Source organism: Morchella importuna (assembly GCF_003444635.1).
Source record: "Morchella importuna strain M04M26 chromosome Unknown Morimp01GS012, whole genome shotgun sequence".
Lineage (NCBI taxonomy): Eukaryota > Fungi > Ascomycota > Pezizomycetes > Pezizales > Morchellaceae > Morchella > Morchella importuna.
This window is the reverse complement of record NW_025763409.1, coordinates 1,792-274,921: the sequence shown is the minus strand read 5'-3', so window position 1 is coordinate 274,921 and position 273,130 is coordinate 1,792. Positions and strand designations below refer to the sequence as shown.

General features: G+C 47.9%; 60 protein-coding genes across 60 annotated transcripts; 36 read left to right on the top strand and 24 right to left on the bottom strand.

Moving 5' to 3' along the window:
* Positions 1–1,683: 1,683 nt before the first annotated feature.
* On the top strand, positions 1,684–4,821 carry LAJ45_04756 (uncharacterized protein; the record flags this gene model as incomplete). The annotated part of the gene is made up of 6 exons (XM_046114332.1): positions 1,684–1,893; positions 1,980–2,297; positions 2,372–2,569; positions 2,622–2,709; positions 2,765–3,279; positions 3,343–4,821. The coding sequence occupies 6 exons, from the start codon at positions 1,684–1,686 to the stop codon at positions 4,819–4,821; spliced, it is 2,808 nt and encodes a 935-aa protein (XP_045972358.1).
* A 2,909-nt stretch (positions 4,822–7,730) lies between these two features.
* Positions 7,731–9,226, top strand: LAJ45_04755 (uncharacterized protein; the record flags this gene model as incomplete). The annotated part of the gene is made up of 6 exons (XM_046114331.1): positions 7,731–7,790; positions 7,861–7,899; positions 7,967–8,100; positions 8,168–8,275; positions 8,355–8,429; positions 8,485–9,226. 6 exons carry the CDS (start codon positions 7,731–7,733, stop codon positions 9,224–9,226), a joined length of 1,158 nt encoding a protein of 385 aa, XP_045972357.1.
* Positions 9,227–9,856: 630 nt separating this feature from the next.
* On the bottom strand, positions 9,857–10,704 carry LAJ45_04754 (uncharacterized protein; the record flags this gene model as incomplete). The annotated part of the gene is made up of 2 exons (XM_046114330.1): positions 9,857–10,247; positions 10,316–10,704. The coding sequence occupies 2 exons, from the start codon at positions 10,702–10,704 to the stop codon at positions 9,857–9,859; spliced, it is 780 nt and encodes a 259-aa protein (XP_045972356.1).
* A 5,808-nt stretch (positions 10,705–16,512) lies between these two features.
* Positions 16,513–16,992, top strand: LAJ45_04752 (uncharacterized protein; the record flags this gene model as incomplete). Its single annotated transcript, XM_046114329.1, has 1 exon — positions 16,513–16,992. The coding sequence occupies one exon, from the start codon at positions 16,513–16,515 to the stop codon at positions 16,990–16,992; it is 480 nt and encodes a 159-aa protein (XP_045972355.1).
* A 1,657-nt stretch (positions 16,993–18,649) lies between these two features.
* On the bottom strand, positions 18,650–19,551 carry LAJ45_04751 (uncharacterized protein; the record flags this gene model as incomplete). Its single annotated transcript, XM_046114328.1, has 2 exons — positions 18,650–18,997; positions 19,057–19,551. 2 exons carry the CDS (start codon positions 19,549–19,551, stop codon positions 18,650–18,652), a joined length of 843 nt encoding a protein of 280 aa, XP_045972354.1.
* An 896-nt stretch (positions 19,552–20,447) lies between these two features.
* On the top strand, positions 20,448–20,853 carry LAJ45_04750 (uncharacterized protein; the record flags this gene model as incomplete). The annotated part of the gene is made up of 2 exons (XM_046114327.1): positions 20,448–20,684; positions 20,749–20,853. 2 exons carry the CDS (start codon positions 20,448–20,450, stop codon positions 20,851–20,853), a joined length of 342 nt encoding a protein of 113 aa, XP_045972353.1.
* A 4,449-nt stretch (positions 20,854–25,302) lies between these two features.
* LAJ45_04749 (uncharacterized protein) lies at positions 25,303–26,134 on the bottom strand (the record flags this gene model as incomplete). The annotated part of the gene is made up of 4 exons (XM_046114326.1): positions 25,303–25,397; positions 25,468–25,592; positions 25,642–25,923; positions 25,986–26,134. The coding sequence occupies 4 exons, from the start codon at positions 26,132–26,134 to the stop codon at positions 25,303–25,305; spliced, it is 651 nt and encodes a 216-aa protein (XP_045972352.1).
* Positions 26,135–29,399: 3,265 nt separating this feature from the next.
* Positions 29,400–31,146, bottom strand: LAJ45_04748 (uncharacterized protein; the record flags this gene model as incomplete). The annotated part of the gene is made up of 2 exons (XM_046114325.1): positions 29,400–30,882; positions 30,941–31,146. 2 exons carry the CDS (start codon positions 31,144–31,146, stop codon positions 29,400–29,402), a joined length of 1,689 nt encoding a protein of 562 aa, XP_045972351.1.
* Positions 31,147–31,528: 382 nt separating this feature from the next.
* On the top strand, positions 31,529–32,918 carry LAJ45_04747 (uncharacterized protein; the record flags this gene model as incomplete). Its single annotated transcript, XM_046114324.1, has 5 exons — positions 31,826–31,853; positions 31,924–31,930; positions 32,013–32,453; positions 32,530–32,710; positions 32,781–32,918. The coding sequence occupies 5 exons, from the start codon at positions 31,826–31,828 to the stop codon at positions 32,916–32,918; spliced, it is 795 nt and encodes a 264-aa protein (XP_045972350.1).
* A 302-nt stretch (positions 32,919–33,220) lies between these two features.
* On the bottom strand, positions 33,221–33,882 carry LAJ45_04746 (uncharacterized protein; the record flags this gene model as incomplete). Its single annotated transcript, XM_046114323.1, has 4 exons — positions 33,221–33,302; positions 33,425–33,526; positions 33,619–33,798; positions 33,878–33,882. 4 exons carry the CDS (start codon positions 33,880–33,882, stop codon positions 33,221–33,223), a joined length of 369 nt encoding a protein of 122 aa, XP_045972349.1.
* A 769-nt stretch (positions 33,883–34,651) lies between these two features.
* On the top strand, positions 34,652–35,713 carry LAJ45_04745 (uncharacterized protein; the record flags this gene model as incomplete). The annotated part of the gene is made up of 1 exon (XM_046114322.1): positions 34,652–35,713. The coding sequence occupies one exon, from the start codon at positions 34,652–34,654 to the stop codon at positions 35,711–35,713; it is 1,062 nt and encodes a 353-aa protein (XP_045972348.1).
* A 6,475-nt stretch (positions 35,714–42,188) lies between these two features.
* On the top strand, positions 42,189–44,404 carry LAJ45_04744 (uncharacterized protein; the record flags this gene model as incomplete). Its single annotated transcript, XM_046114321.1, has 6 exons — positions 42,189–42,201; positions 42,472–42,555; positions 42,632–43,878; positions 43,939–44,042; positions 44,230–44,288; positions 44,364–44,404. The coding sequence occupies 6 exons, from the start codon at positions 42,189–42,191 to the stop codon at positions 44,402–44,404; spliced, it is 1,548 nt and encodes a 515-aa protein (XP_045972347.1).
* Positions 44,405–46,172: 1,768 nt separating this feature from the next.
* Positions 46,173–48,164, top strand: LAJ45_04743 (uncharacterized protein; the record flags this gene model as incomplete). The annotated part of the gene is made up of 1 exon (XM_046114320.1): positions 46,173–48,164. One exon carries the CDS (start codon positions 46,173–46,175, stop codon positions 48,162–48,164), a length of 1,992 nt encoding a protein of 663 aa, XP_045972346.1.
* A 1,680-nt stretch (positions 48,165–49,844) lies between these two features.
* On the top strand, positions 49,845–50,567 carry LAJ45_04742 (uncharacterized protein; the record flags this gene model as incomplete). Its single annotated transcript, XM_046114319.1, has 1 exon — positions 49,845–50,567. One exon carries the CDS (start codon positions 49,845–49,847, stop codon positions 50,565–50,567), a length of 723 nt encoding a protein of 240 aa, XP_045972345.1.
* A 1,669-nt stretch (positions 50,568–52,236) lies between these two features.
* LAJ45_04741 (uncharacterized protein) lies at positions 52,237–56,130 on the bottom strand (the record flags this gene model as incomplete). Its single annotated transcript, XM_046114318.1, has 7 exons — positions 52,237–54,607; positions 54,667–54,683; positions 55,203–55,248; positions 55,308–55,332; positions 55,383–55,559; positions 55,614–55,711; positions 55,763–56,130. 7 exons carry the CDS (start codon positions 56,128–56,130, stop codon positions 52,237–52,239), a joined length of 3,102 nt encoding a protein of 1,033 aa, XP_045972344.1.
* Positions 56,131–57,655: 1,525 nt separating this feature from the next.
* LAJ45_04740 (uncharacterized protein) lies at positions 57,656–59,330 on the top strand (the record flags this gene model as incomplete). The annotated part of the gene is made up of 6 exons (XM_046114317.1): positions 57,656–57,833; positions 57,886–57,980; positions 58,037–58,046; positions 58,125–58,350; positions 58,421–58,597; positions 58,652–59,330. The coding sequence occupies 6 exons, from the start codon at positions 57,656–57,658 to the stop codon at positions 59,328–59,330; spliced, it is 1,365 nt and encodes a 454-aa protein (XP_045972343.1).
* Positions 59,331–59,964: 634 nt separating this feature from the next.
* On the top strand, positions 59,965–60,749 carry LAJ45_04739 (uncharacterized protein; the record flags this gene model as incomplete). The annotated part of the gene is made up of 5 exons (XM_046114316.1): positions 59,965–60,036; positions 60,096–60,149; positions 60,215–60,359; positions 60,442–60,602; positions 60,708–60,749. The coding sequence occupies 5 exons, from the start codon at positions 59,965–59,967 to the stop codon at positions 60,747–60,749; spliced, it is 474 nt and encodes a 157-aa protein (XP_045972342.1).
* A 723-nt stretch (positions 60,750–61,472) lies between these two features.
* Positions 61,473–62,508, bottom strand: LAJ45_04738 (uncharacterized protein; the record flags this gene model as incomplete). Its single annotated transcript, XM_046114315.1, has 5 exons — positions 61,473–61,555; positions 61,621–61,631; positions 61,733–62,120; positions 62,186–62,210; positions 62,269–62,508. The coding sequence occupies 5 exons, from the start codon at positions 62,506–62,508 to the stop codon at positions 61,473–61,475; spliced, it is 747 nt and encodes a 248-aa protein (XP_045972341.1).
* Positions 62,509–73,656: 11,148 nt separating this feature from the next.
* LAJ45_04737 (uncharacterized protein) lies at positions 73,657–75,826 on the top strand (the record flags this gene model as incomplete). Its single annotated transcript, XM_046114314.1, has 5 exons — positions 73,657–73,929; positions 74,001–74,100; positions 74,201–74,326; positions 74,427–75,571; positions 75,650–75,826. 5 exons carry the CDS (start codon positions 73,657–73,659, stop codon positions 75,824–75,826), a joined length of 1,821 nt encoding a protein of 606 aa, XP_045972340.1.
* Positions 75,827–76,787: 961 nt separating this feature from the next.
* LAJ45_04736 (uncharacterized protein) lies at positions 76,788–78,687 on the top strand (the record flags this gene model as incomplete). Its single annotated transcript, XM_046114313.1, has 10 exons — positions 76,788–76,927; positions 77,009–77,037; positions 77,144–77,186; positions 77,286–77,404; positions 77,499–77,558; positions 77,633–77,645; positions 77,751–77,880; positions 77,991–78,341; positions 78,424–78,563; positions 78,645–78,687. The coding sequence occupies 10 exons, from the start codon at positions 76,788–76,790 to the stop codon at positions 78,685–78,687; spliced, it is 1,068 nt and encodes a 355-aa protein (XP_045972339.1).
* A 6,791-nt stretch (positions 78,688–85,478) lies between these two features.
* Positions 85,479–90,852, bottom strand: LAJ45_04735 (uncharacterized protein; the record flags this gene model as incomplete). The annotated part of the gene is made up of 4 exons (XM_046114312.1): positions 85,479–88,044; positions 88,129–89,680; positions 89,736–90,710; positions 90,771–90,852. 4 exons carry the CDS (start codon positions 90,850–90,852, stop codon positions 85,479–85,481), a joined length of 5,175 nt encoding a protein of 1,724 aa, XP_045972338.1.
* Positions 90,853–92,406: 1,554 nt separating this feature from the next.
* LAJ45_04734 (uncharacterized protein) lies at positions 92,407–94,738 on the top strand (the record flags this gene model as incomplete). The annotated part of the gene is made up of 4 exons (XM_046114311.1): positions 92,407–92,574; positions 92,642–92,759; positions 92,839–94,546; positions 94,639–94,738. The coding sequence occupies 4 exons, from the start codon at positions 92,407–92,409 to the stop codon at positions 94,736–94,738; spliced, it is 2,094 nt and encodes a 697-aa protein (XP_045972337.1).
* Positions 94,739–95,780: 1,042 nt separating this feature from the next.
* LAJ45_04733 (uncharacterized protein) lies at positions 95,781–96,182 on the top strand (the record flags this gene model as incomplete). Its single annotated transcript, XM_046114310.1, has 2 exons — positions 95,781–95,783; positions 95,841–96,182. 2 exons carry the CDS (start codon positions 95,781–95,783, stop codon positions 96,180–96,182), a joined length of 345 nt encoding a protein of 114 aa, XP_045972336.1.
* Positions 96,183–98,406: 2,224 nt separating this feature from the next.
* LAJ45_04732 (uncharacterized protein) lies at positions 98,407–101,793 on the bottom strand (the record flags this gene model as incomplete). The annotated part of the gene is made up of 2 exons (XM_046114309.1): positions 98,407–100,684; positions 100,745–101,793. 2 exons carry the CDS (start codon positions 101,791–101,793, stop codon positions 98,407–98,409), a joined length of 3,327 nt encoding a protein of 1,108 aa, XP_045972335.1.
* A 4,467-nt stretch (positions 101,794–106,260) lies between these two features.
* On the top strand, positions 106,261–111,968 carry LAJ45_04731 (uncharacterized protein; the record flags this gene model as incomplete). Its single annotated transcript, XM_046114308.1, has 4 exons — positions 106,261–106,297; positions 106,732–108,152; positions 108,206–108,318; positions 108,374–111,968. 4 exons carry the CDS (start codon positions 106,261–106,263, stop codon positions 111,966–111,968), a joined length of 5,166 nt encoding a protein of 1,721 aa, XP_045972334.1.
* Positions 111,969–116,417: 4,449 nt separating this feature from the next.
* Positions 116,418–117,154, bottom strand: LAJ45_04730 (uncharacterized protein; the record flags this gene model as incomplete). Its single annotated transcript, XM_046114307.1, has 2 exons — positions 116,418–117,026; positions 117,098–117,154. The coding sequence occupies 2 exons, from the start codon at positions 117,152–117,154 to the stop codon at positions 116,418–116,420; spliced, it is 666 nt and encodes a 221-aa protein (XP_045972333.1).
* A 225-nt stretch (positions 117,155–117,379) lies between these two features.
* Positions 117,380–118,087, top strand: LAJ45_04729 (uncharacterized protein; the record flags this gene model as incomplete). Its single annotated transcript, XM_046114306.1, has 2 exons — positions 117,380–117,560; positions 117,624–118,087. 2 exons carry the CDS (start codon positions 117,380–117,382, stop codon positions 118,085–118,087), a joined length of 645 nt encoding a protein of 214 aa, XP_045972332.1.
* A 1,303-nt stretch (positions 118,088–119,390) lies between these two features.
* On the top strand, positions 119,391–123,137 carry LAJ45_04728 (uncharacterized protein; the record flags this gene model as incomplete). Its single annotated transcript, XM_046114305.1, has 3 exons — positions 122,150–122,479; positions 122,589–122,766; positions 122,827–123,137. 3 exons carry the CDS (start codon positions 122,150–122,152, stop codon positions 123,135–123,137), a joined length of 819 nt encoding a protein of 272 aa, XP_045972331.1.
* Positions 123,138–123,483: 346 nt separating this feature from the next.
* On the bottom strand, positions 123,484–123,905 carry LAJ45_04727 (uncharacterized protein; the record flags this gene model as incomplete). The annotated part of the gene is made up of 2 exons (XM_046114304.1): positions 123,484–123,677; positions 123,737–123,905. 2 exons carry the CDS (start codon positions 123,903–123,905, stop codon positions 123,484–123,486), a joined length of 363 nt encoding a protein of 120 aa, XP_045972330.1.
* A 1,593-nt stretch (positions 123,906–125,498) lies between these two features.
* On the bottom strand, positions 125,499–127,305 carry LAJ45_04726 (uncharacterized protein; the record flags this gene model as incomplete). The annotated part of the gene is made up of 7 exons (XM_046114303.1): positions 125,499–125,541; positions 125,614–125,637; positions 125,715–125,727; positions 125,798–126,026; positions 126,452–126,504; positions 126,592–127,222; positions 127,297–127,305. 7 exons carry the CDS (start codon positions 127,303–127,305, stop codon positions 125,499–125,501), a joined length of 1,002 nt encoding a protein of 333 aa, XP_045972329.1.
* A 548-nt stretch (positions 127,306–127,853) lies between these two features.
* On the bottom strand, positions 127,854–128,504 carry LAJ45_04725 (uncharacterized protein; the record flags this gene model as incomplete). Its single annotated transcript, XM_046114302.1, has 5 exons — positions 127,854–128,038; positions 128,106–128,197; positions 128,266–128,286; positions 128,423–128,427; positions 128,499–128,504. 5 exons carry the CDS (start codon positions 128,502–128,504, stop codon positions 127,854–127,856), a joined length of 309 nt encoding a protein of 102 aa, XP_045972328.1.
* Positions 128,505–134,887: 6,383 nt separating this feature from the next.
* Positions 134,888–136,841, top strand: LAJ45_04724 (uncharacterized protein; the record flags this gene model as incomplete). Its single annotated transcript, XM_046114301.1, has 4 exons — positions 134,888–134,963; positions 135,028–135,110; positions 135,163–135,488; positions 135,548–136,841. 4 exons carry the CDS (start codon positions 134,888–134,890, stop codon positions 136,839–136,841), a joined length of 1,779 nt encoding a protein of 592 aa, XP_045972327.1.
* A 2,040-nt stretch (positions 136,842–138,881) lies between these two features.
* On the bottom strand, positions 138,882–139,520 carry LAJ45_04723 (uncharacterized protein; the record flags this gene model as incomplete). Its single annotated transcript, XM_046114300.1, has 2 exons — positions 138,882–139,107; positions 139,513–139,520. The coding sequence occupies 2 exons, from the start codon at positions 139,518–139,520 to the stop codon at positions 138,882–138,884; spliced, it is 234 nt and encodes a 77-aa protein (XP_045972326.1).
* Positions 139,521–142,094: 2,574 nt separating this feature from the next.
* Positions 142,095–147,153, top strand: LAJ45_04722 (uncharacterized protein; the record flags this gene model as incomplete). Its single annotated transcript, XM_046114299.1, has 11 exons — positions 142,095–142,200; positions 142,695–142,907; positions 142,970–143,294; positions 143,604–144,350; positions 144,409–144,656; positions 144,716–145,721; positions 145,773–145,854; positions 145,902–145,992; positions 146,045–146,594; positions 146,653–146,784; positions 146,853–147,153. The coding sequence occupies 11 exons, from the start codon at positions 142,095–142,097 to the stop codon at positions 147,151–147,153; spliced, it is 3,801 nt and encodes a 1,266-aa protein (XP_045972325.1).
* Positions 147,154–148,322: 1,169 nt separating this feature from the next.
* Positions 148,323–149,927, bottom strand: LAJ45_04721 (uncharacterized protein; the record flags this gene model as incomplete). The annotated part of the gene is made up of 6 exons (XM_046114298.1): positions 148,323–148,436; positions 148,553–148,941; positions 148,996–149,008; positions 149,060–149,265; positions 149,332–149,780; positions 149,893–149,927. 6 exons carry the CDS (start codon positions 149,925–149,927, stop codon positions 148,323–148,325), a joined length of 1,206 nt encoding a protein of 401 aa, XP_045972324.1.
* A 59-nt stretch (positions 149,928–149,986) lies between these two features.
* On the top strand, positions 149,987–150,488 carry LAJ45_04720 (uncharacterized protein; the record flags this gene model as incomplete). The annotated part of the gene is made up of 3 exons (XM_046114297.1): positions 149,987–150,017; positions 150,114–150,416; positions 150,475–150,488. 3 exons carry the CDS (start codon positions 149,987–149,989, stop codon positions 150,486–150,488), a joined length of 348 nt encoding a protein of 115 aa, XP_045972323.1.
* Positions 150,489–152,086: 1,598 nt separating this feature from the next.
* Positions 152,087–153,497, top strand: LAJ45_04719 (uncharacterized protein; the record flags this gene model as incomplete). Its single annotated transcript, XM_046114296.1, has 5 exons — positions 152,087–152,122; positions 152,210–152,314; positions 152,376–152,622; positions 152,684–153,247; positions 153,310–153,497. The coding sequence occupies 5 exons, from the start codon at positions 152,087–152,089 to the stop codon at positions 153,495–153,497; spliced, it is 1,140 nt and encodes a 379-aa protein (XP_045972322.1).
* Positions 153,498–154,802: 1,305 nt separating this feature from the next.
* LAJ45_04718 (uncharacterized protein) lies at positions 154,803–157,210 on the bottom strand (the record flags this gene model as incomplete). The annotated part of the gene is made up of 8 exons (XM_046114295.1): positions 154,803–154,809; positions 154,887–155,358; positions 155,418–155,495; positions 155,558–155,918; positions 155,986–156,131; positions 156,229–156,340; positions 156,418–156,749; positions 157,060–157,210. 8 exons carry the CDS (start codon positions 157,208–157,210, stop codon positions 154,803–154,805), a joined length of 1,659 nt encoding a protein of 552 aa, XP_045972321.1.
* A 209-nt stretch (positions 157,211–157,419) lies between these two features.
* LAJ45_04717 (uncharacterized protein) lies at positions 157,420–158,071 on the top strand (the record flags this gene model as incomplete). The annotated part of the gene is made up of 3 exons (XM_046114294.1): positions 157,420–157,533; positions 157,888–157,972; positions 158,037–158,071. The coding sequence occupies 3 exons, from the start codon at positions 157,420–157,422 to the stop codon at positions 158,069–158,071; spliced, it is 234 nt and encodes a 77-aa protein (XP_045972320.1).
* A 1,221-nt stretch (positions 158,072–159,292) lies between these two features.
* LAJ45_04716 (uncharacterized protein) lies at positions 159,293–160,191 on the top strand (the record flags this gene model as incomplete). Its single annotated transcript, XM_046114293.1, has 2 exons — positions 159,293–159,416; positions 159,494–160,191. The coding sequence occupies 2 exons, from the start codon at positions 159,293–159,295 to the stop codon at positions 160,189–160,191; spliced, it is 822 nt and encodes a 273-aa protein (XP_045972319.1).
* Positions 160,192–161,121: 930 nt separating this feature from the next.
* LAJ45_04715 (uncharacterized protein) lies at positions 161,122–161,838 on the top strand (the record flags this gene model as incomplete). The annotated part of the gene is made up of 2 exons (XM_046114292.1): positions 161,122–161,326; positions 161,387–161,838. The coding sequence occupies 2 exons, from the start codon at positions 161,122–161,124 to the stop codon at positions 161,836–161,838; spliced, it is 657 nt and encodes a 218-aa protein (XP_045972318.1).
* A 1,268-nt stretch (positions 161,839–163,106) lies between these two features.
* LAJ45_04714 (uncharacterized protein) lies at positions 163,107–164,281 on the bottom strand (the record flags this gene model as incomplete). The annotated part of the gene is made up of 4 exons (XM_046114291.1): positions 163,107–163,853; positions 163,925–164,035; positions 164,089–164,143; positions 164,217–164,281. The coding sequence occupies 4 exons, from the start codon at positions 164,279–164,281 to the stop codon at positions 163,107–163,109; spliced, it is 978 nt and encodes a 325-aa protein (XP_045972317.1).
* Positions 164,282–165,742: 1,461 nt separating this feature from the next.
* LAJ45_04713 (uncharacterized protein) lies at positions 165,743–166,135 on the bottom strand (the record flags this gene model as incomplete). The annotated part of the gene is made up of 1 exon (XM_046114290.1): positions 165,743–166,135. The coding sequence occupies one exon, from the start codon at positions 166,133–166,135 to the stop codon at positions 165,743–165,745; it is 393 nt and encodes a 130-aa protein (XP_045972316.1).
* A 13-nt stretch (positions 166,136–166,148) lies between these two features.
* LAJ45_04712 (uncharacterized protein) lies at positions 166,149–169,618 on the bottom strand (the record flags this gene model as incomplete). The annotated part of the gene is made up of 10 exons (XM_046114289.1): positions 166,149–166,208; positions 166,273–166,333; positions 166,432–166,540; positions 166,592–166,889; positions 166,944–167,033; positions 167,093–167,419; positions 167,480–167,690; positions 167,747–169,194; positions 169,415–169,469; positions 169,605–169,618. The coding sequence occupies 10 exons, from the start codon at positions 169,616–169,618 to the stop codon at positions 166,149–166,151; spliced, it is 2,673 nt and encodes an 890-aa protein (XP_045972315.1).
* A 4,871-nt stretch (positions 169,619–174,489) lies between these two features.
* LAJ45_04711 (uncharacterized protein) lies at positions 174,490–176,287 on the top strand (the record flags this gene model as incomplete). Its single annotated transcript, XM_046114288.1, has 2 exons — positions 174,490–174,656; positions 174,859–176,287. The coding sequence occupies 2 exons, from the start codon at positions 174,490–174,492 to the stop codon at positions 176,285–176,287; spliced, it is 1,596 nt and encodes a 531-aa protein (XP_045972314.1).
* A 1,778-nt stretch (positions 176,288–178,065) lies between these two features.
* LAJ45_04710 (uncharacterized protein) lies at positions 178,066–178,818 on the bottom strand (the record flags this gene model as incomplete). Its single annotated transcript, XM_046114287.1, has 1 exon — positions 178,066–178,818. The coding sequence occupies one exon, from the start codon at positions 178,816–178,818 to the stop codon at positions 178,066–178,068; it is 753 nt and encodes a 250-aa protein (XP_045972313.1).
* An 11,861-nt stretch (positions 178,819–190,679) lies between these two features.
* LAJ45_04709 (uncharacterized protein) lies at positions 190,680–193,309 on the top strand (the record flags this gene model as incomplete). Its single annotated transcript, XM_046114286.1, has 3 exons — positions 190,680–190,998; positions 191,381–191,579; positions 191,833–193,309. 3 exons carry the CDS (start codon positions 190,680–190,682, stop codon positions 193,307–193,309), a joined length of 1,995 nt encoding a protein of 664 aa, XP_045972312.1.
* Positions 193,310–198,575: 5,266 nt separating this feature from the next.
* LAJ45_04708 (uncharacterized protein) lies at positions 198,576–201,301 on the top strand (the record flags this gene model as incomplete). The annotated part of the gene is made up of 7 exons (XM_046114285.1): positions 198,576–198,588; positions 198,650–198,657; positions 198,721–198,814; positions 199,297–199,480; positions 199,593–199,706; positions 199,871–199,965; positions 200,037–201,301. 7 exons carry the CDS (start codon positions 198,576–198,578, stop codon positions 201,299–201,301), a joined length of 1,773 nt encoding a protein of 590 aa, XP_045972311.1.
* A 4,327-nt stretch (positions 201,302–205,628) lies between these two features.
* On the top strand, positions 205,629–207,641 carry LAJ45_04707 (uncharacterized protein; the record flags this gene model as incomplete). Its single annotated transcript, XM_046114284.1, has 4 exons — positions 205,629–205,958; positions 206,020–206,142; positions 206,202–207,138; positions 207,190–207,641. 4 exons carry the CDS (start codon positions 205,629–205,631, stop codon positions 207,639–207,641), a joined length of 1,842 nt encoding a protein of 613 aa, XP_045972310.1.
* A 1,436-nt stretch (positions 207,642–209,077) lies between these two features.
* LAJ45_04706 (uncharacterized protein) lies at positions 209,078–211,791 on the top strand (the record flags this gene model as incomplete). The annotated part of the gene is made up of 3 exons (XM_046114283.1): positions 209,078–210,233; positions 210,309–211,298; positions 211,370–211,791. 3 exons carry the CDS (start codon positions 209,078–209,080, stop codon positions 211,789–211,791), a joined length of 2,568 nt encoding a protein of 855 aa, XP_045972309.1.
* Positions 211,792–214,030: 2,239 nt separating this feature from the next.
* On the top strand, positions 214,031–216,265 carry LAJ45_04705 (uncharacterized protein; the record flags this gene model as incomplete). The annotated part of the gene is made up of 1 exon (XM_046114282.1): positions 214,031–216,265. One exon carries the CDS (start codon positions 214,031–214,033, stop codon positions 216,263–216,265), a length of 2,235 nt encoding a protein of 744 aa, XP_045972308.1.
* A 1,286-nt stretch (positions 216,266–217,551) lies between these two features.
* Positions 217,552–219,309, bottom strand: LAJ45_04704 (uncharacterized protein; the record flags this gene model as incomplete). Its single annotated transcript, XM_046114281.1, has 4 exons — positions 217,552–217,825; positions 217,888–217,976; positions 218,040–219,173; positions 219,235–219,309. The coding sequence occupies 4 exons, from the start codon at positions 219,307–219,309 to the stop codon at positions 217,552–217,554; spliced, it is 1,572 nt and encodes a 523-aa protein (XP_045972307.1).
* Positions 219,310–224,522: 5,213 nt separating this feature from the next.
* Positions 224,523–225,937, bottom strand: LAJ45_04703 (uncharacterized protein; the record flags this gene model as incomplete). The annotated part of the gene is made up of 6 exons (XM_046114280.1): positions 224,523–224,833; positions 224,902–225,039; positions 225,104–225,187; positions 225,243–225,368; positions 225,470–225,803; positions 225,869–225,937. The coding sequence occupies 6 exons, from the start codon at positions 225,935–225,937 to the stop codon at positions 224,523–224,525; spliced, it is 1,062 nt and encodes a 353-aa protein (XP_045972306.1).
* A 4,619-nt stretch (positions 225,938–230,556) lies between these two features.
* LAJ45_04702 (uncharacterized protein) lies at positions 230,557–232,461 on the top strand (the record flags this gene model as incomplete). The annotated part of the gene is made up of 7 exons (XM_046114279.1): positions 230,557–230,721; positions 230,817–230,898; positions 230,963–231,779; positions 231,851–231,968; positions 232,052–232,064; positions 232,129–232,252; positions 232,314–232,461. The coding sequence occupies 7 exons, from the start codon at positions 230,557–230,559 to the stop codon at positions 232,459–232,461; spliced, it is 1,467 nt and encodes a 488-aa protein (XP_045972305.1).
* Positions 232,462–235,982: 3,521 nt separating this feature from the next.
* Positions 235,983–236,306, bottom strand: LAJ45_04701 (uncharacterized protein; the record flags this gene model as incomplete). Its single annotated transcript, XM_046114278.1, has 1 exon — positions 235,983–236,306. One exon carries the CDS (start codon positions 236,304–236,306, stop codon positions 235,983–235,985), a length of 324 nt encoding a protein of 107 aa, XP_045972304.1.
* A 2,067-nt stretch (positions 236,307–238,373) lies between these two features.
* LAJ45_04700 (uncharacterized protein) lies at positions 238,374–239,384 on the top strand (the record flags this gene model as incomplete). Its single annotated transcript, XM_046114277.1, has 4 exons — positions 238,374–238,609; positions 238,673–239,152; positions 239,237–239,275; positions 239,348–239,384. The coding sequence occupies 4 exons, from the start codon at positions 238,374–238,376 to the stop codon at positions 239,382–239,384; spliced, it is 792 nt and encodes a 263-aa protein (XP_045972303.1).
* Positions 239,385–240,855: 1,471 nt separating this feature from the next.
* On the top strand, positions 240,856–246,440 carry LAJ45_04699 (uncharacterized protein; the record flags this gene model as incomplete). The annotated part of the gene is made up of 12 exons (XM_046114276.1): positions 240,856–240,990; positions 241,111–241,114; positions 241,183–241,201; positions 241,300–241,454; positions 241,530–243,023; positions 243,254–244,042; positions 244,091–244,707; positions 244,762–245,043; positions 245,098–245,229; positions 245,315–246,255; positions 246,336–246,370; positions 246,427–246,440. The coding sequence occupies 12 exons, from the start codon at positions 240,856–240,858 to the stop codon at positions 246,438–246,440; spliced, it is 4,617 nt and encodes a 1,538-aa protein (XP_045972302.1).
* A 225-nt stretch (positions 246,441–246,665) lies between these two features.
* On the bottom strand, positions 246,666–247,079 carry LAJ45_04698 (uncharacterized protein; the record flags this gene model as incomplete). The annotated part of the gene is made up of 3 exons (XM_046114275.1): positions 246,666–246,668; positions 246,728–246,802; positions 246,891–247,079. 3 exons carry the CDS (start codon positions 247,077–247,079, stop codon positions 246,666–246,668), a joined length of 267 nt encoding a protein of 88 aa, XP_045972301.1.
* Positions 247,080–251,125: 4,046 nt separating this feature from the next.
* LAJ45_04697 (uncharacterized protein) lies at positions 251,126–252,955 on the top strand (the record flags this gene model as incomplete). The annotated part of the gene is made up of 5 exons (XM_046114274.1): positions 251,126–251,497; positions 251,582–251,900; positions 252,005–252,175; positions 252,231–252,817; positions 252,872–252,955. The coding sequence occupies 5 exons, from the start codon at positions 251,126–251,128 to the stop codon at positions 252,953–252,955; spliced, it is 1,533 nt and encodes a 510-aa protein (XP_045972300.1).
* Positions 252,956–255,024: 2,069 nt separating this feature from the next.
* On the top strand, positions 255,025–256,405 carry LAJ45_04696 (uncharacterized protein; the record flags this gene model as incomplete). Its single annotated transcript, XM_046114273.1, has 3 exons — positions 255,025–255,693; positions 255,766–256,321; positions 256,374–256,405. The coding sequence occupies 3 exons, from the start codon at positions 255,025–255,027 to the stop codon at positions 256,403–256,405; spliced, it is 1,257 nt and encodes a 418-aa protein (XP_045972299.1).
* Between the last annotated feature and the right edge of the window lie 16,725 nt (positions 256,406–273,130).

Sequence of the window (273,130 nt, the reverse complement as noted above, 5' to 3'; positions counted from 1 at the left end):
TTTATCGACAGCGAACACCGGCAGAAATCGTTCAACTTTTTGAATATGTCCGGCCCCCCCCGAATTTTTTTGCAAGAATTTACCACCTCCCACAAACAATTTTTTTCATAGCTTCCCACCCGCCCAGCTGCCGACGATGTGGGGGGTTTATTTATCAAGTAAATATTTGGATATGCAAATCTAAATTCTCAACTTGAATATATGTATGATACTTTTATGCAGCAGGGTCTTTACCTAAGCTTATTGACTGGCCGGTTTTCCGACCTAGACCAATCAAACTGCTGATTGAGTGATTACCGAATTAGAGTGCAAAGTCTAGACCTCGTCGAGCCCTGAAGGTGCAGTTCATGATTGTGCCCATGGTGCAGATGAGAACACCAGGCTTAGCGATTCTTGCATAACGATGTTGGACCGAAAGATTAGGGAGTTCGGCAACGCAGCGAGAGGTGGTGATAGTTGGGTGATAGTTGATGATGGATGTTGTTGTTGTCACCGTGAGTTGTAGCGCTGGCAAAAGCCTTGGCTTTTAAAGCCCTAAGCCCTGAGCAGTTCAATAATTACTCTAGACTCTAGAGTGCCGTTGTGGCTGAATTTGCTTAGTAAGATGACCAATGTGGACGAGCGGTGTGGTTAGCAGAATTAAACATAGGCGGGAAACAGGTGTCTCGTCTTGTCTCGTCTATAATCATCACAAGTACATTTGGTTCATCGCTTCAGGTATCCGCCATGGCTTCATCAGTTCATCGAGAAGAATCTTCAATTACAAAGGAGTGGCGTTTTGTCTCACGAGACCAAGAAAGGATAAATTCAACCACTTTACAACACCTCGCTGCCAATCTCGCTGATTGGCTCTTTAACCGCATATTCCAGGTAATTTTTCTTCTGGTGCTAAAGCCACCAGCCTAAAATATATTCCTTTCGGAGATTTTCTAAGTGAGAGGTAACCAGGATAGCCGCATATATCCTTATACCCTCTCGAAACAATTGCTGATCTATGATATATATCGCACGTGAGGATACTCTCCTCAGTACATTCAACTTCAAGGTTATCATACTGCCTACATCATGTATTGCCTCCACACCATCTAAACTACCCTAACCCCGTCTTTAAATTTTTCCGGGGCATCCCTGACACCCCGGGCCGGCCTACCGATGTTCCTGGTCCGAATTGCGGGGGGTAGCGGAAGATCTTTCTGGTCAACGGTGCAACTCTGCAGGTACAACTCAAAAGATTCCGGGTTTCTGCCAAAATACAGGGCCTAGATTGGGGGTAAAGGACTGCGTACAGGGGGCTCACATCAATTAATCAAACCCTACTATGCGGAGTGTTTCCCTTATTTTCCTTTTTTTCCTTCTTTTCTTTAATTCTTCCATGAGCTAAATCTACCGCGCCGGTACGGTCGGCACTGTCATAATCGACCTTATCCTCCCTTCTCCACTATACTCTAATTTCCCCACCCCCTCTCTATGAACTACTTTAATTTACTCTGACCTCATGAGCTCGCGATCCCTGGTATCTGGCTATTCCCCAGGACCTGCAGATCGCTCATCATCTCGACGTATATAAAGAATGGCATCTCTCGTGAATCTTCTGCTCCTTACCTCACACAGTTTGCTGTCCTTCTGTGATCAAATCTGAGACTTTGTGCGCTGCCATACTGCAGCACTAATTGAGTCCTCATAATGAAGTTCACTACCGCGTCCGTTTTGAGCATACTCTCCTTTACAGCCTCTGTCAGCGCCCAGAACTATGCCAGCCCCCCATACTACCCCTCTCCCAAGGGCGGGTGGGTATCTGACTGGACCGCGTCCTACGAGAAAGCCCGTGTTCTCGTAAACAAACTAACCCTCGCGGGCAAAGTCAACATCACTACTAGTGTCGGATGGCAAATGGTAATCCACCTCCATTAACAGCACTTTTTCTGCGATGCCCCTCCTAGTTACACGAGAGCCTTTGAGCTAATTAGATATTCCTGTAGGGTCGCTGCGTCGGTAACACCGGCCCCGTCTACGGCCTCTTTCCATCCCTCTGTGCGCAAGACGGTCCTTTAGGTGTACGTTACGCCGACCTCATCACCGCCTTCCCTGCCGGGATCACTACCGGCGCAACCTGGGACGCCGATCTGATGTACGCCCGCGCCAACGCCATGGGTGAAGAGTTCCGCGGAAAGGGTGTGCATGTTCTGCTCGGGCCCTCCGTCGGCCCCCTTGGGCGCTCCCCGGCAGGTGGCCGGAACTGGGAAGGCTTTGGCTCGGACCCCTATCTGCAGGGTGTTGCAGCGTATCAATCCGTCAAGGTTTGTCTATCTTTCTTTTGTGTGTGCGAAGGGGTAATGATAATACTGACAGGAGATTGTGTGGGTGCGAGTAGGGTATTCAGGATGCGGGGGTGCAGGCGACGATTAAGCATTTTATTGCCAATGAACAGGAACATTTTAGAGGAGATGGTCAAGTAACAAATACAATCTCTAGCAATGTTGATGATAGAACAATGCATGAGACCTACTTATGGGCATTCTCTGAGGGTGTGAGGGCTGGTGTGGCGTCTGTCATGTGCTCCTACAACATGGTAAGCAAAATCTGCAACCAACAGATCGAACATTTTCTGATTAAACAATTAGATAAACGGATCCTACGGTTGCCAGAACAGCAAACTTCTCAATGGAATCCTGAAAGACGAGCTCGGTTTCCAAGGTTACGTAATGGCTGGTATGGCCCAAATTTCTACCAAACAATCATTGACACTACTAACATAACCAATCAGATTGGCTCGCACAACGCAGTGGTGTGGGCGCCGCCCTTGCCGGAATGGACCAAACCCAGCCCGGCGATGGATCCGGATGGGCCGATGGTGTCTCTATGTGGGGACCTGAGCTGTCCCGGTCCGTCCTCAACGGATCGGTCCCAATCGACCGCCTCAACGATGCTGTAACGCGTATAGTTGCAGCATGGTACCAGCTTGGACAGGACACCAACTACCCAGATTTGTCCTTCAGCTCATGGAGTAGCTCGGATTATGACGTGCAGTATAAGGGTTCCAACTCGGGAGCAAGTGTGTTGGTGAATAGCCATATCAATGTGCAGGCAGACCATGCGGATATTGCGAGAGCGGTAGCCAGGGATGCGATTACATTGTTGAAGAATGAAGGCTCGGTACTCCCGCTGAAGAGCAGCGATGTTATCAGGGTTTTTGGCAGTGATGCCGGTCCGAACCCGAGTGGTCCTAATGGATGCGTTGATCGCGGTTGCAACCAAGGAGTTCTAGGCATGGGCTGGGGTGTATGTCTCCCCCAAGACCTTTGATATTGATTTTCCTACTAACCGATCATTGGCACTTCCTAGTCAGGTACTGCAGACTACCCATACCTCAGCACCCCCATTGATGCCATTACAGCCCGCGCCTCAAACACGCAATCAATCCTTACAGATGCCGTTACCAGTGCCATCACCACCATGGCCAGCACCGCCAACGCCAAGTGTCTCGTCTTCATCAGTTCCGACTCTGGCGAGGGCTACATCACCGTTGAAAACAATGCCGGTGACCGTAATGACCTCTTTTCCTGGCACAACGGCGACGCTCTCGTCGTCGCTGTTGCTAATGTGTGCCCCAACACAATTGTAGTAATCCACTCTGTAGGACCTATCATCATGGAGAAGTGGGCAGACCTTGCAAGCGTCAAGGCCATCGTTCTCGCACATCTTCCAGGCCAGGAGGCTGGTAATGCGCTTGCAGACGTACTCTTCGGTGACGTCTCCCCGTCTGGAAAGCTCCCGTACACCGTTGGGAAACAGGCGTCCGACTGGGGCTCATCGGTTGCCATTGTGACCAGTGGTAGCGGTGCTATCCCCTCAACCTTCACCGAGGGGCTGTACATCGACTACAAGTATTTCGACAAGAATAACATCACCCCCCGCTACGCGTTTGGTTTCGGTCTTTCCTACACTACCTTCGCTTTCAGCGACCTCAAGATCTCCGCAGTGGGCACGCCGACTGAGCTCCCGCCCGCCAGGGCCGCAAAGCTCGCGGTCCCAACCTACGCCACCACTATCCCCGCTGCCACTGAGGTTTCATGGCCTGCCGCAATCACCTCAAGGATTAGCAAGTACGTGTACCCTTACCTCGACTCGCCCACAACCATCACAACCGGAACCTACCCATACCCCACCGGCTACACCACCACCCCGCAGCCCGCTCCCGCAGCAGGAGGTGCCCAGGGTGGTAACCCCGCTCTCTGGGATGTGATGTACACCGCGAGTGTCACAATCACCAACACTGGCTCCGTCAAAGCCAAGGAGGTCGCACAGCTGTATGTGGAATTCCCGGCCAATACCGGCTTCGATACGCCCGTGAGACAGCTCCGTGGCTTCAGCAAGGTTGAGATCGCGCCGGGAGCATCTGCTACTGTCACGTTCGACATCACCAGGAAGGATATCAGCGTGTGGGATGTAGTGAGGCAGAACTGGGTCATTCCAGCTGCGGGCACTGGGGGCTACACGTTCCATGTCGGAAACAGCTCTAGGAATCTGCCGTTGAAGTGTAACACTGTGTCTGGGTGCTCTGCGTCTTCTTCTACGTCTTCGTCTACTCCAACAGCTACGACTTCGGTGGTTGGCTCGAGTACTACGAGTGCGGTGCTGTCGACTTCGAGGACTACGACGACGAGTAGTACGGCGGCGGCTACTACTACAGCGACGACTAGCGGGTGTACAGCGGTGGCGAAGTATGGACAGTGTGGAGGAGTAACATTCACCGGGTGCACGAGCTGTGTGAGTGGATCGACTTGTAATAAGTTGAATGACTACTACAGTCAGTGCGTCTAGACTCTTATGGGTTGGGGGGTTGGGATTTAGAGAAGTTGTGTAAATAAAAATATATATATGTCTTTTTTCTCTGTGAAAATTGTATGGTGGCGGGTTGGCGCGTCATGAGTGAGCACTCGATTCGCGGAGACTAGAAGTATGCTCCAGAAACCGCGAGCCTTAGAGCAGAAAAAACAGGTCTCCAAGTTCTCTTCACTCCCTAACAAACGGGGGGTGAGTAGTGTTTACCGAGGTGAAGCGCCTCTCTCTTGTATCGTGATGACGCTAGTTAATAGTGAGTATTAAAGGTCAAGCACACACCTGAACATGAACACTGTTTCAATTTGTTTGCGCCCTGCTCTCTAGCGGCACCACCCCGAAAAAAACCCAGACCATATGTTCTAAAGTTAGAACTCAATATCTCCATATAATGAATAGAGCACTTCACCAGAGTAAACACTCACCGTGCTGCTTTGCCTAGAAACATTGTAGATTCCGAGTGATATGCTATGATTGTTATCCAAAGTTAGACTGCCTGATTAATTTAGCCAGTACGTACTCTTTAGGGTTACATGTAGTATATATAGTTCTGACAGCTAAGATAGGTCCCGTCACTACTAAGCGCGTAATCCTACTCTCTGACAGCATATTCCAGGTCGGTACGCGGTGTACACGGCATAGTGGGCAATCGCCGCCGCACAAACAAATTGGACTGGTGCTCCCCAGGGATGATGCGAGGCTACATATGAATATGTACTCAAGTGAAGCGAGTCTCTAATACCATATAAAATTCTGGAAGGAGGTTAAACGCACTACCAACCATCATCAAACATTACTAGAGAGGTTAGAATGAGTGATAAGCCATGATGCAAAATTTATATACTTTGTGAATGGCTCCCTTCAAAGATGGAACGAGAGGACTGCTATCATACCAGAAAAGACATACCAAATATTAAGATCGATATCTCACTTTAGTGGTAGAATATAATAGGAATGGTCCACTACTCCGACCAAAAAACCCCCCAAAACGAATCCAGCTTCACGACAACCCCGAAACCTCCCTATAGACCGCGTATGCGGCGTCTGCTCGGTCATGATCCCCTCAAAACTCGTGCCATAAATCCCCGTCAATTCAGTTTCATTTCGACTCCTCAAGCTGCTATATCGACGTCTGTGGAACCGAAATATATCTGATTACTATTCCTCCTCCGCAGGAGCACGGTCGCAATAAGACAGGCCTTTAATTTGCTTTTGTTCCGATTGTACTTATGTCACTTTCATAACTCGTTCTAAAATTAGTTTATTGTACCACGATGGATATACACCGGGTTCATAGATAATCACTCGGTTGATAACCGCGCCGCTTGTGTTACGTACCCCAGGTGATCCATGCAACGTTTGCCGCTAGCGCCACAGATGTGCAGAGTGTGGCCCGGGGAGAGCCGAGAAGGATTATGGGTGAAGGCAATGCGATGGGGTTGGATCTTTTGCCATCTGTATAAAGATTCCGGAATACGTAATGTATCCCAGTTGACACTGTCCTAGACTGGTATTTGTTCATGCTGTCCGCCGCCCATTACCGAAGGCCGGCCATAAGTCGACCGCGACACCCGAGCTTGGTGATGAATTGTATTCATTCTATTGATTTTTTCAGCTCGCGATTGCTCTTCAATTGATCAATTGAGCTATTGCTTGAAGTTGGCTCCGGTGGCGGTTTGGCCTCTCGATACCTTATGTCAGCTGGCCACGGTCTTTGGTGGCAACGTACCTGGGAATAGAGAACCTAGGCCTGGGATATCGAAAAAGACCGATGGAACCCAAATTACTAGATATTAGTTTAAGCGCCACTATCATACTGCTATTCAGCTTTCAACCAACTCTATTATTACCAGAAGAGATTGTACTAGTAATCTGTATTCATGTAGGGTAACAACCTATATCTGGGCCGAATATCGAGTGATCTTATGTGAAGACACACCCCATCGCCGATTATATACATGCCATTTATTAGCAATCAATGTTTAAACTTCAATCGAACAGAAACGTTAGCCGTGGATACTTTCTCAACGATTCTTGACCGACCGAACGCCTTTGGTGGGCCACGTTGCAATTCACCCGCTTTCGATGCCTCCGCGGGTGAATAGACAGTACAACGATGAGTCTTAATTCCAAGCCGGTTATGGATATATGTACTCAGATATTATGTGCATTCCAGACATCTGCGGGAGATCTTAGAGAAGAGTCTCTGAGATTTTGTTAAAGAGCTCAATTGATACATGTAGCTTTGGGGGGAACTTGTGTCAAATCGAGTGACTTCTTGTGACAGCAGATCTCATGATTTGTCATCACGGCCGTGCCACCGTTTGGTGATCCAAGTTGCTTCATCGCCATCTTGATCTTCCAGGGGCGATTATTACCAGGCTAAACGCCTGAATTGCTCGGTGGGAACGGGCTTCTAGTCTGCTTAATCTTCAGCTGTAGCGTGAGCCGCAATTCAGCTGTGCGGGGTAGGAAGTATCACGCCAACATGACTCGCATTGACCCCTGCACACCTGCATACTCTACGTAGAAAGTCGCAAACAAGGTGCTCTAGGGCTGCACACAGATTAGCAAAAAGCAACCAAAGTGAGCCAAACAGAGACTGAGAGAGCTGGTTGGAAGCTGAGGACTTGAAATCACACACACGTCTATCCGTTCGTTGGCCGTAGCTTGATCTGCCCTACCTGCCTGCTCATCCACCACCCACCCGTCTCTCTGGCACTGAAAAAACATTCCACCCCTCCTCCTCAACACCCCTCCTTACCTTCGCTGTCCTTCCATCTTCATCCATCCTCATCCATCTTCATAACCCCCACCCTCACCCTTCCGGATACTCTTTTCCCATCAAACTTCATCCCCACTCGAAAAGAAAACTATTATATTCTGTAATTATGGATCAAGATACTCTCATCACAAATTTCTGTGATGTTACCGGTGCGGATCCTGAGCAGGTTTGTTTACTTCTTATCCTCCCCCAGTAACCTTCCTCTAAGCTATGCTAACAATGACTGCCGATTCAAGGCTAGCCATTTCCTCGAAGCTACAAACTGGAACCTCGAAGTAATTATATCCACTCGCCTAGCTAACTTCACCTATGGAGGCCTGAAGTACTGACACAAGGCTGCAGCTAGCGACCGCCCAATTCTTCGAGAGTAATGAGGAGGAAGATCTTATGGAAACTGGTGTCTCCGCTCAGGCAGAAAGCGACGACGACGATGACGTCTATGCGCCAAGTGCTAGAGCCTCAACCTCTAAATCAAAGTAATAGGATGTTTTTTATGTGTGGTGGTCTACTTTCTGGGGGTACTAACACCTTTTTAACGTACAGGGCTGCCTCGAGATTTGCAACCTTAGGCGACCTGCGAAGTAAGAGCAACGATGATGAGGATGACTCAGAGGATGAGAAGCAGGACCTTTTCACCGGTGGTGAGAAATCGTAGGTTGAACATAGCCGAGATGCAGCCAGCTTAAACCGCGATATGAAGAAGCGAGGGATGCTAACGTTGGTGCCACAGGGGCTTGGCTGTTCAGAACCCCGGCGACCCACGCAAAGGAGGAATCATTCAAGACATTTTGAAACGTGCAGCAGAGTAAATATCCCCACTACTTGAAGCTATTGCTCGGTTTGTTGACTTCCAAAATCAGAGGTGGAAGTAGTCAGCGAGCAAACGACGAGGTTGAGCCTGGCCCATCACGTCCCCGCTTCTCCGGAACTGGGCGTACACTAGGCAGTGATGAAAGTCCTTCTATTGAGATCCCCGATCCAGCAGCTCCACGTGCTCCCCCTACCGTGCCTACCGTTACTCGAACTCTCACCTTCTGGAGGGATGGGTTTAGCGTTGAAGATGGCCCTCTTATGCGTTATGACGACCCAGCCAACCAAGAAGTCCTTCGTGCGATCCAAAACGGGCGCGCGCCATTGAGCTTGATGAATGTTGAGCCAGGCCAGCCGGCTGATGTTAATGTCTTTAGGCGTCTAGAGGAGGACTATGTTCAGCCAAAGAAGAAGCATGCGCCATTTTCTGGGCAGGGAAACAGACTTGGTTCACCCACTCCTGGTGGGGAGTCCTCTACCTCTACAGCTGCGCCTATAGTCACCCCTACTACGAGGACGGCTGCCCCAACCCCCAGCGTCAATGTCGACACTTCTCTTCCGACAACTACCCTTCAGATTCGTCTTGGCGATGGAACAAGGTTGGTTAGCAGGTTCAACCACACACACACCGTTGGCGACTTGTACAGCTTCGTCAATTCTTCAAGTCTTGAGAGCAGGAGCAGGAACTACATTTTGCAGACCACCTTCCCTAATAAGGAGCTTAGCAACCAGGAGCAGACTATTAAGGAGGCGGGGCTGGTTAACGCGGTTGTCGTCCAGAAGTGGACTTAATAATTTCAACGGAGAGATTTTGGAGGAATAATCTTTGAGAATTTCGGGGTTTTTCTTCTTTCTTTTTCTGGGGAGGTTTTGTCCTTTGAGGGGTGGGTGGGGTAGCGAAGCTAGGTTCTGGTATACTGGCGCTTGGCTGCTACTTACTACACACGCGGGCATAATTATACTACTTACTCTTTTCTCTCTGAATTTCTTGCTTTTCCGATATCGGAACTAAAGGGGACGCACCGGAGTGGAATCCGGAGATCTAAACACACTGTAGAATTGACAATCAGTCTGATCATTGCACAAATACAGGAAGCGGGTAAAGCAAGGGTTAGGGTTGGGCACAGGCTTTAATATCTTAGCGGTCTACATTATATTATTATCATTATCACAGCCATACTACAATAAATCTTGATATATCTACACTCGGGTCCTTTGGGCATATAAGAAGCGCAACTCCATTAATGATAATTATTTTATAGTATCTGAAGCTATATCAGAAGCATAACTACTGTGTACACAATCATTGAGGCTTCGTGAGCACAAAAGAGACAAAAAGCAAACCAACTCCAGGTAGTAAGGTAAAAGGGGGAGGGAGGGAAGGGGAAGGGAAAAGGAAAGAAACTTTGGTACACACAGCCCTCATCTAAACAGCCTCCCTACGCCTGCACCAGGCCCATCACCCCCCGCACCAGGCCCCGCCCCAGCAGCACTCGGCGAGCCACCCCCGACCGCGCCGCGGAAACCCACACTGCCCGCCATCTCCACTCTATACCTCCTCGCCGCCTCCCTGAGATGGTCCGGCAGCAGCGGCCCCTGATCGCCCCACTGCCGCTGGATCTGCAGCGCGAGCTCAATGATCTCGCCCGTGAAGACCTTTGAGAACCCGCAGATCACGGTGCCGACATTGGCCGTAACCGACTGCGAGAGCACCTGGTTGGCCAGCTTCTTGACGGCCGCTTTGTTGAGGTTGGACCGGCGGAATGCTTCGTAGCGGCGGTTCTGGTCCGCGTCGAATGAGTCGAGGAGGATCCTGTGCGCGTCTGTATATTAGAATGTAGAGCCAAGCCAGAGAGAGGTAGGGGGGTGAGCGGTCCATACGCCAGTTTCCGCTTCTCGGCGTCGTCCTCAGCGAAGCCGCCGGCGCTGCCATCCGCGAGGACTGTGGTGGTACCGTAGTCGTCCCGACCGTCGTCCTCGTCGTCATCGTTGTTGTTGTTTGTGGTTTGGCTTGCGGCGGCGCCGCCGGTGGCGGTGAGGACACTGGGGGAGCGGCGGCGATCGATCTCGGATTCGGGGGGAAAGGAGGTCTGGCGGAGGGGGTGGAGGTGCTTGTTTGTTGTGGGGGTGTGGAGGGTGCTGTTTTTGCGCGTGGGGAGTTTGGGCTTCTTGGAGGAGGTGGGGGGGCCTGGGGGCGGGAGGGAGATGCGGCGTTTGTGCGAGGTGGATGGTGTGGTGGAGGGGGGGGAAGAGGCGGGGGGCGAGGACATGGCTGTATGGGTGTGTGTATATGTGTGGTGGTGATGGATTTGGGGTGTTGTGGTGGTGGTGATGAGTGTTGAGTGAGGTTTGGTGACTGAGGCTTGGTGTTGAGTGCTCGTTGTTACTAGCTAGGGCGGTCGCGATTGAAATGCTTGGGATTGTTGGGCGCAGGACGGAAATAGATGAGGCTCAACGAAGCTTCTGAGCATGTTCTGTTCTGTCCTGGCCTGGCCTGGCCTGTACCTACTTCGGTGACATGTAACTCTCTCAGATAGCACACACCTCACTGGTACATCTAGTTAAGTACATGTATCTACCCTATACGCCACAGCCTCGTGCTTAGCTTGGTGAGATGACCTGAGGCCGTGGAAGTGGCATTTGAGATCGGTATCTGCACTTTACGGTGATGATGATACCCCACGTTTTCATTTCTCCAAGCTCGCTTCTTTCCTTCGCGAATTCTTGGCCAATTGGTACCGTTGGTCGCCTCTTGCATTGATTAACGAAGCCAACCTGGTGTGGGTTTAGGTGTTGTGAGCTGTCAAAGTTTGAATTGCATGCAAGATCCCTCTGCTTCAAAGTGTCTTGCAGACATCTCGCTCGTCTGGAATCTCAACGGTGTTCACTATTCAAAGAATCCGATGACAGCAATGTGACTTGAGAATGGATAAAAGGCAGAGTAAGAGCCCTGCTCCGCTTGATAACCTTATTCTCTCCCTTTATTGTCGACCATAGGAGCTTTGACGTTATTAGAAACATTTCAATTCTGACGAATTCCAACATCTGCCCAAGTTTCCAGAATAGCAATTGAATGAAGTATCCATTAGAATGAACGGTAGAAAGTGGGATACTGCGAACTGACATTCTCATTCCAAGACCTTTGGCTATTGTTCAGATACTGGAGACGCACGTGAGCAACTGGAACCGAATTTCTCTGTTCCCTGCGCGGGGAGAATCTCAGATCCCCACAATACACCGCTTCTTATTTTGGGGACAAAAGATCAACTAGATCAGATCCGAAATGCTATCCAGGGGCCCTAATATTTAATTGGTTGACCGTGTAAGGCTAGCTGACGAAGCACTCGCGAATGGAGGGTTTCCGTCTCCACGATAGATTAAGTTTTCGCATGAAGCATCCACCACACCGACTGAAACCCCATCTCGGCCCCCGCGCGACGCTGGAGGGGTGGGAATGCGGCTTTGCGCCGAAAATACTTTCCCCTCCGCCGGGGAAGCCAATATGGGAGGTTCTTATTACTGAACTTGGAATCGTGGTTGGGAAGGGCTATTTTTTTTGCCCCATCCTATGGCTATACCGACAGAGCAGGAGTAGCTCTGAGAAAGGGTTCGCTCACCGACTCCGGTGTACCAGTGATCGTAAGGCGGCGCGGGGAGGGGGGGAGGATTGATGACGGACGGTTATACGGCACGCGATTGGGGAATGGGGTGCAGTAGTGAATGTTACTAATTTTAGTAGCATTTTGATAGACCGCAACAACCAACAGTCGAAATGGGATAGAAACCGATCAAAACAGATATTGCAGAAATGGAAGTTTAGATTGAGAGGTGGGAAAATAGCCATCTTGGTACCAAGATATTCAAGCAATCGCTAAATGCGTGTTAAGCATTGCACAAGACATCTTACAGGTACCCCTACACTACATGTAGCTCCTGTAAGCAGGTACCGGTACCTTCTGCTGCGTGGGTCTGGCGAAGGTTCCAATCGATGTGGTAAGGAAAGAAAGGCCGGGCTCAGACATTGCACAGCCTAATCAGGACAAAGTTTCTCTCGCAATTGTTTACCGAGCAATCTTCACCAATGTGCTTAAAGGTTGTGACTTCTGCCCGTTCTTCTTCTTGCATTCGACACTTTACTTTCATGCCTGAGAAGGAAGGGAATACTACATCTTGACGATAGTCCCTGCTCCCCCTACCTCTTTCTTCCTTTTCTTTTCTCTTTTTTTTCCCCACATTCTTTTAAATCACGTTTTTGTTTTAACCCTTTTTTCAGATCTTCATCTGGTTACACTCTTTTTTTTTTTTTTTTTTTTTTGATATCTTTATATCACCACTTTCTTTAATTTAGAAAATCTCCAGAGTAACAGCACTAGCAGGAATATGCGTTTCTCAGGATTGTCAGCCGGGGCAGCGGCTCTCGCCCTTTCAACACTAGTTAATACAGTAGTTGCAAAAGAGGACCCATGCAGTGTATTCGCCAAAAAGCGAGGAAACAGTAAGTGATCCCCATTCTTAACTATTTATTCCAAACCTGTATTAACAGCCACACCTGCAGGGACTCAAGGCCTAGATGCAAAACTCTGGCTTGCCTGTATCAAGAACGTTCCCTTTAACCAGGACCGCTCGGAAAAGACCATCCTTGGTCTCCGCAGGATGCTTGGACTCCAGAGCAGTGTCGTCTACCATCTTAACCCACCCGCAGAGCTCGAGCTCCAGCCCTTCAATGTCAACAAGACGCTGGACGAGATCGAGCAGAAGGTCAAGAACAAGAGTAACACCTACAAGTCAAACTGGGAGTTCGACTACGACCTCGTGAAGATGTTCTACCGCTTCCGTGACGGACACACCCTCTACGAGCCTGCATGCACGCATGGGTACCAGTACGTCCACCAGTATCCGGTCATTGCCATGGCGGACAACACCACCGGAACACCCGAGATATACCATATCCACAAGAACTACACCACCGGTTCGTGGCAACAGGGTGTGCTGGGTCAGAAGATCTCCAAGATCAATGACATGCCTGCGGCGGACTATATCCGTGATTTCACAAAGAACTCACCAGAATTTTTCTCCTTCGTGGACCCAGATGCACGATGGAACGAGATGATGTACTCTTTGCCTGCCGGTGACAGTAGAGGTCGGTTTGCAAAGCGTCAATTGTGGAATGGCGAGGACATCACCCTTACCTGGGCGAATGGGACAAAGACAAAGGTTGAATGGACACTCACGCTATACCCTACCATGGTAAAGGATGGAAAGTTGAAGTTCAAGGATACCAAGGGTCTGGAGAAGGTATGCTTCTTGTCCAAGAAGGAGATCAAGAAGATCACGCCCCGCAAGCCCAAGAACAAGAAGAAGAAGCCCAAGAAGAAGAAGGTTGTTGCCGCCCCAAAGAAGAAGAAGGCCCCTAAGAAGCCCGAGGGATACCCGCAGTTTGCCCATGTTGGTCCGGAGCACACCATCAACTCCTTCATCCTGCCCAAGGACAAGAAGACTGCCGTTCTCACTATCCGCAAGTTCTCCGTTAAGGCTATGGACGACGATAAATTCATCCTTGCCTTCCAGAAATTCGTCAAGGACTCTATTATCCGCTGGAAGAAGGATGGTGTTGAGCGTCTCATCATTGATGTCACTGGCAATGGTGGCGGTAAGGTTATCCTCCCGTACGATGTCATCACCCAGTTCTTCCCTCAGAAGGCAGCCTTCACCAGCATCAACATGAGGTGGAGTCCTACTACCTGGGCGTACATGAAGTCAATCAGACAAGGCAAGGCCGCGGATATCTTCACTGATATGGACGGCAAAGACTTCAAGAACCAGGCTGATTGGCTCGGCCCACAGCCGGGTCCTCAAGGAGAATACTTCACAAAGAGGTGGAAGCAGGATTACATGCAGCTTGCTGCTGACGACTACAAACTTGATATCACTCACAACACTACGCAACCCTTTAGCCATGAGAATATCATTGTTGTAAGTTCTTTTCCTTCTTAGATTCTTGATTCAGCCATTGATTTCTCGATAGGTCTCCAACGGTATCTGTGCATCTGCCTGCCACTCCTTCGTCGAGGGAATGCAAGAACAAGGTGTCCGCACTGTCGCCTACGGTGGCCGCCCCGACCGTACAAAGCTCATGCAAGCCGTCGGCGGAACTAAGGGTGGCAAGGTTCTTCCTTTCCGCTCTATCATCTCCGGTCTTAAGAAGGGTGTCAAGAATGCTACGCTTGTTGACCGCCCCTTCGAGGAGTGGTTCCCTCCCCCAATCCCCGTCCGTCTCACCGCTGCTACCATCAACTCCGAGAACAAGTTCCGCCGTGGATCAGACACCCCATTGGAGTTCACCATCACCCCCGCCTGCCAGCGCCTTTCCATCACCAGGGAGACCTTCACCGATGTTATGACTTTGTGGCAGCAGGCAAGGGATGCTGCCTGGGATGATAAGGGTGTGCCAAAGAAGTGCATGTCTGCGGCACCCGCTATCCCTGGTCGCCCGACTACTAGCACTACAAAGAAGACAAAGAACCTCCCATTGAAGAACCTTGGAAAGAATAAGAAGACCGCCAAGAAGGTTATCAAGAAGAAGGTCGTTAAGGGAAAGAAGGTCATCAAGAAGGTCACTAACAAGAAGAAGGCCAAGCAAGTCATTGTTGGAACCAAGAGGTACTCGCTCACAAACATCCGCAAGGCTGTCTGGGATCTTCTTACTGCTGCTGGTGTCCGATAAATTCGCCAGCTAGTCTAGTCTTTTTTGTTCTTCCATCCTCTTTACCTTCCTTCTACGGCAGTTAAGATCCGGTCTCATTCCAGCTTCTTTCTGATCATGGACTGAGATGGCTTTCTTCTTTTTTTCTCCTTGTGTTTTGGGTTAGACCTTTTTGGGAGCGGGGGGACAGGCGTCTTGTGATGGATGGGGTATGGGACATTGTTTTTTTTCCTTGGTTCAGCAGGAGTTGCATGCAAAAACGGGCGATTGGGTTTTATGTTTTTTCATTTATTTTCATGTATTGTCTGGGTTTGTTATCCTTTTTGCTGTATGTGTTTTGTATCCTTTTTTTCCTGTTCCTGTCGATTATTATCTAAAGGGCGTTTCTAAACTTTGCTTTTTTTGTGTGTGTGCGCATGTTAGATACCAATTGGGAGTTACATTTAGACTTGACATTCTTTTTCGCCCGGTAGAGATCAGTATCAATGACAATTGTGAAGATATGTACCAATAGACTTGTAACTCCTCCTTACTTTATTACTCAGCCACAATTGACCGGGGTCAAGGACCACCCCCCCCGGCCTCCTATAATTAGAAACTCTCACCGGTGCGGCGTCAAGGTCGGTCAAGTATTATCTTTTGTAGCATACGGCGGTATTTCGGTCGGGGATAGGAATAAGTACATATAACTGATACACTGTGGCGTCTCTCGGTGGAGGCGGTGGGAAGATATTGCAAAGCTACCGGAGGAGTCTATACGCGAGTGATGAGCTGTGATCGAAAGTTACACACAAAGAAACTACAATCTCCTACCTGTTGTGCATCAATTGTAAGTCCCATACACATTTTACAAATCCAGAGGGACAAGATGAACACTCAAGGGGACCGGAATTTTGCAGTTGTATTAGATTTTTGTGAATAACTATGAAAGATCGACCCTCAGAACATTCCTAATGGTATTTTTGAAGAGCAGTAAATACCTAAAATTTCCCTATCGCAAATCAATGGCCTTGACTGAATCTAGTAAGTAGATCTCGTTGCTCAGGCAATGTTGTAAATTTTGTTGCCTGGCTATCTTATCTTCAAGTCTTGGCTACTGACAGCTCCATCATGATCCATCACTCGACTCTCTACATCTATCAACCTCTTCGTGCACTCCACCAACACCCACTCCAAAACACCAGAAGCAAAATTTCCCCACCAAAAAGAAGAAGATCAAAACAACTTCTTGGTTTACCTCCGTGTGTACCACACAAACCCCACCCCCCAAAGCTCCCCCGAAGAAACATTTAAACTCCCTCACTAAAGAGGAGAAGACCCAACAAAGGTCTTGACTTTTTCTCTCTTTCTTTTTTTTCTAATGTATACCAAAGCCATGTCTGTCCCGTACAAGACCCGGTTCTTCAAACGCCAGTACTCCGAAGCCGCTACCTCGCCTTCAGAGAAACCCGATGGTTTTAGCTCGCCGGGAGCTGTAGGGGATGATGGCGGTGTGCGCCTCAGGGATTCCGGGGACGAAAAGGAGGGGGGGGAGGGGGAGGAGCAAGAGGTGGAGAGGGCCCCAACCAGGAAGAAGAGAAAGATCTCTTGTGCGGAAGCTTTGCGCGCGCTCAGGACGATCGAGGTTTACTTTACCCAGGAGGGCCTCGACCCGCAGGAGGAGTTCTTTCCGGACTTCTTGCAGATGCGCGGTGGTATTGTTAGGGCGGGAGCGGAGCAGGCGGGCAGCGTGGGCAAGGAAGGGAAAGTGGAGGTGGAAGAAGAGGAAGAGAGCGATCCCCCGAGCGAAGTTTCCTCCTCCCCTTCCTTTGGGAGTGCGTATTCGGGGGATGAAGACGGTGAGGGTGAGGATTAGAATGAGGTAGGCTTTCAATATTGCTGTATGGTGAGGATAAAGAGAGAGGCTAATAATGTCGGTTTAGGAAGAAGGATTTGATGGGTCCTTGAGGTGCGAATAGGAGATTATGCCTCCATGGTAACGGGACAAGTCAAACGGCGTTCAACCATCTCTTTTGTGTAACTCTTCTCGTGGCTTCAAGGCAAGAGGAAATAAGTCAAAATAAGAAATGTCACAGTTCTGGATACTTGGCCCTTGCATTTAATTTAGTGATAGAGTTCAGTTTCAAACACACATGGAGAAACTTAACTATCAACGTAGTTCCCATTAATTCGCATCGCTACGCTTACCATCTTCGCCCCATGCTAGATCCATCCATTGGAGTGAATCACAGCAACCATTGGGATATCACCGTCATATATATAAGTTTTCTAGACATCGTCGGCATGTAGTTGGGGTCGTGATCGAGCTTGAATTTAACAGGAGCCAAATCTCCAAGGCAGGATAAATTGGAGTTGGGGCCGGGGAAATCGCTGCCTCCATCGATATCGACAGTCCCTATAGGGAGAGCCTTGGTGGAGTATACTCATTAGCACCGCTAGATCTTGTCGCACTTTATTGATGGTATGAGCGAGGATATAAAGAGCCATCAGCAGGGTGTACCTAACTCGTAAGCCCTCTTTACAACCTGCTCCAATTTAAAGCCAGAATAGATGTTCAACAAGCCACATCAACATGTATCAATGTTCCGCACCGATGTTCGCTCCTTGGAAAGTACAGAAGATCTTCTATAATCTCCACACCATGTCTATTTTACATGGCAGGTGAAGAGATGTGGGTGGTCGGAGGGGGGTAAAGTGAGAAGGAAGACCTCATGTAATCCAGTGGTAACTCGATCTCTTCCGTTATAGTTTACGTGCTCGTGTACGGATATATTCATAAATGCAAACTGTTTGGATTAGATGCGAGTTAGAGCGGGTCACAATATGATAATACTGCGCTATCTGGTGTCAGATATTGCCCTTCTCGGAGTAGAGAGCTTCGAGAGGAAGTAACTCCTCTGCTCCTCAAACAACTCCAAGAACAGAATCGATCCACTAACCGGAAGTAACCGGCGATCGCGAGTGATACATGGTGAACATAAATGACACATTACGCGGGGCTGTCTAGTATCTCAAACAGCCGACCTAAACCATTGGGGAAAAAAAATAGTATAATTCAAACCCAATTGTAGCTAAAACACGTACAGTTTGCCACAGGGAGAGGGAAAAAAACCCTGGCAATAAAGAAAAAATACATGGGGGAAACACAAAACAGAAAACGCCCTATAACTCATACCATACCAAAAAGTGTCAATCATGCCCTAGAAAGAAAGTAAAAACCCAATCGCACCGTAATCGTATCATATCATAATTTGTACCTGCTGGCCCCCTCTTTTCTGCGCTACTAGTAAACTAGGTAAACTAGAATAGACAGTGGGTCGCAAAACATTGAGAAGAGCGCACCTATCTCGCAGCTCTTGAAAAAGGGATTCAGGAAAAGCAAACAACAAAAATCAGCCAGCATCAAACAAACGAATCCAACCTTGGCCGTGATTAAAAACGAGCAGAACAAAGGGAAAAAGAAAGGAGCCAAACAGCCCGAGCAAAACCTTAGAACCAGCCTATCCAGCTAGCTAATTCTTGGTGCGCCTACCGCCTGTAGTAGCAGCGCCGATTCCAGTAGTTCTATCCTCCTCCACGCGCTCCTCACTGCCATCGGAGAAGCGCTTTCTCAGGGTGTATGTGGTCCTGGTGACGCCGTCCGGGCCAGTATAGGAGCGCGTTGTCGCTACCGTCTCTACCACCCTCAATTTCCCGTCTTCTTCCGCGGGGGTTGATGTCGAGGTTGTAGTGGAGGAAGATGTAGTAGTTGTCAAAATACCCCTAGCTCCAGCGCCTACCTGTGAAGATGGGGGAGCAAGAACATTGTACGCGTCCAGCTCCGTCTCCTCTCCTCCCTCAATCCTACGCAACAGCCCCAGCTTCCCATCCCGACCATTCCCACACTCCAAAATAATGGCGCTATAGCGGTACCCTTCGCCTCCCTCTTCCCCATCATTCCCGTACCCCAAACATCCCCACCGAGAAACGGTGCCGTGAAGTCACGATGGAGAGTGCGCATCTGTTTCCAGACAAGAGCTAGTTTTTCCTCGTCTTCAGGGCGGAACATGCGTTCGCCGAGAAGGGAGTACTCAACCATTCTGCCACGCGCTGATTGTGATTGTTGACTTTGTGATTCCTCAGTGGTGGAGGTGGAGGTGTTGGGCGTGGGGGTTGGGGCAACAGCAGTGGTTGTGCTGGTGCTGGTGGGACGCGGGGGGGCGTCTTCTTCATCCATGATCCAATTACTAGTTGGAGGAGGTGGCATTGTGGGTAGACCAATCAAGCTGTGAAGCACAGAAGCGATGTGGTGGTCTGTGAAGCGTCGAATGCAGTTGAAGAGGTCAGCCGGTGGGGGCCCTGGTGTTTGCTGAGGTGGTGTGGTAGGGGTTGAGGTGTTGGTGGGTTTGTCGGTATTGTCGGTGGAAGAAGACATGCTGTATTGCTGTAGTTTTGGTTTACCTGTTGAAGGAAGAACCCAAGTTGTGTTTGTTGAAGTTGACTAGGTTGGGGGGTGGGTCGTGTGGTGCTGTCTGTTGTTGTTTTTTGGTTGTTGGAGAAGAAGGGGGCGGACAGTCCCGAGTTTAAAGGTGCCTTTTGCTTGAGTGTAGCCAAGAAAATTGATGTCTCTCAACCCCGGAAAACGTTGAGTGGCGGAGAATTCATCAGGGTCTCCGGAAGTAGAAAAAAAATGGACAAAAGTGTGGGGTGATAGCCAGAAAGTTGCAAGGATTTTAAAGACCACCAGTCATAACAAAGAATCAATGGTCATGGGAGTTATCCGAAGTCCTCAAATGGAGCCTCTGTGGAAACACGAATTCGGAAGCTGAAACGCACCAGTCCGATGGTGAAGTTGGGGCACGATGGGAGTCCTTAATGAATGTAATACCTATGCAGGCAGGCAGGCACAGGCAGAAAAGGGTATGTACACTATTGATACGGAGTACGAGTCTTTTTCTAGTACGTATCTATTGAATACAGTTAGAGTAATTAGTTAGCTGTAGAAGAAAGGCGCGACCGTAGAGCAGTTTAGTTATTCTGCCTCTTGCCATCCTCTGAATCATTTTACCCTCGATATGCACTCCTTGTGCTTCTGCATGTGCATTGAGCATCATCACCAGATGGATGGCCCGGTCACGCATGCGTGATCTCCTCTGAAACACCGTGACCCCCTCCTTCGGCCCCTCTCCGTACGTCATGGCCAGCACACACGCCGGGTAACCCTCCACGCCTGAACCTCAACGCATTCCCGGTGCGCGTATGTACCCCCGCGAAAAGTTACCCCACACGGCCAGTTCCTATCTACATCTGCTACGGTAGCTCTAGTACAACATGACCTCACCGTCGCTCTCCTCCTCATTCGTGGTACCTCCGTCCCCAACCGCGTCCTCCTCGTCCGGCGAAGAGTCCGAGTCGCCAGTGGTCGTGTACCGCCCGCCAACGGTCATCTCACTCGTGAGGACCGCGGCGATAAACCTCATCCTCCCGTTTATCAATGGCCTCATGTTGGGTTTTGGGGAGCTCTTTGCGCACGAACTTGCGTTTAGATGGGGCTGGGGTGGTACTAGGGTATGTGTTTCTCCCGGAGTGTGGTTCGAGGTGTTGTGTTGTGTAGGGCTGACAGTGAAAATAGGTGTTCCCACTACACAGGGCCACAAGAGCGGTAGGGCCGGGTATTGAGGTTAGGGAGAGGAAGAGGACGAGGGATGAATTGGCGGATTTGACCAGCCTCGAGTAGGAATGTCAATCCTTTCTTTTTTTTCTCTTTTTTTTCTCTTTTTTTTTTTTAGCTGTGCATAACTTTTATGAGGGGTTTTTTCTTTTCTTTACGGGGTTTTGAGGGTTTGGTATCCATATTGCTGTGGTTTTTAAATGATATCCAAGGGTAGCCAGCGTCTGGGCTGGCTAGAGTTGTTGGGTTAGTAGATATTTTGGCTCGAGTACATATGTTTGCATGAGCCTTTCGCGGACTTATGAAGGAAGGATTTCTCTTACAGTATCAAGGTTCTTTTTGTTTCAGTCTTTTCCGGTAGAATATAGATACAACGGAGTAAACCTCTGACAAGGCCATAACAACCGAGCCCTTTGGGAATAGTCATTAACCAGCTACGTTTATAATTCCAACCTTTTAGCCCCAGCTGTACCTAGTACTATTGATTTAACTCTGAACCGCCAAGATACTACGGGTGATGTATGTATTCGATGTGAAGCAGTTCAGTAAACTACTATTTAGGCACTCTGGCAGGGGTGTGGTAGATCGAGTGATATACTGTGATCATGATTTCTCATCTTCCCTTCCCTTACCACTTCACAATTCACCTGAAACCCCAGAAAAGCAAACTTCTAGATAGAACCAGTAAACTGCTATAAATCTACTATATAGCAGGTATCTAATAATAATAATAAAAAAAGGATAAGATGAGGTAGTCTCGGAGCTGATGGCCGTAAGGTTTACTAGCGTAGAGTAAGGGCCCGGGTACCGGGCTATATATATATATAAGAGATCGATCAATCACAAATATTAAAAAAAATTTAAATTCCAGATATATACACAGATCTTTGGAGCAGGACAGATAGTAGTGACCCGAGGGGTAATACCCGGGGACTCCCCTATATGTAAATACAAGTACATGTAGTACAGAGGGAAACCGACAACCCGGAGGCTTCGTTCCTGCAAGAGGTGCGTACGGTACCCATAGAATGTAGAAACCGTTCTGGCTTCGAGCCACCCTCATGCGGTATTACATGTACCACTGAAGCTAGCTTAAAAACAAGAGCCGACTCATCTACACACAGTCAAAGGTACCAACGAAATCATTGTCAGCATAGGGGTGGTTGGATGATCTAGCGGTATAGGGGTCTTGCTCTATATATACAAAAAGCTACGATCGCCCGACCCACCTCCGGACGTAGAGTAGGAGATGTAGCAGCACTAGGCTGTGAACCCCTCTCGCTCGCGGGAAAAAATACCTCTTCCTTCCCTTCCTCCCCTTCTATCCTCCTGCAGGCCTGATAAATTTAAAAAAGTTTACTTACTACTTTCCTAGTTGAAGCATAGGAGGTTATGTATGGTTAACAGTTTTCACTGACGTCGTGCGAAGAATCATTGGCGCGTACGCCGTCGGTGGTCGTCACATGACCATCCATCCACCTCTCTTATACGTGCCTACCACAATACATCTCATCTAATGTTTCAGACAGCGAGCTATCTATCGAAAAGACCCACGATGAGCACATCCAAGGGCCAGGGAAGTCTGCTTTACGACGGGGTACCTTATATTCCCGTATGGAGACTTTATCTCAATGGAACTGGCTCACGAAGACACCACCTCTGGAGGCGACGATGCTGTCATCCCGCCCCCGAGAGCACTGATTCTTAGAAACAGGGCAACGTTATTACCGCCGGATGTTTCAAATTCATTTTTGCGGGGACTTCTACAGAGCTCCGCTTGGGGACTTCGTCGGCCTTCTATCATCTCACAGATTAATATAACGAGGCTCATTGGCCACCGGATTATTCGATGATCTCGACTGAAAGTCATCACTCTCAAGGTAGAATCATTAAAAGGGCAATTTATCTCAAGGTATCTTTCCACCCCGCTTCGTGGACTACACAGCCCCTACTGCCGGCTTGGCTCGTTATGGCCGCTAAAGGGCCATCCTCTCAAGGTACATGTAGACTAAAAAAGAGGCAAATATAGCCTCGTGATCGGTTACATCATGGTCATGATCGATTGAAATGTGTGCGAGCTCCAGGTCCTAGGTAATATAAATCAGGAAAAGAGAGGATACAAGACTTAATTTACCCCCCCCCCCCTTTTTTTTTCTTTTTTTTCTTTTTTCTTCACAAAAAGGAGGTTTTTTACCGGACAACAAATTTATGAAGTTCATGACGAACATAACCCAGGACGCGGAATGTGAACAATATGAACCAAAAGAAGCCGCAATAAGAAGGGGGTGCCATCGATGAGGAAGAGATGGATCTAAGGTTAGCTCTTTTCGAAAGAGTTATTCTGCTCTCAGAATTTGGTCTTTTCTCTTTGTTACACACCCGCTTCCAACCTCTCTCTCATAAATTCTGCATAAACCCGTTGGAAGGAAGCCTTCTTATTATCTATTGGGATCAACGGGTATTTTATGTCAGCCCAAGCCATACCCTCAACACTGGGACTATTTACCGGTACCGAGCGATACCTTGTTATCGAAGATATTCACAAAACATACCTACGCAAATTAAAACAATAAGCCGGATTAAGAAGCCTTTGGCGTTTCAATATGGAGGGATTGCCTAAGGACCTGTTGCCCAAGCAAGCTCTCGAGCCAAGCCAGTCCGAGCTTAAGCCAATCTGTTATAAAAATGCAAAGAAATAACGAGCGTGCTATCTAGGCTTGTGAAATCGTTAGTGGCATTGGTTTCGACCTTTACTTTCTACCTAAATACCTCTGGTAGAGTGTTCCATTTGCGTACACTCAGCACTACAAATACGAACGTAATTTAAAGCTGCTCTCATCGATCAAGACGACACAAAATTCCACCTCGGGTTAGGCTCGATTAAGATTCGATGCCACTTTGAATAATCCGAAAGCATTATCTCAGCCTAATGAAATAATAATCTATCGAAGTCACGGAACATCACTAGGCAAACCTCGACTAAAGAACCCAAGCTCGATTGATTAATTATTTCGTTGGATAGACAAGGTCATGCTCAACTAGGTACACCACATTGAAGTGATATTCGAAGAGATATGTAGTCGTGTAAACAGGGCTGAAAAGATGGCCACCAACTGTTCTACCAACATAGCAATTCGCACTTAGCATTGCTTAAACGGATGAGATTTGTCAAATTCGCAACCTGGTCGTGTCACTCCCAAGTTGGAAACCTTTCTATCCCATAATCCGGCGAAAAATGCTGTCCCCCCTAGAAAAAGCAAATTGTGTGTGGCTTTACTAACAGATCTTGTTATCTCTCTTATCAAATAATAGATCTCCCATACAAATTTAACACCTGTATTATCCCTTGGACGGATGAAACTTGTCAAATTCGCGACCTCCCTCTTTCAGCTATCACTAGCATAGTGTGGTAATTGTTGGAAATTTTGATTGGCTCTATTAGATAATTCCTCTACTAAGTGGTGCACGGTCCAGGTCGCGAATTTGACAACTTTCATCCGTCCAAGGGATAGGGGGGCAGCATCGCCGGACTATGGAATAAGCGACGAATTATACTCTCTAATGTAGATTCCACAAAACTATACCGGCTAGCTCGCGTTCCACGAATCGAGTGATAAAGTATGATTCTAACTAGCCACAAGATACCAACTCAAATCTATAGATATCAATTAAATTCTTGTCTGCAAGTCTGCAACGTGCCGTTTGTACCACCCCAACTGCAACAAAAAAAGAAAAGAAATAACAATGTGGGGTACGCTTGGCATTGGTAAGAGGGAAACACAAAGAAACTCAACATGTTGCCACTCTGCAAAAGTGTTCGTGATTCCGATTTCGGAGTGAGACATTTCTCCATATGTAACCGCGGCGGACCATCAAGAACCCCCCAAGAGAAGACTTTCCCAGTGACCAATGGTGCCCAAATTAATGAAGAATAAGATCAATGACCTACCTTCTTTTTATATATAGTCACAAACTATTATATATTTTTCGTTTTGAATCTCAACTTTAATAAATCAGTATTACGGGTACGCCACACATTTAAACCATATCACTGAGTGGCTGTAGGTTACATTCTGCAGCGCTCTATCAGAATATGGGAGGAATTAAAAACGTATGGATATAATCGTTCGTAAGGAAACATCAACTCTTCTCTACCCCTAAAAACTGCGCTGCGCTGGACAGATATCGAACTTGGCTAATACAAATATCTTCTGGACATACTCTAGTGATAGTGCAAAGTATTAAGCCAAGAGGGCACATGCATATGTATGATAGTTCCCACTTCCAAAGGCTTGGAGTTGTGGCATGATCATGCAGCCACAAGCCGAAAAGGACAGGAGAAAAGGGGGGCGATATGACGTAGTCATTGAAATTCATTTTCTTAGAGTAATTGTAATGATGATACATACTTGTAGCAAGCAGAAAATTCATACCAGCATTTTAATTAATCATATAAGGGTCTAAATATCATACATAAAACATGAAACACTGTATACCCAGAACTCCACGGCTCGCCTATGCACTCAGCTCCACTTTTCTACCTGGGATTGAATTATTAGGGAGTTCCATAGTCGGAGGGATTGGGAAGATTTCGAGGTTGTTATCCAGGCCTTAAGCATTCACTTTAGCGCCCATGTATATGCACGACAGATACTCGCCCCAAACATCCGGGGAACTTACCTCTCTGAGAGTAATTGGGTTGATAGTTTTCTACAGCGTAACTAGCGCGTTGTCTCCCTAGAGCCATTTTTTGGAATCTTCCCAGTGCTATAGCACCGACGCATAATGCTGATACATATAAAACGCTAACCACCGTTAGATCTTTCAAAAAACACGCGCAATCAATGCACTCACAGTGTAAACACACTGAAAACAAAGGTTGTTATCAGCATCGGACAGCCTGTGCTATTGGTGTCTCTGTACATATAGTAATCATAATAATATGCGTTACATTCCCCGTAGCTGAGTCCAAAAGCCATTGAAATGCCACTGATGATAACTGCGCCCGTCCAAAATAGAGTGTAGAAGGAGGACATTATGGTGACGTAGATTGGACTAAGCTTGTTATGGGGAATAACGAGGATGTCGACAAACGTGTGTATTATTGAAATGACACATGTGCATATGATGCTGATGCTATGTATGAAGGGTTAAGTTAGCAAACTGGGAGTGTATACATGTATGGATCAATTGCTTACCTCAAAGGGTTGACATATAAATCGTATGTGCCGATGTAGGCGCTGGTAACACCGATATTCACCAGATTGAAGATGAAGAGTAAAATAGTAATTGGGAACATGTTGAGATTTTGCCAACGGATATCGCGACGGGTGTCGGGGAACCTCATGTTTGCTAGCGTAGATGGTTAGAGAGGGGATAAGTTCAACTTTGTTTTCAGCCCGGGTGACTACTCACTATTTGAACACCTACGACCACCAGATCTGAAACTCCATGGCCCAATCAGCCCACGATTGGACCAGTTCGCAACTCGAATAAGAGCTTGGTATTGACAGAGCCCCAACCACCCAACCAAGCCTCCGATTTACGAGAACTCGAACCTGGCGTTGCTTATTCTCTTGGTTTACGACTAGCCACTTAAGATCCAACAAGGCTATGTGGTACATATTTCTTTTTGCGCATGAATTAAGTACTATCGTTTAAGTTTTAACTATTTAACGGGCCCTGGTCCTGGTCTTGGTAGGTGCACATTTGGTCTGATCCGGCCGCGGTCGTTTTACAATAGCTAACGTTAGAGTAGGAAGAGAACCAGACTAAATTAAGGAAGTTGACATCTTAGATAGGTATCAATATCTTTTAGGACCACAGGAATACGGTGACATACCATCGACTTATCCTTGGCAACATAGGGCCCGGGTTGAGACAACTTAAAACCAGTCAGACCTATCAAAATCTCTGATTTATGTCTCACTCGGCCATTATGCCAATAATTAAAATATATTGTGATGCTTGGCTTTTGCCTAGCACATACGTGGAACTGGAACATTGCGCAGCACAGCATGATACCTAATCACATATCATATATCGCAAACGGCCAATAGATCTACAAGAGTGTAGCAGTCTACAGTCGCTCACCTACTGATGGCGGATCCTGTCTGATGGTTCTGTTTGCAGTAATTTGCCCTTGGCGTCCAAAACCTAACTCTTTTACTGGCCTCAAATCCCTGACCGCCATCAGACAGGATCCGCCTTCACCCCGTGAGTGACTGTACCTACCAATTCAAGGGATCTATTGGGTATTTATAACTAAAAAGAAAATATGGGGAGATAAAAATACAAGAACTCAACGTCATACTCCTATCGCGAATCACTCCTAAGACCTCGGAGATAAGACAATCTAGATATATAGAACGATGCAGGGACGAAGGCCTATTCTGTGAACACAGGAGGGCTCATAAGTGGTGATTGAAGATGCTCATTCTTGAATGATGCGTAGGATATGAAGATGGCTTAAGTTACCTGAGTCGGGGACGAGTACAAAAAGCCATGCACCAATTGAATATAAGCAGGCCATGAGGAGATTTATCGGGGTGTCTCCACATTCGACTAACCTAACCTACCCAGACTCGTCAAGGATTTGGCCAGGAACGGAGGGATCTCACAAATATCCGAGAATTGGGGATATGGTGGGATCAAACGCCGGGAATTTTCTTTTTCAAGCTTAAAATTCTAGAAAAGATCCATCTAGGGTAGAAGCCTCCGGGGTGGGGGGGATGGTTCGTCAGCCTTGTCTTCGGAGTCTGGCCGGAGAGGCATGTTTCGGACCTTACAGGCTTGAGCCAATCCCTCGATGCAAGGCACAGATAAGCATCCAGCCTTTGGCCGTGCCCGCATAGATGATATAGGTAACAATGGCTGTGCATGTACACTGGTTAAGCATGTACTATGAAACTCCCTCTATCTCGGGCCCATCCCCAGGTACGGCTTTCTAATCTCCCCACTGCTATATGCGTTATTAATATAGTCACACCATGCGCAGAGGATTGCACACTACATATAGTACATATATGTTTTTCTTGCGGTACCGTTGAGCTGATATTAATCGTCTTATGGGTGTTTATGTTTAGCGGGAAATTGTCAATTTCGGCTCACATACCGAAAGAATGAACTACACACAACCTCCCGGGTTTACCGACGCGACATCTGTTCCCAAAGAACTGCAGGTCATCGCGATACGAACCTGCAAGACAAGGCGTCTTCACACCGAAAACTGGCTAGCTAGAGGCATCCGGAGTCGGAGCTGGAGGCGATGCCACGACGATCCGGACCGGCGCAGCGCGCAAACCCAATCGGCAAGCCGGGGCATAATGAAAAGAAACCACCTCAGGCGACAAACTTGCCACCGCTAACGCAACGTCTAACTGGAGCGCTAATTATACTTGTGCACTTGCCCGTTTCTATTTCGAATTCAACCTTTCTTGGCCCGGCTTGTTGCTCGTAAGGACGGAGAGAAAGTGCACATCTAGCTCTTGGGGTTAAATTTTCTGGGTTACGGGGCCGTGGCATAAGACCTGGTTGATAGGATTGATGCGCACTCGGGGAGAGAGCAGGAGGCGGGGTGATGAGCTTAGTAGATCCCCGGTTCACCGCCGATTCGACGCTGGATAGTAATTCCCACCTGGTCGGGTGTTTGTTCGCCATATATGGCGGGCGCTTGTTATAAGGGGTTTTGTAGGCAAACTGGGAGTTGTGCGAGTTGTGTGCATGGCGCTCTTGTGAACATAGGACTTGTGGACGGGTTGATCATGGTGTATCACTCGGCTGCTGAATATGGAGCAGGGGTCTATTTAATTTGACCAAGCGCGGTTTAGTGATCAATGCAACACGCAACAGCGCGATCTCGCTATAAGGATATGAAAATGTGATAATTTCACATCTATAAATATTATTATAAAGGGGTTATCGATCCTTAGAAGAAATTCCCCCGTCCGCCCGAAATGGTCCTTGTGTGGCCCGAGATGCATATCCTTATAGGCCGGATGTCCTTATATAGGTGGCGTCACATGTATATCCTTATAGCGAGATTGTACATACAGCGACGGCAACATGGATAAAATGACTACCGAAGTCTTTGGCAATGCCGTACCACTATGGTAACACTACCGTATAATTCATTAAAAATTACAGAGATAAAGCGGCATATTCTCACAATACCGTACTGATTCGGCATCAGTTTTATCCTCATTTCTGATACTGTACTGTATGAGACGCAGTCCCGTCTTGAGATGAATCGAATCAGTCGAAAAGAGATTGAGCTCCGCGAATCGAACTGAACATTTAGCTGTGCTTACTGCGAGAATAAGCTTCCGTCGGTGCACCACTTTTGGGTTTCGGCCCCGTTATCAAGAATTGGTAGAAACCTATTCAAGAATGAAGCCGATATGCCAGGCTACAGGGTATTTCCGACAACTTACTCGGCTTCACAGTCAAAAGGGACTCTACTCTGGTTCCTCGAGCTGCAAGGCGAACCCCCAAACCCTGATTCAATTCTCCATGCTAAAAAAAACAGCACGAAAACAAATAAACCCCCCCAAAAGAATTCAACAGTAATATTAACATACAAAAGAAAAAGCAGAAAACCAATAGCCGACCAACTACGACTTGATGTACTTGTACGGGTTCATGATACCCTTAGGATCAAACAGGTCCTTCAGCGACTTCATAACCTTGAGCTCCGTCTCGCCCCTCGAGTACCCCACAAACTCCCTCTTCGCCACGCCGAGCCCATGCTCCGCACTGACGCTGCCCCGCACCTTCTGGATCCACTCATACACGAACGGCTCCAGCACCTTCTCCACCCTCTTATCGTACGCCCTCACCGCCACGTTCAGATGCAGATTCGAGTCCCCAATATGCCCATACCCCGTCACGGCAATGACCGGAAACTCGGCGGGCGTCTCCGCCGCCGCCCGATCCGTCTCCGACAGCAGCCCCTCCTCCACCATCCTCGCCCGCACATCACGTACCAGGTCATATAGCTGCGGCAGCGGGATCGACACATCATACTTATACACCCCTCCCCAATGCCCCAGCACCTCCGGGATGCCCTCGCGCCACCCCCACAGCGCCCGCGCCTGCGTCTCGTCCTGCGCCAGCACGCCATCGCTCACAACACCCTCCTCCATCACATGCTCGAGGAACGCCTCGAGCTTCGCGTCGTCGTGCTCCTTGTTGCTCCCGCTCGTCTCAATCAGCACATAATACGGCGTCGCCTCCCCCTCCAGCGGCCGCCGCTTCCCCGTCACCTCCGCGACCAGCTCCTGCGAGCGCCCATCCATCATCTCGAACGCGCTCAGGATCTCGGACAGCTCCGTCTTTGCCATCGTGAACGCGCGCTGCACGGCCTCATACGAGTCGAGGGCGAAGAAGGCGACGTTCGTCGCCGCGGGGCGCTGCGGGCACAGTATGCTGACCCCCGTGATGATGCCCAGCGTGCCCTCGCTGCCGATAAACAGCTGCTTCAGGTCGTAGCCCGTGTTGTTCTTCCGCAGCGTGCTGAGGTCGTCGAGGACCGTGCCGTCGGGGAGGACGGCCTCGACGCCGAGGACGCTGCCGTGCAGGGAGCCGTAGCGGAGGAGACGGAGGCCGCCGGCGTTGGTGGCGACGTTGCCGCCGATGTGGCAGGAGCCCTTTGCGCCGAGGTCGAGCGGGAAGAGGTGCGACTGCTGCGCGAGGTACTGGTCGGCGACTTCGAGGATGACGCCGGCGTCGGCGGTGAGCACGCCCGAGACGGCGTCGAAGGAGCGGATCTTGTTGAGGGCGGAGAGGTTGATGACGATTTCGTCAAAGATGGGGACGGAGCCGCCGACGAGGCCGGTGTTGCCGCCCTGCGGGACGACGGCGAGGGCGCGGGCGTGGCAGTAGGTGAGGATTTGCGAGACTTGGTGCGTGCTGGTGGGCTTGAGGACGAGGGTGGTTTGGCCGCGGTATTTGCGCATCCAGTCGGTGTTGAAGGGGTCGAGGTCGGAGGCGGTGTGGCCGGTGGAGGGGGAGAGGACGGGGCAGATGGACTGGAAGTGGGCGATGTCGTCGGCGGTGATGGTGGAGAACTTGGGGTTGCGGGCGATGTGCGGGTATCTGTAAGGGGGGGGGGGGTCAATTGCTGTCTCGGAGCAGAGGTGGGGGGAACACTTACGATTCGGCGGTGAGACGCACTTCCTTGCCCTTTGCGGAGCTCTTGGTGGCCGTGGCGGTGGTCGCGGGGCGCTCGTGGGCCTCTGTTGTTGCGGCGCGGCGGGAGGAGTGTGTGCAGAGGGTGGGGAGGGCTGTGGCGGGGCGGGCGAAGCGTGGGCGGGCGACGGCGGTGGTGAGGCCGCGGCGGAGGATGCGGGTTGTGTTCATAGTGACTGTCTGTTGGGAGCAATTGCAATTTTGTGTCTCTATATCTATAATGAGTGTGTGTGTGTGTGTGGGAGAGAGTGGGTATCGTCCCTCGAACGTGCGTAGGGAAAGGGAGAGAGAGAGAGAGAGAGAGAGAGGAGAGCTGTGTTATATATCGTGAGCACTGAGCACCCTGAAGATTCTGCAGAGCTTTCCCTGACTTGGAGGTGGGGCGGCGATCACGTAATGGGATGAGGGTCAGGGTTGGGGTTGGGGGGGGTTGGTGGGGTTGAGTCTAGAGCAGAGCAGAGCAGAGCAGTGGGGATTGTCTGCAGACATCTCTTGAAGCTGTTATTCGTTCAATTCTCTCGATTCTTTGTGTTCTTCTAGTACAGCTCTCGAGATGCAAATACAGATATCCAGTAGTATTCCGCTCCAATTAATTATCCTCATATCCCAAGTGCTAGTATTAGCCAGCTGACTCAGCACTGCAGCATGGCAACACAAAGGCCTTGTGGCGGGGCAGCAGCCAACCAGTTCAGTCCAACGTCGAAGCTCTCCCCCCACCACCACCACAACCACCACCATCACCACAACCACAAACTATCACCATCATCATCATCATCAACCTCCATCAACCTCCATCAACACAGAATTCCTCTCTCCTAGTAGCTGACCCATCCCGCCCCCCACCACAATCATGGGTTCCTACGATAGAGCTCTCAGCGGTAAGCAGCCCATCATCATCCCCGCACCCCCGTCTCCCTTCCCCGAGCTCTAGCTAACTATCTACTACAGTCTTCAGGTACCACCCCCACCACCTCCCCGCATAGATAGATAGCCCCCCAACAGCAGCAGCACCACTAACCCCCACCACCACCCCACAGTCCCGACGGCCACGTCTTCCAAGTCGAATACGCCCTCGAAGCCGTCAAACGCGGCACCTGCGCCGTCGGCGTCAAAGGCGCCTCCATCGTGGTCCTCGGCTGCGAGAAGCGCTCCGCAATGAAGCTGCAGGACACCCGCATCACGCCCTCCAAGATCGGCCTCGTCGACAACCACGTCTGCCTCGCCTTTGCCGGCCTCAACGCGGATGCTAGAATCCTCGTTGACCGCGCCCGCCTGGAGGCCCAGAGTCATCGTTTGACTGTAGAGGACCCGGTGACTATCGAGTACATCACAAAGTATGTGGCGGGCGTGCAGCAGCGCTATACGCAGAGTGGGGGCGTGAGGCCGTTTGGGATTAGTACGCTCATTATTGGGTTTGATCCGAATGATAAGGTGCCGAGGTTGTATCAGACGGAGCCGAGTGGGATTTATAGTGCTTGGTAAGGGTTCTTCTCTTTCTGGTGATGTTGGGGGTGAGGTGTGGGGATGGGGTGTTAATGGGAGAGGGTACTGTAGGAAGGCAAACGCAATCGGCCGCTCCTCAAAGACGGTGCGCGAGTTCCTGGAGCGCAACTACAAGGAAGACATGGACCGCGAGGAGACCATCAAGTTGACTGTCAAGTCGCTCCTTGAGGTTGTCCAGACGGGCGCAAAGAACATTGAGATTGCAATCATGGAGCCTGGGAAGGAGATGGAGGTTTGTCCCGCCCCCGCTCTCTTAGTACTGTTACACTATCACCGGTGACTGCTGGCTGACAAGGGCATAGATGATGTCGGTCGAGGCGATCGAGACTTACGTCAAGGACATCGAGAAGGAAAAGCAGGAGGAGGCGGCCCGGAAAAAGACCCGTGGGGGCGGAAGCGGCGGACAGGCGGGTGGTGCGACGTCGGCGTCGTCGTCGTAGATTGTATACCAGCGGAGGTGAAAAAATACATGAGCTTTTTTTAGTTCTTCTTGTTCTGGTAGCGGAATGATTGGGCCGTTTAAACAAGTATAAAAAAAAAGTAATGGATGCATCCGTTGTCATCATCAAGTGTGCTATTGTGGTGTGGTAGTGGTATTATTTTCATGAAAAGTTCACTCTATCGCGAAAGAATAGTTTTAAAAAAGTAGAAAAAAGAAACATAAAACATTAAAAACAAAACACGATACGCCCCCCCCCCCCCCAGAACGAACCGAGAATTGATATCCCTACCCTACCCTACCCTACCCAAGCCGGCTCACCATGTCGTCCTCCGTCAGGAACCCACGCTTGTCTTCGTCTTTTACACGGTCGTCCTTGACCATCCTGTTTGTTCGCCGCCCACAATTAGCACTCCATCCACCCCCCAATCTCCCATCGCGCCTAACCCCCAAGTAATCTTGTCTTGTCTGCAGAGAGAGAGAGAGAGAGAGAGATGTGCCCCGTACCTAGAGTTCTTCCTAATATCATCACCCTCAATCCGCAGCGCGGCCTGCGGCGTCTTGGCCTCAATCACGAAATGGTTATCGCAATGCGGGCAATACTCGTCACTACCCCACACACCCCCCCCGCTCCGCATTAGTCTCTCTCGCGGTGTTTCCCCCCCCTTCCCGGGGGGAAAGCGCTGCGCGCACGCACTCACCTCTCGTCCCACACACTCGTATCCTTTCGAAAGCACTTTTTGCACTTTTTGCAGGCGAAAACCATCTCGATGCGCTGCAGCAGACGGTGCTCCTCGGCCTCGGCGTGGCACTCGGCGCAGTCGAACCATTTTTGGCAGCAGGGGGAGCGGATGGAGACTTGGGCGTTGAGGACGTGTTTGCTGTTTTTGTGCTGTTAGCTTTTTGGGTTGGGGTGGGATGGGGATAGAGATTGGGGGGGGGGGGGGGGGAGGGACGTACCACATGGTGAGCTTCGCAGGAGGGGGTTGTTGAGCTGGAGATGTTGGGGGGAGTTGTGGGATGGGATGGGTTGGGATGGGATGAAGCTGTGAATACTCGTTGGAAGGGAGTTGGCGTCGTTAGGGAGAGGTGGTGCCAAGAACGGGTGTTGCCACTGCAGGGCTAGGGTTGGGAAGCAGGCTAGGCTGTGTTCGGTTGTGGGGGTAATGATCGATTAGTTGGTTTTTTGGACAGTGGTGCTTTTTGTGGTAATGATACAGATTTTACGTTGTTTGGACGTTGGATATAGGGGATAGATGATAGAGGAGTGGGTAACGTATATTATATTCGGGGATTGGAATTGAGAGGGGTGTTAGATCTTAGATGTATCTTCCTCTTTCTACTCTGGTGGCCTGGCCGGGAGTAGATGGGATGAAAGGACTTCGGAGCTGGGGTTGAAGTATTGAATACGGACGTAGATGAGACGTGACATTGTTCGATTTTGGCTACGAGCTGGCGTGACGTATGTGTTGTTTCTGGGCGCAAATGCTCGGCGGTCGACTGCGAATCTGCCCAAGGTCGTGACCACTCGACCCAAGTCACGCCCAGAAGCCAAGATCCGACTCGATGTCTTGACAAGAGGGCTGTCCCTCAGCTGGAACATCCCACTCCAACCCACTCACACACATTCTCTCTCCGTCTTCAATAACATCACGAAATACAAAACACAAAACACAAAAGAAACATCTCTGTACATTCACCAACCCAAAACCCCCCGCCTCAGCCAAATCCACCATGACCGAACCCACCACCACCGCCCCAACGTTCTACCTCGCCCTCGGCTTCCGCCTCCCAGCCCCACACGGGTTCAAAGACCTCGTGAAGACCATCCTCTGGTTCATGCAGCGCAAGGGCCTCACCACCCTCAACCACCACGACAGCGCCCTCTCCTACACGGGCCAATTCCGCAACATCACCCTGCGCACCTACAAGGCCATCACCAAGGAGCTCCCCCCGCCCACCACCGACGGCAGTACCCGCATCGACTACCACCGCCGCTCGCAGCTCCTCCTCGTCACCCTCCGTGGCGAGCTGCACATCCGCATCATCCGCGCCGCATGCATTGCCATCCCGACCATGCTGTTCGAACAGGGCTTCTTCGACGACAGCGGCGCCCTCAGCATCATCGCAACAAATAGCCTAAGGGGAAAGACGTGCCATGGGGAGGCGGGGGATATGCCGCACATCGACCCGGACTGTAGTGTCCGCCTTGAGGGCATGAAGGCCCCATTCGTGTATGTCGAGGTGGATAGTAGTGATGTGGCGAACACGTTTTCGCGCCGCTGTGGGAGGTTGAAGGCGCATACGCTGCTGCTGGGACGGAATGGAATGCCGCGGCCGAGGTTTGTGGTTGTGGTGAATCTGGTGAGGAGGGCGCGCGGTGGGAAGGAGGATGGGGATGGGGATGGGGATGGGGATGGGGAGAAGGGCGACGACCCGTATGAGGAGAGGTATCCGTATGTGAGTGTGAGGGTGGCGGTGCTGTCGACGAAGCTGGTACCGATCCCCGAGACGGATAGGATGAAGATGGAGGTTGTGACGGTGATGCAGACGGTCGAGGTGTGGCCGAAGGTGCCAGAGGTGGGGGAGGGGGCAGAGGGCGTGTGGGCGTTGACGTGGGAGGATATGAAGGTGAAGTGCTATCCGGGGAGGTTGAGGGATAAGGTCTTTGTGGTGGACTGGAGGTGGCTGCATGAGTGTGTGAAGGGGTTTGAGCGCCATACGGAAAGTTGTGGGTGTGAGGGGTGTAAACCGAAGGCGGCGGCAGAGACGGACGGAGGGGAGGAGGAGGTCTGAGGTTGGGGGATCGTGGAGTAGGGTGTGTGATGGCTCTTGTGGTTTCTTTGCATGAGGTGCTGTGGTGTAGGTGTTACAACCACAGATAGTGTCTTTTCTTCAATGAGTAGCTGTATTCCACTGATCGATATCATGATATACCTCTTCTATTCTCTCTTTGGGTGTTTAGTTTTTTTTAGTTTTTTTTTTTTTTGCATCGTTATGGGGGTTAATTGCATCTAATCTTAATCTTAATCTGTAAAGCTACTCTCTGTATTTTTCTCTTCTTGTAATTGAAACCCAACTTATAATCAACTTTTCTCGTCTTTATTTTCTGCTAGTTAATTGAGCTGTCGCTGACCACAGCTGAGCCGCAGAATGGAAGAGGGGGAAAGGATCAAAGACAACTAAACCGTGGCATGACCATAACTCACCCACGCAAAAGCAGCACCAAACAGCAAACCAGCGTAACAGAGTACAGAAATGTCTCATCTTGCTGACGAGATCGGTGTAACGGGATCAAACCGTCACTGCGGGGTGGAGATATTTTCTTTGCGGTGTCACAGGAGGCGAGTGATATCTCATGAAGGAGAAATATTCTTACAGCCGTGGGGCAATGTGGTTTAGAAGGTTATATTGAGTTTATAGGTGTTTGCTTTGGGGTTTGCTAACACAGTCACTGGGTTTGAAGACCCTCTTAGTTTCTTTTCTTTCCGGTGTCTTTTAATCTTGCAATTGCCATGGGGTGACATTGGTTTGTCGTCCCAGCTCCACCAGTGACCAGCCAATTGCGATATAGCACCACAGGCTTACTCCTGTTTGGTTTGCACTTAATTACCCACTTACCGTGTGCGTAGTGTAGCGCCGGCAAGTCCTCATAAGTCGGATGACATATAAACATGTGGCAATATTAGTTACGTTTCTTTATACGCATGCTCAGCCTTGTGTTGTTGCAGAGCTAGAGACTAGCAATCGCTGTGGATGGCTCAATACTAAAGGTCTTGTGAACAACTCGCAATCGGTAGACAGCGAGAGGGGAAAGAAGGGCGCACAGGGTAGGTATGTATGTGATACAAAGTGTAAGTGCAACGGCCGCCGGTGCATGTACCTTCCCGCCGGAAGAACATTTCAACGGTATATTGTGCGAAGACACAACCACAGCTTGTTCCGATTGGCTGGCGATGCGGGGGGGAAACGTTCTTCCACGAATGTCAGCTGGAGTACCGCCCATGGGGGGACGTACGGGAGGGAGGGGGAAGCGTTATGGTAAGTGTTACGTGCGCGCGGTATCGATGTAGTGCATGGGTGAGGGCGTTGTTTGGGGAGAAGGGTAGTGTTTGATTGAACCAACGTTATCAGCCGTTATCGCGAGATCCGAGTGGTTGCGAAGGGAGGACGTGGGGGATATAAAAGATGCTTGATATGGGGCGTGTCTTCTATTCCTCTTCTGCTTCTGCTCTTTCTTCTTGCTCAGTAAGAAGAAACAAAAGCTAGCTACTTAGGCTAGAGCTATAGCAGAACGCTGTCTTTCCGGCCATTCTGAACCACTCAACCAACAAAAACACTTGCGGTGGGAGAAAAACACATTAAACCTTCGGTCTCTCTCTTGGAATGTGTGTGTGGACACTTGTGAGTTGGATATCTTGCGGGTGTTGTTATTTGGGATTGATCGGTGCTGACTTATAGATTCTAGTATAAGAACATTATAGTTAAACACAACCATCAATTGTTTGGGGCGTTCGATGACGATAAAAGAGGTCCCAAAGACCAACCTACATATAACTATGTATATCCGGGCCACCCCGAGTTGTTCAACTTAAACTCGACTCCATCTCGATCTGCAGAGGCTATACCCGATACAAATGTAAATGTTAATGCCCGCCCGACAAAAAGCCGAGTCCATCTCAATCGATAGAGAGGCCCGTTTGGCATTAAAGCGGACTTCATCTCCATCGGTAGTATAGACTCCATCTCAATCGGCAACGACTGCTGTCCGGTTTCGATTATAGCTAATGCTATCTTCTGGCCTGTGCGCTGGGATACGTCACAACAAACCTCACCGTCCCCTCTCTACCACGACCCCCCGCGCTGTTGTTGTACATGCGTGGACTTAATAACCTGGTGGAATTCCTCAAACTTCATAACACCCTAGCCGAAGAGTTCATGTGGTCGTGGTTGGTAGATCTACTGTCTTATAAGTCCTTTAAGTTACTAGTGGGAATAGCTAGATGAATGGGAAGACTGGGGACTGGGAATGCAAGACAATGAACTACAACCTATCCCGGGATATGACTGGCAGAGCGACGACGAACTAATTCAACTTCTACAGGCCGCGCTGGAGGGTTCCCGCAGCGCACTGGGGAAGTAGGACCGGAAGAACGCAATACAGTTGTTGGCCCGGAGGAGGGTTCCGGGGGTGAGGAAGCACGACCCGAAGAATGCAGGGGGAGTTATTCGGCCTGCCTATGTCAATCAAACCTAAAATATTCTTCCGCTGGGAGTAGTTGAAGCCGTTGGAAGACGAGGGCTGGGAAGGAGGCCCTTATGAATTTCCCGAAGATTCGGGTGAATCAGAGGACTTAGAGAAAACCGAGGAGGCTATATATGGTATCCTATGACTTGAATACGGCCAATCAACAGACCGCGCGCCACATATCCTCCAGTGTGGCCTCTAGATCGAGTTAACACATTCTTCAATATCAAGCCGCGCCCACGGCCGCTTTCTCACTCGCAATTAATGCCATCTTCCTCGGCGGCTACCCCTGATGGTGCCTATGTCCCATACACCCGGCACACATAACAATCGAATAGTTGAGAGCGGTGCCTTTATCAGTTGCCACTCAAGATGATGTGAAGACATAATTGAACCCAGTTGTGAATACTAGCCACTGCGAAATGTATTCAGACAGGCACGCTCGTGCGGTGTTGCATCTACATCGACCTATTCATGCGCCGTGGGAGATGGATGGGATGTGTGGTCGTCATACCGGTTAGGGAGTTTTGAACGTGTGTAAGGGTGGAGGGTTGGGTTATATATTGATTGGTGTTGGGGTTGATGTTGGGGGGCGTTAATATCATACAGCGCACACATGAGCCCGCCACCATATATATATGAGAGTCAACATTGAGGGCGCTACCACTATCGCAGTCCTGGACTGTGACTCCACCGGGGGTTCTCCTGCAGATAATAACGTTTTCTAGGGTCTCTATCTATAGACTCAGGATCCTCAACCGGCATGGAGCGGCACCAATATGCACTATCCGTGAACTCACCACCCCCACCTACTTATATTGTATCCTGGCGGCGGCGGAGGAGTTCTGAAACATGAATTCTGTTCCGGGGTGGGCACGGGCACGATATACTGCTTAGACTGAAGCTGAGCTGCCCACGATGCATGAGGGTAAACTCTTAACCTGCCGCTTTCAGATAGCTCAGGCTTCGAAAACAGAGCTTATCGATGAAGGTAATTAAGAGCTTTACGATGCGCCTCAAGTGGGGCGTCCATCGAGGCCTAACAGGACGGATGAATAAATCAATCAATCAATCATGATCAACCAACAAACATCCGGACTACCAGGAGCACCACAGAAAGCCATGAAGATATAATAGCTACGATGTCACATATCAATTGGACATCTAGTCCGGAACAAAGTCCAATCACCTAAGGGCCCAAGACATATGCGCTTCCTCCATTCGTGTCAGACGGAGCGCCCAGCCGCCGTGGTCAGGGCTGCCGCTGGTCGTATGGAATGCCGAGGAGTGAGAAGTTCACCGCCAAAGAGAGAGAGGAGAGAAATCCGACGCCTTCCACACCCCCGAAGTATGGGGGGTTGGTGTGCCTCTTCATTGCTGGTAAGGGACGAACAGTCATGGCTGGCCAGGTCATGTCGCCGGGTACTCCTTCCAGATCGTCCATATCCTCGTCACTAGTATCGGAATCATAATCATACGTTCCCCCCTCCAGAAATTCCTCCCGAGTACATCTCTACGATCTGTACTAGACCCATCTTCTGCTCCGTCTTCGTTTGCGTCTGGCTCGGTTTCTTCATCTTTATCCATCTCATCCTCATGTATCTCGATGTCCGAGTCGTCAACCCCAACCCCCCCCCCCCACCATCCTTCTCCTCGCCGCCGCTTCACTCATCATGTTCAGACCGGCCCGCGCCGTCGCAGCTCTCGTACCTTGCAATTGCCGCTCTTTAAAATTCTTCTTCGGGCTAGGTATAAAAGCTTCGAGACGCGGATTAGTGCACCGAAAACACGATATGGGTATAAACCCCGCCAATATCTCGACCTTATGCTATATGGAGGTGGGGATACAGTTACAGATCTCCTCGTCGCCATGCCCGGAGTGTTTGGGGAAAGCTCTGGTGCAGAAATCAGCCATCAAGCGAGCGGAATCCGGTATACAATATTACTTCGTTTAAAAGTTACAGAACTATTGCTTATCATTGGCATTTCCCCAAACACGAGGAGTCAGAGAATTTCCCCCCGGAACTGGAGGATATAGATACTATACAGATCCACATCCTCAAGAAGTTCGATCCAAACATATCCTTACTCGTATGAAGACCAAAAAGAACGGGCCAGGACTTGACGCGTGTCGATATTAATTATCCAATTGCTCCTCCGGAATTAGGAAAGCCGCCAGACAAAGCGTGACATTTCACCGAGGAATTCTTCACGGACCAACAGCTCATCCTCCCGCCGTATGGCACTTCTCACCACCCACCTCAGCCACCGTTATTCTGCGGCCAGAAGCCAGAGGTTTCCACCTATCATCACCGCCCAGGTGCTGTTCAGCAAATAGGAACTTTTGTGCTACTCCGCCCTCATCGCCGGCATCAGCGCCGGCGCTGCCGTAGCTATAGTTGCCGCAATCATTACCGCCTTATTCTTCCACCTACGGCGGCGGAACCGGTATGCAGTGAGCAAAACCACAATGCTCAAACGCGAGATTCGGAGGACGGTCCCGATCGATATCAACTTCCAATGAGGGCGGAGAGTTGGCAGACCACTTTCCCCAAAGCTGCTAGTCGGCGAAAAACCGATGTTGTCGCCGCAAGAGAGCGAGGCGATGCTCCTGTCACGCAACACGAGCCCTACTACGCAGTCATCGGGACATAGATATGGGCGCCCAAGGATCTCATATTTCCATTACCCATGGGGCGAGATGAGCTGGGCCCAAGGCACGCTGGTTACTCATGCAAGCACAGTCATATGCGCAGAGCCAGAGTGTGGCTCGGAAGATCCCCCCCTCCTCCCTCTAGTCAAGGATGTTGAGATGGAGTATACATTTATGTGGATGGTGTGCGCCTACCTGTTGAGTAGCTAGCTGGCTAGATTTACGTTGTCGTGCTCCCCGGTTGCTAGCAAGTCAAGGGGAATGAAAAGATGTTCCCTTGCCTTGATACCTGCTAGGGGGCACGGCCTATGTTGGTCTGCGGCGGTGTAGTCGGTGGGTGTTGTGCATGTGCGTGGTTGGCCCTGGCGTGGGTCGTTCTGTCTTGTTAGTGTGATAGTTAGGTCTTGAAAGGAAGAGGTAGCAATGTTGTGCAAGTTTAGTAAGAATGTATTTTTTGCCTGCAGTTGTGTATCAAATGCGGTTTGAATTTCGTGTGATGGTGTACTGTAGAGTCTGCTCTCAAGTCCAAGATATGCTCGCATATCTAGAATGTATTGGCGCAACCAGCGAAACACACCAAAAATCGATGTTTTTAATAGCATATAGACATTTCCACAGATGATTTAAAGACCCAACAATCGAGTATAATCTTATTTAAAGGTCTCTAATTAACCTAGTAATTTTATAGAATCTCAATAGTTGATGATTCTGAATAGGAAATATATCCACATTGCCATTTACAGTAGATTAATACCAAGGGGCACAGAATCCTGAGAGCCTTCTTATCTCCTCTGATATTGTGTACGGTGTATCTACGCACCAGAAGGAGTCTAAAGTCAAGTTATGGGCGTTGGTCATAAGGAATGAGCCCAAGAGTAAAAAAAGGTATGTTTTGCTAGTTGCGCCAATACATACTAGATATGCGATTATATCAACCGGGAGCGTTCTCCCACCAAGGTCTATGAAGTGAACACATCAAAGAGCAAAGGGACAGCGTTGAGCGTACTGTGTAGCCCCTTTACGCCCGAGTGACATACCGAGTGATAGTTCATGAATCACTCGCTCAAATAAAAAAACAGGACTTCCTCTTTTTCCTCTAAAAAGTGTCGTCGTAAGAATCTCCCATTTCAAACTCAAATAATATAGCAAGCTGCTACTCACCCTATATATATATATAATATCAATTCCCCCAAGCCCGTACGCGTACCCGTACAAAAAAAGAACAAAAGGTAGTATTACTGGTCGCCACTACCCCCACCCTGGGTTGAACCCTGGACCTTCTGTAGGCGAAGGCAAGGCACAACCTCTCGGTGTTCCGGGGGCGAGTGCTAACCGGTAGACCACTCGCCCATGTGTGTTTGCGATGGGAAATGATCTCTGAACGTTCGTGCCAAGACCTCAGCGATAAGCAAGGGGTTCCCAACTCCACCCCACCAACGCGCAGACAGCATCACGCTAAACAGCCCACCCCTGCACGTGCTTGGGTAAAAAAAGTTTCCCAACCCGCACGCACCACTGGCGAGTGACGGCCCGAGGAGGAAACAACGCTCACACTCAGTACTCTCACGACTCCCGGCGGGAAAGGGAAGAAGAAGGAAAAGGAACACCAACCGCAATTCTCCAGTCCGCGAATTGCTCACAACGGAAATAAAGATGCTGTCTTCAAAGACGATCATGAGGATGCGGAACATGCCGCAATTGCAGGCTCTGGCGGGCGTGAGGATAGCTTCACGACAGGTATGTGGAGGTGGTGGAGATCTGGGAATACAGTCTAAGAGGTAAATATATGCTGAAGCCCCATGGCCCGCAACAGTTTTCCTCCGTGAGAATACCCCACCGACCTCAATTCGCTCCCACCATGGGCCGGAGCACCAGCCTCACCGCCCTCCGCTTCAGCTCCACGCTCCCCACACCCACAACCACATTCCCCTCCCCCACCAATACCCTCCCGACGCCCACCGCCGTCGCCGGCGCCGAACAGGCAGGCACAATCCCCCGCACACCTCTACGCTCCCCGACTACATCCCGACTGCCGAGTCGCTGACGCCCAACCTCACCGCCCCGGAGCACATTGGTTACCTGCAGTCGCTGGGTCTCGACTACGGCTGGGGCCCCACAACGTGCATCCAGCACCTGCTCGAGAACATCCACGTGTGGAGCGACACGCCCTGGTGGGCCTCCATCATGCTCACCGTGGCCACCATCCGTATCGCGCAGTTCCCCTTCTACCTGCGCATGTCCGACACCACCGCGCGCATGAAGGAGCTCAACCCGCAGGTTGTCGTCCTGACAAAGAAGATGCGCGAGGCCCAGGCCCGCGGCGACACCGTGGCAATGGTCATGGGCAGGCAGAAGGTCAGTGCCCTGTACAAGGCCGCGGGCGTCAATAGGCTCTGGATCGGGTTCCCGCTCACGCAGCTGCCGCTCTTTTACGGCTTCTATAAGAACTTGTATGGCATGGCCGAGCTCAAGGTGCCGGGCTTGGTCGAGGGTGGGAAGTGGTGGTTCCATGACCTGACGGTCTGCGACCCGTACTACATCCTCCCGCTGGTGTCGTCCATGTCCATGGGGCTGCAGATATACCTTGGTGGCGAGGCTGGCGCGTCGATGCAGACGAGGAGGATGAAGCAGGGGATGGTCCTCATCCTGCCGCTGGTCTCGTTCCTGTTTGTGAGTAGCTGGCCGGCGGCGCTGACGCTGTACTTCTTCACCAATTCGACCTTTGGGCTGGCGCAGGCGTTGGCGCTGCGGAATGTGTGGTTGAGGGAGAAGTTGGGGCTGTATCCATTGAACCCGACGGCGCCGAATCCGCTTGCGCAGGGCCCGAAGGAGGGGCTGAATGCGCTGAATATTGCGACGAAGCCGGGGAAGGTGATTGATGTTGTTGGCACGGTGTCGGCGCAGAAGGAGAAGAAGCAGATTGGAGGCAAGGGTGGGTTTTTGGACAGGATCACGGGAGGAAGTGTGAGGAAGGATGGCAAAAAGAAGACTATCACGGACTACATCCTTGGTGAAAAGGTCAAGGGTGAGGAGGGAGGAATCGGACAGATGCTGAATGATGTGAGTTAACTGTGTTCCCCTTTGTTCTTCAAGATGGAGAGAAACTGACTAGAAAAACAGAACAGCGAAACGAGCATGCATAAAAAGTATGAAGAAAAGAGGGAGAGACAGATAAAGAAGGAGCTGGCCGCTCAAGAGGAGAAGAGAAGGAGGATCCTGAAGCTGTAAGCAGGAATGAAAACCAATGTAAAAAGTGACTGTGTTGGGACTGTATAGATATAAGAAGTAGGTTTTAAATAAACTTGGCGCTAGCTACTTTTCTGCTCAAACCATCTTCACGGGTGCTCACTTCTATCCTAGAATATCAGTGATTACTTCGGAAATCAACCTCCTAGTGTAGTGGGGTTGTAGTGAAGTGCCTGGTCAGACACAAGTAGCTCCGGAGGGCCCTAAATCTTCGAATTTACCCGGTAAAAGGATCTCTCAGTACAAGGGTCGAAACTCCCAGTAGCGTCAGTCCTAAGCAATCAGTGATGTGTTTTCAGAGCCTTGGCAGATCGCAGATCTAGAAAGAAGCAATATGTGATTCACTCCTCCTGGCAGGTGTGTTCTTAACCATCCGTGTATTTTGAAACTTCAAGATCACACCGGGCTCATTGGATGTAGGAAGGACTGCACGTGACCCATTCACGAGATATCACTCGAAGACCGCACCTACTGCCTTTGAAGAATAAAGCCCATGTCCTCAGTAGGAGTAAAGGTAGAGTGATGGGCATTAAGGAATTTGATGACTATGTTCGAAGTATCCATACAGCCTGTAGCGCAGGGACCATATGTAGTGTTGCGAGCTAGCCACGCTAGAAAAGACTACACTTGCCATCAGTAAGCAGTGAAGCGTTTTGATCGTTCTCTGTAGAGCGATGGGGATAATTCCAGCAGTTCGCCATGATTCATAATGAAGAAATGAAATGTTAAGGGTTCTGCTTCACCGGCTTGGTACGCCGCCAAGCTCAGATATCACTTCTAACGCAGCATCCACCGTGGGTGGGTGCTCTAATAGTTAAATTGCTCGCCCGGCGAAGACACCGTGTTTACCGGGGGTATTTCGAGGTCCTGGATTCAAACCAGAGGCGGGTAGTAAAGCCAATTAAGTAAGTCATTACAGTACATTTTTTTCTTTCTTTTCTTCTTCCATGGTGAATTGAAATAAATTAGGGGGCTATTCCGATTTTGATTTCTCCAGAGGAAGGGTGAGAGTAGTGGTTTTGGAAATCGACTCCCTTATTACAGCAAGTTTCCTAATACTTGGCTCAGAAAGCGTTCTCAACTCATGGTACAATTCTCGAAGGATAGCCTATATAGGCTATCTGGGCAGTTGAAATTACCTTTTCGGGAGAATATCGGGCTCGGGCTTCCTAAGTAGGCTATTATTTAAAGAATCACACTATGTGTGTGAAAGTAATTTGAGCCTAGTATTATTGAACTTGCTGTAATGGCCCTCAAAGGCCTGATGTCTTTGCACTGCTCTCGGGGCGATCTAGACCGAGCAGACTTCTGTTTTCACCATGTGTTATTGCAGAGTACGCATACCGAAAACTGTGTCGTCTTAGACCTTTTCCATGTAAACAAAGATGATCTGGTTCGAGAAAACGGCCAGAACGTAACACTTTCTACACAAGCAGCGAGGTTTTGTAGCAATGCGGAATTGGTCAAGGCGTCCAGTAGTGATGGGAATAACAAGATCTGTCATTTGTAGCTGTAGTGGAAGGTAAGTTCCGTAAGATGGAATGATCTGAAACTGAGGAGCGTTCTGAAACTCTGTTCTAGCTCCGTCGGGCCTAAAGTGCGGGGACGGCCTTCAAGTGATTCAGGTCTATAACATGAAGATATACATTGTTGAAAACGCAGCTAGGCGATTGAGATCGCGGAATATGCAACATCCATAGTAAGTTCTTTCCTCCAATATGGACTTATATGCCGCGGCTTGTGTCTCGTTCTATAGAATTGTGCTTCTCGAGAGATCTAGATATCTAATTGAATTGGTTATTACATGTTATAGCTTCATGTCAATAGAATCACTGGTACATTTTATTTTTATCTTGTTTATAAGAGACATGATGCGAATGAATCACTATCACCAGAAAAGGTTCCTATTATCCTAGAATCATAAACGATCACGCAGTGGTCCAGATTTGGAAGGCTGTCGAGCAGGGATTAGGATAAGCGCGATAATGCATGCCAGCCAGTTAAGCGCATCCTTAACGCGTCCACCCCGTGTCCTTTGTTTATCCCCCTCTTTATCCAAACTTTCGCCTTGCTATTCACCCTCATTTCGTTTTTCTGGTGCACCGATTATGGCCTCACTAGATTCATCTTCGCCGATAGCTTCGCTAATTTCGTCTTTGCTACCAACGTCAATTTCTCTGACGCTACACCACCTTTCAACACCCCCCACAAAAACCTCATCCCTCTTCTCACCACCTCCGGGTCAGAAAGCTCCCACTACTACACTCGAAACCCACTTCCTGTCTATTTCACACGATGGTATCCTTGTATTCGCAATTGAGGTGCTGATATACACCATTGCAAGAACGGGCAGCAGGACATTCTTTGTTAGTAAGGCCGACAGCAGTGGATACCTCTCTCTCGAGCTAGCATCCTTCACGACCCCTACCGGCGAGCGCAAATCAACACTGCGCACCATAGCAACAGCATTCGTTAGGCATCTTTTTAACTCCTTCCGAGAAGCTGACCCCTCAATCACTGCAACTATCTCCCTCTTCGCACGCTCGCAAACACAGTACCTTTTCCCGAACTCGGCTGTGAATGAAAAGAAACATGTTCTCACAGACAGAGGACTGATCGCCTGGTGGTGCAAAGTCCTCGATCCTATCCTACAAGAACACGCCTCCTCCGGCGCAGGTGGTGCAAAAGGGTATCTCATAGTTCCTGGTTTTGACCGTCTTGAAGTTCGCCCGCTGCTACCACCTGTGCCTTCGGCGGGGCAGGAGCAGTGGGTAAATGGCCACCCATACAAACTCGATGCAGAAGCAGATATCACAGTACGAGAGGTGATCCCGCACTTCCCAGATGACCCGAAAGCTAGGTTTTTGGACGAACTTGGGAGCGACGAAGCAAGAGATAAAGCGAAAAGAGGCCAGGGCTGGAAGAATGTGCGTACAATCGAGCAGTTCTGGGAGCTGATGAGCTTTCGGCAGGAGTGCAGCCTTGGAAGATGTGTAGGGTTCTTATGGGTTGTTCTGGACGGAGAAGGGAAGGCAAAGGTTGAAAGAAGGATTAAGCCTCTTAGAAAAGCATCGTCTTCATCTTCATCTTCATCCAAGCAGATGTTGAAGTCCGAAGGGTCCGAACTACCACCCGATGTGATAGCCGAAGAGTCTGGAAAGGAGCCTAAAAAATCTATTATTCCCCCACTTGATACCTCAGGGGCAATAAAACCAGAATTGCAGCCTATTATCACTACTATCAGTACAGATACAGCACCAACCTCTGAATTCACCTCACCGGAACCCTTAACACCTTCAGTTTTCTCTCCAACTCTTTCCCCCACGTCTCCTACATCACCCCGTAAGTCCAACAAACGCCCGTCCACTTCCAGTGCCGTCCCTCTATCCCCAACTAAGAAGCTCCGTACTACAAACCCAATTCTCCAACCTACTATTAGTCTCACAGCACCAGTAAAACCATTGATTCTCTTGGATGAGAAACAATACACTCGTGTCATCGACAGCCTCTTAAACCATGCCGACTTTGGTGATAAAGAGAAGGCCCGCAGATCCAGCGTCAAATGGCTTGAAGGCGCAGCAATAGCCGCTGGTAAGGAAGGCGCTGAGAAGGAATCATGGGGCGTAGACTTAAAAGGTCTCATCGAAGTTCAGAGTTCAAATAAGGATAAATCGACTGTTCCGGGCGCTCCGGGAGCCATTAATGTGCTCAGTGTACGTAAGAAGCCCAAACCTACAGAAGCCGCTGTCAATACGCTTCCGACATCCCTTATTCGCAGGAAATCCACGGGGACGGTCCTGGCCACGGAAGTTGCAAAGACAACTGCCGAGGTGGAGAAAGAGGTGGATGAACAGGGGAGATCTGTGAACGTACTAGGTGCGGGGCTGTTGCGTAAGAAAGCGAAGCCTGCTACGGCGGAGGAAGCCAAAACTGATGGAGATCCAAAGTCCACGGGTGAGACGGAGAGGCTGAAGAAAAATGAAGAGGCTGAAGCGGAAGTTGACAAAGATGGAAGAAAGGTGAATATTCTGGGGAAAGAGTTTATGAGGAAGAAAGAAAAGGCTGCGGAAGAAACCGGAGAAAAAGAGGCCCATGATTGAGCGACTTTCTTGTATAATCGTTTTGATTGCGTTTTGCGCCTGATCCTAGTATGGAGCTGTTGGTCGGAGTTTCGGGAAGAAAAAACAAAATTGAGATTCGAGGGGATCGGACACTGCATGTATCTGATCTTTGGGTTAAATAAAACAAACGGACCAGTGCTCTACGGCTTCGGAGCTATATGAGTGTAGAGAGTGGCATTACGTGTAGATCCCTTCATTGACCGTTAATCAACCTTAATCTTAATACATTTCGTGCTCTGGGTCTGACCTAGGGCTATTGACAATTACCCTTTAGCTGCTGCTACATCTGCTGATTAATAGAGAAAAGGGGGGTCTTGTAGAATGTGAGTTTCCTATTGAGGTACGTAAAATGATCAATGATATGGTTTGACACTTTGAGATTAAGCATTTTATTTGGTTGCTAGGTCAATGTTCGTTTAACAGACAAGTACAACCGAATACCGAGTGATACCTTGTGATTCAAAAATGGTGCGTGATCATTCATGATCCAGAAGGCTGCGTAATCCTTTATAATTCTAGATGCCAACTAACTCCTTAACTGGAGTTATAATACAATATTTTTGGTTAATCGGTTAAAAATAGTAAATACAAGTTTACTTGTATTATACCCGTCGCTTACGTTCGTTTGTCGCGACTCATGACTGTCAATGATCTGTCTACGTGTGTAACAACTATCATTACCACCATGAGTACGCAAAACATCTCCCGCCCCACAGCGTTAATAAATTCATGTATCTCACAAGAGCCTTACTTAGAACCACAAGCCTTTATTCTAAATTAATTACTTCTTGAACAACCAATTGGCAATTAATACTATTGCCACACGATGAGACTGCTCATGAGATTATAAACTAGAGCTTAGGTAGCAATTTGACTTGAGGAGAGATTGTAACCCGATTGAAAGGACTAATATGATCGACGGAACAAGAAAAAAGCAGGAAAAAAGGTGGGGACTTTACGTGATAAACCACGCCCTAGAGGGATAGCTTGCCATATGATGTATTGACGAGGGGGCACTGCTCCCGCTTGAATAATGAGCCTACTAGCTTTCCGTCCCCGGGATAAGTCAATTTTTATTAAGGTTATGACCTTATGTCCTCCCGGATATTTGTCTGCCTGACATTGGGATATATAATTCACTTACTCATTGATATTATCAGTACTGGGTAGAAAATCACTATTTAAGGCGTCGTTTCCCGGATCCCCCACCAACCCCTCTCAACTTCTTCTTCCTCACCAGAGATCCAGAGACTATCAGGAATCATTCCTCAATTTTCATCGATTTGATAAAGTTCCTTCACAGGATATAGAAAATTCCTTCAGATATTCCTACACTGGGCTATATTCCATCATCGAACACTCTCTCGTATCTCTTTAGATCTCGTAAGAGTACTCACATCCCTAGTTCGATCTTCACGAGAGCATTTCTCCCTCTCACTACCTCCTGAATTACCATAATCTCGTCTACTTCCTTCATCATCACGTCTCCTCCTAATCCTAATTATCTACTACGTGTCAATCATTTCTAAAGAATCTCTTCCACTACTAGACCTGTAAGTTCTTCAAAACTTATTCTCTTACTAAGTTTGCTCTCTTACAAAAACTTATCACATACTACCCTTCACCTCACTAAATCGTCAAAGAACAGAAAATATCATCATGCCGTATATACTCGCACCGACCATGCGTTCTCTGAGTCCAGATCAAGACACTACCGATGAGGATAACGGTAAAAGGTTATGGTCGTATAATCTCGACAATTTGTTGAGACAAAAAGGCCTCAAGCAATATATCAGATCCATCTACAGATGCATTGCGTCCAAAATTGGATACGGTATTCCTCTAAGTAAAAGGCTCCAGATCTACATCAACAAGGCCCAGGAAAACCCTGATCAAAAGGTGGCACTACTTATTCAGCTAGTCGAAGGTAGCACTTTGGAAGCGGAAAATCTTCTTCCGATGATTCAGCCGTTGCAGCAACTACGGTTTAGACATCACATACACGGCTTTCTGTCCACAAAAGATGAAACACAAATGTTTGAACTTTTGAATGCAGGCGATAAGCTTGTCGAATCCGTTGCCGAAGTCCATGATAAGGTACTTGCGGAGCTTATCGGTGGAGTGCACCTACGCCGCGACCAAGTTACTCAGATGAGACGGCTTTGGTTGGACGTTGAGCTAAGAGTGGAGGAATTCTTGACTGAGAAGTATCTGCTTCTCGCGAAATTTAAGGGAGTGACTATTATCTCTAGTCAAGTACACCCGTTGGTGAAGATACTTTTCCTTACTATTTTAGCTTGTCTCATCATTTCGCTCGGCTTTATGATCATTCCCACGGCCCGTGAAGCGATGCTTGACGGTGGGGAAGGCTGGGTCGTTTAACCGTTGAATTTTTACATACCCGGGAGGTATGTATGCTGCTTGCAGATGGTTTTTTTTTACCACTGTAGGCTTAAGCTTTGAATAGTGTCTTTCTTTTTTCACCTACAGTTGCGATATACATTAATGCTTCATACTCACGATACATGTACTCTTTTTTCGATTTCATTTACCTTTGCTATTTATATTGATGGCAATAGTTAGATACACGCTTCGCTTTCATGTTTTATTTACTTTCGACATTGCATTCACGTTAATGTGTCATGGTTAGATATACAAACGAGTGTTTTTCTTTCACTTTTTTTCTTTTCTTCTTTTCTTTCTTAGTTCGTTCACTTCTGCTATTTACCTATATTAATGCGTTTTAGTGGGATTACACACATGTATTTTCATTTCTTCTAGTACAGATCAGTCAGATTTCAACTGTACAGATAGATATTACTCTATCTTTCTAGCAACTTTATTGTCGTTGAGAAGAATTGAAAATATTTCTCTCTTTATATTCAAGCCTAGCTAAATCTACCAAGAGAAACCGAAGGTTCATTTTAGGTGAGCGTTGTGGTGCGGGCTAGTTGTAACTGTGTCAGGAGACGGGTCAGTGATAACATGGCTGAACTAGGTCAAGCAAATCTGTCCTGTTAGCGAACCTGTATAAAACAAAGCTACGGCATAAGAACAAAAAAACCATCATCATCCTCTAACCATAGTGGAACCTTAATCACGAACGTCAGCCTGAAGCGTTTCCTCTGTGTATGTACTGTAAACTATAAATATATACATCAAAGGGGCATAGTCTTTTCATCGCGTCACAGTCAACAAGTATGAACCCGGAACCTCTAGGCCGGCCATATATGTCAATCAAGGGAAGATTTGGCATCGGGCCTTGGGTGGACGTCAAGGCACATTAACCCCTTTCACACTACTCTACTGGTACGTGTCTTGTCTAATAACGTACGATTGGTTTTCTGTTTCTATGCGCCTTATACGCACCTGGCATTTTCTGCTGACTGCCCGACACTATATTATCTTCATGCGCGATCACTCGAATGTCTTGGCTTAAATATCTATCCCTACCCGGCACCCCCAGCATTGAATTCATTCTATAGAGATATAATAGAGTGGTTGGGAGTTACTTGTAGCCTCGGGAGGGCACAGGTTCTAGAAGGTAGAGGTACCCTACATGTATGCTCAATCTTTGCAAAGGGCTTCTGTCTTTATGTAATCCGCGTGTCTACAAAAGAGGCGGTGTAAAAACATGCCCGCGTTGAATATTTATTTGCTGTCTGCCAAAAAGTTAAAATATGTTCTCCGCTAAGAATTTATGAAAAAATACCTAAACATAGCTTTTCCGGCTCCCGTCCCGCAAAATTGCAAGTGGAAATCGGGGATATGGCCATACTCCCCGCTATAAAATAGTATTACTAGATACTTGTTTCCACGGTCTGTAGGTAGCTAGATTTTCTGCATATCACCACGCCGTCTTGGGCCTAATATCTCTCCCTTTTTCTCTGACGAACGAAGGGGTGTACTTCAAGGGATTAAGTATATATTAGAAGATTTCTGAATTTTACATATTTACAACTAGGATCATCGCCAAATCCATAATAGACTTGTCAACTACTTATATACACGCATGTAGCTACTTCCCATTTAGATTTCGTACTACATTTCATTACATGCTTTTTCGCGAGTATTCTGATCTATGTTCTGCAAACAGTGCGGATATTCGAGGGTTCACAAGACATTTTTCTAATAACTCGCTTTCCAATAAGAGAGTGACCATTTGTCTCTGACTCCCAACTCTTGCTCTATCAGTAGCGGTTTCTCGCCTACGGTTTCTGTCCGAGGCTTTGGCACCGCGGTCGATTAGAATAAGAGCTACCGCAGCGTGCCCAGCATACGCTGCAATATGCAGCGCCGTTTCTCCATCACCATTCTTCTTCGAAATATTCGCACCACTTTCGAGTAGCAGGGTTACCATCGCCTCATAACCTCCTAAGGCAGCGCAGTGTAATGGAGTTTCGCCGTCATGCTTTGCTGCCGACACCTGACAGTCCGCGAGATCTTTGAGAAGTGCTCGAGCAACCGACCCGTGCCCGGATGATGCAGCCTTGTGCAATGGCATCGTTCCATTCTTCGACAAGGCCAAACGATTGGCGCCGTTTTGAAGCAGAAAATCCACTATTATTCGATACCCCCCGAAAGCAGCTTTATGTAATGCCGTTTCGCCGCTATTCTTTGTGACTTCATCGACTTTAGCACCGCGTTCAATGAGTAACTTTACGACATGGTAGTGTCCAGCAGCTGCTGCTCCATGAAGTGCAGTATCTCCATCGGCATCGAAAGCAGAGAGAACAGCGCCCCGCTCAAGGAGTAGCTGGACTGTCGATTCATGTCCCGCAGATGCTGCCCGGTGTAGCGCCGTAACTCCGTACTTCGTCGTCACCGACACATCGGCACCGTTATTGAGAAGGAAGCGGACTACAGATGTATGCCCTCCATGTGCTGCTCTTTGCAGAACACTAACACCATATCTAGTTTGAACCCCAACATCCGCACCGTACTCGAGTAAGATTTTGACTACGCTTCTGAATCCTTCAGATGCTGCTTGGTGGAGGGCAGTCTCTCCGCCATTCTTTACTGCCGATGCTCCTACATCGGCGCCGTTTCGAAGTAGTAATCGTACTACCTGCTCATGTCCTCCTGATGCTGCGCTATGCAGCGCGGTTTCTCCATACGTTTTTGTTGCGGAAATATTAGCTCCTCCTTGAAGCAGTATTTTAACAACATCTTCGTGGCCCCCAGATGCGGCTTGATGGAGCGCAGTTTCTCGACTCTCTCCAGTGCTCAAGATGTTAGCACCCCGATCTAGTAGGAGCTCAACTACTGAACCATGTCCTGACAAAGCTGCCCTATGTAATGCTGTCATTCCATCCCGGGCCTTGAGAGCCGGACTCAAGCCCTTATCAAGGAGCAGTCGAACGACTTGCTCATGCCCGCCTGATGCTGCTCTATGTAGCGCTGTATCCCCGTCATATCCAACATCTGAGATATCAGCGCCTTCCTCGAGTAGCAGCTTTACAGTTGCACTCCAGCCGCCGGATGCTGCTGTAAGTAGCGCCTTTTCGCCATCTATAGTATCCGAGACCTTTATCCCTTTCTGGAGCAGTACCTTAACTATCGATGCATGGCCGGCATTGGTAGCACAGTGGATTGCGCTTTTATCGCCGATATTGGAGCCTATAACCTTTATATCCAGGTCTCCGGCGCCATTTTCTAATAGCAATTTTACTAAGGAACAGTGCCCCAGAGCTGCGGCAACGTGCAAAGGCGTTCGTTTTATATACCGAGTGTGGTACCCTAAGTTTTTTGAACACAGCTTTTGGGCCTTTAGAGCCTGTAAGTACGACGAGAGGCTTCCTGGATGCATGAAGAGTTTGAAGAGAGCATCTCTTGTGAGATCTTCGTTGCAGGACTGAAGGTGAAAGCCTAAGTTTTTGGCTGCGTAGTCCATGAAAGGATACAACCGGCGTCGAACTTCAAGTGATACCTCACGCCCGCAGGCTCCTCGAGAAAACTCATTGAATGAGAGAAATGTAATGCACGACATTGCAATATTCTCATCTGCGTTTTGGGGAATAACGGCGTTCGTCACAAGATACTCCTGCACAGATTGGTGTGATAGCCTAACGGTGTCACCATCGATTACAACCAGGCCGGCACAGGCATTGACGAGGGTTTCTTTATCTGGCATGTCGGATTCATCTATTTCGTGATTCCCTAGTTTGACTGATATAGCCTGTTTGAGTTCTTCGACGGTTAATGTTCGCTGGGCTTTGACTAGCCATGAAAGAGTTTCGATTGCCAATTTTACGTGGCTTTGTGGTTGGCTTTGAAGGAAGGTTAAAACCATGCTGTATGTTTGAGAGAGGACAGCCTTTCTGCTATTGGTGTATGGTTTGAGATTCTCAAGCTCTATAAAGACTTTTCGTAAAGTTGGCTGCTGGCAAAGATATCCAACGTGCAGATCTACCAGCAAGAATCTGTGATCAAGTCTGTCAGTAGAATATTGCAGAAGACATATGTAAATACTTCGACCTACAATCTTTGCGAATAGGTCTTGAGTATAGATACAATCACCTCTCTACAATGCCCTTTCTCAACTAAATTTCGAAATCGAGGGTTCTCATTGATCTTCTCCTTGATATAAAGATCGATATCCTCATCATGTGCCAAGATGGTGATTTTCCGCCCATCTTGAAATGCATCGAATATATCTCGATGCCCCAATGATAGTTCCACCCTGCTACTGATAAACAGTTTAAAACTCCCGCTGTGTGACATTCGGCGGATCAGCGGTATGAGTTCCTTTCTCTGCAGCACCGCATCACATTCGTCCAATGCGTCGAAGATAACGTAAGCATGGTCAAATGACTCGACAACAGTGAGGAGAAGGGTGAACAATTGCATGGTCGTGGGTCTCCTTTTGTCAGAATTTAGCTTGTCGTAGAGATCTGAGACCTCGATAGGGAGCTTTGGGAGTTGGTCACAGAACTGCTTGATCAGGCTTGTGAAGACTTGAGTGGTTTTTTGTTGAGCTTGGTCTTTGTAGTTGAAATAGATGTATGCCACCCCGACGCTTCCTTGTGGTGCGTGGTCCTTGATTTTGTCGATTATAAGAGAGCTAGATCCATGTGTTGTTAATTAATTGCATGATCGGGATACTCGCATCATAAAGAGTACCTCATGAAGGTCTTTCCAGCACCAGCTATGTCCAAAGTCAATATAAGTAACAAAACAACGAATGGACACACCAACCAACACTACGACCCCACAGCAAACTAGCCCCCGCATGATCAACCCATACTTTAACCTCGTGAGTTTCGAAGAACCACTTCCCAATATTATCGTCCCTTCGACTCCGGATTTCTCGGTGTCGTGTGTCATAAGCTTCTGGATATAGCCAATTGAGCACCTTTTCACGTTTTCCTCGAGCTGTTCAAAGGGTTAGCAAAGAAAATACTCTTATAGTTTCGGCTTCACCCCTACCAAGCACCTCAAGCTCATGATTCAAATCAATAGACAACGGCCTCTTCTCGCCCAACCTCTCCGCTATATGCGCATCAATGACTGCCGGCGACATTGACCTTACTTCGCGGTCAGCCCAAATATCCACAATTCAACCTCACCACACTCACAATTGATCCATCCCCGCCATCGCCGTCTCCCATAGTACCCTCAACCCCCCAACCCTTCTTCTATACTCGGTAACCTCATTACCTCCCCACCTTCTCCTCCTCCTCTCCCGCAACTTCTCCCTCAACCACATCATTTCCTTTACACATTCCACAATGGCACATCCAAACTGCGCCGCCCCAACCTCCCGTAGATTCACCACGCCAAGCACCCCCAGGACCCCACCGAGATCGTCGACGAGGCTCTGGAATCCCGCGGGGATTCGCAGCGTGGTGCTGAGGTGCTCGTAGCATAGTGAGGAGACGGAATTCGTGAGGTGGATGCAGGTAGTGAGTTGTTCATTAGTCGTTTTTCGGCCGGAGTTAGGCATGACGGGCAGGTTGGTCCTGTTGCTAACGGGTGGGGAGAAGGTGCTCTTTATATATCTAGGCTGAGAATGAGCAATCAGAAGTTGTCATGTTTTGAGGCTCAAGCGCTGTGTAACGAGCGTATCGTTGGCTCTCCCCAATGGGGGCCCGGTTATAAATAGTAAATCGTCATCGGGCTGCATGGGCTAAGAGAGACGGCATGCAGTGTTCTGCGGTCGTGTCGATACAGTATTCAGACGAATCGTTTCACTTTAACAATACCCTGGTCCCAATAAGTGATGCAACGACCATTGCTCAGCAATTGCGCCTGGAGAGATCAAGAAGATATGATCACTCTGATAGGCAAAGTCGTGGGGGTGCTTTCGTATTGCTCTCAAGCTAGGCCTAACGTTGCATCACTTATGGGGCCCCGGGTTAAATTGACCTGATGTTCTACTGTACCTACAGGTTAATTAGGCAGGCACTGGGCTCACTCTAAGTTGAACTGTGGAGACATTATCCCTAACCCTAGTCCCGAGTCAGACTTTATAGGATTACTGTGCCTCCTGCCACGATTCGAGCGAGTGATTACCCATGAGAATGATCACGTGCCGACTACTAATTGATGTGAGTTGCAAAACCGTCCGTTTGCAGCCTTTTTTGCTGTCAGTACTTGATTAGGTAGCAGGTGTTTATACTCTGGTTCCAAATGACTTGCATGGAAACTATCAGATCGGTAACACTTTCAATTCAATAGTCAGTGTCACGAGATGTTAAATTAAGTTTGGCAAGCCGCAAGAGAATATCGACTAGATAACTGTTCCACTGTGCGCCTTACTTCAGTTGTTTTGCGGTCTTTGCTATCAACCGTTATTAGTACTTTGCCAAGACAACAAGTTTGGTTGTCTTGATGATACGTGTTTATTTATCATGTCTTTTACTATAAAAGGAGTCTGTTCCTTCAATCATAATTCGGTTTTCATCAATCTCTCATAAAACCGCTATTCCCACTTAGACAGTGACATTAGTGATCTACACGGCACTAGCCAGAGCTGATCCCTACCGTGATCAGCGCCGGGGGTAACTTCTCCATTTCGTGCCAACACTCATGCAGGGACCTATCAGGCATCCTCACCCGACCAGCCAACCTCGCGCTCCCCTCCATAGAAGCGAATTCGCCAATCGAAAACCTCAATCCTGCGATCGTGATGATTGAAACTTTCCCGTGGCCGCTGTCATCCGCGATGAACAATGTGATTGGCGTCCAGACAGCTTAACATCATGTATTATATGCCTAACATTACGCAACAGCTAAATTGGCGTCTTCGAGAGTAGGAATGTTTACTCTCTCTCCATACGGTCGGCAGCTGCAGCTTCGCACTGTCTCAGAAAACGTGTCTTTTTTGTTTTTTCCCTCGGACATGTATCGCATTCTGTCAATAGTTCCGAGTGCCATGGCGCACTGATTCTTGGGGGATAGCTATATATATCTGGGGGAGGAACGTTCTTTCGGTGTCTTTAATTTGCGCCTGAAGATATCAACGAGCCATGATTCCATCACTTCCTAGATCGACTTCCTACTCGTCCGACTCGGACTTCCTCAAGTATGACGGGCTCCGCGCGCACCTCAAGCTGCAGAACATCGATTTCGTCACCGAGAACGACATCCACGCCAAGAAGAAGAAGAAGTTTAAGAAGTACAAGCGGATCGTTATCTGCTGCGACGGTGTGTGTGCGTATGGGGTTTACCCTTGGTCAAATCACTGACGAAGCGACAGGAACATGGCAGCGGTCGGATGGTGCCGAGAAGGCACCGCCATCAAATGTGACACGGCTGTCGAGAGCGATAAAGTCGTACTCGAAGCACGACAAGGTGCAGCAGATCGTGTACTACATGCGCGGGTAGGCACGAGCGGGAAACTCGATAAGGTTCTTGGTGGTAAGTTTCCTGCCTCAATTGTCCCAAACAAACTCGCACCCGTACACCTGTGCTAATGGGTGAGTTGTGATAATTTAGGTGGGACTGGTGTGGGGCTCGACGACAACATCCGCACTGTGTACGGCTTCCTCGCGCACAACTATCACAAGCACGATGAGATATTCCTGATCGGGTTCTCACGAGGCGCCTACACGGCGCGCTCCGTGTGCGGGCTGATCAGCGCCATCGGCGTGCTGACGAAGAAGGGGATGAACGATTTCTCGGAGGTGTGGAGGGCGTATACACGCAACGAGTACACGCCAGAGTAACAACCCCGCCTACTGCTACGCAAATAGAAGAAACCAAAAGCTAAATCAGCTTTCTTGTAATATTAGGAAGATCCAGGAACTGTGGGCCAAGGGCGAGAAGTATGTCATTCCAGTCAGGAAGGTGTGCATCAAAGCGATTGGGTGCTGGGATACCGTTGGAGCGCTCGGGGTCCCGTCGATAGAGATAAAGCTCCCTTTTGTAGGCAAGAAAAGGGTCACTACCGTAGACACGGGCCACAAACAGTATGAATTACATCACAAATCCCCCTATTTCAGAATCTTTATTAACTTTCTCAGGATTGGATTCCACGATGTCGGTCTCTCTGAGGTTGTTGAAAACGCCTTCCACGCCCTCGCCATCGACGAGCACCGAGGCCCCTTCACACCAACCCTATGGAAGAAACCCGTCGGCTCCAAAACAAACCTAAAGCAAGTCTGGTTCCCCGGCGTGCACACCAACATCGGCGGAGGCTACGAGAACCAGGAGATCGCCGACGTAACACTCGGCTGGATGATCCAGCAACTCAGTCCCTTCCTCGAATTCAGCAGAACCAATCTCATCGAAATCCTCCAGAACGATGTGCATGACGAGCTAACAGGGCTCAAGGACCCAATGCTTCAATGGGCAGGCGGGAAGATCGAGAACTCAGCGGATAACCTGCTGATGTGGCTCATGAGCGGGGTGCATAGATCGCCGGGGGCGTATCTGGACGAGGAGGATGAGAAGCAGGGGATGTGTACGCATGAGAGCATGCACAGGTCGGTCAGTATCAGGTACCGCATGGACCCGAGCTGGAGACCGGCCGCGCTCAGGGGATGGTCGTATGACGAGATTGAGGGTCGCTGGGACCACCTTGATGGGAGGTCGTTGAAGGAGGATTCGTTGGAGGCAGCTGAGAGGTTTCTGGCGGGGAAGTGGGTGATGGAGAATATGTGCTATGAGAAGTGGTCGCCGAATTGGTCGAGGTGGCGTTAAGTAGCTATGGGGCTTTCTTATGTTGGTTTGGGAAAAGTAATAGTCTTAATTTTTGGGAGGGCTCTGGGAGGGATCCGGAGCTCTGGTATTTATTTTGATGTATATTTTCAGTCTTTTCCTGTTGGATCTGTTGTAGGCTTGATAGTGTCTGTAGGTTTGATATTTGATCTTGCTTCACACATTTCATCTGTCTCCATATTCGGAATATGTAGCAGGCTAGTTATGCACAAGGCCAGCCACTATTGCTTGTTTAAGGGCCCCCAAAGCGCCGTCCAATCACAAGTGCCAGAATATCTCCCCACCCCAAACCGAACCAGAAACCATGAAGCACACCCGCTAGTCAACTCACACCCGCACACTTGTGCACGCCCCCACACGTCTGCCAAGCCCCCACTATCCCCTACCCGGTTAGCAAGCCGCTGTCTTCGATTCCAACCCTGACGATCAGGCCCCGAAAAAAAGTTTTTTAAAGCTAGCTTTGATCAAAATTCCCCGAAAAGCCTTCCCCTCCCCGCCCCCCGTGTCTGTTCTCCCCCCTCTCTCCCTGCATACCACATATTTTGCCATATAAATAGCCAGGGAGCTCCAGGAAGCTCCCTTTCTTCAATTCCTCTATTTGGTGTTAACAGCACATATGACGGACCATACGAGGGACCCTTGCCCCTGGGTTGTCCTCAACGACTTTGGGGGTGCGTTTGCTATGGGGGTGAGTGTTTTTCCTGACTTCTCCTTAATAATTGGGCTCCAAAAACTAACAGATCGTAGGCGGTCGGCGGTGCCCTCTGGCATGGTATCAAAGACTTCCGCAATGCACCTCCCGTACGCACTCCCCCTTGCCGCTATCTGTAACTCGCGAGCTATAGCTAACAAGACGGCTTCAACAGGGCGAGCGCCGCATCCACGCCCTCACCGCAATCAAGGCGCGCGCGCCCATCCTTGGCGGTAACTTTGGTGTGTGGGGCGGCTTGTTCTCGACGTTTGATTGTGCCGTGAAGGGGGTGCGGCAGAAGGAGGATCCTTATAACGCCAGTAAGTTTTTTCGGTTTTGTGTATTTTGGTGAGATGTGGGGGGTGGGGGACGGGGTGCTGATTGGGTGTGTGTGTGTGGTAGTTATCGCGGGCTTCCTGACGGGCGGCGCGCTCGCGGTGCGAGGGGGCGTGAAGGCGGCGGGAAATGGCGCGGTGGGGTGTGCGTGTTTACTGGCGGTTATTGAGGGTGTGGGGATTGGGATGAACCGCGTGGCGGGAAACAGCGGGCTGCAGAATCTAACGGTATGTTTTGAAGTTTCTTTGATTGAGTGGGGAGAGTGTGTGAGTTGGGGGAAGAGAAGGGAAGGGTGGTGAGGACGGTGCTGATGAAGTGTGTGTGCGTGATAGGTGCTGTCAGAGAGCAGCATGGTTGGGGTATTACCTGCATAAGTCCTGAGAACTTTACTTTCTGTTGAAAGTTTCCCGCCCTCTCTTTTTAGATCTCCTTTAGATCTTCTTTAGACTTCCTTTTTTCTTTATCACCCCCATCTTTTTCCTTTCGATTGGATCGTTTTTTTGTGATAGATCTTTTTTTCATACTTGGTAGGATTTGGAACACGGCGTTTTTTTGTTGTGTATGGTATGGTATCATACGGGTAGATTTCTGTTATAGATCTAAGCTAGTTAATTAGATAGCTATTAGACACTCCTTCTCTCATAGGCTGTATTAATTATAGATATAAGTATACACAGAGGATACGGAGACTCTTTAAGGTCTCGATGTGGATATGTTCTAAAATCGAGTGATCGAGCTGTTCTTTATGGTCCGGTATTGATTGCTGATTGTGAAGTGCTAGACTGGAGGGTAATCTATGCTCAGTTAATTGAGATGGCGTATCGATGTTGGATTCTTGGATGCTGCGTCCTTTCTCGAGAGTATGTGGTGAGGTATTCAAGCTTCTAGAGTTTGTGTTTGATGTTTATTAGCTGGCTTGAGACACCTTAGACGGAACTCTGGCTTGGATAGCTGTTCATTGAGATGTTGGAGAAGCCTGCCAAGACGGAATATTTCTCGAGTGATAGTTCATGTTTCCATTGTTTTTTTTTTTTTTTTTTTTTTTTTATTCATTAATTGCATGCAACCTTACAGTTATGGCAATATGTTTCCATTGTTTAAAAACATATCTTTAAATCACTGGCAAGCTTCTTGCCGTCCCAGAATCCCTTCGGAGGCCCCCCGGTGCTGAAAATTACAGCTTTGAGCTTATTAGCAAGCAGTTTTACTGTTTTGCTCGAGGTGGACTTTTTGATTAATATCTACCTTTGATTAAACTACATGTAGTCTATAACTGTCCACAGCAGGCAGCCATCTAAAAACGGCCCATCCCATAGCCATCTACGGCCCAGAAGCACCCCCCTCCACATCCACCCACTTCCCCTCCATCGTCCTCTTCACAACCCCCCACCCCCTTGCCACCACCAACGCCTCCACCCCACCCGCCCACCCCGCCTCCACATCCTGCCACCCCACTCCCCTCCCCGTCGCCCTCTCCACCACACCCCCTTCCCCGCCCTCCTCCTCCCTATACTCCAGCCTCCCCCCACTCAACAGCCTCACCGCCTCACCAACCTCCACAAGCTCCGAATCATACCCACGCTCATGCGCGCCGACAAAATGCGCGCCGTAGTCCGCCGCCCGCATCGCGTCCGCAGGGATCGTGCACAGGAACCAGAACGCCACGTACAGACGGAGATCATCCAGCTTCTCTGGCAGCCGCCGTGGGCGGCGGAGGATGTGGGGCAGGGCCTGGAGGTGGAAAGCTTCGGTGTGTGGTGTACTAGCGCTAGTACCGGTACCTCTGGGTTGTAGGGTTACGTGGGGGTACGGAGGAGCGTAGCGGCGTAGCCGGCCTGGAGTTACTGTGTTAGCAGATTACTTCATATACGGTGCAAGGGTGAGCGGGTATACCTCTTCAAGCGTCTCCCGCACAGCACAGGCCTCGATGCTCTCGCCGACGTCTTTGCGGCCGCGGGGAAGAAACCAGAGGCAGCTCTCGCGCGGGGTGCCGGGACGTGTACGGGAGGTGTCTTGGATGATGAGGACCTTGCGGGTCGAGGGCTGGAATGTGGCGGTGCCGGCGGCGAGGACGAAGTTGCTGGAGGGCCAGTGGGTGCTTGGCGGCGGGGTGAATGTGGTGGGCTCAGACATGATGCAGGTGGGGGTGTTTAGGTGTGCATGCAATTTTGTACAGGAGTCTTCGGCTGGTGTGAGAAGAGGGGGAGAGTTCAGATTGGTGTTGGAGAGCCCTTCATGACACGGGGCGTTGCAGGGCGTGCGGGCTCAGTCGTGGCCGCAGTAGAATATTAATTAACTGGAGCTCGGATCATTTCCGTTCTGGGAGGGGTTGTGGTGTAACCCTAGCCCTGGAGGACCCCGCCTGCTCGATCAACGAACATCCATATTGTTGTCGGTGAATCTTCGGTCGGCGAGAAACCCCCGAAAATAACGGCGTTAGGTTGTTTCAATAGGAACATCAAAAATACCTCTAGCTGCCGAGAATATCCAGTTTGGTTTTAGCATTAATATCGATATCCTGGAGGCGTTTTTACGTAGACAATCGATCCTGTACCAACTTCTACTGCTTGGGGGTATTCTATACCTTTACTCTTGGTCTCTTCTCCTTGTACCTGTATCCCATATTATTTTAGACGCTTGAAAATATAAGCTCTAACTACTGAACAGAACTTCTTCAGACCAAAGTTCCATATAAATACAAATTTAAACATTGTTCTTTTGTAATTAGCTTGGCTTCATGTCTGTTTGTTACTCCAATTCCGGTTAACCCCTTGCGAAATGCAAGACATTCAAGCTAATATGTGTGTTTCTGAAGAGAAGTCTATAGATCTAGGTGTTAAAATACACTAGATCTAAGTACTCTACCACGCATAGACATGATTGATGGAGGAATGTCACGAATAATCTGATTACACTAGGTATCCTAATTATACACCTTCTTCCCCAAATCAAAATCAAATGGAGAGGAAATATCTCAAGGGGAAATATTTATAACCGAGGTAGAGATCTGAATGAATCCATGCCACTACTATCAATATGTAACTGTAATCATGCGATGTCACTCGATAAAGCTCGAACTCTTCACAAAATAAGCGCTAGGGGATAAGGTTTAACGCACTAAGCACTAGCACACTTGAGGGGGCTTGGGTCAGGTCGTAGAGGATACGTCATCCAGAGACTATGAGACATCCACCGTGATTAGAGGTCACAGACAACCATCTCACATCCCCTCATCTCATCACCATCAGCCTCAGCATCATCAACATCATCAATATCATCATCAGTCCGTTTCTTCGACGTACCTCCCTCGTTGACTTCGTGGATGTAATCTATGTTTTACAAGCTTCCTCTCTTACACTGGCTATTTGAGAATTATCTGGTAAGTAGGGACCCACGCATGACCGGCTATTGTCATTTACTCACCTCTCATGAGTCACTTTCGTGAGACAAAGTTCGCGGGATTTATGAAAGATCCTGTATCTTTCTTCCTTCAGCAGACACATCAAATTCGGAAAATCCTTTACACAACCACTTGTGATTAATTCCGCTATTCACCCAAACAATCTTTTTTAAAGAAAAGTAAAAATGATTAGAGTCTATTGATTCGTTCGGATCAGAGATACCGGCCGGGCAGCTCAAAGTGGTTACTATACTTTTTCGGTATACGATTTCACATGTGTAAGGACCCCCCATGTACTCCTAATAATGGAACCAGGGTTTTTTTATCCCGGTAAGTAGTACATTACATCAAAGTACACACGCAGGTACCATCACGAAGATTCTGGGTGATGTAGGATGTAGTTGCACGTTTTGAAGAGAATCTATCTAACCTTTTCTATTAGAATTCCCTATATACTTTTTTTCAGCTTGTGTTTAAGAATATTTACAACCAATTACCTAATTTGGGATACCTTGCATAACTTGAGAATCCCGTATCGGTTACGGACCAACCAGGCAACGGTACGGTATGAGAAGCAAGTGAAACCTCAACCTCGCGATCGCTTCTTGCAAGTACATGTGCGACTCTACTATCGTCCCGTGGATGCAGTAGTCTACTGATCACTAGATCGACTACCAAAATCCGTCAAAATTGTGTTTCCTACTAGACGGGTAAACGGATATCACCTGGCTGGGTAAGCGGCAAGATCAAATCATTTAATGGGAAAAAAGAAAGAAAAAAAGAAAGAATTCCTACATCACATAGTAGATTTGGTGAGCAATTTTTAGGATTTTGTTGCAGTGACTATTCTGAACGCACTACCGATCGCATATGTATTCATTATATTTGGTACATAAATTTATAAAGCTGAAGGTTATTGGGCTTTGCATTCAGCTTGAACACGGCGCGCTTTGACGTCTAATAAATATATATAGGCATAAGAATTTTCTGTATTTATTGCATCGGGCCAGGTCCCGGAGGGCGGAGGAAAAAGAGGAGGCAGTAAAAGCCGAGATCGGACGGCGCCAGTTCTCGGCCGGAATAAACGTTCAGTTATAGATTTATCTTTTTTTAAACGACGATGAAGGTCTAAGTGCTCGTGTGAGATTGACCACGAGGTATAGTGTTTGATCTACATGTACGCATGCGCACCCCTCTAATCCTATTTAATTGTACGACGAACGGGATTCAACATCTCCGGTTGGTCTGATTAACTTTCGATAGAATTACTGAAAGTAATACGCATTGCATCATTCGGGAAATGTCTCAGATCATAGCCCATAACTAATCAGCATAATTCAGTTTTTTTTTCTCTGCACGGAATTAAATATCTCCGAGTTGGCGAAGATATACGATGCGCTTACTGAATTAATCGGCACCATTGGTTCTCTTTACTTCTTTGAGTATACTCGTGCATGCACGAGTGCATGCATGTGGAATCGAACTCTACCACTTCGACCACTTGAACAATTTCACTAGCCCATTAGAATGATTAACCAGATCACCAAAGACTTATATAATGGGTTGGATCAAGATGCTCTACTAACCGCCTATGACCCAAGGAGGAAGCTCGCATAACAGACCGTCTATATAGCTATTATAATATGGGGCTGTGACCTGGGAAACTAGCGACACGGTTGTTTAATCCGCGTCTCATGGGTACCATTACACTTGACTTGTGTCCCTCATTTAAACCTATTGAGGTCCAATCCGGGGAAACAATGATGGCCACCCAGGTTTCTTGGCGGATGGGGAGCAGCTTCCTTATCTGATCTATTTCTTCCCTGAAGTACCGCATGTTCGAGACCCTCCACCACTACCGCCGGCCTATTGTGGTGGTTACACGGCTGTAGGTTAAATATTCTACGTTTCGGTTGGTCCGGCAATGGTGTTAGCGTGCCCTAACTGCTGATACGAGCTTAATGAGAGTTTGTACCACGATGCTAACCTACACACACGTAGTTGTGGTGGGTGTGTATTACCCTACTTACCTTTCGGTAGAAATCAGCTGAGTTTTTCAGCTTCATACATAATCACTCCGATTTGGCGATTACGGGTTATGAGTGGCTGAATGACTAGAGGCAGTGCCAATTAAGGAAACATATACTCACCTATCTTTAGAATTTTACCATTGCGTAGCTGGCCAGCACTAGTATAGTGTGCGCGTCTGTGTGAGCGCAGCTAGCTTCTAAGGCAACCATAGCAGAATACCCGCGTCTACACATACCTTCCTCTCGGCAGTTTATTTCTCGAAGACGCTTATCATATAGTCATGCAGTAATAAACATTTTGCACCATGATGCTCTCCCAGCGGTAGGAAACATTTGCCCCACCTGGGTAACGAAACGCAGGGAAAGGTAAGAACACCTTCGGTACAGCACGTGGTATTAGTACCGGGAACGGGAATACCCATGTTCGCTTGCTAGGAAAAGACATTGTGGTTGAAGATCTTCGTTTTGCCCAAGGCGCCAGGATCAGCGGCTATTTGTGTCCGAAGCCCTAACTCTAACAAAACCATGTATGCTTGATTCAGCAAATGGCTTGGCAAATAGATCCTACCAGTGCTGGACCTGAATATTTACTTTACCGCGAGTGTGATCTTGGGCGAGCGTGTGAGCTAGAAATACGTGCATGTTTTGACGATAGACTCATTCGTATGACAGCAGGAAAAATATCTTTGAGTATTGGTAAATGACAGGCTCATCAGGTTGTTAGGATCATACTTGTTCAAGAGTAGCCTTGAGCTGACCCGCAGCTCAGAATGCAGTCAAGATTTGATGGATTACAAAAGATACAACTAAGTAATTAGTTACAAAGATTATCCATGAATCTTCCTCGCTTACTAGAGGAATCGTATGCTAATTGTTACTATTCAGCAAGGTGATAATCATAAAATATCACTCGACCCATTATGATTCACAACCGCCGTGCTTGGAATCCCAAACGAAACCGCAAGGCTTACATTTGCCTTAAAAACAATATAAAATCTCACTTTACCCAGATACGTTTTCAAAAGTGCCTCATAACTTAAGTGCCGTCATATATCAATTGTCGTTAAGGCATCACGAGATCCTTCTTTTCCCTCATCCCGTGAATAGCTAGGCGCGAAATGAAAACAAGGCAAACATCATCATTCACTTATTCAACCATTTACAAGCAAGAACCAGAACAGAACAGCTTCCTCTTTCGATAAACGTCCTAAGGATGAGCGAGAGGCCGTATCCGCAAGAAATCTCCGGACATCCGAGGAGCAAGATTCAATCTATGGTATAATGCTTTAGTCGACTTGTCATATGATCTGTAATCGGGGCAATAATACCTGCGGTGAATGCATTCAATATTCTAGGATTTACCCCACTATGCCATAGTTGTGGATATCAAGGCAATGCAGGTACTAACTAACATTTTGCATTCGATAACATATGTGCCGTGCTGCTGCGGTTCACTTCCCGCAGCTTCCAGTTTGGGAAATTGTTAGAAAAGTTGAATCTATTACCATTTCGATTTCATGGAGGCCATGCATGATCGGATCACAAAGATTGGAAGGTACCGGATGCTCACTGTTCCCGGAGATTTTTGCGGGGGGTGGGTAAAGATGAATATTTATGCAAACATATAGTCGACGCACATATACACTGTCTTTACCGTCTACCTGGGTGGTTACTATGTATGTGCTACAGCATATGCCGCTCAATTGGACTTTTTGACCCTCGATTCGCGGGTCACTTGCAATACAATGTTCACGGTTTGTGAGCCATACTGTACTCTTTCGTTAAATATTTTTGGACTCGTGACTGATTGATGTAGGACTATAATCGCAATGCTATATCTGCAAGGCACTTTTTCCTCGGCCCATGCATATAGTAAATTGTCTAATAATACGAAAACTTCCTTCCTTTTCCTTTTCCTTTACTCACATCTAATAGATCGTGGAGGCGTTTCTGGTACTACATGCAAGTAGGCTTGACTCCTTTCGGATGTGGATAGTGCAATTTAGTAGTAGTGGCTAACCTAATCTGTAGACGCTAGAAATGGAATTAGCCACAACCCCTTCGCAATATATGTCTCCATGACTACAACGTAGTCAGTAATCCGCGCGGAAAATACCGAATACCGAAAGCCGCAAAACCCTTCGCCCGAGAAGGAGAGAGAAAGATAGAATTCCAATCTCTGGATTTATGCACTCTGCGTATGTATGTATGTAGCCTAACTTTCTTTTCTTCTCTCGTTTTCCCCTTCACCGAGCGTGCCGTTCGTTTCGGACATAGGTTAAAAACATAATTAAAGTGCTTATTAGTCTCAACTAAATCCCGCTTTCGATCGTCAGGCACCATAGTAGCTACTAGCTACTGAGCGGCACCGGCCAAGGCGCGGCATGGCCATATAGTGAAAATCCGGAGGCAACCCGTATCGCCCATAAGCTTGTCTTTACTGCCCGTGACCATGTGTATGCACCGGTGACCGGCCCCCATCAACATTAATATTTAGCTACTCTGACACTCCCGTTCTTTGATCTGACACACCCGTCTGTGTACGTATACCCAATACACCTTGTAGATTGGGTTTCGTAAAAGCGCCTGGAACATTCATCCATCCCTTACTCAACTCGAGTACTACATTCAAATGACACAGAGGGAATATACAGGTAGCAGAAAAAATGCAGTCGAGAGTTGAGGCTGTATTGTGCTATATTTCGATAAGACCGCATCGCACTATATCTCGACGTGACGCGTAATCGTCCTGGTTCAGTGCGAAGTAGCCGAATTCGGATCAATATATATATTAGTTGTGGTAGTAAAACAGAACACGGCTAGCACGTGGGATTGGCTATAGCTAGGGGAGGGGGACCCCGGTAGAGAGCCGCATAGAACAAGCCCGCTACCCCTTTTTGGTGAAGAGGGGTTAGGTTTTAACAACCTACCCGGCCAGCTACGCATCATAGCTAATAATCGTTTTTGTTTTCTCTTTTTTGCTAAACTTTCAGCCGAGGCTGGTGGCTTATGCAGGTACAATATATTGAGAGGGAGGTGAGGGTACGATGGGGGATCGATATTATATGCTCGATTTATCAGGGGAACTTTTATATGTTAGTTGGAGGTACTACGATCTGGGATTAGTACTGCACTCTTGCGGCTAGAGGGCTGGGCTGTGGCCGCGGCCGCACAGCAGGTACTCTATTTCTTGAATTTTCTGGTTTTGAGATACTCCGGCCTCACCGCGAGGAGAAGGGCTTCGTAGATTGATGGGTACAGGTGCAGAAGAAGAAGAAGAAGAAGAAGAAGGGGGAGTAAAAATAGGTAATGCATGCGCAACTCTATCTCTCTCTCAGATGTAATAGAGTAGAGTAGAGAAGATCGAAGAGGGGATATGGACCCTGATTGGCCTGGCCAGCCGGTAGCCTAACCATGCCTTTTGCCTTGCAATGGTCCACGGTTCACACACAGATACTATACTGAAGTAGAAGGAGAGCAGGAAACAGAAGTACGTAGCTACATGTAAATAACGCCAGATGTAAATCTACCGTAGCGTAGCTATCATATACCCCTCCTTGACCATATCACATATCACACCCTAGCCTTGCCACGATTCCTCCCTCTCTCCCTCTCCCTTTCCCTCTCTCTCTCCTTCGACTAGCTACATGTAGTCCGCTACGTACGCTATCTAATTACCGACGCCAGAAATCTCGCTTGGGGTAACGTATTGCGTGCTGTGTAGGCACGACCTATAGCAGAGCTATTATGATCTCAGTGTACCCCTTCCACCCAAATATAAGCTTTGACCAGACACCCCCTTCTCCCCCACTCATTTCTAGCGAGGAGTTCCTGGCTGCATGGCTGGCTATAGCGAATTCGAGAAAAAGGAGACGCTGGTGAGCGCTGTGGGCAATGCTTATATAGCGCATGCATTAAGAACTCGAGTATCTCTTTGGCAGCTTGCGGATTCCTAACTCGTATGTACTGCTGCTACTCCTATTGTTTTAAATGCTCTACTGGCATTAGTGCCTAGATCAGCAGAGGAAAAGGAAGGATATTGCTGGATAGCAAATATGTGGAATTGCCTTACTCGTTAGTTATTGAGGAATCATCATGGAGTATGGTACGGTCCATATTCTGTATGTAGTATGTAGCCGCCGTCGCCATCACCGTCGCCGTGCCGGCCGATGGATACCCGTATATTGCGATCCAATAAACAAATGCTATGAGTCGGAATCGATTAAAACTCACTAAGAATCTGCAAAGTAGAGTAGTAGGTATGTAATAGTAAATAATAGTAGTGGCCAAGACCACCAACACTGTACCGGGTGTTCACCATTAGTCTCAAGAACTCGGATTGATTGGTTGAGGTGACAGGGGTATTTGTATGGGTAGGTACGGGTGAGTGGCTGTGGCGAGGTGTGGCAGCCAATGACAACAAGCCCATGTCTCAAAAATTGTATGAGGGAAAAAAGTCTCGAGAAGAGTGTATAGATTGTTTCCCTGGCCACCCGAACACCTCCCTCACCCGAACAACAGTTGAATATCATTTTTTGAAGTTGACTGTTCAGGTGAGGGGGTTGTTCGGGTGGCCAGGGAAGCTGTCTATAGTTCATTAATATTAATAAGGTGTAGCATGCCCGCCAGCAGCAATAACTGCTTCCAGTCTTCGAGGCATACTTCTGATCAACCTGTCTAGTCTATCTACAGGAATAGAATTCCAGGCATTTCTTATCATAATCTTTAGCACTTCTATATCATTGACACGTCCTATAGCCTCTCCTAGTTCCGTTTCTATTTCTCCCCATAAAGCTTCAATGAGATTGAGATCCGGTGATTGTGGTGGCCAGGGAACTGACTCCACCTCATTGACCTCTCTGCATTGATTGGCGACACCCTTATGACCTGGAGCATTATCCTCGACCACCTGTGTCCACCCATAAGCTTCACAAGTCTCGTGCCAGAATGGTATGAGATGTGGATCTAGTATGTGATCCACATATGTCTGGGATTTGATGGTAACCCCAGCGGGAGTAAACACTAGTTCACTTTTCATCTCCCCGCAGAATGCCCCCCAAATCATGGTGCTCTTCCTCCCTGATTCCCACGTCTCGTCAATGCAGTCCGGGTGATATTCCTCCTCCGGTGTTCTAAGAACCCATGGACGATGTCCAAAGCCAGAGGTGTTGAATATAGATTCATCTGTCCAGACAGTACGAAACCAGTCATCATAGGTCCAGTGTAGTCTAGCCTGACACCACTCCACCCGCTTGATTAGATTTTGTGGCCGGATTCCCCACTTCTTACGGGGAAGTCTTTTATGATAACCCATGGACGCCAAAGTATTTCGTAGTGTTCTGACAGAACATGCATAACCCATTTCCTCGATAATAGACAGAAATGGCAGTCTTCTTGTCCTTTTATCTCTTGTTATAAACTCCCGTAGCCTCTCCTTTTCTTCTGCATTGAAAACAGGCGGCCTCCCTTGTCTCCTTATATTGCTAGGTGTTCCATTTGCCTGCTCGTAGTAGTACTATTATCAGCATACTGCTAGTGCCGGTGGCGGGCAGCTTGCCAGTGGATACGAGAATTTGAACCTACCCGTGCACTCCTAAAGATACCTTGACAGGTACGATAGTCTATCTCTACCTGACGACCTATTTCTTTCCAGGTCATCCCTGACTCCCTCAGAGCGATTATCTTTACCCGTTCATCTCTAGTGGTCTCCCTGTTCCGGGTTCGATCACCAAAGTGATCTCTTCTTGTTCCCTTTTGCTTCATAGCTTACGCTAACAGCTGGCTTCAAAGGTCGAAAGCGCGTCAAAGGGGTCGAATGAGCTTCAATGGTGCTCCAGCAGGTGTCAATGGAGGTCGAACGGCCTTGAAGGAGCTTGAACGGGTGTCTAGGGAGGTCGAACGGGTGTCTAGGGAGGTCGAATGGGCCTTGAAAGGGTGGAACGGGTGTCCAGGGAGGTCGAACGGGTGTCCAGGGAGGTCGAACGGGTGTCTAGGGAGGTCGAACGGGTGTCTAGGGAGGTCGAATGGGCCTTGAAAGGGTGGAACGGGTGTCCAGGGAGGTCGAACGGGTGTCTAGGGAGGTCGAACGGGTGTCCAGGGAGGTCAAATGGGTGTCTAGGGAGGTCGAATGGGCCTTGAAAGGGTCGAACGGGTGTCCAGGGAGGTCGAACGGGTGCCAAAGGAGGTCGAACGGGTGTCAAGGGGGTGTGAATAGCTTCACGGCTTCACCAATTGACGTGGCAGTGGCGGTGCTCTTCTTGGCCGGTGTCAGCCAATCACGACAATCAACCTATCAAAACGGGTTCTTGAGACTAACCCATAACCCCCGGTACATCTTAGCTCGGCGGCGGAGTTTAGGGCTTTCTGGCCATCATGTACCACTCTGCCGACACGACCACACGCTCTAGAAGCTGGGATGGATCCGAGGTCGTGTGCGAGTGAGTGAATGAGCGAGCGCGGGGGTACGACAGCTTAAGCGAATCTGGTACTCTCATGTACCTACTCACACTCACACATAACTAATCCCCCCCAGTTCAACTGGGTCAAGTCACTAATCTAGCCCCCTCCCCCAGTCCATCTGGGTCAGGGTCACCAATCACAGAGCTACCCACGGCTAATTCACACCACCCCGCTCGGGACCCCCCCTGGCGCAATCTGTGATCCACCCCGCGCTCAGGTTCCGATCCGACCATGCAGGTTCTGTATTCTGCTATCTTGGGATCTGCCGGGATGTGGTGTGGCATGGGGGGAAGTATTGGGAGGGGCGAGTGATGGGTGGTGATTGCGGCTCATGCAGTATTTGCATTACATTGCATTGCATTACATAGCAGCATTCCATCCATTCCAGTGACAGGTGTTTTTAGTGATTGGACGAATGGACGAAAAAGGTTTAATTCTGGCTGCTAGCTGGTAAGAAAAAGAAAAGATGGGCTGTACTGGCCATGGGTGCCAAGTGGGTGAGTGAGTAAGGCTCGCGGGCGCCGGGGGTGTCACAAGGCTTAATTTTGATGTGTTAGTGGGAGTGATGTAGATTGGTCTGATAGTTTCAGCAGCTCGCAGAGGCGAAGTAATTAGGGTTAGTTACGGTTTTGCGGATTCCGGATTCCTGGTGTATTACTATTACTAGACTACGTAATTATTTACTTCAGAGCAGTTACTATTCAGTGAGAATGAGCAACCTCCTGCGGCTGGTCAATGGCTGCGTACATAGTGGATCTTGTGATGATATTTTTGTAGTTTTAATTTCATGGATAATATAATGGTCGAGGGGGTACGTATATCGTAGCCAGCTTCAAGTGAGTGAGACTTTGTAAATGAAAAAAGAAAAAAAAACTCAATGAGAAGTACTCAAAATATCTTTTTCCCAGGGTACGCTCGAGATGAGAAAGAACTACTGCTATGTACATAGCTCGGGGACTCTAGGTCCGAGTGCTAGCTACTAGCTGGACGGGAAAGTGCAGTGCAGGAACTGCCGCATGGCCTAGTGCATGTCATGCTAGATCTGCCCGGTCAGGGGGGGGGGGGGGGGTGTTGTCACGTTGCGTACGGGAGGAAGGGGAAGGGAAAGTAGTATCGAACGTTTGCCATGAGGCATTGTAGTACCGGGTGGGGGGGGGGGGTGAGAGTAGGCAGGTAGGTACGAGAGAGAGGTGTGCATGTATATGTCTTAGATTAGACTCGAAGGTCTGACGAGAAAGATATATAAACCCCAACCGCAGGTCCGTTACTTTTTTTTTTATTCCACCATCAGCAGCAGCTTCACCTTCATTCCCTCTTCTCCGGTATCAGATTCATTTCTAGCTTTTCAATCTTCGACCGGACAGTAGTTGGTTTCTTTGCACCACCAAAAACATGAACTCCCTCAACGCGCTCGCGCACCTTGCGCTACTGGCCACGGGGGCTTTGGCTTACCCGACGAGCAATTACAGTCCCGCAGCAGCTGTGGGACTGCTCAAGAGGGCTACAGGTACAGTTGGCAAGAACCAAACCTCCGGCAATGGCGGCTATGGCAATGGCAATGGTCCCAATCTCAACACCCCCAGCGATAGAGGTGCCTGGTTGAAAGACTACGATATCAATACCGACTGGTACAATGAGTGGCCCAACACTGGCGTTGTGCGCGAGGTGTGTGGACATTTGGCTCCCCTTTGCATATTTGCAGGTAGCATAAAGCTAATGAGATATGTGCATGGCAGTACTGGTTGTCAGTCGAGAATTCGACATTTGCGCCGGATGGATATGATCGCTTGATGTTGACGTTTAATGGCTCGTATCCCGGGCCAACGATTGTTGCTGGTATGTGTTGCTCTGCATGATATGTTTCCCCTGTTATGGGAAGCTTTATGAGTATTATTATTAGTTTGTAGTACTGATTAAGGTGATTGGTTGCTTCTAGATTGGGGTGATACGGTCCGCATCCATGTCAAAAACAACATGGAGTTCAACGGCACCAGCATCCACTGGCACGGTCTGAGACAGCTCTGGACCACCGAGCAGGACGGTGTGAATGGTATCACTCAATGTAAGTTTCCCTTCCGTCTCACTCTCTCTTCTCTTTCCCACCACACTCCACACCCAAGTCTGCACAATAATACAATGGTTCAACATCTAACACTCCCCAGGCCCAATTGCCCCCACCGATAGCTTCACCTACGAATGGACCGCTACTCAGTACGGTACCTCCTGGTATCACTCTCACTTCTCCCTTCAGTACGCTGAGGGTGTCGCCGGCGCCATCGTTATTAATGGGCCCACCTCCGCCAACTACGATGTGGACCTCGGTCCCGTGACGCTCACTGACTGGTACCACGCCACAGCTTTCTCTGAATGGCACGTCGCGCAGACCAGCGGTCCCCCAGCTGCCCAGAACGGTCTCATCAACGGGACAAATGTTTTTGACTGTACCGGCAGCACTGACACCGCCTGCGTCGGCGGCGGAAAGCGCTTTGAGTTCCCCGCCTTTGAGTACGGCAAGAAGTACAAGCTCCGTCTCATCAACACTTCGACCGATACCCACTTCCGTGTCTCGCTCGATGGCCACAGCTTGACAGTCGTTGCGGCTGACTTTGTCCCCATCACTCCCTTCACAACGGACTTCCTCAGCATTGGTATCGGCCAGCGTTACGATGTAATTATCGAGGCCAACGCCCCTGCTGATAACTACTGGTTCCGCGCTACAATTCAAACCACCTGCAGTGCCGCAAACACAATGGCTCTCGACGTCAAGGGAATTGTGCGCTACAGCACCGCAACAACGTCTGGTGACCCCACCACCTCCGCCGGCACAATGACAGACAGCTGCCTCGACGAGCCGCTCGAGAGCCTCGTCCCCGTTGTCGCAAAGCCCGTTACCGAGAGCGACCTTTCCACTGCGCAGGACGTTGAAGTTAGCATCGCGATCACCACCGTCTTCAAATGGACGCTCAACGGCATCAGTGCCGATATCGACTGGGCCTCTCCCACGTTGCTCAAGCTGCTCGATGGCGAAAGCTACCCCACCGACTACCACGTTCTGGACCTTCCCACGGCTAACCAAATGTACTATCTGGTCATCGAGACGACCCTGGGTATCACACATCCGATCCATTTGCACGGACATGACTTCTACATTCTCGCCCAGGGCACCGGCGCTTTCAACGAGACGAGCACGCCTGTAAACTGGGCCAACCCCATGCGCCGTGATGTTGCGATGCTCCCAGCTTCAGGGCATCTGATTATCGCCTTTGAGACTGACAACCCGGGCATCTGGCTCATGCATTGCCACATTGTAAGTTCATTCCATTCCTTCCTTCCCAGCCATCATCACAAAGAGTAAGACCGGAAAGCTAACAAGATCAACAAACAGGCATGGCACGTCTCTGGCGGCTTCGCGCTCCAGTTTGTCGAGCGCTCGGCCGACATTTTGGCGAATATCACGATCGATAACACATGGCACGACACCTGCACAAACTGGAACACTTACGACGCCTCGGGCATCGATCCTCCAAAGGATGATTCTGGCCTCAGGAAGATGATGTTCTAAGAGAGGAGATCTCCTTTTCCCCTTTCTTTCTACATATTGAACCATTTTTTCCCTTCTTTCTTTGGACTTGACTTGTTTTTGATTCTATCCCCCCGCCCTTTTACCCCTCGGATTGTTAATGCTGGATCGGGTATTCTGTCATGTAGCAGTCTCTCCCTTGTCTCATCTCTGTCTTATATGGCTTTTTTTTTCTTTGCTTGTTTACTTACTGTCTGACTCTACTCTACTACTCTTCCTCGGAGGGCCTGTTCTTTTACTATTTTGGAATTCTATGTGTCTATTGGGTGTGTGTGTGGATGGATAAGAGGTGGTTGGGGGGATGTGATGATATATATCATAGGACTTCTTGTTTTGTATTTGTTTGGTTTTTGTTTTAAATTTCTTGTTTATAATAAATAATGCTACGGGCTAGTTTTGTTGCGAATCTTCTTTCAATCTCTGCGTATCAATTATCCGGTAGAGTAGCTATTATGTAGCTACCTACTAGGTAGAGGTGAAGTCGGTAATAAATGGATTACTGATCATTACCAGTGGCAGGGGTGGTGGGGGCCCTGGTAGAGACTTGATAGGATAGGTTTGAAGCCGCAGTGAGGCTCGTGCGAGGCAGCATTCCCTTTCTCGGCTATTAACAGCAGCAATCTAGCCACTCGGCGTTTTGGCAAGTCAATTTTAGGCAGGCACTAGGCTAGCCTAACTGGAAAGTTCTTAGCAACCACCATCGGATAAACGTTTGCAGAACCAGCAGCCAGCAGCTTATGAGAAGCCATGACATCACACCAAATAGGGTTATTTCCGCCCTTTCTGGTTTCTTAACCCCGCATTCTGGTTCGTTCGTTTGGATTTGTAAAAAAGGAAAACTCCCAAGCCCCATTGCAACTCAAAACCGCTTGACAACATCTAACTACAACCTCTACTATTTACATTTTCAAAAGGTTCGGTTTTTTGTAGGTGTTTTCGCTCAATGTGGGCATATTCCTCTTCTGGTCGAGCATCCACGCTGAGATCGCTGCTGTCGCCGTTGCTTAGGTTCAGAGGAATATCCACTCGTACTATGGCCACCTACACCACCAACACATCCAGCTACAGGATGAACCACACCATGTATGTGTGCTCGCTCCATACCACCCCATACCTCATACCTCATACACTCAGGGAGACGCCTTGCTGACCACTTCCATCCAGGTTGAGGGTCAAGGACCCCAGCAAGAGTGGTATGTTACATATCTACCTAGTTTTCTTCCTTGATCATGAGCGACAGAAGTAGTGGTAGTAGTATTAGAAGGCCGAATCTAATGTGATGATTTGGAAACCATAAAGTCAAGTTTTATGAGGACAACTTCGGCATGAGCTTGATCAGGAAGTCAGTGCCACCCCACCCACCCGCTTGTCTCAGATGGATGATATGTCGCAATTGATGTGTGCAACCCCCTGCTGATATTTGATCTGAGGATCCGTCCAGGCTGGACTTTGAGGAGGCAAAGTTCTCGCTGTACTTCCTGGCCTTTGACACTCCGCAGGCTGTGAGCCACGGGAAGGAGTGGACGGACCGGGAGGGGCTGCTGGAGCTTACCCATAACTGTGGGATCTTCCCCTCCCCCCCCCCCCCCTCTTTTCGCCAGACCGGTGCCAGATTTGTGGTTAGCTGATATCTTGACTTGCGAATCGAGTGTAGATGGAACAGAGAATGATCCAGAGTACAAGGTGAACAACGGGAACGCGGAACCACACAGAGATATATCCCCCCCCCCCCCCCTCCTCCCTCGTCACGGATCGAACGCTCAGCTGACGCTAGGGATGGTGTAACACGCTTTGGTCATATGTAGGATCATCCCGAGTAAAGTCGATCAATCCCGACGTGGTGGTGGGGGGATGGAAGGGGAGGGGAGGATCACGATCATGCAGGGCTGATGATGGGACAATTTAGTGCGTTTTCGGTCGACAACATTGAACACGCCTGTGCACGCCTCGAGTCAAACGGCGTCAGCTTCCAAAAGAAGCTCGCCGACGGCCGCCAAAAGAACATTGCCTTTGCTCTCGACCCCGACGGCTACTGGGTAAGCTTTTTTCTTTTCTTCTTTCCTTCTGAAACAGAATTCGAACCCGACCGCCCTCGGTGAGACATGCGTCGGTCTCAGACAACCGGAACTAACGGCGAAACTAAAAGGTCGAATTGATCGCCCAGGAAGGAAGCCGCGCAGACGCAACAACGACCGACCTCCAATCCTACCGCTTCAACCACACCATGATTCGCGTGAAGGACCCCGAGAAGTCGCTGCAGTTCTACCGCTCCGTGCTGGGAATGAGTCTCCTCCGTACCATGGAAAGGCCGGAGGCCAAGTTCAACCTTTACTTCCTTGGATACCGCCAACCAGGGTACCTGGAGGGCCACCACACCGGTGAGGGAAATCCCTTGGCGTCGATGGAAGGTTTGGTGGAATTGACCTGGAACTATGGCACGGAGAACGATGCGAACTTCAAGTACCACAATGGAAACGATCAGCCTCAGGGCTTTGGGGTAGGGATTTTGTGTTATGAACTCTTTCGTTTTTACTTGTGACTGGTATTGGATTGACTGACATGTCACCCTCTGCTTGAAGCATCTTTGCATTTCTGTTGATGACCTTGACGCCTCTTGTGCCCGATTCGAGGACCTCAATGTCAACTGGAAGAAGCGGTTGACCGACGGCCGGATGAAATCAGTAGCTTTCATTCTGGACCCCGACAACTACTGGATCGAGTGAGATTTCCCCCTGTAGAAAAAGATACAAAACGAGCCTATATAGTCAAAGATTTTACTAATAAATCTTTGTTTTTGCAGAGTCATCCAGAATGAAAAGCTCAAGTCCAGAGCCAACTGGTAAGGCAAGCAGGAATTTTACCTTAGTACGCTTTCTAAGTTTAGCATCAAAAAACAAATGTCCACTGGTCGCGAGCCTATTCTGTCCTGTGCTGTACTGTTCATCTGATTTACGGGTCTAAGCGTTGTACACGTTTCTATTTCTTTTTCAGCTTTCGATTTACAGTTTCTTTCAATTACGCTGAAGAGCATGGCCTTTTATCGAGAAAGGCAGGCGGGCTAGCTGCATAGCGCGATCGGGCCTACTTTCAATGCTTAATCTAGAAACTGTACGCCCATGTTGCGGTCAACCAACAAATAAGAGTTTATCTTTTCAAGTAAAAAAGGTCTCAGATTCCCCCCCCCCCCCCCCCTCACCCATTCACCCCTTCACAGATATGGATAGAGTATGTTTTCAGCCTGTCAACCAGGATGTTCGTTTTGGTGCGCCGTATATCGACTTCCAAATGCACCTTTTGTGCTTGTAAGAATAGTTAAAAAAGCCTATCAGTTGACCGCGCCGGCAAAAGCTGGTGAGGCGACTTTGACGTCAATTCTCAGGTCTGTCCCGATAAACGATGTAACTAACGTAGGTATTGATATTCCCTAGTGAGTCTTGTGCTTACTCTTCTGGGATTGTTGCTGCTTTCCATGTATGTAGAGTACATAATACACTTGACAAAGCTAGAAAATAGAGAAGAGAGAAAGGAAGCGGTGAAGCTCGTATACCTTTCTTTTTCTTTCCAAGTTTAGCCCAGGCTTCCCGAATGGATAGCAAGGGCCACTAGTGGAAATCGCGGCTGTAATCTTTGAAAACAATCGAGTTTCTGGGCGAAGGATTCCCTGTTCAGCCCCCAGGGCATCCTAGACCAATAAGTTTTGCGAGAACCAATTGGCTGCTACCTGCAGCGATCATACACTGGTTGATCGCAACGCATCATACCCATCCATATATACCCTAGCAAATTCCTCTTTTAGCTCCCCCACCCCCCATATTTTGTTCGCAGATAGAAAAAGAGGAAGAGAGAGAGAGAGAGCTAGAGCAGCTGGGTATGTAGTTAGTAGACGATCAAGGATATGTTGGAATTTACAGCCGCACGAAGGCTTGCTTTGTGTATCGCGCAACCCAATGATAAGCGAAAGGTAAAATAACATCAGACGATTTCGGAATTGGACCTACATGTTGTACAAATAGTTACCCACCTGGTCCAGCTAGTCTGCATACCGAGTTAGGCGTATACGTAAAAGTAAGCAATGCATCGACCTATCTGTATGCCAAAGTTGACAGTTTTAAAAGGGCATAAATAGCTTAGCTAAATCTACAGTTAGTATTGGCTCGTTCGTGATTATCTATCACCATTCCGCATCATGTAGGTTATTTAGATACCCTAATCGGGAACGAAGATAGGTAAGAATGTCAGAGTCACACACCCAGAACCTTTCTTTTTTTGCACAAGCAATATGCAAGTAGCTGGCTAGCTAGGCAATCGGTTTGCCTTACCAGTCATTGCCAGCGATGCTGATAGTGGTGACCTTAGGGCTTCACCGGATGTATGCCGACTGATGTATGTATGATAATACACCACCAGTGCAGGTTCAGGTACAGGTACCGTACTACAAATTGCACTTTTTATCTCGCTTCGAGAATCACACAATTTTTCTCAGGAGATGGACAGAATAGTAGAGTATATTGCCAACCCCTACCTGCTCCTACTCTATTCAGTGCTATATATAAGCGACAAACGCGCGTCTTGCAGTGAAGTTTTCGGAAGTGGGAATTTGTGCCTACCGAGCCTCATTTGAGTTTCCGAATTCCGAAGAAACCTTTAATTTTTTTTCTCTTGTCTTTATCCAATGGCCGTCGCCCCGTGGTCTTACCTCATGCATTGGGGTTGGCGGAGGGGGATGAATGCCCGGAATTCTTGAGGCAGAGCAAATTATTGCGGTCCTATCATGCGGGGGAGGCGGGAAATAAGCTTCTACATGAGTAAGTTCCAGTGGCCTCATGCTTATTAGGTAAAGGTTGTCACAAGGGTAATCCCTGGTGAGCCTATTAACGCGAAGGACTTGAAACAGTGAGGTCATGAGAGATCACTCGGACCTTGGTTGAGACGGTTAGTTTATTTCGGGGAGTTGGGGTTATAAAACGGCATGCGATGCAGATCTGTAAAGAAAGGGATAGGTGTACGTACGCGACGGTAGGTCGGCCGAAGGGATACCTGGGTGTACGTATATACTATATATTACCTCGATATATATATCTTGTGTTCGAGGGCGTCCGAAATCAGTTTTATCCCAGGCAATAGCACCCAAAGTACTATTGGTTGCGATCATTATATTTAGTTAGCGCTGGGTATCAGACGAGTGATAATCCGTGACGTAGATGAAACTTTTCTCACCGGTAAATAGGCCCGCTGAAACGCAAACCAAATAGATATAGCTCAGCAAGCAATTGCATGATATTATAGTGGTTCTATTCCTGCAGCATATCTGGCATCAATTGTATTTGGAGCGGTAGAAAGTCGACACAGCAACATGGGAACCTGCATCAGCTCAGTTTCAGCTTTCATCTTTTCGGGAGCGACTGTTGCTGTATACGTACCCCTGACTTTTCACTACCATGATCAGTTGTAAGCTAGTTTTGAGACAGCTGCAACTTTCAGATGTTTATTGAAATATTCCGGGAAACTCTAATATCAGTGATGCAAGAGTCCGAGACGCGGACAAAAACGTTTCCGGCGATTTCGGAGACGGATAGTAAGATGCCATAAGGAAATATACCTCTATCTCGCTTCGGAAGATCCTAAGAGCGTCCCGATGTACCTATACAGTCTTGTACCTGTATCTATAGTAGCCCAACGATCTAGGACATGCCCAGCGCTCTAGGATTCGCCAGCAACGCTGTACTAATGAAATGGTAGATAGACCCCCGTGTCCAGATTTATTGAACATTAGCCAGGTCGATCATAGCCAGTTTCATATTAAGATCTACAAATATATCAACGTTTAGAGTTTTTTCTCCGAGTGTCAATAAAGCTTGACCGTACGGGTGGGTACTTCCGCTCCTGGTTGCCATGGCACGGCTCAGAATCCCAGTTTATTATTATAGGAGGCTTACGAATCAGGTTATATGTGGAATTCACAATAAATTTCTGCTCCAACTGCTGGTATGTGGTTTGTCATCAAAGTGAGAAAAGAAATGGATGAAGAAGTCTTCGCGGATTTGGCTGCTTCTCTCCAACCGCTCATGCAGTTTATCGTAGATGATTATGCCGAAGGCGTACGTATTGAAAGAAAGGCTTGGCTGCCCGACCCCCGGTATTCCCTGGACTTTATCCACACGGCCCGGGAACCCGATTGCTGCTTTTGGACACATATATATATCTATAAATTGTGCTATATACTGGCTTCTTGCTTTCGCAATTGCCCCTATCATATACATATAATCGGACCCAGTCCGTATATATATATGAGTAGATAAATACCTAAGTAGATGACCATCCATTTGGGACACAAAGTATTATAAGCAACGCATATTGCCTGTATTCGATTTACCAAAGTTGGGGTAGATTTTCATGCGCATATTCGTTAACCCTCCACTATAGTGCTCCGCTGGCTCGGGACCCGCGCATAAAAAGAAATTCTCATCTTTGAAGTTCTTTAGGATTAGTGTACCATCGGTAATGCGTTTTCGAGGCGTGATTAGAGTAGAGTACGTGGAATTAATATGAGATGGTAGTTGAGATGGTTCCGGACCCTTTATATCTTGGGAGATGTGGTGGCGCCAGTATCTGTTATAATGCATTGTGCTTTTTCAACTGATAGCAAGCGGTAATCGATTGCATTATAAGCCCATTAATATATGGATATAATCTCCAAGCCACTGTAGTGTCTGGGTAATGTTATGTGACTTGGCTAGGTTCTCTACCGGGACTGTGATTCATATAAAAGTCAAAGGTAACTCAGTGACCTAGACAGCCTTGATGTTGATCGTTTGTACCTAGTATCCCATCAATAATTTTCAGTAATCTAAAATATAGCGAGTAATCAGAATTTCATGTGAATGGAACTCACCGCCTTGATCATCATCCAAAATAGTAGAATGTGAGGCACATATATTGACTACGAGCAAAGATTGAGGTACGTATTGATCCGGTCCATTATAGGATGGGATGAATAATTCTCTGTTCTGGAATTTCAGACTTTGGTGATCAACATAATCAAATAGAATAATTATGGCCGAAGTCGTCAGAAATAGAGGCCACGGCCAAAGCGTCTCTCAATAAAGCGGTATGTAGAGTTGAGAGGCAAATTGCAAAGTAAATGGGAAAAAGGACTTTATCATATCCGTGGCCCCAATGCGGAAGGCACCAGAAATGGAGGCCAATCTAGGTAGAAAAGCTGACTCTATCATGTTCGTGGCTCCAGCGCTCATCTGTTTTTCAACAAGTGCCGGGTTAGCTGCAGAATGTACATGAGGGATGAAAGATGATGGGAGAGGGACGAGAGAGAAACCAATTTACATAAACGTGCCCACAACTCTATGCATTGTTGCAATTTGCTCTAGCTACCTGTATTTGCTCTAGCTATCTGTATTTGTCATAGCTACATAGTACCTGTATTTGTCAATATCCATATACATGCACATGCCTTGACGTAACGTTGTGCTGAGGCGTGGGCGCATTACCACAACACCTACATCTTCACCGGCTACCCCATGGTAGAGACACACTAAAAGATAGTTTTAAACATTTCTTGAAACCAGGACGACATGTTTTAGAGGAATCAATGGGAGGCCTAACTTTAGAACGGTTAGCAGATGAAACCACTACTCGGGAGTCGAAGTGGGCCTGGTTATCCTCCCGGCGGTGCAAACGTACTGCTTCTTCATCTATCCGCCAGCACATGTGTCAGAAGAGGGGTGGGAATGAGTCTAGGAAGACGGCTACTTGCAAATGAACCGATTTATGTTCTCGGGAGGAGGGATTGTCTGGCCTTCCCGCGTAAAACCTTAAAACTGCCACTAGCGCTTCCAAGAAAGTCTAAACCCCATCGAGCGATCGAGTGATATATCGTGAGCATAATTCACAACACTGGCGAGAACCACATCGTGAGCTCATCTAGCATCAAGTCTTTCAAGATATGTACTGCACACATACATAGTTTTCTGTATAAAGAAGTATTTTTCGTCTTACCGGGGCCGTCCTGAAACCGGTTTGATTTTGTTTCTTGACGAATTTCGACGCAAAAAGGGACATTTTCATCTCCAACGCACGCCCAAGACCGTGCTAACAACATGTGGCAGACCAAGAGTATTTTTTGCTATTACACAATCGTCTAATGGGCCGCCCTTCGTAAACTTGCAATTTAGGTCATCTACAAAGAGACTTATTGATATTAGAAGTAACTATCGAAAACGGTTTAAAGCGACACAATTTCCAGTAAGTGGACGTGCTCTGCAATAAAACATGGTACATGACACAACAAGACACCAGCAGTTCGCCATAATCCAAAACGCAGAAACAAAGAGCTAGTGGTTCTACCTCATCTTGGCACATTGCCAAGCTAGCTCAAATATCACTTCTGGCGCAGCATCCACCATGGGCGAGTGGTCTCGTGGATAATAGACTGCTCGTCGGGTTAGACACCGAGTGTTTACCCAGGACACACCGCAAGGTCCTGGGTTCGAACCAGGGGTGGGGGTAGTAACGCTCAATCAGCAATAAGTCGTTACAGTACCTTTTGTTACTTTGCTCTTTTTTTCTTTTTCTTTTCTTTCTTTCCTTTCGTAGTGAAATAAATTACACAGCTAACTCGATACGCCCCGGCCCGTCTTCCTCGCCGGCCTCAATGCGCCTGGTTCGTGGGCCACACTGTGGTGTGTATGCATGTATCTGTGTCCTCGGCGTGGTCGAGGCCAAGTACTGTACGGTACATAGATGTTAACTGTGTCATTTTTTGCACCGTGTGTTACTATAAAGCACATCCCTGGCCGAAAAACTACATGTGTGTTATCTAAGATCTAGACCTTTTCCGAAGAAGAAAAAAAAAAAAAAAAAAAAAAGATATAAAAAACCTCAGCTACTAGCTACATATCTAGGGGTGGATGGTAACACCCTTCCTCCCAGCGGACCAACTTGCTACATGTAAGTACTAAGTACCATGTAGTTACGGTATGGGCACGGATTATATATATAAGGACATGATGGTAAAGCGAGTAGTACTTGAACCTAGATTAAACGCGACATACCCACCAATCACAATCACAAACTCTCACTCGCCGCCCACCCATCTATATGAACCGCACAACCGCACCCTGCTCGATTTTATCTCTAATCTACTTAGTACTGCTACTGCTACAAAAAAAAAAAGAGCTAAAAGGAATAAAAAGAATGGAATATGTAAAGTAGTTACATGTAAAAAATAGACACCCACTAGCTAGCTACGTAATACTAAGTACTTAAACTTCAATGAAGCCATCATGGTCGATCGAGAGCGACAATGCAGCAAGAAGAAGAAGAAAGGGAAAGAAAAAGGGGTAGGGGGTACTAAAAGGGGGTAGAAAAGGTAGAAAAGGTAAGAACAGGTAAAAAAAAAAAAGTAGAAAAAGTAGAAAAGCCAAGTAAAAAAAAAAAAAAAAAAAAAAGATACAAAACCCAATACTCCGACCCAGCCCAAACCAACCCTTTCATAAGCATAAGCACATAAAAACGAAACGAACCATGATACAGATACAGATACGAATACCATAACCACCCCCAGCTAATTCATAACGCACAAAAGAAACCCCCCTCCCCCCCCCCCCTGAACCGCCCACTACTCCCCCTTCCGCAGCGCCAAAATCATCTGCCCCATCTTCTCATCATACGCCCTCCTCTCCGCCTTCAACCTCACCCCAAGCTCCCTCACCTCCGCCACCAGCTCCTCCACCCTCCCCTTCCTCCGCTCCGCATCCCTCAAATGCTTCTTCGCCGCCCCCTTGTACCGCCGCCCGCGCTCATCCAGCTCTAAAATAACCCGCGCGCGCAACCGCAGCCCGCCAATAATCACACGCACTAGCTCGGGGTCCTGAACGCCCTCGGCAACAACGATCTGCTGCTCGTCGCAGCGGGGAAGATCAATATGCGCCGGCAGCGCGCACCGCTCGAGCTCTGTGACGATGATGTGCAGCGCGCGCCGACAAGCCTCGGGGTCCTCCTCACCGCTACCACCATCACCACCGCCACTGCCGCCACCGGTGGTGAACGTAAAGCGCCTCGTCTCCTTCTCCGCCGTGTCATGTAGCAACTGCGCAAACCGTCCCCTCGCCGCCTTCGTCTCCTCCACCGCAACCTCCAGCTCCCCCTTCAAGAACTCCTTCTCCGCCGCGATGCGCTGTGCCGTCTGCTCACCCAGCGTCACCCGCGCCTCCAGCTCCGCGATCGTGCCGGCGCAGGCAGCATGCGTCTCATTCAGCGCCCTGACGCGCTCCTGCAGCTCCCTGACCACCCGCCTCTCACTCTCCGCCTCGCGCCCCGCAACATGCGCCCTCGCCGCACCGTCCAGCTGCCTCCTCAGCACCTCCCCCTCCCTCTCCAGCACCCTCTGTCGCTCCTTCGCCTCCCTCACCACCGCCTCCTTCTCCCCCCTCACCGCCGCCGCCGCCTCCTCCCACGCCGCAATCCGCTTCCGCAACGCGATACTCTCCGTCTCGACAACGCCAACATGGCTCTTCTCCTCCGCCAGCTGTCTCCGCAGCGCCGCCATCTCCTCGTCGGCCGCCGCGCGCCGCCGCTCCCCCTCGGCGCCTTGGCTCTTGAGCATATCAGACAGCCGCTTCGTATCGTTGACCAGCACGCGCAGCGCCTCCTTCTCCTCCTCGAGCGCCGCTGCCCGCTCCTCGCTGTCGCCCACCCGCCCCTCCAGCGCCTCATTGTCCGCCTCGAGCGCGCGCAGCTGCTGCTCTGCCTCCGCGAGCTTCTCGCGCACCTGGTCGGCGGCGGCCTCGGCCTCCTTCGCGGCGGTGGCGCGCTGCTCCTCGCTGGCGCGCAGCTTCTCGGCCATGTCTGCTGTCGCGCGGCGGAGCATCTTCTCGTGCTGCTCGGCTGTGTCTTTAACCCTCGCCTCGCTCTCGGCCAGCAGGCGCTTCACGAGCGTATGTTCCGTCCTCAGCTGCCTGATCCCGAACGCCGCAAGCGTCGCCTTATCCAGCGGCTCATCCAGCCCCGCCTGCTCCGCAACCTTGCGCAGACTCATCTCGGCCTCCTCGACCGCGTCCTCAAAGTCCTCGCGCTCGCCCGAGCCGTGCAGCTCCGTGATGATCTGGTCGAGGCCGTCGTCGTAGTACTGCGAGATCTCGCGCGACTTCTCGTCGAGCCAGTCCTCAACCTCCTCCTCGTCAATGAGCCGCGAGCTGCCGTGGTCCACGGGCATCAGGTTCACCATCTCGTCCAGCTCAGCCTGCAGGTGCCGCACCAGCCCGTCCTTCTCCTCGAGCAGGTTGCTGAACTTTGCCGTGTCGGCGTCGTGCGCCTGCTGCTGCTCAATCAGCTTCTCTTGCAGATTCTCCGCGCTGCCCTCGCCGCTGAAGGCGCGGCGGCGCTCCAGCGCCTCCCGCAACTGCGTGACGGCGCGCTCCTTCTCCTCCAGCGCCTCCCTTGCATCGCGGAGCTGCCCCTCCGTCGCCGCCAGCCGGTCCTCAAGCCCCAAGCTCTTCTGGCGCACCCCCTTAATAACATCACCACGCTCACTAAGCTTGCTCACCACCTTGTTGATCTCACGGCCGTGGCTCTCCGCCTTCTGCTCCAGCGTCTTGACATGGCTCTCGAGCCCCAGCGCGCGCTGGCGATTCTGCAGCGCCAGCTTCTGCACATCATTATACTGCGTGCGCCAGTGCATGACGAGGTTATCCTTGCGCTCGTTCTCGGCGCGCAGCTCCGTCTCCTTGCGGGCGACAATCTCGAGGAGGGCCTCGAGCTCCATGACGCGGCGGCGCAGCGAGCCGACGTCCTCGGAGGTGGAGGCGTCGAAGGAGTCGTCTGCTAGTGGTGGTGGGAGGGGCGGGGCCCGCATGTCGAGGTTGCTGGAGCTGAGGTCGTGGAACGAGTCGTCGATCTTGATGTTGTTGCTCTCGAGCAGCTTGCGGAAGTGGTTGTTTTCAGCCTCGGCCTGTGCCATGCGCACCCAGAGGGTCTTGCTGGAGCCTTCGAGCTCGCTGATGAGGTCTTTGGACTCGTTGATGGACGCGGGCGTGTGTGCTCTGGCGTCGTCGTCGTCGTCTTGTGTGGCGGGCGCTTTGGAGGCTGCACCGCCGGCGGTGGTGGTGCTGCTGCTGTGGTGGAAGTCCTGCAGTGCAGACCAATGGCGGTTTCCACGGGCACCTTCACTCTCGCTCTCGCCCTCACTATCCACCCATCATCATCAGCACCCACTCACACTCACATCCACACCTACACCCCATATCAAAAGAGAAAGAAAAAACACATACCTATACTCCACACTCCTCCCCACCTCCTCCTCCTCCTCCGAGAAGCTCCTACGATCCTGCTCCTCCTTCGTCTCCCCCACACGCATCGGCACCACCAGCCCCTTACTCGCCATCCACGCCTTGATCTCCACAGGATCACTCTTACTCCTCCCCCTATCCCTCTCCCTATCCTCCCTCCCCTCTCTATCCTTCCCCTCCCTTCCAACCCCAACCGTCTCCTCAGACGCCACCGAACTCCCCATCACCTTCCCCCCACCAATCGGCGTAAACTCCTGCTGCTTATACCGCGCCGGAATGCTCGCAAACGAGAACCCACTGCCCAGGCTCGAAAAGTCCGGCGGGTTGTCCGTCTCGGGCTCAAAACTGGATGGCGGCTGTGTGTGCGTGGGAGAGGTGGGCGAGCTGGGCGTGGGCGAGGTGAGGAGGAGGTCGTTGAACGACTTTTTGCCAATGAGCGTGGTGGAGCGCGGGGGTGGCACTTTGTGGATTTCGGCGATTGATGGGCGGCTGCTGCTGCTGGGGATGTTGTTGTTGTTGGTAGTTGCAGCGGTGGTGGTAGTGGTGGTAGTGAGCGGAGGGGGCTTCGGCTTGACGTTAGCCTTGACCGGCGACTCAGTCGATGGCAGCTCAATGGGCGGATCTGAGAAGAACTGCGGCATCGTGGGATCAAACGGCGACATCTTCTTTCTTGATGGCTCGACTTCTTTCGTTGGTGATGATGCTGATGTTGTAGTGTGTGGTTGTTGTGGATGTGGTGGGAGTCGACTATCCGTGTCGTCGTCGTCGTCGCCGTCGTCGCCACCAGCCGTCGTCTCCTCCCCAAGCGAGTGATAAACCGTGTTCTGCACCTCTTTCTCTTTCCCCTTCCTGTTCCCGTCCCCGCTCCCATTCACCCCCCTGCCACCACGCCGCTTATCACCCGCACCGCCATAGCCCTCCACACCACCCATGGGTAACCGCTCCTCCTCCATCACCCCCACCTCCCCATCCCCCTCCCCATCATCATCACCATCATCAAAAAAGCTCCTCCGCCCCCCATCATCATCACCACTATCCTCATCCCCCCCCACAAACCCACTCTCCTCCCCCATCCCCGCCCCCACCACACCCCCCACCCTCCTCCAATGCCCCACCGGCTCCGCGTGCCCCTCATCCATGGACGAATTCAGCCAATTCAGATACCTCGGCGTCTTCCCCAGAAAGCTCTCTTCTGGCGACGAGTGCGGGTGCTCGGGAAGCTCCGGCTCTGTGTTGTGGTTAGTGCGGCGCTTCTGCGGTGATGCGCTCCGCCGGCGCGGGATGTGCGGGATGAGGGGGGAAGGTGCGAGGGCGGGGTTCTTGCGTGTGGGTTTGGGTTTGGGATTGGCGGGTGTGTGGGGGTCGGGGGCGCGTGCGGTGCGTGCGGTGGGGTGTGGGTATGGGATGGGGATGGGGATGGGAGGGCCTGTGGGTGCTGGTGGTGGGATTGGGGGTTCACCGGCGGGGTGGTGGAGGGGGGTTGTGGTTGTGGTTGTGGTTGTGGGCTTTGGTTTCAATCGGGGGTGTGCGTGGTCTATTCGCAAAAGTACGATGTTCTGGCGCTTTGTTCCGCGCGTTGCTATTATCACTTGTTGTAGACTGCGGCCTCTGTGGGTCAGAATCGGGAGCTTTATTCCGCCCATTACCATCCTGCGGCTTCTGTTCCGAAGCTGCATCCACGTCCCCTCCTCCCGGCGCAGTCCCAAGCGGCGTGCCAGATCTCGACGACCCAGGCGCCTTGTTTCCCGCATTTCCCCCATTCCCATTCCCGTTCCCGTTTGCACCCCCGGTCGTGGCGGCGGCTTCCTCTAAACTTGTCCTGGGAGCATCGCCACCAACCGGAGGTGGTGTAGATTGATTCCCGGGCCCCTTTCGCCGCCCATACATATCCCCGGCGATTGGATACTGCGGCTCGATTCCCGGGCCCTGCGACACCAAGCTGCGTCTGTTTGTGTTTGCGTTCGCATCTGACGGTGGCAGAGGCTGCGATTCCGCATCGTGGTTCTGAGCGTGGGTGTTTCCAGCGGGGATGATGGCTGTGCTTGTAACATCCTCAATCATAGTAGTAGCAGTAGCAGGAGCACTAGCTGGTGTAGTAGCAGTAGCAGTAGGTCGAACAATACTCTCATCTACAACCGCACCCGTACGCGACACCTCACCTGCAACCTTAGCCCCACTCCCCTCCGCCTCTTCCTCTTCTTTCGAGTCTTTCCTTCCCGGGCCAATGCCCCCAAGCGTCAATCTCGGCGGCGGCGATGCCCTCCTGCCATTGCCCGCGCGCGCGCCAAACGCCTCCTTCTCCCTCAACAGCAGCCTCCGTGGCGGCGGCGGCCCGCTATTTCCATTTCGGTTCTGACTGTGCAGCTCCTCCGGCGACGAGGGGAGCATGCGCTGGTACCCGTCCCACGGCCGGGAGCCGGTGGCGCGCAGGAATGTCTCGTCGCCCTCGTCGTCGCCGTCGGAGGAGGAGGAGTCGTGCGAAGTGGGGGCGTGGTTGATGAAGGAGGAGGTTGGGACGTGGGGCTCGGTGGTACGGTTGCGGCGTTTACGTGGTGGGGGGAGAACTACGGGGGTGGGTTAGCTGGAAGAGAGGGGGTTGGGGACAGGACGGGACAGGGACGTACGGGAGAGGTCGAAGGTGCTGTCGGTGGGGGAGGGGAGGGTGGCGTGGCCGTCGCTGGAGGGGGAGGCGTAGGCTTCGTCCATGGTGGGTGGTGGTGGGTAGGTGTGTGGTGTACTCTATACTGGGGGGGGGGGGGGGGGGTGTTGTGGTGACTTGGACAGTTGGAGTGAGTGTAGATGTTGTGTGTGTGTGTGTGTGTGTGTGTGTGTTGATATGAAAAGGAATGTGATGTGTGTAGGGGAGAGAGAGAGAAGAGAGAGAGAGAGAAGAGAGCTTGGCTGTGGATGGCTGGGTGGTTGGTTGGTTAGCTGGCTTGTTCAAACAAACAAGTGTCACGGAAAGAAGATGCAGGGTTAGGGGGGAGAAGTGAGGTGAGGTTCTTAGTACGAGTGTTAATGTGAGTATTAAGGTGTGTATCAATCCGTATATTTGTGTCAGTGGGGCTCTCCTCTCTCTTTTCTTCTCTCTCTTCTCTCTTCTCTTCTCTCTCTCTCCTCTCTTCACCTTCTATCTCTCCACTCTTCCTCTCTTCCTCTTCCCTCTTTCCCTTCCCTCTTCCCCTTCCCCCTTCCTCCCCCGTTTTCCTCTCTACCAATCGACGCGCCGTTGCTGCCAAGCACCCTGCATCACAACACACCCCATCCATCCTCGTCATATATTACTAATCCCCACTGCCAAAAGCTTGTTTTGGGGCTCTTCTTCCCTCGTCATGGATTCTCGCTCGGCTGGTCAGGGTCTGTGTAACGCCGGGACCGTTGAATGGTCTAATTTTGTAACGTGCGCTTGATTGGATCCTTTGGCTCAGTCTTTGCCTTGTGGCTGCGGCGTCTGCCTGGGTGGCGGATGGATGGGCTGCATTACATACATGTAGATCTAGAACGCCAGCTCTGAGAGTTGTAGAGGAATATATACATGTGCTAGTTTTGAGATTTAAACCATCACCACTATGATCTTCAATTCGAGCATCAAGAGCAATAGACCCAGACCCCCTGGTAGCGAGCCAACAGCCTGAGAATGCCTACCGATTGGTCCCCCAAATCTAAAGGGCCAGGGATCACGACCCCACGTGATCCCGCGCCAACGATCAATTAGCGGCTCATGAACTATCACCCGCCGCACTCCCACCAACCACCAACCGCATGCCAGTAGAGTATATACAAGGCTCTAGGATTAAGTGAACGGATCCTCACCAGTCAACACCCCATCTAGTTCACTCACTTAATGCCAGAGCACCGGATGCCAGTCATCCGTGTCTCACGCGAGAGGGTAATGGCCTGATGGACCCCACCGGGCTCGCGGCGGCCGGGAGAGCGAGGTGTTGTTTTAGGCCCCTTGCAGTGACTGAAGGCGACAGCAGCGCAGCACTGTTAGGCAGAGCTGAAAGAGAATCCACTGGCCATGGGAATATCAACTTCTTCTTCAGCATCTTTATCAGATCAGCATCTAGACCCCAATTGGCCAGTGTATTGGATATCCCTCAACCAGCAGTCTTGGCTGGTTGACCCTTGCTCAAGGAGGTGCCCCCTGAACAACAATCCATCCACACCCATCCATCCTATCCTGCTCTACATCTACAAATATCTTGCCGTCTCCCTCAAAACACTCACGACTGGACGACCCCTCAATTTAATTCATCAATGGCCTCTCCAATCCCCGTTTCCGCGACCATCGAAAAGACAGACTACACACGCTGGCGTCTCAGGTCTGAGGATGGCCGGCAGACATGGCACTACCTCACCACCGACAAAGAGCTAGCAGCCTGGCCGCAGTCCGTGGCCGACAAGTACCATCTCGGCCTCCCCACCGTACGTCCCTCCCCACCACACAATGTTAGGAATTGACCCCATACTAACCTGCTACATGCATTTCTAGGACCTCCCATCCCTCCCGCCAGCCCACTCCCCCTCGACGCCGCCCGCAACGGCCTCTCCTTCTTCTCCCACCTGCAAATGCCCGAAGGCCAATGGGCCTGCGAATACGGCGGCCCCATGTTCCTCATCCCCGCCGTCATCATCGCCACTACGTCACCAACACGCCCATCCCCGACCCCTGGAAAATCGAACTAAAAGCCTACCTCTCCGCGCGCGCCCACCCCGTCGACGGCGGCTGGGGCCTGCACATCGAAGGCGACACCTCCGTCTTCGGCACCGCCTGCAACTACACCGTCCTCCGCATCCTCGGCATGGACCCCACCCACCCGGTCGCCACAAAGGCCCGCAACACACTGCACAGGCTCGGCGGCGCCCTCGGCTCCCCGCACTGGGGCAAGTTCATGCTCGCGCTCCTCGGCTGCTACGCATGGGAAGGCATGAACCCGATCCCGCCGGAGCTCTGGCTCCTCCCAACCTGGATCCCCTTCCACCCCTGGCGCTGGTGGTGCCACAACCGCCTCGTCTACCTCGCAATGAGCTACATGTACTCGCTGAAGCGCTCGCACCCCGAGAACGAGCTGACGCGCTCGCTGCGCGAGGAGCTCTACACGCAGCCGTATGCGTCAATCGACTTTGCGCAGCACCGCAACACCGTCGCCCCGGGCGACATCTACCACCCGCACACCAAGCTCCTCGACGCGCTCAACGGCGCGCTCGGCGTCTGGGGCTCCTACCTGTGTCCGGGCGTCGTGCAGAAGGTGGCAAGAGACCATGTCTACGAGCTCATCAAGCGCGAGGACGAGGCGTCCGAGTACTGCTGCCTCGGCCCCGTCAACAGCCCGTTCAACCTCATTGCGCGCTACTTCGCCGAAGGCGAGGACTCGGACGCGGTGCGCGCGCACCGCGAGACGCTGAAAGACTTCCTGTGGGTCAAGAACGAGGGGATGCTGGTCAACGGCACGGACGGCGTGCAGTGCTGGGACACGTCGTTCCTCATCCAGGCCATCTACGAGAGCAATCTCGCCGAGGCGCCCGAGTACCGCGCCATGCTCATCAAGGCGCTGCAGTTTCTCGAAACCCAGCAGATCCGCGCGGACGTGGCGGAGGCCGACAAGGCGTACCGCCACCAGCGCAAGGGCGCATGGCCGTTCTCGAAGCGCACGCAGGGCTACACGGTCTCCGACACGACGGCGGAGGCGCTCAAGAGCGTGCTCATGCTGCAGTCTGTGCCGGGGATGCCGCAGCTCATCGGCGTGGAGCGCCTCCAGGACGCCGTCGACGTGCTGCTGACGATGCAGAACCCCAACGGCGGCTTCGGCACGTACGAGCTCGCGCGAGGCGGCAAGTGGCTCGAGGCGCTCAACGCCGCCGAGGTCTTTGGCGGCATCATGATCGAGTACGAGTACCCCGAGTGCACGACGGCCGTGGTCATGGGGCTGTCGTACTTCCGCAAGACATACCCGCGCTACCGCGCGGCCAAGATCGACAACGTGATCCGGCGCGCCGTGGCGTGGATCAAGAGCGCGCAGCGCGACGACGGCAGCTGGTACGGCAGCTGGGGCATCTGCTTTACGTATGCGATCATGTTTGCCGTGGAGGCTCTGAGGAGCGTCGGCGAGATCTGCCAGAACTCGGCGGTGGTGCGACGGGCGTGTGAGTTCCTCGTGAGCAAGCAGCGCGAGGATGGAGGGTGGGGGGAGAGTTATAGGAGTAGTGAGACGGGCGTGTATACGCAGCACCGCGACAGCCAGGTTGTGAATACGGCGTGGGCGGTGATTGCGTTGATGCATGCCGAGTGGCCGGACGTGGGGCCGATCGAGAGGGGGATTAGGCTGCTTATGGCGCGGCAGAGGGGGAATGGGGAGTGGGCGCAGGAGGCGATTGAGGGCGTGTTTAATAAGAGTTGGTGAGTTTTTTTGTCTTCCTTTCTGCTGCTCCTTTTTTTTTTTTTTTTTTTTTTTTGAAGGGGAGAAAGGCTAATGAATGGGTGTGGTGCAGTATGATCTCGTATCCGAACTACAAGTTTACGTTTACGATCAAGGCGCTGGGAATGTATGCGAGGCTGTACAGGAACCCGCAGCTGAGGCCTGAAGCGTAGGCCTGCGCGCGGGCGCGGACGCAAAAGTAGGCGGAAGGTTATGCGCAATTGATACGTACTTACTAATGAGGCGGGGGGAAAGAAAAAAAAAGGGGGGCATGAATCATGAGAGTTTGAACGTTCGGTGGTCTAAAGGGGGTTATACCAATGTAGTGTTTGTTTGTTTAACGCTAGCTGTAATTATGAATTTAATATCTTTAGGAGAGACGCTTTTTCGCGGCCGTGCCAGCAGTGTCCATGTGAAAAGCACCATGTCTAAAAGTAAAGTTGTGAACGGCCGGGTTCGGGTTCGAAGTGAAGATTAGGTCACGAACCATCACTCGATCGTGCTTTGTGTCTATTAAGGAGAGGAGAGAGAAACGAGAGTGATCTCGTGTGAAGGAAGGGGCTGGGGCTGAGCTACAGCGAGTGATATCCTATGATTCATGGCTCCACCTAGTGCAGTACAATACGCACACCCATTAATTAATGCAACATACTCTACCTACTGAAGAAAGAAAAACTTTGGGGTGAGATGTGCCGGTGGGGATGGGGCTCATTAAGCAAGAAATTTGGCGACTCTGGTTGATGCCCGGTACCATGAATCACACCCGTAATGAGTACAGTCAGTCAGTCAGTCACTTGGCGGTCCCATCACTCATCACTAAATGTGCATCCCCCAACTCCGTGTGGTATGATTTACCCCAGTACCAACATTCCGGCCCCCCCCCAATATTAGTACTAATGTCGCCGACGGGTAATTTCGCGCTGGCTTACTCTACTTGCGACGTCGACCATGGGGTATCACTCGCGCGCCGGAAATCCGGATCCCTGCCGGGTTGTACTGAGCGAGTCGGGAAAAAAAAAGCAATTATTGACATGTGTGTTTTAAAAGGAACGGCTGAACGTCGTAGCTAGCTGCCGGGAGGAAGGAATATAAATTGGGCTGTGGCCCCCCAGAGTAGGTAGGTGGGCATCGATAGCTTTATTCAAACAAGTACTATCTGAACAACGCACTCTAAAATTGATATCAATCCACCCCACTAATCAATCCACAACCACAATGGTACCCCCCCCCAAACCCTCTCCCTCTCTCCACTAACCCCCCCCCCCTCCCCCCTAGGACCCCACCACCCCCCAGAACCCCTTCCACATGCGCCTCCTCTACACCCTCGCCCTCCTTGTCCAGCTCAGCGACGTCTACAACTTCATGACGCTCTCGCGGCTCTTCTGGCCGCGGCGGTCCGATCTCACCGGTCCCACGAGCACGTTCTTCCTGCGCACGTACTGCACACTGCTGCTGCCGTACATCCTGCTGTGCTTCTGGCTGCGGCACTACCACATCCGCGAGACGGACGTGGGGCAGGCGCTCGGCGCGTCGTTTGCCCTGTTCCATGCGCTCGCGCCGGCGTGGTATGTGTGGAGCTGGTGGAGCGGCGGGTATGTGCAGAGGCCGCTGGGGTGATTGTGGCGTTCCATGTGGGGTGTGTGGTGTGGGCGGGGGTGGGGTGGGTTTCGTAAATGATAGCGGGCCGGGTGAGGGATGGGGGGATGGGCGGTGGGAGGGGGGAATGGGTTAAGCCAGAGGTGTTGGATGTAGGTATATAGCTTTGAATTGTGTAAAGAGATGTGGTAAAATATTAGGTTGCTAAATAAACAAAAAATAAATATCTACAAAGTTACAATTCATTAAGCCAAAGGGCCCTGCCCGATGTCTGTCTGTCACATTCCACAGCCAATATTAACTGGCGTTCCCAATTATTACCCACGCACCCAAAACAGCCATCCCTCCTTCCTCCTTCCCCCCTTCCTCCTCACTACCCCGAAAACACCATAATCGCCGAATCCCTCACCGCGCCCCTATCAAACACATACCTCCCCTGACTCCTCTCCACGCCCCCCACGACCCTCCTACACGCCTCCACCACCCACCCGACCGTCCTGCCCAAGGCCCCGCACTCAAAATCGTACTTCTCCCTCTCCGAGCACACCCTCGCCCCCGCCGCGCCATACTTGGCCACGGGCGTACAGAGCCTTTGTCGGCTCTGCAGACACGGCGCGGCGCCGAAGCGCACGATCCAGCTGGCGAGGCCGAGGCCGTCGCTGTAGGTGGGGGACGTGGCGATGGTCTCGCAGATGATGGAGCCGGCGGGGACGGCGACGAGGGGGTGTGCGGTTGTGAGGAGGGGGAGGGGGAGGAGGAGGGGGAGGAGGCGGCCGGGGCGCATGCGGTTGGGGACGGGGGTGGAGAGGCCGAGGGGGAGGGAGACATTGGGTGTCTGGGATTTTGGATAATGATATATCGATACTTGTAACTCGGGGTTATATCTATCTCTATCCCTCACTCGTGAGGCCACTATTACTATCATACATTGCATATCTATCATGATATATATACCCTCCCTCCCTCCCTCCTCCCTCCCCTCCCCCCCAAACAAACAATCCCCCTCCCCTCCCCCATCATTGTACTGCCAGCATCAATTATACCCCTCACAATTAAACACCCTCCCCCCATTCCCTCCGGCAGCACATCCCCCATCTCGCCGCCGGCGCGGCCCCTCTCCAACAAACACCCGCCCATCGACCACGACCGCTCCACGCGTCATAGAGTGCAATGGCGTGGGCGCTGTATATACCACCCCCTCGTCCGTTCCCAGCACCCGCGGCTTTATAATTTATGTGGCAGAACATCTATTGGGGAAGTAATCTAGCTAGCTACATGCGCAGTCAACACACTAAATACCATGTATCTATCGTATGTCCCGCTATCCATCTAGGACCAACCTCACGCCCACGAAAGCTAGGGCGCCGTTGACCGATCACCCTCTAGCAAACAGTCCCGTAGGGGCAGGGCCTGAAAAATCACCCACCAGACGAAGGGATAGTGCAAACCTCTCTTCTATCACAAGCCATCACTCGCATGGCAGGGTTAGGGTTTGTACGGAATGGTGGAACTACGTCATTGCTTGATTGATTGGGGGCTCATCAATTGATTGGATTATATATTGGGACCCGCCCTGGGGGAGGGGGGAGTGAATGGTGGTTTTATATTACTACGTGTGAGTGTGTATGTGTGTGTGTACATGGGGCATCACTCGGCTTTTTATCGGGGGTCGTGTCAACGACGGACGCAGGCTGCCGTCCGTCCGTCGAACCAGCAGGTCACACTCGTCAATGGGTAGGTTGCGGGAAGACGAGAAAAAAAACAGTAACTGTTTTTTCTTTCTTTCTGCCTGCTTGTGATTATGTGAAGTTTGGTGGGGGAGGGGATTAGATTGGCGACGGTAGGAAAGCTGTGGGATCCCGATTCGAGACCTATCATACTAGTTAGGGTCCCGAGGACAATGGAGGCCTAGGGCAAGATTGCTAATAATTAAAAGTAGGAGTCGGTTTAGATTGTAGCAGACAAAGTTTTTTTTTCATGAACTATTAGGTACATATTACAACAACGCAGGGCTGGGCTGGGGGGTATGCGGGATTAACAAACAGAATCTATTCAATCATTTTTTTTGGTTTCATAAACAAATAACTTCGTTACCAGGCAGACAAGGCATATTACAATGTTAACAAAAAAAAAAAAAAATCAGAAAGAGAAACGTAAAGTAAGAAGAAAGAAAAAAACTCCATCCAATGACATCATCATGCATACTTCATCTTTCGTTCCCTCATTTATTAAAGACGCAAAGAAACTACTGGAGCATATAACTCAGATCCGGTAAGCCGTCCACTACCCCATAAACAAGTCTATTCTCCTCCGCCTCCTTTGCGTTCTCACGCCGACCAGTGACCGAAGGCGGCGGAGCATCCCACAGGTCGGTACTGCTAGTGGTGGTGGTGGTGGTAGCCTGGTTGGAAAAAGGCGCCGGAGCTGACACGTTGACCGGAGTGGCAGCAGTGGTAGAAACCGAACCATCGAAGAATGATAGGTCCCACGTGTCGTTCCCACCGTTGCCGTTGCTTGCAGTGTTGTTACTACTTGTCTTTTGTGGGGCAGGTGGTTTCTCAAAGCTGCTAAAATCAAACATGGATGCGGTTGATTGTGTACTAGGTACCATGGATGCCTTCGGTTGTGGCTGCGCGTTTTGAAATGGAGCCGGGGAAATCGTTCTAGAGCTGGGGTTGAGGGGGCTAGGCAGAGCATTCGAGAAGGGGTTGCTACCCTTCGGTACAACGGGGGACTGAACCATCTCGCCCCAATCGTCATCGTCATCATCATCATTAATAGCTAGCTTAGATATTGCTGGAATAACGTGACTGGTGGTGGTAATCCTGCCGCTGCCACTCGATCTTGGCTCTAGACGTGGTAGACTGTTTGTTGCTTTTGGCTTTGACACCTCAGATGTCTTTGATACTTCAAATGCATCGAAGGAGCCCCAAGGATCGACTTTCAAGGCTTTCGGTTGGGTCTTTCCGACTGAGCTGGTTCTATTATGTATAGCATACGTAGGCGGATTTCCTAATACTTGGCTGTGTATTTTTGGCTTGGGCGTCAATGTAGACTCGAATGCATCAAATCCCCAGTTATCGGTACCAGTGGTTTTCGGACCAGAGACTTCCGTAGTTTTACGACTCGGTTCATCGGAGAGATGGGCGGACCCTAGGGGGGGTGCAGAAGACTTAGTTGACATGGAGCTTTCGAAAGCGTCAAACGATCCCCAATCATCTGTATTCTGTGAACTCAAACCAGAAGCCCCAAGGGGTTTGGATTGCGATCCGCCAGGGGGTTTGGGGGAAGGTTGCGCAAATGTTTGGCCCGGCGACGACTTGGATATCGATGAACCGGCAAAGGCAGGCGAAGAGCTCCAACCATCTATTTCTTGCCCTTCTAACATGGACAGCTTCTTTAACTCTGGAGTGGCAGAGAGCTTTCCCGATAATCCACCAGGAATAGTATCTTTAGTCATTTGTAATGGTTCTGCAGGCATGCCCCATCCATTGTCTTCGCCCAAGCCTATCGCTAGTTTGGTCGCCTCGGAGGTGCTGACAGGCTGTAGCAGGGAGGAAATTCGGCCTTGCCTTGCAACCGAACTGGAAGGTTTGGATTCGGCAGCCTTGTTCGGATCCTCAAAAGCACCCCACTCATCAAAGTTGCAATTGGCCTCAATATTAGACGGTAGCTTAACTGTGGTCGCAATATTTTCAAAGGCGCCCCATTCATCGAAGCTGGTGCTAGGGACTGGAACCGAGATTGACTTTGGTTGTTCCCCTGACATCGAAACCCCTGGATTTGATGAGAAGAGGCTATCCATCGATGCTGGGATAATAGGGGTGGTTGCAGTTGCCTCTGCAGTTCTTTGGGTACTTTGAGGTGATGGGCTCGACGGTCGTGTCGTCGCCAAGCTATGCGAGGGCTTGCTTGAGTGGTTACTTGCAACGGGCGAATGAGAGACCACAGATCTACTGGGAGTTACCGGTTGGGACGACATCCTCGAAGGGGTACTATGAAGGCTTGCCCTATAAGGTGTCGAGGGTAACTTTTCATCCCCTTTGGCCGAGTTAGAGCTTGAATTAGGATGAGATTCAATAATTGGTTGTGAATTATCGAAGTTATTCCACCCAAAACTCGCTACAAGGGGAGAAGATGGGGCTGTTTGACTTTCGGCGGGAGAAGTCTTTGTAGTTGATATATCAAACGGAGGTTTCGTAAGCCCTTGGCCTGTGGTTTTACCAACAACAAGACTACTATGGCGAGAGTGAGTGTTTACCGTGTTCCATTGAACAGGTAACGTCTTCTTTTCGACCGGTTCGACACCCTCTCCCCAGCCAAACATCGCCCCCAATCTCTGGGAGCCTCCTAAAGCCACGCCTCCCCCGGAGCTTTTATCTTCTGCCATCCATCTCGATACGATCTTATTGACGTCTTCCTGGATCTTGGAACCTACCCAGGTGACTCTGACATAGTCATCATCCCCGCTCTTGTCTTTCCTTATGGTTCCGCTCTGAGACAAACGATACCAAGCCTTTCGCCTATATGATTGCAGGGAATTAAAATTATGGCAACTTTGTGTGGGGGAGTGCGATACTTACGAATTTGTGGCGTATATAATTTCTTTGATCGGAGGCGGTTCTGGGTAGCTTGTAAAAATAGGATACAGTTTGCTGAGGAGAGAAGTGTCGATATTGAATGGAGTATCAACTTTAAAATGTGGCGTTTGAGGTAGAGGGGGGGACTCCTCGGGAATATCCTTTGTTAGGCTTTCTTCGGCGTCCTCAAAGTCGCCTTCGTTGGCAAAGTCCCCAAAATCATCATCATCTTCTTCCTCCTCGCATTTTGTTTCCTCCTGACCAATGTTTGACCCTCCTTCGGGCTCTTTCTCAATTTCAGGTGTTGGCTCTGTAAGAGATATCGTCTCGGAAGTCAATGGGGCCTCGATTGGTGCGATGTCTGGTGCAATTGTTTCTTCTTTCCCCCTTGTTTCAATCTCAATTTCAACTTGCTTGTTGTCCGGAGCCTCGATATTATCTTCCTGCTTGTCCACGTAAACAGAGCCCTCTCCATTAACGTCTCCTATCAATTCATCTGAGCTGGGAAGGGGTTTGATCTCTGGAACGACTCCTGGCGCTGATTCCCTACTCGTGTTGGTTTCGTTTACTTCCTCGTGCTTTATATCTCCCCAATCAGAGCCAGCAGCCCACGCGTCTGCTTCATCCGTAGCCCCAAACCAGTCTCCGTTCTTCTTTGCTTCTGGTTGCTGAACAGCATCTCCAGAGGTACTCGGTAACCCTACCTTTTCTTCCGTAGCCCCCTTCACAACAAACTCCGGAACCCCCACTGATGCCGGCTCAACCCACTCCGGGAGCCCGGAGCCCCTTATCACCCCCGAGACCGCACCGGAACCAACAGCAGGGGATGAAGTTGCCCATGCCGAAGCGTCTCCGAACTCGGGCTCCTCTGTACTCCATGGGTCGTCATGCACCACTACATTACTGTTCGGAATCCGGGGTTGCGGGATGTCCGTTCCAGCACTTCCAGCACTCCTTGCGTCCTTTGCATCTTTGGCATCGAGAATTGTGATGACCTCCGTTGGGTCTCGATCGTCTGCATCTGCCCACGGAGAAGCCCAGTCGTCTTCCATGGCGGTGGACAGGGCGATGGCGGGTAGAGCATTATTTTTTTCGGGAGTTTATTGGAGAGCTCTGTGCTGTTGGCGCGGTGACATCGTGTTTCTTTTTTGGTTTACCGTGGGGACGCTGGCTATTGGCTCGTGCAATGTGGAGTAGGAATAGGCTCCGGGAGGCCGGGTCAAGGATCATTGCGCTAACGGGCGAGGGCTTGGCTGTATGAGGTTAACCATCCAAGACCCAAGACGTCTCTTCGTGCGGCTCATGCTCACGAGAATGTGGGGGTAGCCCTTTTGGGGCAGTCTGTGGACAGCGAATCGAATCGATCTGGGCGCAACATCAAACTCCCACATCGGAGATCAAACATCACAAAAGCAAGGTTGAACCCTTTTGTATATCGATATATCCTTTCACGTTTCAATTCCGGCAGAATAAACAACACACGTCCAAGATTGTGAACACACAGATAACGGGGTGAATCGGCCCCAATTGCTGACAATTTACAGCAGCAAGTTTGGAGTGAGAAATGTATGTGCCTACATACAATACACATCTGTAGCTGTAGGTAAGGCTCTGAAAGCGGACATATCATAAAACCGTTTAAGATCTTTGAACAAGTCATCTGACAGTAGTAGGCTTTTGATAATACCATTTCTCCCAACAAGGTAGTAAGGCTCTTTCTACACGTTGCAAGTAATCCAGATATTACTCTTGCGCACAATTGCTCCACCTGGACATCGCAAGTGTCAACGGCTTCACCAATCATCACCAAAATTTTAGAATGCTAGTCGGCGCTCGCCTGCGCTATGTGTCCACTGCCACGCCTCAATGAGGGATGCTGTACCGTGAGTACATAGCAATCATATGTAGGGCTGTCTAGCTCCAAGCACTGTGACTTGACTTGAGATACGTTGTCGACATAAAGTGCCAAAATACCTACTCGAGCATGTACCCATACGTACTCTAGAGTATGTACAGTACCTCCCCTTTCCGTTTGGGTTCTTGGTCTAGCAGAGTAAACCCGGATATCGTTGTTGGAGATACTTTAAGGGTACTCGCGGGGACTGGGTAGGTACATATTCAGTAGCATACCTAACCTCGTCAGTACCGGTTGAGTGAGACTCATTCCACTCCCGGTGGTCTGCCACGTATTCAGTCCCAACGGAACCCAACCGCCTCTCGAAACACGAGTAGCTAAGCTTCAATCCCATAGGCAGCGGTTGTTTCATGTACGAGATATATGTATGATCGATGTCCAAGCACGCGCAGAACCAGGACTGCGGTGCACAAAAGTAAAGAGACTCAATGTCCGTGCAGACGACAGGCCGATATGTTTAGCACTAGTAGAGCCCAGTCATTGAATGTATGGACGACATGTATGTACCTACGGTAACGTCCCCAGCGATGGGAAACGCCTTGCGAGATGTACTTTACCGTAGATGCGGGAGCGTCAGTTGGTGCGTGCATTTGCAGCACGTACGTGAGAAAGGATTCACTGCCTATGTAGGTACTTAGGGTATGCCAACTACATGCGTACCTACAGCACCAAATGAACTACTCTAAATACCCAAGGAGCTTCACATGTCACCTAGCTCCTCTCTCTCCTGAAAGTCATATCATCCGTCGAGATATATGCAAAGGAACACATAGCCTATCGGTTGGAATACGTAAAGGAATCAATTGCATGATCTAGTAAGTATCCAGTAACCGGGATGTAAGTTCATATCCAAAACCTCATGGGAGGTTGCAGAATGCGTCCTGGAATATGGGAATGGGGAAGAGGTAGGTAGTTTGGTCCTCCCATAGAAAAAACAACTTCTAGCGGCAAAGACAAAAAATAAAACATAACAGGTCTGAAAAGCAAGGGAGTAAACGATCTTTAACCAAAAAATGGGAGGAGCAAAAATACTCTAAAGATCACTTGCTATTCTTACCTGGAGCCAATCCTGTTAAAAACCCTGACGGCGTGTTCCCCGCCCCGCGATATTTCAATACCGTGTTGTTTCTTCCCCCTCACTTGGTCGGACATAAACCCCTCAGACTCGATACATGATTGGATATCGAGCGAACTCTAAGTCGGAAAGCCGCTTTACAACAGGCGCCTACCTAGGAAAGAGCGCGAGGAAAATGATCTCATCGAGGGCGGGGCGCTTGAGTTACTGTTTCCTAGGAACCCCAAAGATATATTTCCATAAATTTTGGAGATGTTCCACACAAATGCCGATTCGAGTTGACGGCTCGCTAGTGATACTGCATGAGGATAAAAGTAAACAGACACGAGATCCAATTTCCACTCGATAAACAGCCATTTGAGGCTCGATTAATTGTGATGTTTTTGGATCAACCTGCAGGAAGGACTTATGAGGGAAAATTAGGGGACCCTTTTTCTTCTTCAAACCGTAATTTCGAGTGCGTCGCGGCTGAGTTCTGAAGAGTCCGCGTACCTTTCCTCCCCTTGCTTATATGGGACATATCGTACTTTATCTCCCTTATGCTGCATGGCCCATGCAACGATGAGTTGGCAATCAGGTTGGTACATGCGTGAGGTTTGCGTGCGCGCCAAACTATTCCGGGAAAGATGCCACACCCTCAGTACCGACACCTGAATTTCGATAGGACCGACGAGACAGAGCAGAAAAAGAAGCTGCTTCGAGAAGCGGGAGTGACAGATGAGATATGAAGATTTAGTATTATTTTGTTTGTTCTTGCCGACGAGGATAGCTCGGTTCTCGGAAGGGAATCACTAAAGATTTAATACAGAAGGCAAGAGGTTCGGTAGAGTAGCGGGATCTGCTTGATGACGGCAGTCCATCTATCACTTGCTGAGCGGCAGTACGTGAGAACGAATCCCAAAACACAACCGCAGCTGAGGGGCAGAGACATGGCGATGATTTCCAGTGGGATTTGCGACACAGCTGCCTTAGTATGGTGCGTTTATGCCGAGGAGATCCCCCTAGTGGCATCTTGTAGAGATGCTCTCAGGCTGAGGGGCGACCTTCGATCCCATCACTCAAGTGATGAAACAATCGCTCAGTTGATGAGCCTGTTTCTTCTTGGTTCCCTTTGACAAAGTAACTGTTGAACGCCCTATCCTATGTAGAGTAGATCATGGTACTTCGACGCATGGCCTGCACGCTACACACACCTTAGGTTCCTGACTATCAGGGCAGAGAGAGGGAGAGAGAAAAAACCAAATACTGGTGAATGACGAGGGAGTGTCGCCAAACACTCAAACGCCCAAACACTCATGATACACTGTAACACCTCCCATCAGGTGCCGTTTCGGAGGGTTACGGCAAGCGATTCGCCATCGGAACCAGTCGGACTTCCGGCCACCTGGAATGATTGTGACATCCAAAGAAGCAGAAGTCCTGAAGCCTGAAGGAGATGACTCGGCTTTCCTTGATCTCGTTCCGCCACATCCAGAAAAAGTGCAGGCAAAAACACACACACAGGAAAGTGTGAATTGTTATTGGGTGAAAGGCCTGTCACTCGTCCTGCTGTCACATTTTCAGAGGCGAGGATCAACCAATCTCCGCTTGTCTTTCCCCACCATCAGCAGCATCCCTGTCCCGACATGCACGAAATAATGCTGGTCGAGGAAGGGGGTGAAAGAGGGGTGAGCAGAGCGGCGAACGGTCAGATACAAGGCTTGACAGCGTGTCTATGGTAGAATCCCGAAGTATCAAGTTGCCTGTTCCTGTACCTCAGTGAGGAGCTAGCTTGTAGCAGCGTCATTGTGAGTGTCTTGTTCAAGCAATAATATGATCGCTTTGGGAAATACCTATATACAACGGCGATTCGATTCGTGAGTAAGGCGAAGGAAGAGGAGTTGTTAACCATGGTGTTGTAACTATTGATATCTGCACCAACCTCTCCTCTCCTCCAATCCCACACATCTTCAACTCCACAGCCAGCACAGCGACCAACAGTAAAGGCGCGACGACCACAGGACTAGCTTCATTTTCATTATTATTACTCCAGCGATCTTCTAGCGATCGAACAGGAAAAATCCAGAAAGACGAGGTAGCCAGCACAGGGACGAAAGAAGAATAGATCAAGGCTCAGCAGCAGCAGGAACGATACATATTCGATTAGCAGCTACATACATACAGTGAAAGAGCAGCGCAAAAACTGCGCCCTCAGTGCTGAGACTCTATTCGTCCCAGAGAGTTTACCGAACGAAGCGCACATTACTATTTGCTAGGGTTTCCCTGGGAGATATTTCGCCATCGTCATTACCTATTATTTTTATCGCCTCCGTTTTCTTGAGTCGCTGAAATACTGGAGACTCGCTTTTTTTCGAGTAAACCGTCGTTGACATCTCTACTCACCCCGCCATACATACACATACACACATCCGCGCACGCACGCACGCATTTGCACGCATACACATTTTTCGTTTTTGCCATACAATAATTTCAACTTCCCCCCACCCTTCAATTTTTATAGCAGCACTGGAACCCATAGCTCATGGACCCATGAAGGATTCAGAGTCTTTTTCTCCTTTACCCTCCGGTTTGTGAACCCTCTTCCAAATAATTCGAGTTCTAGCATTGTGTGATTTTATTTTATTTTATTTTTGTTATGGTTTTCGTGATTTTATTTCGGTGATTCCAATGTTTTTTATTCTCGATATTTGAGTACTTCTACTTCTAGTGTTGTTATTTTCGGTATTTTTATATTTTTCGCCGCGCGGCTCTGTTGCTCTGTACCTGGCCCTCACCTTCTTATGTTGCTGGTGCTGTGTCTCTGCTCCTGTTTTGCATACTGTCTGTCTTATTCTTGATGTGATGCTCCTGCTGCGTGCGTTGCCAGCGTGGCAGCAGAGCACAGGCATAGCATGGCATGGCATGGCATACGGTACCAGCAGCAGCACGGTGCACCCCACATACAACGTCTGCTTCTTGCTCATCATGTCAATAGCTAACACCACTTGTTCTACTTTGTAGCCCCCCCTCAACCTTCATCTCGAAGTTCATCCCCAGTCCCTCAAGCCGCTGTTGCTGCTACCACCACTACTACTATCCCAAGCATATCGGCCCCGGTACCTCCATCCCCATCTACAACCCCTCCACCGCAAAATATGACAATAGCCCAAGGGCGACAGCCGTTTGAGCAGTCGTCCCTGAAGCTTCGTCCTGGTGTACACAACCAAAGCGCATCTGCTCCGTCTGGTCAACTCCCAATACTCGCATCAGGCGATTCATATATTTCACACGTTCCTACATCATGTGTCAGTACTTCAGCATCACTTGCCGAATTAGCGCACCTAGTCAAGCTACAAGCGTACCAAGAACACAAATATCTACAAAGCCGAGTTCGCCTTCACAAATCTTTGATATCAAGCGCAGTTTCTGCGCGGTTGACTAGATCTGGAGAACTTTGCCACAAGGCTTTGGTGGATTACTTCAAATCCGACCAGAAATCCGACTTCGCCACTTTGTACAATGCCCTTCACGATGTTAGAAACTCTTGTGAGGCGACACGCCGATTTGCTATGTTAGAGCCGGAATTGGATTCCTCGAGAGGCCTGTATTCCTCCGATGATCGCGAAGCGCCTAGAGGATTGTCTTCGTTTCTTCATGAAATCCCCGCCCAAGCCAGAGATACAATTCTCTCGTTCATTTCCATGATCAGATCTGACCCATCGTTCCTAGCCAGCCGCATTGGCCGCCTGTCAAATACTGAACTTGAAGCGTTAGTGAAATACCACAATCAATCAAATCTCCCAGAATCAATCCTCCCACAACAAACGTCCAGACGTGGTGGATCCGCCCCCAGAAATCCTCCTCCCATGCCCAAATCGTCTGAAATTAGCCCTGTCGAAAAGTTACTCTCTTTTCACCGCAATGATCCTCTATACACCCTTGTGCACACTGTATTCGCAAACTCTTCCGGTCCAGATTCGGCAGAAGACAAGCGCAGAACTGATGTCTGGTCCACCACTTGCGCCAGAATGATTTGTGAGAATAAGGGAGAGCCTTTCCTATTGGTCGTCATGGACTCGTGGGCTGCGATGCGAGAATGGCCCGCTAAGCAGAACCTTGAACTTACCGTGATGGGTCTTTTGCAGGAGGGTGCATTTTTGGTTGAGCGAGGTGATGAGACGAACGCAGGAAATTCAGCATCAGAGCTTCGAGGGAAGCACGACCTTTTGGCAGAGGAATTTTATATCAAAGCGGAAAAGAAGCTTTTTGAGGTTCTGGATGATGAGCCTGGCGCTGGTGGTATACCGGAGGGTATTTTGGAGCTAGGGCATGCAATTCTCGAGAAGATCGATGACCCGAAGAAGAAGCGTCACGCAGAGATCATGATTATTGTCAAATGGTTTTTCAACCGGTTCTTGATGAATGGGGTTTCATATCCTGAGGTGAGAATTTATTTTTGTTTTCTCCGCAACCCACCCGCTAATTGGTCTAAAAGTATCACGGAATTATGACTGGACACCATATCAGCGAGCACGCCAGGCTAAAGATCTTGCGCCCAGTTCTCAAGAAGATGTACGCACATGCAGTTAGCGTAATCTTGGGTGAATGGTTTGTTTCTCGTCTCCGAGTTCTGGTGCATTCTTCTTTTCTAACAAGTCTATAGGAAAACAAGCTCACCTGTGGAGCCAGTAATACGAGGACACATCGAGGGTATACAACGGAGGTTTCATTGTCCGCGACCAGCAGACTCCACTCCAGTACTCCTCCCATCAAGAGCTGTGACTTCACCTCGAGAGACAACCGAGGTCCAGCCTTTTATTGTGTTGTGTCCGGCCGACATTGTCACCATGTACCAAGCCCTGTATCCCCAAGGATCATGCCAAGTTGTTGAGGGTAGAGATATTCGAGGAGGTCCAATGAGTAGCCGGTCATCATCTCGTCCGCTCTTTGGCAGATCACCCAATGCTGGCTTTGAGATCGGTTCAGGATCTGTGCTCAGCAGCAGCTCCTCGGTAACAAGCGAATCAGCCTCTATCACCTCACCACTTCTTGATCAATCAAGTGTGCCAGATGATAGACGTTCCTTCATGTCCATGCCATCGCCTGGATCGTTCAACATGAACGCTCAGTCAATACATTCCAATTCCGATCAGACTTCTCCGGAGAAGTTTGGGATGGAGGTAAGATCGGCTGTAGAAGCAATGATGGGTCGTCTGGGACCTGATACTGTATCCGGCCGATGCCACCCCTGCGCAGAGAAGTGGGCGGTTGTCTTCGTCTCTCCCGATGGTCAGGAACTAAGCATTAAGCAACTCAAGCACAAGAATGAGGATGACGATGAAGATGATGACTGTGGCCATGATAGTGACAGCGAAGACGAAGGGCCGGTAGAAATTTCAAATATGGACAGGGTGTATCACCAACTAAAGGATGCTGTCATGAAATTGGTAGGGGAATACGAGATTCCGGAAGAGCCACTCATCGAGAAGTCAAGAAAGAAATTCAGCAACAGACCTTCAGCCGCGAAAGCTAACAGTGCTCCCAACGTCCCTACCATCAACCCCCCAGAGTCTACACTTGACCCAAGCAACCCTTTCCACCCACAGAGCAACTTGACTGCTATGATTACTGCAGGGCAATCAAAAGCGCCGGCTCCCGACCGATCACGAGGTGCATCTACGAAGAATGGCCTAGAAAAACCAAAGCAACGGGTGCAGGAGCCTTCTGTGCTGTTAATCATGCTTCAAGCCGCATCCTCGCAATGTTTAGCACGGGGCGACTATGTTTCCTCCCAGCAATATCACCGGGCACTTTTGCAGGCGCGCAAACTTCCACCATCACTTCAGCGGGAAGAGTTTGGCGCCCTTCTTCATATATTCTCCCGTGGATCACGAGACGTCATTGAGCGTTCAGCATCCGGGATCGAAGAATGCGAGGCTTGGTTCGTTTGGCTAGCGCTTGCGCAAGAGCGTCACGATACTGCAATTGAGACAATGATCCACAAGGTCAAAGATCTTAGAGACAAAATGTGGTATGTTACAGATGTTCGCAACTCGGCAGCATATGACGAAGCTAGGAATGTTGCTCTGGCTTTGAAGAAGATGGGAATGCCTCAGCGACCGAAAGTTGTTACTCAGAACAAGCGCTCAAACTTGAGTCATCGTATGTCAACTAGTAGCTTTGCTTTGTTGAAGTCTGACACTTTGATCGACATTTTGGCCGCAACAACAGAACATGGGGGCCCAAATAAGCTGAGCGATGAACAGGCGAGTATGACCTTCGAGTATCTCAGCAGATATTCCGTTGAGAATTTCTGTAAGGGTGAGGAGAGGATTCATAGGTTCTGTCTGGAGATTGATAAATGTGTCACGAAGCTTGTTGGTGATGGGATACTTGATGGGCCAGTTTTGTGGTCCAGCGAGCTCTTCTCCCGTGACGACCGCGAGATGGCAATTAACAGGCAGAAAGGCGATCTCTATCTTGCCGGCGTGGGCACATTGAGTGTGACTGGCGACGACGATGACTACTATCAAGAGACGGATGGACGAAGCAGTAGCAAGCGTGGTCTTGATATGCTCAGAAGGCCTAGCACTAGCGATCTTTTCGGACGGAACAGGGCTAGCAGTATTGCTGGTTCTTTCCATGATGGACCGCCAAGCCGCAAAGGAAGAGCTAAGTCAAATGCAGGATTGATGGATTCTAAAGAGGATTTCTTGGGTATGCCTAGCCCGGGATTGCCCTCGGAATCTCACAATACCTTCTGGTCTCCGTTCTCTTCTCATAATTCTGCAAGCGCTTCTGGATCTGGTAGACCAAAGACCGCGCACTCACCCACGACACTATCGAGGTCCCCCGAAGCTATTAATCGTGAAAAGAGGAAGTTCTTGGCAGAGCTAAAGCAGTCTTTGACAGGTTTACTACTAAGTGATCTCGGACTTGAAGTGTTCAGTCAAGGGAGTGAGACAGATGCTTGGTTTTCTGGTGGACTGGGTGACGAGTGCATCCAGAGGAAAGAAGAACAAGAGGAAAGCAAGAGGAAAGCGATGGAGAAGAGCTCAAAGATCTCTGCCGCCCCTGGGGGTAAAAAGGGTTTGGGAAGGAAGAAGAGCATGAAGAATGTCCGCAAGACTTCCAATCATGGCACTTTTGAGGCACTTGGCAAGGACAAAAAGGGTGAACTGGCTGCCCCGGTTGCCACACTTGAGAACGTGGGCCGTGAAGCACACTCGGGCGAGGAGAACTCATCTTCTAGCGATGCTACTGCGCGTCCTTTCCCCTTTACTGCGACAAAGAAGGGTGGCCTATTGGCATTCCCATTCCTTCATGCATTCAAGAAGCTACTTACAAGATTTTCCACTCACCCCAATCCGTTCCAGAAACTTCAGGCTATCTATGAACTTGAGCTATTGATTGTTGCAATGCTATCTTCCCGCTCTCCGGCTTCTCTTCAGGGTAGAAAAGCGATCCCCTCGATGCCGACCTCGCCATTTCTTGATGCTATGGGAGATGCCGCAAACCGTATCTGTAGTTTGCAACTTGCACAGCCCAGCAACATTGAGGAGGCGATGGCCAACCTTGAGGAGCGTAGATCCAACTTCACCAATGGAGCTGTCACCTCTCCTTTTATGCCGCCTAGTGGCGCTCGTTCTCCTGCCCCGCATTCTGCTGCGCCGAGCGCAGACATGATTGTAGATGTCTTGCAGACTCTCTTCAGACAAGCGGAGATCCGACCGAAGACCTTGTTCCGTGATCTGCAGTATGTTGCAGCATTCGTTCCAGCCTCGATTCTCGATAGAACTGAGGTCGGCAAGGCATTCTGGGACACCGGCTTGGCAGCCTTGGGTCTAAAGCAAGACGTTTGCAGGACCATGGTGGAAATCGCGGATGAGATCGTTGCAAAGGACTCGCATAAGCGTGGATCTGAATCAAGCAAAGAGAAAGGTGGAGATTACAGCCGCTACTCCATGCAAGATGCCGCCACAATGTGGAACATCACTGCAAAGGAAGGCGATCCTACTGCTCAACGCGAATTGGCAATCTTCTACTTGACAAATCCCACTCTTCTGCCGCGGTCAACGAAGCCGTTGTCTAAGCCTAAGGATACATTCAGGCCAGAGATGATGGTGCAGAAGGGAGAGGACCCAGACAAACGTGATCCGGCCACCATGTGTGTTGCGTACCACTGGATGGAGTTGTCTGCTCAAGGGGGCGATGAGGTTGCTAGGAAGTATCTCCGCTCACAGCGAGAGGAGTGGTAGTTTTCATTTCTATTTTTTTCATTTTTATTTTTATTTTTATTTTATTTTATATTTCTTTTGGGTTGGACATTCGTGTGGATAGCTAGATATTTTCCTTCTTCTCTGGGTGATGGCGCAATGTTTTCTTCATTCATATGGGGTGCCTGTGGTTCGTTTTATTATTGTCTCTCGAGGGGATTGCCTTTTGTTTTTTTCTGTCTTCATAAAAAGTTTCCGGGGGCTTGCATCATGTAAGATTTTTGTTGACACTGGGGGTTGGTTTGTGTATTTCTGCTTCTACGTGTACTCTTTTTATTCCTTTTCTTCTTTTTTTCTCTTCATTGCGTGTATCGTGGGAAACTATGCTGGAGTTGGAACAGGGCATCATATCATCGAAGATGGAGTTTTAGTTTTTTGTATTCTTTCGTTCAAGCACAACAACACACACAACTGGGAGCGCGGTGGAGCTGCGGAATTCCTACATTCGTTTTTAAATTCCCTTTTTCTTTTACGTTCTTCTCATGCATTTTTTGAGTTGTTCTTTTATACCCTTTATATGCTTTTTGTATTATCGCTTTTGTTTATCTTATACCATTGAGCACCAGGAGAAGATGGGAGGATGCTGCCAGGGTACGTTTTTTAGTTTAGTTTTCTGAATCACCTTTTTAATTTCTATATCTCCTCTTTTTACGTGACATTTTATTTATGATGATGTAGTTGGGGGCCGGGGTGGAGGGGAGATGGATGCGGCAAGCTGCTTTCTTGTCTTTTGATCTCCGTTTTTAAATCTTCATGATATCTCTACTCATTCTTCTTTATGATATCGATAATGATGATGGTTATGATTATGATTATGAATCTCCTTTGTACGTCTCTCACTTGGGATTAGAGGATGATCTGGCTTTCTTGGTGTGTTGCTTATATAGTACGGGGATGGAATGATAGAAGTGATTCTCCTCACTTGTTGAGATTTCTTGAGGCGTACATCTGTTTCGCGCAGAAATGGCTGTGCAGTTTTCCGCTGTTGGTGATGAGGGGCGATAAGATGTTTATTAGCTCGAGTTCCCAAAAGTAGGCCGTGGAAACAGGTTGCACCGATCTACAGCCGCCCAAAAATCAACCGAGTGATTATCTATGAGGCTAGTTGTGTGATCCGTAGAAGTATATGTACCTATCGATATAGTTACACACAACACATGCTCATGATCACACCTAATCGATTGCACACATCCTACGGCGCAACAGCACTGTTACAATGCCAACTCTAATCACTATCAAAAACGAACAAAAAACAGTGGATTAAGCCATAACTGTAAGGTTGCATGCAATTAATGAATTAAACAAAAAAGAAAAGAAAAGAAAAAAAGTGGATTAAGCTATCCTCGTTCTGAAACGAACGAGGACGAGAAGAGAAAGGCAGGTATGGGTGTGTTATTCCCGAAAGAAATGACTTTCCTGTACCTCTTCCTCCGCAAATATGAAAACCTCCCCCGCCCCAGCACCCCAGATGACTCTAATTATTGTTAGCTAAGCTCACTCCAGATCAACTTCAGCAAACACTTACTGAATCTTGCTCGTTGGTGCGGTGCTTGGGGTTGATGACCCAACCCGGCCCGGCCCGTTATGCCGTGGGCCACAACCCCGACAGGACAATATCTCTGTATGACTAGTGAATGGTGTTAGCTATCTTTTTGGTTTATAAAATCGATATAATGCAATGGATACTTACACAACGAATTGGCTTTTCTGTAGGAGTAGGTGTTGCATTGTCTAAGATCGATGAGTTAGCTTATGTGAGCGTTAAGTATTATATTAGATCAACATGGGACTTACTGGTCATAGGCACTCTGAGGAGGATCAAAACCTTCGCCATTCCGATCTGGTGCGCCCACGATAGTATCAAAAATCTGTAGCACTGAAATACTGACGAGGATACCTACCGAGTTCCCCTTGTCCAGGATCGATGGACCGCTATCGTCCGGATCCATCAGTTATTTCGTCCTGCATTAGCAACCGATCTATATTATTAGCCATGGTTTTTTTACAGCTAGTATCTATAAGTATTAGAGGGCTTACCGGGTTGCCAAGCTCCCCAATATCTGATCGAGATACCTCCCGAGATTGACTAGAAAGCGCAACAAGATATCAGCCGTCTGCAATGAAACCAGGATGGTGATATTTACGGCAAGCATCCACAAATTTTTTCCTTTAATTTTCATAATATTAGCTAACCTCCTATAATTATTACTTCAAATCAAAGAGACACTTACGCAATTCCTCCTTCCGGATCCCTCGGCCCACAGCACCAGGATCTTTTCGTCTGTCTGTCAACACGGTGCTACAATTAGCAATCTATATATATAATACAGAAACAAACATTATAAAGCCAATGAAATATATCACTCACGACAATAAACTAATCCTACCAACAGAAGACAGCTGATGGTAGGCATGGCTTCACTAAAGCCGATTGAAACCTGGGCCATACTTCATGTACAGAAGCAGGCGAGCCAGCCCAATGGGTGGTGCGAGAAGATTGGAGATATTTCCGTCCCCATCTGTATCCAGATGGCTTTATTAAAGCCGATTGAATCCTAGACCATACTCCTAGGTGTGCGAACGGACGAAGGCTATGTAGCAGTGGTATGTGGGGGCGGCGATTGGTAGATTTCTAAAAATATTGGTTAGTTTATTTTCTCACATCAAGCAACGGATATTTGATATAAGACTCACAGCAGGAAGCACCCCCCAGACCAAGCAGACAATGGCCAGACTTGTCTCCCAAATACCAGCCGAAGGATGATCTTTCGATCTTATCCTCAGTCCTCCAATATGATGAATGGACTATAAATATATAGCGGAAACATTATCAGTGATTTATACTCATATCATACTGTAGCTTTGGAAAATAATTACGTTAGAGTTTGTGCACAGAAATGTATCTGGCTATGAGAATATCAAATACCACGCATTAGCAATTTTAAACAAATTAACAGTAACGATGATATTAGTTATTCACCCGAGTCGTTCAAACGGTAGCATTTGGCTGCAATATCATAACACCACGTCAGCAGTAAACCTTAAAGAAATAAATAGCAAGATATTGTTTATTTACTTTTAACAAATCTTTTTGGCTTCCGATCTGGCTATATCAAAAATCACATGTCAGCAATTTCAGAGGAAGAAAAATAAACGATTGTATTGACAACTTACTGCAATGTGTCACAGGAGAAGGGTCCCCGGATACATTAAAGCCCAACACAGAGCCCTGCTCCGTAATCTTCTCAAACACAGAGAAAGGAGGTAAAAAGAAGAAGGACGGAGCCTCCAGATCAGGGACTATCCCCTCTTTCAAGAGGCGAAAAGGCAGCAAGAACAAGAGAAATGAAAAGGGGTCTGAAGCCCATGGCTACCGGACCCACTCTTTAAAGAAATGTGTCCATTGATAAAAAATACAGAAAAATACAAAGAAAGAAACAGAGAATAATGAGTATTCATCTGTTTCTCGAGACAGAGATGACTTAAAAGGAAAAAAAAGGGATGATGGGATAAAAATAAAAGACAAAAGAAAAAAAGAGTCAAAAGGGAAAGAAGATAAAAATACATCTATCAAATTATCAGTAAACACTCCACTTCAGTAACAATCAGAAATCAGGATTTTGTATCTTACCTCCATCCTTTATGATAAAAAAAATGAAAATGTATCAGCCAAATGTTATGGCTTGCAGCGAAGAGAGAGTCTGCATACACTACATGTAGGTATAAAAAACAGACGGTGCGAATATGGAGAAAAGAAGGAAATGGAGGGAAGCAATCGGAAAAGCGTCTTTATACTACATGATCGCGTGCTATAAATTTCACTAGATACTTGTATATACAATTACAGCCATTCGTTCTCTTGTGACGGTACCGGTATCATAATTGTGGACATGATGACTACTACGTACTCATAACCGAGTGAAATTCTATGAAGAGGCGTATGCTTGCCTTAGATGCCAGTAGTCTTGGTGGAGGTACTTAAGGCATGTTTCCTAGTCTCAAGACGTAGTAGACTTACTGTGTTAGGACGTGTCCTAGCAAGGGTCTTATTAATGCTTGCCGTAACTACATGTAGTCTGGATTTTCTGCAATACCCAGGCCGGTCTACATGCGTACTCTACTAGAGCGCTGCATACAAAACCAGGATCATTCGATTCTCATACTACACACAGCTAGGGAATGTCCCACGCCCCAGCACAAATTTTCAACTTTAAGGCATGGAAAGGCTACTTGTCCTCACATTACTGCAGAACATTACATCGCAACCCAAAGACCCCAAAAGGCTACAATTCCTCAGTGGAGCATCCTACTAATCAAACCCGTCTGGGAATTTATTACTAGCAGCTGTACTGTACATACTAAAACGCCAGCAAGTAAAAATAAAACTGCAGAAGTTATGTAAATCTAATTGTGCACCAAACTCCCGGATCACTAAACCAGAACTCCCAAATACTCAGCCCTCGTCCACTTTTCCTTTAGCCCCGGCCACTGCACTACAAACCTATCCACGAACGGATACAGCAGCTTCCCGGACAGTGACAATGTCTTCACCCTCGCAAAAGACTCCACATACACCGTCCTCGTCCTGAATCCAAAGAACCTGAAAAGCAGGCAGATAGCCACCATCATCACTGCCGAGCCCGGACCATTACACACCAATGTATTCGGTATCCCAGGGTTCATAAATGCCTTCAGACACCCCCACAGACACAGCAGACAGCTGAAAGGCGTCGTGAGCCAGCTCTGGCCGACTCTACGGGCACGTGGGATCTCGACGAGTTTATAGCCAAATTTCCCGCTTTTGCTAGGGCCGAGCGCGCGCTCAAAGGCAACGGCTTTGGCGGCGGAGAAGGTGTCGCCGGAGGAGAAGACATAGGTGCGGTTGTAGCGATCTGGGGACATTGTGCTGAAGAGGGAGAGCATTTCGGCGGTGTGGCCGCCCGAGCCGAGGAGTATCATGATTGCAGGGCGGACTTTTCGGTCTACGAACCGTGGAGGAGGCGTGGGGGTAAAGTAGGGTATTATGGCATGGAGTCGGATCTGCGGATTTTTTGGTGGTTAGTTAAGATAGAGAGAGTGTTTGGTTTCTTAGGGAGGGGTGGAGAAATTACAATTGAGAGAACGACAGTCCAGAGGAAGAGAACAAGCCCAATTATTAACAGAATCATGATTTTGAAGGGCCGAGTGACAGGTTGATGATGCAGTACGTACTAGCTCGGTGTGCGTGTCAACGGTGTCATGTTCTCTAGAGCTCATTGAGAGGGTAACATCCCCCAGCCGTTACCCTCCCCTCTCCTGCCAAGCCCCCACCAGGAATGAATTCCAGGTACAAGGCCCCTCCACCGCAACCCACCAACCGCCTGCCCGCCCGTCTCCATCATATCACCCCCAAAATGCTGCTCCCACGACTAATATCCGGCCTGCGGACGACCTGCAGCTCCGTGCTCCGACAGCAGCCGTTCCTCAAGCCCGCCGTCACCACCACTGTCCGTTATGCAACCCACAAAGCCTCAAAGGCCTCCAACGGCGCCAAAGACGGTCCCGGAAAGCGTCTCGGTGCCAAAAAGACCACCGGTGCGCCTTACTGCTCCAATCCCCACTACTGAATCACACCAATTGACTCTGGGGACATAACAGGCGAAAAGGTTGTGACCGGAATGATCATCTACCGCCAACGTGGAACCATCTGGCACCCCGGCGAAAACGCCGGAATGGGCCGTGACCACACAATCTACGCGCTGCAGCCAGGCTACGTGCGCTACTATAAAGACCCAGCGAAGCACCCGCGTCGCCAGTACATTGGTATTGCTGTGACGCCAACACAGACGCTGCCGAAGCCGCAGAATGCAGCGAGAGTGCGTAGGCTGGGAATGGTAGCGGTGCCGCTACATGAGACTGTAAAGAAGAGCGATTTGGTGCCGCAGGGAACACCCATGACCAGGGAGGACAACTGGAAGGTGTCACAGGGATCGTACATCCCAAGAGCGGCCAATTGGCGTATCGGAAAGGTTATGCCCAAGCTAGTGAGGAAGAAAGTGAGAGCGGACACAAGGAGGAAGGCAGTGAGAAAGAGGGAGATTGCCGTCAAGAAGAGGAAGTAGATTGTGGGCGAAGGGGTCTAGCCCTCTTTTTGTATAAAAATGAAAATTTGAGAGGGCTTGTAGTATTAGATATGGGGCTTTTTTTTTTTCGTCCGGATTTTCGCGAGCAATAATCTTGTGTAAATACCACCATTTGTGATCATACTTATCACCTGCCAGCTTTGGTTGGGTTTCATCGGTTGGGGTCTCAACCCGTTCGAGTGATATTTGATGAGTGGAACGAAACCTATACATATCCATGCGTGGATGGCCGAGGAGAGTTCAGAAAGCGTAGTTAGAATCAAATTTATACTCCATGCCCATGATCGAAACTGCGTCATTCTGTGTTATTATTAACTACGTTGCGCTGTTCTAACAAAGAAAAGTAGCAACTCGACTCGTGGAGAGAAACTGGATTCTCCATAGAAAAGTTTCCTTACCGAAGCTGGGATAGTGGTCGTACACTACATGTAGGTCTTCTCAATCGCTCATATAGGAAAATATTTTCCATACATCATATCATCTCGAGTTCTCTACAACGAAACACACTAGAGCCAATAGCGTAATTAGTATTGATTCTAATTATTTACGTTGTCTCGCAGAAACAAATCATGTGTGTTCCTACGTACATGTACTAGCCATTTCCCTCAAGTGGCAGTGATTCGCCAGTTGACCTGGGACATGTCTAAGACAACCATGGGTCAAATATACTAGATTTATGGATAGATAACAATTGTGTCTTAGATCTTGGTTTCCAGGGAGCTCTTGATTCACTAATCTTATTGGAACTCCATTCCTTGATCACGTATGCAGGTCTTTGCATAACATGGGTGACGATCTGGTAAAACCGTCTTCATATCCAAAACCACACAACCAATAAACTCCAAAATCTTTCTAAAATTGAGGGAACCTTGGTGAGTGCAAGGCATTTTATTTTCGGTTATTTTTTTTAAAAAATTAGAGGCTATATATAGAGCGCCGTGGTGAACTGGTGCGTGAGCTTCGTTGCGTTGTCACACTGCACCGGACTTTTTCACCAGATTGGCACTTCCGAACTGGTCTATGATCATATCTCAATACTTATATAAAAGATAGGTATCTATTGGCTCTATTTCGTCTTTATAGTAAATTAACAAAGCCTACATTAACATTCTCGCACGCTAATTACTCAGTACTTCATGCCTGCCAAGGCCCGAGTGACACTTCGTGATGTCCATCACATGCACGATTACCTAATCACAAACCTTCTTTCAATTCCACACTTTCGGATTTTCGGCCTCAAACCCAAAACTCCTCCAATCCCTATACTCCCGCCGCCGCAGCAATGGCCACCCACACGACCCGCCAAACTGTCTCAACGTTGCTCACCACCTCGCGCTGTCTCCGGCGCCAAACACCCGCCGCCGCCCGCCTCCTAGCCGTGCCCGCAGCCCGACGATGCATGCACCAAGAGCAACAACCTCCTGCGGAAGCAGCACCATCAACCGGTATTTCATACAGACCAATGATAAACAGGAATAGGGCGCCCTTCTCGCTAAGAGGCTCGAAGCCATTTGCTATCAATGAGGACCCGGAGAAGCTGGATGCGGTGTACCAGTCACTACTGGGTGGGAACCCAGGGATCAGCGAGGAGATCAAGTTGCAGGCGGTCACGCACAAGAGTTTTGATCACGGGTGGCAGCCGTACAATGAGAAACTGGCCTTCTTTGGTGAGTGTTTTTTTTATATAACGCTTACGGAGGTTTCGGGATTGCGTTGCGCGAGGTGGGGTGTGCATATGGGGTGGGGTTAGAGGGGCAATCCTCTGGGGTCTGAGGATATATCGAGGTCGCATATATTAGAGCTAGATATCGGTTTTGTTCATAACTAACCATCATGGATTCCGCTATACAGGTAAACTAGTTCTACAGATGCACACCTCTCTGCATCACCTTGCAACCCGGCCCGAGTCACTAGGTCCCCGCAAGCCCCACACCGCGCCCACTGAAAACGATGCCAACGGCCCAGTACTGAAGCCGTTTCACCACCCTGACTACCATTACCTTACCTTTGTCAACCGCAAAAATGTCCAGGAAACACTCAGCGCCGGTAAATTAGGGCATCTTGCGCGCGTCGTGGGCCTACCGGAGGTCATGAGGTGGAAGCCAGCAGACGTGGGTTCTCACCTCGTTCACCTAATGATGAGCTTTTGATTGGGCTGACAGATGATGTGGATGCATAGACCAACGATCTTGTGAGATCTGGGCAGACCGATGTTGCGGTGGAGTGCTTGTACGCGATCATTGGTGCGGTGGCACTACGGAGGGGTGGAGACGTCGCGGGAAGGCTGGTAAGGGAGAGGATATTGAGTGTATTGGGGACCTCTCCAAGGTCAACTGAATAAAAGTGGGTTTGCGCGGTTGATGGGAGAAAGCTAGTTTTTATTCTTTGTGATCATGGCGGCTTCATAATTACATAGCCAAAGGAAAGAAAAAGGTATATTGTTAGTGATAGGCTGTGACGCTGATATGACGAGGTGAGGTAGGTGGAACATAGACATCATTTTAAGATGGGTTGTATCATATTCTACTCTTCATGCTGTATATTTTTTGTAACTTCCTCGGCCTTCTTTCTCGATTTGAGGGCGATGGGTTTATCTGTGTACCGAGGTTGTGCTTATGCCTTTGTGTGGGGAAATCTGGCTGGGGAAAGGATGGTCTATTTACTTGGCTTTGATTCGAACAATAGCAAAGTGAGATCTCACTGAATACATGCAGCCCAATCATTAACTGCGTGAACCGATCAGCCACAGGGCTGGAAATCAGTGTCATAAGTATTAAAACAGCCTCATAGCCCTTTATTGTGAAAACAGTGAGAATCATCAACTCCTCCCCAGTACTGAGATATTCATACATGTTGCAGTCACCGTTACTGGCGGCCAGGGCCGAATGCAGTTTCAAGATTCCGCGATTTGCCAAGACACGCATCCCACCATCCCGTTTTAACTTTTCTTTACGAGTCACAAAGGACGGCCCGTCGAACTCTCTCTCACTCACACTCTCTCTCTTCCACCTCCTCTCTCACCCTCCTTTACTACTTCCTACCATCAACCTTCGCTTTCAACAGCCGCAACACTGCCGGATTTACTAAGGTATGCTTGTTCCACAAACCTCTTTCTTTCTCTGTCACCCTCCATGCTCGCTGTGATGAAAAAACCGTATTTTATTCCATTGAGAGGGAGAATGTTTGATTTTTCGCCCTCCCTGAAGATTAAAAACAGACTACAACGGTATCTGAGCGACCAACGAGCATCTAGTTTAGCATGATTCCCGAGGCTGGGAAATAAATACTCATGCTAACATGAACTCTCTGCAGAATAGGTTGCTTTACAGATCAGTTTTGGGTGTCTAGTGGTATGTGCCTACTTTCCCCCACTTTTGAACCCCTCGCCCCATTGCCCTGATGAAAACCGTATTATTTCCATTGAGCGGGAGAATGTTTGATTTTTCGCCCTCCCTGAAGATCAAAAACAGACTACAACGGTATCTGAGCTACACACATCATCATCACTGATTGATTACCATTGCACTACATCATCTGCATGCACGTTTAAAAAAAAACCCCAACCGCTAACTTGCATCAAACAGAACTATAATGACCAGTTCAGCCCCTTCCATAACAATAACGCCGGCGGATTCGACACCCACGCACCCCGCACCCACCTTCACTCTACCCACCCCACCCGCCGCCCCCGCTCGCTACAAGAAGCCAAACTACAATGTAGTCCATGCTCTTCCGCTCCCACTAACCACTGTTCCCCTTCCTCCGCTAATCCCCCACAACCCTCTCTCCCTACTACACATCATAATTGCCTACCTCTTCCCCGGCACCACGTCCCATCCGTCCCCGCTACATGTGGGAGCCTTTCACGCCTCAACCCGTGCGATCCATGTAACGGACCCACAGTCCATCAAGGCTTTCTGGGAGCACGGCTTCTTCGGCAAGGGCTCGCTCTCACGCTCGGAGCCCACATGGGTCATCCGCAAGCGCCGTGCGCTGGGCGTCATTGGCCAGAACGAGGCGCTGACTTCTGAAGAAGTCACAATGCGGCGGCGTGAGGAGCGCAAAGAGTTTAAACGTGAGCGAGCCCGCGCCGAGAAAGAGCGTAGGGAGAAACAACTAGCAGAGGAGGGGAAGATCGTCAGGGGCCCCGACGATGATCAAGAAAAAGAACAACGAGATTCTGCTGCAGCAGCTTCCTCGTCCTCAAAGTCTATAACCTTTGCAACGGTGGAACTACCGCCGCGGAGGAGAAGCCCGGAAAGACCAGTTGTGGAAGTTGAGGACCTAGAGCATCTGCAGCTCACGCTTGAGGAGTCCTTTTTCTTGTCTTTCGGGCTAGGTGTCTTACAGATCAAGGATTCCAAAACCGATGTATGTACTAATCAAATAAACTCATTTTTTCTATTCCATCCATCCATCCAAGTGAAAAAGAAACATAAAGCGATAAAAAAAAGCCATAAAAATTGACTCGATCTTTCAGGAAATCATTCCTCAAAAAGACTTGCTTTCCATGTTCCGTTGCCAATCATATTTCCCGCCACGCACGCCCGACATGCTCCAGCCTGATGACCCATTCCTGCTCAACTATGTTGTCTACCACCACTTCCGCTCACTCGGCTGGGTGGTCAAGTCTGGTATCAAATTCGCCGTAGACTACCGTAAACCTCACTTCTCTACCCTCCAAATACATTACGAAAACAGCTAACAATCATAACCAGTTCTCTACAACCGCGGGCCCGTATTCACACACGCTGAATTCGCAATCCTTGTCCTCCCAGCATATTCACACCCCTACTGGGACCATGATCGAGTGCGCAAGGAGGAGCGCGAGAAGAAGCCGTGGCACTGGCTACACTGCATCAACCGTGTCAGCTCGCAGGTCAAGAAGACGCTCATCTTGGTTTACGTAGAGGTCCCACCGCCGCTGGAGAAGACGGGCGCTGAGGATAATGTGCCCAAGATGTTGGCGAGGTACAAGGTGCGCGAAGTGGCGCTGCGCAGGTGGCTGGTTTCTCGTAATAGAGATTGATACTTTTGCTATTGATTCCGTGGAGGGCAGGGGAGTTTTTGGTTTTGGAAAAGCCGGCGTTCTGGTGGTTTCTACTAGCAGTTATCAAAGTTTAGATGAAATAAAAGCGGATCATTTTTATCAAGTTTTGGAATGGACATAAGTTGTTGTACTGATATGTTTTTCATTTGTGGTTTTGCTTACTCGTTCTATCTCCGCCCAATGTAAAATACAGATTATATCAACCATAATAACTCCTTCCAAGCAGAGTCAGTAACAAAAAAGAACAAAGAAAGAGAAAGAAGAAAAGAAGCACACAAGGAATCAATCCATAGTCTATAAATCCACAACATCCCCTACAACCTGCCTACAACAATCCCTTCCTTGCTAGCTCCACCTTCAACTTTGTCATCCCCTCCGCCCCGCTCTTACTCACGCATATCGCCATGCCATCTGGATCCAGCTCAAACTTCTCCTCGACGTCCGGCCACGCGCAGGGGCAGTGCGTAGGCTTGTCCACGCAGGCCAGCGTTCCAGGACACAGATAGTTACTACACGATGCTGTTCTCTCTGTCAGCCCACCTTCATTCACAGTATTGGAGAGTAGTAGAGGCACATACCGCCGTCGTAGGTGTTCTGGTACCACTGACTATCCGACGCGACGTTCTGGCCGCGCTGTTGCTGCTGCTGCTGTTGCTGACCGCCGCCAAACATGCCCTCGAAGAAGTTGCCGAATTGGGCGCTGGCAAGCAGTGGGAGTGTGAGGAGCGGGAGGAGTGATAGGTACATTTTTTCTTCAATTTCCTTGTGCTTTTGGCCTTGGTTTGGTGCAGGTGGGGGTGGGGATTCGAAGAGGTGTTTACTTGTTGGATGTTTTTACTGGAAATCCAAAGCAAGCAAATAGTTAAGGACAGCTTGAAGTTTGCTGAGGCTCTACTTACTCAAACCTAGTCCAATCGGGCTTGGCAAAGCACTCACTACCCTGGCCACGGCAGCGCATTAACTACATGTATGGCTCGAGAAGCTATGGTGGGTGTGTAAACTTCGGCGTTTGCAGCCAATCAATCTATAGGAATTGGGAGATCTACCCCTATAATGGTACTAGCGCCTAGCCTGACGGTGGAATTTTCTCTAATTCCCATACAAAAAAGTTCCTCTGAAGTTGACACACCCACCTATGCCTTCTCGCGCCATAGTTGTTGGCAACGTCTGGGACAACGTAGGAGAGCTTCTGGAGAGAGGTATTGACTACATGTACCTATGTCTATCCTCCTCTGTCAGTGGCTAGCCATACTGCTCACACTTACAAAAAACTGCCGCTTCGCGTGGGGGGTTGCGAATCATTTGCTGTGGCCCATCATGGAAAATCATTCGATGTTTCGTTTCCAGAGTCCCAGCGAGAAGACCACGACATGTCTTCAAATTGGTCTGACCCGAGTCAAGTCAGGAATGAAACTCCTTGATTGGCTGCTGAGACTGCTGAGGTGGTACTTAAACGCGGACTGCTGTTTGCCTGTTTTCTGCAGCGGTATAACATATAAAACGGACAACACGGCAAAAATCCCAGGACTTTACGTTACCTCCTTAAAGTACCTACATACATCGTGCCCGCAAAGAAATTTCATACCCGCTCACGCCGATAAAAAAAAAATCTACTTGTGCTCGTGAGCAGTCAGGGATGGGATGATCATGATGGCCCATGGCTGATCAGCACAGTATATACATAGCCACCTACGTGTATGGATACATGGCCCCAATGATTGGATCCAACAGTTTCGCATGGAACGCGCAGGAGCGTTTGGCTGTATACAGCGATAGGAATGATCTATGGAAAAACATTTATATGGTGCACAGATATTTCGCCATACAATTTCACCCCCTGTTTCTCCATAGATCATTCCGGTCGCTGTACGTACATTCATCTATATACCTATTTACCATGGTTCGATTTAAATCCACGATTCGAATCAGGTTACAGGGTGAGTATTCATTTATGAAACTACATCTATCGTCATCAGCTAGATCAAAAGAGTGGAGTAGAACGGAAGATGCGCTTGTAATCGACCGTAATAATCTACTTGGTTGGCTAGGTTTTTACCCGGTCTGTACCTTCATAAGGGAAAAAGGAAAGTAAAGCAGACTTGATTGGATGCACCACTCACGATGCCTCTTATTCAAAGCACCAGAAAGCAGTAAGCACGACCAACCCAGCTCATTAAATCAGTCAAAACAGTGCAATATATCCCTCGTTGCCATGACCGTGGGGGTATAGCTATCTGCTAGCTGTACTATCAGCTCCAGTAACCAGCCCCTAACCCCCATATTTCCAAAACCTCGATTCACAGCCATCAACACCCTGGCTTCCAAGCTAATTGCTGTTAGCTATCCGAAGTCCCTTCCACGTTCGCGCACACGATCATCACCTCTTTCTCAAGAGCACGTCAGCGCATACAACGTTCTCCCTCAAATCTACCGCCTTCCTCGATTGAGATCGCACCTAGAACTCTGAATACAACGCACCCTGGTTCAACTATGTCCCAACCCAGACTGCCGGTCCCTGACTATGGGATGGAAACGAGATGTGGAGGCGGTAGCTACCAACGGGCCCTACCTACATGTACATACATATGTATTTATGAGCGATCATCTACTCGTAACAGCATTCTGGGATAGATACATACCCACTCCGGCCACGAGCCCAACGGACAGAGCCATGCGTGGAGAAATGTGATGTGCTGGGAGTGAACCAACACTCCGATAGGCCGCTGGCCCGGAGAAACTAGCAGTTCCTTGTTTCTGTGTGTGCTGTGCACGTGACTTGTTTGATCTGCTGAATCGAATGGTAGATAGACCTGGAGGAATGTACGAGGGCGTCATACATCTGTGCCTTGCTCCAGATAACGACGATGTCTATTTTTGACCGTCCCATTGACCTTAGAAGTATACTATGGTGCTTCCAGGATTTCCTACATCTCAATTATGTATCACTTAGGGTTGGAGCCAGCAGAGAGGAGAACCACAAACTAATCTTATTTTCGCATGAGAGAAATGATCAATGACAGAGATATGAAATACATAATAGCTTTCAATAAGGAACCTAGTAAAGTACATAGAAAGGGTGAAACGCCAGCGTATAGTAAGAATCTTAAGCAAAATATGAAAGGCAGAGCCACGAAAAAACAATAAAAGACAATAATGCAGTAAAGAACTGGCAATTGGGAACAAGTACACAAGAATGTAAAATTTAAGCTGAGTGTCAAGAAAAGTGCCAGCTACTTAATTGTTTCAAGTCGCTGCGTCTTTCATTAAATCAATGAAATAAACCTGTCAGGTACGTTTTTTGATTCGTTGTGATAGATTGTAACTGCCAAAGCTCTAGCAGGTGTTCCTATAAAACAAAAACACGGGCCAGTTAGCCAGTGATCTCCTCAGTATTCGTAAAAGTATCAATCTTGTGTGATTGTAGAATACAGACTATCGGGTTGGCTTCCAGGTCTCCATGCAAGTTTAATCCCACGCTCTCCAAATGTAACATAAGCACCCAAATTGTCAATGTCATCGCCAACGCCGAGCGCCACCAGGCCCCAAAGAACCTCGGGCGACCCTAAGAGTACTGCAACAGGATTTTCTCTGGTTTCGTCTGTGGGATGCAGGACATGTGCCGTTTGAGCGAAGAGTTTGGCCCAGCTAGAGACGTTTGTCGCGCGGAAATTGTAAATGAGGTAGCTAGAGGGCCCGATATGATCCAACTTTAAACATTCAGGTTTATCATCGGCGCCTTCTTCGAATGCTAAGGCTCTCCAATTTTTGTATCCATCATCCAGTCCCCTGCTACAGCATGGTTCCTTTGGATGGCCAGGAGAAATGAAAAAGCAGATTTCTCCAGGATTTGAGGGTAGCCGGCACTCAGTAATAAAAATACCTGCACAGCTGTGGTGTAGATATCCTCCGCGTTTGACACGGTCTAGGTCATCGATGCGCTCCAGGCCAACTCCGCTCTCACAGCTGAATAGAAAGGTTCTACCTATCTCTCTAAGAGTTTCTGACAATGGGAAGAGACCAGGACCAATGGCCTGGTAAAGGGTAATCTCGAGAATGTACTTCGACTGAAAGAATATCAGCACTGATGAGTATCTCTCATAAGAGCAAGAAGAAAAACTGAAGAGCCAGGGATAGATACCATATCCATATTCGTCGTTACTGCGCTTTCGTCCTGCGTGCGTTCTTAATTTTTACTTCAGAGAAATTAGGTCTTTGTGTAGGCTTTATATCTATCCAAATGCTCCACTTATTCATGACCCCCAACCATTTATATAGAGGATTGCATATTGAGTATCGTCATGATCGCGAGCAGAGCCTCATCGTATATGGGTGGTGTGGGTCAATTAATTTGGGTGGTGTTAAAGAGATGTTGATTCCTCATGATGAAACAGGCGGAACCTAGTGGTCAAGGTCGAGCTGTTGTTGGCCATTTCGATTTGTTGGAAACAAACCATCTAGCTTCTTCTGCTGCACACGCGTGCATACATGTAGCTAATGGTTTTATCAACCACACCCTTGTGTTCAAATTTCTATTGACCGCAGAGAGAACCGTTTAGAAGGCCCATCATGCATGTTTGACCCAACAGTACCACGTGTTAATTCTCGGGAGCTTCTATGAGGTAGACCCAGCATTATAATATGCCATCATTTCTGATAAGCGTCCAGCTAGGTCACGTCACGAATCTTTCGTGATATTCATGAACAAGTCGCAGAGCAGCTAATAGATGACAACCAATTGCAAGAGGCTCGGCGGCAAGAAGCTTGCAAAATGAACCCGAAAGACTTCAGTGCGCGCAGCCGGTAAAAGCGAACAAGAGAAATAATAACAACAGTCCTGAGTATAATAAGCTGAGCGAGGAGCTCCTGCCATCCATATCCGGCTGATAAATGAGACAAAAATGTAAGTCCAGTGTGGTATATGATCGATATATCAGAAGAGATCAATACGGCGTAGTAGATTACTATCGATCTGATGGACTATATTATCAACCTTCATGGTTAAAGAAAGTCGATTCTGTTGTAGACTGTTCATCGCATATCTAGAGAATGATATGAAGAGCGTTGGTATTTATGGTTCGTGCCTGGTAGCGGTAGGCATAAGGACTACCTTGCGCTTGGTTCGCTTCGTCTGTCAATTTTGTACTCTGAGACCAAACCAGGTTTATAATCGCACTCTCGTGCTTGGTTGGTTGGTTGGTTGGTTTGGTCGTTCACAAACCACCATGTGACGTATTGAGGTGCAGGTGACATTTACAGCTACCTACAGTACCTACGTATTCAGAGACTTTAGACGTTCGTCGAGCCCAGTTTATGAGTAGGGGATCTTTAAAAGGACTTAACATTCATCTTTCCGTTAAATTCTATCACCTGTGTCGTGCGGAATTTGTTTCAAAGGGCGAGGCCAGCGATAGGCTGTAGATCTGCAGTATCCCGGGATAAACAAACACAGACCACAAGCTGAATATTGATGGGTGTTTGTGGTGAATCCAGCAGCGTAAACCATTAATCTCAGGAGATGGGGGCGTCAAACAGTGCACGAGGGAGCGACCCTTTATATGTCCTGGAGCCTGGTTATGATGACTTGGTCATTGAGAATTGTGTGCGCACTCGCACTCCTCTTCGCACCGATAGTTACTAGCTAGCTACATACATATACACCATTCGAAATCCGACTTCCGGCTGCCCCATTCAAAATGTAACATTTTTCGCACAACCGGATGGTATTGTAAATAGTAAGTTGCCTCTTTGTAACTTCCAGTTTTCCTAGTTTGAGAGTTTGAGGTCGAGGTCAGAGGCGGACGACATGTAAGTAAATACACATCTTGCGCACCCGCATTTTATTACACCAACACGCACAAAATGAATTGTGTGTGGCCTCCCAGTGAGTAGTGACTTCTCGACTCTGCACAGGCAAAAGTGTTCATGTATTCTTCCGGGTGTAGGATGAAATCATAACCCTTGCACTGGTACAGCCAACATCGCCATGATTCGATCATTCCTTCGAAACTTTTGTTTAACAAATTAATTAATAGCGTCACCAGAATTCGAGTATAAGGGAATCAATCCTTAATGTACTTTGAATTCGGTGTTATACTTCGTATGATGTCGGAAACACCCTGCAGGCTTTTGCAAGGCTGGAGTGAGGCGAAGGATGATTCGCCGACCATAAGTACATGTTTCTCTAAATCCTCACTTCTGTTGGGTTGAGATCCTCCCGCATGCGTCATAGATATGAAGGGGATAAGTGGTCGAAGATAGGAGTTTGACGTCTTTGGAGTATCAGTATTGATGATGATTGGAATTCTTCGTTGGACACCCAATCACCTCCGCACAACCGAAGAATTTTAAATACAGTATTATGCCGATAATATGTACGGCCCCGAAAGCAAAATTAGCGGTCTCCCAATATTCTATAATAACTATATGAGGGTGACAGGACCTAGATTTGCTAAACTCGCCGAGAAGCTCGTATGCAGGTAGGCTGTGACGCATAATTTGGCTTGTATTGCTGCCGGCAATACTCGGGGCCCAAAACCTGGAACACTAACTATGCTAGCCAGGAGAATCCCGACTGGTCTAATTAATATTTCGACACCGTGAGTATTATTAGGTGATCTAAGTGTCTGGTACACTCATTGGGTAATCACCGGGATATCTCATGATCAGCTGATCTAGTTTTCAGATGTCATTAGAAGGTACACTTAACTATTGTAATAGGATTGTAACCACATCCATAGAATAACATAATATCGCGACCTCAGAACCCTGCTCGATCAACCACCTGAGCATGAAGCCATGAAATAAGGGTCATTCCGAATGGTGGGCTATATCCTCTTGCAGAAATATAAGGATCGATCACTTCAACGATGTAACGATAAGATAAGAGTTCTTAGTTTCCCTTGGGGACTGCAGCTGATGCAGGTATACATACACGTAGCTCTTGTATGTACCTGGCTTTACTGCGAAATTAACTATACCAAAAAAGAATTAAAGTTAGCCTATATGTTCACTTTATTGTTGGAGTTAGATCTAAATACTTAATTTGTGCTTAGAGCTTACCGTTATGTATGTGTTGCCGCAGAAAATCCGGCATCACCACTCCTCACTCGCTAATAACTAAATTTCAGAAGGATTATCAATTGTACACCTTCCCTTAACATCAGTTTATATAAGAGTTGTACGATTCCAGATCACCTGTGCTTAGACCTCGTTAAGCGTAATCCATCTTCTTCCAACTCCATACGTGCGCAGTGCGATAGCAGCTAGTTATAGTTGTATCAAGTGCTCGGAGTGGGTAGGAGTGGGTAGGAGTGTTGTAATCGTATGTGATATATGAATGCTGCACGATGCGAGATTTGCTGGCAAATACTTGGTCCAGGTGTCCTTGGGCATCCAACCGTACCACGGAGATTCTTGTAGATTTTTCGATTCAATTCTGCCTCGATGGAGATTGCTCCACGGTAATTAATTGCCCAAGAGTATCGCTGAGACTATTCCGAAGAGTGTGACGACTAGTACTTGGAATGGAAAGTTATTGTGGAAAGCTATTGTGAAAAGTTAGGCCTTAAGTTCCTCTGCACTTCCATCCTAGATAAAACAAAGATGTATGTACCTATCCAGAACCTATTGGAGGTAGCAAGGGTATTTATTCGGGAAGGCTTCTCGGGTGGTCCCGCAGAGCCGCTAGTATACTTCGGTTAATTACATCATGTTCCAGAAATCTCATTTTCACGACGCCACATCCCGGCAGTATTGAAACACTACATTTAGCTACATGTACATGTATGCCTGCGTCGGTGTGCCTACATTTGAAGATCTGTGATCGTAAACATTAACTTACACATGTACTTCGGATTAGGACTTGGATCATCGTTCTAAAATAACACATGCTAGTGATAATTGATTGGGACCGTATATATATTGAGTTCTTAGTATATTCGTGTGTGAAGAGTTTAACGACTCGAGTACCGGCTACATGTACTTTTCAGTACAGTTGAAGAATAAGAAGACTTTTTCTATAGTTACAATGGAATCATTTCTCGGATTACGTGTCAGATAGTTGGTTAAACAGGCCTCTGGGAACGAAATCACTGATGATTTTACCGTGAGGAAAACATTGGGTTGCCTTAAATGTATTCTCAATTCCTCAAGCGATAGCAAGACTGGAACTCAAGTTCGGTAAAATTTTAAATAGGCTAACAAACAGCCAATCTCAAACGGTTGACGGAACTAGACACGAATTAACTCGCAAGGCCTAGCCAACAACCACATAATCTGTTAAAACCCAAACCGAGAACTGCATGTAAGTAAGTCCTATATGATAGTGTTGGAACGGACCATAGAAATATATTTATTGGTTAGGGTTAAATTTGAACGATCATGAATTGAGCATCATCTATAAGTACTTCATAGCAGATGCTTTTGCAATGAGCATCATCCATATCTCGCACTAGACATCACAGCTCAACCAGACCGACAAAGCCATATTTGTAAAGTTTAAAGACCAATAACTTGCCCGTCATTAATTACAACGCAATTCTATTCACGTCTTATAACCTTTGTCCTTTCGAATTCCTGGCTCTTGATACCTTTACCTCACCAAAACCCTACAGAGATTCAAGACTTTTTAGTGTACGTACTAAATGTAGTAAAGACCCAACAGGATAGATCATGATACCAATAAGCAGAAACAATTCTGGCTCACGCCAATATGTAGATACTAGATACATGCGTGTATCCCTTAGTCTGGCAATGCTGACCCCCCTATAATAGAGGAAATAAATTTGTATGGGAGATCTATTATTTGATAAGAGAGATAACAAGATCTGTTAGTAAAGCCACACAAAGATTTGCTTTTTGGGGGATCAGCATTTTTTGCCAGACGAAGGGATATGTACGTATGTAAATTAACGCCATTAGTTTTTGTAGGACTTGGTGTGGCCATAAAAGGATACTCAATTAGTCGATGTTCGCCGTGAAAACCCCGCATGAACAGCCTTGTCAATCACAGCTCAACAGCTAAAATGTAACGGAATTAGATTGGTGGCTGGGATGGCCGCTGGAAGTATCGATGAGACATGTAAATCGGCCTGTCCGTAAGGCACCGCAACTGTTAATCTCTGACCAAACTTCTCGTATATGTGTCTTGAGGCATTTCACAATATCGTCGTGTCTCGAGGCCTCTCGAACTTCCGTGTCTGGTGATACATATCGAAAGTAAGTTGTCCCCAAATTAAACCCTTCGCTAACACTAGCACTGCCACGGGTGTCTTTACATCAACCCTAACCCTGTTCCCAAAATTTTCATCTCGGCCTACTCTAACTGAGTGGGTACATACTCTACCGGTAGACTCCTGGCTGCCGTAGTCGATCATCACGCTAGAAGATTATGTTACTGAGTCTATAGCAGGAACAGACGACGGAATCTGCAAAATCCTAATTAAGACTTTGATGCTCATAGGCCGCGGCTGGACCAGAAATTCCTTGATGGGACCACCAGTGAAAAGAGACTGAAGGAAGTAAAGACCGTGCATGGAACCAAAGTTTCGATATCCATATCTAGTACTCTACTACTGTACCTATGATCAATGTCCGCTGCAGGAGCTCCTGGACGATACCTACTCTCTCTACGTACTATACTATACTACCTACCTCTATCTTCAAAGTGAAGCACGGATGGCTAAAATTTATATCTGGTGCCGCAGGATGGTGATATCTACAATGCACTTTTCCGTCATTAGATGAATATGCGAGAGTGGAATGCCCTGCATGTCTAGATTCCGTGTGGAGGGCTCAAACTTCAGCCCAGAATAAATACTGTATGTACGATTGCCGATCTGATAGCCATATAGAGCACGGGAAAGGATTTTCTCGGCTCTTTGGCTTTGCAAGTGTGGAGAACCTTCCCCTATACCATGTAAATTGCGTAGGAGGCTTACCCCAGACGAGGGTAGATAGATGGATGGCGTCCTAGGCCAGGCTTCTTGTTTCCACGAAGCCTCAAAACACGAACTCGGGCTAGAGATTCTGGTACAAATACATACAACTCTAGCTCATGACCAAGGCCTCTGTTAATCCTCACACTTCGATTAGCGAATTATTTTTCCTACATACTCGAGAAAGAGCAGGCCTAAGCGTAGGTACTCCACGTTAAGCTGCAGAACGAATTTTTCTCCATAGAGTGGTGCGGTTTCGGAATGGTGGCCGGCCCAAGACGAAATAGAAATAGGCCCAGCTAGTTGCAGACGCGGTGCATCCCTAAACGGGCGGGTAGATATCTGACTGTTAGAAGTTAGTCCACGGCTTGAAGCTTCTACTCTGGAGTAGGTAACCAACGTTGCATCTAACGAAGGGCGAGGGACTCGGAGAAATCTCGGGAGGAGTAAGAAAGGGTGTTAGAGATTTGATGCACAGATGGGCCCGTGGTTATCATTACTACTCCTGTTAATCCAGTGCCAGTACTACTGACAGCCATTATTGATAAGAGACTGAGTATTATGTGCAACTATCAGAATATTTGCCACTGTTAGAAGACATTTTCAGTCGCTACTGGCTTTAATAATCATTTTATCCACCCAGCAAGCTTAATACCCGAGTACACTAGCTAAAGTCTGGGGAGAATGTCGGAGGAAAAAAATAATCCGACGGCAAACCAAGATCTGAAGATCTTCAGCACGTGTTGCTACCTAGCTCATGCACAGAGAGACTGCTCCGGAGTTTGTTAGAGTTCCAAAGGGCAAAGGAGACAAAATGAGTTGAGGGTATGGCCAAAGAGCCGGTACATGATCGATGATTGCCGGTAGTTCAGATTACCCAGAGAAAATCCCACACACACACAACGTTCCTTGAGGCTCAAACGCATCTGAATTGAAAAGTTCCCACTAAACAATATGTCCGTGCGCCGAGACTTCTTTATTGACTGGACCATGGGACCGTGCGCCGGGGGTGGGAAGCGACTGATATTTGTTATGGGGAAACTCGGGACAGTGCCGAAGCAACCGCCGCCACCTTGGACTTGATCCCTTCAACTGTGTGCAACGTCCACTCTACAAGTCTATGTGCGATTTGTTACCAGGGATGTCTATCTCCCCAAGTGATGTAAACCTGGAGTGTGCGTCGGAGTGGGGGACCCTTACTCTTGCATCCGGATGGCGGACCGTTGGACCGGCTAAAGTTGGATTCCAGCCACGACTTTGGACATCTCTGGTGGGGATTCAAGATCAGCCTGGAATTCATTACCTAGGGGGTACATATAGCTCCCATGATGCAAAATTTCCCCATCGTGGGTCCTTATCTACTCAATTACTCGCTAGTAGCTGCCGCCTTCAGAGATATTGCGGGTTGCCGCTTGCTGAGGCACAGAAAAAATGCGTGAGGTGAAGCAGGAAGAAAAAAAAAAAAGGAAAAAAGAGCTAAAGCTAGAAAGAAAGAAAAAACTGCTTGATTAAGCTAAAGAAATGAAGGGTCTTTGGTTCCTAGACCCTTTCCCGAGAGGTATCCTTCGGTGCTACGGCCAGACGGGTTGGGTACTTTCAGACATATATATAATTCCCCCTCCTCTCCCCCTCTCTACATACATCGATCCATCCTCCCTCACCCTCAATTACCCTGTACGTCTCGGGTATTTCGGTCGTTGTATCCTCTCTTCGGTCGTTCCATTCCCAAGGATCTGAATTTCGGGGGTGCCAGAGAACGAAACCTAGCAGAAGCTAAAAGGATCTTTAATAATAATGTCGGGAACACAGGAAAATGGGGCCCAAAAGCCGAAGACAAAAGGATTTCCGGTTCAGCAATTGTTTGTCTTGTGTAAGTTACAAAAAACCCGCGGGATTTGAATTTTTTCTCTGCGCCCATTTCTAACAATAACCAGCATTATGTAGGATATGCGAGCCAATATCGTTCTGCTCAATTTTTCCCTACATCTACTACATGATTAAATCATTCGGAAATGCAGTAGGTCGTCTTTGGATAGTCTCTGAGGTATGGAATACTAATAAACTCATAGAAAACCGACAATGAAATTGCCGTTTACGCGGGGCTAGTCACATCTGCATTCGCCTTTGCTGAGTTCACGACCGGTATGATGTGGGGTAGGATCTCAGATAAATACGGGAGAAAGCCTGTATTGATTATGGGGCTTGTTGGAACCATGCTTAGTATGATTATCTTCGGATTTGCGAAGAGCTTCCCGGTGGCTTTGCTAGCAAGAGCTGTAGGAGGAGCATTAAATGGAAACATTGGTGTTATTCAAACCACCGTTGCAGAGCTGGTAACTGAGAGGGAGCATCAGCCTAAAGCGTATGCAGTTATGCCATTTATCTGGTGTTTAGGGTAAGTTCCTATTTCTAGCGCTACCTATACTTTCTAGCTCATGACTAACGCACAGTCAGTTCTATCATTGGTCCAGCTCTAGGTGGACTTTTGGCCGAACCTGTCACTAGATATCCCAATTGGTTTTCCCCCGGTGGAATCCTCGAAGAATATCCATATCTGTTTCCAAACATGGTTTCGGCAGGAATTCTTGTTATAGGAATCATTATTGGCTCTCTGTTCTTGGAAGAGACCCACCAGGTTTTAAGGGAGAAGCCAGACCGTGGTATAATTGCTGGAAGGAAGATTATTGCTTTCTTTAAACGGAGCAACAACGAAAAAAGCAAGTACGAGGGACTAAATGGATACAATTCCCCACCCAGCGAGTCTGAGAGATTGATTGCACAAGATGGAGGATCAAACGACAATTCAGGCTACGAGACTTTTGATAACTCTGTAGCTCAGGTTAAGAAGGCTATAAAACCTCCATCGGTTGAGAAAGCTTTCACGCCTCCAGTAGTGCTTCTAATTGTCTCATACGGAATTCTTGCCTATCATACTATGGGTTTTGAGCAACTTTTCCCTGTATTCTTGTCCACTCCTCCTGCAGATGAGCCGCCTCACCACCCTTTCAAATTCGTCGGAGGATTCGGTCTTTCGACTCAGGCGATTGGATTCATCCTTTCTATGCAGGGACTTATATCCATGACCGCACAGTTCTTCCTCTTCCCGCCAATTGTTGAGTATTTCGGGTCGTTCAAAGTGTATAGATTCTGTATGCTTGTCTACCCGATCGGATACATCATCGTTCCCTACCTCGACTTTCTCCCAGCAGAATACAGCATGGCCGGTATTTATGCTGTCCTTGTGATCAAAATTATCTTGGGTGTCATGGCATATCCATGCAACGCTATCCTGTTGACGAACTCTGCACCGTCTCTACTGGTCCTCGGTACTATCAATGGCGTTGCAGCTAGTACGGCAAGCATCTTCCGAGCTTTTGGCCCGACTATCACTGGGATAATATATTCGAAGGGTTTGGACTATGGCATTGTTGGGTTAGCATGGTGGGTTAATGCTGCTGTGTGTGTTTTGGGCGGAATCCAAGCGTTGTGGATGGTCGATGGAGCACTCGTTCTCCACCCTGAAGTAGAAGCGGGAGAAATGGATGAAGAGGCCGTGGAACAAATGGCGGTGGATGTACAGATTGCTCATGCAGGAGTCAGTAGTACGGAGGGCTTTGTCAATGAGTATCACATCGTGAAGAAGGCTGCGGAGGACGAAATAGAGCATCATCAGCAAGAGGTAGCTGCTAGCTTCGGTACATCAAGATCATTTGATGCATCAGGATCGTTCATCGCATCGAGGTCATAACATCTATTAGCTTTGCGGGGAATGCCTAAAGATATTGCGAGGGAAAAAGGTAGGCGGGTGAGGGGGAGAAAACGTTCACAGCGCAGGATACCATTTGGGAATCTTATCAAGGGCCTCAAGTTATTTGGGTCTTTTTTTCTTTTGTATTCCTTTACACATTTCAGGGTTTTTATTTTGGGGGGCTTTGGGATTTCGGGATTTTTTATTCGAGTGGGATTTTGTGTGCCAGTAAAGTTTGCATATATCAAGGATTAGTTATGGCTTAAAACGTTATAGCCACACATCAATCACGGGATTTACGGGCCGATTATTGAGGGGCCGAGGGGGGATGGGATCTACGGACCGGGAGGAAGCGGAAGATCGGGACGACATTCATGGGGAGGCGTTAGCATCTCGGAAACCACTTTTCTTTCTTATTTTCATTTTAAATGTGCCATCCAACGTGGGGTATCGTTTTTGTTTTTGTTTCTCCTTATCTTTGGGCTATCTTGGGCATCATTTCATTCTGCGGTCACGTAAAGGGCATTTGTATGTATCTACTTTCTTCTTCTCAATCGAATCTTTAATCGTGCTCAAATATCTCCACATATGTAAAGTGACGCTTTCGGTGTTTATGCAAGTCATCCAAGCAGTGAGATATCCTCCGATTGGAGGGTCATATTCAAAACATTATCACCGTAGTGCGTCTGCAGTCTGTGGAATCACCCGACCTATAGATATTGTCCTATATATGCGGTTACGGCGTTTGGAATGCAGGGTAGTTCAAGTACGCCTTCAGTCTTGGATTCTCACTCGGCTACGGAAGTGCAAGCTTCCGGCGTTTTCCAGGCCTTGAATTCAGTTTGGAATTTAGTATCACTGACCAGTCACAATTGGGATATAAAACTGACAAATCTAGTAAGGATAGTAGGCCGGATCGGCATGTCCAGTCGAGTGATGAACCATGATGCATCGTCTAAATAAAATCCGAATAATTGATTGATAGATAATTATAACTCGTTGATTGTTTGAATTTGAGCCCATTATAGATGGAAAGCATGATCTATGGCTGAGAAGTTTAGTGGGATTGAGAACCTAGTGCCTTGATATACATTACGGCGTTAACAGCTATAGGCCAATGAGTACGTAAACGTACTGTAGTTATATATTCGCTTATATAATTGTTTGATAGATCACACGGTAGATATAATTATTCTAGCTAGATACACCAGCAGAATGTACTTGCAATTGGATCATCGGACTTAAGGGTAATATACGCATGAGCGTTTATATCTTATGACTCCATGATCAACTTTATATACCAAAGCTTAAGCCCTTTATAAGGTATATGCAATTAAGCCGGTACGCGGAGGCGGATTACCGCGTAACTATATCTTTCTCCGCAAATAGATAAAATACGGTAATTACAACTACTAAGTACGTGTAGGGTGTATATACCTATATAGGTACATCATGCATACACGTTCTGTGGTACCACTGGAACATCATAACATTAAAATACGTTATGTACATACACACCTAAATGTACATGCAGCTACCTCATGATCATCAGTCAGACAAAACCAGTCCACCCAACAATAGTTTAAGCTCTTCCAGTATCTGGCTATAGCTAGCCCATGGACTCTACCAGACATATAAATTCATCTTTTAATGCATCTTTTTTTTGTATGGGTGAAGTCGTCTGAAAGTCATACTTTAAATGTGTTACTTTTAATATGCGTGGAAATGCATCAATAATGGATCAAACAGTGAATCTTTTAATGCATTAAAGATACACATTTACTGGTCCTCCACACCGGTAATAAAAACAAAAAGTGAACGTTGGGGGATTTGAACTAGAGTTAATCTCTCAACTACTCAATCCCCTATCCACTACACTCTCTAGGAGCATAAGATAAGTGACTATATCGTTTAACATATAAATGACTATGTGCTTCACCAATAAATGACGATGTCACTTCTTATAAATGACAAAGTCAGATAGAGACTAAATTACTGGGTCTTTTAAAATCGTCATTTATCAAGTCATTTATTTTACTTCTATGTTATTCTACTAGCTACGGTACATTTCTGGTTGCCGTTGCCTACCGCTGCCTGCTGCTCCACCGCTGCCTGCTGCTCCACCGCTGCCTGCTGCTCCACCGCTGCCTGCTGCTCCACCGCTGCCTGCTGCTCCACCGCTGCCTGCTGCTCCACCGCTGCCTGCTGCTCCACCGCTGCTGCTGCTGTCACCGCGTTACTGCTGCTGCCACCATTGCTGCTGCTGCTGCTGCTATTAGCACTGTATATTCTGATGAACACGATGGATTAACTTACCTTAATACTGGTGGTGATGATGACGGTGGTGGTGGTGGTGGTGGTGACGAGGATGGAGAGGTTTCGGAGAGAAGAGGGGGGGGGGGGTACGTATATTTATAGCTAGGGGATCAGAAATAAGGTTTCACTAGCGTAATGCTGAGAATTTCGTCTAAGACCTGTGGTCATTTAGTACCTTTATGCCCTCATTCTGCACGGGCTGGGCAAGAGACTGGTCATTTAGTAAAAAGTGACCAAGCAACCTTGCTAAACCACTTTGTCATCTATTCCTATCCCCTAGAGGTACTATGGGTGAATATGGTATCTTATCAATTGTAGGAGTAATGGATGGAGGTTGATGGAAAAAGTATATTACAATGTCATTGATTGGTCGTCTAAAATGAATACCAAAGTCGTATGTGATCCAAGAGTGTAAAATAAGGACCCATAAGTCGTTCATTAATCGTTTTAAAATCTTAAAAGGATTAAATAATGCATCGGTTGACGTATTTCCAAGTCACCCCCCGAGTAAATGCATCAAATAATGCATCAGGTGATGCATTTACAAATAACGTCCCGAGTTAATGCATCATTTGTGCCCTTTCCTCGTCGGTTTTGTATGGGTAATGTGCAAATTGATGCATTAACATGTCTGGTAGAGGGAGGGCTCCAGTAAAAGTTCGTAACCACAATATATATCTCGTAGCTATATACTGGTTTAAGCGCTTAAGCGGTAAGATGGATATCTAATTAATGGATCTCTGTTTATTTGATTAACATGCCAATTGCAATCTATCTAATACCCTTTTTTGTGTCAATCTACGCGATGGCCTATGGAGTAGGTATATATACATGTATGTAGGGGTGCACACGTGGTACACGATGTTATTGCGGAATCTCGACAGCGCTAGCTTGGGCCCAGGTCAACACCACTGTGCAATGATTAAAATTACAATAATCTCTGTACATAGTTCTAGGCTACCACCACTTAATCGAGCGCTTTATTAAATTAGAATATATAACAATTGCTTGGTTGACCAATTGGGCAACTCTAATATTAGCGGATTTAATCATTGAAGCTTTGGGTAATTGTCCGATGCGATATTCTTGTACCCAGAAAGCAATAAAACTATGATTTAAAAAAAACAAAAAAACGGTAATTGCCCGATTGCATGTACCTACATGCATGCAGTGTGTTGAAATTTGTAATTGGACGTACGCGCGTGGGCCATGGACTACACTACATGTATCTAACCAATTGCAAGCAATCAGTTTGTTTCACACCTGACCGAGCACTGTAGTCAAGACTGCTGTAGCCACGATTAACACTACATGATATAGTAGATATGAATCGTTTCAAATGTATCTAAATCTAGTATCTTGTGTGTTGATTTAAATCACATTGAACCAAATTGAACCAACAAGATAGTAACCATTAAAAACCCCGGATCCCTCTAATCTTGCTTCGAATTAATTATTACTAACTAGGACGTGTGCGTTATTATCAGTTAATGAGACATCATTTAACGTATGATAAACCTTACTGTCTTCAAAGTTGCTATCTTACTACACGTCCTAGTTAAACGACGGACCATGCCATGGCCAGGATATGAATCATGGGACATACCCCCCCCCCCGGGGATTTCCCTCTCTTTTTCTTCTTCTTTTTACCATCAACAACTAGCATATCTTTCATTTTTGAGTGACATTCTGATATGGGCTTATTACCTGTTCTAGAATTCTAAGACGCGCCTTTAGGGCTCGGGGTTAATTATTTTTCGTCCGTCACAGCAAGTCACTCGCCACCCTTGGCGCCACACACGCCACATCGCTCGAATTGCTTTATCTTTATATAAGTGAGTCTTCGTATAATATTAAGAGATGTAATTAATTCCACATTAAAGATGGCCTTGGTATAATCGCATCCTGTGCTGGATCCGTTTTGAACTGGAATGAAGGATTAAATATGCCAAGATTCAGTTTGGTACTCAGTTTCTCGCCAAGAGGCCGATGGGATCGACTTTTTGCAACGCTGACACCTCCCTGTCTATGAGATTTCTACGTCAGCCTCCAGCAAGACCCCAAAGACGACGAACAATCAACTTGTCGGAACAAGTGAGAGATGCCACCAGGACTCCTCGACTCCTCCGAAGACGATTGAATTGGTTTCACGATGGAATGGATCTTAGCGATGACCTTAGAATGGACAACTGAGATGTCCATCGGTATCAGAGATGAGGGGTTCATGTGTGAAGGATAAAATATCAACACTGGCCACTTCTTTCCCAAGCCGTTCTGGCAAGGCGATAGCTCGGAAAAAGTATTTTTTTTTCAGCTGCTTCCGCTATCCTCATCCTCCTCTTCAGATTTCACAGTTTCAGCGAATGGAGCCCAGGAGAGAGAGAGAGAGAGTCAATCATGCCCATCGCCGCATGCCAACTCAACGCGACGGTCGAGCCGAGATAAACTCGAGCAGACTTGTTGCTGAGCCTCAATGAAGGTCCTCTGCAACCTGAAATTAAAAACAGGACCGGACGGATCTCTAATGTCTTTTATGAGATCTTTCGGAAGTTCCACGAAAACTCGTTTTAACTTGTTTTTATTGTTTCTTTCTAACTTCGTTGCGGCTGTGGCTTATCTCGGGTTTGGTATTCTCTCCCCGAGCCGGTCGAACAAAGAGCCCTTCGGCAAAGTGCTTCGACGGCACTGCTCTCCGAGGCGACATTAGTAGTATTAAGGGAATTTACAACTCTGGGCTGTTGAAGAAATCGTTTCGGAACAAAAGTTCTAGAGCTGAGACGGAACACTTATCGGAACGCCGTTGGAACGGCCGACAGTGATTGCCCCTATTCCTACATGTGCCTAAGGTGTTGTTATATGACTTGTGAAAACCAGATGAAGTGAAAGGCACATAGGGGAAAACAGCGCAGTGCTGACAATCATCAAGGTATGATTTCCATGTGGGATCATGTCATTCAAGCAGTGATCGGTGGAGGGCAGATTGCTGCGGGGGTGATTCCCTACACGACAGTTTTGGGGAACGCACTCAATAAGAAACATATTGGTCAGGACATCTAAAGGTAAAGTTTGTCTTATATATTGGACTCTGTGAGGAACGATTTGTGGGATGATGCTTGGGAGTTTTTCTTCTGTGTCTTTTTGTCTTTGTGGGCTGTTCACTTGATTGCGGCAACTCATCAGATAGAAGTGTGCACTCTCCTCTTCCATGGTTGCTGCTCTCAAATAAAAACTATATACATATAAGAGCAGTAATCAGGAAGAGGTAGAGTAGAAGACGGATATAAATTGGGAGGGTTAGTTTTGGTGATGATTGCTGGTGCTATAATTGCTGTGGTCTGGGGGAGCAGCAGAGAAACTCCACGAGCATCCTATCAACAGCGCCAGCGTCACCGACACCAGTACTGTCGGCAGCAGCATCATCATCATACTTACCTTGCCAGCCGGATAGGGAGGAATACATAAAAAAGAAAAGAGGAGGAAGAGGAGGAGCTGAGAGAAGAACCCCGAAAGAGGTAGTTTTTCGAGTTGATCTCACAGGCTTGGCGCAAACCCCCAACCCTCACGTAACAGCGGCAACGAAGGAATCGCAACGCCTCTCCACCACCTCGCTACTCTCATTGCAGCCACAGCTCTATCAGAACAACTGCGATTATCCCCCCCTCAAAGTCCTTCTACCGACAATCGCCTGCACACGAAGGTCATATTGCGACATCGAGCATCCATCTTGCCGAACCCTTGGGTGTCTCTCTAGTATGCCTCCCGTGTGAATTCCTAGAGGAATTCTCAATCGCTAACGAACTTTGTTGTTTCAGGTGGTTCTCACGAACTAAGCTTCGTGACACTCGTGACAATGTCTAAAGCTATGAAGCCTCCTCCAGGCCCAGGTCATCGTGACAGCAACAGAGATATGTGGCGGCCCAAGACCGAAGAATCTGAGAGAGGTAGAGAACGTCAAGACCGTTCTGTTTCAAGAGAGAGAAGACGTTCACCCCCACCGACTGCATCAAGGAGGAGGCATGGTGGAGAACGTGAATCGTACAAAAGCCCCATGAGGAGGGAGTTTGACAAGCCTCCTCAATCATCATCACGGCGAGGAAGGAGTAGAAGCGTGGAAAGCCGACGTTCGACTCGTTATGGGTCAATGTCACCTCCTCGTGCCTCTCGGAACGGACGACATACTGATGCCCCCTCCGAATCCCGTCATTCTACCTCACACCGTCACAAAAGACGGCATCAGTCTAGATCACCGTCTAAACGCAGGAAGAGCCGCTCTCCCGGGCATTCTCACAAAAAAAAGACACGGCGTCCTCGTACGCGATCGCGAAGCCGTTCAGATGCAAGACGTACAAGGAAGGATAACTCACCTTCGCCAAGACCTCGATCACCACAAGGTAAAAAATATTCCCGTCGAGCTCTGTCAACAAGGGATCCCGACCGTAGAGATAGATCAATGTCCTTTTCTCCAAGACGTTCTCCCCCATCTGCTTCGAGGTCGTATCGCAGACGTTCACCTCCGAGGACTCGACCTCCGCCATTGCCTCCAACACGTCGGCCCTCACCACCACCTCTCTCCCCGGGATATCAAAGGCCATCCTCTCGAAAACAATCACCACCACCTCCAAACATGGGCCCTAGAGGTGATAGACGTCCTTTTCGTCGGCGCTCCCGCTCACGTTCACCACGTCGTGGCCCTAGTTCACCGCCACCCTTCAGGCGAGTGCGTTCACCCCAGCGTTCTCCACCACTGTTATCGCCAATGAACAATGGTCGTTCTGCGACACCCCCAATGCTCAACAGGTCTACTCGCGTGAAGCCTTCGCCACGGCCGGAGCGATACCCTGAAGGTGACGATCGAAAGACTAACGTAGACTTAAATATGACCGATGTTTCCTCAGATAAGCTTGATACTCCACCACACCGAGTGGTTTCAATACAAGAACATGGCCCTAGTGTCATTTCGGGACGTGAAATATTGGACAGTGATTCCCGGAAATCAAGCCCCCCTCATGAGTCTCATCATCAAAAACAAGATCATAGTGATACTGATAGCATGTCCCACCCACCACAAGCGGAATCTAGTGCTGGACCATACGTTAATCCTGATCGCCAGAGAAACATATTTTCTGGTGGTAGCAATGAGTTTGGAGGTGGGAGGGGACGAGGACGGCCGCAGGATATGCATCATAATCAAATGTTCACATTCCTTTCACCTTTTGTTTGAAAATGACTGATCCGCTGACACGATTGATAGGCCACCCGCCCATGAGAGCCATGCACAGCAAAAGTATCCTCGCCGTGGGTCTCATGGCTCTACATCTTTCCATGAACAATCTCAACACCACGGCCCATCCCACCAACAAGGACCACCCCATTTTCAGCCGGGATACCGCGGACGTGGACGTGCTTACCGTGGCCGATATTCGCCGCCTTTTGAACAGCGGTCGTCCACATATGATAGGCGCGGTTCTGAGCGTGGGCGTGGTGGTTATCGTGGAAGGGGTGGGTCTGGGCATGACCATGGAGAGTCTGGTAGGGGGGACGCCGTTTTGATCCGCAAGACCAACACCCACCCTCGACGGAAAACAGCCGCCACTCGCAACCTTCATCTCCTGGCAACGATTCTCATCCATCAGCAGTTGAGATTCGGGCCAAAGAGGAGCCCGAAGCGACCCACCAGAACCTTGAGAGTGACGAAATTATGAGAGATGACCCTGGTCATGAAAGTGAGAAGGATCAAGGGAACACCGATATGGCACCGCCAACTGGCCCTGTCCCAAAGAGCCCTCCTCAGCCTCTAGATACTCGTGCGTTTAAACGCATTGGCGGCTCGAACGATGTTCGCAATGCCATCAACCAAGAGGAGAAAACGAGTAATGGGTTTAGGCCCTTCAGTATCTCCCTCGGAAAAAGCAAGGTCGGCCCAAAAACTGCGATGCTTCCGAAAGCTCTTGAGGCCACCCGAGAGAGCGCCCGTGAAACTACTCGGGAAAACCCTAGTGAGAATGCTCGTGAGAATATCCGCGAGAATGTTAGGGAGAGTGTGCGGGAAAATATTCGGGAGAACGTCCGCGATAATTTCCGGGAGAACATCCGTGAAACAGGGCGCGAAATCAGCCGTCAAAGCAATCGTGAGAGTTTCCGCGACCATTTCCGCGACAATGGTCGACATCCCGACCGACATTCCGACCGGGAAAGCGGACGGGACGTTGGTCGTGGGCGAGACACTGGCCGCGATATTGGACGTGGTGGCCGTGATGTCGGACGGGACAACGGTCGCTATCTTGGCCGCGATATCGATCGCAACGCTGGTCGTGAGACCGGGCGCGAAGCCTACAATAATAGTGGCCCGCCAACTTCTGGCTGTAATAGCGCTCCGTTGGGGAAGAATGCCGTAACGCTCAAGCTTGCAGCGAAGAGAGAAGCACCCGTCGTCAATAACGGATCTGATATCCCCAAGCGACAAGTTGAAGTGGTTAAAACCCCCGCTGTGGCCAAACCCATAATCATTGCAAAAGAAACATCTATCTATAATAGGCTTAGTATGGTTGGGGAGGGAACTTATGGGTAATTCATCTTGGCTATTCAAAAAAATTGACATACTAATTAAATCTACAGAAAGGTTTACAAAGCATCAAATAATATCACCAAGGAGTTAGTAGCTCTTAAACGGATCAGAATGGAGAGTGAAAAGGATGGTGTAAGTTTTTCTTTCTATTTATGTACGAGCTATACTAATGGTTTCAGTTCCCCATTACTGCTGTCCGAGAGATGAGGTTATTGCAAGCACTCAAACAAGACAATGTAATATGTCTATTAGAGATGATGGTTGAGAAAAGTATGCTCCTGCCTTTATCCCAAGAGCTTAGTGAGATATTGATGCGCTTTAGGTGATTTCTACATGGTTTTTGAGTACATGGACCATGATCTTACTGGTATTCTGAATCACCCAACTTTCCGGCTAGAGCCTTGCCATATCAAGCACCTTGCAAAGCAATTCTTCGAAGGCCTTGAATATCTTCACCATCGCGGTGTCCTTCATCGGGACATAAAGGGCTCCAATATCCTATTGAATAACGATGGGCAATTAAAGATTGCCGACTTTGGTCTTGCGAGGTTCTACACTAAGGCAAGTAAGAAGCAATTAGATTATACCAACCGAATTATCACACTTTGGTATCGCCCACCAGAGATTCTTCTAGGCGCTACAGCCTATGGTCCGGCCGTTGATATCTGGAGCGCTGGCTGCGTATTTATCGAACTCTTCACACGTCTGCCTGTTTTCACTGGCAAAAATGAGATCGATCAATTAGATATTATTTACAACGTTATGGGGACACCTTCAGAAAGGATTTGGGCAGGATTGAAGGAGACTCCCTGGTACGGACTGTTGAAAACGCCTGCAAGAAGGAGACCGAAATTCAGAGCAAAATACGAACCGTATGTTTAATCCAACTGCCACTATATAACCATTGCTAACGAATCTCTTTTATTCAAGGCTTCTGCCAGAGTCTGCGCTAGAGCTTGTGACGCAGATGCTTGAGTATGATCCTGATAAAAGACCCACTGCCGAGGATTGCCTAAAGCATCGATATTTCTCAGAGGAGCCTGCTCCTGCTCCTCCACTAGGGTATATTGTCTAATAAACTTCCTGGGTTGATCTTCGGTTTTTCTAACAGTACTTTGTTTTTTTTGCAGGCTCCGCGATCTGAAAGGGGATTGGCACGAGTACGAATCAAAAATTGAGCGTCGTAAAGAGCGTGAAATTAATGACAAGAAAAAGCGAGCTCAGCATGAATTGGAGAAGAAGAAATGGAGGGAAACCCGCGAGGCAGAGAAGAGAAAACTTGCACAACAGGAATACGATCCTGAGAGACCACCAATTAGCGATTCCACTCCAACAAATTCCTCTGTCCCAGTTAAACGGAAGCGCGACTCTTTGGATGCGGATGATCTCGCATCCGGAACCAGCTCTGCTTCCAAGAAACGGGCAGAGTGACGCATTCACGGCGGCAATTCGAGTTACATCTATCACTTCAGGATTTATGAATGCGAGAGATTGTTAGAAACGTAGGGTTAGATATGTGGCCTTTTGATTCTGATGAACACTGATGTTTTCTTTTTCTTTTCACAAAAAAATTGGGGGGAAACGAGGCGTTTGGCATTTGCTTTTCTTTTGCTGAGGTATCATTTATTTTTTTTGTTCTTCCTTTATTCTCTTTCTCTGCGCAACTGATCTTGGTAGTATCGATATCTATCTTGTTGTTGCACAAAAATTATGTCTCATTAGTTTACACGCTTTGATAACCAATTCCTCCTCTCTTCATAGTGCTTGCTTTTTTTCTTTTTTTCTTTTCTTATTCTTCCCCGCGTCTTCTTTTTTTGTTCATTTTTCTTTCTGAGCCATAGAGACAAGGATCGTTTCTGCATTTCTTTCTGTCTCTTGCATCATCGTACCTCTTTGTATCTTACTTTCATCTCCCCTTCTCCGCCCTCCTCCTACCCGCCAATCTTGGTTTTGAGATCGAGTTGTCCACCGCCCATGGTAGTGACAGCTAATCTCTATCAATCATTGGTTGCCTTTTCTTCTCCTTTTTTTCTTCCTTTTATTGCTATCGTAATAGTAGTAAACTTTGAGGGTGCTGCTAGGTATACTATAATTTGAATGTAGGAAATGACTTGATTGTGTGTGTGTGGAGGGGGAGAGGGTGGAGGGGGAGAGGGTGGATAAATAGGGGTAATTTGAAAATAAAAATAAAGAAAGGGTTTGACAGAAATGATTTTTTTAGTGCGTACTGTCTATAGAGCGGTGGCATTACTGGAAGTTGTAGATGAAAGATCATGTATAGATAGACCAACACGAGTGGGGAGGGTAATGATTGTTGAGACACAAATATGATGAGCCTGACTAGCAATGATTTCTGCAACAACTTTTTATCGAACCCCACGTGTGCAGTCACAAACAGGGCTGCCGCGGATCCCCCTTTTCTTTTCTTTTCTTTCATAATGCAATCATTTAATATACATGTAGTTATAGGGTGTAATATAGCTACATCTATAGATGTATTTTTAGTTGTCCCTGAGACAATCATTACTAGTATAATGCTGTATGTACTTTTAAGTATCTACTGTACATCTGTCTGCACCGCATCTAGCCCTCGCCCAACCTCAAATCTTAGCAGCTGTAGCCGCGACCTCCGAGGACGGGAGATGGAATCCATTGGCGACCGCCAACATGAGCTGATGCGCAATCGCCGTAGCCGGCGGAAGTCTCAAATCACCCTATTTAATCGTACCACCCTCTGTCAGCCCAGCCCAGCCCCCACACTACCCACTACCCAGTCTTATAGATCACACCACTCCCCCACAACCAGCCTTGGAAAGGAAAAAAAACATACCTCCTTATACCCCTCCGGGGGTGCATCATGAAGCCCATTCTGCGGCGCCTCCAGCGCAGCCTTGACTTTTTCGATGGGGAACCACTGGGCGTCCTGGAGCTCGGGGTCGTGGTTGAGCTCGATCTTCTCGCCGTCGGGCAGGGCCTCGCCGACGGCGCCGATCATGAGGTTGTTTGGGTAGGGCCATGGCTGGGTGGAGTGTATTACGACGCGGCCAACGCGGACGCCGGACTCTTCCCAGGTCTCGCGGCGGACGGCTTCTTCGAGCGACTCGGCGGGCTCGCAGAAGCCGGCGAGGGTGCTGTAGAAGTTGGGGGGCCAGCGGCGCTGGCGGCCGAGGAGGAGGTGCGTCCCGGCGGCGTTGAGGATCGCCATGATTACGGTGGGGTCTGGGGGGTGTTAGTGGGGCATGCAGGGGAGGGTGGGATGAGGGGGTTTGGTACCGGTTCGGGGGAACTGGAGAGGTTAGCTTTTGGGCTTGTTGGGAGGGATAGAAGGAGTGCTTACAGCAATGTTGTGGACCCCCTTTCGGGAGACACAGGGCGGGCGTTCGAATGACGCATCGTTTGGAGACTTTTGGAACGCCTTGTCGAATGGAGGACATGTCCTCTTCGTTCCAGCATGGACCGAGATTGTACGTCCTCCGCACGCAGCACAGAACTGGTTGCGGCTGTTCCAGTCCATCAAGCTTCTTGCGTGCGCCAGAATCGCGGCTAAGTTAAAGTCATATCAGCACTAGAAACTCTCTCCTCTCTCTCTTCTCTCTCAGGAGTCCATACCATCACCTGGAACCAAACTCAAGTCGATCCTAACTTTACGGAACTCATATCCGGGTTCCTTTACCGCCTCCTCTGCAACCTTCTCAAGCTTCTCCTTCAATTCCCCTTCCTTAGGACTAACATCCAGTGCAAAGAAGGGCTGCCCCTTGTAGTTTCCACCGGCGCCACTGTACTCGAACGTTGAGTCCGTGGCTTTCTCATCGAGACCGAGGAATATGAGTGTTGGCGCACTAACCCGGGAGTCAAAGGCCTCGATGGTCTTTTCTTCGTCGAGATCATATGGCTTCCCGATCAGGGAGGAAACGGAGTCGTATTTGACCCATCCGAGGTTTGTTTTTGAGGATGCGAGGGGGTCGAGGCCGCGGAGGAGGAGGAAGCGGGATGCGGGGAGGGCGGCACGGAGGAAGGAGGTGTTGGAGCGGAGGAAAGAGACCCGGTTAAGGGAGAGCCTGTGGGGTGTTAGCAATGCCTTAGGGAGTAAAAGGAAACAGAAGCTGTGTACCAGAGAAGTAGTTGACGACTTCGCGGCCGAATTTGCGGGAGAGCATGGAGTCGGGATACTCTGCGCCTTCAGAGCTGTAAGGTGGTGCTTCCATTGCTTACTATAGAGGTGAGGTATGTAGTTGGTAATGGGTGAACGATAAATAGGGTTTAGATGCAGTCTCTCTCTCGTTCACTCGCTCAAGGTATTATTGAATGAAGACAGTGGGGATTATCTGCTCCACAGGAGTTTATGGAGGAGGAAATATGTCGTGAATTTCGTCGACTAATCCACGACCTAGGGTCCATGCTGGCTCCTCCCCAGGCACCGGAGGAGATAGGAATAGTCTATGATGCGATTTCTCCATTTCTCAGCATGCCAACCTCGGGAGAAAAATATGCATTTCTAATCCACCCATCCCATACGTCTTGTTCCACCGCAGCGGTGATACTCGGTAACCCCGCCGCCAGACCTCGCTTATCGCCGTGTCACGTGGAAGGAAGGCCATCTGCTTCATGGACGAGCACTCGGAGGACCCTGTGGCTTGGCGCTAACATCCCTTGGGGATTGCAGGGCCTTGAGATTTTGGCTGTAAATTGCGATGGTTTGAATTCTCCTGTCGAGCATGAAGAACGGGCAATTAGTCGCTTATTCGCGAAAAGGATCGAGCCTATGATTACGACGGAAGCAGTGCGGTCCACAAGGGCACTCAAGGCAAGGTTTGGGATTATCCTCGAGGAGCCTTGTCCTCGCGATCGTTGACATTTTTGTCCTTATCTGCCCTCAAAGTCTGGATACACGTACCTGCTCAGGTATAATGTGACAGTGTTTTTGAGAAGACCCCCTCCAGTATATAGACTGTCAGACTCGTCTACACTAGGGTCGGAGATACTACATATACCAATTACATATCTAGACAATTAGTAATGATGGCTGAAGGAGCTAGTTCATGAGTAAGCTGACTTGTAAAAGCTGGTCGAACCAAGTCCGCTTCTTGGTGTGTCTTTTCCCCGTCCCCTAGCCCTTCAATCATCTCTACCGGCAGTTTTCCCACCCGAGTATACACATATTGAACAATTAGAAAATTAGACATAAAATAATACAATCTAGAGACAGGAGACTCGGCCCGGGAGAGAAGCCTACAAGTTAGGAATAGTCGGAATAATTTGCCAGCGCTCGGGATCTAATTAAAAAGGCTCCCCAGGGTCTCGGAATAAAGTGTCGGAACCTCGTTTTATATTCAGTATCTGCTGCGAATATCTGGCACGTTCCCTTGTTTTTCGGCACAGTTCGTGGTAGTAGATTGTAGACTTCGAAAGAGTAAAAGCGGAAAGAAGTAAACGGGAAGTTTTTTAAAGGTTCCGCCAAGTAGTCCCTCTCTGCAAAACAAGACGCCATACACTGGCGACTTTCTTCTTGATTGTCAGTTTGCACAGGAGTAAAGGTAGATCCAGAGAGTTGCGTCTGTAAACCCAGTCGTAGAGTAAACATTGCAGTTGCAAGAGGGAACTCGTGACCTGGTATCAATGACGGAGTCAGTTAGCAGAACAAGCTCGACAGACCGAGCTAGCTCCTCAATGATCTTTGTTCCTACGCTAATGTGCGAGTATTGGAAGCTGGTGGGCTAGGGTTCGGGATCTTTGTCGGGGTGGCATGGCGGGTTATTGCCCTGGGCAATGGTCCTGTTCCTCTACACTACTCATAAGGAGTTCCTCTTCTGCAGTACGGCATACATGACTGTTACGTATGCTGCAACTGTGGCCTAACAGCCTGTCCTCAATCATGTCGGATAAAGCTAGAAACTCTGGTATTCCTGTTAATACACCGTCTTCTCTCTTCTCATCCAATAGTTTGGTCACGTTACAGCCATTAGAACAAACGACGCCTTAATTACAATACCTGGAACTGCGTGTGATTTCTACCGAGCTTTCTGCGGGCGTATCTTTGTCTGTGGGAGACAGATAAATTGATTGAATTTGCAATGGTGTGCGGTTAGGAGACGGCCATCCTATTAAGGTGTGTGTAAAGGCTCGACACAAAAGATCAATTACTCTGGTGGGCACTATTACTATTATTATTAATATCACCCATTGCGGCTAGCGCCAGTGCGGCTCTTCTCGTGCAAGCTTACCGTGCAGCAGCTAAGCTACTTCCGTTCTGTTCTGCAGCAGGGTTACTCAATCTTTTTTTCCCTTCGCAACACAAAATACCTATCGTCCCAGTCAAGCAGCACAGCACACACACACAAAAAGACACACACCACATATCCACAGAATGCCTTCATCTACACAAAATATAGATCAGCGAAGGGTACGATAACTCCATGCTCCCACCCCCCCCCCCCCCCCCCAAACACACACACGCATATACATACTGAGAGCTAACTCACCCCACCAGGTCGTCGGCGTCGAGGCCGAAATCGTCACAAATGTCACCTCCACTGACTTTCCCGGGCACTGGCCGAATGAGGACCACTCCTGGGACATCAACAAGTTCAAGCAGGTATGTACCTCTCTCCTCTCTCCTCCTGCTAAGGTCATGTCTCCGGCTAACACTCCCGCAGTCCTTCAAAGTCGTCTTCCACAAGAACAGCCCACTCTTCGCCGAGTTCGACCTGATTCACATTGACGCCTCAATCGCAAACACATTCCGTCGGATCCTGCTCGCAGAGGTGGCGACGCTAGCAATTGAGACCGTCTATGTATCCAACAACACAAGCATCATCCAGGACGAGGTGCTGTCCCACAGGTTGGGCTTAATACCCTTGACGGGCGACAAAGCGGCATTACGAGCTATGAAGTGGTACACCAGTACGTCACCCCACCCCACCCCACCCCACCCCACCCCCCACCCCATTAACACACCCTGCAGAAGCCGCCCCCGGAGAAGCCGCCCGTTACCCCACCGACGAAGACACCATCGTCCTCCACCTCCGCGCTGCCTGCGAACGCCTCCCCGGCGCCAAAAAATCCGAAACCGACCCCGACAAGCTCTACAAGAACCACTCCGTGCACGCCCGCGACCTCATCTTCGAGCCCGCCGGCAAACAAGTCCAGACCTTTGCGGCCAACCCCGTGCGCGCCGCAAACCCCGACATCCTCATCGCCAAGCTGAGGCCAGGCCAGGAGATCGATGTAACCATGCACTGCGTCAAGGGCATTGGGCAGGACCACGCCAAGTTCTCGCCTGTAGCGACGGCGTCATATCGATTGCTGCCGCTGATCAAGATCAAGAAGCCGATCCTGGGGCGGGCGGCGGAGAGGTTTGCCGCGTGTTTTCCGAAGGGGGTTATTGCGTTTGAGGCGGATCCGAACACGGGGGAGAAAATGGCTGTGGTTGGGAATGCAAGGAATGATACGGTGAGTAGGGAGGTGCTGAGACATGAGGAGTTTAAGGGCTTTGTAGAATTGGGGAGGGTTAGGGATCACTTTATCTGTATGTCTACCTATACCCCTTCTGTCTGTTTGTGAGTGCTTGTATGCTGATGTTGGCGGCAGTCTCTATCGAGTCCTCGGGCCAATTCGACGCGGACGAGCTGTTCCTGTCGGCAGTGGCCACGCTGAAGGCGAAGTGCACATACCTTAAGCGCGACACGCACAGAATGCTGAAGAAGCAGGCACTCGATGCCCGCAGCGGGAGGGATCAGAGTAGACTAAAGCGTGGTGACCGGGGCTGGATGGAGTAATTAACTAGGTGTATGAGGCGGGGAAAGAACAATTTGTAGATAGATATAGTTATTGATTTTCTTTGTTGTTCAATGAATTAAATTCTGTCATGTGACGGACATGTTTCACCAGTGATCACTCGGCACTAGGACAGCCATAATACCTAAAGATAGAAGACAAGAAAAAGAGATGAAACCGATCCGGCGTAGTGGGTGGTGGGGACGGGTTGGTTTCAGTGTCGAGTGATACTTTGTGATTATTACGCACATCTTATGTAGTTTCGACTTCTCAGATAAATCAAACAATAGCTGATGGCGTGGGCCTTATAACTCCCGAGTGTATTACCCCCCTCCTTTTGAAAAGGGCTTATTGCTACAGGGCTAGAGGGCTTATACTCCCTCCTCTCTTGGTAGCCCACTGCCTGCAATCAGTCCTCTCCCAGTCCTATTTCCAATCTTCAATGTTACCGAAGTCCCGCCGATCACCACACAACACCAATCCACACAGCACGGGATGACACAAGACGACACATTCGCCAATTTCAACTTTCAAGTGATAATAATCATACCGCTGCATCACAATCCATCACTCACCTCCCACATACGCCTACATCACCCATGAAAAACCCAATAGATCCATATCACCAAGATCAAAGAAAGAGAGAAAAAAGAGTGGTATAAATGCCCATCTGTATATAACCAGCCTCCCCAAACCCCCTCCCTTTCCTTTCGTAAAAGATAGAACAGAACAGAACCCACAACAAAGATCATAGACTACTAGATACAAGTATCGTATATAATAATACCGCCAACTTTCCCTCCTCCTCCCCTTCTTACTTAAAGGAATGAGACAGACAAGGGGGTATGGAAGGGGGGAGGGGATTTTTTTGCAAAACTATTATTCCCCCCGTGTAGCCCCCTCAGGTTGTTTAATACATTGTTTTTTTTCTCTTTCTTTCTGCACTGAGCGGGGGCGAAGGGAAGAGAAGTAACGTAAAGAATAAAAAGTGAAAAGGAAAAGGGAAAGGAAAAAAGAAACGAAACACAAACGCGCGCGCAGAAGAGGTATTTTTGGCTTGTTTAATGTTGATGTACCTGAACTGATTTTGCTTCCCCATTTTCCATCGCTATCGGATATCCCACCCTGATGACCCATACAGCAATCCAAAAACAGGAAACAAAACATTGGACAAAGCCCTCGCCACCAGTCTGTTATCCGCTTATACCCCGACTGCTCACAACCTTCATGCCCCATCAAGCACAAGTGCTATCCATCCTTACAAGCTAAGCATTATTCGTTACGTTTGACGTCTCTTGGAGTCTAATTTAACCTCTGTCCCCCCTCCAAGGAAATTAGCCTTTTTCCCGCTTCACCGGACTCGAAACATGGTGGGACCAAAAAAAACTTACATGCTGATTCTCCTGGCAACTCTGTTCAACTCTTTATCGTTGTCGGCCTCTCTGACTGCAGTCCTCATGGCCTCTTCCTTGGCCTCTTTTCCTCTCTTCTCGACTTCCTCGTGACTCGGTGGCAATCTCTCGTTTTGCAGATCGACCTTCCTTGCCTCCTCGAAAGACGTAATGGCCTCCTTGATACCCTCAGCACCGAGCATAAGCATTCCAGCGGGTAGCCTGCCACCCGTTGCGGTCTTGAGTTCAGTAACACGCTCCGACTCTTCTCGCAAGACCTGGAACACACGCGACAGACGACCGATGGCGAGAATCTTGTTCTTGATGGCACGGCGCTTGGCGTCTGGGCTGTTGGGATCCAGATCGACCTCGAGAGATGGTGACATGGGGTCTGTTCCAGTCGGTGAGAGTGAATCGTCTTCGAGCTCTTCCTTGGAGCAAGTGTTGAGGATGGCGATAAGCATATCAGTGACTAAGCGATTGCGGTCTGTCAGCTAACAGTTACTTGAACAGTCAAGTAGGTATACAAACTCTTCTCGCCGACGAACGGAAGTGACCAGGTAAACACATCCATAAAGTTTGGTAGCCAGTAAGGATGTGGTGTGCAGTCTAAGTCAACTCGGTCAGTCCCTGTATACTTATTCTCGCTCGCCACATCTTAAAAAACTTACTAAACTGCCTAATGTTCATAACGTTGTTCTCGTATTTTAACACGGCTGCCTTGTTGTTATACACATCCAAGTAATTGGGCGCGGAAAAGATAGTCATAACACTGGGGAAACCAGTCGTTTTGGTCTTCCTGTACATCCTGTAACCTGCATCCTGCGCTTCGTGGGCACGAATGACAGAAAGTAGGTTGTTCTTTTCGAGGAACGAGCATGCGGCGGGGTATGAGAAAAAGTACGAGCAACCGCGGACGTTGTTGTGGATGAAGAAATCCGAGGTCTTTTCTTGGCCGAACTCCTCAAGTGGATCCGCCCAAAGGATATCGCACATTAAACCGTGGGTAGGAGGTTCGCGGAAGCGATCAATCTAGTCAAGCTTATTAGAACCGAAGATTCGTACACGGAGCGCAGCAACATATGAATGAGCGACATACACTTCGGAGGTCGTCAAGTGTCTGCAGCTCGGGACTCAGTCCACCGTGGATACACAAGAACTGCTTGTTCATGACGGCAGCTAAGGGCAAAGCGCAGAAACTGTCCATACAAGCTTCATACACACGTTCGGAATATTTGTGCTTGCCTATGATTCCCAAAACCGGATTAGATCAGGGTCTATCTCAAGACTGGGATAGAGAGAGGGTAAAAAAGATCCAATTCATATAGAATCAAAGACATACATTCCAACTTGAACGTAAAGTAGTCGGTCAAATGTCTGCACTCGTGGTTTCCTCTCAGAAGCCAAAGGGTGTTCGGATAGTGGATTTTCAAAGACCATAGGTACAAAACACACTGTGGCGAAAGCTTCTTAGCGGGTATTCACCTCCAACGAAGGGGTGGGGGTTTCCGGACGGGTTTTGATAACATACCTCAATACTGAAATACCCTCGATCCACATAGTCTCCCAAGAACAGATACCTGGTCTCCTCCGGGTTGCCACCAACCTCAAACAATTTCATCAGATCGTAATACTGCCCGTGGACATCACCGCATACGGTGATGGGAGCATCCATCTCGAGGAGATTGGGCTCGGTCTTGAGGACCTCAGTGCATCGTGACAAGATGAAGAGAGCTTGCTCTTCAGTCAGACGCCCTTCACGGTAGAAATGCTGTTTGAGGAATGTGAGGTTGGGCTTGGTTGGGTCGTTAGGGTCGTAGAATTGGTCATCGCGAGGCTTGTGGAAAGCAGGAGCTTGCACATCTAAACAGACGATGAAAACAAGACGATTAGCATTCTGTCATTGGATACACATTGGCCAGAGGAGATTGCTATATGAGACGTAGGGGCTGGACATCAAGGGGTGAGTGATGAAATCACAGCCAGCAAGTATCTCATCAGATACCCTCAGCTTTTGGGGCCTCAGATAATGGAAAATGGGCATCTTGAAGGTCCGCCAAAAGACCGGTATATAGATGGATAATGCATCTTCCAGCTAGACCCATGATGGTTCCCAGTTTTTTCCCAGCACCTGTACACACGCACACATACACAAAAGCTCAATACGACATACCTTTGCACACTCGCTCCAGGGTCGACACCTGGGTTCCATCCTCCATGGTATGCAGGGTGAAATCGATCTCTGGTATCGGCTTCTTCTCGCTGACAGCGCGGATGGCATTCTCGAGCTTCACGTTCACTACGGGAGAATTGGGGTCGGCCATTGTGACGGGTTGATTTGAGTTGGAGATCGGAAGGGTATACGGAGGAAGGAGGAGGAGGAGAAAGGGAGAAAGGGAGGCGTCGCTAAGCACGGGCAACAAAAGTGAAATCCTCCAAGTGTCGTAGGATTCAGCAAACTCCTAGAGGATGCAGAGATGAACGGTGGTGGAGGTGATGTGATGGGTTAGGTGGCGGGATTGGGGGGGACGGGATGGATGGTGGTGATGGATTGGGGGTGATGGATGTTGTTGGGTTGGGCTGGACTGGACCCGTGAACGGAGACGACGACGGGAGAGAGAGGGGTGGTGGTGGGATGAGCGGGGTTGTAAATATGTAACTTATGCAATGGGGAATTATTTCCTTCGGATTTTCTCTCTTCCTGTCTTTCTTGCTCACCCTCTGTGCTTCCTTGATTCTACTGGGGGAGAGGATAGAAAATAATATAGAAAGGATCGCTAGTCAAATAGAGGAGCGAATGTTCGCAAGAAAATCCTAAGCTCTTTTTTTTGCGCACAGAGACAGGCGGGGTAGTAGGGTAGTATGCACTTCTATGTATGCGTCTAGGTTGTTGCTGTTGGCCGGGGGTGGTGGGATATCTGGTAAGGATAAAGGGGCGAGATTGAGCAACGGGAAAGGAGAGAGCAAATGGGGTCAATTGATGCTTGGTGCTCTATTGTAGCGGGTGTTGGAGCTGCTGGCTGACCTGGTGGAGGTGCTGGTGACAATTGTTGGTGGTTATGCTACATGCTACTACTTGCCTACATGTATGTACCTACTCGGCCCAATATGATGGCTCTGATACATGGAGAGTAGCTCACGGGCTCCAAGTTCAGGGGGACGAGATTGCTTTACAAGCAGACTAGGGCAAAGAGAGTATGCGTAAACCATGAAAGGCAGCAAGTGCACGAGCAGGCAGCGATAAGAAATTGGAATAATAATCATCTAGGCAGCTTCTTGTATGAATTGGGATCGATTTCTCTACTGTTGTAAGTGACTAACCGACAGAAGCATGGAGTATTGAATGTGGTCAGAGCTCTCGTGGCAAAGAAGGGTCCTGCCGAACGAAGCTTGGGGAAAAAAGGGTTTGAGGAGGAGAAAAAAGGAAAAGTCCAGGGACAACCACCACCACCACACACACACCCTCCACCATCTCCACCACAATGAGCAACTCCCTGACCGAAAAAACAAAGTGCCGACGAGCAGCTTCCTTCGCCGCCCCCGCACGCGCACGCGATGTGAACCCTATCTCTGGTAGAGAATAACCAACAGACAGATATGGGGCGCTGTGTATGGCCCGAATTAAACATCGATAGCTACAAACCCTGGAGTAGGGCTGAACTCCGAGTTTCACAGAGAATCATCATGCATGAGCATGAGAACATTATATGCGAACAACGCGCCCGAACGGCCAGTTGGAATATTGCGATGTCTACTACATACATGTTCTAGATACCGGGGATATAGTTGCACAGTAATCATTGCTTAAATTGCTCACCGGCATACCGTTTGGGAATCGTTTGTCATGCTGAGCTTGGAGGGGGATGGATATATTGCACTGGGAAGGAGTACTTTGAGCAGTTTCTTTGAGCTGAGGTGATTTCAGCTCAATTGCTGTTGAGGACTACCTCTAGCTACCAAGCTGTTAGCTATGGCTGCCTGCTGCTTGCTGCTTGAAACTCGACTCGCATAGCTAGCAGAGAGATAAACGGTTCTGATACCGAGCAAGCTTCACCTCTACCACAAGTTCTGCGTGGATGCCAATGACCTGTTGCATCAACAGTGTGTCTACAGCCAACAGAGCAGACTCGCAGAGAGAGCATTGATTGCATCCTCGAACAAACCACAATAAGCTCTCTCTCACTTTTATCTGCAACTGCACAATCAATACCCCAGCCAAACGGGCCCTAACCCACACGTCACGTGAGAACTCTCGCTTGGCACACGGACCGCGTTTGCCAGCCCTGAGCCCTACTCGGCCAGGGATGCTCAGCGGCTCTTGTCGGGGCCTCTGATTCCTCCTCTCCCGCCGAAACACCCCCCATCGCACGCATAGAAACATCTCCACCACCTCCTCCTCCAGGTCAATGTCTGGCTCACACACACCGTCCACCGAGCCAGCAGCACAAGCTGAAGCTGGCTCCAAGGCCCCCTCCTCCTCACCAACCCCCTCGTCCCCCGAGCCCCTCGCCGCCGCTGCGGCCGTAGATAGTAATGATACCACCACTACCACCTCCATAACCAACGAGCCCGATAAGGCCTCCCAAGCCGCCGCCATCGCCGCTCAGCAAACCTCGCGCGAAAGCAGCCGCGAGGAAGGCGAAGAAGACTCCTCCGAAGAAGGCGAGGAGCCCGAGCCCCCCCAGAAGCCACCAGCTCGCAGCCCCCACTGCCCCCCGAAGCCCCCCCGACAGATCCGGCGGCGGCGGTGGAGGAGGACAACGACGGCTGGCAGCCCATCTGGGACGACACCTACCAGGCATACTACTTCTACAACTCGCACACCAACGAGACGACGTGGACAAACCCGCGCGTGCCGGAGGCGACGACGCTGCCGGCGACGGCTGGCGTTGTTGTCCAGGGCGGCGACCCGCCCCTGCCGCTCGAGGACGAGCCGGACCCAAATCTGACATACAACCCGGCCATCCACGGCGATTACGACCCCACGGCCCCGTATGCGCAGGTGCAGAACGCCGGCGCGCAGGGGGCCGACGAGTATGTGGCGCGTGGGGCGTTCAATCGCTTCACGGGTAAATTCCAGCCGGCGGCGTCGAGGCGCGTGCCAGAGAACTATAATGACGAGAACAAGTCGCGGCGGCAGATGGAGTTCTATTTCGATGTTGATGCGGCGGCGAGCACGCATGATGGACGCAGCCTGAAGGCGGAGAGGCAGACGAGGAAGCTGTCGAGGAAGGAGGTGAGGGAGTTTCAGGAGAAGCGAAAGGCCAGGAAGGAAGAGAAGCGGAAGGCGTGGTTGAGAGACTAATTCGACGGGTTTTTATTTTACACACGAAAATTCGACGCTTTTTTTTTTTGATTTGGCGGCAGATTGGGGGGGAGAGAGAGAGCATCATCATCAACTGTCGACTCGAAACTCTATAACGTGGCATTGGGCTGGTTTTTCGGCGTTTGTTTTTTATATTTCTTCTTTTTATGTCAAGTAAATCTATTTCTTGTGGGGGTTGCGGGTCTTTGATAAGTCGTTTTTTACCCTTCTTTTTTTTTATCACTTTGAGTGACTATTTCCGCCTGCGCTCTACTACCACTACTACCACTACTACTAAATAGCTTATTGCGGTATATTACATGCAGTATACCAGCAAGCTACATGTTATCCTGTTTTACGTTTTGCGTCTTGTGTTTTACCAACTGCATATAAATTGCCGGGAAAGGAAGTGTTGTCGAGGAATATTGAAAGAAAGAGAGAGAAAAAGAAAGGAAACGAGGTTAGCTCACAGTCCATTATAATGTAGTTATGTATTCAATTAGACGGAGGAAAGATCGTTATAATGGCTTATCTCAGTTGCAATGATATCTTACGTTATACAGAATCAACAACTGATATATCACGATAAGAGTTCATGGGATTGGAACCGGTCAGGTGTAATATATTCCTGGACACTGATCATGATCGTGTTACACTGGGTAGAGATTTAGTTGTGATACAGCCCTCCTCCACGATACGCACCCAGCAATCCTGCACATCTACTATAGTACCAAGTACCCCAAGTAAGCGCCGCAACCGCACCGCACCCCATTACCCGGCCCGCCCTCGTTATACGCTCGTCTCCAATACCAATACCAACACCAGCCCAGTCGCAGCCGTTGCCGCCCCACCCCAAAAACTTTGTTTCCACTCCCTACCCCGCCAAAACAACCCCCACCCCCACCACCACACCACCAAACACCCACAAAAATGGCAACGCTCTCCGAAGACCTAGTCGACGACATCCTCTACTTTGCGCGCGCCGGCGAGACCGCCGACCTCGCCACAACCCTCAAGTCCCTCACCGCCGACCCCACCACCACATTCACATCCGCCGCACAGGTGCTCGAGCTCGCGCTCGACGAGCACTCGGGCAACAATGCGCTGCACATGGCCGCCGGGAACGGGCATTTCGGTACGTTCCCCCTGCTTTTCTCGGTGGAATTGGCCCTAGCTAACGTATAGTGTGGTATAGACATCGTCAAAGAGATCCTCTCACACCTGCCCACGCCCGCCAACCAGCACGCGCCGCCGCACGCCGTCGTCGCGCACAAGAACGCCGCCGGCAACACGCCGCTGCACTGGGCGGCGCTGAACGGGCATGTCAAGATCGTCGAGGCGCTTGTGGTGGTTGCGAATGCGGACCCGACGGTGGTGAATAGTGCGGGGCATGATCCGGTGTATGAGGCGGAACTGAACGAGAAGATGGAGGTGGTCGAGTGGATATTGGGCAACTGCGAGGGGCTGCAGGAGGGGATTGGGGGTGAGGCGGGGGAGGGGGAGGGGGAGGGAGAGGGAGAGAAGGAGGGCGGGGAGGGGAGTAAGGGTAAGGGTAAGGGGGTGAATGGGAATGGGAATGGGGCGCAGGATATCCAGGAGGGTGTGGAGAGGCTGGACCTGTATAAAGGCGACAGTCGGGAGGCGTAGATAGTGGGGTTATATAAGGAGGGGAATTGTAAGATAATATATAGTGGCGTAGCTTTTTTTCGATTGTCCTTCTCTTCTTATTTTCTTCTTTTTTTAGAAAGTTTCCTGGTGGGTAGAGAAAAAAATATTCAGAGCTCTTTTTCCATGTAAATAATTCGGTCTGCATCATGTTTTATCACTCGCATAATTGGCGGCACGTGAAGCTGCTTGGTGACCAATGGCCGCGCGCGTCTCTGGAAACACTGCCTGAGTGTGAGAGGTGGAGTGCACTCGGCGGCCGGCCTAGCTATATTATAGTCGCCGTCACAGCAGGACATCGAGACTGACAGGCCGCAGATGGTAGAATGCGGGCGCGCTGAGACTGGATGCCGATAAGTGCTTGTAGCTATGCGGTTCGAAAAGCATCAGTGTTGTGGGATGCGGGTTGGAGTGATGGAGTGATGGGTGGATCCGATGGGTGCAGACCATACCCATGAGCCGGAATTGGCGGTGGCTCTAGATCTATCATCTTATCTGTAACTATCCGTAACCACTTTGCAATGGTGAGGGAAGTGAATTCGAAGGGAGTATAGGAAAACGGTTGGGCTCGTGTCCCCTCTGTTGGAGATGCCCTCCTCCTCCTAAAGTTGGATTCAGGTTCGTCGTGCGGCCTTGACGTTTACTCTGATAGTAAGGTTGGCTGCATTAACTGTGGTCCCCAATTCAATCTAATAGTCACTCCCCACGATCATCTCACTCAGGCGCCTGTGGGAGGTGAGGGTAAAGGGTTATATCATATCGTGCCATGGAAATGGGATGTAAAGGTGCTGTTATGTACGCTGACAAGACACCGGAAACGAACCTTTGCTGGTTTTATGGTGGAGCGGGGTGGTTCCAATGCGAGTGTAGTCATGTATTATCACTCGGATAAAAGATACGCCTTGCAGCCTGCGCCAACTGGTCGGGGAGAAAGGAATACATGCGACAGTTCGCGAGGTGAGCTTTTCTTCGTCGGACCTTTGTCAAAAACATCTCTCCTGCCGCATAAGAGAACAATGACTGTATTGTAGAGCACTTAATCGATCGGAAGAGCTAGAGCTCTATCATGCCAGCTTATGCCCCAAGACTGTTTAGATTCGTATATGCGTGACATGCTATCTCTGGTCTTCGTTTCTACGTACCTACATGTATATTCCAAAAAGAGTAAAATAAAAAAATTGCTTTTAGTGCGCGCACCAAATTGCAAACCCACTCGTGCCCAATACACTATCCACACCAAACACACATCTCTACCCCACGCACACTCTCACATCTAAATCGGCCTCGTCATCACTACTCAACACACTACTCTCCTCCTCCTCCTCGCGGTCACACTCCGCCACCAAATCCCTATACCAAAAGAACTGCGCGAAAATCACCAAGTCCAGCCCCAACGTGCCAAAGCTACCCAACAACCAGCTCGCATTCACCGCTACATACTTCCTATACTCGTCCCTAGCCTCATCCGCATTACCCGCGCGCGGCACATAGGCCAGGATCGACACCACATACGTCAAGTTTCCCAAGCAGGCAAACAGGAAGAACAGCAGACTAATGCCGTCGCACGACTTGCGCCGGTAGTTGAGCAGGATCTGTGGTAGGCGGCTGGCAAGGTAGAGGACTGCGCAGAGGTAGCCGAAGATCTGGCCGAGTTGTGAGAACTGTATGTCGGCTGGAGGAGATGTGGGGTCGTCGTGGTGCGGGTACTCGGCCTCGCTGATCCACCAGCCGAAGACGCCGGCGATGCAGACGCTGAGGATGGCGGTGAGGTTGAAGAGGATGGTTTGTGCGAGTCTTTGGGGCCGTTCGGGGATTAAGTCTTTGGAGAGGGGGTCGAGGAGGGGGGTGGCGGGGGAGAGGTGTGAGCCGTCGACGCTGAGGGTTATGGCAGGGACGTCGTGTTCGAGCAGCGTGGGTGTTGAGTTGAGGCGCTTGTAGTAGAGGCATTGAAAGAGGAGGACAACGTCTGCAATTGTATAGTAGACGGCGAGGATTACCTGTGACGGTGAGTATAGTCCTACTAACTAATAAGAACTGACTATGAACGCATATGGGGGTATTTTGGTACCATGGTGGGCAATACGCCCTGAAGAACTGCACCGAGGACATTAAAGACGTCGCCAGCGAGCCAGACAATGAGGAAGGCCAATGACAGGCCTTCGGCGGAACCTCGCCGGAACTAAATAATCGTTATAAAAAGCTCTTTATATTGGATTTTAAAGGCCAACAAACATTGGTTATTATCTGTGGTGAAAATACTACAATCCAGCAGGCAATTGATATTGACCTATGTGTCATAAGTGCAACTTGTCAGTCGACTCACAATTCTTCATCGGACAATTGCAACAGAACGGACGAACCCCACTATGCCACTGATGGCCCTAGCATCTACGTTTAGGTGGTGCGACGGTGGAAACATCATCATTTTTCCCAACAATTTATTCTATCGTGGTTGTTGTTCGTTCAGCCCGGCTTTGTTCTTGTGTACCTGCTTATGACGCCATTACCATGTCAGTACAACATGCTGGTATCCCAATTGTGACTCGGAGCAATTAACTCCAGGCTGCAAACTTGGGGGGATCTCACGAGCAAGCAAAAAGTCTACCTGTAGCTAAGCAGACAGGAATTTTCTTGGAAAGAGCGGAGCAAGAATGCGTTGTAACCAGAAGGAGGGTACGTCTGGAAAAATCTCAGCCCAGGACACACGACAGGCAGGACACACAACCCTTGAACCCCAACGGCCCTTTTTTTTCTTTCTCTTTCCGGATCGCCCAATAATATCGCCGGTAGAATCCGCAGGCCCATTTTAACCTTGCATCCGTTCCTGGCATGGCAGTCCGTTCTGAAATATGCGGGGATTAGAAGTGTGGGGAGATCTTACCCGGCCGGGGCAACTAATCCTCATACAGCCCGTGAAGGGTTCTAGTTGCAGTGTCGTAGCCGGGTTTTCATGATGTCTGAAAATGTTTAGTAGCCCAAACTAGGCATAACGTAGACCACATACACATCCTGCTCCATCCGCCCCCAGAAGAAAAACATGTCTCAGTAATCTCAAAGAGGATTAATACCACACATAACTAAGGTTTTATGCATAGAGAAGTACCGAGCCGAATAGTTGACATATTATCATTGGCCGTCGTCGGGAGTCCAAAACTGCATATGCGTCCGGGAAGTTTATATTATGTAACTTGAGGCATTGAGTATATGCCACTCAAGGCTATCCCTAAGCTGCTCAAATATCAAATATATGTGTGGATTTCACCCTCATAGTCCAGTCCCAACAGGCCCGAGTGGGAAGAGGCCCTAACTGCACACTCCATGAAGTTTTGACCTCTCAGAGTAGTCAGGCTGTGCTGCCATAATCTTATGTGTCTCCTCGAGTCTAAGACGGTGGTTTTTGCCATATAAATATACATTTCAACTCATGGTCCTTCAATCATACCATCAACTCTAAAGTGCCCTTCTTCACCATCCCTGAACGCTTTCCAAGGAACCGAATGCAATTCCCGCCCTAGTAGAATAAAGCTTGCCAAATTGAAGGGTGGATATCCCGCTCCATTTCATTCCATCCAAATAAATCCTAGGTGGTAATATATATAATGCCTTCTCCTCACCAACTATAAAAGTAGGAGAATACATGAAAGAAGTCAAACAAACGAAAAGATATAGCAAAGGTATAATAAGCTGGCCAAATAATTACGAAAAAGAGAAAAACCAAAACTCCCACATACCCCCACTCCAATCATACCCAAAATAAGAGATATTAATGAACAGAGAACTCAAAGAGAAAAAAGTCCGCTAAAGGTGAGTGCATATCATTACGCACCATATACTTGGTAAATACATACGTAAACATGACAAAGGGAATTCATCAAAATCCACTCCCTCATCGCCCAGCTTCAGTTACTGTTTTTGTTAACGTCAGCTCACCTGCTTCTCCCTCTGCCGTTCGCTGATAAAAATCAGCGGATTCCAACCCTCCCTCTTCCTCCTCCCCTTCTTCTTCCTCATCACTACTGCTGCCGTCAGCATCGTCCTCTGAGCCACGTTTTCTTTCGTAATCCTTTTTATGTGCATTTGTCATCGTCCGTCCCAAGCGTTCCAGGGCCTGCATGGCAGGACTTCCTGACCCATGCCTCCTGATCCTACTGTTCCGGCTTTGCCTGTGGCGCATACCAGTTGCATGGCCTTGTTCGATATCCACAGTTGGGTGTGCGGGTGTGACAAGAAGTGGTTCAGAGTGTGCCTCCGGATTCTCTGGAACAGGTGATGCGACCATTGCAGTTGAATCATTATCGCTCGCGAAATGATATGGTAGTCGGGGATCGCGGTATGCCCGGTTTGCCCCAACGCTGCGAAAGATGTCAGTGTCTATAATTCCCCCTTTTTATTCAGACTGGATGGAAGCCAACTTACTTGCCGCAATGCTCGTTCTCCATACGGAAGAAACACCAGATGAATCGTCGGAATACTTCTCCTACAGAAATCATAAAACTTAACAATGCTGAGTGCTGTATTTCGTGGGCATATATGATGTAGAAAACCCAGCTGAATCTCAATGGAGGGTCGACAAACATGGCAAAATAATACGGCCATGCTTTCTTGAACCCAACCCTATCACGGAGGAACGGCCAGCGGGCGTAGGGATTAAGGAGCGACCAATCCATCACAATATCCCAGAAAACTGCCATGATGTCAGGACCAAATCAAAATACCAATGGAACGAGAAACTTACTACTGACAATGGAACTGATAGTCGCCATTGTTATGAATAGGCCCCTCAAGACATTATTCGATTTGTCATTCCTCCACAAAGTCAACGTCAAATATTGCAAAATGGTCAATCCATATTTAGCGCCGTTGGCAAGATGAGGGAATGCCTGCCGCGAATCATAATAACGACGGAAACATTGTAGAAGACGCCAAATTGCCGGAATACACATGAAAACGCCCATTGTGTACGAATGCGAGGAATTGCATTGCTCAGGTTTGTCCCAAGCTTGGGCGTAGAGGCAAAAGTACAGGTATATATTCTTCTCTTGTGTCAGCGAACCAATTTAGATTTGAGAATTCAAATAATAACTTACTCCGAGTGCGTAGGTCTGCGAGCATAACATGTCTCCCATCCAAAAATCCTTGAACTCAACGCGGTAGAAACCAGATAACATCAATCTCACCTAAAATCCAGTTGTCAGAACCCCCAAATCAGAAGAGAATCATGATATAAGAAACTCACCATAGTAGTGATGAAATAGAGCCGGGCACGAAAGTAAAAGGCCTTTATGGGGTTAAACAAGATAACGCCGGCAATTGCAACAAAAATAATAGGGAAATGTATCATATCTAGCTCTCCTTCCCAAAAGTTTTGAATACTAAACCAGAAGCAGATCGTAAATATGAGACCAAAGAGCGAGGGAATTTCTAGGAATTGACGATGGTTGAGGTGGTGCCTATTATCAAATTCAAAGATAAAGGCATAATTGATCCGGTTTCTTGCCCAAATCCGAAGATTGATAGCAAATAGTAAGGTTTGAAGTAAAATAAGAAAAACTCCACCCCATATCTATCAAAATTCATGGTTAGAGTGTTTGAATACTTCAAGGTATTGAGTGGGGAACTCTACCTGCAAAATATAACTTGTTTGGATCTTCATTTCAGGATCTTCGTACGGATCCTTCAATATACGCAATGCTTCCCATACTGATGATAGGCCAATGACCAACGAAGCTCCCAGGAAAAAACCACTCCTCAACAAAGAGGAATGGTAAACAGACTTATTCTCCTTGGTACGAAGCCTTAATGCAGCTTCTTTACGATTTGACCTTGAGAAAAACCTTGATAAAAACAACCATTAGTTCAACTTCCGCCAGATCTAATAATAGCATAATACCTAGCGAATAATATCTCAGTATCATTGATCAGGTCGTCGAGCTTATTTTCGGTTCCACCAAAATAACTCTTATTGATATGTTCGCCCATGAATTTCCCTGACGTTCTCAACCCAGAAACTTTGTCAAATTTCTTCGTGATCTTCCGGAAAGCATCACGATTCAACTGCACATAAGACTTCAAGAGTTCCAGCCGATGGTAATACTCAACGTATGCATATTTGAGCTTAGATTTCGCCAATTTGTGCCCAGGATCGTTGGTCGGTCTCCTCCGCTCGTAGTCCCTTCTGGCATCATCACTATCCCTATTTTCAGATGAGAGGCTCATGATATCTGGATCTTGACCGTTGTCCTTCCCTCGCCCCATAGATGCAAGTGTATCTCTCCACCCAGACCTCCGACGCGCTCCCTCGACCCCATCTTCATGACCACTAGTAGTTCCCTGGCTGCTACGGTTGTTGCTTGGTTGCGATATGTGCACATCGTGAACGTCGCCAGCATCTCCTTCGTATGCAATCCGGTAATGATGTTTGAACCACCGGTCTCTCAAAATATCTAGTTGCTCCTTCATTTCGTCAAATCGTTGCACGGCCTCATCTTCCCTCTGCTTATAAAACTCCTCAATTCTTGACAGTTCTAAAATCAGCCAATCATGGAACTCGAATGCTGCTATGGTCTGTGCTTTTGTAATATCAATGATGCCAGTATTTTCTGTAGAATTGGGACCAAAAAATGTTGAAACCCTTTTTACAAACGGTCGAGGACTAAATGTCATAGAGCGTGCAAGAATACTTCTCATTGGCGTGTTTGATTCTTCCTCTATCAATGGTCGTTGCGTTGTTTGCGGTGATATCATTGAGTCAGGCAGTGGGAGAGGAGAAATTTCATCAATTTCGGCGGTGTTCGCGCGGAGCATGGGATGGTTGTGACGGGGACTACGGGGGGGCGTATTGTTTTCCAAGAGCAGTTCGACTAGAGGTTCTAGAGGCTGAATGGGCTCAGGAAGCTTCAGAGAAGGTGGTTCTTGTCGATCATCGGTCGAGGAATTGGCCGCTGCTGCTTTCTGTAAGCTACATTCGATGTTTGCGGAACCCCGTCTTGAATTACCGCCACCCCTCCAGTGGACTTCCCTCGGAAACTCCACTGAAGTTGGCGATATGCTAAAAGAAAAGCGATTACCTGCCCCGGGATCCTGGGAACTGGGAACATCTTTGTTGAGGGCGGCAGGCCCTGGCGGGGTCCAAGTAGGATTTTGAGATATGCCCCTCTTGGAATCGCTCCTCTTGGCACTATCGTGATGGTGCCAATGGGGGTTCAATCCGCTCCTGGATAGGGCAGCACGAGCACGGGTTTTGGTGCGATTGAGTTTATCCTTTGCGTTGGTTGAGGTAGGTATATTTGATGGTATTCGAAATGTGTTCGTTACGTGCTTGATCTTCTTTTTCCCTTCCTAGAATAACAAACTAGGGTTAGCAGAGGGCTTGGTGGTTGATGTCAAGTGTCTATATCCAATAGTTAAGGTCTGAGAGAAATAAGAGTTGACGCCTAGCCACGGGCTAGGTGTGAGGCTCATTGGAAGGTCCAGAATACATGACGATCATATCACACCACTTTCTCCCGCCACATGGTGCTCGCCCAGTATCTTGAAGTTATCGACAATTGAGGTCTACCTTGTATTGGATATACTGGGAGCTCCATTCAGGAACCATAAGCTCCTCCATGGACCTATATGCATTTTCTCAGCCGTTAATAAGATTTTCGCTGCAGTTGTTTGCGTGACTGTGGTAGCTCAGGCACAACCCCGCAATGGGTGCGACTGGAAAGGAAAACCGAACCAAAACAACGGGGGTTTTTACTTACTTTGCGAACTTCATGACGTATGTTGCCGATTATGTGAGTATAAAACCGTAAAGTTAATCAAACCCCAAATTATGGCAGATGTCCGAAATGGACAGGAATCAACAGCTGACCAAACCACAGACGACCTGGGAAGAGCGTCGGGGCAAGGAGAAAGAAAGCAAAATAAGTATGTATGTCCAAAGGACAGGAGTAGCTGCGAGAGCAGAAAACGGTGAACAAAAGTAAAAGAGGGTCGGAGCAGAAAGCAGAAACAACCAGGACCGAAACCTAAACCGTGCGGATGCCGAAGTGCGAGCAACAAACGATATATAACAATTTGTGCACGCACTAACTGCTGCTGTTATCATCGGGTAGGGTGGGGCATTCACAGGCTAGACCCAGTCAATTATACTTGGAAGCTTGGTTGCCATCAAATACTCAAAGCAATTCGTTACATACCTGTCACCCTGCCAGTAAGGAATCATTCACATTTTTCCTGGTCAGTGGGCAACCAGTAGTGTAATCACGATGCACCCTGCAGCAGCAGCAAGACCCGCATGAGGGAAATGGTCGTGTGTGTCTCTCTATTATGCGCCGCAATCCCGTAATCAGCAGGGAATGGGTTTTTTGGGACAAGCGACAGCCCAGTTGTCGATCAGCCGCCCAGACCTACTGTGCTATCTGAGACCCAAATAAATATTTGCCCTCTGCATGTTTCGCCAGGACATGCTAAAAAAGAGGCTTTGCGGACAGCCCCTTCAACAACCTAGCTACGATAACCAAGTACCATATCAACTTGATCCTAGGGGAAGCCTACCAAAAGGCCATAAAGGGGCACTTACAAGTGCGCAAAAGGTTTTGCTCAGGAAAAAAACGGAACCCCCCATTGGCTAGAGGATGGCAAAAATAGCCCGAAGTCTCATCTCCGAGTAGGATAATAATTCTTGATTCACATGGCTCTGCCACCCCAAGAATTACAAACTTTTTTTAAACCATGTAGTTTTGTTTCAAGAATTACAAACTTGCCCCTGTGTTTAGTATATGTATGTGTATATCTGGACGACGGAAACAGAGAGTTTCGCCGCGCCACTAGTATCTATCACGATTTCACCCTGAAATAATATTCTGGAGTCATGATCTATCAACAAGATTTGACACCGACTGCGTCTATGTCTTACTAATATATAACGTGAGTGCATGTTTTATAAAAAGTTGACGTGTCTAGAAGATTGGGTTGTGATATACATGTAACTAGGTAGTACGTAGCTAGGTACATATATGCCTTCCGTCTCAAAAGCTCAATTTTTGACGATGCCTCATGTTAGATTTTCCGGGGCGTGACTCTTGAGCCAGGCGGGTTGGGAGACCATCAGCGGCGTAGAGAGAACCTTACATAGGTACAAGATCTTCCATTTCCAACCTAGACGAATGAAATCTTGATCACTAGGGAACCCCCTGTAGATCTGCTCTTTATATTACTCTGATTCCATTCCAACGTGGTGAAACAAAGCAGGATAGAATAAGGCATTAGCTATCGGCAGTTTAAGTGGTTGTTATAAGATTCTCGCCAATTCAGCCCTACATGAACCTGACGTACCAAATCTCGATCGTTGGGTCAATGATAAACGAGTACATGTATCAGGTACCTACTCTACTTACAAATGAGTGGACGGAGTAGTAATCCACTTGCATGGCATATGTACTCCCCACGTGTGTTTCTGGTAGGCATTCCAGACCCCAGAACAAAGTATACATTTTCCCAAAAATAAGGTTTGCTCAGCCACACAAATAAGGTGTATCTGTCATGCTCTAATCCTACCACTCCTCCTAAGTACTTACAAGTACCTACTCTCCATTTTATCGTGCACTCATGCCCTAGGCAACCCGCCAACCTTGAAGAACCGGCCTACAATGAAGAACAGGCCTAAAATGCCGTTCTTGTCGGATCTCAGGACTAGCCCAGGGCGAAACGCCACTCAACTATAATGGCGTGGTCTTACATAGCGCAAACCGCACTGGGCTGCTTACTTGTGAAACAGCAGACACTCGAATTCATGTCGTGATGACACGATTGATAACCGTTATTGTTCCTAAGCAAATCACACCCAGTGATTTATGCACCTTGGAAGAAGCAATTAAGACCACTCAGTAACGGCAATGGGAACCCGTGAGCTTATGCTGGATAAGCATACCCAGACGCACTTACAGCTTTGCAAAGACCAATAGGTATATATTTGCTATCGCTTTCGACTATGATCGACAATCGAGCATACATCTCACCTTCGTATTTGGTCCTTTGCAGCATGCATAAAGGCTTTTTTAATACTTAGCTTTTCCTAATTGAGTGGACCGCGGATAAGGATACGGAGAGCCTAGAAACTTAGCCACAACAACTACCACAACTTCTATTTTTTAATAATAGGGCCTTGCTCTACTACGGTAAGCAAGTCTGAGGCTACCGTCATCGCCCGATCAAGACCATACAGTGAGTTCTTGTCTTTCCAATAGAAGCAAGGACTTCAAGTCCTGCATAGTCAGCTAACAAAGAAAAGACACGGTTCATTAGTTGACTGTATAACGCTTATAAATTGCCTCTTAGAATGAATTTGCAACAGCCTGTGAGGGGTAGCGGGGCCAGCGCCGATAGGATTGAACTGGATTGGCCACTCACCAAAGTACCAAAGAAACATCCTAGATGACTATATCCAGGGGAGAAGGTATAAAGAATTCGTGAAATCCCTTATCGACAGAACTCAGCGGGGTTAGTACAAAACCACATCGAGCTCCCAAGAAATTTTGCGGCTGTGGCCCGAGGTAGAATTCCAGGTCTCGAGGCCTAAATTTTTCCACGGATCTTAATCTTTATCCTACTTCCCCCAACATCGTCCAATTAGATCTTCCCGTTAGATCTTTCCAGAATTACGGGATATTTTCTTCTTTCTTTTGGAGTAACGTTCATGGGCCATCACTCGAGGAGGAGGAGGCAGTGTCGTTGTTTTTAAATTTAGTGTTTCCTGATATGGATGATGACCATTGCCAAGGAATGATTACAACCGGAATTCAAAAGACCCTTACTAGTACTACGAGCTATTGTACCGTAAAGAACTTTTTCCTCTATGCGTCCTACTACTACTACTACTTATATTTTCTATGCGAATAGGACCGATGAGCTGGGCCCCGTGGTGGTCTATCTATGAGGACTTCTCCAAGCCAATTTGTGCCCTTTAGGATTCTTCAACGCTGAAGCCTCGTTCACCAAAAATACCTTTTCAAAACGCATCTACGACTGTATTTCCGGGCTGATTGGCGGTCTAGCAAATATTTGGTTGCTAGATCAAACTAGCCGGGATATTTCGCTGGAATTCGCTAAATGTCAATGACGTATAGAAGAGAAGCCACGATTTATCCTCTCCATACGCGCTCATCACATACCAACAATTCTTTGCTGACATGTATACGTTTGACGATCGACAGAGACTGGGAACTTAAGGACCCTAGACCCTCTGTACATTCCGATGGCCTTCTACTGTGATCGTTGTTACTTGAACTATTAAGATCCCTGATTATGATGAGCATTCTACTCCGCAGACGAAGGTCGTGAAAAACTACCACGACCTTTTGCTGAACGCCTAAGTAGATCTGCTTAATGATTGTTTATAGCTTTTAATCTATGACTGGGCGTATTCGTCACTGCAGAAGATAATCATCAAAGACTTTACTCTTACTCATAATCCAATTGTTAGTGTAACACGAATACCTAATCCATCAGTACCTACAAAATATGTGGTTGGATTAGGACGAAAAAGCCCCTATATATATGTGGCTCCGAAGCTCATCTCCAGAGCTCGAGCAGTAGGAGTAGGTACAGTGCACTTTTAATTAGAGAGGTTCTTCCCGCAATTGTTTGAAGACGATCTACTGAAATTTTTCATTGAACTGGTCTCAATTGGGATACACATGTGGCGCCTAAACACAGGCGAGTCTCATTTGAGAATGGTATGGCCGAAGCCCAGAAATGATATCAACACTTGCGGTAAAAGCTACATCTTGTGTGCCCCTTACAACTCGTCGAGTGATAATCAGTGCTGCCCCCAATCAGTTGGCGTCGCCTGGCAGGACACATATGCAGTGATCCGGCGGTATGTGGTTACCATTGTAACCTTCTCCCTACGAGTCCAGGCAGTATGACCTGAATTCCCATTATTCCGTACCTACAGGAGAGAAAGCATATATATATCTCCTATTGTACACACAAGCCCACTGATCTGGGCACAAATAAGCTTTCACCATGGGCCAGATTATTGGTCTACATACTCCAATATTTCCCGCCTTCATCAAAGAGAGAAAAGGAATGGCGCACTGATTCAAATTTTCAACAAAGCATCGGCGACAAGATCCTCATTCGGAAATCGGCACCTACCCCCCTCTGGATACGTCGACGGAGGTGGTGGGAGGAGGCTCAAAAAGAAAGGTTTCCATGATCAAAATTGGCAGAGCGAGCGAGCGGGCCCCTGCCTCCTATTCATTTTGTATCTATGTTTTTTTTTGTTACAACCCAGTAGCATCCTCATCCCAACAATCGATCATCCAACCTGAGTAGCAGCTAACTAAAGTACATACCCAGGACGAGGTTTTGTGAAGGGGAACGGAATTACGAAAGGAACAAGAAAAGGGAACACCCCCGGTAAAAGCAGCAAACAACTAATCACTCGCCGGAGAGTCATTTACACGCATCATCGATTATAAATCTACATAGTCAGCTTTTTTTCTTTCTCCTCAAGTCCCTTCTTATTCTTTCTCGCCCGGCCTGGCGACTTTGTTTCTTCAATTATTCGTTCCGAGATTCTATCCAGTACACCATCATCACATCCACATAACAGCAGTCCCCACAGCACCGTCATCGCGCATGATCTCCCCCCGAGCTGTCATTCCCCCAGTGGGTGGGAGGCTTAACGACGACGGTGTTCCTGGCACCGTCGGCGAGTTGTCGCTTGCAAAGTCAACGGCTGCGTGGGTGGCACTTGTCTGGTTCATCTTTGTGTGGATTGTGGGCTCGCTCGGCTATATTCAAATGTTTGTTTCCTTGATCTTTCTTTCCTTTATCCTCAACCCAACCCCAGCCAACCCAGCAGTTCATCGTGCCCAGCAGCCCACCAGCTGGATAACGTGACTTTTGTTTATATCAAATGCCCCCAAGAAACTCTCTACATACACATTCATATACATGAAATCTACCAAGTCTTTTTAATTTTTCTAACACCCACCACAATAACAGACGACGGAAATACCGCAAGCCCCACGCCCAACGGCCCCCCCTCCTCGCCAAAGAAGCGGACGCTCTCCCTTTCGTCTCTATACTCCGTCCTGTTAAAGGCCTCGATGGCTTCCTACACACCTGTCTGTCGTCCACCTGCCTCCTCGACTACCCAAAGTCCAAATATGAGCTCATCGTATGCATCGCGTCCCCGCACGACCCGGCCGTCCCCGTGATCAACGAGATCATCGAAACGTTCCCGGACGTTGACATCCGGCTGATTATCGGCGAGGAGGACGTGGGCCCGAACCCAAAAATCCGCAACATGAGCCGCGGCTACAGGGAGGCCAAGGGCGACATCCTGTGGATCCTCGACAGCAACGTCTGGGTCACGCCGGGCATCCTCGCGCGGAGCGTCCGCATGCTGGAGGGCACCGACAGGGGGGGCAAGGGATATAAATTGGTGCACCATCTGCCGGTCGGTATCGATGTGACCGCCCAGGCGGACCAGCTTGCGTCACTGGAGGCGGTCGCGATAAAGAACTCCGAGGAGCACCCGCTTCTGCCGGCGCAGCCGGTCGCGGCTGCGGTACCCTTCTGGTCACGGATATGGCGCACTGGCGGGGGCAGGCTCGAGGAGAACTTCTTGTCTAGCTCACACTGTAAGATGTATGTGGCTATCAACACTGTCGCGGTCGCCTCATGTGTCGTTGGTAAATCGAACCTCTTCCGCCGCTCGCATCTCAACGAGGCCACCCGTAATCCCGAACACCCCGAAAAGGAGGGAATCCTCGCCTTCGCCGACCACATCTGCGAGGACCATCTCCTCTCCGAGCGCCTCTGGCTGACAAAGCTCGAGGAGGAGAAGGCCGGCACGCGCGCATGGAGCAAGCACGGGCTGGGCGAGGACCTGGTTTTCCAGCCCATGGGTGGGATGAGAGTAACAGACTACCTCGCGCGCCGCGTTCGCTGGTTGCGCGTGCGGAAATACACCCTTCTCGCAGCAGCGCTCGTCGAGCCTGGCACCGAGAGCTTCCTGTGTTCGCTCATCGGCGCGTTCGCCGTGACCACGCTGTTCCCGGAGTGCTGTCTGTCCCTGCTCGGGCGCGTCATCTATGAGCCGTCGACGTGGGTATCGTTTGGGCTATTCTGGCTGGCGAGCGTGACGGCGTGGGCGGCGGTCGATTATGAGCTGTTTATGTTCCTGCACTCGTACCGCGGGGTTGAGGTGGGGAAGAGCACACCGCTGTTTGTCGCGGCGGGGCCGGAGGCGAAGCGCGGGTTTGGGCCGTGGTTGGCGCAGTGGGTGGGAAGGGAGGCGTGCGCGTTTGGGGTGTGGATGTGGGGGATGTGGCCGGGAGAGATTAATTGGCGAGGGTCGAGGTATAGGATCAGGTGGAAGGATTTGAAGGCGGAGGAGATTGGAAGAGGGTCGGGGAAGAGGGATTAGGCATCCTGGGTTATGATTTGATTTTTTTTCAAGCATTGTTGTATTTTATCCTTTCTCTTTTTATGATGTTAAGCGTTGGCGATATGCATAGCGATAGTTACGACATCTTTTTAATGAGCCTTGAGGTTTTGAGAGTGGCGGGTGGACCTTGTTTCTCCTGTTTCGCTTCGTTTCGATTCTGGAATGTAGACTTTGTAGATATGGGTGTATTTTGTGGATGTAATTATTGACCTAGGTAGATCGGACGATGATCGTTGATAGACAAAAAAGCAAACCCGCAGGACTTGTTGTAAGACTGAGAATAGAACTAAAGCAGAGTAGAGCGGAGAGTTAGACAGAGCTAGACAGGTGTACGTACTCTCGAATGTGTAGAGTAGAGTAGACAGCAGATAAGTGTATCATCTCCCAAACACGCGGAAAGTGCCTTCGCGGGGTGTTCTTATACTCTAGCCTGCCTTCGCAGCCGGAACGCGTGGAACCCGTCACCGCAAGAGCGGATACGGATGCTGCTGCGCCCGTATCGTATCGCCCGTATCGTGTTGTTGTGCACGGGCTGTTCTGGCTGTGCAGGAAGACCCGCGCACGGGCTTTGGTGCTGCAATGATACACTGTGCTAACTACATGTTAGGCAGTTCAGTTACGTGGATGGTGGAGGAGGAGGAGGGGGGAGAGGGGGGAAAGAGAGGGCGTTGGGGTACGTATGCCTATATGTGTTTGTAGTGATTGGGGGGTTTGAGGTATTTTAAGGGGGAAGTGGTGGTGGTGTTGTTGGCAAAGAGCGTCATCGGGTGTCACTCGGTGGGGATTCGGAGGCCGAGGGGTTTCGGGGGCCGGGGGGCATTCGGGGGCCGGGATGGTGGGGGTTGGGGTGGAGGTACGGGTTCCGAGGGAGCGAGGCTCGGGGGGGGGGGGGGGGGGGGGGTGGAAGATGCCGGTGTTGGGGGTCACATATGGACGTGTAGATATTCTATATGGGTAGATGTTGTGGGTGGATATTGTGAGGTGGGCTAAGGTGAATGGGGAATCATTGGCACCTGCCGTGATAACGCGTACGTTCGTGGTGAGCTTTCTGGTGCCTGGGTGGTCGGGGTGGCTAGGAGTATGCTTGTGACAGTGCCAGTGCACGGGGAACATTGAGCATGAGCTCAGATGAAAAGAATGATATGATTAACGTTCTACAAGTCGTTGCCGGCCTTCGGCCGGAGAGGATAATCCATCATATATTATATTTTAGTGCAATTCTGTATGAGAATATAGCCCCAGGAAGGGTATACTCAAAAGTTTATATTAATGTAGAAGGATCTACTAGTAATGAAAAATTAACAAAAATAACCTTTTAATTTTTGATTTCAAGTATACTGTAACGGGGGTCTATGGACGTAGGGACTATGATGCCAAGGAATACAACCGAGTGGAGGACGTAGCAATAGGTATTCGAGACTGTGGACTATGAAGTGGCTTTGCCTAGTATGACTAACTAGTTAAGCCCTATGACGAGGTGTAGAACAAAGTAGTATTCGTGGAATAAGTACAAGAAGTTCCGTGAAGAGAAAAGGAAAGGAAGGAAAACATGAAAAGGTACGAGACAACACCCCCTTATATATCCAACTCCTAGTCCGTTGATGACTAACATCTTGCGTAACGGAAACCGAAAGAACATAACAGAAAACCCATTACAAATCATAGTCCAACTGCGCGATTCCTTCTCTTCACAACCCAATCCATCACCTTAGCCGAAATATAATATTGCCGTTACAGACTACGCCCCCCTCTAAGGCCTACCTCCTGGTAGGCTTAGGTTTCTGTGGATAACGTTCATGGAACCGTCGAACAATATCAGGTGAATGCTCAAGGTCCGATAGCGGTTGCCAAGAGGCATCATCGTATCCAGTGTATCGTACCAGGTACTCAAAGCCACCCCTTCGTTTCCTAGAGTCCACAATATCCTCGACTTCCCATTCTTCCTCCCCTTCGATCTCGACTGGAGGTGGTGGTGACTGTTGTTGTCCAGGTAATGGGTTATCCGCTTCAGGTGATAACAATGAAACGTGGAATACTGGATGGATCTTCATGGAGCGGGGAAGTTCTAGCTCATAAGCATAGGGGTTGACGATTCGTTTGATGCTGTAAGGACCAATCCGTTTCCAATCAAACTTCTTGGAGGGTCGCTTTGTTAGAATATGGCGGGTCGACAAGAAAACTTTATCTCCTATATGATAACGAGGGGCAGGAGAACGATTTAGGTTAACCGACTCCTCTTGTATCCTTTGCGCCCGAAACATTTCGCTCTTCAGAAACTCCACCATGTCCTTCATCTCCTTTGCAATGCTGTTGGCTTGATCTTCCGCTGTCGTTTTACCGTGTTCCAAGGGACCAAAAGTCATTCTGGGATTTCTTCCCGAGTTGGCATAGAAGGGAGAGACTTTTGTTGTTTCCGAAATATGGTTATTTGTTGCGAACTCAGCCATTGCCAACAGCCGGGCCCAATCATCTTGCTGATAGGAGACATAGCTTCGGAGGTATTGTTCCATTATGGCATTGTGTAACAGGGCCACAGTAGGGCTGTTACAAAAATACCTGTTCTACCAGTCAAGCCATACGGCCCTAGGTTAACCGCAGCTGGTTCTTCATCGATGGGTGAAGAGAAGGGCAGATGCGCCCCTACCTCTATTGGTATAGAGGGTAGAGATCCTGGCGAGCAAGAAGTCTTACAAGTCAAGCTAGACGACTGGACCAAAACTAGAGCAGCAGGACGAGCAGACCAAATAAGGAAGGGTAACCCCAAACATAAATTACCCTACCTTGGCATTCAACCTTTGAGGCGCAATAACTTTGCAGCCGATGCCCGGAAAATATGCTTTACCACGTCAGAAAGGATCCTGGCGATGCTCCGGTCCATTTGGGGTGGTTGAATGAACGCATTGCGGAGTTGAGGAAACACTGCAAAATAAACACGTTTTAGACCCCCAAAAATAACCCCCGGAGCGTCGAACCGCCAGAACCCTCCTGTTTCAGCCCGGTGCATCTTTGGGGGGGGTAAGAGTGCGACCCAAACTACCAAAGCAAACCTTTGCTTTAAAAACACCCAAATCTATTCTAAATACTCTGAATAAGCAATTGCTGTCTGGTCGGCTGTTTCCTCTAGTTCCTAGGATCCCGACCCTTTCTTGGCAAGGATTGCGAGATTTGACTCGGACGAAAATTCGTCCGCGGTGTGGTAGCAACTCTTCTCCTCCCCCCTGATAGAAAATAGGTGGTGCCCCCAGATTATTTGAAAGGCGGACGGCCAGTGAAAAAAGGAAAGAGGTAATGAAGGAAGGGGCGCCGAACTTCCATAAAGGAACTCGGTTGCCCCAGCTTGGCTTCGGGGGGATCAGCGAGTCTTTACCAGCGAGGAGCCCCCTTAAAGTTATTAAGTTTCTAGACTACAAATAACGATCAAACAAATGAAACTCTATCTTTCCATCGAACGAGCCGAAAGGATAGCTTGTCGAATTCCTTTCTGCCTATCTACCTGATCGAAGTCACGGTCGCGCCCTTTCAAGGCACCCCCGTTACACATTGATCCTTTCAGTTTGTCCATCAGTTTGGGGGTGGAATGCGGTGGAGAAACGTGGAGATATTTCCAGGCGTTTGCAAAGCGACTTCCAAAATTCCGCAACAAATTGTGTTCCTCTATCGGACACCACCATATCAGGTAGTCCATGTAGCTTCCAAACATTATCGAGATATAGCCTTGCTACTTCCTTCGAGTCCACCTCTTTAGTCGTTGGTATTAGATGTCGCATTTTGGTTAATCTATCAACAACAACTAGAATCGCATTGTAACTGTAACGGGGGTGCTAGGATGATACACGACCGTGACTTCGATCTGACATAGAAAGGGTAAACGGGCAACGATGGATTCATTGGGCTCGTTCGATCGAAAGATGGAGTTTATTTGTTTGATCGTATTTGTAGTCTAAAAACTTAATAACTTTAAGGGGTCTCCTCGCTAGTAAAGATTCCATCCCTCCCCGAGTTCAAACTGGGGGGCAACCGAGTACTTTTATCGAAGTTCCGCTTTTTTTTCTCCCTAGACCCTTCGTTTTTCCCCCTAGTCCGGGGACACCGCGACTTTTTTCTATGAGGGGCGAGAGGAGTTGCTGCCACCCCTCGGACGAACTTCCGCCCGAGTCAAATCACGCAATCTCTGCCAAGAGCTGGTCGGGATCCTAAGAACTAGCGGAAACAACCGACCAGATAGCAATTGCTTATTCAATTTGTTTTAGAACAGATTTGGTGTTTTTGTAAAGCGAGGTTTGCTTTTAGTAGCTTGGGTCGTACTCCTACTCCCCCTCAAAGGTGCTCCGGGCTGAAACAGGAGGGTTCCGGCGGTTCGACGCTCCGGGGGTTATTTTTGGGGTCTAAAACGTGTTTATTTTGCAGTGTTTCCTCAACTCCGCAATCCGTTCATTCAACCACCCCAAATGGACCGGAGCATCGTCAGGATCCTTCCTGACGTGGTAAAGCATATTTTCCGAGCATCGGTTGCTAAGTTATTGCACCTCAAAGGTTGACTTCCAAGGTAGGGTAACTTATGTTTGGGGTTACCCTTCCGTATTTGGCATGCTCGTCCTTCTGCTCTAGTTTTGGTCCAGTCGCCTAGCTTGACTTATAAGACTTCTTGCTCGCCAGGATCCCTACCCTTCATACCAATAGAGGTAGGGGTCATCTGCCCTTATCTTCACCCATCGATGAAGAACAAGTGGTGATTACCCTAGGGTCGTATGGCTTGACTGGTAGAACAGTTACTTTTGTAACAGCCCTACTGTGGCTCTGTTACAGTAACCATCACTCTCTGGAAGGTCGGTAACAAAATCCATCGAGACATCCGTCCATGGTCCATCGGGTATTGGCATGGGACGAAGTACCCCATAAGGCGCATTACGTGGTGCCTTGCTACGGACACACATATTGCAATTCCTAACATATCGATCGACATCTTTTCGCATTTGTGGCCAATAATATTCCCGACTTAAGAGTTCCAAGGTCTTTGCTCTACCCGGATGGCCTGCCGATGGTTTGTCATGATGTTCTTTCAGGAGTCTCAGCCGGAGGTCATTATCCTTTGGTACGTAGAGTGCGTCTCGATAAAGTAACCGGCCGTTATTGTCTTCAGTACATTCGGCAAGTGAAATTTTATTTGACTGGCGAACGTCGTTCCGGAGCATAGCGAGGATTTCGTTTGGAAAACTATCGACTTGGTAAGCTTTTGAAAATAACTCCTCCACAGTAGACATTCCTTCAGCGGATTCATTTGATAAAGAACCCGTGAACAAACTTAGCTTTGTATCCAAATTTTTCCGCTTCAGAACCACTTGGCTCTGGTGCGTCAGCCGTTCATCCCCCTCTTTAGGTAGATCACCTGATCTTCTGGTCAATGCATCTGGTTTCGCTCCTTGTTTTCCTGGTCGGAATTGTATAACAAAATCGAAACGCGAAAGGAATTCAGACCAACGAGCTTGTCGGCGGTTTAGCAATTTTGTTGTCATAAAATACTCTAGATTTCGATGGTCGCTGAAAACTTCAATAGGGAATTGTGCTCCTTCCAAATGATGTCGCCACTCTTCAAAACATCGTACGATTGCTAGAAGTTCCTTGTCATAAATTTCATAGTTGCATTCCGCAGGGGAATGTTTCTTTGAAAAGAAAGCGACTGGATGTAAAACTCCTTCATCATCGCGTTGTGAAAGGATACCTGCTGAGACATAATCAGATGCATCGGTTTCCACCACAATCTTTCGATCCGGGTCGAAATGAACTAGTATAGGTGCTGTTGTGAACATCTTCTTTAAGGTTTGAAATGCTTCCTCCCTTTCGTCCGTCCATTCGAATTTAACATTTTTCTTTGTTAGGGCTGTAAGTGGGGCAACAATCTTTGAATATCCTAAGATGAACCGTCGATAAAAGTTTGCAAATCCCAAAAATACTTGCACATCATGGAGATTCATCGGTGTGGACCATTCTAAAACATCAATAACTTTCTTCGGATCCATTCGATTACCATTCGGAGTGAGGATCAGGCCCAGGTATTTTGTTTCTTGAACCATGAATTCGCATTTTTCGGGTTTGAGATGAACATAATTTTCATCAAGTACTTTTAGAACTTTTCGAATATGATCCTTATGTTCTATAAGAGACTCGGAATAGATAAGAATATCATCCAAATAAGCTGTCACGAATTGATCCAAATAGGGACGTAGGATATCATTGATCCAATGTTGGAACGTAGCAGGAGCATTCGCTAATCCAAAGGGCATCACCGTATATTCAAAATGTCCGTACCGAGTCCGGAATGCCGTTTTCCATTCGTCTCCTTCCGCTATTCTGATTTGATTGTACCCCCAACGTAAATCTAACTTGGTGTAGTATTTTGCTCTTGACAATTTGGCCAAAGTTTCCTTCAATAACGGTAATGGATAACGATTCTTAATCGTAATTGCATTGAGGCCCCGATAGTCGACACATAAACGAAGAATTCCATCGGCTTTCTTGACGAATAGGATAGATGCCCCCGCTGGTGATTCACTATGACGGATAATCCCCTTGGGTAGGTTCTCTTGAAGATAGTCCCAAAGTGCCTTCAACTCCGTTTGGGATAAAGCATATATTGGTCCCCATGGTGGTTGTTTGCCTTCTTCTAATACTATCTTCATATCATGGAACGGTCGATGTGGTGGAAGCGCGGAAGCATCATATTCTTCAAACATATGGATATAGCGGTGGAACTCCTTCGGTATTAGTTTGTTAATATCGATAGTAGGTTTCTCGGTCGCTGCGACGGTAATGGTATGAGTTTCCGGTAGGGGGATTGATATACCATGAACCGTAATTGTAGTTCCACTAAGCGAGCAATATTGACGGCAGCTTTGAGAGTTGAAGATAAGCAAATTTTCTTTTGGTCGAATCGTAACATCATGGCGTCGCATCCAAGGTATCCCCATCACAATCGGATAGTGTCCCAACTTTGTCACAAAACATGACGCAGTCTCTCGATGGCCATGAATGTCTAACGAGACATCAACAATATGAGTAATCTTTCCTGACTTGATAGGTCTGCCGTCTATAACGTCTACATGTCGTGGGATTTTGAGTGAGGTCATGGTAATATTGTTGTGGCGTGCAAAAGATTCATCGATGAAAGCATATCCTGAGGCTCCGGTATCAATAAGGGCGTAGGTGGGTACGAAAGTATTTTTATTCTGTGAAATTGAACAAGTTACTACAAATTGGTTCCCATCCATTTCCTCCTCAGATACCGAAAACCCAGAAATATGCATCCCAGAAAAATCCTTAAATGGTCCCTGGGCTAAGCCACTTAGTGCAGGGACAAATCTTTTGCCGACTCGTTATCGCTTCCGTCAATTTCCTCCACCCTCAACGCCGCTCCCCTCATCACCGGTCTCCTTGGTTGATTTCCAGTTGTCCTTGCTTGGGGACAATCCCTAACCATATGTCCGACTCCTCCGCAATAGAAACATCGGCCCTCAGCTAAGCGGGCATTTCTTTCGGCGGGGGTGGGGCGACGACGTCCCCCGGACAGATCCATCGGTACATCACCTCCCGGGCGGAATGAGGGATGGTTCTCAGGGGTAGGTGCATTGATAGCTGGAGCGGCAGCGCGAGGAATAGGGACAGAATTCCCTGATGGGGGCGAGGGGTCGGAGCAGCAGTAGCATTCCAAGGCTTTTTATTTCCTCGCTTAGCTTCTGCCGCTCGTCGTCGATTATCTAACCGTTGCAAAAGTGTCGCGCAGGCATCTACTGTCGCAGGAGTTTCATGATGTATCATCGATTCATCGAGTTCCGCATTAATACCCTCCATTAAAGCCTCAATCTGAGAGACTTCATCCATCCCTGACTCGGCAGCATACCGTTGGAATTCGGCGAAGTAATCAGCAAAGGTTCTGTTTCGTTGACGAATGTTCCTAAAGTTCCTCCTAGCTGTACGCATTCGATCAGGATCCCCAAAAGCAGTATCTAAGATTTCATAAAACCGTAACATGGAAGGCAAAGCGATGCCTTCTTCTCCAACGTATTGTAAGGACTGATTGGCGGCGACACCCTCCAATCGACTGAATGCATAGGATAATTTGGACTGTAGTGTGGGAAAGCGGTCGGTATTTCCCAATAGCTTGATTTTCATCTGTTGCTTAAATAGGTGTAGTCTTTCTCGATCGCGATCTCCCTTAAATACTTCAGGGTCTGGGAGTTTTTCCGACCGTTGGGTGACCACTGGAACAGGTGGAACTGGAGGTACCGGTGGGGCATTATCTTCTCCGATTGGTTCTTCATCAGGGGCAACCACCTCAACAGCGACTCGGTGGGCCCTGGCAGCGGCTAGATCTCGTTCGAACATCTCCCTTGCATTTCCAGCCTCCCTCTCCACCTCCTGTAAGTCCGTTGCATACTGAGCAAGGCCATGTTGTGCTCGTTGAAGAAGTGCATAGGCTTCTATTCCGACATTGCCATCCACCTCTGGATGTTCTTGAAAGAAGGTCTGAAGGGCATCGCTTAGCTGTTGATAATCAATAGGGAGATGTGCCGCCATGGTAGACTATGGTGTTGTATTGGTTGGCAATAGAGGACGGAACTTGGTGTAACGGGGGTCTATGGACGTAGGGACTATGATGCCAAGGAATACAACCGAGTGGAGGACGTAGCAATAGGTATTCGAGACTGTGGACTATGAAGTGGCTTTGCCTAGTATGACTAACTAGTTAAGCCCTATGACGAGGTGTAGAACAAAGTAGTATTCGTGGAATAAGTACAAGAAGTTCCGTGAAGAGAAAAGGAAAGGAAGGAAAACATGAAAAGGTACGAGACAACACCCCCTTATATATCCAACTCCTAGTCCGTTGATGACTAACATCTTGCGTAACGGAAACCGAAAGAACATAACAGAAAACCCATTACAAATCATAGTCCAACTGCGCGATTCCTTCTCTTCACAACCCAATCCATCACCTTAGCCGAAATATAATATTGCCGTTACATATACCTGCATTCACGTTGGTCTATTAATACTTTATCAGCAAAAAATCTCTTGCTAATTCTAATGGCTTGGGCCTGGGTTCAGGAACAATTTTGAATACGGCAGAGTTGGGACAGGTTCGAGGACGGAATCGGAGGAGGATCTCAGGCTCCAAGCGGAAGATAATACCAAAATCTACTAATTATAAAGAGAAACAAAAACTTGAATCAATGTTATCATGATTCAAGTTATATCATACCAAGAAAAGCAAATATTCAAGTTGATAATGTGATATTGTATCGGGTAGAGCAAAAATCAATACCTTGATATCGTATAAAGAAAAACAAAAATTAATATAATTATAACTATATTGCTCTAAAAAAGGAAAATCAATTCAATCATGATTATATTGTCACAAAAAAAGCAAAAATCAATACTAATATATTCTACTGAGAAAATCAAAAATCAATATCATGATATCATCTCAAGAACTGAGCACAATGAAAACGAGTGACATATCATGACTAAAACCCCAAAACGAAACCCATACGCAAGAAAAGCTATTAGATTTCCATTCATATAGGGACCGAGCTTCTTCCAAGGTGCCACAGATATGGGACATGAAGGGAGGTAATATTTCTTTTGTCTTAGTTGAACATAACTCCATATGTAAAGCTTAGGGTTACGAAGGCCGAGCTCGAGGAGAATCTGAACATGAGATCTAGAAAGCAATATTGCAAGCTGTGTAGCTAGCCCCCTGTAGTTAGTTAACATTATCTACTATTTTATAAAATTGGAAATGTTGCGCTAGACCCTGGCGATATATCCTTGGCCGTGAATCCGGCGGGGTCTTGCGATGATCAGCTAATTGCCGGGAGAGATCAGGGATAGGAATTAAAGAGAGAGTAATTTTCAAGCGAGAGGCTAAGATGATAGTTCAAGCTATGCATACCATTATGGGGCCAGAGATGATCTAATCGATATCATTGTACCTACCCTACGCACAAGGAGGGCTAGAAAAATTGCAATAAATTTATACAAAAAGCCATGCTGAGGGAAGTTTTCTCAGCTAACGGCGATGGTTCTGAAGGCATATATTGCTGCATGTAGTCTTGCCATTCTGTGATTATAGTCTGGTCAGCTAGCTAGCTTTCAAAATCTCTACAGTCCTTTCCCCTAATGTCCAGGCCGGTTTATGTGGCGTAACCGATAGTTCTGAATACGCTATAGCCAGTGGGGAAGGGTGGCGAAAGTATGCTCTCGGGGAATGAGGCGTAGGGTTGCCCATATATGTGCTTTGGTGGTGTTCTTAGACTTACTGTCCTTAGCTATAGTTTGGTCTAGATCTAGTAATATTTCTTGTGGAGATATATGCCTCGTCTTGGTGATCTCCTTGTCTACACTATACCAAAACCCTAACCCACGCCTTCCAAGCATGCTGTGGAAGAATACTTATCCACCGGTCTTGTTCTTTTCCCGGTACACACAAATAACTCCAGAGATAGGGTCATTTAACGTCAATCAAAGCATTAATTGACGCAAGGAAAGAGTTTTGTAAGATGTAAGCCCGACGGGGGGGCAAACACACCGAGTGATAACCTATGAATACACTCATCACCTATCCATCACGTATCATCACTCGGTGAGTAGCGGCAGAAACTGTTGGGTATGTGTCGTTCAAGGCAGTAATGCCATAGTGTCGAATATTAAATGACCCGCCGTCAAGAGGAATGGTTTCCTATTCGGGCTCCTATAAAACTGAAGCTTTATGACTCGCCCTTCTCTCAACAGAAGCGACCCAACCGAAGGAAAAGCATATCTCTTCAGGCAGCCACGAGGTGTAGGAAGGAAGATCATCTGGAGCCACGGCTACAGCACTCGTGCAGCATCAGGAGGAAGGGTCCTTCCTTTTTCGGCAGCGTTAGAAATACGGGATGGGTATAGGATGAATAAACAGCACTGTTGATTTGCTAAACTGCTCTTCTCCCTCTGTGCGCACAAGCTCGAGACCTCTGTCTCGACTCAAACTTACCATCACGCCCCTTTCGCCCTCTCACCCCATCGGAGTCCCCGAGCCCACTACCTCTCTTCAGCTCTTCTAGGATATCCAACAGACTCGTAACCACCATGGCGTGATGTTTACAAACCTTCTGCAGCACGCGTTCCGGCGTTGCAACAAGATCTACTTGTATGTATGTACGTATACGCATGCACGCATACACGGTATACCACCAGTGGGTAGCTGGCAATGACCATCTAGTCGTTTTCTCATATACCTTACTTTATAGATTACACCTTACTGTGCCCGCCAACACAACCCAGGCGCAGAGAAGAAACATCTACCCGACGGCCAAACCGTATATGGCGGGTGGGATGGAGATATATGCATGCGAGGTCGGCCCCATTTATACGCAGATTACAGCCGAGCGTAGATACAATCAATCTACATGTATAATACAGTAATCAACATACCACATTCAGCTGAAATGACGGCCGGCGGCCGGGTTTTCCATTTCCATATATCCCCTTACCTGGTACCCTATCCACACTCCCTCCATCCAACCTCCTCATCTTCGCCGTCGTTGCTGGGCTCGTATATAGACTATATTACCGGGATCGACATAACCCCGGGCCGGAAGCCAATCCCTATCTCCAGCGGATAAATCTGCGCCTCCCCGGTACGGTTCAAACCGAACTAGCTGTAGATCTCTAATTAAACCTAGCAGATAGGACCTGTCAACTAAACGTGCTTGCTTGCTTACACAACCACACAGTACCCGTTGCAAACATGACGTGTGAGGGAGACTTCGGAATGGGAAGCAAGGGGTGTGGTAGGAATGGTGATCAGCTGCAGGGTAGGAAGGTAGTGTGCGATCGACAGCAGCTTGGTGGGAGGAGAGGGAGGGTGAGGGCGGTAACGTATTGGATGTTGGATACTGAATGTTGGGATGGTGATGGTTGGTTGGCTGGTGGTGGTGGTGGTGGTGGTGGTGGGTTGGTTGGTGGGGGGAGAGGTGATGTGGGGAGTCACGATATATCACCCGTTCACATACTCTACTAGGCAGTACTGGAATGTGCAGCCACTAGCCAGCAGTGTCAGCATTGGGAAATGGGTGCGATATTCCTGGGTTGGTTACAAACCCGACAACTGCCAGCGAGATAGAACTCGATCCATCACGCACGCACCACACCCTCGTGGAATGTTCTTCCAGCAGACACTGTTCTGTACATGCCTCTTCAACTACGTAGCCCTGGAGCGGGATCTAGGCGGGGTAAGTCATGGGCACTTCTTGACGTGTTGACATATCCGCCGCTGCAATATTTGCTCGAGTGACATCCTATGAAGGGCTCTATCTGCTCGGGTTGTTTGTGCGCAGTCATTGGCTGTGTTTCAGGTCCCATTGCGGAATCCGGGATGCATATCAATTCCTAAAGCATCCATGATTCGTATCACCAGATTGATCATCCCAAGATACGCGGTGGTGCAGTTCCCCTTATCTTGATCATTCGCTATTCCTTGCGACTCACGTTACACGAGGTGCTTCCAGGGCATGTGGAGGGGGGTATGTATTAGCAGAGTGATTATAAGTAAAAGTAAACATGTGGGGTTTCTTTCAGCTGGCTGTTCTACATGTGATTGGTGCTCTCGTGCTACATACTAGCAAGCTATGTAACTTCTACAACGAGTATTCTGAACTGTTGGAGTATTTCTCCGACGGGTTGAATGGTCATTGATAGCTCTGATATGCATCGCGCAGCCAGTTTGCATTACGCACTCATTCACAGTCCAGTGATCCCTCACGCCCCGACGGCCAGCTGGAGATCGGGGAATTCCAGCACGATGCAATTGTTGTCCCAGATGGCCAAGATAGGTAGAGTAACTATCTGTCTACACAAATCCATCCATTTGCGCCTCCTCCTGTGTATGTCCGAGTAGAGTAGGTACCTATGTGCACATATCCTTCCTATTCTAGGTCGCTGTAAAGTTTGCATGCACTTGCTGTAAAGTTTGCTGTTGCTGTCTAGCTGTCGCTGTCCCCCAAGAGCAAAAGCAAAAAAAAAAGTCCAGCCCCCCATCTTAGGGTAGTGCCGACGATCAATGATATGGTTTTGGCTTTGGCTTTTGCAACCAGATGAATCTCAACCCAACCAGGAAGTGCTGTTCTATATCTGTACCTCTCTCTACCCCACGAACAACCCAATCATTGGTATCCACACCGACGGAGTATTGTACGTCCGTGCATTTGTTAACAATAATGGAATTGCACCCCCCCCCCTCCGTCCCAACCTAGTTTTCCGTAGGTGTAGTTTAGTAGGGTGGTGTGGTAGAGTAGGTTGCAATTGAGTTAGACACCGCGCGCCGGAAATGCCGGACCTCATGATGGATTACGTGCTACTCACGAAAGAAAATAAGGTCTATCTATTTTGCAATTGAACACGATATCTAATACTTCCATCTGTAACTCGTAACCCGACGATATATGGATCAAGCAGGCAAGCAATTGATTCAATGTCGCCATCGGTAACCCCCCTCGGAGGCCATTGAACGCTGTTTTCGACCGCCAATGATGTCAGAGGTCTCCCCATATTTGTCTCGCTATCCAATGCCTTGGAGTGGGTCGGATAGTTTACACTAGTCTCATCGCAAATACTCAATTCTCCTCCGGGCAGCTTACTATTTCCCGTGCCCAGCCAGTCAATGATACGTCCCCTTCGCCGGCTACAGAAGCCCCCAAAACCCAAAACCCAAAACCCAAAACCTTCAGGCACTACCGGATCCGTCGTACGCTCCATGGCACTTCCCGAACGATTGAAAAAAGTGCAATTGTTGGAACATCAGTACCAAGCGTAAGGCAAAAAATGTTTAGAGTAAAAGCATGCACGCCACATCCACCACCACACCCACACCCGCACCCACACCGCAGAACAGCAGAGATAGAGTAAGAAAACCCAATTTGTAAGAGTGGCCTGCAGATATGTATGTAGGTAGGAACGTTGTTTTTTCGGGATTCTGCTCTCGTCTCATATGTGCATTTGTGGGGAGACAGAGTAACTTATGCTGCAAGCAACTCACATATGTAGCCAGATCCAGGCCGGCGAGACATATCATTCCTCTCCCAAAGTGCCCGATAGAGAGATACTCTATTACTCTACGGTCTCTACTCTAACCGTCGAGTGATGTTCCATGTCCCTCCGCATCTTCTCCCGATCCCTGCGGCCCATCCCTCTTGGCACAAAAAAGCTTCGTTTCATAACGTCATCGTCGCGATCCCCCGCCTCTCTCTCTCAGAAAAAAAAGCTCCGTCCGAAACCATTTCCAGTGTCAACCTCTCCCTTTCCTGGTCCTTTCTGGTTCGTTCGGTAGATGATGCACGCAATGCCGCACCACCACCCCTACAACCTCCTCTCCACGCATCTCAGGGCCCGCGGCGGCATCTCCTTCTTCCCAAGGCCAGCTCGGCGACTACTACAACCACAGCTCCGGGCCCGGAGCCGGGCCCGGGGCATCAGCTCGATATCGTCAACGAGTATCAAGGCGTCGCTGCCCACTACCAGCACCACCGCGCGCGCAGTCGTGGCAGACGGGCTCGTAGGCCTGGCGCGCGCTGGGTTTGCGGGCGAGGGGAGAGTAAGGCTTGTGTTGCGGGGCTTGCTCGACCAGCCGGGGGAACATGATGCGGGGGTTAGGGTTGCTGGTGCGTTTTAGAGTTTTTTTCTTCCTTTCTGTTGATTCGATATGATCATTTCTAGTTCCAGTTTCCAGTTCCATTTTTCATTTTTTCATTTTTTTCATTTGATTATTTGATTATTTGGCTTGGTTATCGTGTTTCTGCATATCCCCACGTCCCCGCGTATCTCCCCCGCGCGCCCATATCCAGCCAGCGAGCCAGCCGGCAGCTCAAGTTCAGCTGAGATCTTTGTTGCCCTGTTGCCTTGCTGTTGTGTTTCGGAGATACGATACCACAGACCAGACAGCTCAGATTGAGTTTTTTTGCACGGTTCATGGTTCAAGCAGGATAGATCTTGCATTGAGTAGGGGAAACTGTATTACTGATTGTGCGCTGGAGTGTGATGCAGTTCTTGGACGGAGCGGGTCGGAGGGGAGACTCGTCGCGGTGCTACTGGCCGACCCACTGTCGACGGAACTGGAGGTGGGGAAGGAACAATGGGTGAAGGAGATCCTTACCTGGTCTTCCGCTTGCTCTTCATCGTCTTCTTCCTCGAGAGGTGCTGGAGGTGCTACTGGTGATGGTGGTGGTCGTGCCCTATTAATTCGGTATGTTTCAATTAAACTGCCGAAAAATAAAAGAAAAGAAAAGAAAATAGAACAACACCGGGCCATTTTTCCAATTCGCACAAGGAAGAGGGTTGTGTTTTTCCTTTTCTCCCTTTTCCTGCGGCGCGCCCATCACATATAATTTTTTATAATAATAATATTATCATTTTTTTCTTCTTGTCCTTGTCTTTGTCTTTCTCTTAGTCTATATGGATCTGCTGGTCTAACGGGTTAAAAATCAATTGGATAATAGCTATGGGCCTCCCACAAATATCACAACCCCCACCGGTTCCCCAATTTCACTACTTTCAGTGCCATCCCCGCTCCTTAGATCCTCTGCCCTCGAGATCCTTCTCGCGCCCCTGCCATATGCACCCCCAGAAGACCTCACGGTCGTCGCTCTCAAGGCGACGGAAATTCCTGGCGCTCGAGTAATAGAATACCCGGTCCATAAGACGCTCGTCTGGGCTGGCGAGGGTTCAGACGGGCTCTCAACACTTCTTAATCAGAAATGCAGTAGCAGCAGCACCGGCCGGGTACTGAAGGCCCTGTCGCTTCCAGTCACGGCCTTCAGCTCCGCTGCACACGACGAAGGTGACGTAAAAATCGTGGATCTGAAGATCGCGGAGGACGCAATTGCGCAGCTCGAGGAATCGACACTGTATGCGTCCACCTTTCAGCGCGAGATGCTCCAGAGCGGCATCGAAAAGATCACGAAATGGATCACGGACGGGACTCACAGCGGCCCAGAGGGGGCCGTCAAGCCCGTTGTCAAGGAGCTTGCTTATTCGATCATTTCCGAGGCAGAAGTGTTGCTCCGCAAGGAGGAGGACGAAATCCTCGCGGCACAAACAGCAATCGAAAACAGAGCCTCTGTTGCTAACTCTTCGTCCGCACCCAAGGCAGACACATTCGGCAGCCTATCGCGCGCGCTCAAGTCCTGGTCTCAGTACGCGCATGAGGAGCTCCAAGGCGGCCTCGATGCAGCCTTCAAGACTAAACCATGGAACGACCTGGCGTGGTGGAAGCTTATCTGGGCAACCGACGACGTGAGCTCAAACACGCGTGACGTGCTAGCCGCTGGGTTTCTTACAGACTCAAAGAAGAAATTACTGTTTCTCGCCGGGCGCTTCTCGGGCGCCGGATACCACGGGGACGGCAAGGGGACGACCCCCGCGCATGCCCCAACTTCGGTGGAGGAGGAACTTGCATTCAATCTGGGTAATTCTGATGCTAATACTGCTACTAATGTGGATTTGGATGCGGGAAGGAGAGATGGTAAGTATATAGGCGGCCCTAAGTACAGCCCGCCGTTTATTGCGCAGGCAGTGGGCGACATTGTTAGAGATATGGTGCCGGTACTGCAGTCGAGTGCGAATAGGCTTCTATTGAAGAGTGCTTCGCTATCCGCGAGCGGAGCCCTAGTCTCGGCGATGTTGTATGCTTTGGAGATTTCTGTGTACTCGAGCTTGAGCGCTACGGCGGTAGCGGTGGTATATAGCGCTAGGCTACTTCAGACAAAATGGGAGAGGGAGAGAGGGCAATTCCAAGATGCTGTGATGGAACGTGGAAGAGTTGCCATTGCGAAGACCGAGAGATGGGGCTGGGACAGGCTGAGAGAGGGCGTAAAGGTCGAAGAACACGGAACCATTGAGGACGAGGGCTTGAAGAGGATCAATGATGGAAAGAAGATCATTGAAAGTGTCAGAAGTGCTTTGGAGAAAGTGTAAGGCTGTTAATAATTGCTGTCATCCTTCGCAGTTGTATCACCATCCGTAGCTTTTTGTTTTACACGCCGATCAATCATTGCCCAATAGAATTCTAGCAACGAAACAGTAGCAATATTACTAGTAATGAACCACCTTATGTTAGCAGCTTACCCATCATCACCATCCATCATCCATCATATCAGTCACCCCACAAAAACGCCTAAACAACCCCGCCATGCAAAACAGTGACATACCCACCGTTCCACACATACACACATCACCGTCTTCACACCAATTCAGCCCCGATGGATGGCTGACAACCCTCGATCAACGGCATGCGCAAGGTACAGAAGATTTTAAGCCTGACGTGCAGTGCAGCCAAGAAAACCACCGCCGCCATCCATCCACTCGGATCAAACCAGATCGGTTTCAAATAAAACTGACTGTGTTCTAGACAGCACACGTAGGATCTTCCCGGGGGTGTGATAGGGCAACAACACCACGTTGTGAATACCTACCAGAAGGTATCTAGGTTACAGGTAGAGCTGCAATTGCCCAGCCTGGTTCCTGAACGGACGAACGACAACAGCGCACCGGCTGGGACGCGCATAGGTACTGTAGGTACAGGTACATGGTACTACTCTACGGCTGTACCTACAGGTACATGGAGTACAAGTATCTGTGTACCTACTCTAGTAATGTCAGTACAAGGTGGGCTGAGGGGGTACCTACATTACTCTAAAGTCATCCCCATCCTACTATGAGCTAGAGTAGTAGGTAGACAGGTAACTAGAGTAGAGGTAGTTATATTTTCATCCGATCATCCCAACTGCACATGTGGCTTTGTCAATTGCAAAGATCAGTGCTGTAGGTGGAGTATGTACCTACATGTAGTAACTAACTCTAGACTATAGAGTAGAGTACCATGTAGTCTTAGTCCGGGCAGTGATGAGAAATATTTTTCTCATGAAAAAAATAAAACTTTTTTTTGGACGAACTCCACAAGGTATTCTCCTCGGTCTACTGCACGGTTTACAGTACGAGTCCATTACCATCAATTCCAAGTTTCAAATGCACTCGTCCGCTGGATGGATGGGTGGATGCCATGCACTCATCCTCGACCTCCTCTTCTGAGTAAGAATTCGCCACCATTGTGCTTTGTCTATGTAGAATACCTAGAGTAGAGTAGGGTACTCAGAGGTACCCGGTGGGAAGTGATTTTATAGGTTCTTTTCTTCTGCGCGCGGCGTGCTGCAGGTGGCTACGGTGATTCGGTTGGTGGCTTGCTTTACCTTCTAGGTATGGCTCGAGAAGCTATGGGGGTAGGTGTGTAAACTTCGGCGTTTTTTTAAAGAATCGGCCAATCAAACTTATAGAAATTGGCCATAATGGTACTAGCGCCTAGGCTAACCCTGGCATTTTCTCAGATTCCCATACAAACACCCGCCCTCTAGGCCTTCTCGCGCCATAGGTACCGCCAGTCTGTAGAGTCTCCTGCGCAGCCACCACCACTGACCGAAGCCGCGGAGCCTAAATTCTTATTTTTTCTTCTTCTCCCCTGTAGCTCCGCGATTCGGCCCCCAATTGCGATCGTGGGATTGTTGAGCCTCCTCTTCAGATCCGCAAAGTTGGTTGCTGCTCGTTGCCCTACTGTAGGTACTGTTACTTTACTTTACTACCTCTTGAGGCGACAGGCAACTAGTAACTCCCCGGCGCATGCGCGCACGGCGTTCCAGTGGGGAGAATTTTAGCTTTTTTATTTGTTATTTTTTTAACAAACGCCCGTGATAGGGCCTGCCCCGGGGACGGCGCCCTTTTTCTCCAGTTCCGGCCGAAGCCGAGTTTTTACTGACCTTTCCCAGCTGAAAAACACCATTTCCCTTGCTCCACGTGGGGAGGATGCCTAGGTAGTAGGGCAGGGTAGCATGGTAGGTATGCTGTGAGGTGAGGTGGGATATGGAGAGGAGTTGAGTCTTTTGCCCATGTCGATCTCTCTTCATGGCGACAAGGAAAATCCCACCGCGTAACTGGGTCCCATCGCGACTTGCCCACGCGTCGTCACGAGGCGGCGAATGATGGGCGGTGTAGGGAAGTGAGAATTGTTTGTTTACCTCCTCCTCCCCACCAGAGTCTAGATAGAGTGCTTTCTCTCTGCCTAGCCCCTCCTTCTCCCCTAGACTCCCCTACCAACAAATAACAGCACGATGCCCCACCGCTAGCTAGCTGGGAGAAGAGTGGATGCGACACAACGTTCGGCTGGCCAGTCGAAGCTAATGGCACTGAGTTCAGAGTAGATCATCGTCCACTCCATCGCATGTCAACGTATGATAAAATTCTCCTCCCTCACACGCTGGGATGTTCCCGCGCAAATGTAAAAACGTGGGTAATTTGGAATAACTCACACACTCTCATCGGCCGGCTACGGCACATTTTTTATTGTGTGCTCTGTGTAATCGCTCGTATGCCAGTAGAGGAGCAGAGTGAGTGATCATGAGTCTACCCCGCTGATAACGAGCGGTGAGAGAGAAGAGGTAATAGTAGACAGACACGTCCAGGGAGGCCTGATGCTATCGATAGGCTCTCGCTGGTGATACTATCGATGATGTCGTTACTTTACTTTGGTCAGTGGTAAACAGACATCCAGAGCAGACTAGACCTGGAGTCGATCTAGACTCCGTAGAGTTAAATGAAAACAAATAAAACAACAAATGAAACAAAAACACCCAAGCTTAGACGGAAGGTAGGGGAATAAAAAAATTCTCCATATGAACTGTCTGTAGCTTAGACTGAGCTGTCAATAGCATGCCATGCATATTCGCTTATTTGCACGAGAAAAGAAAAGAGAAGAAAAGAAAAACCTGGAACCCACATCGAATCGACGGGAGATGTTGGATCGTGAGAGACAAAATCAGGTATTTCTTTCGGGATTGTTATATATCTGAGCTCCTAAGTACTAAATTCTGCTGCAACCCAGGAGGGTGGGGTTCAAAGAAAAGCGTCTAAGAACCAGGCTGGTAAAACAATTTAACGGGCCTGTTTTTTTTTTGTTTATTTCATCTCGATTCACCCCACATCGTAGAATTGGTGTCTGTGGTACCTGTATGGCAAAGTCTCAGTGAAATGAGCATGAGTAGTTTTATGTAGCTCTATGTTTCTCTCACTCACAACGGGCAAGGGGGTTAAAAAAACCACGGACGGAAGATGATGATGCAGGCGGCGGTGTTTCTCCCGCTGCCGTGGTTTCTCGCTCTCGACCCTGATACGCCACGAGGGGGAGGGTGCACAGCGGAATCTCGGCATTGTAGTAGTACCTACTTGTACCCACATAGAGATGGATTACAGGGAAACAAAATCGCTAAAAACCTTCTTGTTGGTACGTATAGTATGCCTAGGTTATGGTTGTTGTGATTATGGTTATCTCTGTTGGTGATGTAAACTACAAGGAGTAAAAGAGGGGGAACCAATCGGCGGGGAGGTAGCAGGAACGCTTTTCTAGGATACCTCCCCTTGGGGTAGAGGAGTACTTGGTAGAAGTACATGCATAAAGAGTAGAGTAGAGTGATATGACGGTATGTTTTCCTTGGAAGGTACCTTGTCCTGTATGTACGCTGTATGTAGGTGCTTGTAGCATGCAAATTATTGTTTGGCCACATACATGCGAAAAATTATCGTGAGTAGAGTGAGGTGAGAGGGATACGTTATTCACTTTACGTTACCAAGCCTTATCTCTCTCCCTTCTCCCAGTCTGCGCACTATTGCGTGAGTGCCGGTTTGGGGTTGCGAGTGTACGTACTCTATCTACCTGCCCAACTTCTAGTCTCAAAAGTAAAGTCAACAAGACAAGAAGAAGAAAGTGAGCTGAGACAGACATATCCTTCCGGACACGGAAAACTGTCTTCTTCATCTCCGAGATACGATGGGCTGTTCTTTCACTCTTTTCAGATGTGTAGGCAGACAGTTACTCTAGAGAAGTAAAGTACCGCAGTATGTACATGTAGGTGGTTATATGAGGTTAGGCTGTTGCTACTCTTACTCTGAGTAGAAGAGGTACCGCCTACGCTATTACCTCCTGTGGCAGTGTCGCGTTCGTCCCTCCTTGAGCACCCTACTTACCAAGTACTCACCCTACTTCTACTAACTAACCGAGCGAGCTGAAAAGAAGGGGTAAGTTGATTGGGTGGAGAAAACGACATCTGGCGAGTAGTTTTTTTCGAGGCTGAATTGCGTGCAGGTGTGCTTAGGTAGACGAGATTGGATGTGCACGGTAGAGATTGTGGCACGCATAATGCCATGTATGGACACCTCTGAGGTGAGGCATCTCGCCAAACATCTCGACGGCGGCGTGGGCGTTACATATGCTATGCACGAGCCCTCAAGGACTCTAGGAAGGGGGGGGTGGGAAACTTCACTTATGCGGGTAGGGTTGAGCCTGGTCGGGAGAGTACTCAGAAGTCTCTAGAGTAATATCTAGAGTACAAAGAAGGGGCAGTATGTAGCTTCTGCTACTACCCTTACCCTCACCGCCTGTTCTATCTGATTAGATGCTTTAACTGCAAGCCATTCTGTAAAAGTACTCTTCCCTGCAAGATTGCCTGCCATCAAGCTGTCTCGCTTGTTGTCACGGCTTGCCTGCCTACCTGCTGCTGCAAGAACGCAATTCGCTCGTTGCTTGTGGTTATGCTGTATCAGAACATCAAGTTACAGATGCTGGATGGAAGTTGTAACTCGATATGCCATGTATCCCCCCATCAATCCCTTCCCACTACCCACCCACCTTCAGCAGAAAATAAATAAGAAAACAAAAACAGTAAATAAGGAAAAGAAAAATACCCTGCTGTAACCTTCTTTTTTTTTTTTGCAAAATACCTGTGTGATATGTAGACTACACACCCATACGCACACCCAGTACCCAGTACCTTTGAAGTCACAATTCAACTGCATCGTCATCTGCCGTCATAGGTCCATCATCCCTCCAAGACTCTCAAAGAAGTTACCTAAATCTCGATCCGCGGGTCCCAATTACGGCTTCCTTGTCAGTCTCTCTAACCCTGCTGCCTTCGCGTCAAAGGGCAACCAAAAAAAAAAAAAAAAAGACTAGAACTCTAAGTACGTGTTGAGGTTATCGCGAACTAGTGGAGTAAAGCCCATAATGTAGGTACCTGGGTAGGCAAATAGGTGCTTTGCTGGGTAGAGGTGGTAGATAGGGCAGTAAGTGCTTTAAGCTGCAGGGGAGCCACTTTTTCACACACCCAGCAGCTCCCGCTTTCGTCTGTCCTGGCTTCACCACATGGCTCGCTCTGGTAAATAATACGCCCGCGGTCCGCTCTTGGAGAAAAGCACGAGAAAGCAGTTCAAGTTCAGAAAAGGTGGTGCGTCCTTAAAAAGATAAGAAAGAAAAAAGGAAAAGTAAAGAAAACTCATAATAATCACAGACGGCTAGGCATAAGTTACTCCTAAAGGTCACTGGGAAAAGATATACTGCAACAACAAGCAAGACAAGGAGAGGAAGGAGAAAGGAGAGATTGCGTGAGAGAGAGAGAGAGAGAGGAAACAAACAAAGTGAGGAAGACAGCAGACTGCCTAGGACGGACATACAATCTACCAATCTACATCATACATCATACATCATACATCATACTTTACAGCAGGTTACAATCTTCGGCATTCGAGTCCGCTATCTTTCCTCTCTGATACTCTGCTGCAATCAATCAATCAATATCTCTCTCTCCTTTCCTTACTGAAGAAACAACGTCATTCCGAGCGCCAGGATAAATCTATCCGTGTTTCTGAAGGCACACACATATAACACCATCCACATATCACTCGTCACAGACAGTATCGAAATTGTTCCCTGAGGGAAGAAAGGAACCGCAAGAAAGGGACAGACATCCAGCCCTGAAAAAAAAAGCAAAGGAAAGACAAAACGAGGCTCAGCTTTTTGGAGAACTAGAAAGAACTTGAGCTCAGGGCCTGTTTCTCGGAAGCGGCATAGGTTTTTAATCTCGAAGCGAGTCAGTCAAATATCAACCAAGCCAGCCCCACTGGCCCACTGGCCCTCGCCCACAGGACGGACAGGCACCCCCGCGCTATTTACTTCCACCATCCCCTCCCCCCCCCCAAGGCAACGGATACGATCGCAACGCTTTTCTCCACGATCACATCGAAGTCCGGATCTCAATACTCGGCGGTTCGGTAGCATTGAGCTTCAAAAAGTTTCCAAAATTCGCACTCAACGGAATTGCAGGCATTCCCGAAGCGAGTGAAAGTTTCCCCGGATTTAATCGAAATTAAATACAACCTTCAGAGCTCGATCGACATCTTTACCGTGGAACCTAAAATTCAAGAAGAAGGAGAAAATCGAGAAATCGCCCATTCGCAGGAACCAAACGCAAGGGAGGGGCAAATTTTTTAGGATCAGGTATTTTGCAGCCATTTTTCTTACCCAATCTTTTCAATCTAAATCTTGGAATCTGGTTGTGAAATTTGGAATCAAGATTTAATGGGGGTTTTCCTCCCTTATCTGCACACCATCCCCCACGAGATGTACCGGCTCTTTCGAAATGCTTAAGACTAACATGCCAGGCCGTTGTTTCCGGTGCCAGTTCATATCAATAGCCATCAGCTTGCACAGGTCATATTCGATTCAGCCTCAGATCCTCCTTCAACTCTTGTTTTGTGTATGAGCTGCAGCATCGCGCCGCATCCCTCCACCACCGCCCCTTATCACCCCTCGCGCACAAATTACAAGTTCCCTCCCGCACCAAATTCCCTAAACCGGAAACTCTCGTGATGGTTGAATACCGTGCTCCTCACTACCAGTTCCCTCAAAGACCCCTCGGCCCACCCTTCTACCCTTCACCTTCAACAAAGAGCCTCACCATCAATCCCAACCTCGCGCCAGCTCCAAATCCGTACGACCCACAGTCTGCTTCTTCGCAAGGCTCCTACAACACCCACGCTCGTCGCCGGACCTCCTCTTCTGGCGCCTTACCGGCTGACAACTACCCCGCCAACTACAACCCTGGCTACAGCAACGCCGCAAACAACGGAAATAACTTTCAAACCGTCACATACTTGAGCCATCGTTCAGGCTCAAACTCTACAACCTCAAGCAACAGCTCAAGCAGCGGAAGAATGGATCAAACTGTCCCGATCACTCTGCGACGCTCAGGGAGCAATCATACCGCCAGCTCAATTGCAACAACATCTTCAAACGCCTATGTAACTTACCTCCGGCGGCAGAAGGCCACAGTTTGGTGCGACAAATCGCAATATGAAGATCCGCGCCTGGTGGCCGCACAGAGAGCTGCAAAGCTTCGCGCAGCTATGGAAGTTGTTGGATCGTCGACAGGGACATATCTAAGCGCGGGCTACAACCAGCATGGTCTTGGGTCTGGAAGCGGGTCCACTGCATCTTCTCTAAACGCTGGCCGAAGTGGGAAATTAGGACGAAGCACCAACCACGTAGCTTCAACTGTCAAGAAAGCTTGGGGTGGAAGCACTGAGCCTGGTATTGCGAATGGGGCTCTCCCGAGTGGTATTCCTTCTCGGTTGTCAGCAACAGAGGTCCTCGGCGACGAGGATGAGGATGAGACATTCATTGTTGGCCCCGGTCTTAATAAGCGATCTGGATCCGGTAAATCATCGCTGAATTCGAATCATCGAAAAACAAACCGCAGTTCTTCAATACGCTCAGACACAAATAGGACATCCTCCATCTATGGAAATAACGTTGGGCGGCCGCATAGAAACTCAAGTGGGAGCACACCGAGCTACTCCCCCACCTCTTCAATAGCAGAGTCCCAGGAAGGAAATAAGCCGAAGAATTCCGGCTCACACAGTCCTCCAGGCCGATCTGAATACCGGAATACCTACGACCACAGCTACCACAACGCCGGAATCCCAAGAAGAGACAATACAGTCAGGCGAAGAGGTAGTTTAAACGAGGAAGATGTGGTGCGAACAATGACCATGAGTGGCGTGCGGTTGTTTGTAGCCAATCCAGACGTGTAGACAGCTGGGTGTGCGGGTGACGAGTGGTGATGGGGAAAATTTTTCTTTTTTCTTTCTTTCTTTCATATACATACATAGATGGGGTCTGGGAAACTCTGGGGCGGGCGGTCCGTCTTTTCTTTCGTTTTTTCCTTTTCTTTCGTCTTCCTTTAGTTATTTCCTTTGGCGACATTCGTTTGGGTTGGTTATCTTTCTTCGTTTTGGGGTGAAAAAAAGTTTTGTTTTTAACTCGGGAATTTCTTTTAATACTCGTTACTTTCCCTATTTTTCACTAGCTTTTTGTTGATTTTTCTGTTTTACCGGCCGGGCTGGGAGGCTATCCCTTCTTTTTTTCTTCTCGATTTACGATTGTTTTGGGAGCTAGTGGCCCAAGGGCATAGGAGGAATTGGTATTGGGGAGAGAACGCAAGAGGTTGACCCCTTTGTCGAGTACCAACAGATATAAACCTGGTTGACGGGATAACCAGGAAATGTTCATACCCAGGTTTTGAGCATCTATCTACATATTCTCTTTTGTAATCTTCTTTTTTCCCTTCGCTGTATCTATGTCTTTCGCTGGTTGCATTTTACTTTTGTCTATTCTCATTTCATGGGGTCGGGGGGTCAGGGTGGGGCCGGGGGTTCTTCAAATATTGGGGTTCTAGGGTGTTTACTGGCTTTTTTATTTTGTTGACTTTTCCTCTCTGTTTTTTTTTTTTTTTTTTTCTTTCTTTTTTTTTGATGAGGGGAAGGGGGGCTTTTTGTTTCTGTCTGGTGTTTCGCTACTTACAACTCTTGACATTCGTTTTTACAACCATTTTATTTGTCCTTTTTTCTTTTCGTGAGCGCTGGTGTGACGATGTTTGGAGAAATACTTTCGTTGACTATCCTTTTTCTTTTTGTCTTGGTCTGAGACTTTCTGGGCTCTGGGAGATTCCCGCTACATTGCTAGATATCTTTAGCGTACTATCATTCATAGTTATCTTTCCTACCCACCATCTGTCCATAAAGGGGGGTAGTAGACGCATAACAACACCTGTTACATATGTACATACTTGTGCTCAAATTTTGAGAGAATACATGTAGGCAAGAAGTGATTCATGTCTAGAAACTTTTGGTGCATATGCCTTTCTGGTGAAATATGACTTAATGACGCATAGGCTTCAGATCTGACTATTGAGGTTACGAGTGTCTTAGATTTCTTGAACAGAGTTTTGCAAATGTCCATGCGACCCACTTAACTCACACAAAAAAAACCTGTATAATTATCATTTCCCTTTCAAGATCGGCGAGCAATCACAGGAACCACACCACGTGGCACACACCAAGCCGCTATGATATGATATGTAGCTACATGTAGCAGCAGCAACGGTGGATGATACCAAAAGCTTCACTCTCCACGGAAAGTGCAAACAATCCGATTGTGTAATTTTTTTTTTTTTTCGCACTGCACCGAACAAAGAGATGAAGGGCTATATATTATTCCCTCAACTTGGAAACATTCCTGGAGCTACATGACCTTTGTAAGTCAGAGTAACATACACCAGGTGCTCTCTGTTCTCTAGCGTTGTGATCGTCCTCTGCTTATGATATATGCACATCGCTCCCCTTGGTACGGAGTCAGACATGGCATGTGTTTTACCCCGCCGCGCCTTGTGAGGCAACGTCTCAAAACGAATCCTATGATAGGTCTGAGATAACTGTTCCTGCCGCTAGCAGATGACATCTGGTCGTGAGGCATGCACAGCACAGGTAGCCCCTCTACCATCTGCCCACACAGTTGGAAACCCCTGTCCTTCGGTTTGCATATGTGGACGTTACCATGGTTACCATCTTCCAGAAGGAAGTGGAGTGAAACATGGTCGAGGGAATCACTTAACTAGTCTGTGTGGCTGAACGGAAGCGGCGAGGCGATTAACTTTTTAACTTTTCTGATCTGATGTCATGTCATCTTGATCGGAACTGGCTCTCAGTTTTTGGAATGTATTCTCGCTCGTTACCTCTGGGGCGGGTATCTTAGAATATGGTTCTTTCGCGGTAGGTTGCTCCAGACGGTATTAAAATACGCTTGATCATAGGTTATCACTCGACTCGGAGATTCTCTTTAACTCTAGAGTAGCATCGCCTTAACTAGCGTCTTGAATCATAGAGCTATGTTTCAAATACCTATGTTCCGGAGTCCCTATACCTCCTGTACCTTAACGGTCAAGCATGGACGAGATTCCTAAGAGGTCGACGCCAAGACAACGGAAACACCTAGCCCTACAACCTACAAGTTACAACCCTCAATAGCCTAATGACGCATAAGCTAGTATAACACCAAATCTCTGGATTCGGCCTGGCGAAATTTCCTGGTTTTGGTCTTATCTGATCCTCCACCTTGGCAATACTCGGCCATCTAGCAGTGATCTCGACGACTCCGCATTATCACAGGTCTACTACATGAACGTAGCCGGTGGCTTAGGGCCTCTTCCCCACCGATACTATAATACATGTATTATCTTCTTTTCTGGAGGCTACTTTAAGACACGTATGAGATGTCGACACGCCGTATCCTCCCCGCCTATCCCCGCATGAGATTCCCATCGACTATATTAACCATTCACCTTTGTGGTGATACTAATAGCACTATCCTGGAAGAAGAGCTGTGATATTTCAAAATCTTCTGCCTGGATGCTCATCGATATGTGTATGAATCATATAATCTCACTCGGCTGAGTCATCCTTCACAAGACCTTGTCTGAAGACCTGTCAGCGGGCTCTCCCATTTCTAGAAAAATTTCCTTCGCTAACTTTCCTTTCTCTCCTCATCTCAGCTTATCCCGAGCCGGATTGACGGCGTGCAGCGTGCAGCGTGGTTCCCGGAACTCGAAGATATATTTCATTGGTTGTACTTTTTTTTCCCTCCCCTTTTTACAAAGGACCATGCTATTTCATTCTTTCGAAAAGATCCTCTAGCGCACATAACGAGACTCTTCTCCAAGTACCCCACCCGAGGTGACATTAAAGGCCGGGGGAGTTGTCTATATCCTGCTCCCGTTCCAGCCCGGCTTCGACAATGACTTAACAATGGCAGGCGCCCGTTGAAGGAGTGCCGTAGGCTCTCAATTGGCATCGAGAATTGATTTCTACTATGTGCTGATGTGGCGCTTCCTAGATACCGTGGGGGCATACGTTGAAGCTTCTATGCACCAAGGAAGGCACTTAAGAGTCGTGAGTTATTGTTAGATGGATAAGCTAGCCTAAACTATCGTGCCATATATTTCTGGTTATAGTTTATATCAGCAGATAAACATAGGAGCACACCGTCACGAACCTGGGTGAAAATGAGTCGGTAGAAGGAGTGATGGCTGCTTGAAATTATAGAAGGTTGTAATTAGCGTACTTAAATACCGCTAGTCCTGCGTATAATGATTGACCTTAATATATCCTTAGCTAGTGAAGAGAGGAGTGGAACAAATATATGAGTGGGAATAAGATCTAGAGATATATTTACTGAATATGCCTAACCTTTTTAAGTTATGGTACTGTCAAGAGATGTTTGTATGCTTTCCTTGATACAGACTAGTTTACATACTTGTAGGTATGTAGGTCTTCGCTTTGTAGACTGACGCTGCATAGACTAGAACGGACTCATAAATATATGTACTCCATGCTTTAGAGGTTAATAAATTTAAAGGAAAGAAAACAATACGATTGGATTTCTACGCGACCGACGGACGGACGAAAATCCCGATTAGAGTGCAATCCCGAAGAACAAGCTAAAAGAGGTTTAAGGAGTTTGATATATTTGAAGAAAGTGTGCATTGCGCCAAGGGCGAGTAGTATTACAGTGGAGTCTCGATAATAGCATATGGTCGGGAACGGATTTTCGTGTGCCACTATCGAGGATATGCTTGTATCGAGAACAACTTTGCCCGTACCGACTCGTTTGGGATTGCCCAAACATATGCTACTATCGAGGATATGCTATTATCGAGGTTGCTACTATCGGGACTCCACTGTATAATACTGTGGTGTAATAAAGCCCTGTCGCTCACGATTGGGGGCGTCGTTCGTAGTAGTAGTACATGGTTCGTACATGTAGTCATGAGGATCTACATACTTTTCTTTCTTGGCGGGTTCAACGCGTCTTCAGACCTTGCAAGGTAACGCCTGCCGCGTTCAAACACGTTTCCCACCATTCAGCGGTTCACAACCTCCCCAATTCCCAGTCGCACACCATTATCATACCATTCATCAATCCCAGAATAAAAAAAAGGAGTAGTCAGACAAGCAGCTCTTCCTGGGGGATAACGTTTTACGAAGCACACGACACGAAAGAACTCGCTAAGTAATCACACTAGGCATGAGCGCGTCGTCAACTACAACCCATCCTCCTCCTTCAACTTCAGAATTGCATGCCACCTTATCCCCAGCAGTCATAAAAGATGCCTCTCCAGCAAGCTCATCGGAAGAGGGATCGAAGAAGAGAGCTCGGTCAGAAGTAGCAGCAGATGAGCCGACAGCTCCCGCTACGGTCGACGGCGGCGGAGATGGCAAGGGTCCCGCTAAGAAAAAGACGAAAATGACCGAGGCAGAGATGGAAGAGAGAAGAAAGGCGAAAGAAGCCAAGGAGAAGGAAAAAGAGGCCAAAGAGAAAGAAAGGGCTGCGAAAGAGGAAGAAAAGGCTGTAAAGGTAAGCTTCTACAACAGCTTATAGGTACATAAGCAAATATTAACCCAGCGGGCCATTATAGAAAGCCGAGCGAGATGAAAAGAAACGAATTAGAGACGAGGAAAAAAAGAAAAAAGATGAAGAAAAGAAGAAAAAAGATGACGAGAAGAAAAAAAAAGATGAGGAAAAGGCTAAAAAGGATAGGGTATGATAAATTTCGGTCTGGAAATATATTCGCGAATTTACCGCTGATTACACTGACAGGCTCAAACTCGACTCCAAAACTTCTTTGTGAAGCCTTCTGGCCCTCCAAGTAGTCCGGCAAAGGCTACGGCAGCACCCCCGGGAGCGTGCCCAAAAACAATGTCACCGGAGCTGGAGATACGACAGAGGCAGAGCGATTATGAGAAAAGCTTCCAACCGTTCTTTGTAAAACCTAATGTGACAGTCGCGCCACCACACTGCTTCCAGCGTGACGATGCCTATAAGTTTGCGATGAAGGTTTCGATTGATAAAGCCCTGACTCTCCCGAGAGAACATAATTGCGCGGAGAATCAGATGGAGACAGTACCGGCAGTTGGAACAGTAACAAAAGAACAGATAACAGAACTACTTCATATTCCGCCGCATAAGCGTGGCCCGCGAGGAAAGATGTTGGGCTATACAACCAAAGACCTTCTAGCTAGGATAAATGCCCCAGACGACTCATCGCTGCCCCCAATAATCGAGCTAAAGAAGCAGAAAATACCTAAAGGAGCAGATGGCACAGCAATCTACTTTAAGATGCTTAATTGTTTACCTAATAAGTTCTTGAAATTTGCGGAAGATGTACGACCGCCCTACTCCGGGACATTCACTAGGAATCCTACTACCGGTGGTCTCCGCAAAGGACGCAATCCGTTCCAAAAGACCTTGCCGAATATTAATTATGATTATGATTCAGAGGCAGAATGGGAAGAAGGCGCACAAGACGAGGATGGTGAGGACTTATTGAGTGATGATGGTGAAGAAGATGAGGAAGTAGAAAGCTTGGATGACGAAATGGATGGCTTTTTGGACGATGAAGAGGACCAGGCAGCTAAAAACAGGCGAGGTGCTTTGGCCGCTCTAGTGCCGTTATCTTCGGGCCTCTGTTGGGAGGATGAGGATGGTCGGAACACGAGGGCAGAGTTTGAAGAGATGAAGATGGAAGTACTTCTTGGTGAGTTTATCTTGGCTGCAACTATGAATTCTTACTAACCTATCATCATAGAGGGTGTATCTGGTCCTATTGATCCGTTTTCAACGGTCTATTGGAATCCACCACCGAAAAATGCCAAGACTTTGACCAGTTTCCTTGTTTCTGCATCGGCGCCAAAATCCTCAGTACCAAAGCCCTGCACATCGAAAGCATCTGTACCAACTGCTATGGAACCGCCTCCTCTTCCCCTTGCTACCTCAAATCGACCTCAAGTAACAACTGTGGCTATAGGCGCAGAGGCACTAACACCCAAGAAGGGTAAAAGTGTTTTGCTAGTTCCTGCTGAGGACCTTGATGATTTTAAGCGTGCGGTTGAGGGTAGTGATATGACTAAGGCGGGATTGATTGAAGTTTTGAAGAAACAATTTCCAAAGATTGGGAAAGAATCAATTAAACAAACGCTTAACAGGGTTGCAGCTAGAGTTGGTGATAGGGAGAGGGACAAGCGATGGGTGTTGATTTAGCGTGTATATTTTTATCCATATATTGAAGGGGCGTTTGGGAATCTGCCGCGTATAATTTTTATCCGAAGGCGTTCAAATGCGTATTCCCATAAAACTGTACCAACACCTTGTTTTCCTTCGCTGCATTCTGATCTGGGGTAATTAAGATTTTCTTTGCCTCCTTTTCCGTTAAACCATCATCCCTTTATACAGGGCTTAGTATTCATTACGTAGCTAAAGTACCACTTCCATGAAAAAATTGTCCCTTAGCCTTTGCTTTTCCACTCCCACTTTCCCTAGATGCCGTCGACAATATTTTTCAGATATGATCTTGTCCTAGGGACTCTCTAGATAGAGCATGAGCCTTTGTGTGGTAACGAGTGATATTCGATGATCCTGAAAAGAACTGTGATCATAACTATGAATTTGCCGGGCAATTTACTCTCGAGTGCTCGCATTTTTAGCGCTGAAAGGCTCGCAGCATTTTGTTTCAGGTTTAGGCTTTGTACATGTTTCCTTTTCTGTAGGCTGGTTGGCCACGCAATTCTTGTTTCAGGGTACATACATGTATTTACAACAGTAGAAATAACGGCTCAAGCAACGCATCTCTCTACAGCGATTCATAAACCCAAAGACTATAGATCAGAAGATATACTGCCATATTGAGGCATCCCATGACAGTCACCACATATCACTCGACGTAAACGGCATTCGTTTGGGGGCATAGATATGAGCCAAAAATAAAATGTATCTGCATGATATAACAAGATGAAGGGATAAATTCGCGTGGTTAATGTCACTAGGGAATAAGAGGGAATACGCAACGTATAACTAAAGGTTCTCTGCGTCGAAAGACTAAAGGTGGCTAGACCGTTTGCACCTATGTAGAGCAGGCCCTCAGGGGGTTTTACCTACATGTAATCCTTAGGGAAGCTTAAAGTATGGTGTGTGGGGTATGTGATGTGGGTGCAGCTGAGGGCCTAAGGAGAAAAGGTCAGTAAGAAGACCTAACCCTAGAGAGTAGATCGAGCCCTCGGAAAAGAGCACACTCTCGGCACAGGGGCAAGAATTAATCCACCAGCCAACCAACTCCTCAACTAACGCCCCACTCCGCGCAAACACACCTCTCCCGCCCAATCAAAGTCCACCTTCATCAAAATAAACATTGACTTGACTGTCCTTTGGGTCTGGCAAGTTATATTTCCCTGGGCCCATATTCTGGTATGTCTACTGCTCTATTACTCAACTTATCCCACTCCCTCAATCCGTTACTGTAGATACAACTATCTACCTAATCTTTTATCAAGCTTTCGTCGAGCTTCTCATCGATACATTCCCTTATCATTTTTACACATCTCTCCCTCCATCCGCCAAAAGATTTATACCCGCACTAACCTCTCTATCGTTTTTTATAATACCAACTAACTCTCTATGTAGTTCCCTAAACCTCTGCAACCATGACTGATCTTCCTATTGGAGATAATAACTGGATGGTGAAATTCAATGAGTTACAAAAGCGACAAGTTGATGCTTTGGTCTTGCAGAATGAGAATCAAAAGTTACAATTAGAAATTCTTTCGTTGCAGCTAAAAGTCGAAAACAAGAGAAAGACGAATACACCTCAAAATGGACTAGAAGGGGCCAATTTAGAGATTGGAGGTACCATTCAACCGCAGCAGAAGTCATCGCCGCTGGGAGAAACTTCCTCGACCCCTGTACCAGAGTTCGTGATGCAGGCATTTGATCCCAGTATCAACCAAGGCTTTGCACAATACCCCAATTATAATCATGAAGGTTCCCAGGACAGTAATATCTTTGCGGAAGAGAACCAAGGTTTGCCAGAAATTCAGCAACAACAACAACAACAATCAGACACTATGATAGGATTACCGGAAGTCGCCAACCTGGACGTGGCGGATCAACATCAACGACCAAATGTTATGATGGAGCTACCAGACATGACTAACCTTGACGCGACGGATAGTCGGCTTATGATGGCACTTTGTTATAATATGCCACCTCCGCCTCTACAGACAGCTATGACATCTGATCCTTTCACCCCAGCTAACAAACGCATTGAAAATCAAGGAAATGGTGTCTATAGTATGACCCCGGATAACCTTACACCTCTTGAGACTGCAAAGGCACACCGCCATGGGTATCGTCGTCTATCAATCATCAGAACTCCAGTATCTCCAATGGAGTCGCCAAGGGTCAAACGTGCTCGTACAAGCGAAATTGGAGTCGGCTACTTGGATTATAGTCCTAATATTTTGGGTGGCTTCAACGAAGATGCTGACCAACGTGGCCCCCTGAGTGAAGCTTTGCAAACCTATGCTTCCGATGTCGAGAAACTTGCATTCGCGCTTACCAGAAAGGACCTAGAGGAGTGCGTCCTGGAGCTAGCACTTGCCGAGGAAGGTATTACCAACTTACTGGATGATAATTCTGCCTCTGGAATTATACCAAGTGGGGGACTTGTCAGAAGTGCCTTGTTAAAAAGATGCAACAAAAATGGCAGAAAGATTGTGTTTAATAAAGACATTTATCCTATGAGCATGGGCTTGAATGAAGCTAGCAATGTCGGGGCATTTAAAAACCTGCCCTTAGAGCGTACGTTGACCTAAACCTTCCAATCATCTTTGTTTCTTGGGTCAAAGCTGACGGTTCCGTTTTACATTCTCACAGTCCTGATTCATATTGTTACATTCCTACCGCTAGGAACTGCGCTCAAATTTATTCTTTCTGTTTGCAAGTCGTTTCGCGCGTTGATGTCCGAACCTATTCTTTGGAATAAAATGGTCATCGAGCTTAAGAATCAAGAATTGAGCCCCGACGGATTTATACGTCTAATCCGCACCTTACCAGAGACCTCTATCCGTTATTTCAGCATTGATACAGCAAATTATGACATAGGAGTCATCAACGAAGTCATTGAGCTGCTGATAAAAGGGAAACAATTTGGCCTTACTTCGCTCCATATCTCTGGGAAAAAGCTCAGTCTCGCGGCTATCTTAGGCACAGTAAAACGCTTATGGGCCGATAAAATCACAGTATTTTCTCTTACTGATGTGACACACACGAAGGTTGATCCGGAGCAAACCATTAAACAAGTTCTATCACTCATGCCTAACTTGAAAAAGTTGAGAATGGAGGGTGGAGCCTGGGATATTAAAGCTCTAAGATCTCTATCGTGCTTACACGGCCAACTTAGAAATATTGAAGGGAGCAGGCTCGTTGGAGATAATAGATTAACCCATATGAGTTTCTCAGGATCGAAAACTATGATTTGTTGGGATGATCTTAAAGACTTTGGGAAATGGTTTCCAGAGGTCGAGGAGCTTTTTATTCAATGTGTTTGCGCCAATGAATCCGAATGGATCAGAAATTATGCTGATGGACCGGCAAAACCTGGGGTTGAGGGGATGGCGGCGGCATTTGAAGGGGCCAAGTATAAGTATAGAACACCAAATTATGTCGATATTTCGTGGGTCCCTATGTCAAGGTTAAAGTATTTTGGATGCGGCAGTATTTGCGAACAAACCAAAAAGCATCAAGTCAAAGCCTTTGAAGATATTCATGCTGCCTATATTTGGAGCCTACTCAAGGGAAGTAGAGAAACCTTAGAGCGATTGGAGCTTAGTCGCGGGCAGGAAACTTTCAAGGAACGTGGCAAAGGTAAGTTATATTTTGAATGGGCCTCCAAAGGCATCTGGTAGCAGCGGTTAACAATACCAATCGTTTGACAGGCAATGGCAAATTCCATGCACCTCTTCCACAACTTATACCGGTGCCGTTGAGAGGTATGCACGGCGTGGATTTCCCAAAGTTGACATATCTTTTCCTCGGCTTTTGGGATATCCATTGGGAGTGGTTCACTGCCTTCAAATCATCCAATGATGAGATCACCAACCTCCTCGCTGAAGCTCCTGGAACCATGAACGAGCTCAACGACTCAACACCTATTTCAACACCCGTTTTAGGTTTTGAAAACGTCAAGAAATTTATATTCTGGGGATGCACCGGTATCCCAAAGGATCAAGATACTGCGGGAGGAAAGTCCTGGGTGCTCGATTTGAAAAGGACTTGGGGTGAGGATTTGGAAGCAATTGATGAGTCCATTGGCCAACACGAAGCGTTGAAAGGCAATAAGGGCATGGGTTCCTGGTAAGAGAAATAGGAACCCTGCTGGACTAAAAATTATGTGGTGCTGTAAGTGGTGTTTTCATGTCTGTACAGGGTAGCGGATCTACAGGTCTTTCTTTGTACTGATAGTTTTACCTCTATTTTGTATATCACTATTACCCCACTAGCTAAAGGCGCCTTGATATCATGTGTATCGTCTCTTAGATATTTCATTTCACTAGAGTTTGATATAAATGTGTACCTAAGAAGTTCCATAATTATAGCGATAGATGACCTAGATAAAAGCTATATAGTTAACCAAACTTTATGAAAGATATTTATGCAGGTTTATATGCCTCAGATAGTCTAGGAAAGAGCAGGTAACTCCTAGATTCCATTTTCTTTTAAATCTTCGGGAGTGAAATCGGTCTAGTTACAGTCAGAATACCTATGGGAAGTCAACCAATGCCAATTATATGGCCTTAGAACACCCATGCATGATATGTACAGTTTAATTTCTAAGGTAAGCAAGCCTCTCTAACTGCAGAAACATAGGTTGAGCTCCTATAAAATAGGCTGCATGTATTAAGGGAAGTTACCTATGTAATTCCCTCGTATATACAGAAATTTTATAAATGGAGATCAAAACACAGTGGTGAGTATTATCATCACCCCTTATTTCAGAGGGAATTTAAGAAGGTTTTGAATTTCGATGCCGTGTCGGAATGAAAAAATATCATCTTCATCTTCGATATTTATACTCTATGATATTTGTTGGGCCAAGATGTGCATTGTTGTACATATATTTAGACTTGTGTCGGAATTTTTGGGACATGTGACCAAGAGAGAAAAGAATGCAAGGGATGGGATCTACGTATCACCGTTCGTATTAAGTGTGTATGTACATCATAGTACAAATGCTATAGGATAAATTGCTTTCCTATTCCAGTAAAATACGACGTCGTTGGGATGGTTCAAGGCTAGCAGCATGAAGTTTCCGGTAACAAGCCTCGCTGAAATTGAAAGAAAAAAGGCTTGTAGCATGATGTTGTAACTACATGTATGTAGCTACTCAATGCTTAGGCGATCGGCATACTCCTCCCTTTATGCCTGATATGCAAACAGCCGTAACGTGATAAGCAAGGGCCGGCCATTCAACTCACTTTTTGATACTCGGGGGTCACCACAAGCATGCACATGCTTTGAAATACAAAAGCCGGATCCCCCGAGATTCCGCAATGCTTGCTTAATTACCAGAACATGTGGGATCGGAGTTTGTGCTGCCCGAGCTAACGGTAGAGTGTGGTCATCTCATGAGCCTAGTGTGTTGTTTGCTCTGTCTTTCGTTTGTGATTGTTTCTGTAATATGCTTTTTTTTTTTTTGCTTTTCAAACTTCAGACAGTTGGAGATTATGTATGAGCCAATCGAGTTATAGCTTAGAACGCTGAGTGCTATCCAATTGGTTAGGAAATGGAATTCAACTTGTTAAATAGAAAAAGCCATTCCCTACCCAATGCTGACTTCATCCTAGCACATTCACATTCTTGCATGGAATTGCGAGTCAATTGCTCGAAAACCCTTACCTACAAAGGAATTAGCACTTGTCTTGTAGCACCCAAGGAACGAGGTTAACCTCCCTTAAGATTAAAGATGTGACGTGTATGTGCATTTTCTCCTAGATAATCTACTGGCTGAGCAGATGATCAGCTTTTTCAGTGTGGGAAGGTAGGTAGATATAAATTTCCGTAGTAGTTGTCACGTGTCCTACCCTAATGAGACGTCTCGAGGAGTACATTTTGGTCCTCTCTATATCCCTGTTATTATTATTATATTTGTACTCATATTTGGCCCTCTCTCCGTCATTAGTCCCATAATCGACAAAAGTTGCAACCTTGATCGCCAACAACCCACAGTCCTTTCTCCGCTGCTTCTTGTTTGGAAATACCACACTCATTTGTCGTGATCAGTCGTTCCTTTTGACAAGTTTTTGCGAGTTCTTTTTTTCCCCTAGATCTATAGATACTAAAACAGTAAATTGCACTCTTTATTATCCACTTTGCATCCTATTAATCATCGGAGGTGAATACCCATGATTAACTGTCAGCTGACCCAGCACTAATAGGACGTATAGACAGATTGGTTGGTATATAGATGAATGAATCACCAACATATACAATCTCAGATAAAGTATATAACTCATTCTTCTAAGTAATCCGGCACTCCATAAAGAACCTTTACCTACCACACTCGAGTCCCTGTACCAAGATATAAAATAGCATCAACCATGGTAGCCCATCACGCTAGCAGCGACTCGGTGTTTGTATTCCGGGAAAGCCAGCCAACCGGTAGGCCATTTTCTCCAGAAGCCCAGGGTGCCGCCGTTTCGGCATATACAACATTAGTACCAGCGCCAAGACATACTCCGACAGCTTATAACCACAGTACTCTGGGGATAATGGGAGAAGATGGTGGAGCTGGAGGAGATGGGCGTCCATTATCACCAATTGTTATCGCCGGATTAGCAACAGGCGGTGCGATAGCAATTGTTGCGGCCCTTTCTATGGGTATCCTCTTGTACTGTCGTCGACGCCGTATCGGCCGTCATCGCCAAAACTCCATCAGTGGCCGAGAGAGTTCCAAGTTTGGAGATTCCATGACAGCTTCATGTAGTTTTGAACCCAATACTGGTACTAGTAAGGAGATGCCACTATCACAGAAACCACCAGTATTGCCAGCACTGTCATTGCAGCCGTCAAGTCTCAAATCGTCGAACCATATTTGCAGGAATAATAGTTGTAAAGGAAGGGGGAACAAGCACATCACTTGGAAGGACCAGGTTTTCTGTGATCAATCGTTCATGAATCTGCCGCCTCATCCAGCATCATTTGTTCAGCCTTCACGATCAAGGAGTGTTCTCCGCATAGGAGCAGCAGCGCAGATCCATGATCCGTCCGACGACGATGTGCTCGAGCGTCCAATCCCTCCAGGCTATAGGACACCCCTCCGCTCTTTCTCGTCTCCTACTTTGGGTGCTGATCGTGCATCTATATACTCATCATACTCATCCATACCACCTTCACCCGTATTTATATCAGCATTGTCTCCGCTACCGCCGTATCTCCTCTCGGCGTCTCACCATCAGCAACACATGCTTCAGAGATCACCAGTTCCACCATCTCGCTTGAATTCAATAATATCTACGAACGAGCTTAATGAATACCATGGCACAGTGACTTGTACAAGTGTATACTCTTTTCTCCCAGGTGTTAGCAGTCGTCGTTCTTTCTCGGATTCCTACACTATCCAAGATATGAAGGGGGCGCCGCAACCTCCTCCAAGACCTTTAATACGATATTCTGGTACTTTGCAAAGTTTTCAGGGGCCACGGTGCTGCCCAACAGCACCAATTCCTTCATTGCCGAAGCAAAACTATAATACGAGATGTCGCTTCAGCAGTGTCACCGAAGATGATGATGGTGCTTCGATTTCTAGTGTCAGCTCCACCAGTTCATCAATTCTAGAGTATAGTAACCACAGTACACCGCGAAAGGCTGGTGGTGGGGGTTTGAGAATCGACAGCTCGTTAGGTCATTCTTGTGATGACTTGCCGCCATCGGGTCTAACGTCTCCTTCTCATCGTAAAAAAATCAACTGTGAAGACTCAGAGTCAAAGACGCTACCTGTAGAAGCCTCGGACCTCTCTATTCCATCAAAGCCGCCAGCTCGAAAGATTGGTATTCTACTATCACCACTGATCACTCGATCTTCGTCTCTCTCTGCTTCGACTTCTTCTTCCTCTGTAAATGTATCTGAATCAGCATATCACGATGTCTTCCTCGATGCCCCAGGTATTGAAACTAAGTCTCCGACCATTCAAGAGATGTCGACTCGCCATTTTTCCTGTTCACTCCCAACCCGTCCGAGATTCGTAATCTCGGATACCTTCCAGCCTGCATACCCACAAGTGATACCGCCAACGCCGACACGTACCGCTTTCTCACAAAGCGAGTATGATTTTCCACTCCAGTCTAATGTAGGCCTACTAATCTCTGAGTGCAATGATGTGGTGGATTTACCCCCGACAGGCTCGTTACGGAAGATGCACGAGAGCACCTACTCGCCCACGCTATCCATGGTGAACTTCTATAGCATGGATACCCGTGCCGAAAACAACTTTTCGCCCGTCGGTTTCTTTGCCGGAAAAGCAAGAGGGAGGACCTCCTCTTCTATCATGTCATCTGTAGTAGGACGATACCAAAACCAGGACGACGATGGTGACCATCAGCCACCAACGGCAATGATGAGCCCCAACCCGCGATCAATATTCGAGGCTGAGGAAGAAGACCGGGAGATGAGCATGGTTACGGTGGATAATAGCATGTGGAGGCGCTACAGTAATCGCTTCTCATCGATAACTGATGGCTATCTGACGATGGATGAGGATGTGAGGGATCGAGAGTGGAATCAAGAGACGGATAGGAGAAGACAGATGTTTAGAAGTACGACGAGCATTGATTGAGGATGAAAGGGCTGTAGTGAATGAATCTTTGAGTAATTTTTAATGTATTTCTTTCGTTTTGTTTTCCACCTTCCTGTTTAAATGAGATTTTGGTTAGTGTGTAGCGATTATTTTTGTTTTATTTAGTTATTTAGGAGGCGTGTGTATAGGAGAAAATGCAATTCATAATGTGTAGTAAAGAATGGCGCCTCAAAAAAAGATACATGTAGGGATGGACGCCCGATACCTGGATGACCGATGCTTGCTAGCTGCGGTGGGGTTGATGTAGTTTGGATTATGTTACGTATTGTGCTGGTGGGACATTTGACGAATGTATTCATATGAATTAAACCAAAAAAAAGAAAAAGAAGAATGTATTCATAAATTATCACTCGGTACGGAGAAGAACGTGTCACTGCAGAGGTAGTATGGGTCCAAGGCTAGCAAGATTTCTAAAGAGGATGATAGACTGAGGAGAGTAATAGACGATCCAGGTGAAGCCCCTGACCCAACTATTGGGTGAATATTAGACACTTCCATGGAAACGAATCATGAAATCACTGGATTAAACAAAAAAGAAAATCATGCAATCACAAACTATCACTCGATATGATCAGTCACTAAAGAGACGCATGAAGCCGTAAGGGATGAAGAGATGGTTTGAGAAATTTTAACTTATAAATGAGATTCCCCGATGAAGCCGTTTTGAGTATTGTTCCCTTGATTTTGTGAAGTTTTCTGGGATATGCTTACAGCAGGCACCAGTCTAACTAGGCATGAAATTGCGGAGAACAATAGTTTTAGGCATGAATGTAGCCCGTTATTCTTTAATGCGTTGACCCGCAGAGAGTATGTAGGTACCGTCGATATTAAGGTTCCGCCTCGGAGCCGTCCGAAATAGAGTTATGGTCGCTAGAACCCTGTTCTGGATAGACTCCGCCGAGCAAATAAGTTACTACAAAGTGTTTACCACGACATCTACTCTCAGATGATATTGTACACAAATTTAAAACGGCATTTTGAATTCCTCCGTTCTCTCCTATTGAAGATTGAGCAAAGCGATGCTTTCCACAAGACCCCGCTCATAAACAGGCCCTAGAGCACATTGCGCGCGCCTCCTTCGTCATCCCTATGTGATCAGAACTCAAAACAAGTATTCTATTTAAGCGTTCTAATGCTTCTGAAATAAGCAATGCATAGTCATCGTACCCCATAATTATCCATGCCTTAATAGTACATAAGTTATTAAAAAGGGCTGGAAAGTATTCCTACTAGCCAAATACCCAAGTCATGTCCCGAAAGATAAACTATTCTGCAAACTCCTTGTCAACCTCCTCGAAATATTCGAAAAATGCGGCAAAGATCTTAACGCCTAGTCCGGGATCCTTGCTTCCACATGTGGCTCTGATACTGTGCATTGACAGTTGTGCAAGGCCTGCGTCAATTGACCTGATACCAGTGGCACTACTCAACATCGGCCCAACAGTACCACCACTCCTTGTGTCATTCCTGATTTGGAATACTTGCAACTTGTTTCCACTCTTTTCGGCGACTCTGGCCAAGAAAGCGGTAGATACAGCGCTGAGAACCGGTTAGCTCTAGGTAAACTATAGGAAACTACAGCTACGGAAGGTATTTCTTACTCTGTGGTCAAGTGCCCATTGCTGTCAGCACCGATTGTTAGGCCGACATTCAACTGTGGCATGTGGTCGGTAAGGTAAGCATTGAGGAACTAATAGAGGGTTCATAAGTTAGCTAATGATTCGACAATCAGGATGTATTAAAACAAACATACGTTGGGATTAACAGCATGCGTTACATCTGCCGAAATCATGAAACTGTTGGCATATGTTTGAGAAATCACGTTTGCGCCAGCCTTTCCGGATTCAGAGAACGCCTCGACCACGCGTTCAATGACGCTGCTCATCAAGTTACTGGCAGCACCTTGCCTCAACTTACTACCGATCTCCTCATCATCGAAAAGCCCAACAAGGTTGATCGTGGAACCTGTAAGATCCTCCTTGGAAGACGTTGCAAAGATAAGGGCCTCCAGAGCAGAATATGAGCAGAGCTTGTCATCAATTCTAGGGGCAAAGAGAAGCTCCTTTGAGAGACCGCCGAGTTGACCAGGCTGGGTATCGAAAAGCTCAAGCTCCCAATTTATGATGGATGGACAGTTTGAAATGCCAAGCTCTTTCGCAATAGCCTTTACAAGGCGAGGGGGCTGAGTCCTTGCAAAGCTGCCTTCGGGAAATTCCGAGCTCTTATCTTCGGGGCTTTCGAGACCAACAATTGGCACCATCTGCGTCTCCTTGTTGAATGGGCCACTAATCCCGAAATGTGGCGCTAACGTTGGGATCCTAGCAATAGGATAATCCAGTTTGACCAGCTTGGATTCAATCTTTCCCTGAGAGTTCTTCACGATGACTCTACCACCAACGCCCAAGTCCCTGTCCCACCATGTGGAGTTGAGAGCCCCTGCATAAGGCGCGACACCGAGCTGAACATAGCCGTGGGAATCCGGCTTCTTAGATACCGGCTTCAGTTTAGCCGTGAGCGCGTCAATGTGGCCCACAACAATTCCTGCACCGTTTCCAGGCGCGTAACCGGTGGGGATAGTAAAGGCCATCAAAGCCGAGCCGTTTCGGGTGGTGTAGTACTTTCCACCACGCTTCAGCTTGGAACTCCACGAATCGCGTTCAGAAAGTTTTGAAAACCCGGCAGATTCAAGGCGGCCGGCAAAGAATTCAACAGCATGGAAAACTGTAGGGTTCTTATTGATAAAGTCTAGGAAAGGTTGCGAGTAATCGTCAGGTACGATCTCCGAGGACTTGCTTGGTCCTGTTCGTAAGACATTCACAGGCCTGGGGACGGGAACTGAGGCTGGCATTGTGATGGCCGGTGAACCAACGGTGAGGTGGACAAGTGGCTATGAAGCTGAAGGTTAGTGAAAACCGAGAAACAGTTATAATCACCAGGGGGAAGATTACAGAAAGATCACCAGCCTCCCAGTTTTGTTCACGAAGAGTTTGGGTGTGGATGTTAGAGTTGCCGAGGTTACGCATGATGCTTGGTATTTAGAGATATCGGGATATTTCAAGATCTGTATAACTGTAATAGTAGTGACGGTGATAGTGGTAGTACTTTAAGTAGAGAAGGAAGGAAGTACGAGAAGACAAGATGGAAGGGAGGAAGGGAGGAAGGGAGGAAGGGAGGAAGGTAGAAGATAAGACGAAGATAGGGAGATATATGTAGACAATCCGGATAACATATACGTAGCTATAACTGCACATCATTCAGGGCGGCTCATGCCGAAATGCCCAGACTTGTGCCTGCGTTGCGGCCATCCCACTATCACTGAAAATGACTTTTGATGGTAACAACCTCTGATTCGCGGCTGGCGAAAAGCTACACCAAATTGAGCACCTGCTTGCATTTTCAGGTTCTTATTGCCTGCCCCGAGTAGTACGGGAAGGTTCCCCTGATTTGGCTGCAGGTAGTTATCTATGCATGCAACTCAACTCGTGATGATTGGTTACGATACCCCGATCGGATATTGTCGAACCCTTGTGGAGCATTGTAAGACAGTTCTTCTCGTCTACCAACCTCCCCAAGCTATCGTCATAGAGCAGACATCCAACAGCATCTGGAGTACATGCTCTAGGTAAATACATAGAGTACACATACAGCGACTCACAGGCATTTGGCGAATACACCCATTTGGCGAATTTGTATGTAGCAACCAACCAACAACCAGTAAAACCTCGAGTTTGACTAAGATATCTTGATTCTTATTGGCCTTAATCCCTGTTCGCCAAAGGGGTGTATTCGCCAAATGACTGTGAATCGCTGTACTCTAGAGTACCAGTTGGACTGAACTCACTCTGAGATCGCCTGAGACAACCCATGGACACAACGCATCACGGACAATAAAATCCAGGTACCTACACTGGTATAGTAGAGTATCCTTCAAGGTTGGGCGGGCAATAGAGACTGGGACATGATGATATGAATGAGTCATCACTACTGGGCTCACTCGACTTCCTCCGCTTGTAATTCAGGCACGACTAAAACTTATTAATATAGACTTTGTCCATGGATGGTGGGATGTGTACATTTAGGTATTGCAGGTTGACAAAATTATCCGAACATTGTTGCAACCAAATTTTCAATTTCAACGTCGCCTTTTTCCACAACCACAAGGAAAGAGTACAAGAGATTTGATTTCTGTGATTTCTTATACCTCTATTATCTTAAGCTTCAATATGAAGTCAATTGAAGTGGTTTCAAAATCGGTCATTCTAGCTAATCTGTGTGGTTGCGACGCGAACGTCCGGATAATTTTGACAACCCATAATACTTAAGAAATTTGATACTTAAAGGCGTTTCTAAGCCCATGGATGTAGCACGGATTTATAGATTGAGCAATTATTAGGGAGTCATACGGCCCAGTGATTACCTAACCAGGAGGCGAAACAGCAACTCAGTTACCGTATCGGTGAATTTGTTTCGCTATCATCCCTTCCTCTGTTTTCAAGCACTGTGGCACTGTGGCCGAGCAGCTAGGCACCCTGATCCATCAACGGATATCTTGATCTACTATTTTGGCAGCTAGCCTGGTGGATATCTTCTCGCTAAAAGTGAGTGGAACGCAGGACAAACGAAGGAATCTGATCACCAACTAATAACTACTGTAGGTTCCAGTAAGCTGGCCAGACCCGAATGTTCCTGTGGTTGGGAGATTACTTCTACTTTCTAACCGGGTCATACTCTATGATTAGCGAAGCACCGAACCAGAATCGATGAAACAGTGTTGGTGTGATTTCACCTCTTATTCTGAAGGCTACACGCCAGATACTCAGGGCTCTATGCCAATGTCATGATTTATAGAATACGTGTAGTTAGTTAGTATTAATTGGTCGCTGAATAATCATTAAGCCAAATTTACATAGGAAACTTTATACAGAGGGGTCGCTTGTAGAATTTTCTCCGACATTCGGGGCATGCAGAAGACTTCCTAATAGCACCGGAGAACTATCGATTTTATTTAATCGGCTTCATCCCTATACTGGTGATCAGCAGACAAGTTCTACATCTCATTCCAAGTGACAAACATTAGGCTCTTGATATAGATACTATGGTCTTGTAAGGTTGAGCTATTTTTTTATTATCTTCGGTTGGATTCTACAATTTGCTTTACATAAATGTAGTAGTAGTAGAGTGTGGATAATATGAGTGGCGGTGCGGGCATCAGTGAACGTTGATCTTCCACCCAACGTCAGTAAAGTTCGATACGAGTGATGCCTTGTGATTTGTGTTGCGTTCGTCGTCATATCGTAGAAGATGTACTTTGTATTCAAGCTTTGGCTAGTAGCTATAATAGCTGTTGATCGAGAGAGGGGTAAGAATGGCGACTCTCAAAGTGTTGGGATACAAGGACGCAGAGAATGCGCAAATGCGATTGTGCACAGCCTTAAATCGCAAACCTAGAACGCTGGATGAAAAAGTAAAAGGGAAGAGGGGAAAGAAAAAGATAGACCGTTTGAGTGTCTCTTCGAAAGCGTAAAGCCGAGCAACGTCTACTACAAAAAGGGACTGATTCCATAGTGGGGGGGGGGGGGGGGGGGATTGAACTATGTATAGCTATAGATGTACATATTGTACGTTTACGTGTTTATAAATTTTAGTGTAGACACTCTAGTACTCTCTGGTAGTGTACATGAGACCAGAGGAATATGAAGTGGAACAAAAGATATGATCTATATAGATTACTAACGATATGCCTGGGGCTTACTCCTAGAATATATCACAATTTTTCACTTGTCCCAGCGCGTGAATGTTGGGCAGCTAATTAAACAAGGACTACACTCGCAGATCTTATTCCCGCTAACACTAACTATGCCTGTAGAGAGGATCACAAATTGCTGGCGATAGCCAATAAATTCACCTGGAGACCTACTCCAGATCCTGTCAACGGCTTATGGTGGTCCCGCTCGCACCGAATACGAATAGGCTGCGGATCATGAACCCTCGAGCTCCTGACAACAAACACAAGATCCGACGGCGCCCCATACTACCAGCCCCGTAAACTTAAGTCCAAATAGTATACTCCGGCTCTGCAGCTCATCTCTCGGCCTCAAGCCCTCCAGGAACACCGGGATCTCATGTGTAACCAGGCCATACATTAAACTTGCTTTATGGCGCGGCTACACGGCTTCTTCTTTTCCAGCTCCATACATGCACATATACAGTCGCAACTCGATACGCCGGATTGCCAAGATTCAAAAGATTTCATACGGGATAGCAAAAAATCCGGGATAGCAAATTGATTTTGCAGTAAAAAAAAACCAAAACCCCAGAGGACCTCGTACAGGATAGCAAGGGATCCGGCGTATTGAGATCCGGCATATCGAGTTGCGACTGTATGTACATGCAGGGACAGAAAGGGGTCCTAGCTTATAATAACTTTCTAGATATCCCGTTATATGGTTCCGGGTCCCCCCACTTATGCGCTATTTGACCCAAGGCCCCGTTTCTGGGACTGTTACTGTTGTAGATCTGCGGATTCATGGATATAGTCCCGCGCGGTGTACGGCATTTTTTCTTTTGATTATGACATTTTTACGATCCCCTGGTATATTCGTAGCTTATTATGCTTCGGGAGTTGAGGTGCGCTGGGATGGGTATTGTTTAGAGATGCTCTTTGGGATAAAGTTCTTACACTGCATCTACATCCGTGTTATGGATATGTCCCAGCCGCAACTTCCAGTACATGTATACAATACGGGAAACCCGGATGTGATTAGAGCCGTACAAGTTTTGCAGGTTTAAAAGTGACGTAGTAAAACCATAATAACAAAGACACAGACTTTTCAAAGAAATGTATTTCTATAGAAGCACTTTTTTTTAACATATAGAGAACTGGTGTTCTTCAAAAAGGGTCATTTTGGTCACAAGCTGCTTTTTGGAAAGAAGCGGGGTTTTAGGAAAAGCCGTACCAGTACGCCTTTAATATACCATTAAAATACCAAAATATCCAAAAGCATAGTAGGTGTCTGGAAACTAGCAGGTCTCCGATATACAATTGAAAAATAATACAAGTAGTAGGTGTTCTGAAGGTTCCTCTTGTACATGTGTACTAGTATGTTGAGGTTGAAATCAACTTCAAGATAGAACTACAACTTGAATTTGGTAATTCCTTCGAGGATTTGCGGGATGAGTCTACATGTATGTATATACATGTAGGAGGTTTGTGAGTATGAGACTACATGTAGGTACGCGTACATGTGTATAGTAGGTCTAGCATGTATCATGTAGTAGGTCTAGCCTAGTGTCATACCCTGATACTAGCGCGGTCACAGAACTCAATTGTGTGACCAACTAGGCTGAACTAGCTAGCAGTATTGGTATGGCTTTTTTGAGCATACCGTGCTTTTGGGATAGCGTATTTGCATGAAATAACCTTTGTTTGTAATTATAGTATTCATATGAATACCGAATTAACCCGAGCCAAATGAGCAAGCTTAATGCTCATAAAAGCCGCATCACTACAAGACTACTACTACTCTAATCACACCCCATTTTCCGGCATTGTAACTACTACCAAGCCTCGATATAGCACTCTCATTTATCTACACATATGTATAACTCCCACTCATCCTCACTATTTGATATTCGTATTCTTTGTTTAGCGTGTCCCGCTCTACCGTGATAATTAATCTAACCCCCACATATAGATACAAACTTTTATGTATCTCCGGGCCTGTAACAACCAATCAACAGCTCTTCTGAAATCAACAATATATCATCCGTGCGTATATATATATCCCAACCCAAGATTTTCCCCTCAAGAGCCTAATATATTCACAACTCACTCCCCCTGCAGATCGGACCGATCCATCTAATTTGCCAAAGCGTTTTAGAAAAGAACCAGGCAATCCCAGAATTGCGTGAAGCCAGCCGGGCTAAGCTTGAATGCTGATTAATTGGCATTAACGGCACTTGAGTATATCAACTAATATTTCTGCATTTGAGACTTGGGTTAAACTGTAGATTGCAGTTATATACAATTGTGGAATCATAAAAGCATCTTGGGCCTAAACATAGAAGTACTGACATCTCAAAAAAAAACTAAAACTAAAACTCCCGGGCCGGCCTGGTATAATTACAACTTTTTATCATCAGTCTACAAGTCTAATCTAGTCCAGCCCGGCCTAATAGGTATAAGTAAATACACGGTAGAATGGAGTCTACATCTAATTTCGGGACGCCAGTTGCATCAAACCTTTGGCTGCACCCTCACTGTTAGCTCCTCTGTACTTTCCGGCCTCCCTTCATACCCTCCACTGGCGTCAAACGGTTCCGTTGCTGCATGAACGAACCCCCCCTCCCCATCTACCTTCACATGCGAGTCCTCTAGCTGTATGTGGGATCCCCGCACAGCGCCACCACCGGTCATGTATTCCTCCCCACCCGTACTACCATAGTTCTTCCGGAGGAGTCCCCGGAGGGCCGGGAGACAGGCTACAACGACAGCTACGGAGCCTTCGACTTGTGTCCAGGTTGTGAGCCAGATAGGTGATATCGAATCTGTAAAGAAAGTAAAATATATTGGTTAGATTTTGAATCTCGGAAGGAAATGAGTGGCGGGCACGAACCGCCGACGGAGCTGAGGAGAGCCCTGATTAAAGCGAATGTAATACAGAGGAGGCCGAGGGAGAAGATGATGACAAGGCCAAACTTCTGTCTTGCCGATATCTTTAGGTTGATGATGAGACGGAGGGGAAGGGCCATGACTAGTTTTTTTTTTATCTCAAGATCAGTGGTTTGAACGAGCATTACCGGTAAAGTGGGACGAACTCATAATGTCCGTAATGACATCTGCTATCATGGCATAAATCATTGCCTCCCATGGTGCTGTAGGCTGGCGGGTACTACAGGCCTCTTTTTGAAATAAGTACTGAATTTGGGATACCGAATTTCAGAATGCCAAACATACCTGCTCCAAGCTTGAAGGAAGATGAAAATGGACGGCAATTGACAAATTGGGACAGCATAACTGATATCCAGAATATAATGTTCAGGCAGACCACGACCCACCACCACTTCATCATTCCATCGATTCCTGCAACCAAAGTTCGAGTCAGCATCTAGGGGTCCAGGGTTCCCAGAGAGGCATAAAGAGCATATAAAAGAGAGAAAAAAAAGGGAGAAAAAAACACATACCATCCATCAACCTCTTAAAGAACAGCAGCAACGAGAACTTGACTGACCACAGTAGCTGCCAAAAAATGAATATCGTTGCCCACTGCATCTTCAGATACAGATATATCCCCTTCATCCACTCCGCATCCGGCGTCACTAGCCCTGCCTGTGCCTCCATGATGTCGAATATATACGGCGTAAAGAGGGTATGCATCACCGCAATAACGAGACAGAAAAAGCCGGCGAAGAAGACGAACAGGTCGTCGATATAGAGAGACCCGTGCTTCTGCCAGCGGATCCACAGCCGGAATACCATTAGAGATATGGCGGGCGCGGTTACCGCCCAGTATATGGCCTACAGTTACGGATTGTCAGTGACAGTTTATGTTTGAGTAGTACAGTAATAATATAACCACTTACATAGTAGCCGTATATTGGGAGTGCCTTCTCCAATTCTGCTGATCGTACATGCAACTGATGTTGCGCCATCCTACTTCCTACAAACTAGTATATTCCTCCACGATTATAATTATGGCCCGATGGTGAGAGAAAGAACGGAAAGAAGAAAAAACCACAAGGGTTTGTGACTACAGAGCAGAAACGAGACTAAAAAGGGCCAACCGAGGGTTAAAGTATCGAAGGGCCGGGTGAGAGGGTAGTAAATAACAATTATCACCTGAAAATCCGAACCGGGTATGGCAATCATAGAGTAGTATATACATCAATCTAGCAATCCCCCAACGCTGGGGTCCTTGGGATGGGACGCAGAATGGACGCACGCTGGAACGGTGCGGTACATCTTTTAACCCCCTGTCCGCAATGCAAAGAAGTGGTGTGAAAGACACATGGAGGACGCTTCTCCTGCACCTTTGTCTTCTTGGGTTGTATTAATATGTACATGTATGTACGACATGTACCCCACCGCCCGAACCGGCTTCTCTTACTCGCCAGCGACAGTTGAAATACATGTACTCTATCCCGGTTTTCTTGGTGGGCGTTCTCTCGGTTTCGGGGCACAGGCAAGGATATTGGAAGCACTCTAATTGTGCATATATTGGTATTTTAGCCACGAGTTGTATGTGCCTATACGTTAAAAACCTAAAGCTGTAAGCACTAGAAGTTACTTGCACTCCAATTCTACCCAACAACACAAGTATGAAAAATCCCATGTCTCTGCCAGAATACTACCTACCGGACTCCGGATCTAGCTATCAACACAATGATCTTCAAGTCTAGATGTAGACCCTTTTTTCCGCACAGATAGCAGCAAACCTTCCCCGGTCATAAATGCCTCTTTAGTGAAGCAGCTAAGAAGATTTTCTGGACCGTGGAACGGGCAAGCCATGGATCCACAACCTAGCCCTGACAGCTTGAATGGCGAACCACCACGCGCGGACCAAAAGGTGCACAAATGAGTACTTTCTTTCTCCCGGGCGTTATGTCGGTTGGCTTCCGATGCATTGTATGCCGGCCGACTTGAATCGTGGGTTTGAAGTACCCACGGTGGGTGTTTCACAATGCCCAATTGCGATTGATGGGAAACGTGGTTCGACTAGTGTGGTCCACGAGGCATTGATGCTCGAGGCAAACCCTCTTACTCGCCTCGAGCTGCTCGAGGTTTAGCTACATGTAATCATGTATGAGTGGCATTTAGCTCAGTGGATTTGATGTTTCTGATGGGGACATTGGACGTATTCCCTACATTTTCATACCAGTATTACAATAAAATATGACTTTGACGAATCTAAATATAGTAATTATCTGCCTCGAGTTAGCTCGAGCACCTCGAGGCATCACCTATTTTTCACGAGCAAGCAAAGGCATGGACCACACGAGGTAGAGTAGAGGCACCTCGAGGCATCTGTTTCTGCTCGCCTCGAGCAGCCTCGTGGACCACACTAGGTTCGACAACAAAACTAGGTTATGTAGGTAAAAGTCTCAAGTCCATAGTCTTAAGTCCATGGTCTCAAGTCCATAGCTTAACGACTCTGGATTCGTTAGTGTATGTATAGTTGTGAGGTTATTGTTTCTTAGTGCATCACATATAGAGTGCATGTAACCATATATGACGAAGTAGCGACTCTAACTTCACGGATCAGCAAGGGTCATAGCATAGAATTGCATAGCATGGCATAGCATGGCATAACATGGCATAGCATGGCATAGCATATACTCGGGGCAGGCATGAAGAACCTGAACATCGTTTTTCTGGTAGCAACCACTTTGACCCCTGCTAGTGCGTTTTTATGTTCAGGTTCTTGTTACCTGCCCCGAGTAGCATAACTGTGCGCAGTAAAGTTGGCTGGGGATTGAGGTTGCTAGCTTTGTTCCATAGCCATCAAGTGATATCTAAAACTCCAAAATGGGGAATATGCCTGCACATATACCAAGATTTATAAGCCGTTGTGTTTCAAGCTTCCGGCAGGTTTTGTGCCTAACCCACATCCCTCTTTTGAAGAATCCTCAGTGCCGAGGTCGAGCTTCGCTAAGCTCGGGGGAGGATTTCCCAGCTGGGATTAAGTGAATATTTTGGGGAATGCAACGTTTTCGACCCAGTACTGTGTCAGACCTAGAAGTGTGTCGCATGGCAACGGCACCAAAACCAGACACAAAGCCCCCAAAAAGAAAGAAGACCCCATAACACCATAATAGAGGATAATCCATCTGGAAACCATCCTAATCCGTGTGCTTTTAAATGGAATTCATTTGTTAAAAATCTGGCAGTAAATATCTCAAGAGATGGTGGAGATAGCTTTGGCAATTTGTATGGGATTGACACTCTTCTATGTCTGACACAGAACCCGGTCTAAAACGTTATGCAGAATTGACTAGAATAGGGGATCAAAGTTCGGAAGGTGAGCACGCTTATGAGGTTTTATGAACGCATGCAGAATATTGACAGTCTGGAATGGGTATATGTATGTACCCCTGGAACTAGAGTAGTAATCATGTAAGGAATCTTTTTTGACGCTTCTTTTCTCTTGGCTGGACATGGAGAAGTGAGACCACTGAATTTCAACTTCAACTTTAACGTTAACCTCAATTACTGGGTTAATTTAAGGACTGGGGTACAAGTACATGTAGTAATCGATCGGCTGGCCATGGTAGAAGAAGTTAATAACCATACCTGTTCCTTCCTGTATTATGATAGTGTTTTCAACTGTACCCAGGTAACCTTATACATGTATCCACCACTGCCAAATTTAAAGCCACTCCCCTCATAATACTCCGAAGGCTGCATAAGACCCAGTCGTGGAATGAGGCAGCAGCATGATATATCTATAAGATGAGTTACACAACTGTCTACATGTACTCTATGTCATTTTAGTGTACCCACGGGAAGGGTAAATCCAAAGACGGCCCGCTCAGGACGAAACAAGGTTCCAAAGTGTAGTTTAACTTGGGCCCTTGGTTGAAATCTGAGTTCAACTGCCTTCGGGCTTCGGAGCTGAACTCACTGCCGGCAACGATTCCTCAAGTTCGCTTCTCTCTTTAATTTTGTCTCCCCCTCTTTACTGCAGTATGCCCCCTTTGAGAAGAAATGATATCGCTCTCCGCCCCTCTCGTTTCTGATGGAACTAAATTAGAGCACATCCCCAGATTGCGCATGACTTACCACATCCCGACTAGCAGCCCCAAGACCCTTGTGGGGAAAAGAAAGAAAGGAAGCTCTTGTCTTGGCAGGCCCATCTCGTGAACTATACCTAGAGATCTAGTAGTCTACCGACCTTGGTGTAGTTAGTTTTCGTTTGAATTAAGTCACTCGGTCTTCTCGTCATTGGAGCTTCCAACTTCGATCGTCGCACAAAGCAAGCACTTCGGTCACGTCTGTCAACAGGAATCAATGATGCGCCACAGAAACTGAAACATCGCTACATACATACATGGATAGGATTCGGCCGGATAATGTCATATCCCTATCTACATACCTATCTCATCCCTCATCCCTTATCCCCATCTCGCTCATCAACACCATCCCCCTTCCCCGCCTTCGAACACGATCTGAGATGCGGTATGTACGGCTTCTCGGAGGAGAAACGAGAGACATTTAAGGTTGAAGAGAAGCTTCTGGCTGGGAATCTCACCCACTTTATACCCACCGCGCTCTCTACAGCTTCTATTGGGCGATGACCTGCCCGGTCTGACCATACCATACCATCCCCCTCTCATCCTGGCATTCATACATCATCAAAACCTGCAACTATCCTTACCCTTGGGGGCCCTGATCCTTTGATTACCGATATCCATATGGGTACTATGCGTGCTGATGAGGCTCGAACGGGTGGCCGCCTACTGTGGTCAATAATGATACTGTTCTGTAGGATTCACCTATGTCTGCCCCTCCGCGATAACGAAGCCGAGGCAAGAGCTAGTCAAAATCAGCGCCAGCGTCAACGACGTCAACGCCGACGTCGGCAGCACCGGCGCCGTCAATAAGTGGATGGACCCTTCACTTACTTCTCGAGGCACCTACCCAGCTGGCACTGCAACTTCAAATTCCCACAGCACGCAATATATACCATAGATTCGATACCTCAATCGAGGCCCCGCTTGTCAGGTTGCTGCATTGTTACGGCGCATGGAGACGGAAGCTTTCGTTCCGCCTGTCAAGTGCTACCAATACTCGGTCTGTTCTCGCGGGTAGTAACATTCAACCCTGAACACGGCATCCGGAAGAATAGGCCGGCAAACATGGGCTCTTCTACAATCACAGCCAGGGAAATATGTGCTGCCCAAATCTGCCTTTTCTCCTACCAGGCTCTTCTTCAGTTCATCTCGCAGCGGATCTATATCTAGCTTAACTCGTCAACGTGCCGCGTTCCCATGAGAGCTCAGATAATGTAATCAACCACTTTGGCTTAATATATAAGATGATGTTTACCGCAATAGTCAGCAGCTTTTAATCTACCATCAGCTCTGGCTCCTGTCATATCGTTCTTTATGAGTTCTTCCCCTCTGTATATATAGATATTTACCTCGGTCTCCTTTCATTTTTACCTTTTTGGCTTTTTGTTTATTCGAGGCTTTCCGTTCATAAAGCCGGCTTTTCTTTCCAGAGTTTTTGTGTTTCCTGACTCTGCCTGCATCTGTTCTTAATCTTCCCCACGATGCATCTTCTTGGCAAATCTGTACGTTCGACGCTATTCATAGCTGGAGGCCTCTTGGCCTACATTACAGCTGCAGCGGAAACGCTAGATAGCGCTGCTATTACCGCTGCCTCGATCCCTACAGAGATATCGGCCTCTGTGAGCTCTTACGGGAATATCCTTACGGTCAGTAATATATCTAGATAGCTGGCTTTTGCCAATTTTTCTTGTTCGAGACATGTTGGAGTGACCATGTCGCTGATCCGATTCTTTATATGCAGTGCGCAATTCTCACTGGCCTCTTCTGGGGCAAAGTCGCATATCCTTCCTCCACCAGCTACGGCGAAGAGAATGCATACTGGTGTAAGTCCCAATATGAGACCGTAAATATCTGAAATTGTGCCCTAAAAGCTCACTCCACAAACAGCCGCAACTGCGATCCTCTCCCCCACCTGTATCTTCACCCCAACCTCCGCGACCGACGTCTCCCTCGCCGTCAAAATACTCACCCTCTCCAAGGTCGAGTTCGCCATCCGTGGGGGCGGCCACACCGCCAACGCCGGCTGGGCCAACACCAACAAGGGCGTTCTAATCTCCCTCTCGGAGCTCAAGACCCTCAACGCAAAGAGCGGCTACGTCGAGGTCGGCGCAGGCCTACACTGGGACGAAGTCTACGAGTACCTCGATGCGCGGCAGCTAAGCGTGGTGGGCGGGCGCATGACCGGCGTCGGTGTCTCCGGGTACCTACTTGGCGGGGGCATCTCGTACATCTCCAACGAGCGGGGCTTCGGCTGCGACAATGTCAAGAACTACGAGGTTGTTCTAGGTGACGGCCGCATTGTCTCCGCAAACGCCCAGACCAACCCCGGCCTCTTCAAGGCGCTCAAGGGCAGCACCAACAACTTCGGCATCGTCACCCGCTTCGACCTGTATACATACGCCAGCGCGGGCGTTTATGCGGGGTCCCTCTACTACCTCGAGAGCAGCTTCGACGAGCTCTTTGATGCCACGGCCGCTTATGCTGTCAATAATACCGACATCAAGACGCATGTTATCCCCGCGTTCGTGTCGTTGCCCGGCTACAACGTCGCCGCCTACTACGTCTTCTCGAGCGACCCGGTGACGTCCCCGCCGGCGGCGCTGGAGCCGTTTTTCGACATCCCGGCGTTCACAGATACTACGCGGATCACAAACTTCACCGGCGCCACGGAAGAGCTGGGCGCGGGGGATGTGTATGGGATGAGGTTCGTTGATGCATCCCCGGTTTGAACTTTGGAGGGGTGGTTGTGCTGACATATCGATCATTGACACCTAGACACTACCTCCAAGCACTAACCATCGTCGCCGACGCCTCGCTCTACAAGGACATCTACGCGATCTTCAAAGCTCTCAACTCCCCGCTCACAACGACCATCACGGGCTTCCAGGCCTCTGTGGCGTATCAGCCGCTGTCGGCGAGCATGATTGCCGCTGGTGCGGTGCGCGGCGGGAATGTATTGGGTTGGACGACTCGCAGGGAGTGCTGACTTGTAGGTTCCCTCGGATGCTTTGTTGTTGACTGGAAAGAAGACATGTGCTGATGGAGATACACAGGCCTGAACTTTAATTATCGCTGGACAAATACGACGGATGATGTGACTGTTAAGGCGGTTGCGGCGAAGGTGATTGATCAGGCGCGGGAGCTGGCGAAGGGGCGGGGGTTGTTTAATCCTTATATGTGAGTGTTCCTTAAGAGTAAACCAAAACTGGTGGGCGCGGAGACTGACTAAATCTTTTAGATATTTGAACTATGCGGACCCAGACGCGGAGGTGATCGAGGGTTACGGCGCCGCAAATGTCAAGACCCTGCAGGCGGCGAAGAAGAAGTGGGATCCGGAGAATGTATTTAGCAAGTTGGTGAAGGGAGGTTTCAAGGTCCCTATGTAGAGTAGAGAGTGTAAGATTGGGTGACGTTTGTTTATAAACTACATATTAATAGGGTATTTATGGTTGTAATTTGAAATATGTATTATAGGAATAAACTGGATGGGAATACAAAATTGTTAATATTTGTCTATTCCAAACACGTTCAGAGAAGCGATTTATCTCTCAACTGCTCAACCACTTCTGTCTGCAAATTCCAGACAACGTCTGGATCACAGGCTAACACTCGAAATAACGCACACACATCTTAAAACACCGGATCCATTAATGTAGTCCCTTTAGATAAACAAGATCAGAAATTGATAAAAGCCTAAACCACAGGTACAGAAAAAGCCTCCTATATCAAATGCCTGGCCCGTCCGGTCTTGCCGTCATTCGGCCGGCCGCATATCAGGCAAGCAACGGCTGCCACAAATGTGGGGGCATATCGAGTACAACGCAAGAGAGGGTATCTTGAGAGCCACTCCGTGGAGGGTTAGATTGGATTGGCTTGTCTCTTGCGGGATATATACCGCCGGGGGCGGCTATCTCTATCTTCTGGGCGGGCATATCTTGCCCGGCGGTGAGCACCGACTCTCCGGGCAATGCCGGCGGTGTTCGTCTCATGTACGAAAAGCCGGACTACCGGGATTAAAAGCAACGTAAGTATCTATGAATGCCGGCATATCGAACAATTGATCGTCCTCTGAGCTGTCCATAACAGCACTTTCCATTGCCGTCGGCCGGCAAAAAAAGAAACCACATCCATCGTGGTGTGCCCTAAGTTAAACCTAACATGTCACGGAATCAACAACAGGAAAGCAGAGCGAATGGCCCCCAATTTTACCCGCCCAGGAGCAGTAATTCTTACTTTCCTGGATGACGTTTAACGGGGGTTGAACTCAACGACCGAAGCGTTGGCAGTGGGCAGAGCAAGTTGTTAGCCATCTAGCCCCTATGCTTCTGCTCCATTCTAACTGGGCAATGGCAATGCCAATGGATGAGAGGATGGCCTGGGGTTGGGAATCTTCTAACCGCTTGCTGGCTGCATCTCCGGGTTTCGATGGCATAATGGTAAAGCCCGTCCGATACACATCACCTCAAAACTATCTCATACCCCGGAGAGAAAGAGCAACACCCACAACGGCAACCGCGACTACCGACAGCGTGGTTCCAACCCTCAGTCAAGAGCCTAACCTCCTCAACCTGACAACCCATGTGAAAAGCCGTCCATGGAACAGCCGGCTTCGTTGTCCTCTTCTCTACGAGTGAGGTCGTAGGCAAGCTATAATATCTTCAATATGCGTTCCATAGTGAGGCATTGTTACGGCATTAACCGCGCTGATGAACGTTAGGTCACGCCAGTCATATCATGAGGATAGAACTGTAGATACTACTTCCCTGACTGACCCCCTAGTCTACAGGCCAGAAAACGCGCAGCGCAAAAGCTAGCTGGTCCGAAACTCAAGCCCAAGCCCCCAAAGACGGCGGCAAGAGACCCAATGTCAATGATCAGATTGCAAATTAGCCAGGGGGGGGGGGGGGGGGGGGATCGTGCAAACAAGCAAAGAAACAACAAAAGGAACTGAACCCCACGTTTTTCGTTGTTGCGATGCCGGAAGATCGGCGACGGGGGGGCTGAGAGGCTTTTCCTGCATAGTGGTGGCGATGCTCTTTTGTGGGGTTGTAATGAGTAGCTGTAGCCTTGTGGCAGGAAAGCTTAACTAAAGGGAGCGGCGCCGCGGAGAGAGTACCGCGGTTCCTGCAGGTACTGTCGTTCACGGGTATTGGCGGACACTGGGTGTTGACGGATTGCAGGCAAAACTTGGCTTGGCTGTCTCTTTTTTGGTTTGTTCGTCAACACCCAGTGCCCGTCAATACCCCGTGAACGACAGTATTCAGCAGGTGTATGTACACGCTTACCAGCGTAAGAACCAGAAAATTCAGTTGCTCAGGGCAAGGATGATTTGTATGGAGTGGCGTCGTTCTCTCCAGGGTCCCGTGAGATACTCGAGAACGTGTTTAAAACAGGGCAAAATACTCGAGCTGTTGGAACCTGGTGTTTATAACTGCATGATACTCTGGATGACATAAGCCAAAAAATGCGGGTGTCTCTTCAACAGTCCACTAGAAAGTTGTATATGCCCTTGTCTGCAAATGTGCCAGTGGGAACGGACTTGTGTTTCTCGCCTTCTTCCTATGTTATTGCTTGAATAACCCTAACCCTGCCACAGTATCTTACTCCCTCTCAACTGGACCTGAGTTTATAACCGGTTTATAACCGTGTTTCTTACTCCCAGTATCTTACCCTTGTATATTTCATGGACCCTAGTTCTCTCATACAAATAATCCCTGTTTCAGTTACTTGCATTTTCTGGTTCTTTTGAGGGTAAGCTGTAGAACAGTTTGGTCCGTACTCATAATCACGGGGGTGAATAACGGCGGATCCTATCTGATAGTGATTAGGGAAATGATTAGAGGCGAATATCGCCAAAACTCGAAAAATTGGCTATCTCCGTCCAGGGACTACCGCTTGAATAATTGGTTGGATGGCATCGATCTACATCAGAAGTATCCCATACAAGTAATTCTGATCTAGCCAATTTTTCGAGTTATGGCGGTAGGTAGTAGAGTTGGCTTTGTGACGCCAAGGCTAAATTACTGCAAACACAGGACCCGCCGTGAGTGTAGGTACTCTATGTAGATTAGGCAGGCAAGACATTTCTCACCAGTTACACAGTTGCCTGGAGTCGATCAGGCTGTGTGTGCGGTCGCGAGTTGGTGGCCCCTTTGAAAATCGGTTATGTACTGAGAGTGTGGGCTGTGCTAGAGTATGTGGGGAGAAAAGCCTTTTTTTGACAGGAAACGGGAGATGGAGAGTTTAATTAAGTTTGTATTTAGAGTTTATGGGATACGCGGACACGGTAATCAATATTGTCTACGGTAATGACAAGGTCTCAAAAGACTTATTGAAGGAATGGAATAAGTGAAGAAAAGTACTAGACTCAAGAAACATAACGATGCAACCAGGGATAAAAAAAAACTCATATATTATGCTAAGAAGAGTCATAACCAAATTGAAGTATAATAAAAAGACACAAAACAAATACGTGTAAAAAACAAGGCGTGATGTGAAATAGTGGAACAGCTAGAGCGATTACAAAAAACCATCAAATCATGCAGTGATAACAAGGAAAATAGACAAAAGAAACATAAAAAGAAATAAAAAGAAAAAAAGAGGCCCGGGGCCAAGATACAAGTAAAACGCCAACTCGTTATGCAAACCGTAATAAAGTAGAAGTAGAAAAAAAGCGGCAAATCAGACATAAGAAACCCAACTACGGCGGTGTGCCAAGTAGTAGCAATAGTAGCAGTAACAGAAACAGTAGTAGTCCAACCATCCACGACTAGCCTAACCAGTCCAAGTCAACCAACTAATCACCCAAACCGGGCAACTAATCAGCCAAACCAGTCAAGTCAACCAACCACCCAACTCAACCATAAATCCTCAAACCCCCACCAACCATCATCTCCACCACCACCACTTAATCCAACCCCACCTTCTCCAGACTCATCCCCCTGACATAGGTCTCCGCCGTACTAGTCGACAACCACGACGCCTCACTTGCGTTCGTATCCGCCCTGGCTACACCCTCCTCACTCACGGACGAAGTCGTCTTTCGCCTTGGTGTTGCTGGCCGGCCCTCTGCCATCTTACCCACCAGCCGCTCAGACGGCTTCTGTGGTGCCGATACGGACCGGAAGAGTTGTGGCCTAGTGATGGTGCGTCGGATCGTGCGCTCGCCAGCGTAGATCACGAGCGGGAGGGACAGGCAGGCGATGATGATTCCGAGGATTGGGAACACCATTGTCGCTGCTGCGCTTTGCGCTTTGCGGGGTGTTAGAGGCTGTGGTAATAAGAGATAGAGATGAGGTGGGGAAGTAGGAGGAAGGCTATCTGGAGTTTGTGTGGTGTAGCTCTTGCGGTTTTGCTTGGGAGCTGGATGCTCTACTAAGAGTGGGGTTCTTAGAGCTTAGAGCTGGAGGAAGGAGATATCAACTGATGATCACAGGCGCAGTAGAGTGGTGTTTGTATTGCTTGCTTGCTTGTTCGCTTTGCTTTGCTTTGCTTTGCTTTGCTTTGCTTTGCTTTGCTTTGCTTTGCTTTGCAGGTTCAGGCACAGGTGCAGAGGATAAGAAGAAGGCTTTTATCTACACTTGAAGAAAAGCAGAGGCTTATATAGCCCACCCCTCTCCAGCTGCCATCCATCGAGTCACACCCTTCCACCACCCCGTAGAGGTATGATGTATGGTATCTCCTCTGACTCTGTGACTAAGAGATGTCCAGATAGAGTATGTGCGAAGTGGGAGTTTCATGAGGTCATGAGTTTCTATAGCGGGCGTTTACTATGCATGATCACCAGGGGGGGTAGTTAGGTATGTAGGTATGTAGCTATCTAGGTAGCTCACTGGCTGTCTTGCTAGCTAGCTGGCTAGCTAACTGGCCACTTTCATAAACAGCGAGTTGACTACGCCAGAAAGGTCAATACAATACAATACGGCAGTGGCATCTTTTGCCGCTGCGGAAAATGCATGAATGGTAGGTAAGCGGGTGAGATGGATCCTTCCCTCCCACCCACACTCCCTCCCAGCGGGCGCAGGTACGGAGCGATATGTGCTTCTAGAAGGAAGATTGTCCAATATCTGCACAGGGATTCATCCATGGGAGAGGTGGGGGAGATTCACAGAATCAAGCAGCGTCGGGCTGTGTGCCTTGCAGTGGCACAGGCAGTCGGTGCTGTCTTAAAATAGAGCAGGGGGGGGGGGGGTGGATGTGGAGAGGGCCAACCAGCCAGCGACTTGTGACTATGGCCTCGGTATTCACGGCAGCTTCAGCAGGGTGGCTGACAGAGAGAAACAGCAGCAGTAACAGCAACAACAACTACTCGCGCGAGTACTTCATACTGCATACAGGCTGCTTCTAGCTTCTGTCTGCTGGAGTTGACGTTTTTGTGTGTTGCCGGCGAACGGGTGTGACGCGGCTACACAGCTGGCTACATGTAATCAGTCAGTCAGACAATCACCTGATTGAGAGGATGCACTTTCAACCAAGGTACCGGCGAATAAATGCCTTCCGGAGATTGGGATGGAGATATTCACTGGAGCCTTCCTGCACCGTGAAGATTGTTAATGCGATCCATTCAAATCTTCTCCGGCGCGGGGAGGGGAGGGGAGGGGAGTGTTAGATTTGTAAGGAAGGCCGCCTGATGATGCTTGGATGAGATACGAGCCAGTGCACTATTTGAATCTACATACTTCTTCTTCTCTTCGACGCTCTACTTGTGGCTAACCTCTCATGATGCTGATGATAATGTCGACGATGATGATGAGAAGGGCTTTCTAGAATGCCACTAGACTTGTGTTATGTGTATAGATAGTATATTACTGTTATTTATAAGAGCATCTATCTAAAGTACATATGTATTTACATACCTCTCTCTAGCTTGTAATCAGTTAATTTATTTATATGAGTCAAATCAGATCTCCAAATATAATAATCACCACAAGAATAGATGGCCCCTTCCCTCAATCAATGAATTAAACAAAAAAAAAAAAATGGCCCCTTCCTCGTCTCGTCTCTTTGGTTCTCTCCCTCCCTTCCCTTCCCTTCCTTCCTTGATCCTTGGCCCATGACACAACTTGACCGCTAGCGAGCCTCTAAAGTACTCGTGACGCCCGCAAACCCGTCATTCCAATCCTTTCCCTCAGCCCTGCCAAGCCCGATCTACAGCGGCTCCTTCACGCCCCCCCCCCCCGCCAACGTCAACCACACCCGAATCCTACACTCTCCACACCACACTTTCAACCCTACATCACATCTCGAGTCCACACACCAAAACCCTCCCCCAAACCCGCTCGACATACCAAACCTCACAATGCCTCTCACAATAATCCGCACCGTCCCGGACGCCGCCAAATACACCCCTCTCACCACACACCAATCCGCAACCCCGGCCTCGTTCACCACCCCCGTCCTCCACTTCCGCAACGAATCCACCACCCTCGTCCTCGCCGCCGCGCAGGCCTCCCTTCTCCCCATCTTCGGCGACCACAAAGATGCTCCGGAATCCGAAGTCATCGTGCCCGGCATCGACATCTGGGTCACCTCCGAGTACACACACACCCCCGCACCCCCGCCCTCATACAGACCAACCAGTTAACTAACACTCTACAGGAACCTAATCCTCTACAATCCCTCCCTCACCGTCGGCGTCGAGCTCCCCTACACCTCCGTCACCCTGCACGCCATCCAACGGATCCCTCACGGAAAAGGCATCTACATGCAGCTGGCGCTCTCCCCTTCCGCCGCCCAGACATCCAACAACGAGGCCTTCGACGACGACGACATGCTAGAGCTGACCGCGCTTCCCGGCGACGGTGAAAGCGAGGACACAACCGTCGACGCGTTCTTTAAGGGGCTGAGCGACTGCGCGAACCTCAACCCGGACCCGGACGCGAGCGGGAGCGACGACGAGGGCATGGACGGGCAGGTTATGTTTGAAGGGGGCGCTGGGGCCACGCTGGAGGGTTTCCCGGGAGAGGGCGGCTGGATCACGGCGGAGAATGTGGACCAGTTTCGGTTTGAGGATGTGGAGGGGGGGAGGGCGAGAGCGAGAGCGGGGGGTTTAGGATTCTGGGCCCAGGCGCGGGGACGGTGAGGACGAGGAGTGAGGAGGGAGATGAGGCGGAGGAGGAGGTGGTGGGCACGGAGGAGGTGAAATGGAGGAGGACGGAGTAGGGGTGGTTGGGTGGTGGGGGGATATCTGTATCGTATTAGGTACGTCTGCTGCTCTTCCTAGGGGGAAAATTTATTAGAGGTCTGGTTTTTTCTGCTGCTGAGATTAGGTAGTGGTGTGATTGAGATTTTGCGTCGTGATTTGACCTGACAGCTTAATTGACCAACCAGAAACTCTCGAAGGTTTAGAGAATCAATTGCCTAAAATAATCAATAAAAGGCGAAGCTCATAGCACAAATAAATAACTAAACTGCCTGTTCAGAACTTCTACTAGTAATCCCAATAAGAGTTTTATCTGAGACACCCGGAGACATCTCTCATTGGCCCGTGCAAACATGAGTGATAATTGATGATCACCCGCCAGAAGTCCAATCATGCACCCCACCGCTCCTCCACCTACCCCCACCTTTAATCTTAAAACCGGCCCTCGATACCGGCCCAAGAATCTGGATAAATTCAACTGCTTTTGGGATATGCAATCATCTTTGCCTCGGGTGTGATGAAACTACATACATACATACATACACAGCGAGCAAACTGCAACTGACTACACGTATATTACAGAGCCCACTGAGGCGATTGGAACACGTCTTTCATGACTCGGCATAAACTAGTCATCAATGGCTAGTGGTAGAGCACTTGAGGTTTCAAGCTGTTAAACATGGATGCCTTATCCAAGGTGGGTGAGGTGCATAGAGGAAATATACTACCAGGGTTAGGGTTTCTTTGAGTACTACTTAATCCGAACCAAGTATGTAGACAGTAGGCTAGGGAAGAACAATTGATAAGAGAAATTGGTGTCGTTTAAACCCTCATACTTCCAGGGATCTCTTGTGTTGTCGTCGCCCGGACTCGTTCGTGGAAGAAATAATCTGGGCTGCGAGTATGAATGGTATGGATGCCTGGAAAGTATGAATGCCTGAAAAATGGCGCACTACACACCCAGCGGGTAGAGGGCGGGTGTGTCAACTTCAGAGAAATTTGGGAATCTGAGAAAATGCCAGGGTTAGTCTAGGCGCTAGTACCATTATGGCCAATTTCTATAAGTTTGATTGGCCGATTCTTTAAAAAAACGCCGAAGTTTACACACCTACCCCCCATAGCTTCTCGAGCCATATGTACAGTCGCAACTCGATATGCCGGATTGCCAAGATTCGAAGGATTTCATACGGGATAGCAAAAAATCCGGGATAGCAAATTGATTTTGCAGTAAAAAAACCAAAACCCAGAGGATTTCGTACGGGATAGCAAGGGATCCGGCGTATTGAGATCCGGCATATCGAGTTGCGACTGTACCTCAGGTGCCATGAAGTAGGCCTTGGGGCCATGAAGTAGGTACATCAACATGATTACTCCTCCGATCACACACCACATCACATGGGAGTGTATACATAGCCGTCGAGACGGGGATGTGGTGTAACACAATGCTCCAGCCAAGTGCTTTTCTGATTGTTGGAGATGAGGCCGTAAAATACAGTCGCTCACCTACTGGCAGCGGGTCCTGTCTGATGGTTGCAGTAATTTGCCCTTGACGTCCATAACCCAACTCTTTCATTGGCCTCAAATACCTGTACTCTTATCGAGACCGAGAGAGTAGTCTCTTGACAGAATTAAGAACAAAATGTTCCTCTGTATGCAGGCAGCATCTGAGACACTCCAGGGTAACTACCCCGCTTCTCCTTCAGGCATGCTACCGTTCTACTGTGCTACCGTTCTACTGTACTACTTGAGAGAACTCCAGTTCTGTACCTTCCCGGTACTTTTGATGTTTCTTTTGCTTTCCCCTGTGCATCCCGTGTTATGCCTGTCACTATCCCTGCACCGTGCAATAACCTCAACAAATCAACGCCTCGATCAATATATTTATCGTCGATAGAGTGGTGGGAATCGCCCTCCCTGTCGACAAACAAACCATTACAGGCATAGCTAACTCGACCCTTTGCTGCAGCTGCAAGCCTTCTGCGGAAGTAAGCGAGAGGGAAAGAGAAGAAAAAAACCCCTTCGATCCCTAGGCTAGACTGTGCAGCGGTTTTCCCACCCTAGGTTAGATATATCAATCGTCTAGAGTAGATAATGGGGCGCGTTTCTCCTCTTCGAAGACGCTTTCCACAAATTCAATATACCTAGGGTCTGTCTCTGCCACTGATTTCTTTTTCTTCCTCCGCCTTGCTATCCTCAATCCTCCTCCTGATTTACCAATTGAAAAGATCTTCAAGAGTGGTGAGTGAGTCCACGTTTTTGATTATTCATCTTCATGGTACTGGTTGTGATATTGATGCGTATCTTCGGGAATAGATATCAATCATCTTTCGCGACTACACCGAGACAAAAAAATGGCGGCCTCACACTATCGAAATCCTAGTTACCCCTCCCTGACATCAGTGGCCAACACTAAAGGCAGAGATGACTTGTATAGCTTTCTGGACGTTCTACACGAACGTTTTAACTTCCCAATGCCTTCGGAAAAGACGAGAGGACTTCCATATGTCGAGAAACTGAGAGACCTTCTAAAATTGGGTCCAGAGAGGATACACAGTGCCATAGATACGCTTGAAACCATTTTGAACGGGCCAGGAAAAACTGGGAAAGGAAAATACACCACAAAAAATCTTCTGACTGAGTTTGACAAAATCTTGGAGTTTGAGTTGTCTACGTCTATAGACTTCTCAAGTGATAGGGATACATCGGTACTTCCACTTTTAAACTGGGATAAACACCAGCCAACGAATAGCAAACGGCAGGACCGCCATGGTAGAACGTCATCACTCGCTGAAAAGCTATCCCAATACCGCGAGAAGCTCATCCTCAGCGAAGATGAGTCCGCCGGGGGATCAATAACGGACATTGATTCGGATGATGACTCATTTCATTCTTGCTCCGATACACCACCCTTATCAAACCGTGTTCAACAGATACCTGAGCTTGAGCCGGCCTCAAGCTCAAATCTCCCAGGAAGCGGAGGTTTCAGCGAAAACTTTCAAAGACACCAATTCATAGAAAACATATACCCCAATTCTGATATTATCCAGAGAACATCATATCTCCGTTCATCGGGATCGGGAGGAACCGGCAGGCATAGACCGCGTCTATTAAAACAGACCCCTGGAACGGTGCCTGAGACCCATCGATGTTCCAATGCTTCAAGTGGTTACAATAAAATCGGACAAGATTATATCTCTTCGAGGAACTCTAATACGTCTGTCGACAAAACCCGAACCGTAAGGGCCAGTGCTAATAACAAGCCGAGGACTCGGACTCCACGCCTATCCGCGGTTGAAACCGAGGAGGTGTACAATGGGGATCTCGATAGTGAAACAACAGACATCGATGATGTTAAAATAGACCCCACCACTCTAAGCAATCGGCTTTCTATGCTCGCAAAACAGGATGAACTTTCTCTCAGGCATTTAGCAAATGGTGGATCGGGATATATGGGTATAGATGCAAATGGAAAAGATGATGATGAGGATGACATTCGAAAGATGGCTGAACCCCTTGAGGAAGAATCTGTATCCTACCCAGACTCTCCCTCAAACAGAGAAGGAGACCTGACACCCGAAGAGGACGAGGAGAAAGCCTTTGATGAGGTTTCGGGTCTTCCCGTTGATGATTTGCGGGGTGGCCTAGGCAGGGCGACAATCACTCGACAGCCAGAGGGAGAGGGAGCGCGAGGAGAGAGAGTGCCCTTTGTGGGGCCGGGAAGCGATCTTAACGCCAGTAACGATGAAGATGAAGACCATGACGATGATTATGGCTCAATAGATGCCAGTTCCGAGGACGAGGTTATGAGTGAGTTCATCCCATGCAAACTCTCTTATAAGAAAACATTCGTATCCATATCTTGTGTGTTATTTGTGCGGTCTTTCTTTTTTCTGTTAGGAAAACAAATGCATGTTAATAATAATACATTACTGGCCTTCATCATAATACAATACCGTTTCAAGATGAAAACCTCCTAGCTGGGGCCGTGTGGGATTCTTTTTCCTCATTCATTTATCTAATACCGAGTGTATAAACAGATCATCCCGCCTTGAAGCCAGCGGCGCATCCTTTACCAACGCTTCCTTTTCCCGTGCAGTGGGAAGCCACTCGAGTAGCTCTGCACCAGAAAATCCAGAACAGTACCATCTGTGACTATCTCAATGGCTTCTGTGATGATCTCTTCAATGCAGAAGAATATAATGACGTGTGGAAAATTTTGACTCGGTTTCCAGACACCGCGAAGCTTCTGGAAAGGACCAGTGAAGCTATTTGGATGAGTTTAAAGCACAAATCCGGATGGCTCGACAGTACTTACCTCACGGGGTCGGTCCACCTTGACACCGTAAATATGGGTTCAGAATCTAAGATCCCTTTACGTATCACACTCAATCCACTACTAAGAGTCCGTGGAAATCGATTCTTCAATCGATTTGGGTCTGATAGATTTCTACATCTTCGGCTTCCATCTTTTCAAAAGCTCTCTGATGAGTCTGAAAAAGCGCGTGCCCGGATCATCGATTGGTTGGTGGAAGAAGAGTTAGAACTCCTGAATAGAAGATGGAAGTGTTTTTACATCAAGCATCCCCAGGACAGTACGAAAAACTCCAGTGCGAAATATTTTAATCAAGCGGTATTTTTCGCTATAGAGGGTGTTGGGATTGGAGAAAACATCGATGAGCAGGAACTAGAGGCATTAGGGTTTATAAACGACCATAGGAAATTGAGGCACAAAATGAGCGCTCGTGATTTACTGGAGTGGCATATTCCCCTCCAAGGAAAAAACTTGAAAGACACGGTCTCAAAGTTTTGGTCACGAATAAGTTTAGGTTGGTACTCTTGCATATACCCATGGATATTGTGCTGAAACTCCTAAGGATTCTCCGGTGGAACCCCTACCGTTACCGTCAACCCCTCAATGATTGAATTTGTCAACGGTTTTCGATCTCCTATCGGTGAGGTGATGGATGACGGCTGCTCTATCATCTCTCCGGCGCTGATGAAAATGGTCCGTCGAGAGCTTGATTCTGAGTCAACCCCAACAGCTGTTCAAGCGCGCATAGGCGGTGCTAAAGGTGTCTGGATGGTGGATCCTGACGGCGACTGGAACTCAGAAGAGCTCTATATAAACGTCAAAACTGACTCACAACTGAAATACGAGGGTCATGAGAATGATAATGACTGGGCAAGGTTAACGTTGGACGTTCTCGCTTCATCGCACGACCCGAAACCAGCAAATATCAATGTCCAGTTGATTCCAATCCTTGCTGATCGTGGTGTGCCTTTCTCCGTAATGAAAGAGCTTCTGGAAGAACATCTGGAAGGGCACCTTAATGAGCTCTTCCAGACAATCGATGAACCCGTCCAGTTACGAAAGTGGCTATACGACCATGGAGGCTTGGCAAGGGAACGAATTAGTTCAAAAACTACATGTATGCCAACTTGTGGCGCCCTGCCAAATAATACACACGAGATTGCCATACTACTACTTGAAGTAAGATGGTGCCCTCCCTCACGTAATAACATGTGAGATTAATAGAGCTTATAGAGCGGGTTTTCGGTGCGCGAGTGCCAATACCTGTACACGCAGGTCTCGTCATATATCGATCAGCACTGTACAAATCTGAAAAAAAGGCTGCACATAAGAATTCCCCATTCAACACGTCTCCTTTGTGTGGCGGATCCAACATGTACATTGAAGGAGGGCGAGGTATCCCTAAGGTTCTCCAATGGGATTCTAGACCCAAAAACAATGAGGCGGACGACTGTCATACTTGGCGATATACTTGTAGCGCGAGAGCCGGCCCAGTTACCTTCAGACATACAAAAAGTGGGCATTCTGGTCCCTGCATAAAACTTGACGAGTCTAATCGAGAAATCTTAGGTTAAAGCAGTTGATATTCAGGACTACCACTCCCCAAAGTTGAGAGAGTTACAAGATGTTATCGTATTCTCTGTTAAAGGTAACAGAAGTCTTGCATCTTTATTGTCAGGAGGAGACTTTGACGGCGACAAGGTGAGAATTTTTGTTGAATTGGTTATGGGAGTCGATTACTTCTCTATCATTGCCTGGCTAACTTCTGCTTGGTGACGGTAACCAGCCCTGGGTTTGCTGGGATGAACGTGTAGTCGCATCCTTCCAAAACAGTGTCAGTACATTTGACGAATACCGTGAACTGGTTGAAGCAGAATTTGAGAGGTCGGAAGAACGGATGGAAGATCTAGAGCCACACGAGCCAGATTTTTACAATCGCTTTTTGAGAATCGGAATAGCGAACTCCCTCCGGGAAGACTTCTTGGGGCGTTTTACTGCTGCATGGGAAAGAGTTTGTTACCACAAGGGGATTTCAGACCCAGAAACCATCAAAATAGCGATAATGTGTTCTTTCCTTGTCGATGCTCCAAAACAGGGGCTATCGGTCCGCCCTTCGACAAGAGAACATGTACAAAAGCGTTCGAGGTTTCCGCCGCCTGCGTACAAAAACCCCGACGCCAAGGGAGACGTTTTGAGAAATAGCACTAATGTGATTGATCGGTTGCGCTTTGTCACTGAGCAGAAAGTGGAGGAAATGAAGATCGCGTTCAACAAAGGTTTTGGAGGGACCTGGAAGTTTGACCCGATGTTGTCGGAACTTTATAATAACGAGTCTAAATTGGCAAAAGGAGAGATGGGAGAGCCATTGCGCAAAACATTATCCCATCTGAGAGACGAATTTCGCACTTTGTATAACTCATGGAGGGTGGCAGCGAACTCCAAGTGTGGGTATAAAAGCAATGTTTCAAGTCATTATAGTCAGTTCAAGGAGATAATGCCCCCGAAGGACTTGCTCAAGGACCCAGTCATCAGTCGTTTGGTCCTGAACGCAGATTCCAACCTTTCGTACTGGAGTCTCCTCAGAGCCTCCGCAGCACATTATATGTGGCATGCAGAACGCACCCAGGCATTTATGTGGCTCATGGCTGGTCGCGAACTTTGTTTTATTAAGTCTCAAGCAATGGGGAGAAAGTCTGAGTTTGGGCCACGGACAATGATAGAGGAGATGTATGTCCCCTTGAAAACTAGTGGGAGATATCAGGAAATCAGGAAGACGGACCAGGATGATGGCCAGGAGGAGAAGGAAGAAGAGGACTCATGATGATTGACCTCAAATACCATCGTAAGCTTTTCTCTGGAATGCTCCTTTGAATACAAATCAATTGACCCAAGATACAGTCAGAATTCCATAAATAATACCCATTGATTGACCCTTCGATATAAAAGAAAACGGACTGTAGTCTCACAGTCCCAAAACCTTCCTAGCGCATTGTCTAACTCTCCTCGAGTATTCCTCTTTGTTATCCCTCCAAACCTTTGAGGCATCGATATTCGCTCCACTCTCGTCGTTTGGCTCGGCAAGCATGCTCATCACACTAATGAGGATTTTCTCGACACTTTGGATGGGCGACCAACGTTCACTGGCATCCTCATATTGGTTTGGGTCGTCACCGGGGGAATGCAGGATTGAGATGCATACGGTGCCGTCCTTGTAAACGTTAGGGTGAAACATTTCGCAAGTAAATTTCATTTTTGGAGGATTTAGCGGATAATCCTGATATTATGTATAATAGTTTTATTAGCGCTTGAAATCCACATTTTTACATATTACCGGACCCTTCTGAGGCTGAGAGTGAACATACTTTTGGGAAGCTTAGTGTCGCTGGGAAAACACCACCCTCGAAAGGGGTTTCGTCAGGGCCTTGTATCAAGCACTCCCATTCAAAAAGATTTGATTCGTCAACTGGACCGGCGACAATGCCCTCCGGCGACTCTCTAAGCAAGGCCTTGTATTCTTTGAGTAGACGTTTGTTGGCTGCGGCAAACGACATTTTGATGATGGGTGGTGGTGAGGTGATGAAGCTTGCCGCGTAAAGTACGGTAGGTACCTACATGTATCACGTGTCGATTATCAGGTGTAAGACGATCTACTCTAGCTAATCTAATCAGATCAGAGCTGCTAACACAGACTTAGGGTTAGCCTCTTCTAGACCACATGCCAGTGTAGTTGGATTATGGTTTTTTCAAACGTTTGGGCATATGATTGGTCGAGAGCGAGGAACCCTAATCCTGCATAGCAACCAGCCCACAACAAAAATTGGGAGCGGGCTGCAAACATGACACTGCTGGTATGAGAGCATCAATTATACTACGTGGGGTGGAGCTGGAAATTGGGAGGGAGAAAGTAATATAGGTGGAAAGTAGAATATAATGGATTGAATTGTTGACGGAGAGCATCAATCACTACCATTAGCTGGAGCTGTAATAGAAACTTTAGGCCAGCTATCGGTTTTGGTCAAAATTGATGGTTGCAGGGATCACTTTGCTGGGTGGCGAATAGCATTTTTCAAAATTGATTGTTGGCCTAAAGTTTCTATGTACCGCCAAAACTGGCTATCTCCGTCCAGGGATTACCACTTGAGTGATTGGTTGAATGGCATCGATCTGCTTTAAAAATTTCCCATACAAGAAATTTTGATCTAGCCAACTTTTCGAGTTATGCGGTATTGCTATTAACTACTAGCGATGCCGACAATCCTATGGGTCACGTGCTCCCTTCTTTGCGTGGAGCCTTCAGTACTAGTATTTGGTGCGTAGACCTCAGAATAATAAGTCACATGACCCATGGGGAAACTACACGAGGTGGGCCACTACTAGTACTATACAGTATACTAGCTAGTAGTGGCCCCGGGCCCATCTACCTCGCGACCGTAAGTTGAACATGTGGGGAGCTCACATGGAGCATTCGCCCCCATCGACCTCCATCCACCTCTAAACCTTTGGGCCCCTCTACTTTATACTAATACCTCTTCAATGTTGGTTGCCATGTGGGTCAGGGTTCATTGCCCTCGACCAATCAGGCCCCGAGCTCGCGCGCGCAAATAGAGCTTTTACTATGTACATATTAGATAGACTTACAGACCCATCATGGCTTCGGTTGGATGATGGTGATCAGGGATTGGCCGATTTCGACAGCGGGGGGTTTTTTTTTATTTTTTATATTTATTTTTACACGTCGTGTTTGAGCTCATGGGTTGGAAGGGTTGCGGGAACGGATTGCTTGCATACATGTAGAGTACATAAGGTACTCTACGGTATAGTAGTTAGGATTCTATTTTAACTCGATAAGTGCCATATAATGAAAGGCTTAGTACTTACAACAATATCAGGTTAGGCTAGGTGCAAATACTACATGTAGGTATATGTAGGTACTCTGGAGTCTACTCTACTCTAGCAATACCAGTAACAGTACTGTATTTTGCTAGATATGATACTGGATCCACTACTTTTTGGTACTGTAGCTTATTATTGTGGCTGTATGTACTTGTATATATAGAGTACTGTATATGAACATTGGCGGTTTGGGGGGGGGGGGGGGGCGGTGGGAGGTGAGGAATGGAAACGTGTAGATTATATCTGATACGTGCTGCACCATATACTCTACGAATTTACATGTATGTGTGTTTTTCCGCGAGAGTGTAAGTATGCGTGTATCTCAAGAGGATATATATAGTATTATGTAGAACAATAAATTGGTATGTGTAAACCACTTCTGGAAACTAATAAATTAGTGCTGTACTGAAGAAGTGTTCAAACGTATTGATCTACTCTGCCTGAATGCATATGTGTATAACGTGATGATCTATTGCGCTTCTCTACTGTCCTCTACTCTAGAGTAAAGTCACAGGTATTGGGATTTACTACACATATGAGTTAAGTTACGTCCAAACAAAATTGTTATGATACTTGTTCATGAGCTGGCGGTTGCCTCGGTGCTATTACCTATTGAAGGTTGAGCGCAAGGGCCTCTTTTCTGGTAGTGGCACTAATCTTCTCGTTTAGGTCGTTAGTTACATGTAAACCCTGGATTGGAAGGCGTTCTACATGTATTTTGCCGGCGTAAGGATAGACTCCGAGTACTCGGGGAAGGCAAAAAGTACCGGACAATGCAAGTTTTGTCTCTGGGCTTTTTTTGCAGTAGTTCACGCCTAGCACGCGCGCCCATTGGTGAACCAAAAACCTGCATAGTCCGGTACTTTTTACCTGCCCCGAGTACCTACTTGTATGTACATATGTAGACCCGCGGCCGTAGGGTAGACTCTGCTGGACATGTAGAGTAGAGTAGGATTAGAAATGGGGTAAAACTGATACGGCATTGTGAGAACGTGCCGCTTTATCTCCGTATTTTAAAGTGTGGCAGTGTTACTGTGATGGTGCAGCATTGCCAAAGATTGCAGTAGTAATTGTATAATTATATATCACAAATACATAAAGTTCTAGTGTATTGACAACTGTCCTTCACTGGAACTTGGCGAGTGACACCGGACCGTGTTAACGAACAAAACCAAAAGGAGATATCCGTCAACAACCCGCGGCCATGATTCACGACTGTACCTACATTCTTACAAGATTCACAATCCCTGTCGTAAATCGACTGAACGAGCAAGGTTTATTTCTCGTTTATTATACTGTAAGAAAACTCAATAAAGTACAGACCTACAGCTGTACTTTGCGTGATGTTTACTTGTATCGTTGATTTTTTTTTAAAAGGATTAGGAGAAGTTTGGGGAGGAATATCGGACTGTATTCAGATCTAGATACCAAATTGCAAAGCGTTGCCGATGATGTATAGAGTGCATACTGTATATATAAACACATCAAATTTATAAATTCCAGACATATGACTTTTGTACATATGCAGGTACATACAATGTAGTACTAGCGATGCCGACTGGAATTTCGGTCATGTGGGGACATCTAGAAAGTGACAAAAGGCATACTAGTTTCTACTCTCACCTACGCATTATTTAACGTACACGTAACCGAAATTCTAGTCCACATCGCTAGGTACTTAGAGTAAATACATGTGCCTACATGTACTCTATTTGGTGTAGAGTAGAGTATAAATACTCTAATAGTGGAGTTGGCAATGCCGCTATAGTACAGAGAGGTGCAAGCTGCATCGTTGCACTGGCATGGAGTTAAATGAGTGGTCAGGAGAAGGTCTAAACGATCAAGCCTAGTCCTACTTAGTCGTGGGCTAGGGATAAAAGTAGTAAGTGGCTACCCGCCAAACAACCTCCTGGGTTCTAAGTTCTTGGTTAAACAACTGCTCGTGCTCTGGCCTCTCTGTCTCGGTCTGCAGGCGCGTCTATTTCGGCAATTCATCGATACAAACCTGTATGTATGCACTCTAACTATGCACTCTAGTTTCCCAAGATTCGAAATGCCTAGATGAAATGTGGCAGCTGGCGTCGTTCTTCGGCGCGATGCAGCAACCGGATTAGCAGTGTACATCAATCAGCGCCTATGGCCGCTACAATGCTCTTTTGACAAAGAACCTCCAACAAAAATTTGCTTGTTCTACTGCTCTGATTACAGTGGTGTGTAACTTCGACTCTAAGTATTTCTATTTTCTAGGTTGGATATATCTGCCTTAATATCAGGTATTACTGTTGAGCAGATTGATGAACCTATTCTGCACTCTGCCGGGGAGATCCTCTCCTGCTTGCTGCTGGGAACCCCGCGCATCTGCTTGATTCACAGCCGCATCTCTTAGGCCTGCTGCCGCTGCTTCCCTTCTGGTCGTTGTTCTCCCTTTCTGGACCCTCTCCCACTTCTCCTCCTCTCCTCCTCTCCTCCTTTCCGTTCCCTCATAACCTTTCCTTTGCTGCTGCTGCCTCTACCACAAGTGATATCACAGCTTCCACTACGTGACTTCTCCTACTTTCCCCCTGCACTCAACGCGGCCACCAGAAATATAGATAATTACTATTGAGTCCTATCTTCTTACTTTTCTCTCCCGCCCCCCCCTTTCTCTGGGACACCATCACCGAAAAACGAAACAAACAAAACAAGAAAATAAAGGCAAGTGGTGATGGGTCTCTTCTCCAAGAAGAACGGATCTAGGGCGAATTCCGTCACATCGGATAGCACTGGAAGTAAACCCGGCAGGAAAGGTTCTCAAACTTCCCTGGCAAGTACTATCAGGTCCCCCACGACAGGTCAACCAGGGAGATCTTCGTCGTCTGGAAATGCCTCCCCTCCATTGCCAGCAATCCCTTCGATAGAATTACCTCCTGCGCCTGATCCAGGTATGGACCCTTCGGGCTATCTAAGGAGTATTTATGCTGTCAGAGAACGATCGAAATTCGTAATTGAGGCTGCTCTTAAAAACCAGTTGACCAATTTTACTGTGGATATGGAAAAGTTTAAGGACGTTGCGGAATACGTGGTTTCAATTATAAAGGTACCATTTCTTCACTCTGGCATTTTTTTTACGTTTTGTCTGAGTATATAACTGATTTTGCTTGTGCTGGACCGGGAAATATAGAGAGATTACGCACCTGACTACCACACAATTCCTCCCCATGGTCGCTGGCAGCACTTTGAGGTCGGCGGACGGCCTCGAATCGACCAATTGATAAAATCATGGCCATCGAGTGTGGATACAGCAGAGCAAACAAGAAGATTGATTGATCTCTTTCTAGTTTCTGTGTTGCTTGATGCTGGCGCTGGCACTAAGTGGCAGTACAAGTCTCAGGACAATGGCAAAATATATCGCAGAAGTGAAGGATTAGCTGTAGCAAGTTTAGACATGTTCAAAGAGGGTCTTTTTAGTAGCAATCCTGAGCAAAAAGAGCAGGTTGATGGTGGGTTTTTCTAGCTATTCCATAAATCTCAAGCTGTCTGGAGCTTCGTTCATGAGCTCGATTATCGGAATCAACATTGACTGACCTTGAATAATTCTCTGTAGGGATGGCGTTGAAGGGATTGACCGTTGAGATTCTTGCAAGAGGCCTGCAGATTTCAGATAGTAATCCCATGGATGGCCTCGAGGGTCGATCATCGCTTTTGATAAAGCTGGGAGAAGCTTTAGACAATCAGGATTTTTTCGGGGTAGACTCGCGCCCTGGAAATATGCTTGGTACGTCTCAAAATATGATGACTATTTGACATGCCAGCCTAACCAGCATTTCTAGACTACCTTTTACAACATTCCACAACACAAAAATTCGGTGTAACACCGGTAATCCCAATTCCTACATTATGGAACGTTTTGATGGAGGGACTTGCACCGATTTGGCCTCAATCACGTACTCAGTTTGATGGCGTTTCTTTGGGCGATGCATGGCCCTGTTCTTCAATGCCCCCTGCACCGGGTTGGGAACGCATTGTTCCCTTTCACAAACTCACTCAATGGCTTACCTATTCTCTTATGGTTCCGATGTCAAAACTGATGGGGGTGATGTGGGCAGGCGAGCATCTTCTCACTGGTCTTCCGGAGTATCGTAACGGCGGCCTTCTAATAGACACTGGACTTTTGACCTTGAAGCAACCACAGATGGAAAGGGGCATCCAGGCATACCATGCAAACGCAAAAAAAGCGGGCCAACCCAATGTTGAGGTCGTGCCTTTGTTCGGGCCCGAAGATGACGTAATTATCGAATGGAGAGCTTGCACATTGGGGTTTTTGGATATGCTATTGGGTGAAGTTAATAACTTGCTGGATTTGAGGAATGGCGATCAATTGACTTTAGCGCAAATGTTAGAGGCGGGTACTTGGAAGGTAAGTCGATATTTCCGAAATAATAATAAGCTAGTCTCTAAATCAATCCTTTAGGGTGGAAGGGAGCTTGCAGAGGTCTCTAGACCAAACACTAAGGAGCCTCCGATTATGATATTGTCAGATGGAACGGTATTTTAAATATCCCATCAATTCAAAGATAGTCCCGGTGATGCGTTGGACATGCCATATTTTCTTACCCCTTTAAGTTTTGCTTTTATTACTACATAAGGGGAGCTTGAACTGTGCAGTATTTTCCTCCGTGTCTACCCTAGGGATCCCGTTTTCCATTTTATTGCTCCACATTTCTGGATGACTTTGACGGCCCATATATCATTTGCCCTATTTGTTCCGGATATTTTCTTTGATCTAGCTGCTGGCCTGTTATGTTCTATTGCTTTTCTTAAACTTGATTCCACCTATTTGTATTTTTTTCTTCTCGAGGACTTGAGACTTATGTTAATGTTGATTTTTCTGTACTCGGATATTTACTCGTAGTAAAGTTTCATGTGGTTGATAAGCGCGGTTCAAAGTGATGACTGGTGGATAACCTACTGTGCTACCAAGCTGTAATTACGGAGCTAACAAATAAATACAGTAGCAAAAAATGGGGTGGGATTCGTGCCATAGGAATACCGCAGAAATGCTGGGTCTATGCGCATTTTGCCAAGCAATGCCGATTTTCGAGAAATACCGACTTAAAGCTGCATTTTTGATAGTCAATAATTTTTAATAGTACTGTAGAAATACCGCATCACTGTCTCTAGGTCCCCTCTGTCACACCCAGACGTGACAGCAACACTTCATGACAGGGGGAATAAGATTATCAACACAAACTCATTGTCGTGATCACCATCAATCAATCAAAATTATAAGTATCATCCTGAGCCAATAGGAGAGTAACTGTTTCATTATATAGTGAATACCGAATGGACAAAAATTATTTTTTAAATGTATTCCCTAACTCACTTTAGCCCTTTGATGGGGGATCAAAGATGACCGAGATATTGATGAATTAATTGGTTGTTTTGATAAGTGTAATGCCTCATGAGAAGAAAATATTGCATGTAATCAGCAAACTATTTCATACAAAATAGTACATGTACGTTTTTTTGGCAGGGTACGGCCCGGAAAAGGCCCGGAAATCCCGGAAAAGCATAGCATTGAGTGCATAAATGCGGCAGTCAATACCATAGTATCTAGAATACCGCATAACTCTTTTTCTGCGGCACGAATCCCACCCCATTTTTTGCTACTGTACTCAGATCCGTAGAATTTATCGCAGATATCATACCACAAGCCTTTGCGTGTATTTCGAATCGTTCCTGTAGGCTGATACCACATATCAAATAAGTTAGAGTATTGTGAATCACGTGATAGTCGAATTTCTTTTTAGAATAGAGCCCAAGCAAGAGATGTAGGTACCAAAGTACTGCTTGCTGATTGGCTTAAGTCACGGGAATATGCATACACCACCAGTTTTCCTCCCACCACTTTGCTTTAAGCCCATGGGCGGTACTCTACTCGCGACCAGCAACAAGAACCCGAAAATGCACGTCCTAATCTGCAATTTCCATTGGAGTAGAAGTCAAAAATACACCAAAGAATTGCAGCTGCATATTCGGGTTCTTGTTGCTGGTCGCGAGTACATACTATTTCTCTGACGTTTTTGAACTGGGCCATTATTGCATACACCCAAAATCATGAGCTTGGCGTATTTTTGTATGGCATGCAATATCAGTCGCGTCCACAAACGTCAGAGAAATACGAGTAGAGTAGGTACATATGCAGGGTATTTGTACCATAGAGTATTGTAGTTCCTGACACCTGTGCCATTGCACACCTTGATATTATGCAATAGACGTTCAGTTTACAAACGTCAGGAGAGTAGGAACATGTATGGAGGCACTGCCGGGTTCGTGCATGTAGAGCACTCAAAATAGAGTAGGCCGACTTGACAGTGTTCTGGATTTGGGTGCACTAAGATATTTTTTCATGTCGCTCAAAGTAGAAATTTCTAGCTGCTTCTATGGGGATAAGCTTATGTTGCAGTTGATATTTAGATGCATGTAGCCCTACAACACCATTATTTTAGTTCAAATTAGTTCCCCGCACCCATAACTTATTCATCGATCCATCCACCTATCTATCTACACGCCTACAGATCTATAAATACCAGGCCATTACCACCTACCTCACAATCAGTAGTGATGCCTTCTCCAGCAACTCTCTCTGATCAAGGCTCCAAAGCGCTCAACTCCCAAAACTATGCTCAAGCGATTGATTTGTACACCCAAGCTCTGAGACAAACCCCCGAGTCTCCAGATTATTACTTGAAGCGTTCCACTGCTTATCAACGTTCATCAAATTATGCTTCCGCACTACGTGATGCCGAGTTAGCTGTTGTCCTTGCCAACAAGCGAGGAAAACGAGAACTCATTGGTGCCGCCCAGCTCCGCCGAGGGATATCCTTGCTTATGGAAGGAAAGCTAGGGGACGCCGGTTTCTGCTTCAGTGAAGCAGAGAAAAAGGCCAGTAACGACAAAGACAAGAACCTCATTGGCATCTGGAAAGGCAAGCTTGAGATGCAACTTGCCAAAGTAGATGAGGACGATATTACTAGAGAAGTTACCGTGAAGGAGATCCCCGATGTGGAAATTCCCAAAGTGACCGGCGAGAAAAAGGATGGCCAAACTGGCCTATCGGAGAAAACAGTTGCCCAGGCTGTAACCCCGCCGATTTCTCGTCCCAAAGGTGTAGTAACTCCGCCCAGCAAGATTCGACACGAATGGTATCAAACCTCTACCCATATCGTCATTACAATCTATGTCAAAGGTGTACCAAAGGACGAAGCTACGGTAGAGATACAAAACACATCGGTATACCCCTCTTTTCTCCGTAAAATGGAGTATTACACCGGTCTTGTCCTAATCGATTTATCCAAACAATAGCTCTCAATCGCCTTCCCACTAGCGTCCGGGCCCGAGTTCACCTTCGACCTCGATCCTCTCTTGTACCCTGTTAAGGCCGACAAGTCATCGTATGCAATCTTACCAACGAAAATTGAGATTAAGCTTGAGAAACAAATTCCGGGACAGAAATGGGGGGATCTCGAAGCATCTGAGGCAACCCAATTAATCGGAACAATTCCACTCCCCACAACGTCTGCAACTCCTACCTCAATGGCTAAAGTAGATCTACCGCTTTATCCCACGTCCTCAAAGTCAGGCCCTAAGGATTGGGATAAGGTTGCAAAAGATCTCACACGCTCTAAAAAGAATAAGGACATTATAGAAGGTGGAGCTATCGATACAGACGAGGGTACAGAATACGATAGCGAAGCCGAGAGTGGAGATCCAGTAAACCATTTTTTCAAAAAGCTATATAAAGATGCAGATGAAGACACTAGGAGGGCCATGATGAAGAGCTACGTCGAGAGCAATGGAACCGCTCTTAGTACGAACTGGAAAGAAGTTGGAAAAGCTCCCGTTGAAACAAGTCCACCAGGTAGGATCATAAACTCATGTATTCCAAACTCACTCTACTGACATTGCATTAGAGGGTATGGTAGCACATAAGTGGAACAGTTAAAGGGTGGTCGCCTGTTGGTGAGATTGTCAGTAGTCGTAAAGGTTTGCTAACTAATGATAATTAAATATTAACCTTGCAATACTCGAAGTGCGGAAATATGGAAATCCGTAACCTAGAATGAAAAGTGGGAGGTGGGCTTGACCAATCAGACCGGATAAGTGTTTTTATTATCTTGGTAAGGTAGGGTAGGGTTCGCGGAGATCAAAAACGGTTTTTTTTCTGTCACAAAAGCAATTGATAATACTGATTAATTCTTTTGATCATTGTGAAGTGTTCAAAGCCCAACTTTTATGATGATGTACAGCACCGTAGTGGACTCAAGTAGCAATCATACTAGCGATACCAACTGGAATTCCAGTGACATGTAGAAAGGGGTGCAGAGACTCGAACTCACGTGACCCGAGGTAATTGGGTACGGGTGTTCGTGTTCTTCGTAGGTTGTTCTTCGTAGGGTGTTCTTCGTAGGGTGTGCTTCGTAGGGTGTTCGAGGTTGATCTTGCGGGTCACGAAGAATATCCTCGGAGACTCCACGAACTCAATGAAATAGATTGTAAAGTGTAACAGAGCCTATCAGACTGTCTAGTGTATGAAGATGCACAGGGTATCGTTACATGCTGAGAAGTATCATCGAAAACCAATAGCTCCGGGAATTCTAGTACCGGCAGTAGTAGTTCCCTACAAACTGCAAGACAATTACATTCTTAGACAAGTGATCGCCGGCCTTCGGCCGGGTGTAATCAGTTTCATACATTTGTAATAATAAATTTTAACTGAGTCGTAAATAATAATATATATTATTTGCAATGTATGTTTCAAAGATAAAGTTTTTATATTCACTTGTTTCTATAAGTATTAAGTAATAATGGGTGGTGCAATATATATTAATAGGAATCACATTGCTCTGTGGGCTCCATAGAGGTGATGGACAAATTACAAAGAAAATTTTACCTCGATGTGGCAATACTATTTGTTTCTCCTCTACGAGCCAGACAGGTAGCTTGCTCTTCTGCTCAAGTTAAATCAAGTAACAACTTCTAACCTGACGTCAGTAAACAAACCTCAGTTCATAGGTTATGATTCGTCGTCTATTCGAGTTACTCTATCTACTAGTATTTGCCATGACAGATATAGATAATGCTACTATCTCTGACTTCCGGGTCTGCTGTCACGGTTTTCCCAACTTTCAACTTGATACTTACTATAACTGAGTGGGTACGTTTAACTTGAACGGGGACAGTCTTTTCACGTATCTCTGGAATCCGATAGAAAGATGTGGCCGTGCAATATAGAAATCAGGTTTAGATTATTCAAAGATGCTTCGCTTAAATCTCAATAATCTTTAAGGGCTCTGCTACCAAGTGGATCTCAAGGGGCGATGATAGCACGTATTCCGCAGGGTATGATATGCGACAGTAGAAGCTGTCGAGTTAGTCAAGCGAGGTCAAGCGAGGCACGAAGGTCTTCGTGGAAAGGAGAAGTAATAGCGTATATATTGAGAACCAGCGTAGATATAAAAGTGGTCCTGCCTGATATGATATGCCAGGTACGGACAGTGGTTACGGTAGGGAAATACAGAAGACGTTGAGTAAGAAAAAGAAGAAGAGAAAGGAAAACAGGAACGAAGCGAGGGAGAGCCCCCTTATTATACCCAAGAAAATCCTGCGATGACTAATCCCAATGACTCACGCCGCGCAACCGAACAGAAACCCAAAGAACACGATAGAACTCTCCTGACTAATCCAACTCCGCGTAACCCAACGACTCCACCAATCGATCCGTGAAAGTAGCCCCCCCCTTCAAGCGCGAGCTCCTGCGAGCCTGGGTTTTAACCTTCGCCTTGAGTGGTCCCGGTTTCCCAGGGTATTGTGCATGGAAGACATCGACTGCGGCGGTGTCGTTATGGTAGGCGGCGGGTTCCCAGGTGGGGTCGGCGTATCCTGTCCATTTAACAAAGTATTGCAGGCCGTTTGTAACGGTGGTCTATGGACGTAGGGACTATGGTGCCAAGGAATACAACCGAGGCGAGGACGTGGCAATAGGTATTCAGGACTATGGGCTATGGAGTGGTTCTATCTAGTATGACAACTAGTTGAACCCTATAACGAGGCGTAGAACAAAAGTAGTATTCGTTGGGGTAAATACAGGAGGTTCCGTGAAGAGAAGAGGAAAGGAAGGAAAACATGAAAAGTCACGAGACAACACCCCCTCATATATCCAACTCCTAGTCCGTTGATGACTAATATCGTGCGTAACGGAAACCGAAAGAACATAACAGAAAACCCATTACAAATCATAGTCCAACTGCGCGATTCCTTCTCTTCACAACCCAATCTATCACCGTAACCGAAATATAATATTGCCGTTACAGACTACGCCCCCCTCTAAGGCCTACCTCCTGGTAGGCTTAGGTTTCTGTGGATAGCGTTCATGGAACCGTCGAACAATATCAGGTGAATGCTCAAGGTTCGATAGCGGTTGCCAAGAGGCATCATCGTATCCAGTGTATCGTACCAGGTACTCAAAGCCACCCCTTCGTTTCCTAGAGTCCACAATATCCTCGACTTCCCATTCTTCCTCCCCTTCGATCTCGACTGGAGGTGGTGGTGACTGTTGTTGTCCAGGTAATGGGTTACCCGCTTCAGGTGATAACAATGAAACGTGGAATACTGGATGGATCTTCATGGAGCGGGGAAGTTCTAGCTCATAAGCATAGGGGTTGACGATTCGTTTGATGCTGTAAGGACCAATCCGTTTCCAATCAAACTTCTTGGAGGGTCGCTTTGTTAGAATATGGCGGGTCGACAAGAAAACTTTATCTCCTATATGATAACGAGGGGCAGGAGAACGATTTAGGTTAGCCGACTCCTCTTGTATCCTTTGCGCCCGAAACATTTCGCTCTTCAGAAACTCCACCATGTCCTTCATCTCCTTTGCAATGCTGTTGGCTTGATCTTCCGCTGTCGTTTTACCGTGTTCCAAGGGACCAAAAGTCATTCTGGGATTTCTTCCCGAGTTGGCATAGAAGGGAGAGACTTTTGTTGTTTCCGAAATATGGTTATTTGTTGCGAACTCAGCCATTGCCAACAGCCGGGCCCAATCATCTTGCTGATAGGAGACATAGCTTCGGAGGTATTGTTCCATTATGGCATTGATTCTTTCAGTTTGTCCATCAGTTTGGGGGTGGAATGCGGTGGAGAAACGTGGAGATATTTCCAGGCGTTTGCAAAGCGACTTCCAAAATTCCGCAACAAATTGCGTTCCTCTATCGGACACCACCATATCAGGTAGTCCATGTAGCTTCCAAACATTATCGAGATATAGCCTTGCTACTTCCTTCGAGTCCACCTCTTTAGTCGTTGGTATTAGATGTCGCATTTTGGTTAATCTATCAACAACAACTAGAATCGCATTGTAACCATCACTCTCTGGAAGGTCGGTAACAAAATCCATCGAGACATCCGTCCATGGTCCATCGGGTATTGGCATGGGACGAAGTACCCCATAAGGCACATTACGTGGTGCCTTGCTACGGACACACATATTGCAATTCCTAACATATCGATCAACATCTTTTCGTATTTGTGGCCAATAATATTCCCGACTTAAGAGTTCCAAGGTCTTTGCTCTACCCGGATGGCCTGCCGATGGTTTGTCATGATGTTCTTTCAGGAGTCTCAGCCGGAGGTCATTATCCTTTGGTACGTAGAGTGCATCTCGATAAAGTAACCGGCCGTTATTGTCTTCAGTACATTCGGCAAGTGAAATTTTATTTGACTGGCGAACGTCGTTCCGGAGCATAGCGAGGATTTCATTTGGAAAACTATCGACTTGGTAAGCTTTTGAAAATAACTCCTCCACAGTAGACATTCCTTCAGCGGATTCATTTGATAAAGAACCCGCGAACAAACTTAGCTTTGTATCCAAATTTTTTCGCTTCAGAACCACTTGGCTCTGGTGCGTCAGCCGTTCATCCCCCTCTTTAGGTAGATCACCTGATCTTCTGATCAATGCATCTGGTTTCGCTCCTTGTTTTCCTGGTCGGAATTGTATAACAAAATCGAAACGCGAAAGGAATTCAGACCAACGAGCTTGTCGGCAGTTTAGCAATTTTGTTGTCATAAAATACTCTAGATTTCGATGGTCGCTGAAAACTTCAATAGGGAATTGTGCTCCTTCCAAATGATGTCGCCACTCCTCAAAACATCGTACGATTGCTAGAAGTTCCTTGTCATAAATTTCATAGTTGCATTCCGCAGGGGAATGTTTCTTTGAAAAGAAAGCGACCGGATGTAAAACTCCTTCATCATCACGTTGCGATAGAATTCCTGCTGAAACATAGTCGGATGCATCGGTTTCTATCACAATCTTCCGATTCGGATCGAAATGAACTAATATGGGCGCTGTTGTAAACATCTTTTTCAATGTTTGAAATGCTTCCTCCCTTTCATCTGTCCATTCGAATTTAACATTTTTCTTTGTTAGAGCTGTAAGCGGGGCGACAATCTTTGAATATCCCAAAATAAACCGTCGATAAAAATTTGCAAATCCCAGAAATACTTGAACATCATGAAGATTTGTAGGTATAGACCATTCTAGAACATCAATAACTTTCTTTGGATCCATTCTGTTGCCATTTGGGGTGAGGATTAGGCCAAGATATTTCGTTTCTTGAACCATAAATTCACATTTTTCGGGTTTGAGATGGACATGATTCTCATCAAGTACCTTTAAAACCTTTTGAATATGGTCCTTGTGCTCTTCAAGGGATTCGGAATAGATGAGAATATCATCTAAATAGGCCGTCACAAATTGATCGAGATAGGGGCGCAGGATGTCATTGATCCAATGTTGAAATGTAGCCGGAGCATTCGCTAATCCAAAAGGCATTACCGTATATTCAAAGTGTCCATATCGAGTCCGGAATGCCGTTTTCCATTCGTCTCCTTCCGCTATCCTGATTTGGTTATATCCCCAGCGCAAATCTAACTTGGTATAATATTTTGCTTTCGAAAATCTGGCCAAAGTTTCCTTCAATAACGGCAATGGGTAACGATTCTTAATCGTAATTGCATTGAGGCCTCGATAGTCGACACATAAACGAAGAGTTCCATCGGCTTTCTTGACGAATAGTATAGGTGCTCCTGCTGGCGATTCACTATGGCGGATAATTCCCTCGGGCAGATTTTCTTGAAGATAATCCCAGAGTGCTTTCAACTCAATTTGGGATAGAGCGTATATTGATCCCAATGGTGGTTGTTTGCCTTCTTCTAATACTATCTTCATATCATGGAACGGTCGATATGGCGGAAGTATGGAAGCGTCATATTCTTCAAACATGTGGATATGGCGGTGGAACTCCTTCGGTATTAGTTGTTTAATATCGATGGTAGGTTTTTCGGTCGCTGAGACGGTAACGGTATGAGTTTCAGGTAGGGGAATTGATATACCATGAACCGTAATTGCAGTTCCATTAAGCGAACAATGTTGACAGCAGCTTTGAGAGTCGAAGATAAGCAAATTTTCCTTTGGTCGAATTGTAACATCATGGCGTCGCATCCAAGGTATCCCCATCACAATCGGATAGTGTCCCAACTTTGTCACAAAACAAGATGCAGTTTCTCGATGGCCATGAATGTCTAGCGAGACATCAACAATATGAGTAATCTTTCCTGATTTGATAGGTCTGCCGTCTATAACGTCTACGTGGCGTGGTATTTTGAGTGGGGTCATGGTGAGATTGTTGTGGCGTGCAAAAGATTCATCGATGAAAGCATATCCTGAGGCTCCGGTATCAATAAGGGCGTAGGTGGGTACGAAAGTATTTTTATTCTGTGAAATTGAACAAGTTACTACAAATTGGTTCCCATCCATTTCCTCCTCTGATACCGAAAAACCAGAAATATGCATTTCAGAAAAATCCTTAAATGGTCCCTGGGCTAAGCCACTTAGTGCAGGGACAAATCTTTTGCCGACTCGTTATCGCTTCCATCATTTTCCTCTACCCTCAATGCTGCTCCTCTCATCACCGGTCTCCTTGGTTGATTTCCAGTTGCCCTTGCTTGGGGGCAATCCCTAACCATATGTCCGACTCCTCCGCAATAGAAACATCGGCCCTCAGCTAAGCGGGCGTTTCTTTCAGTAGGGGTGGGGCGACGACGTCCCCCGGACAGATCCATTGGTACATCACCTCCCGGGCGAAACGAGGGATGGTTCTCAGGAGTAGGTGCATTGACAGCTGGGGCGGCAGCGCGAGGGGTAGGCACAGGATTCGCTGGTGGGGGACGAGGGGTCGGAGCAGCAGTAGCACTCCAAGGCTTTTTACTTCCTCGCTTAGCCTCTGCCGCTCGTCGTCGATTATCTAACCGTTGCAAAAGTGTCGCGCAGGCATCTACTGTCGCAGGAGTTTCATGGTGTATCATCGATTCATCGAGTTCCGCGTTAATGCCCTCCATCAAAGCCTCAATCCGAGAGACTTCATCCATTCCTGATTCAGCAGCGTACCGTTGAAATTCGGCGAAATAGTCAGCAAAGGTTCGATTTCGCTGGCGGATGTTCCTGAGATTCCTTCTAGCTGTGCGCATTCGATCAGGGTCCCCGAACGCAGTATCTAAGATTTCATAAAACCGCAACATGGAAGGCAAAGCGATGCCTTCTTCTCCGACATATTGTAAGAACTGATTAGCGGCAACACCCTCCAGTCGACTGAATGCGTAGGATAACTTGGACTGTAGTGTGGGAAAGCGGTCGGCATTTCCCAATAGTTTAATCCTCATCTGTTGTTTGAATAGGTGTAATCTTTCTCGATCGCGATCTCCCCTAAACACCTCGGGGTCTGGGAGCTTTTCCGACCGCTGGATAGTAGCCACAACGGGTGGTACTGGAGGCGCGGGTGGGGCATCATCACCACCAATTGGTTCTTCATCAGGGGCAACCACTTCGACAGCGACCCGCTGGGTTCGAGCAGCAGCAAGGTCTCGTTCAAACATCTCCCTTGCATTTCCAGCCTCCCTCTCCACCTCTTGCAAGTCCGTTGCATACTGAGCGAGACCATGTTGGGCCCTTTGAAGAAGTGCGTAAGCTTCTATCCCGACAGTGTTATCGACCTGTGGATGTTCTTGGAAGAAGGTTTGAAGGGTATCGCTTAGTTGTTGGTAATCTATAGGAACGTGTTCCGACATTGTAGGCTATAGTGTTGTATTGGTTGGCGATAAGGGACGGAACCTGGTGTAACGGTGGTCTATGGACGTAGGGACTATGGTGCCAAGGAATACAACCGAGGCGAGGACGTGACAATAGGTATTCAGGACTATGGGCTATGGAGTGGCTCTATCTAGTATGACAACTAGTTGAACCCTATGACGAGGCGTAGAACAAAAGTAGTATTCGTTGGGGTAGATACAGGATTGGATTGGATTTTTATATTGCTTTGAAGTACAGGACTTATCGCACGCCGGACCCTCCGCCAAACATAAGAGAGAAACAAAAGGAAACGATGAAAGAAATTTAAAAGAAGGTACAGAAAAGAAAGGAGAAAAAACCAAAGAAACCGATCATCATTCCTCCGGGTCCTCCTCGTCCATTTCGTACCAGTCGAGTAGGTTGGTTTTTGTTGCAAACTGTAGAATCAGGTCTACGTTGAGGTTGGTGAATAGCCAGTTTTCCCAAGTGGGCGGCCCCGGGATTTTGTCCATAAGTGGCCTTCGTAGTTGTGTCCATCGTGGGCAGTCGATCATGGTGTGTTTGGAGGATTGTTCCGAGCCGCATTGGCAGGGTTCAGGTTCCGTAAATGCTGCATATCTGTCTATCCTAGTGACTTGACATCGTATGCGGTGGATGAGTTTTGCTTTGGATCGGAGGAGTTTTGCTCGCTTTGGTGGGATTTTTAGGGTTCCTGGTTCGTGGTAGTTGATGAGTGGGATGGAGTTCCATTCTTCTATCATGCGTTTGGTGAGGGTATCGTTTTGTATCCATCTTTCTCTGTGGTTACCTGGTTCCTGAAAGGGTAGCATGAGTGATGCATCCGATGTAGGCCTGTGCCTTTAATGTTTTTTATTCTGGTGGGGAGGAGTTGGATGAGTCCTTCGTTGAGTGGGTGGTCCGCAGGGTGGCAGAGGATGCGCGTCCCGTACTTCCGCGATTTGTGGTTGAGGAGGTGTTCGAGTGGGGGAAGTGCTGCCTCTTTCAGTAGTTTTTCGGTTTTGGTCCAGCGGGGTAGGCCTGTTATAATCCTGGCGGCTTCGTTGTAGAGGGGGGATAATGATCGGAGGATGTGGTCGGCTCCTGTCCACCATGCCTCCGATCCCCATAGGATGGTGGGGAGGAAGCCTTGGACGATGAGGTGGTGGATGGATTTTGTTGTTGATCCTGGGAGGTAGGCGATGTTTCTGATTCTGCCTAGGGCTATGAGGCCTTTGGCGATGGTTTCTTCGATGTGTGGTCGGAAGGAGAGCGTTGAGTCCAGCCAGACTCCTACGTATTTGAGTCTATCTTTGGGGTGGATTTCTTCTTTTGCGATTTTTACCGAATTCTTAGGGTCCGGGGTGCTTGATGTTGTGGGTTTGAAGAAACGAGGTCGGATTTTTGGGGTTCATATTTGATGTTAAGGGGTTCTGCTTTCTTAATTCTTTCTTCCATCTTTCGTTGAGTCTTTTGGTGATGAAGAGAGGGGACTTCGCGAGTTGGATGAGTGCGTCGTCGTCGATGTAGGTGGTGTTGATTTCTTTGGGGAGTTGGTGGGGTCTGTTATTACCCCGGCGTATATCATAAATAGTACTGGGGATAGGGGGGATCCTTGGGGTAGTCCTGAGGAATATGGTCGTGGTGGTTCCAGTTCGTGGTTAAATTGGAATTGAAGTGTTCGATTGGTGTTGAATTCCTTGCACCAGGTCGTCAGGTATGTTGGAAATCTTTGTTGGGTCATGATCTCGGCGAGTAGGAGGTGGTCGACACAGTTGAAGGCTCCTTGTATGTCATTTGTGAGGAGTGCTGGTCTGTCTGGGGTAGTTCCTGTAGTTCGCTTGATCAGGAGGTTTTGTTGGATGGGCGTGAGCGTGCGGAGTAAGGCATCGATCGCTGAGATAGTTGGTCTGCCTCCGAATTGGTCTTTACTAAGGGTTTCCAGGATGGTTCCGGCAGTGCATAATCTTGTTGCCACTATCTTTTCCAGTACTTTGCTAAAGCATTGTAGTAGGGAGATGGGTCGGTAGGCTTTGGCCGATGAGTAGTCGGATTTTCCTGGTTTCGGGATTGGTATGCATTTTGCCACTTTCCATCGGTCCGGTTGGACTCCATGTCGGAGCATGGCTGAGAACATGTCCTGGAAGAGTTGGGTGTTTGACTTAATTGTTGCCTGTATGAAAGGATATGGTATGTTGTCAGGGCCAGTGGCCGAATGTGCTGGGCATGATTTGATTGCGGACGTGATTTCTTCTGTTGTTACTTCCTGGAAATCGTCACTAAGGTCAAAGGATGGGGGTCTGATTTGGAGTGGGGGGTTGTTGGGGGACGTCCAATTTGTGGGGAAGAGTTGGGCTCTTAGAGCTTGGCACTTCCCCGCAAACGTTTCTTCACCTTGTATAGTTGGGATTGTAATGTCCCTTCTTTTCCCCGTGTTGATTAGTTTCCAGATGGCACTTCCCTTGGCCTCTGTGAGTTCTTTTTCCCTTTGTTCCGCTTTGGCTTTTCGGATTGCTGCCGTCCATCTTCTACTGGTTTTCCTGAAAGATTCCCTATCTTCGTCCTTTTGGGTGTTTCTGGCTTTCCTTTCTAGTGTGTTGAGGGTTGATTTGATTTCTTTCAGCTCTGGGGTCCACCATTTCTTAGATTTGATGTGTCCTTGGCTCCATGGGGTCACCTGATCTATCAGGTTATCTATATGTTCGAGTATGAAGTCGACCGATTGCTTTGTGTGGTTCTGGCATTCCCATGCTTCGGGGGGGAACTGGAGGCCTGAGATGTTCTCTTCCAGTTTTCCCCAATTCGTTCGGTGCCATAGTCTCCTGGGGGTGTGGGGGGGCTTCTCTATTCGTAGTTGTAGGATGGTTTTCCCATGGTCGGATCCGGCTCCATGTCGGTCAATGTTCCACCGGACGTCATGGTCCAGTACTGGTCCTTTGACTAAAGTCAAGTCAATGATGGTCGGTCTGTTGTTGTTTCTGGGGAAATGTGTGAATTCGCCTGGTTCGTTAAGTAGGGATAGCCTTTGTCGATCGATCCATCTCTTTATTTTCCTGGATCCGGGTTTGTCCGTTCTGATTGTGTTGGTGTAGTCGTGGGATCTGTGCCCATACCAGAGTTGGTGGTGGCTGTTGAAGTCTCCCATGACGAGGCAGTTTTGGATGGTGGTTATCTGTCTGGAGATTTCTGCGAAGGGTCCGCTTCGTCCTGGTGAGTATATGTTGAGGATCTGTGTTTTCTGATTCTGGATTTCCACCGTGACGGAGACGATGAAATTACTGTGGGTGTAGTGGTGTTTTGGTTTCAGGTTGGCGTGTTTCCTGATGTATGTGGCGGCTTTAGTGCCCTTGTTGCTGGCTGTGAATAGGTAAAAGAGAGGGGATTCCGGTGGGTGGCCGTCTTTGTTGTTCCATGGTTCTTGTAACAAAAGGAAAAGTATGTTGTGGTCCTGTTCTGCTTCCTCCACTACTGACTTTGTTGTAAGCTCGTTTTTCGCACAGTTCAGTTGCTGTGCGATGGCCGTTGTTCTTTTGATGTGACTCATTGGGTGTTATCCATGGCTGCATCTTCTTGGGGGGGTCTTGGGCCGGGATGACGATGGGTATTGGTAGTGGGCTTGGGTTTGTGTCTGGTCCAAGTTTCTTTTATGATGCGGGCTTTGGTACGTTCTGGGCAGTTGGCGTCTGTTGCTTTGTGTGGGGCCTTGCAGTGGTAGCATCGGATGGGTGTATGGATGCATCTGGTACCTCCTGGGCATTCTGAGCATGGGTGTTCCTTTGTTTGGTGGTCCTCTGCACAGTGTCCGCATCTCCCGGTTTGGTGGGAGCATCTTTCGTGTCGGTGGCCATATTCTAAGCATTTGGAGCATTGGGTTTCTGGATTGGCTGGGAGGTAGTTGTCGATTTTGCATTGCCGGTCGAATAGGGTAAGATATCTCAGTCCGAGGTTGTCTTTTGTATATTGTCCTGGGAGTGCGATGATCATTGACGAGTGCGTTTTCCCTGCTCTAGCCTCAGGTCTGCTTAGCCATCTGGGGATTTGTGCCATTTCGAAGGTGGTTCCGTAGTTGCTTCTGACTTCTGAGGCCATGACCTGTCCTGCTTCATAGCCGTCTCCGATTGTTGTTGGGATTCCGTGTACGATAAATTTGGACCATCTGGAGTTGACCCTTATGTCAACGAAGGGGACCTTGAGTTCTCTTAGGGCTGATTCAATTTCTTGTTTGTATTCGAAGACTTTTGAGGCGGGGGTAGCAAATTTGGTTTCTAGCACGATGTTGTTCTTTGAGGTTTTCCTGGCGGCGATAAGCTGGCAGTCTGGGTTTTCGATTTTTGAGTTGATTCTTGTTCTGATGTCGGAGGGGGTGACTGGTGATTCTTATTTGTTTCGATGACTATTTCCCTGTTGATTTTGGTGACTTCTGGTTTAAATAGTGGGTCCACCTTAGGCTTGGGCTTCCTCCTGTTTGTGACCATGGTGTATTCGGGGTTGGCGTTTCCTGCTGCGATGGATGCGTAGGATTTTGGTGCTTGTGGGATTGGTGTTTCTTTTCCTTTTCCTTTTGGTTGTTGTTGAGCATGGTTCGAGTTATTGATGGGTGCGGGGGGAGGGGCGGGGATGGTGGCAGCGGTGACGGCGGCGGTGGTTGTGGCAGTTCTTCCTTCGGCGGCCATTTGGTTGTTGTGCCTGTTGATGGAGAGATTGGTGAGTTGGTGTTGTAGGCGGTGGAGTTTCTCGGATGTTTTGTCCTGGTTCTTTGTCATTTCGAACATTTGTTTGGCCAGGGTGTCGACGGTGTGCTTGAGGGATTCATTTTGGACGGATAGGACTTCGATGGTGGCTTTCAGATTCTTGTTGGTTTGTTCGGTTGCCTTGTTGAGGGGTTCGAGCGCCACGGTGAGGGCATTTCTAATTACCCACGAGATGTAATTGAGATCCATTCTGGCATGGGTTTCTTGGGGGACGATGCTAGGGTGGATGTAGTCATACTTTGGTGCGTATGGTTCATTGTATTGGGTGTATTCGGCGAAGATAGAGAAGGGTTCGCCGCTGGGTTGGGTTTGCTCGATCGTGGTGGACTGTGTTTGTTGGGTGGATTGACTGGATTGGGTGTCGGCAAAGCGTGGGGGGGCTGGGGTTCCTGGGGGGGGGGCTCCTGCAAACCAGGAGCTCAGAGAGGCTTGTTGGGACATGATTGATGTTCCGGTTCGAGTTGGGTTTGGGAAGACTTCTGATAGAGTTCTTTTCCTGCCCGCGGTGTTTGGTGGGTTGGGTGGTGAGGCCAGGTTGTTGGTTGGTTTCGCTGCGGTCGCGAGACTTAGGCGAGGGCTTGAGGGGTAGAAAGTTCACAACTCAGGGACTAGAGCGTGGATGACTTCGCGTACGAACAGATGTGCGATAAGATACCAATAGATTACGGAGTCTATTGACATACAGGATCGTGTTCGAGTAAAAGTTTTATCGAGAGTGCAGGCCAAAAGTTTTATCGTTCGAAAGTTTTGGTGTTGCGAGGGTAGATACAGGAGGTTCCGTGAAGAGAAGAGGAAAGGAAGGAAAACATGAAAAGGCACGAGACAACACCCCCTTATATATCCAACTCCTAGTCCGTTGATGACTAATATCTTGCGTAACGGAAACCGAAAGAACATAACAGAAAACCCATTACAAATCATAGTCCAACTGCGCGATTCCTTCTCTTCACAACCCAATCTATCACCTTAGCCGAAATATAATATTGCCGTTACAGACTACGCCCCCCTCTAAGGCCTACCTCCTGGTAGGCTTAGGTTTCTGTGGATAGCGTTCATGGAACCGTCGAACAATATCAGGTGAATGCTCAAGGTCCGATAGCGGTTGCCAAGAGGCATCATCGTATCCAGTGTATCGTACCAGGTACTCAAAGCCACCCCTTCGTTTCCTAGAGTCCACAATATCCTCGACTTCCCATTCTTCCTCCCTTCGATCTCGACTGGAGGTGGTGGTGACTGTTGTTGTCCAGGTAATGGGTTACCCGCTTCAGGTGATAACAATGAAACGTGGAATACTGGATGGATCTTCATGGAGCGGGGAAGTTCTAGCTCATAAGCATAGGGGTTGACGATTCGTTTGATGCTGTAAGGACCAATCCGTTTCCAATCAAACTTCTTGGAGGGTCGCTTTGTTAGAATATGGCGGGTCGACAAGAAAACTTTATCTCCTATATGATAACGAGGGGCAGGAGAACGATTTAGGTTAGCCGACTCCTCTTGTATCCTTTGCGCCCGAAACATTTCGCTCTTCAGAAACTCCACCATGTCCTTCATCTCCTTTGCAATGCTGTTGGCTTGATCTTCCGCTGTCGTTTTACCGTGTTCCAAGGGACCAAAAGTCATTCTGGGATTTCTTCCCGAGTTGGCATAGAAAGGAGAGACTTTTGTTGTTTCCGAAATATGGTTATTTGTTGCGAACTCAGCCATTGCCAACAGCCGGGCCCAATCATCTTGCTGATAGGAGACATAGCTTCGGAGGTATTGTTCCATTATGGCATTGATCCTTTCAGTTTGTCCATCAGTTTGGGGGTGGAATGCGGTGGAGAATCGTGGAGATATTTCCAGGCGTTTGCAAAGCGACTTCCAAAATTCCGCAACAAATTGTGTTCCTCTATCGGACACCACCATATCAGGTAGTCCATGTAGCTTCCAAACATTATCGAGATATAGCCTTGCTACTTCCTTCGAGTCCACCTCTTTAGTCGTTGGTATTAGATGTCGCATTTTGGTTAATCTATCAACAACAACTAGAATCGCATTGTAACCATCACTCTCCGGAAGGTCGGTAACAAAATCCATCGAGACATCCGTCCATGGTCCATCGGGTATTGGCATGGGACGAAGTACCCCATAAGGCGCATTACGTGGTGCCTTGCTACGGACACACATATTGCAATTCCTAACATATCGATCGACATCTTTTCGCATTTGTGGCCAATAATATTCCCGACTTAAGAGTTCCAAGGTCTTTGCTCTACCCGGATGGCCTGCGATGGTTTGTCATGATGTTCTTTCAGGAGTCTCAGCCGGAGGTCATTATCCTTTGGTACGTAGAGTGCATCTCGATAAAGTAACCGGCCGTTATTGTCTTCAGTACATTCGGCAAGTGAAATTTTATTTGACTGGCGAACGTCGTTCCGGAGCATAGCGAGGATTTCGTTTGGAAAACTATCGACTTGGTAAGCTTTTGAAAATAACTCCTCCACAGTAGACATTCCTTCAGCGGATTCATTTGATAAAGAACCCGCGAACAAACTTAGCTTTGTATCCAAATTTTTTCGCTTCAGAACCACTTGGCTCTGGTGCGTCAGCCGTTCATCCCCCTCTTTAGGTAGATCACCTGATCTTCTAGTCAATGCATCTGGTTTCGCTCCTTGTTTTCCTGGTCGGAATTGTATAACAAAATCGAAACGCGAAAGGAATTCAGACCAACGAGCTTGTCGGCGGTTTAGCAATTTTGTTGTCATAAAATACTCTAGATTTCGATGGTCGCTGAAAACTTCAATAGGGAATTGTGCTCCTTCCAAATGATGTCGCCACTCTTCAAAACATCGTACGATTGCTAGAAGTTCCTTGTCATAAATTTCATAGTTGCATTCCGCAGGGGAATGTTTCTTGGAAAAGAAAGCGACCGGATGTAAAACTCCTTCATCATCACGTTGCGATAGAATCCTGCTGAAACATAGTCGGATGCATCGGTTTCTATCACAATCTTCCGATTCGGATCGAAATGAACTAATATGGGCGCTGTTGTAAACATCTTTTTCAATGTTTGAAATGCTTCCTCCCTTTCATCTGTCCATTCGAATTTAACATTTTTCTTTGTTAGGGCTGTAAGCGGGGCGACAATCTTTGAATATCCCAAAATAAACCGTCGATAAAAATTTGCAAATCCCAGAAATACTTGAACATCATGAAGATTTGTAGGTGTAGACCATTCTAGAACATCAATAACTTTCTTTGGATCCATTCTGTTGCCATTTGGGGTGAGGATTAGGCCAAGATATTTCGTTTCTTGAACCATAAATTCACATTTTTCGGGTTTGAGATGGACATGATTCTCATCAAGTACCTTTAAAACCTTTTGAATATGGTCCTTGTGCTCTGCAAGGGATTCGGAATAGATGAGAATATCGTCTAAATAGGCCGTCACAAATTGATCGAGATAGGGGCGCAGGATGTCATTGATCCAATGTTGAAATGTAGCCGGAGCATTCGCTAATCCAAAAGGCATTACCGTATATTCAAAGTGTCCATATCGAGTCCGGAATGCCGTTTTCCATTCGTCTCCTTCCGCTATCCTGATTTGGTTATATCCCCAGCGCAAATCTAACTTGGTATAATATTTTGCTTTCGACAATTTGGCCAAAGTTTCCTTCAATAACGGCAATGGGTAACGATTCTTAATCGTAATTGCATTGAGGCCTCGATAGTCGACACATAAACGAAGAGTTCCATCGGCTTTCTTGACGAATAGTATAGGTGCTCCTGCTGGCGATTCACTATGGCGGATAATTCCCTTGGGCAGATTTTCTTGAAGATAATCCCAGAGTGCTTTCAATTCAATTTGGGATAGAGCGTATATTGGTCCCCATGGTGGTTGTTTGCCTTCTTCTAATACTATCTTCATATCATGGAACGGTCGATGTGGCGGAAGTATTGAAGCGTCATATTCTTCAAACATGTGGATATGGCGGTGGAACTCCTTCGGTATTAGTTGTTTAATATCGATGGTAGGTTTTTCGGTGCTGAGACGGTAACGGTATGAGTTTCAGGTAGGGGAATTGATATACCATGAACCGTAATTGCAGTTCCACTAAGCGAACAATGTTGACAGCAGCTTTGAGAGTCGAAGATAAGCAAATTTTCCTTTGGTCGAATTGTAACATCATGGCGTCGCATCCAAGGTATCCCCATCACAATCGGATAGTGTCCCAACTTTGTCACAAAACATGATGCAGTTTCTCGATGGCCATGAATGTCTAGCGAGACATCAAAATATGAGTAATCTTTCCTGATTTGATAGGTCTGCCGTCTATAACGTCTACGTGGCGTGGTATTTTGAGTGGGGTCATGGTGAGATTGTTGTGGCGTGCAAAAGATTCATCGATGAAAGCATATCCTGAGGCTCCGGTATCAATAAGGGCGTAGGTGGGTACAAAGTATTTTTATTCTGTGAAATTGAACAAGTTACTACAAATTGGTTCCCATCCATTTCCTCCTCTGATACCGAAAAACCAGAAATATGCATTTCAGAAAAATCCTTAAATGGTCCCTGGGCTAAGCCACTTAGTGCAGGGACAAATCTTTTGCCGACTCGTTATCGCTTCTATCATTTTCCTCTACCCTCAATGCTGCTCCTCTCATCACCGGTCTCCTTGGTTGATTTCCAGTTGCCCTTGCTTGGGGGCAATCCCTAACCATATGTCCGACTCCTCCGCAATAGAAACATCGGCCCTCAGCTAAGCGGGCGTTTCTCTCAGTAGGGGTGGGGCGACGACGTCCCCCGGACAGATCCATT